Below are 288,358 nucleotides of genomic sequence, written 5' to 3'. Positions count from 1 at the left end.
CTGTATTTAGTCATGTTCACCTCTAAACTTTTTCCCCATTAAACTACACACCATTTTTTCTCCATGTAAATTAGTGTCTTTTTCCTGAACTATGTCTATGTTTCAGTTCTCTTCTTTGTCTCTCTTTTCAATACTGTCTCAAGAAATAACCTTCTCTGGCTATTTACTTTAAAGCAATGCCCCCTGCCTCCATCTAGTTATTTTCCCTACCTTATTTTTTGTCATAATTTTGAGCTACTCCTTTAAATTATACATCCTCTTCAATTTAATTGACAAAATTAATATGGTAAAAATACCCTCACCAAAATAAATGGTGACACTCTCATTTCCAGAAATTCAGAATGTGTTATTTGAAATGATGTTTAACTCAACCTATCTAGTGTCCTTATTTTTCAAAAGTAGGCATCTGGACATGCAGAGAGACAGCTGTGATAAGCACACAGAGAGGAGACATTTCTGCCCCATGAGGATGCTGGGAGACAGTAGCCAATTGCAGATCAAGAAAAGGACACCTGTGAACAACTTGATATCGGAACTCTAGCATCCAGAACTGGAATAAATACATTTCTGTTGCTTATGCATCACCACCATCCCTGTGCCCCAGACTGTGGTATTTTATTATTGCAACATGGGTAAGATAGTACAATTGTCTCTGATATCTGTTACAATATGATGTTCCTATGAAAAAGGATTTTATTTTATCCACTGCTGTAGACCCAGTAGCAGCAGACACCGTAACTATTTTTAAATTGTTGAGTAAGTAAAGAATGATTTCATAATTACTTAAGAAGAATCTGCAAAGGGTCTCCAAGTACTCTGTATTACAAAAAATGGTTCATGCTACCTGAATTAATTACACCACAGAAGACATCTGTGAACCCCTTTTGTTAAACACAGTTTTCCACTCTAATGGGAATTGACCGGCTCTGTGTTTTCACCCAAAGCCACTAATGGATTGTGTCAGGACCAAGAAACAGAGGATCATAATATGTGCTCGAAGGAAGGCTGTCACACAGCATTTGTTATTAAGAAAATTTAAGAAAAATAAAAAACAACCTAGAGCAAAAATCAATTGGGAATTAAAAGGATAGCACACAACCTGCCTCCCCTGCATGTCTTTGTTAGTCAAGATCACTTACAACTAATCGCTTTCAGCATTTCTACAGCTACAGAGCTATGGCTTCATTACAACAAACAACACATTTGAATGCCTGCATGCCCCTCAGTTGTGTCAATATTGCCACCGCTTTTGTCCTCATATTCTTAGAACAAAACAAGGGAGCAGCAAATTGCCAATCAACACATTGATTGATAGTCTCATAGCTCTCTTCACTGCTTTTCCTAGGGTGGATAATATTCTTTGGAAGATAAAACATATTGAACTCCTTCAGGCATTTCTGTCTCTGATAACTTTTTTGACATGGGCAGTTAGGGTGAGACATTCTCTACCAGTTCAGTAAATGAACCAAGTTTAGTATTGATTGCAAACTCAAAAAGAAAATAAAACAAACAAACAAACAAAAAACCCTCACAAGCTAACATTATCTCACTAGACCAAAAAATATGTCTGTTGGTTGCTTAAAATTGTCCACAGCTATAGGAAGTATCATGTACATGTTCGTGACTTCCATTTATAAACATAAGGTGAAGGACTTTCAGAAAAGCTCCTATCTTGCAACATTTGCCTTCTCAATTTCTTATTCCTACACTAAAGAACAGAAAAAAATTAAATAGGCTGTATTCCAGCTACTCTGAAAGCTCTTTAATACCCTAATATGCTGAATGAACAGCCAAACCTTCTGGATTCACATTACAATCAAGAAGTAGAGATGGGTGGGCTGGAGGCATGGCTCAGTGATAGAGCATCAGCCTGACAAGCATGAAGCCCTGAGTTCAAGCCTAAGTACCACATGAAAAAAGGGCAGAGAAGTAGTACATTTCTGGTGCTAAGTTCAGAGCGGTCAAGAACTTTTCCAAGATCACTCACTGGGGATCATAGATCTCATCCCATCATTCCCATGTCTCCTGGTGTCAAAGCTCTCTCCTCCTTTTGGAAAGCTAGGCCTAGCCATATTACCAAACTATGAGATTTGTTAAAGCAGACCTAACAACTGGTTCCAAAGAAAAAACAGGTACCCTAGACCCTTTTGTCCACAGAAATGGAAGGATGTGGCTGATAGCTGAGACTTTTGCCAGAATTGCTCTGGATAGGTAGGGTATATGCCATGGTACTTAGCACGTACCGTAACACAAAGAAGCCCTGAATAATGCATAATGGTGGAGGTACCATACACAAAGTCCAAGCAAGAAATGGAAAGACTGAGAGATCAGAAGTTATAAAAGGATAATTTGACCCTATATCTAACTGTGTTAGAGAATTCACACAAGTCCATACTCTAGAATTCTGTTTGTCTGTCATTTGATGTCTTTGTTTATAAATTTGAGAATTCCTGTTTTATTTTTGTCAGATGCAATGAAAAGTCATAAAATACCTAGGCTAATTGGATATTGGTGGTTCATGCCTGTAATTCTAACTACTTAGGAGGCTAAAATTTGAGGCTTATGGTTCAAAGCCAGCCCTAGGCAGGAAAATCTTATCTTCAATTAATCATCAAAAAGCCAGATGTGAAACTGTGGCTCAAATGGTAGAACACCAGCCTTGTTCAGAAAAGCAAAGGCACAGCACCCAACCCCTGAGTTCAAGTCCCAGTACTGTCACACACACACACAAAAACAATACCTAGGATTAGGCCATGCAACTTTGACCAATAGTCTATTCATTTAATAATATTCTTTCCTAGTAATTGACTCAATAGTTTAGGCTTTGTAAAGAAGAAGAATAAAGAAAAAAAATGAAGGAGAAGGAGAAAGAAGAGAAAGAGGAGAAGGACAAGGAAGAAAAGGAGGAAGAAAGAAGAAGGAGAAGGAGAAGACAATGACAAAATAAGGATTATTTTACTCTACTATTTTCAATAATAATTGAATAATATTTATATATTGAATAATAATTATCACAACACTTACTACAGTATCCTTCACATATAGTGTACAATCTACTATTAATCAGTGTTTATGAAGCGCCCAATATATTCTGATACTTGCACCAGAATGGGAAACCAAAATTTGGGGATGGAAGGAGATTGACCAAGATCCCTCATGAATTAGTGGCCAAAATAATTGAACTAGTCATCACTCTCCTATTTATTTGCCTGGGAAATACCAATGGAAAAGGACAATTAAACCATCAAGAAACATGGGTTTTTCATATCATTAAAATATTTATTCAATATAATGTTCAGCTAACATTATTTGTCAACTATTTATAGTTGCATAGTCAATAAATTTCTCATGTTTTTGTGGGTTTAAGCCCCCGTTCTAGGGCTTAAGCCCAAGGCCGGGACACTGTACCTGAGCTTCTTTTGCTCAAGGCTAGCATACTACCACTTGAGCCACAGCTCCACTTCTGGCTTTTGTGGTAACTAATTGGAGATAAGAAGTCTCACTCACTTTTCTGCCCAGGCTGGCTTTGAACTATGATCCTCAAATCTCAGCCCCCTGAGTAGCTAGGATTACAGGCATAAGCTACTAGGTCCCAGCAATTTCCCACATTTTTTGGTAAAAATCAATTTGAATTCAGTTTTTGCCAATAGAAATATACCACCAGTATATATCACACACACACACACACACACACACACACACACACACACCCCAAAACAAAACAAACCCATTCAATTTCTTTTTGAACTCTCTAAAAGAACCGTCATTAATACTATCACTCTAGCACCAACATTCAGAATTCTAATCAACATTACCAATCAAATGTGTTATTAACCATCAGCCAAAAAAGGCCAGTATTATATTTTAAAATCATGAATAATCTAAAACAAATTGTAATCATGATTACTCCTGTTCTGTGAGCAGATTATACCATCTAAAATTATCCACAGAAATATTTCCAGTTCCACATACACCTTCCACACTCTGCCACCATTCTACCAAGAGATCTGCTTAGCATGCTAATGAGATACCAAACTGTTCATCTCCTCTCTTCAACTGGAAATTCCATTCGTATGATCAAAATGAAACATCCAGAATTACCATACTGCAATGAAAGTTTAAAAACTTCTAGTCAAAATCAAAGTAAATTTGGTTACATTTTATTATCTGCACAGCCAGATGCCATTGGCTCACGCCTGTAATTCTAACTACTTGAGAGGCTGAGAATGTGAGGAACGATGTTTGAGGATATCTTGGGCAAAAAAGTTCCAGAGAGCCTTTCTCAACAGACACTATAGATCACAGATGCATGCCTGTCATCCCAAACTATGCAGGAATGGCAAGTGGGAGGATCACTGTTCCAGGCCAGTTTGGGCAGAAAAAAGTCACCAAGAATCCATCTCCACAGAAAGGAAGCTTGATGCGGTGTTGCACACCTGTCATCCAAGCTAAAACAGGAAGCCCAAAGTGTGTATAAATATATAATATCATCATTTCAAGATATAATACTTATTATGTTATATGTTACTATATATTATTAATATGTCATATTAATCATGCAATATACTATATTATATAATAATATATGGAAAGCAAGCCTCAGTGAAAACAGGATCGATCACACCAGCATAACAGGAGGGAAGGCTTGAATTCAAATCCCAATAATGCAATATCTGTGTGTGTGTGTGTGTGTGTGTGCATATGTGTATGTGTTTCAAAATGAAAACCACTGCCACAGATGCAAGCAATCCTAAATTGAATGCTAAAATAAAGATATCATTGCCACCACTAAGTTGATAGTTGTAATTTGCTTCCTAATGTACTGGTAACAATAAGTTCTTTAATCAACCCAAAGCACACTTGAAACCCTTTCATAGCAATGGTAGAGAAGATTATTATCTAACTTGTCAGGGGCATCTTGACTTTTGTGAATCACAGGCAGGTCATCAACAGGTGTACTCTCAAGGTTATTTCCCAAAAGACACCACAGGTGTGCTTTACTGGGTGTGTGATATGAACCAGCAATAAGTCAGTGCTATCAAACCAATTTCGACTAGCACTCTATACTTTTATATTGCTTACACACCCACAAGTTACCCAACATTTCTAAGTAAGCAGCTGGTTAGTTGAAGTAATAATCCAATCTTTTTAAATCAAATGGTTTTGTGTGTCTTGATTGAGCAGATTTTTAAAGAACTAAACCCATCAATTGTCAATAGAGCCTGAGTCCTGATTTCACTCCTCGCTTGACTTTTCCATAATTTATTTTTATTATTATTATTATTATTATCCTTAACTGGTTGTACAAAGGTGCTGCCATTCAACAAAGCAGATTATGAATACAATGTGTCTTGGGTTATGTCACCCATTTCAATATTCGCACCCCTCCTTGCCCATCCCTTCTCCTTCATTTTTCTTTATTTTGTAGGATATGAATTGAATTGTCCCTACATTTTCTTCCCTTTCTCTTGATTCATTTATCTCCCTCCCCTTGACCCTATCTCAGCCCTTTCAAGAACCCAATCTCTTTTTCTTGAAGGTGTTTTATAGCCAATTCAATAGACAATTAATAAGGCACTGGAACAAGTGCTTGGGATACAGAAAAACACAAACTGGCTTTGCCATATGACTCATACAGCCTAAAAGATGATTTAGAAGTGGAAGGACTGCCCAAAAGCTCAGAGGAAGGCACCATTTGCCTAGATAGCCACTACAATTCCTCCCACCCTGTATTCCCTGCTTTTGCAAAGTTACTCTGCCAGTCATCCTACCAGGAAGGGCATCAACTCCTCCATCTATTAACTCTAGGTCTGTCCATGTGATTTCCCTTAGGGGACATATTTGCTAGCAGATGCAAGCAGAAAAGTGTAAAATGCTGACACCTGGGGGAGGGGGTAACACTGTTCAAAAAGAAAGGTACTCATTACCTAAGTTATGTAACTCTAACCCTTCTGAACATCACCTTAACAATAAAATTTAATTAATTAATTAAAAAAAAAAAACTAGGCACTGGGTCAGGCATTGCAGGACATGCCTGCAAACCCAGGATGTGGGAAGCCTAAATGAAAGAAACTCAAATTCAAAGCCTGTCTGGACTACTTAGCAAGGCCCTGAAGAAAGAACAAATAAATGATGGGACAAAAGCACTAAAGAAACTGAAGTTCTGAAACAGAAAACATTCAGTAATCTAATTATCAATTTTGAATACCAAGATTCTGGATAGATAAAGAATAGGGTGATAGTGGCTCGTAAAATGACCTTTCATAATCCTTAACCCTATGTGACAGACTGATTTCGGAGTATGAGTCAAGATTTTTCTCCTTTTACCTGAGTTTCTCAGATAGCTCTCTGACAGAAACCAGCTACAACACCACCACAATACTTAAAAGAGGCCCAGAGAAGAACAAAGGCCTCCTATCTACTCATGTGAGGGAGGTGCCATGGAATTAGAACTTAGAGTCCTAGTACAACATTCACATGACTAACCCTAGTCAAATGACTAAAATTCATCATAAACACTGAGCTACAAGAGTTCACTCAAGACAACACCATATCATAGATACACCGAAAACATTAACAAATAGTAAATAAGAACTATGAGCCACTCAATTGAGGGATGTTTGTTGCTCAATCATGGATAAATAGTATATACAAAATGTAGGTATTCCATTGACAAGTCTTGAGAAAAGAAGTTACACATAGACATTACTTTGTGCCCCTAGCATAGTTCCAAAGAAAATATGATTGTGGGGTACTTTCATGGAACTCCTTCCAAGGAATCTGCCATTCTTGTTAATTCAACAGCTAGAAACTGGTTTGGTGAATTATTATTTTTTTTTTTTTTTTTTTTTTTTGGCCAGTCCTGGGCCTTGGACTCAGGGCCTGAGCACTGTCCCTGGCTTCTTCCCGCTCAAGGCTAGCACTCTGCCACTTGAGCCACAGCGCCGCTTCTGGCCGTTTTCTGTATATGTGGTGCTGGGGAATCGAACCTAGGGCCTCGTGTATCCGAGGCAGGCACTCTTGCCACTAGGCTATATCCCCAGCCGGTGAATTATTTTTTTAATGATCTTAATAGCCAATGCCAACACACAATGTCTTTTTTTTAGTTACGAATATTTCAGAAACTGTCAAGTAAGTAATCGGGGAGAAACCATGAAGTTAGAGAACTGGGATTTACAGCTTTGGTGATGTAGTATGTCATTAGAAGTCCTTTCTGTCTCTCCTACTGCTTAAAAGCTCTTCCTCTTAGAAGGAGTGCATATTGATAAGGTCTTTACAGAAAATAAAGTTCTTATAACAACAATAATCATAATATTAAGATCTCTTTCCCTGAAGTTTTGAAAATCAAGTAGGTTAATATCTGATAGAAAGGGAATTCTTTCTGAGGGAAGGGAATGAATTTGGAGAACTTTCAGGCCTGTCCAAGCTCTGCAGTGTTCATTTGGGTTTCCTGGTCAAAGATCCAAGTTCTCATGATTGGTGAGATGGTGAAAGATAAAACACACACTTCTGAGATCCACAGAGGCAAAACTTTCCAGCTCTGCCTCTCTATCTTTAGCTCTATCATTTCTCTTTAGGGTAGGGACCGCAGGAGGTCATCAGGATACACATCCTCAATATAAACAGAATAATGGAGAAGAGATCCTTTTATAAGGAATCATTAAACAGCTATAAACGATATGTAAATGACTTGCTTCATATTTTAATCTAATAGAGATGGTTATCTTTTCATTGGCCAAACTTTTGAAATGGTTTTTAGTAGAAATAAAAATATTAGGTTGCTATCATGTGTAATTGTTAGAAAAGAACTTCCCTTCACTATTTCCTCTCAATCCTTTACATTTCTCATCAATCATACCTACTTTGGTTGTTTTTTTTTCAACTTCTATTTTTTTGGATTTTGGGTGATACTAAGGTTTGAACTCACAGTCTGGTGCTTTTTCAGCTGGTGCATTCTGGTTCAGTTTTTATAAAAATGATAATTCCATATTCATATTGCATTGTCTTACACAATCATGAAAGCGATTGCCTAGAGTAGCTTGGTCAACTGGTATGAACCGGTTGAAAAAGTACCCAAGCACAAATGTACATCTAAACAACTTGCAGAATGGAAGCATGCAAGCATACAGAAAGTAGCCAATAGCCCTAATCAAAAGTATCTCACTTGCCTGAAAACTGATCTGACAACTTAATGATTAGTAGTCTATACGTCTTATTAAAGCAATTAAGAATACCAGTTGTTCTATAAGAGAGTCTTCAACCCTATCTACTGTAGGGTGTAAAGATGGAAAATCATGTCTTGGCATATCCTCTCTGCCTTTTTCTAATAGTGTATATTTGGGCAGATGCACCATCTCTGAATTCTAACTTTATTACTAATAAACTAAGGATAATAAATAACACCTAGAATAGTTTTTAAGAATTTGTACTTTAATTTCTGAGCTGTCATACACCAAGTTTATCATTATAAGCAAGCTGTTTAAACTCTCTAACCTCATTTTCTACCTTATGAAATTACACTCATAGAAAGATGTGATGTCTCATGACTGTAATCCCAGGAAGCAGAAATCAAGATGATCACTATTCACGGCCAGCCTAGGCAAACAAGTTAAACAGTTCCTATTTAACCAAATAAGCAAGATATGATGTCACACACCTGTAACCTCAGCTTGGCAAGAGGCATAAGAGTGTCTGGGTTCAAAGCTGATCCAGATAAAAATAAAAGACCTTACCCTAAAAAATAACCAAAGCATAAAAGGTCTGAGGGTTGGCTAAATTGTAGATTACTTGCTTAGCAAGCTCAAGGCCTTGAATTTAAATACTAATACTACAAATATATATACTTTTCATTTCTATCAACTTCCTAGGTTTGCTTTGAATGTTTAATGAGATAATGTATATAAAATAAATCCAGCAATTTGTAAACACCAAATATTACTCTCTATCACTTCTTCTAGAATCAAAAATAATAATAAATTAGACATAGACTTAAAATACCCTATAAAGTTTCAAGCCATAGTAGACACCCAATAATCTCAAGTAATTATTTTTTTTTATTTATTTATTTTTTTTTTTTGGCCAGTCCTGGGCCTTGGACTCAGGGCCTGAGCACTGTCCCTGGCTTTTTCTTGCTCAAGGCTAGCACTCTGCCACCTGAGCCACAGCGCCACTTCTGGCCATTTTCTGTATATGTGGTGCTGGGGAATCAAACCTAGGGCCTCATGTATACGAGGCAAGCACTCTAGCCACTAGGCCATATCCCCAGCCCTCAAGTAATTATTAATATAATGATAATGATATTAATATATGATATATATGATAATGATATTAATATAATGATAATGATTAATTAATGATAATTTGGTAAGGCTTGAAGACATTATTATTACCATTGTTTTCAAGGATGATGTATCCTAGAGACTTAGTAACACACTAAAGACACAAATTTATCCCAGAAATTGCCTCTATATTTGGAATCCCAATTAAACTTTCTAATGTATACAAAATCCTAGCTAAAACTCACACCATGAATCACTTAGCAATTGTGAAAGTCTTATGAAATAGTATTCAGCCCAAAGAGAAATGTAAAGCTATAGGCTCTATTTCAATGCCCTGATTTTTTTTTCAAAAGTTCCTCACTGTTTAATTTAATGTTTGGTAAAAAAAAATTTAGGTCCCAAGTATTAATTCGGTATATCATAAAGACACATGATGTTATCTCCATCTGAAAGGTAACTATGCCTATCGATGCCAGCCCATCTGCAAAGACAAACTGCTATTCTAACATACCTTATAAAACACACAGTCCTATAAAATGGCTAATAAAAACTTTGTTAAATTACTTTTGAAAACAGCAACATAAAAAGGATTCTACATTCTCTCCCTTAATGTAATTACAATAACTCAAATGCCCATGCTCACAGACTAAAACAAGACCACATTATACAAGGGAAAGAAGAAACAAATCTCATCTAAATGCATCTTCTGGGGTGACCAAAGCTTTTCAGGGATCCAGTATATTTTAGAAAATGACATCTCTTCAGTTCCTATTTATAAAAATAAAAAAAAAGGAATCAAAATTGTGCCTATAATTTCCTGGCAGAGCCCAGACTACTCACTCTCATTCAAACAGTGCAGTGTGGCACTTGTTGCTGAGAATAAGATTGATCCATCTGTCCAAATTGCCTTCTTATCGTTGCTCACCAATGGCTTACACTCAAATTAGCCAATAGACACTGTACCTAAGCCATTAGGCCCAAAAACAAAATATGTCATTAAGGTCTCCCCTCCCTACCTCCTTTTGCTCTGGGAAAGCACTCCACTCCATAGCATTTGATAAAATTTGTTGCTTTTAAGTTCACTTTTGTGAAGAAGGATTTGGTGACTTCTAACCCTGGCAGGTTATTCATTGACCTATCACTTTTCTCTACCATCTGGCTTACTTGAAGCAAATGCCTTGGGTCAGAGGGCAGAGCAGACATGTGGAGGGACAGCTCTGTCATAAAAACAAAAATGAGTGGACGCCTCAGAATACCATACTGTGCATCATGCTCAGCCACAGAGCACAATGAAGGAAGGCCAGTCATGTGTCTAGAAGCAAAATAAATAAAAGTCAACCACTGCACAGCCCAGCAGACAAGTAAATGCAAGATGCCCAAGTTCAAAATCAGAGTGCAGTTTCCTTTTCCACTTCTAAGAGATACTTTTTATGCTTTGCTGGGCATATTACTAAACAATATGTTACACCAGACACCAGGGGGAAAGTGTTTTATAGGCTAAATTAACCAGATTGATTATTCAGGAAGAGTGTTGATAGTCCAATAATCTCCCAGCCACAAAATTATAAGTAGATAGGGTAGAGTAAGGAACTAAAGATCAGGTAATCAATTTTTTTTCATATCCAGGGCCTGTATTGTAATGAGATAATAACGGGGATTTTATTTCTTAATTGATACTTTTTTAAAAGAACAACTCAGAAGTGAACAGTCACTTCAATTGCACACTTCAAGTGAGGAGCTTTGTGTCATTAACTTACACACCTGATGCCGGAGAGTCATTGAAGGAAGCTGCCAGCATTGTTTGTAAACAGGCCCCTCAAATATCATTGTAAATGCCAACTTCTGATGACCTCTATCGAGATCTCTTAAATTCTAATGATCTCCTTCTTATTATTAAAAATTATAAGTAACCTTGGGTCAATTTGGGTTGCTTTCTGTTGCCACAGGTTGCATCTTTCTCATAACTCTGGGGCACACACAGTCTGGGGAAATAATCATTTTCCAAGTCTACTAAAGTCTCTCCACAATTTTCAGTTCAACTCTCTGTTACTTCCTTTGAATGTTTCAAGAGAAAAGGGAAAAAAATAGTATCCTGAAATAGAAACATAAAAGTGGTCATGTAAAGGGGGGAAATTGCTCTAAGTCTTGAGATAGGAATGATTAAAGGGAAGATATAATCAGCAAAAGAAAATGTAAAACTTATCTTCCTCCTCAGAAAAAAAATAAAACAAAGGAAAAACTGATTAAAGGAGAACTCCTTCACAGCTACTTGTCAGGGGATAGCTTGAGTTGTGAATATACTTTGATTCTGTAAACCACATTTTCAGTCTTTGCCAACTTGGTAAAAGGAATGTCCCTTGTGGAAAATTTTCTCATATGGAGCTTTTCAAGAAAAAAAATCCTATCTATCAAGACTTCTATCTCTTGCAACATTTCTCTTGAAAAATTCATGGTACAGAGGATAGCCATTCTCTTTGCAATTCTAGACTTGCTGTAAAGAGAAGCTATTTGCCCAAGTTTGTCCTTGCCAGTTTCAGAATTGATCACTGTAGATAATTCATAGGCAGACATGGAGATCATACTAATGTACCGCTTACAAGCAGAGAAGGGATTCCCCGGCTTCTTTTGAAGTAAAAGCCTTCTAGTGAAGTTTCTCCCATTCATATTTAATAAACTGGTTCATGCAAGAAAGAGCAAGAAGAGCAGAGCTTTATAAACAGATAGATTAGAGCAAGAATTTGACTAGCAGGATGACCTTGAGCAAAGCATTCAATCACTTTGAATTCCCATGTCTTTTTTTTTTCTAAGAGCAAAGATTATGCTACTCACCTTTAAAGATTATTGTGAAGATAAAATGAGATCATGTGGGTCAAACGACATAGGCAGGGCACACAGTAAATGTCACTTTTATCTTTTTTTAAGTTTACCAAAGAAATTGTACCTGTTTCAAAGGATGACTACACTTATATTTGTCTGCTGAGAAAAATGTCCTTTGCTTCAAGCAAGAAAACAACCAGCAAAAGACAATTCATATTGCAAAGTGTCTTTTAATCTGTGAAGCAACTTCTCTGTGTTGTCCAAGAGCACTCATTGCTAAGTTTTTCCCTAAACTTAAATAGATGAGCTTTTCTACATAGTACTCTTCCTTAGGTAGTAACCATGTTGCACTCAAGTTTGATAGTGGAAGGACACATGTTGAAAAGACCCCGGGGTTTCAGAAAGCCAACAGTAGTGCCAGGAAAGATGACCTCTACACCTTACTAGAGGAAGCAGGATTTGTGACAGAAAAGTATGTTACAGCAGTGGGATGCTTAAGAATTTGATCATATGTTGTCTAATTGAATTTTAAGAAGCTAGAGTTTTGAAAGTCAGAGCATTAACTATGGAAGAAACCATGAACAGAAAAACATCCGGTCTCTTAAAAAGTAGCACACTTCCCAAACATAATTCCTACAATCTATGATAGGACCAGAAAAAGTTGGGGCATCCTTCCGCTGTCATTTAATGACCTTGACCCTGGCCCCACCCAGATGAAGACCTTCTTCCAGGTCCTATTACAATGATCATAGCCAAGGTCCTAAGGGAGGTGAAGGGGACAAAAAAACAAAATAACATGGCCTTCAGGTTTGGTCTAAAATATTAGACTCCCTTCTTACCAGTTTTATGACACTGGACGAGTTTTGCTATAGTTTGGATGTAGAATTCCTCCAAAGAAGGAATAAATAAAAGCTTGACCATCCATTCAATGATAATGGAAAATGGTTAACTTTTTAAGAGGTAGGGCCTAGTTGAAGGCTTTAGACACTGCAAGATGCCTTCAAAGGGAAGTGTGGGTCACTAATCTCCTCTTTCTTTTTTTGCCTGCCAACCCTGAGATGCGCAGTGGTTCCCCCAGGCACGCCCCTCTGAGGTGGACTGTATTCCCACAAGTTCAAAGCAGAATGGTCTGAAACTATGGGTTACAATAAACCTTTCCAACTTTCAAGTTGACTATGTCGTATATCTTGTAATAGTACATAAAAGCTAACACACTTATCACCTCTAAGTTCCCATCTGCACATCACAAAATGGGGAACAAAATGCCTCTCCTACAGAGTTCTGTAAAGATGAGAGAACATAGGCAGAATTCAAGCTTGAGCCCAAGGGGCTGAGCCCAATGAATGGTGACAACGATTATAAAGACGAACACTCAATGTACCCAAATATACCACTCCCCTCCAACCTCAGCACACACACCACAGTTCTACATCTTAGTTATTGTCTTTCTGCTTTTCCAAAAGAATATTTGTCAATGCTTCTGTATATAGTAACTAATTTAAATCTAACAAAGACGTTTGAAAGCCAGAATTATTTCCGTGTTACAACTGAAGAAACTGGAATAGGTAGTGATGACATAATTTTCCCAGGTTTCCATATAAAGATACTGAAGACTAGAAATGTATCTAGCACTAAGTTCTTAGAATCACAGAGAGTCAATAAACAATATTTCTTTCAGTGAACAAGCAAATAACAAACAGATATGTCAGACAGACTGATTCTTCAAAATGGTACATTTATTTATTTATTTTGTATTGTCAAACTGATGTACAGAAAGGTTACAGTTTCATACATTAGGCATTGGATACATTTCTTGTACTGTTTGTTACCTCCTCCCTCATTCCTCTTCCCCCTCCCCCTGTCCCTTTCCCCCCATGAGTTGTACATTGAAAGAAGTGATTTAAGTGTTTCCGTGAGTAGAATTTACTCACTCCCAAAAGAAAACACACAAAGCTAGGCATTTGTGGTTCATACCTGTAATTGTAGCTACTCAGAAGGAGGGGACCTGAGGATCACATTACAAAGCCAGCCTGGGCAAGAAAGTCTGTGAGACTCTTTTCTTTCGTTAACTACCAAAAAAGCCAGAAGTGGAGCTCTGGTTCAAGTGCTAGCCTTGAGCAAAAATGCTCAGGGACAGTGCCCAGACTCTGAGTTCAAGCCCCAGGACCAGAACAACAACAAAAAAAGACACAGGAAGATAACAGATGCTAGTACAGAAAAGAATGTAGCTTTTATTCATACAAGCAGATATCCAGCACAGAAAATATCAGAGTGAGCTGAGGCGATGACCACTAGCTCAGTGTCCATACCCACAAGAGCATAATGTAAACAACAGAAAGAGAAAAGAAGAAAAATGAAAGGAGAGAAGAAAGTGAAGTACAGAAAATGAGCAGATGCAAAAGTACCTCCATATAGAAGACATGTGGGATAAAGTGGAAATGGATTCTAACTCACTTGAAAATCTGAGCTCTTGGCACCATGCTAACAAAAAGCAGACTAGCTCAGTGCCTGCATCATTTATTAACCAAATGCTCTTAGGAATATTCTTTAATGCCTAGTTCTATGATTTCCTCACTTACAAATGCCAGGTACATAGGCTATTGTGAGGATTAGCTGGATCAAAATACATAAAGCCAAGCACTAGTGTCTCTTGCCTGTAATCCTAGCTACTCACAAGGCTGAGATATGAGATTCACTGTTCAAAGTATACCTGAGTAGAAAAGTCCTCAAGATCTCATCTCTAACTAATCAACAAAAAGCCAGACTGGAAGTCTGGCTCAGGTGGTAAAGCACAAGCTGTAATGAGAACACAAGGTCCTAAGTTCAAGTCCCATTACCAGTTCAAAAAATGTCAAAAATTTTTAAAGTATAAAAATAGAATCTATAAAGCTCACTACAATACATGGTACAAAGCATTTGCTCAAGAAATGTCAGTAATTGCTAATAATAATACTCCCACAATAAAACAGAATTTTCAAACTTCTTATAAAGTCGAACTATAATTGCAAACCCACCCGTTCCATAAATTATTTCTCAGTTTTTAAGAACAGAAAAAGTACTAACAATTTTATCTCTTAATAGTCCTTTCTCAATAGGTGATACAAAATATCCTGTCTCAAAAAAAATACTTTATCTGTAAAACTACATTTATGTATTTCCAAATTTTCTACAGTGAATAAATATTGTTATTATAACAAGAAAGAAAAGAAAATGAATGTGCGTTGGCTGTTGATCATCTACTGTGTATCAGGTACTGGTTAAATGGTTTTCAATTCAATAGAACTCTTTTCATGGTTCCAATTATAAGTGATTATAGGGAGATAGCTTTACAATAACATAAAAAGAGGTGACTCACATTCTCCAAAGTTGTGAAGATTTTCTCAGAGTTTTTTCTCAGTATTGAGGTCCTCTGATAAACATAGGCATAATCTACATTTTTAGTTCTTATAAAGGATGGTTATTTCCACAGAGGAAGGAAGTGTATTCACAGTAACTAAGATCTGAAGGCTTTATCTTCTTTTTACTGATACAATCCCTAATTCTGAAATCATCCCTGTACTCCCATTTTGCAGAGGAGGAAACTAAGGTACAGAAAGGTTGTAACATATTGATTATTTTCCCCATCCTGCACCCTTGGTATGTTTTAAAGCCATATTTCCATTTGTACAAATGTAAAGACATTTTCCTAGCTCCTACAGCAAGGCACACCTATAATACCAACCAGGCCGTTTGGTAGACCACAAGGATTCCCTCTCTTTTTTTTTTTAACAGCATCCCATATTTCTGTTTTGAGTCTCTTGCCGCTTGGGTAAACATTGTACTTTTCATTGGATATACTGTAAGTCATTAAAGTCAGTAAATAGCAGAAATGAATAAAACAGCAACTTAGATATTTTTAACACCTCTGAGTTAAAACCACTTTGCAGTGGTAAAGCAGAACAGATGCCCGCTTCTAAATGTGAGAGCCACCAACTGGGAATTTGCTAGTTGTAACTGCTGCCATCTGTTTCCACTGTTCTTTTTACCTGCCGCTCTCAGATTTAGGGCTGGAGTTCTGGGGCAGTAGATTCTCAGGACTGGCAAGAGACAAGTAGGAGGAGCTTCCGTGTGAAATTTTCCCAGGTGCTCTCTCCCAAATTAAGTCAAAGGGAACTTTGCCAAGAACAAAAAAAATCATGAGGGCAATCATTTAACAAACACATTTTCTCCTTCTATACATCCTTTGCACTCCTATTTCCATGTGTGTGTCTTCTATTTAATCACCTTCCTGCTTTTCCTAAGGGCTTTATAGAAACGCCTCACTGATGCCAATTAGGGCACTGCTGTGTGAATTCGTTTCTTCCTTGACTGATTAAATAATTTTAGTCAAGCTGTACGTACATATATTCAGAACTCACTTAATCAGCACTTAACTAGTATTCTACACTAGGGCATTGGGCTTTTCTGCTTAAGAGTCCACATGCAAGGGAGATACTGTTTGTGCCAAAGGGAAGAAGATAAAATAGACAGGTTAATAAGACTATAAAGGACAATAAGAGATTGTTCCAGTCCAGCCTTCTGCCTTCAAGTGCAACTGCTCCTCAGCCATACTAGAAAGAGAAAATCTGCCCTTTGCTAAAAGGAACATCTGTAGGGGAGGTTTCTCTGTGTTTGATTATAATTCTGAGTGACATATGTGCATGTGCAGATAACTTCTGGCTAAAGGCCAACAATGAAGAAGAATAATCAGCCAACCTGTAAATGAGCTTTCTTTTTAAGTCTACATGATAAAAGCAGAGTTCTCATTTTTATAGAGGGAAAAAAATAGGTCAGAAAGTTAGGTGCTTTGGTCAGAGTAACACAGCTAGTTAGTGACATAACAAGATGTAGTGTCAACTCTGCCTAATTCTCTTTCACCCAAAATAAAATAGGAAGGTCTCCAAAGACAGGGCCATGAATTTCTTCTCTGCTTTTATTTCAGACTCTGACTCAGTCTCAGCTCATAGAAGAGATAGAGAAGCTAGATCTCTCACTTGGGATGTCTGCTAAAATGCTGTGTCAAACAGCAGGCCTAACCCCGCCTCTTGAAATCAAAGTAGAACACAAATCCCCAATGTGTTCAACTATAGACAGAGGACCCTGTTTTAAAAGAATACTTTTCTCAAAAGAGAAAAATATAGTTAGCAGCACAACTCTGGTTTATTTGGAAGCTGTTTCAATACCTATGAAATGCCTCAAAACACATGCTTTTTTTTTTTTTTTAATGAAGAGACATCAGCAAGGATACAGGTAAGAGATGCTGACAGCTAGACACAAGGGATACAGCCTTTGATTCCCAGTCAAAACAAACAAACAAACAAACAAACAAAAAAGCAAAGTGCATGTCTGCATATAGAGGTTCTTCATTGAAGGTACAAATATCACGGGGAGATTTGGAGAGTAGCACAGTCACTGGACGGTTCTATATTTGTGAATTCGTGTCCTATTAAACATCATGGGGTCTGAGTAACCTTCAGAACTGGAATGCCAAATCTGGCCAACACACATCAGATCTTCCCTGGAATGAAGCTATCATCATGATTTCAGAAACACAGGCAATCAAGGGGAGAGAGAGAAAAGTGTGGGTCCACAACGATGGCAACTCAGGACCTTCACCTCCTTAAACATGGATGGGTCTCTGCCCTGAACAATAGCTGTATTCTCTGAGTAATAGTTCACAGGTACCCCTCATGGCCAGAAAGACATGTTATGATGTACCTCTATTTTATACCTTCGATCAAAGAGTAACAAGTAATAGTCCACAAGCCAACCACCTTTTCCCATGAATAAAGTTTCACTGGGACATTGCCAAGCCTACTTGTTGCATAAGGGCTATGGCTGCTTTTCCATTACAACTTTAATAACTGTAAGACAGTCCATGTGGTTTATAGGATTAACATATTTCATGGCTGACCCCTCATGGAAAAAATCACCTCCTTTCCTAGGATATTACATAGCCCAGGTGACATTAACCCAGGAAATTGGGTTCTGTTTACTATAGGAAATCCTTAGTTAAGATCTTTTCCTCCGAGAAAATAATATCACCCTGGAGATTACTCAGTCACTTGCCTTTTCTCTCCCCTATGAGCATTGCTCAACCCCTGTCCCCAAGAAAGGATCTCAGGCTAGACACTACAACTTCTTCTTTCTAGTGCTGAGATGTCAATAAAAAAGCTCTCAAAAGAAAAGCAAATGAGGACCAAATTACCCATGAAAGTAACATGGATAAATTCCATAACAGAGACATATTTTAGATTCAGGAGAACAAAGAATTCCAGCTGGGAAAGGGAAGTTAATACAAAGAGATGAGGTTGGGAGTAGTTAAAAGAAAAACCAATGAGAGGGAGAATATGAGTACACTCTATGTGTACATAGTGTTTGTGTGTGTATGTATATATATGTGTGTATATATAAACACTATATGTGTATATGGAGTATATATATACTATATGTATATATATGCTATATGTGTATATAGCATATATACTCTATGTGTCTTATGTATATATATATGTATATGTTTATGTGTGTATATATATACACATGTGTATATGTATATATATATATCTATATCTATCTATCTATATATATATATGGGTGTGTGTACATTGGGGAATGTCAGGGGCTGTGCTCAAAGCATTCATTTAAAGAATGAGTATAGAGTCTGAAAACTCATTTGCAGAACACAAACCCCTCTTAAAGCTGCTCCTAGATGGCAAAGTTAGACCTTATACCTAAGATCTTAAGTCCTGAGAGTAAGTAGAGAACATAACCTGAGGGCAAACTTAACTAAAAGGAGTTCTTTGCCTTTTTAAAAGAATTTTTCTTGTCTTCTATTTACTTGCCCTTGGTCACTGCATGACTCCAGTAAAAACTGATATAATGCTGAAAGGTTAAGAGACACAAACAAATTTGCCTCACGATGGGAGAAATGTCAGGAAAAGGAATTAATTAAATGAGAAAACAACTCAGTAACCAGTGTTCATCTGCAGTTAAATCAAGATTTTTCCATTCTAAAATGTCAAAATTATCTCTTTGACTCACTCCATTTTCTGAGGAAGAGTTATTACTTGTCACAAATTCATAATAAATTTTTGTGAGAAAGGAACTTTGCTCTATTGTGTAAATAATTTCTACCACAAGCTGGAAATAATAGAAAATAGTTGGATTCACTGTATATATAAAACCAAAAAAACCCAAGAGCTCGAATCTATGGATAAAAACTAAACAAAAATATGAAAGTATGTTTTAGCTCTGTAGCATTTTTATTCTTTTCTGTTTTCTTTTGGTTCCACTGGGGATTGAAATCAAGGCCTCATGTACTGAAGCACTTAAACCATTGCTCCCAGTTTGTTTTTCAGGAATAGTTTCACATTAACTTTCCTAGGGCAGGCCTCAGAACAGGATTACACTATCTGCTCCTTCTGAGTAGGGATTACAGGCATGTACCTCCACAGCCAGCTCTAAGCATCTTTCAACATAAGAAAAATTAAATCTAAATTCAGTCAGCATTTTGGTTTTAAAATGACCTGGTTTATGTCATAAAGTTAAATGCAAGTTTTTTATCTGAAATCTTTTAAACTCAGAAGTAGCAAAAAAAAAAAAAGTTCTAGTCATTTAGACAACAAAGTAAATGTATTTTAAGGACACAGACTCTACTCTCAGAAATGAATCACTGGGGCTTGGGGGAGAATAGAAGAGTCCTTTTTTAACAGTGCCTCCCTCAAGACTAGACCACTGGGTCTCTGGTTTCCTCTCCTGAGTTCCAAGGTGACCCTCAGGGTTGGAGAAGAGATCAAAGCATCCTTCCTATTCTCTTCAGTGATGACTTCCCTTGAAACAAAGCTGTTATCCTAGAGAGGTTGCTAATCAAGTTTGCTCTTAATCCATATTGTAATGAGGGAAGGTTTTATCAGAAGTTAAAGAAGAACTGGAAGTTTCCTTCCAGATTCTAGGACAATCATCTCAAAAGACTACAAACCTATCACCTTTAGGAAGTCTCACACTTGTCTGATAAAGGCAAATTATAACACTTATCCCCACACACACAAACACACAGTGTGGGTCATTTGATGTTAGTGAGCTGAATCAAAAATCTTTAAAAATACCATGTGGGAGGCAAAATGACAACACCTAAACTTACCAGATTCTGTGATGTTGTTTATGGTGGCCAAAATTCCACCAAACCCCTTGAAACCACCAAACCCCTTTCCTCCTGAACTTACAGAAAAAGAGTTCCAAATCCTCCTACTGATAAAACCTTTGAGGAAGGGCTGCATGGAGATTTTGATAACTTTTCTCTATACCAATGTGAACTAAAGAAAATTCCTTATTTTCAATAAAAGTAGTTTAGCAATAAGAACAAACAGAATCTGCAGGGTCTGTAGATATATCATTTGGGGCCCCAAAAATGCTATCTTTGGCATAAATATTATAGGTCTGTCATTTCTTACCTTGGCAGCAAGATTTTCTGTAGGTGGCAGGAAGTTGTTCTTGTTCACTGATTTGGAAGGTCTTTGTTTTAATCTTCAAGGTAGAAGATTCTTATATAACCCCAAAAGGTCCAAGTAAATTGATAGAGATTTTTATCAAACATAGAAAATCAATGTTGAGTAGAATAATTAATAATAGAAAAATGTCACATCAATAGGACATGACATTTGTGTATTTGTATGTGTCTGTGTGTGTGCACATAATTACTTGGCTTACTATTTGGCAATTATTGTTTCAAGGTCATTTTGTTAATGTTCCCTCAAAGAGTTCTTTATTCTAGACACCACCTTGATGGACCTGGAAGCCCTACTTTTCTCACATTCCTATTATGAACAAATTTCTCACATTCCTATTATGAACAAATCTCTAAAGAAATCCCAAGACCTCACTGCCAGTTGGTGGGTAAAGACTGAAGGAGTCCTAGTTCTACATAGCTTCTTCATGGCCCTAAACTTATTCACTGCCCAAGTGGCTGAATTTCCAATGCAAAATGTGCAGTGAACTAACTAGTATGACCCAATTGGTTCTTTTCTTTTTGTCATAGATTTACATGATTACTCATCCATCAAATACCGCATTTTCCCTCTATGCTAAGCAATATGTTAAACATGGAGATCATAATTATAAAAGAAAATTATGCTTCTTGGAACAAATTTACCAATGACATGGTCTATTCATTGACTAATTAGTCAAGACTAATTCATCTGAGGATGTCTGTTCCTTTGAAATGACCCTTGTGACTTCTTGAAGATCTTCCTCAATGAACTTGTATCAAGTCCCTAAATCCAAACACTTGAGCATGGTCTCATTCCATTTTCTCTTAAGGTTGTTATGAAGATGAAATGGCATCCAGAATCTGGAAAAGAGCTGAACTTTCAGGAATTCAATTATCTTGATGAAGAAAAAGCATGATGTATTCACACACAGGTGGATGACAGAGTCCAGAAGTAACTCTGGATAATAATTTAGATTCCCCGATCTGCAAATCAACCAGCCTGCCAGTTTTGTTTCCCATATGAACTCAGATCTAAAATTAAACATGTGACATATGGTGTAGGGACCAGAAGCTGTGCTCACAAAGACACACCTGACTTCTCAGGTAGGCAAGGCATTGTAAGCCATCCCTGTTCTTGGGTGAAGTCAAATAATTTCTACCACATCCTCCACAATATAGTTTTACAATTCTTGATTTGGGATGTTGTGTCTATTCCATTTAAAACAGCAAGAATTTTCAAAACAAAAAACTTGTTTTGAAGTTAAAAAAAAGATATTATGGGGGCTGGGGATATAGACTAGTGGCAAGAGTGCCTGCCTCGGATACACGAGGCCCTAGGTTCGATTCCCCAGCACCACATATACAGAAAACGGCCAGAAGCGGCGCTGTGGCTCAAGTGGCAGAGTGCTAGCCTTGAGCGGGAAGAAGCCAGGGACAGTGCTCAGGCCCTGAGTCCAAGGCCCAGGACTGGCCAAAAAAAAAAAAAAACAAAAAAAAAAGATATTATTTATTGATGACAGCTGTCCTTAATTTAATTTCAAAAATAGTTTCATAGCTTGTACTTAAATCTGAAAACATACCAAAAATCTAAAAAGAGTTAACACACATTAATCATGTTAACCCAAGAATAGGCTTATGATGAAAAATATCACTTTGAGGCCTTTGATAAATGTCTTCATTGATTTCTCAAGACGAGAATATTGGTGAGCCGCATATCGGTGGCTTACTCCTATAATCATAGCTACTTGGGAAACTGAAATTGGAGGACCACCATTCAAGGCTAGCATGGGAAATAAAAATTTGTGAGATCCTATCAGAACAGAAAAGGCTGGGCCAGGTTCACACCTGTCATCCAACACCAGTGAGCAGTGTAAACAATGGAGGAGCACAGCCAAGCACCTCAGTCAAAAATGCAAGTCTCTAATCTAAAAACTACGTGGAGCAAAAACTTCTATGGTTCACAATCCATAAATTCATATGGAACAGCAAAAATCCTAGAATAGCCAAAGCAAATCTAGGCAAAAAAAAAGCAGTGCAGGAGGTATCACAATACCAGACTTCAAGCTCTACTACAAGGCCATCATAACAAAAATAGCATGGTATTGGTATAAAAACAGATCGGAAGACCAATGGATTAGAATTGAAGACCCAGAAATAAAACCACACTCTTACAGCCAACTGATATTAGACAAAGGAGCTAAAGATATACAATGGAATAAACATAGCCTCTTCAACTACTGGTGCTGGGAGAACTTGGCAGCCATTTGCAGAAAACTCAAAGTACAACCAAGCCTATCACCATGCACCAAGATCAACTCAAAATGGATCAAGGACCTCAATATCAGACCTGAATCCTTGAAACTACTGAAGGACAGAGTAGGAAAGACGCTAGAACTTATAGGCACAGGAAGGAACTTCCTGAATATAGTCCCAGGGGCACAACAAATAGGGGAAAGACTCGACAACTGGGACTACTACAAATTAAAAAGTTTCTGCACAGCTAAGGACATAGCCACCAAAATAGAAAGACAGCCAACGATATGGGAAAAGATATTTACCAGCACAGCAACAGACAAAGGCCTGCTATCTGTCATCTACAGAGAACTCAAAAAACTAAGCCCCTCCAAGCCCAATAAACCTATTAGGAAATGGGCAAAGGAGCTAAAGAGAGACTTCACAAGAGAAGATATAAAAATGGCAAAGAAACACATGAGGAAATGCTCAACATCCCTGGTGGTAAAGGAAATGCAAGTAAAAACAACCCTGAGATACCACCTCACCCCAGTTAGAATGGCCTATACTCTGAACTCAGGCAACAACAAATGCTGGAGGGGGTGCGGGGAAAGAGGAACCCTTCTCCATTGTTGGTGGGAGTGCCAATTAGTACAACCACTTTGGAGAACAGTATGGAGGTTTCTCAAAAAGCTCAATATAGACCTACCCTATGACCCGGCCATACCACTCCTAGGCATCTATCCTAAACAGCAAACCCCAAGATATCAAAAAGACATTTGTACTTCCATGTTTATCACGGCACAATTCACAATAGCCAAAATATGGAAACAACCCAGATGCCCCTCCACAGACGAATGGATCCAAAAAATATGGTACTTATACACAATGGAATACTACATAGCGATTAGGAATGGTGAAATATTGTTATTTGCATGGAAATGGTCAGAACTTAAACAAATAATGTTGAGCGAGACAAGCCTAGAACACAGAAAACAAAGGGGCATGATCTCCCTGATATATGACTGTTAACAAAGGGAGACGGAGAGACAGTAGAGACCAAGTCTGTGAATACTGTATATGTTCTTGATACATTATATATTGTATATATGTCTACCTGACCTAGAGAAGGGATAGAAAAAACAGGACGTAAGATATCACAAGAAATGTACACACTGCCCTACTATGTAACTGTACCCTTTTTGCACAACACCTTGTAAAAAAATTTGTGTTCAATTAATAAACAAAAAAAAAAACTTTTATGGTTCAAGGGGTACAGTACCTGTTTAACAATTACAAAGCCCTAAATCCAAACTCCTGTAACATCCCCCCACCAAAAAAGCAGACTTTGTCAGAACCAGCAAAACGATATAACAGTGTTTTTGTTCAAAATCCTACTTATTAATTCCTAGGTAGAGTGGCAAGTTAATTTGCAAAGCCCAGACTGCTAGTTCTATTCTGACCTCAAATACCCCACCAGCACATGGCAACACAAGAGTTGACCCTTGCAGAGTTCAATTTGAAAGATGAACCTGGAAAACAAAAGGAATATATAAGGAGCTAGCGGAAGCATTTTCTTTAGATTTAATGTAGTTAGGTGTATGAAGAAGAAAAATCAAGTCAGATTCCCATTTAATAAGTCAGTCTAAACTGCCAAGAACATTTTTGTTTTTGTCTTTTGATGTGTGTGTGTTTGTGTGTGTGTGTGTGTGTGTGTGTGTGAGAGAGAGAGAGAGAGAGAGAGAGAGAGAGAGACTTTTTTGAGAACAGAGTTGATGTAGCCCAGACTGTAATGGCATTCTCTCTATAGTCAAACTGGTTTAGAACTCCTGATGCTGCTGTCTCCACAGGCTTTTTTAGTTAGAAAAGTTAAGGCATGTATGTTTATTACATATGATATATTTAGAAATTAAAAATCAATACAATTCTATTTGAGCAAGTATTCTTTCTGTTCCATCCTCTGCCTCTTTATGCTTCTCTCTCTCTTTATATGTATGTGTATACATACACATACATATATATATGTTCACTCAGTATGATAGCAACACAACCCTCCTTAAAGTATATGCCATCACATTTAAGAGAGCTAAAACATTTCAAAATACCTTAAATATTGTTTTAATAGTTTAAAAGGAAGCAATCAGGAAGTCAACGATCAGAACTAGAAAGTTTTCTGAAAAGTAATGCTGTTGCAATGACTTGCCCTCTATAATCTAAAATGTGCCAACTTCCAAACCAAAAATGTGATGGAATCCAAGAAGGCAAAAGACTTTACCATAGTCGATTCTCCTGCACCCCCCACCTCCACTTCCAGATGTTTCCAGAGGAGCCTTAAACAGCTTATTTTCTTAATTGGCCAGTGTTTTCCTTCATAAGTCAGATAGATAGATAGATAGATAGATAGATAGATAGATAGATAGATAGATAGATAGAGAGAGAGAGAGAGATTGATAGATATCTACATATATAGATATCTCTCTCTATATATATATATTTAAATATATATCCAAATAGCTATATATACATGTATATTTTTAGTCACAAATAAGAAATGGATCACACTGGCGCTATTTCTCAGCCCCCCAGAACCACTAACCTTTGTTGTTACCATCTGGTGTTTCTTCTTCCAGACCCACACACCTGTACACACACAGACAGGCAGACACTGAGCCAGAAAGAATGGCTGATAGGATCACACTCCTTTTCAAGTTCTAAATTACTTAAATCTATTTGACTTTCAATATGAGAAAATGAAAGTGCTGAAACTTCAGCACTTCAGACATTTGTTCATTCTGCAGCATATTAGTTCCTAGAAGATTTAAAGTCATGAAAAATATACTCGTTAAAACATTCTAATTAAAAATGGATCCTTGGGCTGGGGATATAGCCTAGTGGCAAGAGTGCCTGCCTCGGATACACGAGGCCCTAGGTTCGATTCCCCAGCACCACATATACAGAAAACGGCCAGAAGCGGCGCTGTGGATCAAGTGGCAGAGTGCTAGCCTTGAGCGGGAAGAAGCCAGGGACAGTGCTCAGGCCCTGAGTCCAAGGCCCAGGACTGGCAAAAAAAAAAAAAAAAAAAAATGGATCCTTATCCCGGGAGTGGTAACAATTCTTGGAATCTCAGCATTTCAGATGCCCTTGTCCAACAGATTGGGAATGAATGCCTTGGTGTAAAGGGAGAATTTAGAAGTGCACGATGGCATGTAATTTTCTGTAATTTTCACCAGTTAGTATATCAAAGCAATGTGAAACACTATCCAGATTAAAGGAAGTTTCTTTAGATTATAAAATATATGCTGGAATACATTGGAATGTGTTCACAGACATTCTCCTTTAAGAAACAAAAATTTAAGCCAAGCACCAGTGGTTTACACTTATAATCCTAATTATTCAGGAGATAGAGACCTAGAAGATCATGGATTGAAGCAAGCCTGGGAAGAAAGGTCCACAAAACCCATTACCAGAAAAAGCAGTAAAATCGTGAGCAGGAGGTGAGGCTCAAGTTTTAGAGTGCCAGCTGTGTGCCAGTAAGGCAAGCTAAAGAGTGAGGCCCTGTGTTCAAACCAGAGTATTGGCAAAAGAAGGAAGAAAAGGAGGAAGGAGAACAAGGAGAGGGGGAGAAGGAGGGGGAGGAGGAGGGGGAAGAAGGAGGAGGAATTGTTTATGATGAATGTTGAAATCTTGGGAAGTTCTCTGTGTGTGCATGTGCATGCGCATGTGCATGCATGGCAATCTTAATTATATTTTCTTTTTCAACTGAAGGTTCAAATGCAGGCAAAATTATTACAAACTGAGTCTCACTAAAGACTGTATCAGTAAAGTTTCATTATTTTCATGATGGGCAAAGCACAAGTACTCTTCCCTGCCGTGATGAAAGAGAACCCTTTAGTTCTCGTTAGTAGGAGTAAATTCTGCAAGAAGAGTTTTGCAGATCTTTTAGAAAGATTTTAGCCATGGGAAACATCGAACTTTTAGAGGTGGAAAAGTTCTCCACATGGATGCAAATGGGAGCAGATTTCAAAAATACTGAGGGAGATAATCAGGCACATTGGAGAGAGAGTCACCAACTGATCTCAATGGCTGTTTTGAGAAAGAAGATTTAAGCTCAGAGTTGTATTTTAGTGCCTAAGTTAAAGTTTCTCACGGAAATCTAAAGGAAAAAATCTTATTATGGTGGGAATAATGTTCAAAAAATAATAAACATGAATACACCTAAAAGTGATACCAGAAGGTTGGTGAGGTGAAGTGGAATGTCTGCTCACAAAATCATGGGCCCTGGTATAGCTACACACTCCAAAGAAAAATGAAAAAGGTGTGGTGTAAGATTTGGCCTTTTACAAATTTCGCAATGACTGTTCAGTTATGTTCTGTCTGTGAAGCTTTTGCATGAATTAGGCTTAGTTGTTTTGAATGGCTGGACCAGAAAACCCAAGATCAATCTCTCTCTCTCTCTTTGAAAAGTGCTTTATTTCATAGAGAAGTTCAGTAGCTGTCAAGGAGCACTCTGAGTTCAGGAACTTCCATCCTTCCCTGTTCTTTCCCCAATGTTTCACCCGCAGAAAAAGGATGTTATTAGAAGTATGTGATAAAGTAAAACTGTACATGGAGATGTGGCTGCCAGACTTTTAATCTTTATGATTCTCTTGAGTTTGGAGAAGAAATAATTAAATGTAGCAAACATATATTGGGCCTCACATTTTCCATTTTGTTAGTTATCACTTCTATGGCTTTTGTTTTTCCCTTTGGATGTTATTTTTCTTTCCTTTTGGGCATTGTTCTGTCACTGTCTACCAGAATATTATATTTTCAGGAGGGTGATGGAGCCAGGTTTACATGCTACATAATAGCCAAGAGTATTCATTCTGCGGTTGTCCAGTTATGCTATGAGATAGGTACAGCAAAAATGCCATTGTCACCGTTGCCCAGCTCTTTGAACTGATGGTACTCAGCAAGAATATACTAGAAGCTCTCCCTTCCCTGCCATCAGCAGGAGATTTGCTGGTGAAGGCCTTCCTGAAGTCGTTTCTGCTTTCCTTGGCTTTGTTTTGCATCCATCCTTTACAAAGGGGCATGTGATTACTTTACTCTTGGAAACTCAGGAGAGACCATTATGGGGGGGAGGTAATGACACTCACCCATAAAGTGGAAAGCCGCCTTGATGTTGAGGAGATGCTCAAAAGGCCTTAAAACATTTTGAAAGATAAATGTCCATTCCAATGGGCCAGTAGGTCAGTCTTCTGAGACTTTTCTGTGATGACATAGGGCTTTGGTGTCAAATAATGAATGAATTTTTATCTAGGATCAGTGAATCTACATATCAGTAGATTTTATGTATTTGCTAAGGTTTATTAAAATAAAAAATATATACAACAACAACAACAAAAAAAGGTTTGGCCTTTTATTCCCCAATTCAGTGTCACTGTGAAGGATAAATAAATAATGAGAAGTCGAATATATTTTAACCTTTCTTTGGAAAGAAAAATGTAATGAGATGGAAACAGTCCCAATTCGAAGAATTAAAGCTGAGAGAAAAGATTACAGGAAAAAAACAACAACTCTCTTCTTGTTACCTTTCATCTAAATAACTGTAGTTACTTTTGCATTGAATATAGAAAGAACAAAATCTAGGACCATAATTGGAGCTCACATGCTAGAAAATCCGGCAATTCCAAATGATGCACAATCAGAAGTCATAAAATTATATCTATCCAGGCAAAGAATTTTAAAATACATTTAATAGCAGGACCTTTTCCTGGAAAATGAAATCTTTTTCAGTACTTGTGTGATACAAAACAACAAAAAAAAGGGTAAAATAAAACTGTCTTGCTTTTAAAAAAAATAAAGGCAGATATTTCAAAGCAGCACACTTTGTCCATCTTCTTATCCTTAGAATAAAACTGAATAACCCTTATTCAATATCTCAATAGCTTTAGTTTATTATAAAATCAAATGACCTACAAGATGAATTAACTTATGCAAAGTCAAAAGGAAAATACATGTCATGTCAAATCTAAGACCCAGGGACTGAGCCTTCTGTACAACCTGCCTTCATAGAAAATAGTCCAGTTAGGGAAGATTCTGCTGCCATCAAATGGAAAATATTAGCCAGTTAGAAATGGATAGGACAGATTCTGGGGAAAGCAGGAGTTATGAATTCAGTGCCTTTTTTTGCTAAACAAATGCTCTTCTATATGAGTCATGCAACTAAATTTTTGCTTTTTGTTTTGTTTTGTTTTTCAAATACAGCTTAGTACTTTTTAAAATTTATTTATTGTCAAAGTGATGTACAGAGGAGTTAGAGTTTCATATGCAAGGCAGTGAGTACATTTCTTACCCAACTTATTACCTCCTCCCCCATTTTTCTCTCACCTCCCCCTCCCCATCTCCCCATGAGTTATGCAATTGGTTTACAGCATATAGTTTTGTAAGTATTGCTGCTGCATTGGTTTGTCATTTATCCTTTGTCTCTCAATTTTGATGTTCCTCTTCCCTTCCCTAGTTCTGATAAATGTATATATAACACCCAGGTACAGTAATAGTAACAGTAACATCAGGGGTAAAACCCTGGGGAAGAAAGACAAAGAAAATGGCATAATTTCACATGGTATGTTGAAAATAACAATGACAATGATAAAACACTTATTTCCATAACTTGGAGTTCATTTCACTTAGCATCATCTTATATGTTCATATGCAAATAGCAATTGAGCTATTGTGAGCTTCTACAGATTAGTACTTTTGCCTTGGACCATGTTTTAGACAGCTTTAATTGCTAAATAAAACATTTTCCTGTTTGGTTTCCTTTTTCCCATTCTACCACCTCCATTCTGAATTGTAAAAAAAAAGGGGGGGGGTTAAATCCAGCCAAATTTCAATATCATGTACTAGATAGCATTCCTGAAACTTAACAGTTTTTCTCTGAGGTATGTACGTGAACTGCATATGTAATGTTCAATATTTTTACCCAGCCACAGCAACCAAAGAATTATCATAATTCACTGATCGTGTATATGTTTTAAAAAGACTCTGCTCAGTCATGCAAAAATTCACAGTGGGATCTCTAAAACCTCCAATTCTTTGACTAAATATTTCATATACTCCTTTGCAGGAGCAATACAAATGTAAATCAATTTCCTCTTAATTGTCAATTCATGACTGCTAAATATGCACATGCAGTGGACATGATGCTCAGCTACTCGCAGCTCAGAGAGTTGGAAAAGCAGCTGTCACCCCAATACTCCTCTTCAGATCAGGGGAGCAATCAGGCCAGGCATGAACAGATTCCATTATTTTAGCAGCCTTAACCCTAATCCTGTCACCCCACCGAGAAGGGCTGTTGGAGGCAAATCTAGCAAGGGACCCAGCCACAAGTTTTCTGTTAGTTTCTTATAACTTACCATCAGCGACAACCCACCATGGAGTCTCTTGGGAAGTGCTGGTCTGTAGCTTTCATCTACAGACATTAAATCAAACAGTTATTTTTTGTTTCAGCCTTTTCAAATCCTTCCTTCCTTTCTTCTGTACCTCAGTGTCCTTAATGTGACTTAGTTATGTTTGTAAAAGCTTTGCAGACAGACTTTACTGATTTTAAACATGGACTAATATCTATCTGAGTTAAAATTGTTCAAGCATTTGTGCATGTTTGATGGAAAGAGCTGTGCAAATTAATGTATTCATTCAGGTTCTATTTAGCTAACATCTTTCTTCACCTTAGACTAACAGCTCACAGAATTGCAAGAATACTGCATCAGTTTGACTCTGATGCTTTGTTCCTTTAAAAAAAATATTTAGGCTCTGGTATAAAACTACCTTAAAATGTAATTATAGTTTCCTAGTGGCTACGTAGTCAAGGGAGCTGTGTAGTCTCATTTAATCTCTTTGACTCTTCAGAGATCTACATACCCAACCCATCTCCATTACCTCAGGAATTATGATTGGATTTAACCTTCTGCTCATTGAATTAGTGTCAGCTATCATTCTTGGTGTACGTTTGTTAAATTCAATCTTTCCTATAGGAGAATGCCAGGCAGAGAAATGATAAGTGTATTAAATAGTCAGAGAGGGAAGACTGCAGAAATTGGGACTTAGACTCACTGTGCAGATAAAGGGAACTAAGTTCATGTTGCTGCTTCATTTCTTTCAAGGAGGATACAATCACAGCAGGAAGTGTAAGCCTTTATAGTCAGCCTTCCAGAGTGTAAAGAATACTAAGTGGCTAGGACTTTCTTTTTCCAGAAGTGAAGAGGTGTTTTCGTTTTCTTTTCTTCTTTTTTTTTTTTCAAGTCAATGCTAGTAGGAAAGCAGCCATATGGAAACCTCTAAAAATTCAGGTCTCCGGTTAATCCTCAGGGAAAAAAAAATAAAAATACAACATAGGCAGTAGCTGTGAACACTTCCCTCCAGCAAAGCACAGCATCTTTGACTGCTGGGTCTGAAATGAAGCAATCAAATCCTGCTCAACCACATGGCTCACAATGTGGAATCACCCTAATCTGCAAAGGTCCACAAGTGGGTTAGAGTTTGTTTGCGTTGTGCTTTCCCAGGAAATCTCCATGTCTGCTGGAGGGCTGTGCTAAAATAATAAATAAACAAATACTCAGACAATATGGCAAAAAAAATTTTCAAGTAAGAGCTGCAGGTGTTGCTGAGAAGTACAATATTTACTTAGCATGCACCAGACTCTGTGTGTGGTTTGATAACAACCTATTTTTTAATTCCAGGTACAAATGAATAAGCAAAACTTTAAATATTGGTCAACAAAAGTAAGATACCACAGAATTAAAATTAAAAAAGGGAGAAATTCAAAATAAATTCAATGAAAAAAGTATCTAAACTAATAGACAACTTTAAAGTAAGGAAATCTCATTCAATCTACCAACCCTCACAAAAAGGAAGAATTGATTTCAGAATTCTCTAGAACAAAAATATCTAGAAGGCCCAAAGACAGGATGAAATACAGAGTAGCCAAAAACACAAACATGATCCTGCATGCTTAGGGCCTAAATAAATTAAACAATAGGGCTAAATGAAATTTAATGTAGCCTGCCTTTCATTTCGTTTCCCTTTTTAGCTTGGTTTTCCAAAGAATTAGTTCCTGAGGGCGAAATTGTATGTTTTAGCTTCAGGGAGAGAAAGAGATTCTGGCATCCTAATATAATGTTTTTCGAATATTAGTTGCTCCGGTATTACTTAATACAGTGAAACACCTTTAACAAGATTAAAAAAAAAAAAATACTGGGAGGGCTTCTGGGATCAGACTCCTAGAGAGATGCAAAACTTCCTTGCCAAGGTGTAAATGCGGAGAGCAACCGGCTAGACCAGCGGGCTTGGGGGGGAGGGGGTGGCAGGGAATATGGGGGAGTAGCATCAGTGTTATGAGGGAATTGGCCAAGGACTGGGGGGAAAAAAGGGATGTGGCAGTTCTGCTCATACAAATGTTAAAGGAAGTCTGGTTTGTTTGTTTGTTTTTTCTGATCAGTTTTATTAAGAGAATGTGGCTAAGGAGGTAGGGACATAAGAAGTGAGCTAAACTAAATTCTGTAAAGTTTGTCCATCCTTTTTCTTTTTTTTCTTTCTTTTGCCAGTCGTGGGGCTTGGACTCAGGGTCTGAGCCTGTCTCTGGCTTCTTTTTGCTCAAGGCTAGCACTCTGCCACTTGAGCCATAGTGCCACTTCTGGCCTTTTCTATTTATGCAGTGCTGAGGAATCACACCCTGGGCTTCATGTATACGAGGCAAGCACTCTTGCCACTAGGCAACAAATTCCCAGCCCTATCTGTAAACTATTTCTGCTGTTCCCTTCCATCTTCTTCCTAGAAAGCCATGACAATGAGAACAAGTGACCTACTAAAAGATTTAAAGGAGATAGTATGCTTCCAAGGGGGGAATTACTCAGAAAACATACATCACTAATAACAATAATCTATGCTTAGCAAAAAATAGTGCCATCATTATTTTTTGTCAAAAATAAATTATTACAAAATGAGAAATTAACATTGTGGTAAAAGCCTAGTGGCAGTAAAAAATAATTTGCAAAACACCTCTGAAAATAAATATATTAATGAATAGCATGAGACTTAAATGCAATGCTTTAACCCAATAGTCTTCTTTTGAGAATTCATCCTATGGCATAATCTTGAAAACTGGAAAAAGTTTAATTTCAAAAGATGCCCATTACAGTATTTTCTATAAATAAAACTTTGACAGAAAAGAACAGTTAAATAGATCCTGTTGCAATATACTCTGCATTCATCAAAACCTTCACAAAAGTTGTAACACAAAAAAAGAATGGTCAGGATATAATGCTATGTAAAAAATGAATATCAAATTTTACATATGGAAGGATTACAACGGTATTTTTTTAATAATTACTTATTTATTTTCAAAGAGATGTACAGAGGGGTTACAGTTTCATACGTAAGGCCATGGGTACATTTCTTGTACTATTTGTTACCTCCTCCCTCATCCTCCCCTCCCCCGTCCCCCTTTCCCTCTTCCTCCATGAGTTGTTCAGTTGGTTTACACCAGATGGTTTTGCAAGTATTGCTTTTGGAGTCGTTTGTCTTTTTATCCTGTGTCTCTTGATTTTGATATTCTCTTTTACTTCCCTAGTTCTAATACCAGTATATACAGTATCCAGGGTACTCAGATGAGATACAGTGATAGCACGGGGACAACCACAGGAAAGGGTACAAGAGGGTCATCAAGAAAAAAAGCTACGGTTTCACATGCATGTTAAAAGTAATTACAACAGTGATATATAACACTCGTTTCCATAACATGGAGTTTGTTTCACTTAGCATCACCTTATGTGTTCATAAGGGCATAGCTATTGGGCTCTTGTGATCCTCTGCTGTGACTAGCCTAAACCTGTGCTAATTATTCCCTATGAGGGAAACCATAGAGTCCATGTTTCTTTGGGTCTGGCTCATTTCACTTAGTATAATTTTTTTCCAAGTTCTTCCATTTCCTTATGAATGGGGCAATGTCATTCTTTCAGATAGAGGTATAAAATTCCATTGTGTATATGTACCACATTTTCCTGATCCATTCGTCTACTGAGGGGCATTTGGGTTGTTTCCATATTTTATCTATGACAAATTGTGCTGCAATGAACATTGTTGTGCTGGTGGCTTTAGTGTGTTCTTGTTTGTAGTCTTTTGGGTGGATGCCCAAAAGCCAACAGTATTTTTAGCATTCCAAATTTAGGAAAGGCTAGGAAGGGAAGAAACTATTCATTTTCATCATCTCTACTATGTAAAATATTTTCCTCATTCTCTTTTATCTGTTTTTTCAGTTTTCTCTACTAAATGTAAATTTTATATTAAATTACTATTAAATTAAGGAGAATGTAAGGAGTACTGGAAACATGACTTACGTAGTAGAGCACCTGCCTAACAAGCACAAGGCTCTCCAACTTAATACAATACTGCAGAGAGAGAGAGAGAGAGAGAGAGAGAGAGAGAGAGAGAGAGAAGAGGAAGGAGGAGGAGATGAAGATGAAGGAGGAGAAGAGAGAGACGGAGAAGGGGAAGAAGGAGAAGAGGAGGAAGGTGGAGGAGAAAGGAAGAAGGAAAAAGAAAAGGAGGAGGAGGAGGAGGAGGAGGAGGAGGAGGAGGAGGAGGAGGAGGAGGAGGAGGAGGAGGAGGAGGAGGAGGAAGGGAAAAAGGAGAAGCAGCACTATAAGGGATAAAGTTCAACCAATAGGTGGTAGTTGTCAATGCAATTCATACAAATGTTTACTTTTCTGTTTGCTTTTTTTAAAGTTTCTGATGTAGCTGCTATAGAAGAAGTAAAGTTGTTTGTTTTTGAAAATTTCAGAATATTACTGTGAAATAATTTTTTTACACAAAATCCACCTTAGCATAGCAAAGCTGGAGATCAGAGATCGTTAGGATGGGCATGAACACAAGAAATTAGGAAATAAAATTAAATTAGTGATTATGAGAATAATAAACTTACTAATCTTACATAAATATTGAGTACTCAAAAATAGGATTTACTTACTACATTAACTTGTTCCTTGAAAGGACTTAGTTGAGCACTAATAGCATTGCACTGCTTACTAGTAGGCATGTTTATTATCTCTTAAATTCTTATATCTGCAAAATAGGTGCTTGCCCTTTTGGGCAGATAAAATGTAAGACTCAGGTTTAAAGTTTTACTCAAGTGACAATAAACTCATAGTTTAGAAAGACCTTATCATTTTGTATCACACCAAAGGTAAAGAGGAAGAGTAGAAGAGAAAGGCTTGAATACTGTCTCTACTACCTGAAATACAAGCACTTGAAACAGGAGAAAATTTCTGGCAATTACTCAACTAGACAAACACTGAAAATATTTTTAGATTCCCTTCACACAAGATTTGAGAATCTGAAAAGCATTCCAGAAAATACTTCCTTAAAGAAAGTGTAACAGTAGATATAGAAAGACACAGACATGGACATAACAGCATGTATTTTATGCCTGAGCTGGAGAATTCTACTACACAATGAAATACTGGTCCTTCAGAAATAATTCATTGTCTTGGTAGTTCCTTTCTTCCAATACTAGTCAAGGAACTTTATGTGACTTGGCTATACATAACATAACAGAAAGCTAGAAGCAGCTACCTTTTGAGAGCAAGGATGGACAGAGAAGACACAGGTACAGGATACGGTAGGCAAAAAAGCACAAAAAGATCGTACACACGTCTCTCATCATGGCTGTGCAGTGCGAGCCCAATGAGTCTAGTCATCAGGAGATCCATGTGTGAAAATCTGACAGATATCCAAAGCAGGCATGAAGATTTTTACTTCTATGGCAGAGAAAGCAGAGGTCTGAGAAACCTGATGAGCCCTGCTTTCATTCAAAGCAGACTTGAGAGAAGGCAGTGGTTGGTATTCTAAATTGTAAACATGTGCTTTCTATAAATAAAATCATTGATTCCCCCCCCCCCACCCCATCATGGGCTTTCAACCTAGTGTAGCTCTGTGCTTGAGCAAAGAGAACACTCAGGTTCCCAATAGCAGGGGTTCACTTATTTGTTTTCCTTGCCATGCCTATAGGAATGTAGAAACACAAATCTTTTTTTTTCTTTTTTTGCCAGTCCTGGGCCTTAGACTCAGGGCCTGAGCACTGTCCCTGGCTTCTTTTTGCTCAAGGCTAGCACTCTCCCACTTGAGCCACAGCGCCACTTCTGGCTGTTTTCTATATATGTGGTGCTGGGGAATCAAACCCAGGGCTTCATGTATACAAGTCAAGCACTCTTACCATTAGCCCACATTCCCAGTCCCACAAATCAACTTTTGAGATTTTTAAATGCAAAGGACAAGTGCTTTATCACAGCAAAGACCATTTAAAATTCATATTCTGCCCGACAATTGAAAACCACCACTTGGAATCTAATCTCTTTCCTGAAGTTCATTAATGTATCTGCTGTATCTTCTCCATTATCTTGGTCACTGATGAAGATGTTAAGTAGATTCATTTCTGAACTGACCGCTTGGCAATGTCAACCCAAGCTAATGCAACTTACAAGTTCTTTCTTAGCACAATACTCTACTACTCTGATCAATTACTTAACCAGAATGTCTCTCCATTTGTTGAGTAGCATGTCATACAGAAAAGGAAGCATATTACTAAGTCAAAATAAATTACATGTGATATCTTCCCACAATTGCCAGTCCTCCTCTTCACCCACCCTATACTGTCCATTAAGCCCACCTGCCTTGTCTCAGAATGAAATTAGGTCTATTTGACTTCACTCAGAATTTTTTTTTTAAATGAGTTTCAATGGTCTGTTTTTTAGTCTTGAATACAATTTGAAAAGTGAAGCTGAGCGGAGAAGTCATTTTTCTTTGCAGAAGGAAGAATGCTGATGAGAGAAAATGCTACTTCATTGACATACATTGTTTTGATCTATTCTACACATTGGCTTCTTTATGATTTCTCTCTAAGGGCCATCTGCTGTTTTTCTTTATTTGTGTATTTTTACCTTTGGCAAGTTTGAGCATTTGGATCAGCACCTGGAATAAAAGTATTCCATTTTCTACGTAATAGGGAATATCACTATCCTTGTCACACACAATAAAACACTTATTTTCTCTAAGAGCCAGTACCAGGCACTTAGAACAAGGGAAAAAATATATATTTGTCATCTAATATTGGTGATTTTAGTTTATTTCTATGGGAAACCACAATTTTCAGAAAACTGGTATGTAGTATAACTAAATTCTCTTGTTCTCTCCTAAGAGATGAGTATCATCTGGAAAATTCTCCAGAGAATATAGAAGTAAAAACCATTTGTGAATAGCCAGAACTAATCATTTCAATTAGGTTAAAGTAGGATATCCAACTGCTGTGAGCCATTAGGCTAAGTTTTTAGGAATTCTACATACCTACTTCATTTAAATTTTTAATGCCTGGTATGCCTTACCAATTTGACTACATATTTGGATGGTAATGTTTGCTAATTCATCATTGGCCAACGTATATTCCCTGTTTATGATTCCTATAAAATTGATTGTTGAAAATACTGCAATATTACCCTTTAACTCTGCAAGACCTTACCTCTTTCCCTAATGCCTCCTTTCCTCCAAGCATTCTATTTCAAACAGATCCTTTGCACCAGAAAAAAAAAAATGTCTAGATAAATAAAGCAAGAAATTGTTGTTTAGTTATAATATTGACAGGCAAGACAAACGTGGTCCCACTGCCCGCTGAATTCTTTTTAAATGATTTATTTTTCCATATCAGTCACAGATGATCTTGGGATACATGATAACAATAGCTAGTCATTTCTAGACCTGACAAATGAACCCCTGGACAAGAATTTAATAAAAGACTTATTTTCTGCCTTGAAAGCTTTTTACTATAAGCAGAGAGATACAATCTTCCCTTTGACTGTTATGAATAAGCTAAGAAAATGGCAGATTACTAAGATAATATCCTCACAGGGCCTGTGATAATAGCTCAAAATGAAATTAAACTTGTCAACGGTTCTCCTTTCCCATACTTCCTATGGGAAGTTAGTTAGGTCATCATTAGCAGAATCATGTAGAAGATATTAGTAGGTAACTAAATTACTACATAAGAATATTTTCTCTCATTTGTAATATTCTGATATAATAGTGGATTTTTCTCCTGGGATATTAGAGAAGTATTTGTATGTTCTCACTTTCTAAAGAGGGTTATGGATTTTATGTTTCTGTAGGCAAGCACAATCATTCATTAAAAGAGAAAAAAAGGTGACAGATCGAAGAATCTCATGATTGATATGCCTGTTGCTGTAGATTCAATTAAAGGTACAAGGAACACCACCAGATTATTTATATCATCTTCCTTGAAAAGAAAATCAGCCAATAAGTTCTTTGAACTTTTGAAAGTCTTTATGTATTCTAAATTGTAGAAACCTAAAATGAGTAAGTAAAATACAGTCACCAATAAGACATTAAAAGGCTCAAGCATTACATAGTCTCCCAATTTTAATGCATTTGTGCTTTGACATTTTCTTTTTTCTTAAGGTTAATTATTGCTATTGATTTTTATTATTTTAGAATACATTTTAATGTAAAAAAATCATAAATATAGAGGCAATTCTAGTGCCATCCAGCAGAACTTCCTGAGATAATGGAAGTATTTCATATAACATAGACACTTGGTCCACATATGCTACACAATGAAAATGTAACCAATTTAATTCAGAAACTGAGTTTTTAGTTTTTATTAATTTAAGTGTATATAGCCTGATGTGCCTAATTTCCCACAGTTAGGGCCACTCTGCCACATCCATCTTAAGCTTCTGTCTTCCAGTGATCCCTCATATTATTCTCAGTTCATCTGGAATTTTAGTATGTAATCTAAATATAAAACAAGGCTCAGACCTGATTGAACTAAACACAGGAGTAGGTGTGTGTGTGTGTGTGTGTGTGTGTGTGTGTGTGTGTGTGTGTGTGTGTGTGTGTGTTCATGTATGTCTGTACTGAAGATTCTCTAGTCACTCATATTTGTATAGCAGAAAATGGAGATGCTAAGAAGAATATTCATTTGTCTATTCCTTGACAGATAACCTAAAATAATCATGTACCAAAAACAACCACATTGGGGCTGGGGATATAGCCTAGTGGCAAGAGTGCCTGCCTCGGATACACGAGGCCCTAGGTTCGATTCCCCAGCACCACATATACAGAAAACGGCCAGAAGCAGCGCTGTGGCTCAAGTGGCAGAGTGCTAGCCTTGAGCGGGAAGAAGCCAGGGACAGTGCTCAGGCCCTGAGTCCAAGGCCCAGGACTGGCAAAAAAAAAAAAAAACAACCACATGTAATTTTATGTCTATGTATTAGATTGCCAGAAATTTCAGGAGAAATTTTGAGAACCCTTTCTTTCACTAAATCTAGCCAATAGAGCATCAAAAGAGGGTCACAATGACACATGTAGTGACAACATTCTACTAAAAGAGAGTATATCAAAACAGTAATCATCTTTTTGGCCTGCTAATCTAGATGCTCCTACTAGAATTATTAAAATTTTATTGAAAAGATATAAGCTAAGCCTTTTCTGAATAAAATACTTCGGTCAGAGAAGTCCTTAGCAAACTTTTGGATGATGAGTCAATTACATTTCGATTTGTTCTTTTCTGGATGGTGATCTCTTTCCCTTCACTTTTCTCCTTCCTAGCTTTTCTTCCCTACTTAGATAATGGTAGTCATAGCAAGGACCAAATACAGTTTTTGCTCCAATGTTTTATTCTCGCAATCTCTGCTGTCATAAGCAGAGGTGAGTTTTTGTGAGGTGGTGCCTCTTCATTAGAAAGTGGCCTGAAACAATGAATTGCCTTCACATAAACCATTGAACTATAATGAGATGGTAATGACTTTCTGTCACTCCTAGCCTAGTTCTAATCCACACTCCTGACCTGGAGAGGTAGAGGCTTTGTAGCTCATTAGTGATTCCCCAGGAACCATCAATGCAAAGTCTCTACTCACATATTGCCTAAAGGGCAGTATCAGGGGCCTTTTACCATTAGCAGTTTTTTAATGGCAAATGTGATCAGCGCTGAGCCAAAGTAAAAACTTGAGTTTTTCCAGTATTTTCTATATGAGGTAAAATAAAATGTTTTTACTTTATTATATTCATAATTTTTATTGAAATTACTCCATCATGATATCCTCCCAATGAAGAGAAGAGTTCAATTCAATAGGACATAAAGTGAATTTCTCAGTTATTCTCCATGCAAACTCTTTCCTGAACTTGGAAATAGATTCAGGAAATAGTAGTTTTAAATGTCGGGCTCAACCTTGTTTGACTAATGCAATCAAGACAACTGAATTTTGCTTTTAAAATTTCTTTTGAAATAAATCCTCATATAAGGTGCATATACTATTTTAATATTCCCATATAATATGTGGTTTTAAGAATGTACTTGTTGAAATCATTTTCATTTTTTTTTTAATGAATTCAAAATGCTGGTGAGCATGCATGCATGGAAAAGGGAACCTGTAATCACTGTGGGTGGGGATTTAAGGTAGTTCACCTCTGTAGAAATCAAAATAGAAGTTCCCCAAAAAACTAAAATTGAAACTGCCATATGATCCTGTCATAAGATATCCTGGGCATAAACCTGAATTAACATTGCTTCTCAGCATCTCATAGCAGTATCTATGTTTATTACAAAATGATTCACAATAGCTAATTCATAGGATCAGGTCTAGGTGCCCATCAACAGATGAGAAAATAAAGAAAGTGTGGTATACCTACACAATGGAGTATTACTGAGCCATAAAGGAAGGATTTGCTTTCAGGAAATAAGTGGAGCTGAAAAATCATCATATTAAGTTAAATACAGCAGAATCAGAAAGACAAATGTTGTATGTTTTCTCTTATAGGCAGAATCTAGATTTTTATTCTTTGCAAAGACACCAACATGTAAGGACTATGTTAAGGAGTGATGAAAGGAAAGAGGAGGCACAATTGGGAGACGGTGGAGGATGTAATCAAAACATACAATACACAAACATGTAAATGTGATCATTAAACTCATGCTTCTGTTCATGATTGAATATCAGTCATTTCTTAACTTCTCTGCTTAGTTTTCAGGAAAATCACTTATTCTGGGCTTTACTGACCTATGTTCATATGCATTTAGTTTTGATTGAATTAAATTTTGGAAAATATATGCTCAAACAAATAAATATGTTATAAGCTTATGGGTTTTGTTCATTTCTTTGTTTTGCCAGTGGGTTTGAACTCAGGGCCCAGGCATTGAACCATAGTTTTTTCACTCAAGGTTGTCCTCTATCACTTGAACCACTGCTCCACTCCCTGCTTTTGAGTGATAAGTGTTTCATGGACTTTTCTGCATAAGCTGGCTTTGAACTGGAATCCTCAGATCTCAACCTCCTGAGTACATATGATTGTAACCCTCAATGCCTGACAAATTTGTGTTTAATAACTAACAAATAGTTCATTCTGGCAGGCTATTGTAACAGTAATTTAAAATTTCTATTAAGCTCTTGAGACAAATCCTTTTGCAAGGGACAGACATCATAAAAGTGACCTTCAGTTGTCACATCTCCATCAGAGCTATCACTTTGGAACTTGATATTCTCTTTGCTAAACTGACCAAAGTCAATCTGTAACTCCAGTTATAGCTGCATGAACCTAAGAGCTCATGTCTTCTTCCTGAAGGTTGTCTGACTAGGCCAGGAGCTTGTACAAACAAGCTTCCAAACCAATCTTCATTATTATCTTGGGTCTTTTTAATTTTTTTAATTTATATTGTTTAGAGGAAATGGGGCTGGGAATATGGCTTAGTGGCAAGAGTGCTTGCCTCATATACATGAAGCCCTGGGTTCAATTCCTCAGCACCACATATATAGAAAAGGCCAGAGGTGGCGCTGTGGCTCAAGTGGCAGAGTGCTAGCCTTGAGCAAAAAGAAGCCTGGGACAGTGCTCAGGCCTCGAGTTCAAGCTCCTGGACTGGAAAAAGAGAGAGAGAGAGAGAGAGAGAGAGGAAATTGTGTATGTTTGTGTGCTGGATCACTCAAAAACAGTCATACATTTTCCTGTGTACAGTAATTGCTTCTCTCTTTTTTTTGCTACATATTTTATTTGGAATTTTTAAAAGTGTTATAATTATACAAAATGTACAGAAAAATAGAAATATCACTCTGTGATGCTAAAATAATTAGTTAAGGTGATTTGTTAAATTTCTATAATTTTCCCCATACATACTTATCTCTGTGGATTTGTATATGTTTTTGCTTCCTTTATTGTCAAAGTGAAGTACAGAGGGATTACAGTTTCATATGTAAGGCAGTGAGTACATTTCTTATTCTTACCTTCTCCCTCAACCCCCCTCCCCCACGCTTCTCCCTTCCCCTCTCCCCAACCCTCCCCCATGAGTTGTTCAGTTGTTTACACCAAATGGTTTTGTAAGTATTGCTTTTGGAATGGTTTGTCTTTTTATCCTTTGTCTCTCAATTTTGGTACTCCCTTTCCCTTCCCTAGTTCTAATACACACATATACAGTATCCAGGGTACTAAGATCAAATACAGTGATAGAAGGGGCTATGTTCATCACAGACAATTTGTCATTGCCAAAATATGGAACCAACCCAGATGCCCCTCAGTAGATGAGTGGATCAGGAAAAATGTGCTATATATACATGGTGTAATTCTATACCTCTGTCAAAAAGAATGACACTGCCCCATTTGTAAGGAAATGGAAGGACTTGAAAAAAATTATACTAAGTGAAGTGAGCCAGACCCAAAGAAACATGCACGCTATGATTTCCCTCATAGGGAATAATATTTAGGTTAGTCATAGCAGATGACCACAATAGGCCAGTTGCTATACCCATATGAACACATAAGGTGATGCTAAGTGAAATGAACTCCACATTATGGAAACAAGTAGTATATCATGGTTGTAATTATTTTCAACATGCCATGTAATCTCTTCTTTTATTTAACATATCTTTTTTCCCCAAAATTTTGAAACTTTAGCTACATAGTTTTACTTGTAATTGGTTTATGTTTTTATCAGGCTGTAGAACTTAAAATAATACACTATATTTATATTGTACTACACTTTTAATTTAATTTCAAAAGTACTTTCAGGCATTTTTACCCTCCTGATAATAGTTGAAGTTAAATTAAAAAATAAATAAAACACTTGATAGTAATAAATAAAACACTTGATAGTTTGTATTCAGAATTTATTTAAGATTAATTTTCCATGTGATTATTGTTAGATTGTTTTTTCTTGATGAAATAGTATTTTGAAACAGGTATACATCTTTTCTTTCTTTTTTGGCAGTACTGTTGTTTGAACTTAGGACTTCCGACTATCTAGGCAAGCATGCTAACTGCTGAGCCACACCATTTTTCTCAGTGATTCTAGATCTGAAAAAGGATCTTACATACATTTTCTGCCCGGGCTGGACTTAAACCAAGAACCCAATGATTTTAGTCTCCCAAGGTAACTAGGATTATAGGCATGAGACACTGAAATGCAGCTTCTATGTTATTTTTAAGGAGTTGTAAGAAGGGACTACAAGTTCATAAGTCATTTTAGGAGTATAATGCTTCTTGGGCAATGTCACCCCTTCCTTCTCTTTGCCCATATTCCCTCTCCCATCCCTGCCCACAAGTTACATAGTTCAGTTTTTTACATAGTGTATATTAAATTCAATGACTTCATTTGCTTGCCCATCTTCCCTCCATTCCTGCCCCTCCCCTGCTTTTCTTACCCTCCCCAAAGGAAAACAAAATAAAACAAAACAAAGGGGGAAAAAAAACATGTTTCCATTTCTTGGAATTCATTTTGATAAATAGAACTTTAGATGTTCAAAGGTGTTACTCCTTTGGATTCCTCCTATGTACATCCTCCTTCGGTCAGTTTATTTGTATGTAAATGCAAAGAGACGCACATAATTTATCATTTTAGTTGTACCTTTGATCTGCCTTCTACATATGAGAAGAAAACATGCATCATTTGTCTCTCTGAGTTTGGCTTACTTCACTTAACATGATTTATTCTAAGTCCATCCATTTCCCTGCCAATGACATATTATTCTTTCTGAAGTATGAGTAAAATTCCATTATGTATATGTACCACATTTTCATGATCTACTCATCTATTGTAGGGCATCTAGGATATAATAGCCTTTTAAATAAAAGCCAGGCTTTCTTTATATAGCAGTTGACTCATTTTTGTGTATACTGTAATTTAATGTCTTGATGTCTTCTTGAAATGGCCATATCTCAAATTAGTACAGGATTTCACAATCTTACTTCTTGTAAAAAATTTTAGCACTACATACATAGGCATCAAATTACATGTTTCTTATATTGCTGACAGTTGGTTTTATATGTTTGTCATAGGTTATTTGGCAAGAAATAGACATATACATAGTCTTCTTAGATCCCTGTTACATGAACTATAAATCTGCACAAATAAACAATATCCAATGTACACATGGACACACATGTATTGATCACATAAACACTTATGTCATTGACACTTTTTTTTTACACCAAATGTGAGCATTGTTTGACTTCAGAATTAATTACTAAATACAACATGAAGTTCAGAATCGTTTTTGGTTATTATTTGAAGATAGAAGCTTGGGATGCATGGAGCAAAGTGATCCAGACTCTCTAAAGGTCAATTGATCTAGACATGTTTGATCCTGTAAGATATTCAGAAGACATGAAAGCCTATTTGAATGTAAATTAGAGAAAAGTAAATAACCCTAGGAATTTAGTTCTTAAATTGTACTTGTTCTATAGTCACAGGTGCATGGTGTTAATCTCATCTGGAACACTTCCATCATACAGTCTTGGTCCTAGATCAAGTATTCTTCCATAGGGAAAACATCGATTTTTAAATAGCATATCATCTGAAAGTGCTTTCTGATGCATGAAACATAAAACTTGCTCAAAATGACTTAAGGAATCATGTTAAGGTTTTCTCAGAGCAAGTCAATATGTACATAGGCTTCAAGATAGGATGCTGGATCCAGCATTTCATTTCTTTTTTTTTTTTTTTCTCTCTGAGATTTTCTTCATGGTTTCCTTGAGGTTTTACTTCATGTTCACTGTTGCTTCCTTCATAGAAAAAAAAAAAAAGACGTCTGTCACAAGCCCCAGCTTCATATCTTCATTTCTGATCTCTTCTATATCAGCAAACTACATCACTAGAAGTTCTATGCAACCCTGATCCTGACATTTCATTTAATCAATGTGAGTCTCATGTCCCTTCCTAAAGAATGGACTGACAGGCTGCCTAGCCTAGGCCTACATTCCTGTACAAAAAAATATGAAAAAATGTGACACTGATGCCCCTTAGCCCATGTGGCACTTAGACTATGGGGTTAGTCTCTGTTACCCCCTGGTGGAGGTAGCCAGTGGATAGCTACAGAAAATTCAGAATATCCTTCTGATAAGAGAAGGGGATGATTGATGAAAGCAAAGTAGGCAAGCAATATTGTCCACCCTAGGAAAATTACACTTTTTATTTTCTTTTGCAACATTTATGCACCTAGTAAGACTGCCTTTGAAATGTGACAATTAAGGAATCTGTGTTTCCACCCACTTGCCCCCAAAACACCCAAGCATAAAAATAAACAGCAGAAATATTGCTATTTTTAAATTATGTGAAGCTCTGACATCTGAGTGGGTGGAAAAAAAGTAAAGCAAATGACAAGGGTTCTGCTACCATAGAAGATAATTCAAATATAAGAAGAAAAAAAAAAACTTCTCTATGGGAGGGAGGTTAGAGAAAGGAATTCTAATTCGCATATATAAGAAAAACAATGTTCTAATACAGATCTGTTGTAATTCTATTGTTTATTTATTTAGCCAGTCCCGGGGCTTGGACTCAGGGCCTGAGCACTGTCTGTGGCTTCTTTTTGCTCTGCCACTTGAGCCACAGTACCTCTTCCAGCTTTTTCTGTTTATGTGGTGCTGAGGAATTGAACCCAGGGCAAGCACTCTACCACTAAGCCATACTCCCAAGCCCTCTAATCTGTTACCATTCTCCCACCATCATTTAATTTGTAAACTGTAGACTTTAAATATTCACGTGTGTGTGTGTGTGTGTGTGTGTGTGTGTGTGTATGCACAGGCAGATAAGAGAGAGAGAGAGAGATGCATAGAGAGTATAAGAAGAGAAATTGTAGAAGGTTTGAGATTGTCCATAGCATAAATAAAACTCAAGCCAGATGGAACTCTAAGGTTCATTCTAGATCCCTCCACCAAATCCAGGATATCTGAGCTTCACCTGTATGTTCCATGTTTTGTATTAAATCCCCATGTTAACATGTACAAAGGAGCAAGGCCTATGAACAGGGCACAATTGTGCTGAGTACTGACTTGAGAGAAAAGTCAGACATTTGAAATACTTGCATTAAAAAAAATTAATTGCATCAATGTGGAGACAGATACTAAGTGCTTAGTCAGTAATGTATACAAAGTCCTTCACCAGAATGCAGAATCTCAAGAAGACAGAAGCCAGGAACTACAGTTCAAAAAAAACAAAACAAAAAAATCCTAGGCAAAGGAAAGAACATGATGAATCTAGGTAAATGTCAGTCATGGTGGTAGCTTTACATTTTCTCTGAGGAGGATCTTAAATTTTCACCTATATAGAGCATTTTGTAAATTGTGAAATGCTTTTGTGTTCATAAATTCTGGTAATGCTACTATAGGAAATATCAGAAAATCTGTATATACTCAGTCTTCATCAATCTTCATTACAACTGGAGTCCTGGCTGTTTTTTGCAGATGAAAAAAACTGAAACTCAAACAGATAACATGATTTAACCATAGCCAAACAGTGAAGGGCACTGTACTAATTTGAATTGTTTTATCTTCAAGTTGATATTTATAGGTAGGCAAAGCATGGTCTCCAGATCAATCTACTTTCCTGAAAATAGCATAATTTCATTTTCCTTTATAACTGAATAGTGGAATATATACATATATGTGTATGTATATACATATATGTATATGTGTATATATATATATACATATATATACAGTGGTTTTGTGATCCATTAATTAGTTGTTGGCTCTCTTGGCAGAACCCGTAGTTTGACTACTATGAACAGAGGTACAGTAAGCACTGTTACCCAGGTCTCTTTATTGCATGTTGATTTATTTCCTTTCAGATATGTGCCCTAGGATCATATGTCAAGGTCCTAAAGATAGATTTATTTTTAGTCTTAGGATGAGCCTGAGTACTGATTTCCATTGGTTGTATTAGTTCACATTTTCACTATGTGTACAGATTCCCTTTTTCCCATATCCTTACCAGCACTTGTTGTTACTGTTTTGATGACTGACACTCTGATTGGGATGAAATATAATCTTAGCATACAGTAGTATTTATTTATATTTCACTTACAAAACACTTTGTCATGTATGTATTAGCCATTTATATTTCTTCTTTGAACTGTCCATGAAATTCATTAGTCCATTTAACTGAATTGATACATTGCTATTCTTTGTATATCTTGAATATTACTCATTTACTCATTGAATAGCTGATAAAGATTTTCTCCCCTTCCGTGGATTGTTTCTTGATTCTCATAATTCTTCCTTTTTACTAGCATGCAGTCCTTCTTGTCCATTCTTATCTCATTTTCTGAGCAACTGGAACTCTATTCAGAAAATAAATACCAATGCTTATATATTCAATAGTGTTCTGTAACCTTTCTCTATAATAATTTTAAGATTTTATATCTTACATGTAAATCTTTGATTCAATTGGAGTTGATTTTATAGAAGATGAGAAAAAGAAGTATAGTTTCAGTCTTCTATAGGCACATAACCAGTTTTCCTGGCACCATTTATGGAATAGGCTATCTTATTACCAGATTATGATTTTTGCTCTTTTGTCACACATCAGATGGATATGTGTGTGTGCTTTTATTTAGGGCTCTTCTATTCTGCCTCATGTCCATTTTTGTACCAGTGTCATACTGTTTTTATCATATAATTATAGAATAAGTGTATTTTGTAGTATAATTTAGAGTCTGGTATTAAGATACCTCTAGCCTTATTCTTTTTGTCAAGATTGGTTATATTATTTGGAGTTTTTCTTACTTGCATATATAATTTAGGATTGAATTTTCTTTTTTTTTTTTTTTTTTTTTTTTTGCCAGTCCTGGGCCTTGGACTCAGGGCCTGAGCACTGTCCCTGGCTTCTTTTTGCTCAAGGCTAGCACTCTGCCACTGAGCCACAGCGTCACTTCTGGCCATTTTCTGTATATTTGGTGCTGGGGAATCGAACCGAGGGCTTCATGTATGGGAGGCAAGCTCTCTTGCCACTAGGCCATATCCCCAGCCCTAGGATTGAATTTTCTATCTCTGCGATGAATGGTATTTGATGAGCACTGAGTTGAAGGTGTAGATTTTTTTTGGTGTTATGGTTATTTTCCTATTAGATTTTTCATCCATAAAAATGGAGGTCTTTCTATCTTGTCACGTCTAATTTCTTTCTTCAAGGTTATATAGTTCTCATTGTAGAAGTCTTTTACCTCTTTGGCATTTTTGAAGCTATTATAAATGGGATTGCTTTCCTGATTTCTTTCTTCACATGTTGATTGTTAGTGTATTAATACCTATTGATTTTTGTATATATGTTTTTAGACCTTGCTATATTGCCAAAAGTGTTTATCTTACGTAGGAGAATTTTATTCTTTTGATGGAAGTTTTAGGGCCTTTGACATATAGAATTACATCATGTGAAAATATAGCTCATTTTACTACTTCCTCCTGTACTTGGATCCCTACTATTCATTTCTCTTGCCTTATTGTCCTGGATAAGAATTCTAGTACAATATCGAATAAGAATGGGAGACTGAAGGGCTGAGAATATGGCCTAGTGGCAACAATGTATACATGAAGCCCTGGGTTCAATTCCTCAGCACTACATATACAAAAGACCAGAAGTGGCTCTGTGGCTCAAGTTGGCAGAGTGCTAGCCTTGAACAAAAAGAAGCCAGGGATAGTGCTCAGGCCCTGAGTTCAGCTCCCCAAGGACTGGCAAAAAAAAAAAAAAAAAAAAAAGAATGGGAGAGTGGAAACTCTAATCTCATTCATCACTTTAGCAGAAATGATTTCAAATTATCCCCAACTAGTGTGATGTAGCCATGGATTTATGAAACTTTATTTATCTCTTTATTACATTGTGATACATTCCCTATATTCCTAAGTCTTCTAAGCTTTTATCATTTCCGAAGTGAATTTTGTCAAAGCTATGTTCTGCACCAATTTACATAATCATGTAATTTTTGTCCTTGGTCCTGTTTATGTGATATATTTCATTTATTGATTTACATCTAGTGAGCCATCCTTGCAGCTCTGAAAAAAATTTAATTTGATTAGAGTGTATGACTTTTTGAGTATGCTGGTGAATTGTCAAAAAGTACTTTATTTAGAATTTTTGTTGCTTGTTTATTAAAGTGATTGGTCTATAACACTCTTTTTGTTGTTCTTGTTGTTTTTTGGCCAGTCCTGGGCCTTGAACTCAGGGCCTGAAGTGTCCCTGGCTTTTTTTTGCTCAAGGCTAGCACTCTGCCACTTGAGCCACAGCGCCACCTCTGGCCTTTTCTATATATGTGGTGCTGAGGAATCGAACCCAGGGCTTTGTGTATATGAGGCAAGCACTCTTGCCACTAAGGCCATATGCCTAGCCCAAGGCAACTCTTTATTGCAAACTCAGTCCTATCGTTTCTTATATCACTTTAAGTAGTTATGTCGTCTTGGTTTAACTGTGATCACTTGCATCTAGAAATGTATCCATCTCTTCCAAGTTTTCTAGTTTGTTTGAATATAAAATTTCAAACTGTTCCCTTATGATCTTCTGGATTTCATTGGTACTGTTTGTACTATCCCAATTTTTTTCTATAATTTTATTACTTTGGGTCTTTTCTAGTTATACTGGCTAAAGATGTACAAAACACTTATTTCTTGTTTGGTACTTTCTATAGTATCTCATTGTTATGTTTTCTGATTCCTTAATTTCTATGTATTACTTCTTTCAGGTCGCAAAATTGTAGTGTAGCTTATTTTTGCTTTTCTTCAAGCTTTGGGTACATCAATAAACTATTTATTTGTGATTTATTCTCTCTCACTCTTTCTCTCTCTCTCCTTTCCCACTTACTCATTCTCTCTTGATATAGCACTTATAGCTATAAATTTTCTGCTTAATACATCTTTGCTATATCTCAAAGGTCATGGTATATTGGGTTTTAATTTTCACTAGATTCTAGGAAGTTTATTTTTCCTCTTATATCTTCAACAACTCACCTTCGAATATTGTTCAGTCTCCATGGATTTGAATATGTTCTGTGGTTTCTTTTGTTATTATGTTCTAATTTTATTCTGTTGTAGCCAGATAGAATACAGGGAGTTATTCAAATTTTCTTATATTTCCTAAACCTTGCTTCATATTTAAAATATGATTGACTTTGGAAAAAGTGTCATGGGCTCCTATGAAGAATGTGTAAACAATAGCTCAATAGCTATGCCCTTATGAACACATAAGATGATGCTAAGTGAAATGAACTCCATGTTATGAAAACAAGTGTTATGTCATTGTAATTATTTTCAACATGCTATGTGAAGCCATAGCTTTTTTGTTGTTGTTGTTTCTCTTGTATTCCCTTCCTGTGGTTGTACCCCTGCTATCACTGTATCTCATCTGAGTACCCTGTATACTATATATACGTGTATTAGAACTAGGGAAGGGAAAGGGAATATTGAAATCAAGATACAACGGATAAAAAGACAAACAAATCCAAAAGCGATACTTACAAAACCATTTGGAGTAAACCAACTGTTCAACTCATTGGGGAGGGGGGAGAGGGGAAAGGGAAAGAAGGAGGAGAGGGGAAAATGTGGGAGGAGGTAACAAGTTGAACAAGAAATGTATTCACTGCCTTATATATGAAACTGTAACCCCTCTGTACTTCACTTTGACAATAAAGGAGGGGGGGGGGGGAAGAATGTGTAAATACAGCTGCTAGGTGAACTGCTCTGTAGATATCTATTATGTCCAAATAGTCTATGGCACCATTTAACTCAGAGGTTTCTCTGCTGAAATTTTGTCTGGATTATCTAACTTTGGGTGAGAGTGGGGTAATAAAGTTGTCCACTGTTATTGTACTGCAGCTTCTCTGTGCTTCTAAGTCCATGAGTTATTTTAATGAAGTTGTACATCAATATTTGGCACATAGATATTAACAATTATTTCCTCTCGATGGACTGTTCTCTATTAATATGATCTTTTTCTCCTCTAATTTTGGTTTGAAGTCTACTTTATTTCATAATAGTACAGCTACCCCTGCTTGTTTTCAGGGTCCATTTGCTTTGTAGATATTCTCCCATTCTCTCATCAAAGCCAATGTTTGTTTTTGTCCAAAAGATGCATTTCTTGTAGACATCAATGGCTGGGTCTTGATTTTAAATTCAAAATGACATTCTGTCTTGTGAATAGAAGATAACATTCAGTGTTCTTGTGGAAATGTATGAATAATTTGTTCCATTTTGTTATTTTTGTACTGTTTGGTTCTTTCCTCCTTCATTTGCTTTCCTATACATCTGCTGAGACTCATTTTCTCTCCTATTTTCATGATTCCCTTTATCTTCCTCTTCTGTATGTTGCATTCCTTTGGGTGTTTTCTGCAATAATGGTTTGTTTAGTGGTCCTAAAATGCTGTATCATTTTATTGTCATGGAAGGCATTAGTTATCCTTCAGATAAAAACCACAGCTTTGCTGCATAGCCTAGTCTAGGTTGGCAGTTGTTTACTTTGAGCATCTGAAATGAATCATTCCATATTCTCCTTGCCTTTAAGATTTTTGCTAAGAAATCTCATTCTGATGTATTTGCCATTACAAGTGACTTGGTGCTTCCCTTTTGCAACTTTAATAATCTTGCCTTTTATGTACTCTTCATATTTGAATTATATGTCTTGTACGGTTCTTTACTGGTCTGGTCTTTACTGGATGTCCTAAAAGTTTCCTATACCTGAATTGTTCTTATACCTGAATTTTTCAATACTGGGGAACTTTTCTACTGCTATTTTGTTGAATATACGTATTTTCTGCCTTTCTTCTTATGCCATGATCCTTAAGTATGATCTCTTTAAATTGTAACCTGTTTGTTCCCAACCATACTTCTTCAGGGGTTTTGCTGTTATTGTTGGAGATTTTTGTTTTGTTTTGTTTTCCTTTTCTTCAGTTGATCATTCTAAGATCTACCTGTCCTCAAGCCTTAATGTTCTGTCTTCCATCTGATGTACTCCACTAGGGAGAATTTCCACAGAGTTTTGTTTTTTTTTTTGACTTATTGAGTTCTTATTTCCAGAATTTTAGTTTGATTCTTTTTCAGTATTTCTGTGCCTTTATTAAATTGTTCTTCATATCCTGCAATTTCTTTCTTATATGTTCAGCTGTTTGTATTCTATTGGATTTACTTCGGTTCCTGGTTTTTTAGGTTGGTGTTACATGGGTCAGTACTGGCCTGCTGCATAGGTGTCTTTGTCTATGCCCTCTCTCCACCCCCACCCCCACCTGAGCAGGCTCATTAGCTTCTCATAGGTAATCCCCCCTAATGTGCTTGAAAACAGGGGAAACAACACACCAAGTTCTGTTCTCATGATAAAGAACTGAAAGGCTCAAGTGCTCTGCCTGAAGGTTTCTATTATTTCAGAGCCCACCCAGAAGTTTAACAGCCTGTAGAAAGGCAAGGGATGGTAGTGAGGGTATCATAGACCAGGGGCTAAGAGCTCTCAACCCCACCTGTGAACCATCTCCAGAGCCATCAGGTAACTCCTATGTGCTGAGCACTCTGCCAGCCACTGGTTTGATACTGTTTCTACACTCATCCTCAGGCTCTGAGTCTTGTTCTACACTGGAAGAAGGGGGTTCATCTACCACCAGCTCTTTCATTGCCTGAGCTACTTTGAGTTCTCAGGTTTTCTACATGGAAGCCCTCTCCACTCCACCACCACTTCTCATGACTATCTCCTGGTTCTTTCTTGCTTTCCAAGTTCCTGAAGTGTTATTATTCTCTAAGCCAGCTTGGCTGCAGGTTTTTGCAACAGAGCTAATGTACACTGCTCACCCAGCAGATTGGAAATTATGATCCCCACCAGCAAAGGTGAGTGCTGGGTAGTCTGCAATGGCCTTCAGACAACGAAATTACTCTCAGTAGGCAGAGTGAAACTGTCAGCCATTGAGACTTGTATTTTTTTTAATTCTTATATCTTTATTGTAAGGATGATGAACGATGAACGGAGATTTATAGTTACCTAAGTAATGTAATGAGTACATCCCTTTTTAAACACTGTTACCCCCTCACTCATTTTCTCCCACTTACCCCTCCCTTTTCCCCTCCCCCTCACGTTGTATATAGTTAATTTCCAACATAGTGTCAAGAGAGTATGATTGTTGGTTTAGTTCATCCTTTGTCTTGCTTTTTCCGTGATTCCCTTTCCAATCCATGGATCAGATAACTTATATACAAGACAAAAGGTACAGAAAAATAAAAGAGAAAAAAAAACTGTATACAGGGTGTAAAGTCCACCCTGGGAGGGCCCCAAGCAGATGCCCTCCACCTGGTCAAGTCTCCACCCAGTTACCTGGGTAACCAGCAGACCTGGAGGCAGTTACCTCCCCCTTCCCTGAGGTCACATCCTAATCCACCTGGCCACACCCCTTTGCCCCTGCCCTACATAAGGCAGGGCTGGATGGGGGTTACCCCTTCTCTCTGGCCATGCATCATCACCACCCAGCAGTTCAGTAATAATCTTTTCTCTCCTGCGAATACCGCATGGCATTCTACTTTACCAGCTACCTACTTTAAAAACCTAACACAGGGCATAATAAGAACCTCTTGTTTCCAATTCTTGGATTTCATGTTAGTACACTTCAATATATATGGTCCTATGCACTTAGCAATTGTACTATTGAGATGCCCTGTTAAGAATATCATAGACATATTCTAGTCATTACAAATGAGGGAAACCATGCAACCACCTTTTCTTTGGCCCAGGCTTGCTTTGCTTAATACAATTTTTCCCCAAGTCTTTCCATTTCCTTATGAGTCCATATCTAAAACAAATCTTCAATTATTCAAGACACTGAGCCTCTTTCCTGTGCTTCCCTAGCTCTTTCATGGATCTCTAAGCTTGTCTGAGTCAAAATATCTTCCTCTTTATGTCAGCCTCTATTAGCATACTCCAATCTCAACACTATAGTGTGAGGAACTAATCTCTGATAACTCATGTTTCTCTGACCTCCAAGTCTCCATGTTTAGCTCAGGCCCAACACCAGTCTGACTGGAAGCTGCTTGCAAGCAGCCATTATAAATTGGTCACTTTAAGCTCTCTACTAGATGAGTCTAGATCTTTTGTTTTCTGAAATGGCCCTCCTCTAGTAATAAAGTTGTCCTCACTAGGCATGGTGGAGCCACATACAGCTAGGCCTGAGTCCCCATACATCTTGTCCCCATTCATCTCCCTCTCCATATCTGTGTAAGGGAGTAGGCTGCCACCTGGGCAACTGGCCTAATGTCCCAGAACTCATTGATTACCAATTGGTGTTGGTTTTCATGTCACTGGATATATCTTAGCCTAAGGCCTACCTGGCTACAGGCTGCTTGCACACAGTTCATATAATCTGATTCTGTAAGTACCTCAGCTATGAGGAGAAATCCCTCCCTCAAGATGGGTCTCCGGGGCTGGGGATATGGCCTAGTGGCAAGAGTGTTTGCCGCATATACATGAGGCTCTAGGTTCAATTCCCCAGCACCACATATACAGAAAATGGCCAGAAGTGGCGCTGTGGCTCAAGTGGCAGAGTGCTAGCCTTGAGCAAGAAGAAGCCAGGGACAGTGCTCAGGCCCTGAGTCCAAGCCCCAGGACTGGCCAAAAAAATAAATAAATAAATAAAATAAAAACCCATTTAAAAAAAAAAAAAAAAAGATGGGTCTCCACTGTAGCTCTCCAAGATACAGTGATTAAAAGATTGCCATGTCTGATGCTGGCCCATCACACTGGGGAAGTTACTGTCCTGCCAAATCCCCAAAATAAGGCTAAGATTTGTAAGGGAGGTATAGATTTACCCTACAGGTAAACTGTCAATCTTTTATAGAGGCCACTGGAGTTTTCCTAATTCTGTTGCCTTTCTGTTTCACAAAACTTTTCTGCAGTCCTGTTTCTGTCTTGTGTTTGTCAGTGTTCCACCTCAGTTTTGCACTTCCAAATCTCATCTCTTTTTTTAAGCTTTTATTTTTTCTTTTCTTTCTTGTTTTTTTTTTTTTTTTTTGCCAGTACTGGGACATGAACTCAGTGGCTGAGCACTGTCCCTGGCTTCTTTTTGCTCAAGGCTAGCACTCTGCCACTTGAGCCACAGCGCCACTTCTGGCCATTTTCTGTATATGTGGTCCTGAGGAATCAAACCCAGGGCTTCATGAGGCAAACACTCTTGCCACTAGGCCATATTCCCAGCCCCCAAATCTCATCTTTGTCACCTATGACTCTTCTCATTCACAGAATCTGTGGATAGACCTTCTGTTAAAGTAAAGTAGACTTTGCCAGAAAACCACACAGACATCCAGGTACAAAGACAAGGTTTATCACCAGCAAAGGGACATGCAAGACCCCTTCTCACAAGAGACAACAAGTGAGAAGTGCTGGCTGTTGTGTTAAGTGACCTTTATAACCTCCAAAGTTTGGGAGGTCTTGCTGCCTTATAATGGTTAAAGCTGCCCCAAAGGAGTGACATCTCAGGGGACCTATACTACCTGCAAGGTTAATGAGATCTTGCTTCTTTATATGGCTACAGCTACTCCAATAGAGTGCTATCTCAAGGTAAAGGGAGGTAGAGGCTAATTATTTACTAAATGGGCCTAATGTTGTCTAGGGAAAGAGTAAACTAAGCTATGAGAGAGAAGGCTATTGGGCTAACACCTTCTATTCGACCATTCTCCTAAGCATTTTAAATACCTTTGTTATTTGTATGACCAAAATTGTTTTGTTCACTGAAAAAGGAAAGAAAAATTATATAAGCATATTTGCTTTCAATATTCTATTATCTATAATGCCAAAATAATTGTAATGTATATTTCTTTCATGGAATACTACTGACTAAACTGTCTTACTTTTTTTTTTTTTTTTTTTTTTTTGGCCAGTCCTGGGCCTTGGACTCAGGGCCTGAGCACCATCCCTGGCTTCTTCCTGCTCAAGGCTAGCACTCTGCCACCTGAGCCACAGCGCCGCTTCTGGCCGTTTTCCATATATGTGGTGCTGGGGAATCCAGCGGAGAGCTTCATGTGTAGGAGGCAAGCACTCTTGCCACTAGGCCATATTCCCAGCCCAACTGTCTTACTTTCTTACACAACATTTTATTATTTCATTTCTTCAGTGGAGGGGCAGTGGGTAGGCTTTTTTTTTTTAATGTGATTCATTTTGTTTTGTGTTTTAAATGGCCTTGCTATATAGCCCAGGCTGGCCTCCAACTCTTGATCCTCCTGCCTCAGCCTTCTGAATGCTAGGCATTTCATGACAAAAATTATAGCTTAATATCATAATTTACAATGAGTTAAGAAAAAAGTTTTCCCTTTTATGAATATACATTTGGAAATCTCTGTAGTAAATTACCATTGCCAAAATAAAAAGCTCTTAATTATCACAAGTTGTGTATTAAAAATAAATGAAACATTAAAAAAAAGAACTTCTGATACCAAGAAAATCAGTGATGGAATACACATGGAAAAAGACCCTATTCTTTTTTTTAATGTCTTTAAATGCTTTTATGCTTGTGTTTATTAAGGAAATATTTTCTTTTCTAAGCAGGGCCTTGCCACATAGCCGAGACTGGCCTTAAATTCAGGATCCAGGCCTGCTCCATCATGTCCAGCTACAAACTGAACTTCAATTTTTAATCCCTATTGTTAATAAATATTTTAACTGTGATGACAAATGCAAATCTTTTAACCCTCTTAAGATATACTTTCTTCAAGATATCTATATTCAAGAGCACCCACAAACCCAACGTTCTTTAAATCAGTAGAATGTAATACTAGCATTATGGGATCAGACACAAATGCTGAAGTAGTGCTTCTCTTCTTTCTTTGACTCCTAAGTACTTATTTTCTTTCTGGACCCTTCTCAGATCCAATAGGTGAGTAGAACTCAAGAAACTACAAAATATTTTATTTCCTTGATCAGTTTGCAAGGTGCTTGAAAACAATGGATATCTTTTAACCTATGTGGCCCAAAAGGGGTAAAATGAACCCAGATGGTACACATGTATGTGTGTATACATTATATATATGCATATATATACACATATATATACACACATTCTGTAATTTCTACAAGAGATTATGGCATAAATGTCATTCATCTTCCTTGCATCAATTTTACTCAAAGATTTTTTGTGTGAGCAAATACTTAAGCATACCTCAGCTTTAATATTAGTAAGAACTTTGTTTACATTGTTTAAACTACAATAAAAAGTCACATGTCAATATAAAAAGCTTCAAAGAAATGTACTAGTTGGTTGATTGGGGCTGTTTACCAGAAGCCTAAAAGTAAGAACTTTTACAATATCCACTTGGGAGGTTTTGGCACAAAGTTTCAAATATCAGTAAATTATGGCTGGTCTCATATGTCTTACAATGCTGAAACAGTATGAATTATGTCAGCTGATGTAAGTTGCCATTGAGATGTAACTTGTAAATCTTGGAAAGTTTGTTTTATTTTATTTTTTGACGTGTTAGACAACACATCAGAGCAGAGAGAGAAAAGAGAGAAATAAACAAGAGGAAAAAAAGTAAGTTCCATTAAATGACTTCTTAACACTTCTCACAAAACTATTGGCATTCTCTGTGGTACACTGAGTTTTCCAGTGGTTGCATTAGTACCAATTGATTTCTCAATTGCTTGTAGAATAAAAGCCAAATTCCTTACCCTGTCATCCAGAATTGAAACACATCCTGAACATCCTACTCTAGTATCCATTTTATTAGCCTGTTTCAAGCCAAATTGTAAGGCTCCGGGTATCTCCATCCACCTTGGAAGTTTTCTTATTTGTGCCTTCACTCATTCTGTTCTCCCTGATTAAATACCCTTCCCTGTCTTTTAGGCATAATCCAAATGCCTTCTCTTCTAGAAAGCTTTCCTTGATCTTCAGCCTGACAAGTTAGCCTTCTTTCTGATATGGAATAACAAATTTATAGAGGGTTCTTTCATTAAATTGATTTTCAATCTTACATGGTCTTTTACCTGTATCCCTTAACTTCTCATATTCAATCATAGATTTTATAAGGGAAAGTATAATACACACATAAATGCTAAATGAATGGATGGATGAAAAAGCCTAAGCTCTAAAAAGCCAAAAATACCACTCATGCATTTTAACCCTATCCTTCAAATATATTTAACCCTTCACATAATAAGAAACCTTCAACATGAAAAGACCACTGAGGTAGTCCATGGATCAATTTCCATTTTCTCCTACAACTATTTGTTTCATTGACTGGAGAAAGTAGGAAGGGAGGGAATTGCCCTTTAATAAGTCTGCAAAGATTCTATCTATTCAAAGCCTGTACCAGGGAACTCACTGCCAAGTTCCTTTTGGATCCTGTCAGCAAGCTTTCAACCATTTTAATTTAAATGAATCATCCAAAAAATCTATGGCATTTAATACACCCACTTCACAGGGATATGAAATTCAGTTTTTCTTTATGTAATTTAGTTGACAGTGCCAGATAATGTCAAAAATGTTCTGATTAATAACTGTCTCAAGTTTCATAGAAGAAACCAAACAAAAGTTGGATAAATTATTCTTTACAGAGATGCTTTGTGGTAAGTACAAGGTGAACTCACAAGACATAGTTGTAGGCCTTCTTGGGACAGCTTAGACATGCCATTGACAGTAAAATGTGCCTGAACTCCAACTCAGTACAACCATCATTGTAGAAAATTTATGAATTTCTAATTGTCCTACAGATATGTGTGTGTGTGTTTTACATCATAAAGGTTGGAAGCATCTAATAAATGAACATAAAATCAAAATAAAAGCCTGGTGCAGGTGGCTCATGCCTATAACCCTAGCTATTCAGGAGGCTGAGATCTGAGGATTGCAATTCAAAGCCAGCAGAAAATTCCCTGAGAGACTCTTATCTCTAATTAACCACTCAGAAACAAGAAGCAGTGCTGTGACTCAAAGGGGTAGAATACTACCCTTGAGTGAAATCGCCAAGAAACAGAATTCTGGCCATGAGTAAAGACCCAAGACCAACCACTTCTGGTTTTCTGGTGGTTAATTGGAGATAAACGTATCCTGGACTTTGCTGACCATGCTACCTTCAAACCGCAATCCTCAGATCTCAGCCTCTTAAATAGCTAGGATTACAGGCATAAACCACTGGCACCTGGAATCTTATCTTTTTTTTTTTTTGAGGATTTATTTGGTAATTTGATATGAATTCCTCTGCTCAAAAGTAGTAGTCTAGAATTAGGCTGAGTTCAAATAGAAAAATCTATTCTGACAAGTGTGAGGGTAATCCCAGAGATTTTCTATATAAAACCAAAAGAAACTGTTCAGACTGATTGGCTTGGATTTATGCAAAACTGGTCTTTGAATTGCTTATTTTCCTTAATTGGAAATTACCATTTTCAAGGGCCCTTAACTCTACAGTCCTTTCTCCTCTCAAGATTTTCTGCTACTTTATCCTTATCCATCATTCATAACATGTGAAGGTATTTCTACTGCATAAGAGCAAATAAGTAAGATTTTTAGCAAAGGAAATAAATTCTATTAGCGTACTCTACTTTTCCAATAACATGCTATTCAGAAATATAAATCATTTTATATCTTTTAGAGTTTCAAATACAAATAAGCTGAATTAAACTGAAACAAGCTCAGTACCAAAATATACTATCAACACTTTCATAGAGCAACTGAATATTCACCTATAATCAAGGAGTAGACTAGTAAATACTCTTCTCACTCTTTTGAAACCCAGATTTATTGGAATATAATTATACAGACAAAAAAATCAATCGTTCAGGTGTAAATTTTGATGAGTTTTGACATATCTACAGCTATGTAAACATCATCAAGAATCAGAACATTTCCATAATCTACCACAGTTCTTTATTTCCCTTTTTGGTCAATCTCCCATCATCATATCCAGCTCCTGACAACCACTATCTTTTTCTCTCTGGTTGTGTCTACATCAGCTAGAATATAACCCAAAGGAAAGCATTCAGTGTGTGGTCTCCTGAATCTGACTTTACCTTATTGTAATATCTTCTCTAAGACATTCACTTGTCTCAGATAGTTTCTTAATTCCTTTCTCACTACTAAATATCATTCCATCATAATAATCCAATAACTGCTACTGGATTACTGTGAATAAAGCTTCATAAATATTTGAGAACAGATTTTTGGGTAGACACGTTTCTGTATTTTTTTTTGTTAAAAATCTTAGAGTGGAATTCCTAAGTCATGTACTAAGAAGCATCACTATTTTTAAAACTGCCAAAGCTGTTTTCCAAGTAGCTGTAATAGTTTGCATTCTAACCAACATGTAAAGATTTCCGATTGTGTCACAGCATCGCTGATGGCTTGCAATAACTCGCTAAGCAAGTTTCCTACCACCTGAGCCACACCTTCAAGCCATTTTTGCCAGCCTAGGCTATGGTTGCCCTGTACACATTTCCTTGACTCACTGGGGATGACAGAAGTATACCATTGTATCTGGCAGAACAGACAATTGCACCCGGACCCAATCATCCATTGAGATGGAGTCTCACAACTGTTTGTGTTCATACAGCCTCAAATCATACATAATCCACCAAACTCTTTCTCTTGAATAGTTAGGATTATATAGGCTTGAGACATCATGTCTAGCTATCATTTTCAGTTTTAATTATTCTACTAGATCTATGGTGCAATCTCATGATTTTAATTTGATTTTGCTAGTAGCTAATTATAAAAAAATTTTTCCTGGGCATTTTTGCATTAGAACATTTTCTTCAGTGAAAGTCTACTTAAATATTTCTCCTATTTTTTTTTTCAACCATGGGGCTTAAACTCTGGGCCTGGGCGCTGTCCCTGAACTCTTCAGCATAAGGCTACCACTCTACCTCTTGGAGACTAGAGTCTCACGGACTTTCCTGCCCAGCCTGGCTTTGAACCGCAATTCTTAGATCTCAGCCTCCTGAATAGCTAATATGACAGGCATGAGACACCGGAGCTCTGCTCTCCCATTTTTGTGTGTGTGTGTCCTGAGGCTTGAAAACTCAGGGCTTGAGCACTGTCTCTAGCTTCTTTATGCTCCAGGCTAGCACTCTACCACGAGGTACAGCAGCACTTTCAGCTTTTTCTGTTTATGTGATGCTGAGGAATAGAACCCAGGGCTTCATGCATGATGGGCAAGCACTCTACAGCTAAGCCACATTCCCAGCTCCCTCCCCCATATTTTTAATTGGTTTGTTTATCTCACTGTACTGTAAGTATTCTTTAGGAACTCTTGTTTAAAAGCTTCATCAAAATTAAGTGTGATTTTGCTGAATATTGGAGTTCGTATTCTATTCAGCACAAATCTAATAACTTCACTTGTCAAAATGGATAATAACTCTACTATTCAAGTTCGTTTCCTAAGAAGTTCTTTACTCAAAAGTCCATTTTCTATTTCCCAGTATTTTAATTTCAAATCAATGTATTACTCCAAAATCAAATCCAAGAGCATCATGCCATCCAACATCATAAGGTCAAACTCTTGTAATATATTTGTTTATATTAAAGATGATCTTCCATTTTTAATTAGGTATTATGTATTATACCACTGTGGAAAAAGATTTTCAATATATATAAAGGGCACTGTTTGTACAAAAAGCCTTCAGGCTTAATGTACTAAATTCATAGTTTTAGACATGAATAGACATCTCTAAATTTCAGTCTCCCTATTCTGTATCCACACATATTTATTAAACCACTTGACAGTATTAACTTGTGTTTGTTTTAAATGCATGTGCCTGGCATCTTTACTTTGTGTCTTAGTTATTATTCCCAAAATTAAGACTCTCTGTCTTTGTTCTGTCTAGAGTAGAGCAGGTTGGTACATTATTTGTTATTGTAGCTGTGTATCATTCAGGCTTCCAGTAGGATACAGATTTCAAACTCAAAGTGGTATATTTACCAAAATGTTGATAAGCATAATGAACATCAGCAAGCTTTAGTTACTATTACCCAATTCTGCATGATAAAAAGAAGGAGAGAGAAGGGTTGAACCCCAACATAGTGCCTGTAACTAAAGGAGCACTGGTCTGTTGTAGTTAGTCTCTAGTAACATAACGGAGATAGGGCAGAAAGCAATCAGGGAGAAACTTACTTTCTGCCAAGCCACCATTCTCCTGCAGATGACTGCCTGTAGGAAATACCAACATAAAGCCAGAAAGAAGGCAATCCTATTGATGCAAATTTTAAAAGTCATCTTCCAAAGGACATTCACCAAGAGAGAAAATAGTGAAGAGTGGATCTGGACGGGTCAATGAAGTTATAAAACATGAGCAGATACAATCGACCCTTGGGGACTATGAATACATAGTTAGTTCTAAGGAGACCACTTAGGAAGAAAAACCATGATACTCAGGACACATAGAAGTCATTACTGTACTATGGATGCTGAATTTGTGTGTGTGTGTGTGTGTGTGTGTGTGTGTGCACGCACGTGCATGTGCATGTTGCATACACGTGCACCTGTGGTTGAACTTAGTTAGGTCTGCATTGTCCCTAACTTTTTGTTCTCAAGGTTAGTATTCTATCAGTTGGGCCACATTTGGCTTTTTGGTAGTTAATTAAAGATAAGAGTCTCACAGACTTTCTTGCTCGGGTTGGCATCAAACCTCAACCTCAAAAATACATCAAGTCTGCCTTTTCTCTGGTATATGTATTTTTTATTTTTTAATTGTCATTGTAAAGGTTATATACAGTGTTACATAAGCTACACATGTACAGTTACATAAGTCAGGTACTGAGTACATTTCTTTTTGAATAGCGTCACCCCTTCCCTACTTTCTCCCAGTGTTTCCCTCCTGTCTCCATCCACAATTGTATGGTTAATTTTCAACATGGTGTTTAGTGAATGTTACTGCTGCATCTGTTCACCCTTTGTCCCACCATTTCTGTGGCCCCTTAACCTTCACAAAAAAACATAACTCACAAGCAAGACAAAAGGCACAGAACACAAAAACAACAACAAAGGAAAGAAAAAAAACTCTTGTTTCTATTTCTTGGAGTTCATTTTGATAAATCATTTTATATGATCACATGCACGTAGCTATTGTGCCTCTGTGGTCTTCTCCTAAGAATATCCTCCTTGGGTCTCATTTTGTGAATGTTGAGAGTTCTGTATAATTTATGTTGTCCAAGTGTATTTTTTTGTGTTTTACTAATCCAGTGTGTTTAACTTGTAGATTTATAGGCACATTCTTGTTATGACAAATGAAGGAACTCATGCAACCTATGTTTCTTTGCTCCTTTGTAAAAAAAAATCAGATGGCTGTCTTGTGTGGACTTACTTTAGGGTCCTCTGTCCTATCGAATTGGTCTATGTGAAATCACAAATATGCAACTCAGCTCACCCAAATTTGTTACTTTTATAAATTCATATTTGTTGAGCCATCCTCACCTTTTATTAATGAAACCACAACTTCATTGTGGCATTTGATTTTTTTTTTCCAGAACTAAGAATCAATCCTAGAGTCTTGTGGGTATACTCCACTGAGTTACATAACTACCCAAGGATCATTTTTTACTACTAATGCAAAATGTTAAATATAAAGGCTCAATCTACTTTTCTTAGAATCTGTAAAGAAAAAGAGGAAAGACTGACATAAGGAACTTAAGCTATTTTAATGAAAACTGCTACATACTTCAGTTTCTCTAAACCGCATTTAAATAGTCCCTAAGTCATGAGTAACTGATTATCAAGCGCATTTTGTAAACAAAGAATGATTCCTACTCCATTATGATATGGAACAGAACTGTACTGAGTAAACAGTACCATCTCAAGGCAAATGGAATTCTCATTAATGGGAATTTTTCTCTATATCTGCATCTCTAGACACTCATATACATCCCTATGGGTTTGATTTTCCCTTGCTTCTTTCTCTGTCTTTGAAAACTTTTGATTCTCAGGAAGAGCAAGTAATTTTCTTTTTTCTTTTGGCAGTACTATTTTGAACACAGAACCTTGCTAGTAAGGTGCTCTGCCACTTTAGCCATATATCTAGCCCTTTATTCTGTGATATTTGGATGGGTGCTCATTTTTTTTGCCCACTGCTGGCTACAGATTATGATTTTTTATCTATATCTCCAATATAGATGGGATGACAGGTGTGCATCACTATACCTAGCTAACTAGTTGATACCAACCTGGTTAATATTTTCCTTAGGCTATTCCACAGGTAGCTGGGATTATGGGATTACCATCACAATCAGCCCATTTGAAATTTTTAAGTGAATTTTCCTCTATTTTGAAACATTCATTGAGAAGATCCTTCCTTTGAAATTTACCAAGCACTATATTCTATGAAAATATTATCTAAGCTAGAACTCTGATTAAAAACATAATTTTCAAAATTGAAATGCATGAGGCCATAATAGCTATAATAACTCTAAGAAAACTCCATCTAGTCAAGAAAATAAAGACCATCAGAAGAACAAGCACAGCCCAGATTAATAATTCTTGTTTTCCTTGTAACCATTCACTGAAAATGTGCTTTATTCTTAAATATGTGTCATCTTGAAGGCTCATCTGTGGTATTTGTTTTACAATAAAATCTGCAAAATGAACAAATTCCAACACTTTAAAATGAAAGAAATCACAAAGATATTCTAGTCCCATTTAGTGTTACGTTGGGAAGATTTTTTATTAACCATAATTATTAGTATGAGTTAATAATAATTGGACATGATAAATGATAGTAGTTAACTGTTGCTGTTACTTAATTGTTATAAAGATGTGACAATAATGGTAAACAAAAACTACTTCCTCCAAAATATACCTTTTACAATTTTAAATGTTTTTATCATTTTCTGAGAGGCTCCAAGCATGCTAAAGTATATTAATTCCAACAGCATGCTACAGAATATAACTACATTAACATTTGCTTCCTAGCCATTTTTGATGTTTCCTCAATACACTTCCATTGTCTCTAAGCTGACCTCACTTGGTGGGCTGGGATCACTATTGTCCAATATCACTCCAAAAACAAACAAAAAATATTAGAGAATTTTATCTGTGTCAGTAGCAACTCATCTGCATTGAGATTAACCTTTTTCTAATAAGCTCAGATTTCGAATGTTCAAATCTTACATATATAATTCATATTTTTGTGGTCTAATTAAAAACTATCTAATATTAAGGAAGAAAACATTTATTGAGAGGATACTGTATGCTAGGTCCTAAAAATTTTACTGATCCTGAATTTTACAGTAAAAAGTGTGTGTGTGTGTGTGTGAGAGAGAGAGAGAGAGAGAGAGAGAGAGAGAGAGAGAGAGAGAGAGAACAGCATAGTGTAGCAAATGTCTGTTGCTCTACCTCTCCATCTGGCTTTTTCGTGGTTAATTGGACTTTCAAGCCAGCGCTTTCAACAATGATCCTCAACTCTCTGCCTCCTGAGTAGCAAGGATCACCAGCATGAGCCACAGGTGCAAGGTTTAAGGTGTGTTTTAATATTCACCTTGCAAAAGTAACTTTCTACATGTTATACTAAACTCATATAAGAATTAAACTTACAGTATAATATAGTGTGTTGGTGAAATGAATAGTATAGCCTTTCATCCCAATATCTTGGAAAAAGACTCTCTTTGAGTTCACAGTGGTCCTGCCAGAGTTTGCAGGTCGAGCCAGATATCTAAGACCTGCCAATTTCTAAGTGTAGTGGGGGAAAAAAAAAGAAAGAAAATCAAAATCAGGCCTACTTCCATGGAGTGAGTGTGCCAATTCTTAATCATTCCTTTAATCACCTCCAAAATATGCCAGCTTTTTTTTTCCTGAAAGTGCTGCCTCTTAACTTGCTTCCCCCGCCCCACAAGAGGCAGATGCAATACACAAAAAGCATGGTGCATTCCTTTCCAATTGAGTCCCTCTTGGCTTTCAATTGAATGATGTGCCATTCTGGTTTGGCGGAGATCTGATGGGCAGCTCCCCTCCTCCACCATCCAATAAGGCAACATCCCAGGGGTTTCTAGCAGGTCTTTGCTAACAGGTCCAGGAATAAAATGACATGGAGCAGCATCTGAAGAAGAGGGTCAGAATTCAAGAGGGCAAAAAGTAAGAGGAGGAAGATAAGACACTGAAGTGCATGTGAACAAAAAGAAATCTTAGGAACTACATAAACTTCATCGGCAAACCAGATGCCCTCTTTGAAAACAGCAGTTCTGATTGCAAATTAACTATGTAGGACGAAGTATTGGAGACAGTTTACAAATCAGATAGATTCAAAAGAGGCTTCCTCCAGGGCCTTGGCTTAGAATAAATCCTGCTTGAGTACCCTGAAATTCCGAGTTTAAATAATCAATAGCGATTGATTTTTCACTTTTGTTCTGCCAACATTTGGTTATCCCCCAGGTCACGTAGCCTTGCCATTGGAGCCAAAGTCAATAAAGAATTTATTTATTCATTAAAATCTGCAGAGGTAAAACGTAATGCTGAAAACTTACATTTAAGATTTTTTATGGTAAATATCAAACATTTTGTGTGAAAATTGAATGTGAGTAACAAACCTGTATTAAGGATGCCAACAAAATAACTTAGACTTTGTAAGAGTTTGCTTTTGACTAATTAAACCACATTGCTTGCAGAGAAAAGGAACTTTAAAAGGATCTGACACTCTTTTAGGTACTTTTAGCAAGATTGTGAATGTGTACACATAGATCAATCATATTTTCTTAATAATTCTTCTTTTGGGTTTTAGTAGTGGTATTAGGGTTCAAATTCAGAATCTTGCAAGGCTGGGGCTTTTCCACTGGAACCCATGCCTTGTTCTCCGCTTTTTTTTTTTTTTTTTTTAAGTATCTTACTTTCAACTCTGGTCAACCTCTATACTACAGGAATTGCAGGTGGGAATTCTCCCTGTCTTATTTATAGAGGTAAGAAGCCCCTAACATTTCACTAAAGCTAGTCTCAAATCATAATCCTCCAAACTCTGCCTTCTGAGTAGCCAGAACTATAGGCATTTGCCAACATGCCCAGGTCTACTTTCTTTATAGTTCTTGTGCTCTGCCTTCTCTTGACTGCAACCACCAAATGATCAGCTTCCGGTAATTACCGAGAAATACAGTAGCAATAGGTTACAGTAGCAATATCAGATTTTATAGGCCGCCAGATCACTGCAATTATCATTTATGAAAACATCTCAGTTATGTAGGAAAACTTCATCCATCTCTGGCTTACTACATTTTCTCTGGAATGTACTCTTTATCTTTGTGCAAAACAGCAAAATGCCTTCAAGTGCTATTCAGTAACCAGAAAGCTCTGTCAATTGCTTCCACCAGGAATATCAAAATTTGTAAGTCTACTAACACAATAACTATTTCTCAGAAAATGTTGACTAATTAATAAAGTCCTGTTTTGTCATACCATTTAACAACTGTTTGCTGCTGTTAAATGTCTTTTAAGGATCTCTTTTGTTTCTCTGTGGAAACCTTTTGGAGATTAACTATTGGTGTCAAATCTTCATCTCATTCATATTATTTTCCATAATTCCCTGTGATTTCAGGACCTTCCTGCATATTCTGTATTTATTGTGTTAGAGGACACTTGTAAGGCTTTTATATGTGCAGGTATTTTATCATCAGCTCTTGTTATTGTGAACTAGTATATATTTACACAAAGAGACTGTGTTGGGATAATCTCATACCTAGGCACAATATATGTTGAACCATTTCACGCCCTCCTTTGTACTTCCATTCCTTCCTCCCTTTCGTCTACCACTATGCATGTAGAAATCTGTAATGTACAGACAGCATAATAATTAATAAGTGAAAAAAATCACTCATTAATATCTTTTCCTTTCCTCTTCCCATCCCAAGAGAACTTTATTTTTACATCCATGTCCCATTATTGTCACTATCATCATCATCATTTTAGACCTACATCACAAATGAACAAGAACATGAGGTATTTGGTTTTTTGAGCTTGACTTCTCTCATTGAACATGATCCCTAGTCCTTTCCACTTTTCTGAAATGACAAATTTCATTTTCCTGCAGGGGTGAATAACAAAGAGAACACCGAACATGCAGAACACTGAAACTACATCCCTCTCACCCTATTGTTGTTGTTTAAAAAAAAAAAAAACTAGAGATGTTAATGTTAAGACTGAAACCTTGAAAGTACTTCAGAAAAACATAGAGGAAATCCTCATTACTTTTCTAATCTGCCCATTCCCCAAACACCTCTGTTTCACTCAAAAGAAAATGGATGCAGAGAGATTACGTGAAACTGTAAAATAAAAACATTACTTGGAGCCAGGCACCAGTGGTTCTCACCTGTAGTCTTAGCTATTTAGAAGGCTGAGATCTGAGGTTCATAGTTCAAAGCCAGCCCAGGCAAGAAAGTCAGTGAAACTCCAACTAACCACCAAAAAGCTAGGAATACAACTGTGGTTCAGAGGGAGAGTGATAATCTTTAGCAAAAAGAGCCCAGGACCTGAGTTCAAGCCCCAGAACATACACACACACACACACACACACACACACACACACACACACACACACACACACACACATACACACACACAAAGTTAATTTACGTTGACAGCTGTGGAGCTGGCAGAGGCAGCAATTGGAGCAGATGAGTGAGGATACCCCAAAACTGGGGCACAAGTGCTTCATGAACAGAACACAATCAAGGTGCAGGAGCTGAGAGGGTGGTTGGTGATACTTATATAGCAGATAGGGCCAAGAGAGAAGGCAGAGATCTTTGAAGAGAGCAGCATGGGGGTTTTCAGGTAATGAATCCTGGGAGAGAGAAGGAGATAGACTGACCCTAGGGAGATGCTGAAACCAGAACTTTTTGCTTCATTTTATTTTGTTGTTGTTTTGTTTTGCTTTTTGTTTTTTTACTCTGTTCTCTGTCCTTAAACCACATTCTGCTAAGTTCTGTGATTGATAGCCTCAAAATGTGTCTGATTGTAAATGTTTTGTTTGGAAAAGTCATTTCATCTGGAAATTGCCCTTAGATACAGGAATTAGGGCCTGATTGGAAGCTCTTATAGTGATCAAGTCTGTCCCTAAGCTTTGGCAGTTATTTCTAAGGGTATTTTTTGTTTGTTTTGTTTTGTTCATTTGTTTGATTTGTGCCTTTTCTGGGGCTTGAACTCAGTGCCTGGGCACTGTCAAATGAGCTCAAAGCTACCACATAAGCCACAACTGCATTCTCAGCTTTTTGATAATTACAGATGAAAGTCATACATAGACTTTCCTGCCTGAGCTGGCTTTGGACCATGATCCTCAAATCTCAGCCTCATGAGTAGCTAGGATTGTAAGTATGAGCCCCGGGTGCCTGGCTAGTTCTAAATTTTGAGTTGCTTGGCTTTTTCCTGTGTGTGACTTGAGTGCTTCTTGGAAATTATGGTCTGTGTATGATGTGAAATGCAGAGTTGAGTTCTTGGAACCTGCAAGTGCTGAAAGAGGCATTTATTCTAGAAAAAATTAGATGCAGCAACTGTTGAAGACACCAGACTTCAACTTGGAATGTGGCTGTGCCAAATCTAAACAAGAGTGGTTAATTCAAGGAAAAAGTGGAGGATAGTGCTATTTGATTTGAATACTTTAGTTTCCATATGAGACCTAAGGAGGAGAAATGTATATTGTTCAAAATGTATTTATATGATACATTGTCTAATGTGTCTTGTCTGGTAAGTTTATTTGGAAAACTAAACTCAGATTTATTTGGCATGGAATATAGAATAGAACATGAGATCATGGTGCCAGGCTCAAAGAAACAGACTATGGTTTTCCTCATTGGTAATAATTAGTACATGTCTAGGATAGTCCTAGAAGATCACAATAGCTAGTACATATGAACACATAAGATGATGCTAAGTGAAATGAGCTCCAACTTATGGATATAAGTGGATTATCATTATTGTTGTTATTTTCAATGCATCATGTGAAATTATGCCTTTTTCTTTTGTCTTTCTGCCTGAGGGTTTTACCTCTGATGTCATTGTAACTGATTTTGGTACCATGGGTATTGTATATACATTTATCAAAACTTGGGAAGGTAAGGGAACATCAAAATGGAGAAACAAAGGGTACAAAGTAAGGCAATGCAACAGCAATATTTACAAGACAACATGCTGCAAATCAACTGTACATCTCAAGGGGGAGATGACAAAACTAGGGAGAGGGGAAGGTGAGAGAAAAATGAGGGAGGAGGTAACAAGTCTGATAAGAAATATACTCACTGCCTTATGTATGAAACTGTAACCCCACTGTACATCACTTCAACAATAAATAAAAAAATAATTAATTTTTTAAAAAAGATCTTGATATTCTGGACAAGTCGATGTAAAACTTCTATGCATTTTAGAAGGTTGAGTCATAAATGAAAGATATTTTCTAAGGACCTTTTGATGACCTGTGAAATGAAAATGTGGGACAGTCTGCAATGGTCCCTAAATTGGGCAGTGAAGAGGTATTTTCAAGTTTCATTTGTTGTCAAGCTATAAATCTGAGCAATAGATCTACTATTTTAGATAGTATAGGTCAAAACTCTGTCAAGATTAATTTTGGGGAAAAATATTACCACGTTAATAAAATGATGCAGTTGCTTGGGAAAAAAATACAAAAATGCATTACTTGGGATATTAGAAGCTAAGGCTACCCAGTGGTAGAGCACTTTCCTGCATGCATAAGTCTATGAATTTTATTTCTAGTCCTACACAGAGAGAGAGACAGACAGACAGACAGACAGAGACAGAGACAGAGGAACCCAATACTTTTCCACTAAATCAGACTCCATTTCTCCTTCAGGTTATTTTTTTTTTCTTTTAGTGCCAGTCCTGGAGCTTGAACTCAGAACCTGGGCTCTGTCCCTGAGTTCAAGGCAAGCTCTATACCACTTGAACCACAGCTCCACTTCTGGATTTGGGGTGATTGAGATAAAAATCTCACAAACTTTCCTGCCCAGACTGGCTTCAAACCTCAAATCTCAGCCTCCTGAGTAAATAGAAATGAGCCCGTGGCTCATTTCTACTCGTCAGTAGATCTTTTGAGTATAATTAACCCTGTCTGCACATTAGCTTAAAATTAAACTAATGTTTTTTCACTCAAATAGCAAAAGTTATAGATCAGCCATATAACTCCAATTAGGGACAATGAAGGTAAGTGCCATATACCAATTTATATTAATTTACAAATAAAATTAACATAATGCTGTCTTATGGACATTATTTCCTTTTCCCAAATAAGCTGATATATTAAATACAGTTTTCTAAGATTGACCATATATCTTAAGTTTCCATTAGAATATAATTTTTTAAAATTTTAAGGTGAGGAGAAGGGAATATTGGGGAAATAAAGTAATTTTACTCGCCTAAGGTTTCTTTTCATTAGCAAGCATTACAAATCAACATGTGATTTTTTTCATATCTATGCCTTATCACCCTAAGCACATATTTTTAAACAAATCTTTAGATTCTGATGAATTCTTGTTCCTTTTTCATACCAAGTAATTTATTTCTATATTAAGACTGACATTTTTGAATCATGAGATATCTTTACCAAATAAAAAATGAAATGATTGAATATCTCAACATTTTTGTTTTACAAATATAAAATGCAGATTTCAAGGGTAAATTCAGTAGTGTTTTTTGTGACTCTAAATGATATTTTCTTTCTGCTTTTTCAAAACAGGCAAAAAAAATTAAGTGAGGGTTTGTGTGGCATACAAGTGAACACAATTAAGGAAACCCTCATTGTTGTCTTCTGAATAGACTTGTCACATTACTATTCACAGCTTTGTCTAGTGACAGTGGAATATCAAAAAGATACTGAATAATATAGCAAAGATCTATTGTGCCACTGAGATCTAATCTTTGTCTGAATGTAATTGCCTTATTAAAAGATTTGCAAGCTTACTCTTTCTGTGATTCTAAAATAAGCCAAGAAAAACTAGGCTGCAAAACTGCAACTGGAGACTCCATGATATGACAACAGCATGTAAGTCAAACTGAAAATTAAAACCCAATCCACTCTTCCCAGAAATGGCACATGGATGCTTCCAGTTCTGCAATTATCCCTGGTGGTATGAATGGCATTTGGAAGACTTTCTTCCCAAGAACTTAGCTTAGAGTGCCTGAGATACTGCTTATATAAATATGAATATCTCATTTAGATTGTAATTTATGTTATATGACAGTGTCTGCTTCTTAGTTCCTGTTCATTATAGCTAATAGATTCACAATACACTCCTTTGTCTTCTTTCTCCCATCCCCCTCACCCTGAAACACCTAGCTCGAAGCCTTCCTAGGGGGAAAATGTTCTGTGAAAATAAAGAAATAATGGTACCTACTGATGCTAAGACCCATGACTGATTGTCAGTAACAAGTGTAAGTGGATAAACTCTTCTTTCTCTTTCTCTTCTGCCTCTTTTTCTTTCTCTTTCTCTTTTTCTTTTCTCTTCTGAGCTATTGCTTGTTAGGAGTTTTTTACATATTGTTATGTTTTACTTTTAGAATTTTGTGAAAAGACTCTACTCTCTTTGCTCCCTCACTCAGAATACGACTAACACAAACTATTAATCTACATCAGTGTGGCCCCAGTTTACTGCTCTTGACAGAGAGATGAAAGCAGCCTATTTTGTTTTTCTATAGTATGTCTCATTTGGGAAACAGCAACCAATTTAATACAATTCTTGAATAATAGTAGGTGGGACTATGAACTACCTAGACTCATACACACTTTACCAGTGTTTAAGTGAGATGAATTTTTACTATTGACTTCTTCAGCATAAGATATATGTATGTATGTGTGTCTGTGTAATCTTACATATGTAAACTAAACAAGGATTTTCTTCCAGTATTTCTTTGCACTTCAGTAGTGTAGGAGTGACCTATTCATGTAAATGTGTTTATGATCTTATTTGCCAAATTACAAGTACCAAGTTGTGTTTGTATAGTAACAATGACTCATCCTCATGACCACCATAGAAACTCAGTTTACATTAAATTACATTTAAGCTCATCAAAAAAATCACAAAAATGAGTGAGGTGCTGATGGCTCCTGCCTGTAATTCTATCTACTCAGGAGTCTGAGATCTGAGGGTTATCATTTAAACCCAGCCTGGGCAAATATTCCTGAGACTCTTCTCTCCAATTAACCACCAAAAAGCTGGAAGTGGAATTATGACGCAAGTAGTACAGTGCTAGCCTTAAATAAGAAAAGCTCAGAGACAGTTCCCAGGCTCTGAGTTGAAGCCCCAGTACTGGTATTAAAAAATTGCTAATAAAAAAAATGTTGTATAACAACTATGTAAAATGAGACTTGCTCAGTATATTAGTAAGATGACAGGAATTAATCTTGTTTAAAATATTAAGTATCTTTTTATTTTAAAAATCCAGATTTTGTTTTCCTCTTATGAAACATTAGGACTATATAATTGTTCATTTTTCTTTTTTTATTTTTTAAATTAAATTTAGTAAGCCTTAAATATAGCCATAATACTTACAATCGTTTTTAATTTTTTTCTTCTTTATCGTCAAAGTGAAGTACAGAGGGGTTACAGTTTCATATGTAAGGCAGTGAGTACATTTCTTATTCAACTTGTTACCTCCTCCCTCATTTTTCCCCTGCCTCCCCCCTCCTCATTTCCCTCTTCCCCCATGTGTTGTACAGTTGGTTTACACCAAATGGTTTTGTAAGTATTGCTTTTGGAATGGTTTGTCTTTTTATCCCTTGACTCTTGATTTTGGTATTCTCTTTCTGTTCCCTATTTCCAATACACATATATACAGTATCCAGGGTACTAAGATCAGATACAGTGATTGCAGGGGGAAAAAGAACTTTATTCAGCTTATAGGTATATGAATTGAGAACAAATAGGTTTGCATAACTTTCATGCTCTAATTTATCTGTGGCTTCAGTTCTGAATAGTGACTTAAACCCAAATATTATTTCCAAGAAGGTTAATTCTTGATTGTTTTTTCCTGTATTATTCACTGACCTGTCAGATCCTATAAGTTTACAGAGTACATGGGAAGTTAGAAACAGAAGACTAAAATATATTAAGAGCTTCACACTAAGTTAATGTCCAATTATTAGTATCCTTGAACAAGAATATTATCTTACAAAAAAGAATATAATCTCTTACAATAAGATTAACCCAAGTATGTCAAGTGTATAATATACAATTGTTCAAATGAAGCAAAATTAATGTGACAAAATAGTGGGCCACTGATTATGCAATTCTGATAAAGCCAATTATTCATTCTCTTTAACTAAGGCTCCTTGATTAGCTGGAAGAATATAAGCAAAGGGGAAAATCCACTCTACCTCACCCCATCAGTGTTATTTAATCACTTGAATCACTCTAAGCCCTAGAATATTCAAGACAGACACTGTTCTGGTCTTGAAAGAAAGACTTTTAATAATCATACCAAAACAACAATTGTCTCCTTAAAACCTGGGAATACCAGCTTCTTAATGTACACCTCTAGTTCAGCTATTTATGAGACAGGAATCGGAGTGTGAGGCCAGCCACAGCCAAATGTTAGCAAGACCCCATTTCAACATATTGCTGAACATGAGGTTGTGCCTATAATTCAAATTTCACAGGTGGCATGGATAAAATGATAGTTGGCCAAGGCCAGCCCAGGTAAAATCCACAAGACCATATCTGAATAATGGTGGTAACGTGGAAGAATTTCTACCCAGTAAGTGCAAGATCCTAAGTTCAAACCTCTGTGTGTGTGTGTGTGTGTGTGTGTGTGTGTGTGTATGTGTTTACTGTATTATTTATCCTTACCTCTAACATCTGTTTCTAGTGTAGATTACACTCTGTTGGGAAAGAGAAAATTAATAGCAGAGGTGATGTAAATGATGAACCTGGGATAAAGACTTGATTGTTTTAGGAAAACTCCCTTCACAGTAAGAGGAGTAATTGTAAATTTTAGTCTTTGGGGATCTTAATTTTCCACTGAAGATGTGAAATGGATAATTTCTAGAGTCTCTTTCCTTGCCTAATATTCTGGGATTTCCCTCAAGAACCTGACAACCCAAGTTGTCAAGAACAGGAAAATGCAGTAAATGTTTTCTCATTGATTTAAAAATGTTACTTTTGACATCAGAATGTACCACATTTTTCCCCTTAAATATGAAGTATGTGAGGGTGCTTTAGAGATAGTAGCTATAACAACTGAGGGGAGAAAAACATTCTTTTACAAAAATCTAATTATAAATCAAATTTTTAAAAAGTTTGCAAGTAGCATATATTATCATAAACCTATCAATTTTTAATATTTTCAAAGTGAAGAACTGATCAAAATAATTATACATAATGGTTTTTATTTTTTAACTTTTTTATTGTCAAAGTAATGTGCAGAGTGGTTACAGTTACATAAGGCAGTGAGTACATTTCCTATCAAACTTGTTACCTTCCCCTTCATTTTTCCTCCCACCTTTCCCACTCCCAGGTTCCTTCCCCATCCTCCCCTGAGATGTACAGTTGGTTTACAGCATATTGTCTTGTAAATATTGCTGTTGCATTGGTTCATCTTTTACCCTTTGTCTCTCCATTTTGGTGTTCCCTTCACCTAGTTCCAATAAACATACATACAATACCCAGTATACCAATCAGTTACAGTGACAACAGGGGTAAAACCAGGGGAAGAAAGACAAAAGAAAAAGACATAATTTCATAGGGTACACTGGAAATAGCAACAGCAAAGACAAACCAATTATTTCCAAATCATGTAGTTCAGGTTAGCATAAATGTCCTTAGAATTTGTGTAGAAGATATAAAATATCTAGTAGATATAAATATTTCAATGAGTTAAAAAACTATTTTCAAAATCCCTGAATGATTCTGGGTCACAAAAATTGAAAGGTATATTATAAATGAGGTTTCAATATAAATATAAGTAATTATTGCAATGAATTATTTTCCATCTCTATGATAAATATGGTCATGATCATATTCTAAGTCTTGATTTAAAGTTGCAAGATACATATTAATTTTTTACTACTGTCAAAGGCAATATGACAGTGGCTGTACCACTGATTCTCACCTATTATATCCAATACTCAGCATATCTAAAGTAGCCAATTCTAAAAATTGGAATCTTTAAAAAGTAAATTACTAAAACATCCAAAAGATATTTGTTTTGGGGCTGGGGATATAGCCTAGTGGCAAGAGTGCCTCAGCCTTGGATACACGAGGCCCTAGGTTCGATTCCCCAGCACCACATATACAGAAAACGGCCAGAAGCGGCGCTGTGGCTCAAGTGGCGGAGTGCTAGCCTTGAGCGGGAAGAAGCCAGGGACAGTGCTCAGGCCCTGAGTCCAAGGCCCAGGACTGGCCAAAAAAAAAAAAAAAGATATTTGTTTTGTTTTGGTTTGGGTTTTTTGGCAGTCCTGGGGCTTGAACTCAGGATCTGAGCACTGTCCCTGGCTTCTTTTTTCAAGGCTAGCACTCTACCACTTGAGCCACAGTGCCACTTCTGGCTTTTTCTATATATGTGGTGCTGAGGAATCGAACCCAGGGCTTCATGTATACAAGGTGAGTACTTTAACACTAGGCCATATTCCCAGCCCTCCAAAAGACATTGTATTCTCCCAGAAAAGAATATTTTATACTATTCAAATTTCCTATATCTTTGTTTTATCAGAATCAAAACTTTTGAATTATATGATCATATTGTCTAAAACTTATAACAACACTTATAATGTTATAGTATTTTAAATGAAAGCTCTGTATGGAGTTAAACTAAAATTATTCTACTATAGTTTTATTTTCAGTTTTATCATTTTTCTTATAAATTTATAACATAATTCTTAGCTAAATTTTGTAAAAATAGAGAATAGTAAAGGAATGAATTATGTCCACTGTCCCAATATTTAAAGGTAGTTATTTTTACCTTTTTAATAATTTTCCTCTCAGTCTTTATTCTGAATTTTTTAACATTGCCCCTTATGTGTAAAACTGTAAGTTCTGAATTTTACACTTAATATCACATAAAGTTTCTCATAGTACTGTCCATGAATGTCAATTTAAAGGATGTGGAAAGAATTACATAAGGTACATACTAGGAGGCATAAGAATGGTTCATGATACTAAGTAAATATATGTTAGTATATGTCAGTTACTACCTTCATATATTTGCTATTATATGATAAGTAGATTTAAAGCTCTACCATAGGGACTGGGGATGTGGCTTAGTGGTAGAGTGCTTGCCTAGTATTCATGAAGCCCTGGGTTCAATTCCTCAGCACCACATGAGCAGAAAAAGTCAGCTGTGGTGATGTGGCTCAAGTGGTAGAGTGCTAGCCTTGAGCAAAAGGAAGCCAGGGACAGTGCTGAGGCCCTGTGTTCAAGCCCCTAGAATGGAAAAAAAAAAAAAAAAAAAAAAAAGCTCTACATAATAGATACATGCATCTGATCACCAAAAAGCAGGTTCCTTACATGTGTTTTAATAAATAAATGAAAACTAAATTTGACATATTTTGCACCTAAAATTTGTTCCCATAATTTTACTATGTCAGTAGGAGAAATTTCCAGAATTCAGATTGCTAAATAAAATGGTAATTAATTGTTCAAGACTTAATAAAGACTTAATATACATTCTCAAATATATATTACTTAATATATGTCATCAAGTGTATTATCTGCTCACTTGAATAGTATACAAAATTGGCCCCTTTGTGGTATCAATATTCCATATATTTTTCTTGGTACCTATTTGTCTACTTTAATTATATTATTAGCATGTCTGTCTCTCATACCATATCATTTTTTTCAATTTTGAACAATATATAATTTGGTATAAAATCAACAGAAAAGATATGAATAATATCAAGAATTCCTCAATACCCTTTTTCAAATTTCCTGAATGTTAGTTTTCCATTGCATTTCATTTTCTCTCTTTATAAACAAAGACATTTTTCTGAAAATGAATCAAAGTAAGTTGCATGAGTACACTGTTCATTGTATTGTATGGCAATGACAATGTAAATGCTATGTATTGTCAGCTAATTTAGTTCACTTAACGTCTTTCCTCAATTCACATTTCTCTGTTGACTAAAACTAGACATGTTTCCACATGTTAACTAATTGTGTTCTTCTGTGTGCTGTTGATATTTACCCATTACATATAGAATTATGTTATGGTAAATTTACAGCCAACTTTGAAAGTAGAAGTACAAGACAGTATCTTTGTTATAACATACATTCACACAGAAATTGTTTCCAAACGAAATTTTACATACAAAACCATGAAAGAAAACAGATAAAACATCAGGTTCTCTGGTAGCAGAAAATATAGAAGACTAGGATTCCACCAATTCCCCTTCCTTTCCCCTGCCCCCTTAGCTACCACGTAACAAAAATCTCCAGTTGGTACCCCTGACAGTTGTTTAAAAAAAAAAATTATCAATAGAGGGCAGTTTCCTTCCAAGATAGAGTAGGTAAGAAAAGCCCTGACTGGCTTTGAACCAAGAGCCTCAGATTTCAGACTTTTAAGTAGCTAGGATTACAGGGATTACAGGCGTAAACTACCAGCTCTGGCTTGCCTCTTATCTCGAATTAGCCCTATGGCTTATATGGTAGAATGCTAGCCTTGAACAAAAGGAGCTCAGGGACAGTGCCCAGGCTCAGAGTTCAAGCACCAGAACCAGTTTAAAAAAAACAAAAACACTGGTTATTATAGTAAAGCCTCGGTCTTTATTTTTACTTACCTATCACTGCATTTGTACTTCAAAGAGTAAATTGTGTAGTACCAGCAAAGATAATGTATCCAGCAATTCAAAAGGCTGTGCTATATGGCATTTCAAGAAAAAAAATTTCCCAACTCTGGTGTACTGAGGATTAAATACTGAGTAATGTACATGATTGTATCTTTGTCACAAATCAATTAACTGTGTATGTGTCAATCCACTTCAGGGGCTTGCCTGCTCTGTTACTCTAAATGTCTACAATAATGTCAATACCATTGGTTCAATTATCCCAACTTTAAAATAAATTGTTAAACCAAATGGTTATGCATTCTCCCCTTTTGCTTTATTTTACAAGACTGGGTGATTCTAGATCTTTTGCACTTTTATCTAACTATTGGAATAAACTTTCAGTATCTATTTTTTAAGGCTCTTTGGATCCTTATTGGAATACCACTCAAGAGGTAATCTGTACAATATTAAGTCTTTATTTAAGTTTTCTTAATATTTTTCCTTCATTAACATTTTTTCTGTTGCCAAAATCAAAGTTTTTCACCTATTTTGTTAATATTTTCTGATGCATTTCTTTGGTGCAGTGGGTGGGGGAGGGGGGGCTGTTGGTCATGGAACTTGAACTCAGGGCCTGGGCTCCGTCCTTGAGTTCTTTTGCTCAAGGCTACTATTCTACCACTTTGTTGTGGGTTTTTTTGGTGTTTTTTTTTTCAAATTTTTATTATCAAACTGATGTACAGAGAGGTTACAGTTTCATACGTTAGGCATTGGATACATTTCTTGTACTGTTTGTTACACTTCCAGTTTTCTGGAGGTTAATTGGAGATAAGAGTCTTCTAGACTTTCCTGGCCAGGCTGGCTTCAAACTGTAATCCTTAGGTCTCAGCCTCCTAAGTAGCTGGGATCACAGGTGTGAACTACCAGTGAGGCTCCTGGCTTCTGACACTTTTATAAACAAAATCAGGATTTTTTTCCAGATGAATTATGCTAAATAAAAGAGATTGTGATGTGTTGAACTTACATCGTGTGACACTTATGAATTCTACCAGCTGATGGTTTCATTTAGAACCTCTAGATCCTTACTGATTTTCTTTCTACTTGTTCTACGAATTTCTGAGACTAATATATTGAAATTACCACCTATGAATATCAACTTGTCTATTTCTTCCTTTGCTTCAGTTTGGCTGCATTTATTGTAAGCCTCTGTTAGTGTGTTTGCTATTGTTATGTCTTCTGGTTAAATTAACCTATTAGCCTGGACTATATTTATCTAATAATTCCTTTTTGGAAATCTTTGTGCCTGATATTAATATAGCTTACACTAGGTTATCTTAGGTTTTTGTTTATGTTGTATGCATTTTCCAGTCTCTTACCATGTTTGTTGTTTTTATCCCCCCAACCATCTATAGAATTCCTGCCTAACAAACTGGAGGCCCTGCATTCACTCCTCAGCAAAAAGCTGTTATTGAAAGCATCTAGTTACAGCATACCTTCAATTCTGGCACTACCTATCCAGACATGGGTTAAAGGCTCAGCTTCACAAATCTGTCCCTTACTTCCAGTGCCAATCCAAAACCTGAGGTTATCTTACCTGTGCCTATTAATGCCCACTGGCTAGCAATCAGAGTGGCCAGAACCACTTCTGAGATTCCATTGATTTGCTAGTGTGCCTTCCAGAACTCAGGAAAATGCTTTCATTAGCTGATTTCTTATGAGGAACCTTACAGTGGATACAGATGAATGGACAGATGGAAGAGATACCGAGGACAAGGTATGACAGAAAGGGTAAGATGTTTCCATGCCTTTTCTGAATGATCTTGAAACCATCCAAACTGAGTGCTTTGGAGATTTTGTGAAGGCTTCATGCATAAGCATGACTGACTGTGTCATTGATCTCAGGGGATGAACTCAACTTTCAGCCTCCTCTGGAAGCTGGGGGACGGAGGTGTCAGCTTAATCACATGCTTGGTTCCTGCAGGTAACCAGCTCCCATCCTAAAGCTATTGGGACCCCCAAGAGTTGCTTCATTACAATGAAGATATTCCTAGCACCCCTGTCAGGAAATTACTAAGGTTTTATGAGCATTGGGCCAAGAACAGGGAGTAAAGATCAATATGTGTATTTTTTATTATTTCAAAACCCATAAACACATCTCATTGGTTTTCTACCTCCATGATTTTACTTAGAGCAATTATAGTGATCAATATATTTCTTCCAAAAGTAGTAAATTTATATTTACCAATCATTTTACAATGGAAACCAATCCTATTTTATTGTTAATATTTAAACCCACCCAAGATCTAGCAGAGTCCATAACATTTTTCCCATAGATGTAGCACATTATCAGAATGCATGCAGAATATATATGAGAGCAGAATTACTGCACAAAAAACAAAGCAAGATGTCATTTGTTTGGTTATCTATTACCTTAAAACTTAAGTGTCTAAATCAATAATATTCTATTTTGTGTCACAACTTTGTGAGTGAGGAATTCAGGCAGTGTTCTTACAATCGTCTATGTAGTATCATACTCCTCAAACAACTCCACTAACAGGTAATATTACCATCCTTTTATGCAAATTGGAAGTTCTAATAATGTCTCCACATTCACACAGCTGATATTTGAACTAATGGTCTGATTCTAGAGCTTGTCCTTTGAACTACTATATTATACTGCTTCCAACTTTTACATATGACCATGGTACACATACAACTTGTTCCAAATGACCTTCAACTCCAAAACCCCTCCTATAAGGAAAGGAATTCTGAGTCAATTTGTCATAAAATCTTTTCCAATCTCATTGTCGCTTTTTTACCAACATCAATGACTTGTGAAAAGGTAGTTCATATTAACATACTGATTTATGTATATAATGCACCTTGACCAGCCACCTCCAACATCATTCTCCCTCCTCCCGTGTCTATTATAAGAACAGTGGATCTTCCTTTGCAAAACTAGTGAAGACATGAAGAATTAAAGGATAATTGTTTTTAAATTAGGTTAAATAAGAACACTGTACTTTTCTTTAAATGCATTTTATTCTGTACATTTGTGTAACAATATGCATTTCCACAATCATCTCAGGCTGGTGCTAATGATGATCACAATATGACAACTGAGGACAAATTGATGACAGAGCTAGACATTCAGTCTATGGCTAATGAGAATGTGAATTCCTACACATAACACAATCTCAGTGAGGACAAGCTTCACCCACTGAAATGGCAGAATGACCAGCTATATCCGAATCATGTCATCCCACAGAATGAAGATAAGCACCATAAAACAAAAGGAAATGATAGCCTAGATATGCCAAGGAAATTTAATTTCAGAATAGCCAGTTTCCAATATACAAATGGAATCAGAACAAATCACAATTAAAAGCCAATTCAGGATATGGCCTGTACCCCACTTCCCATTCCTAAGCCTTTCTTTTGTTTGCTTGTGGTAATAAAATTAGAGCATATCACAGAGAAACAGAGCAAAATAACTTCAGTGCTACATGAACAGTTTGTTCTCTGTATGGTTTTTCCACATTGCTGTTTAGAGGGCAGGGTAAGAAGGGGAGGCTGAATTCTTTTTCCTCACTAGTTTGAATGAAGTGAGATGCTCACTAGTTTGAATAACTTATATTGTGTATAGTACAGATGCCAGCATAGCAAAGACAAAGCTTTTAATGAAGATGAATTTAAAAGAAATTTTAGCTGCACACCCATGGTTCACACCTGTAATTGTAGCTACTCAGGAGGCTGAGATCTGAGGATCACGGTTCAAAGCCAATCAGGGCAAGAAAGTCCGCAAGTCGTATCTCCAATTAACCACCAGAAAACCAGAAGTGGAGCTGTGGCTCAAAGTGGTAGAGCACTAGTTTGAATAAAGAAGCTCAGAGACCTCAGAGACAGTGCTAAGACTCTGAGTTCAAGTCCTCAGACAAAAAAAAAAAAAAACTTTTTTATTGAATTGCAGTTGATAATAAAGGAGGGAGGGTAGAATAAAATTTCCACTTTATTGGACAAAGCTTTACTAAAGCCAGGCAACTTGAAACAAAATCTATGTTAATTTTGAATGGAAATTCATTCAAAATGTCTATTCAAGATCTATGATTAAGAATCAATTTTTAATTGTATAAAGTCACCTTGATATTTTATCAAAATACTCAAATGGCCTAAAGAATATCCAGCTTCTACATTAAACTATAAAAATGGAAAAGGGCTACCTAAGAAGAACTTTTACACACTGACAACACTAATTGGAAAGTTATTCTCTCTGATGTATTCTGTTCTCCTCACTCTGTGTTCCCAAAGGAATCTTCACCTCCATTCCATTATATCCTTTACCTTCCCACAAGTAGAAAGAGTCACATACACACACACACACACACACACACACACACACACACACACAAATCCCATCACTCACACTGCACTTCACACATGTCACATTCCAACACTGAACATACCAAGGAAGCAGACAAGCAGAGCTAGGACTAATATATGAATCCCCTAAGAAAAATTGTGGTTTCCCCATGGTAAACATCTAAGTTTAGAACACCAATATTCTATTTAACAAAGAGAAGCTAGTTGGCTTTCATCTTATAAGTAGTCTCTCTTTAATCAGAAAAGTAACTAAGATGCTACCTTTGGTGGTGTCCATCTATAATATTTGCACTCAGGAAGCTGAGGCAGAGTAATCTTGAGATCAAGACTGGGCTATGTAAGGAAAAGGAAAACATCTCAAAAAAGAAAAAGAACAATGATGAGGATTAAGAAGAAAAAAGAAGGGGGAGAAAATGGGGTGAAGAAGGAAAAGGAGAAGACAACAACAACAAAGCACAGGTGGCTCTTGCCTGTAATCCTAGTACTCCAAGAGGCTAAGATCTGAGGATCACGGTTTGAAGCCAGCTGGGACAGAAAAGTTCCCATGAGACTCTTATCTCCAGTTAACCACTCAAAGAAAAACTGGAAGTGGAGCTGTGGCTCAAAGTGATAGTTCAAGCCCCATGACTGACAAAAAGAAAGAAAAGACAATTAGAGGAGAGGAGGATAGGAGAGGTACAAGACTAGTGCTGTAACTATGTAAGATGTATTTTCACACATCATGAAGTACTTCCAAAATATCTACTTCGTTCTTTATATTGAACACATCTTAGAAGGTGGGAAAATAAATATAATTTGATAGAATGCTGATAAGGATATTGTTAATAGCCATGAAATTCAAACTGGCCCCATTTCTTGGCTCCTCTGTAAATAAAGACATATTTTTACAATAGAACCTTTAATGATTTCAAAAAAAATAGATATTTTATCCTGTACATTTTCAGTCCCATATAAAATGTGATCTAACAATTAATGAAGCTCTTTAGTAGCTTTCTCTATAAGGAATACTCATAACAGATGAGTTAAATTAGATAAAATATACCTTTTTAATTTTTGTACCTATATATTAAAGCTATTATCTCATAAAACTAAATTTTTAAAACCACATGTAATATAAAATTTTAGAGCTTTTTTCAAATAGAAATAAAAAGAATACTACATTTTTATAATCTTATACATTATAAATGCTTTATTTTTTCCCTTTGATATGTGTGTATGTGTCAATACAGGGACTTGAACTCAAGGCCTAGGAGCTTTTTTTCCTTAGCTTTTTATGGCTCAAGACCAATGCTCTACCACTTGACCTTAATTCTACTTCCAACTTTTTGCTGGTTAATTGAAGATAAGAGTCTCACAGACTTTAAATTGTGATCTTCAGATTTCAGCCTCCTAAGTAGCTTGAATTACAAGCATGAGCTACCACCTCAAGATATTTTTAATACTTACTAGCATTTCTTTTTAAATATATTAGAATTAATACAACTACATCATAGAGTTCATACTTCTATTTGTGTAAAATCTACAGCAATGTAAACTTAATTTACTTTATATAAAAGAAATCTTGATCCAGACAAAGAAAAGAGAAATTAACTCAAATCTTGCCTGTATCATGTACTACCTATATGATAATGAAAAAGCTAACTTCGCTAAGCCCATTTCCCAATGCATTTTAATACTAAATCAATCATTGTTTTAATCACTATTAGAATTAGACTATCATATATTTTTGTTGCAAAGAATAGAAATAGCTCATGTAAAATGATAAGCCTAATCCTTGGTACATGGTGAGGTTCAATAAATCACATCTGATAGGTGCTGTTGTTGTTGGTATTAGATTAAACAAAAGTCAGTTAAAAAAATGTTTTGAGGCTGCACATTAAGCTCAGTGGCAGAATACTTGCTTAGTATATGTAAGAAAACTGGGTATGAGCCCAGAAAATAGAGGGGGTAGAAAGGGGAGAGAGAAAGAGAAGAGAGAGAGGAGAAAAAGATTTTCTTTTCTGGCCTCTATGGTATTTCTGAAATTCTTTCCTGCTGATACTTGTAAGAAAACTCTTTCCTTTCTGATACTTACTACAAGTTTCCACAAGTATAATAACACTTTAAAGGAACATGCAAAAAAGTTTTCTAAATAATATGATTGGTTTGCTCTGAAGACCGAGTATATAAAAAGAAATATTCCAAATTATATGATTTATTATATAGCCCAAGTGAATGAGATGCCTTCTATCAATTCCTAAAATAATGAAATCAATTATAAAAACTCCTTGCCAAGACATCCCCTCAAATGTGTCCATTACTAATTACTCTCCTAAAATAATATATAATTATTATATATTAGTGTACAGTAATGAGATATTTTCATATTTAATATAATATAGCATGATTTTGATAATATATAATTTTATTCATTACTTATTATAAATACTGGCTGGGAATTATCTCAATGTAGCATTCATTACCCATACCCCCCAAAAAAATCATTTAAGCCTTGACTCATGAAAGGATGTTCCACAGTCTACTTTGTTCATGAGTTAAATTATTATTTTGAGGTACAAAGTATGAATAATTCAATCAGTAGCAATTCATCACTAGGTTGTTTTTCTGCCCTTACCTTCTAGTCAGACAGTCAGTACATCAATAACTAAGAATGGTGCCAAATAGATGGGTGAGTTGGTACTCCAAAGAGAAGCTCAATAAATACTTGCTGATTATCTGATCTGTTCATCAAAGCTAAAGATAGTTACTATCAACATAGGTGTATTTCATTTTCCATACTAGCAGCTCCTTATATTCAAAAGCAACTCTAACTCATGGCTATTGAATCCAGAATACTGATTTCCCTTAAAGTTAGGAGCAGTGACCATGAGAGCACATGAAGAGATACGAGGCTAGACACTGGTGGCTACTCACTCCTACCTATTCAGGAGGCTGAGAGGATCATAGGCAAGAAAGGCCTTGAGACCTTTTATCTCCAACTAATCATCAGAAAACCAAAAGTAGAGTTGTGGCTCTAAGTGGTAGAGTCTAGCCTTAAGCAAAAGAGCACAGGGAGAGCAGGAGGCCCAGCCCTTAAAGCAAGAGAAGGGGCATGACTCCTGCCTAGCTTTCAAAGGCTATGAGTTCAAACTCCAATCCTGCAAAAATCACAGATCTTTGCCTTTATGATTGCTAATGACTAACTCTAAAAGATTTGAAAAAGAAAGTGAACGAAGTAAGTGGCATCCAAGCAATCCACCTACAGACAACACAACTTTAAATTTAGATGCAGGCAGAGTTGTTCAAAATATCATTAGGCTATTGATTTAAGGAGATAAAGAAAATTTTAGTCTACAAGGAACAGGACAATATTTCATTATGCTAACTTGAAACCTCAAGAGTTTGCTGAATAGAACCTACTGGGTATGCATGCCAGACACACTGTCTTTCAAATTAGGCCATTTTTACACCCACTATGAAGAGTGTGCTTTCTGAGGGTGTTATTAGTTAAGGTTGCAAGCTTTAAAAGGTATTCTCATGACATGAAGAAATAGTTGATTTTCCTTGCTTTTTGTTTTACTTGCACGAATATGCTTTTTATATTACATATATACATATATATAATCAGAAAACTTGATGTCAGAGGTAAGGCTGAAAAGTAGCAGCTCTAAGTAATAATGGATTTTTTTTCCATCTTGAAAACATTTGCTAGGTTATTCATCCTTTTCTCCCATAACTTGAACTTTTCTTTATGTGTATGTGTGTATGAGATACATACATTTATATGTTATGTTATATATATTATATAATATATATGTTATAACAGGCATCAGTTTCTTTTCAAGCAAACTAGCACAGCTTGTTGTTTTTATGTTAAACAAGGAAGGAATTCACACCTCATTACAGGGTATATAAATCATAGTTAATAAACCATTATTCTTTATGAACATTATGATTCTGGGTTCCTACTATTATATATTCCTTAAATTAAAAATCTTTTTAAAAATCTCTATTCATTAAAAGTAAAATAGCCTTAACAGTGAGTAATTGCTGATCATTTCTGCCAGGTTTTTTTTTATTAGAATTGTATAGAAACCACTAAAATGGGTTTGCATTTGCTTCAGGAACATTAATTTTCGGATTAAATAAAATACATGGTCTTATTTTAAATAAGACTCATTTTATACAATAGACCAATGTTTTTAAATGAGCTACCCTACACTTAATGTCATTAGTAAACAATGTATTTAGTCACACAGGAACACCAGGCTCATGAATTTAAAAACACTTCCTTTTCTTGTTGTACCAGCTAAACCCCTGCACAGTGATGTAATCTCACAATAGCTTCTTACACAAGTAACTGAATATAGAAATATCAATTTACTAAAACAAATGCTGCCTCTACTCCAGACCATCTAGGAAAAATTTAAAGTGGCCATCATTAGCCTTATATCTTGAATCTATCTATCTGGAAAGAATGAAAAACTGATGGCTACTCACATCTTTTTATAGAATTCCAGGGGAAGTCTACCAAGTGAGACCTTTTGGGAGATTGTTCTTAGCTCTACACTTATATATTATGTGAGTAGCCATCAGTTTTTCATTCTTTCTTATAAGAGATATCTCAATCACTCAGATTCCTAGATAGTAAAGTAGAAGATACTAAAGCCTGGAGAAAGGGATCTAAGAAGAACTGTTATTTAATGGATAGTTTCATTTCTTCAAGACAGAAAAGGTCCTAGAGATCTGTTTCACAACAATGTAAATCCTTAGCACTACTAGCAGTGATCTTGAAAATGATTAAGATGGTAAATTATATAAAAGGTGTGTTTTACAATAATGGGAAACAACCACTAACACAATTAGCATTTTAAGCATTTGGCATTACTATAGCACTTTATATGAATGGTTCATTTAAGCCTACAACTTCATAAGAACATAATGCTATTATCTCACATTTACAGGAGAAACTTTAAGTTCAGAGAATCTAAGTAATTCCACTTGTAACTGGTTTGCTTATAACTGAGCCAGCTCAACTATTTCTAGAACCTGTGTCCACAAATGCTAACTTCTACTACCTCTCCATGGCCTATTCAGCATATGTGGTCATCTCAGATTGAGATTATAAAAGTAGCTCAGAGGGGCTGGGAATATGGCCTAGTGGCAAGAGTGCTTGCCTCCTACACATGAAGCTCTCTGCTCGATTCCCCAGCACCACATATATGGAAAACGGCCAGAAGGGGCGCTGTGGCTCAGGTGGCAGAGTGCTAGCCTTGAGCAGGAAGAAGCCAGGGATGGTGCTCAGGCCCTGAGTCCAAGGTCCAGGACTGGCCAAAAAAAAAAAAAGTAGCTCAGAGTATAGAAAGAAGGAGGATTTTATGATGCAATTTCCTTGACAATGAATGTTGCATTGATAGAAATAATATTGCTGTGTACTTTTGTGTAGATATATGTTTTCACTCTCTTGGGTATATCAAAAACAACATAAAATAAATTTGGTTTCATAGGCCTAGTATCTTGGAAGGAAAGGAGATTGAAAGCTAATATGACTTTTTTTTTTTTTTTTTGGTAGGTCATGGGGCTTGATCTCTGGGCTTAGGAGCTGTCCCTGAGCTCTTCAGCTCAAGGCTAGCTCTCCATCACATGAGCCACAGGGCTGGTTCTGGTTTTCTAATGGTTAGTTGGAAAAAAGAATCTCATGGCCTTTCTTGCCTAAGCTAGCTTTGAAACATGATCCTCAAATCTCAGCTTCCTGAGTAGCTAGGATTACATTCATAAGCCACCAGCGCCTGGCCTTAATGTGAATTTTTTAATGGATGATTAAAACATTCAAAAATACTGATGTATGAAATTTCTAATAATATTATAAATACTATCCAATTGTACATTTTTAATAAATAAATTCTATGACATATTTTATATCTCAGTAAGGCTATTATAAAAATATTAAGGATATGCTCAAAACATAGTATTGGGTAAATAACCTTTGTGTGAGATTTTTGAAAAGAAACAATACAAAAACAATCTGTGTTAAATAAACATTTACATCAGGACAGGCTATTGTTGTTTGTTTGGGTTATGACCTTGCCTTGTGCAATAGAAGAATCTCTTTAGTATAGGCTGGGTTGCAAAGCAATACAACTATATTAGGCAACTCTTTCTGACATGACAAAATACCTGATAAGAAATTAGAGGACAGATTTCTTTTGGCTCATGGTTTCATGAGGCTGAAGGTGAAGGAGCAAAACTCTTGGCCTCATGGTGGCCGAGTAATGAAGAGACAGAGAGCAAAAGAGGCCAAGGTCAACATAGACCTTGCAGAGGTAACTCTCTAGTGAACTTCTTCCTCCAAGTAGGCCTGTATCCTACTTTCCACCAATACCCAAGCATGCTACGGAAATGCTAATCCATCAATGGAGCCCACTAATAAAGTTAGTCTTCTAGTCACCTTCCCAAAAGACAATTAAACTGTTGCTACATGAATCTTTATGTGCAAACCATAACAACTATGTAATCTCCCCACTGGGCATGTTCATAAACTGGACAACCATGGGACTTTGTGTATAGTTATATGGTTGGGGGTGGGGGCAAAGAGTTTCAACTTTTTTCCACTTTGTTCAAACAATGGAAAGACATTTTGATATATTCACATAAGAATTTTAATTTGGTTTGGCTTGCTTTGGTTTGATTGTTAATTGGAGATAAAGCTATCAAAGAATTTCCTGCTTGTTGGCTTTGAACCTCAATTCTCAGATATCAAACATCTGAGTCCCTAGGATTACAGGCATGAGCCACCAGCAGAGGTACATAGAGCAAAACAGTGGTTTATTTTTTTATCACAACTTGTAAATCTGAGTTACATATTTGTACGAATATAATGAGATATGAAGCATAATTAAAAAGAGTATAACAGCTGAACATATTTTTATATGGAATAGTAAGTTTTTAATAACTCTTAAACTATGTGTGTTGCATGATACTATTTATATTAAAGTGGGCTGCGGGTATAGCTCAGGAGTCCCGAGTTTGCCTAGCATTAGCTGATGTTCTGGGTTGTTGACTCACCAGCTCTACAAAAACAAAAATATGATAAGCAAACAACAACTGTAAAAAACAAATTCTAAAAATAAAACCCACAAAACTCCATGAAACATTGCTGGAGAAGATCTATGTGAATGCCAAGCAGAAATGGGTAGGATACTTCTCACTGAACACACATTTGTATCTTTTCCATTTTGCACTAGGTAATGTCCATTCAAAAATATGAAGTTAATTAGAAAAACTGAGTTCAATTCTACATGTGAAATGACCAAATAAAAGTAAATTAATGAGAATGCTACAAAAATAGGAAAAGCCTGCCCAATGCTAAAATCATGTATACGAGGAAAGGGTCATGAACCAAGGACATTAAAAAATAATGGAAGCTAAAGAACTAAGTAGGGGAATCTAGACACAAAGTGATAAGTCTCTTAGCATCATGAATCTGTACCCAGCCTACCCTACTCAATCTGTAACATTAGGATCTAATGTTCTGAAGGGGAAATGAAAAGAGAAAACAGTAGGGACAGATATGTAGGAGATATAACCATTATATTTATAATTTTAAGAGGCTAAATTGATAAAATAGCTGAGGATAACTTCATAGATTGGACAAATTTACCAACCACGTCAGAGAACCATTCCAACTCCCCTAGCACCGAGGAAGTTAAAGAAAAGGGTGCAGAATAAATGCTAATGAATATTGTTCCGTGTTATATTTTAGGTACCTCAAGAATGTAGAAGATATACATATATGTGTGTATGTGTGTATATCTATATAGATATCATATACATATCACATACATTGTATGTTATATATGACTCACTCTAATGAACTGACCTAAGTAGTTATATAAGCTGAGAAATATGATCTGCCTTCTACAAGCCAAGGATCTAGGAAAACCAACAAGTTTAATCAATGTCCATAGGTTTAAGAACCAGAGTCCCAGTGGTCTCATCTAAAAGCAAAAAAGGCCAGTATTGCAGCCCAAATATTCAGGCAAGAAAGAATTTCTCTTCTTCCATCTCTATCATATCAGGCACTCACATGGGAGAAGGTAATCTCTTTTATTCAGTATGTTGACTCCAATAATAATCTTATCTATAAATACAAGGCTATCTAGAAAAAAAATGTAGCCAAATATCTGAGTATCATATAATCCAATCAATTAAACACATACAATTAGCTATCAGGAGTGGGTGACTTTACCTTTTCTTTCTTTTTAAGGGACAATAATGGGAATAGTCACTGAGAAGTAGGAAATGTAACAAGTGAAATATGGTGTGGGCTTATCCTTTGAGGGGAGTGGATCTAAACTTAGAAGACCTGGCCTAATTCCAAGTAAATTCCCAAAGGAAATGAAGTATTAAAAAAAAAAAAAAACCACAAAAGCTGATATACCTTTATCATAATGGGTAAAGTGATAGCAAAGCCCAGATATTCACTATCATAAGTATACTACCTTTCCCATTTTACCATAACTGTCCAAGAAAAACAATGTAAAACACTAACATCTCAGCCTTCAAATTCCATATGGGAAAACTCAGTAATGATGGCAGGATTGTCAGTGTTCTTTTCATTTTTAAGAAAATAAGTTCCGACCCAGAACATTTCTGAGCCTAATAGTCAAGATTTTTTTTTTTAAGTAAGATGGCAAAAGGGAACCCTACTTCATTGTTGGTGGGAATGTAAACTTGCTCAGCCACTCTAGAAAGCAGTATGGAGATTCCTCAGAAAGCTAAACATAGAGCTCCCCTATGACCCAGCAGCCCACTTTTGGGCATCTACCCAAAAGATTACAAACAAGAACACACTAAAGCAACCAACACAACAATGTTCATCGCAGCACAATTTGTCATTGCTAAAATATGGAACCAACCCAGATGCCCCTCAGTAGATGAATGGATCAGGAAAATGTGGTACACATACACAATGGAGTTTTATATCTCTATCAGAAAGAATGATATTGCCCTGTTCGTAAGGAAACGGAAGGACTTGGAAAAATTATACTAAGTGAAATGAGCCAGACCCAAAGAAACATGGACTCTATGGTTTCCCTCATAGGGAGTAATTAGCACAGGTTTAGGCTAGTCATAGAAAAGGATCACAGAGCCCAATAGCTATGCCCTTATGAGTACATAAGATGATGCTAAGTGAAATGAACTCCATGTTACGGAAACGACTGTTACATCACTGTTGTAAATACTTTCAACATGCCATGTGAAACCATAGCTTCTTTTCTTGATGATCCTCTTGTATTCCCTTCCTGTGGTTGCCCCTGCACTATCAGTGTATTTCATCTGAGTACCCTGGATACTGTATATACTCGTATTGGAACTAGGGAAGTGAAAGGGAATATCAAAATTGAGAGACAACAGATAAAAAGACAATCGACTCCAAAAGCAATACTTGCAAAAACATTTGGTGTAAACCAAGTGAACAACTCATAGAGGGAGAGGGGGAGAGGGGAAGAGGAGGGGGGAAAGGGGAATGAGGGAGAAGGTAACAAATAGAAGAAATGTACCCATGGCCTTACATATGAAACTGTAACCCCTCTGTACTTCACTTTGAAAATAAATAAGTAATTATTTTTTAAAAAGTAAGATGGCAATTAACCAAGGGATACTGTTAAAAGGACCAACTTTGAACTGAACCTAAAAAACTTAAGACAACAAAGTAAATTAACTATATATGTTTTGTCTTTAAAGTAAGAAAACAAGAATATAAAAATGAGTTAAAAAAAACAGGAGAATGAAGAAAGTGATAAAAAGCCTAATAGAGGATTAATAGAATTTTACCTAAGAACTAATAAGAGACCACAAATGAAGAAAGAGCTAAGATACTCATAATAAAGGTAGATTTAGAATTTCTGTGTTACACAGCAGTGTTTCTTAGGTAAAAAATCTAGAGGATACAGCATTGGATCGATACTTTTAAAATAAAGAAACTTTCTCAGAAAGAAACCACATGGATGGGATTGGAAGAGATTAGCGAGAATGATGGAAGGGATGGCATTGATCAATATACACTATACTCTTAAATAGATATTCCTCTGTATGACTACTTAAAGATAATTTTAAATGAAAAAATGAAGAATTAATGTAATCAACAGATTTGAAAGAAACATATATTCTGAGCTAATTTGATTATATTCAACTCTGAGAGGAATAGTTTGTGGGTCTTATATTATTCTACATTAATATTCAGTTACAGAAATCCATGGAAAATGTCTAAGAAATTTTGAACAAAAAAATCTAGTCTAACATTACAAATAAAAAATATCCATGTATACAATGTATAACTAAAATAAGATAGATGACTTCAAACATAAAAGAAGCCCTGAAGAAGAAATAGAGAAGATCTCAGTTGGAGCCCACCCCCTACCCCACCCCTAGGCAAAAAACACAAGAGCCTATCTAAAAAAGCAACAAAGCAGGGGCTGGGAATGTAGCCTAGTGGTAGAGTGTTTGCCTATATGAAGTCTGGGGTTCTATTCCTCAGCACCACATATACATTAAAAGTAGAAGTGGCGCTGTGGCTCAAGTGGTAGAGTCCTAGCCTTGAACAAAAAGAAACCAGGGACAGTACTCAGGCCCTGAGTTCAATCCCCATGGCTGGTCAAAAAAGAAAAAGAACAGATGGGCTAGGGAATTGCTTAAATGATGAGGAGCTTGCCTAGAAGGAAAAAAGCCCTAAAGCAAAAGCTCAATACTTACAGAAAAGAAAGAGAGGGAGGGAGCAGGAGAAGGAGGGGAGGGAGATGGAGGAAGGAAGGAAGGAAGGAAGGAAGGAAGGAAGGAAGGAAGGAAGGAAGGAAGGAAGGAAGGAAGGAAGGAAGGAAGGAAGGTTAGAAAAGGAGGGGTAGTCTTGAGTGGATAGTGAATCAGCTTTACATATAAATAGCAAGGTCAAGAGGTAAGAGGGAAAAAGAATGAGGCTACAGTAAGTGATTCAGATCAGGGAAATAATTGATGTTTACAACTGAAAGATTTTAAAGCTATGATCTTAGTATCTAAACATTTTAAATAATGTTTTCTTAACTAGGGGAACCTATTAAGAAATACTATAAAACTGCATTTATTTGAAGTTTAGCAACCCATTTCAATTCATTTGGGCTTCATTCTGCTTCAACACTTATTTATTAAAACAGCATATATAATATATTAATAAATAATGGTTAAAAGGGGTGATTTGAGTGATTGTTTTTAAAACCTCTTTTTACTTTTCTGCATGACTTGAACTCATTATAATGAGCAAGTGTTATATTTATAAAATCAATAAAGTAATTTTTCTTTTAAAATGAACAGGAAAGATAAAAATAGGGAGGCATTTAATTTTTTCAATAAACTGCATTTGAGTTCAATACACATAGTGTTGTAAATTTAATTATTTCTCAGACTTAAGATTTTTCTCTGCACTTGGATAAATCTCATCTCCAAATTCCAGATAAGTGCTTCTATTTGAAAATTCTTTGATTCTGTAAACAGAATTTAACATGCAAAATAAGTCTCCACACTAAAATTACTAACTTGGCTGCTCTGTCAACAGCATGTATGAGATCTAGAGAAAATTATGGTTAAAAACTGAGAATTATTACAGTATTATAAGAATAAAACAAACCCTGCATTTTCTTTCATAAAACCATGTTCAGTTCTGTTTCTACTGCATATACCTACCCCTTATTTCACATGTACTGATTCCCATTTCACTGGTGGGGGAGAGGCTGGAAGGCTGGTTTTTAATAAATGCTACCCTCATAAGTAGGATGCCTCCAGGTGAAAACCAATACTTACAGAACATAAACTATAAAACCCGCAAATGCTTTTAAAACAATACATTCACACAGGCTACTGCATAGCAATTCCCTCCACAATCTCCTCAGGATTTTCAGTACAGTTTGTGGATTCCCTAAGGGCAAAGATCCCAGGGACATTTTTGTTTGTATTTTGTCTCTGAGAATTTTAGGGAATAGATGTCTTTACAGATATTCACTTATCAGGAGGATTTGTTTACTTGCTTTGCAGATACACAAGACAAAATCTGGTCCACCCAAGAAATGTGTACAATCCAGAATATGGGAATATGTGAGGGCAATTAAGATTTCAAAGGGAATTAGGAATGCTAATTAGATGACCTTAGATTATCAAGGCAGACCCCATGTAATCATGCAGGTCCTTCGAGGTGTCAAAAGACACAGGAAAGATGGTGTCAGTGTGGTACAGTAGGAGATTCATCCCCATTGATGGCCTTCAACAAGGAAATAGGCCACCAGACAAGGAATTTGATTGTTCTTTAGAAGCTAGAACAGGCAAGAAATCATAGCCTTGGGTAGGATTTTATCCCAGTAGGGTCCTGTTTTGTGTTTCTGAACCTCAAACGTTTGTTTTGTATAGCACTGTTTCAAGTCAGTAAATTTGTGGCAATGTGTTATAGCAGTAATCAGCAATTAACAGAGTAAGTAAAATGTTAAGACTTTGCTCCATGAACTATACTTCTAAATTTCCATGCATATAAGGTAGGCCTCAGACAGAATGTAAAAGTAGTTGGCTAGGATAACTGTCTCCTTGCCAGCACCCCACAGCTCTTTCTGGATAGCCCAACCTCACAGAAACTATAGACTGAAAGGGTCGAGAAGCGCATCCACGGAATGGAGGACACCAAGAGACGATCTCATGCAAAAGCAAAGGGTTTATTCGAGCAAGCTCGGGCTCACAGCATGACCGTAAACCAGTCAACAACTGAGAGCCCCGAGCTTTTCTGAGGGTGACCTTATATAGGACTCTACTATCCGTTAGGGGAAAGCCCGCGCATTTGTAACCAATAGATTTAAAGTAACACATCGTGGTCTGCACGCAGGCAGCCAATCATTTTACACTGAGTCACATACATTTACCAATCATTTTAAGGAATCCTAATTTGGGCTGGTAAGGGATACGTGCCAAGTTGTATGTGCGCGCAAATCCTTGGAATGTGGAAGTGGCCTTTTGGACGTTATTTCCCGAACAGGGCTGGCGCCCTTTGTTTGTTCCCCTCAAGGTGGGGTTGGGTGACTGTTTGCAGGCTACAAAGTCCAGATAACTACAAAGTCCAGATGACAATGGATGACAGGATGGGGGGGGTTTGTCCTCGTGTCCCGGAGGGAGAGGGGTTTGGGTAACTTCCTACTCAAGGGGGCTCCTTTAGCCTCTTTCAAGACCAAAAAAAAAAAAAAAAGGAAGATATTGGTCTCCAGATACACCGCTCCCACCCTGAATTCTTAGGACCACGTATATTCTCACATTCCAGTCATTGTTTTCCTCTGAGGCCTTATATGGAAAAGCTACACTGAAAGAGCCTGCAGTGTGCAAAATGGAGGCTCACTGTCTGAGGGACGGACATTCCAAGGTAAGTTTCAATCATTTCTTGGGTGAGGGAAGAATAAGTAGAGCCAAAAGGACACAAATAACATGAAAAATATACTATTCAGACTTTGAGTTGCTGTAATAAAATACTTAACACAACAACTTATGGGAAGAAAGACTGAACTTTTAGCCCATTGTTCTTGTCTTGACTGTTTGTAAGCCTGTGGCAATTGTTGGGAAAATGGAGGAGAACAGAACAGGTGAGGACTGTTTATTAAGGAACAGTGAGGAGCACAGACCTTCCCATGGGATGGGAGGTTGTGCGGAGAGGGGTGAATTTGAGATCAGGCTTATATGGTGTCTGAACAAGGAGGCAGGTTATTGAAAGCACCACTAGGTCTAGGAAGTTGGGGGCTTTTCCATTTGGCCCACAAAGGGTTGTTAACAGCTGGGCCTAGGTGAGATGTCCTGCCTGCATATCAAAGCAGGTTCCCATAGAGGTTTTGCCTGGTGCCTGCATATCAAAGCAGGTTCAAGCATAGGCCTGAGGCAATGTGGGGGTGGAGAGGGGTTTCAATCCTTCAGCAATGAAGAGTATCACAGCAGTTCAATATGGTACATATGGAAAACTTCCTCACCTCATGGTGAATGAGAAACAGAGAAAGGGGAATACATATGGTCCCTAAGGGCATGTTCCCAATGAGCTAAGTCTTTCATCAAGTTCCCCTCTCCTCATTTTCAGTGCCTCCCAATAATGTCAACTTATTTTGAAACTATCAAGGGTTCAAGCCATTGATTAGGTCAGGATCCTCAGATTCAATCACTTTCTAAAATTCATTAGCTGGCACCAAAGCCCACAGCGCAGGAGCAGTAGGTTAGTAGTACATTTGCAAACCACAACATTCTACTCCAGACCTCCAAATTTTCATTACACAATGCAGAATGTAAAAATGAAAAATGCAGTCTCTCTCAGTCTTAACAGTTCTAACACGCTCAAAATCTAAGCTCAATGCTGAATGCAAATGGCTCATGCTTATAATCCTGGCTACTCCTTAGGTGGCTGAGATCTGAGGATGAAAGTTCAAAGACAACCAAAGCAATAAGGTCCATGAGACTATTATCCCTTATTAACCACCAAAAAGCTAGAAGTAAAGCTGGGGCTCAAACAGTAGAGCACTACCCATGAGCCAAAACAAAACAAAGTTACTGAGACTCAAGGCAAATTCTTAGGTGTGAGCCACTGTCAAATGAGTTACAGTTCTATAGAATAGTAGATATTTGTATTCCAAAGGAAAGGAATGGAGGAACAGAGACCTGAGGCCAAATTAAGTCTGAAACCCAGCTGAGAAAACATGAAATCCTGTACCTCCATGGCCGGCATGTGGAGCATGTGATGTCATGACTTGAGTTCCAACAGGTCTGGACTACTGATAGCAGGCCACCATGGCCTCTGTCTTGGACTGCCTCCACTTCTCGTGCTTTACATTACACTCAAGTTTAGAATCAATGATGTGTAAGAAAAAAAATTTTTTTTAAGCATTCAGCAGCTCTCCAGGCAGCTCTGGCATTATAAAGACAAAATTATGGAGGAAAGCCCTGGCATTTAAAGGCATGGTAGAGACATAATTTCTAGGGCAAAGCAAAAGGAGATAGAGGGGTGAGTTCAGATTTGATGGAACAAGGAGATAGGGACCAAGCAAATATTCCACTGTTTCCATGTTTAAAACATTGAAACCTTGAAATAAGGCTGAAAGGTTTGAAACATTGAAGAGGAATATCTGATCTGCAAGGTCTATGAAAAATTAGCACATTCTGATAATCAAAGTACTTTGTAAAATGAGTCCAGATTCTGAGGATGAGGATAGAGATAATATCTTTTAATGCTTTCTTTTCCCATATTAGGAGAAAGTATTTTCTGCTTAACTTTTAAGAAGTGGTTTTCAAATTTTAGCATTCACCAAAATAGAAGGCTTGTTAAGGTATAGGTTTCTGGATCCAACTGGTTTTCTAAATTAATAAGGTAGAGATGAGGACCAATAATTTTTATTTCTAACAATTTTCCAGATGATTATCATACTTTGAAAACTACTGGTATATAGTGCAGTCTTTGCTAGGCCAAAAAATATGAATTGATTGCTTAGCATAGAAGGCACACTCATAAGTTAAAGATGAGTTTGCTAGCTGATTGGCTTTTAGGGGTGAATGGATCATGAGGTCTTTAACTTTATCCATGGATACGAGTTTGGGCTTGGTTGGAGCAAGTAGGTCACTGAGGATGTATCATTGAAGGGTATCTCTTGCCTTTGGCCCCTTCTTATTTCTCTACTACCATGAGTTGGCCTAGTTTGTTCTTTTCCACATTCCTTATCATGGTACTCTGCCCCTAGACCAACACAGCCAAAAAACCATTACTTATGTTGGGTATTTCATCATGGTGACAGAAAACTAACATAAATTTTAAAAATACACACTGCTCGGGCTGGGGAAATGGCCTAGTGGCAAGAACCACTGGGTTCGATTCCCCAGCACCACATATACAGAAAATGGCCAGAAGTGGCGCTGTGACTCAAGTGGCAGAGTGCTAGCCTTGAACAAAAAGAAGCCAGGGACAGTGATCAGGCCCTTAGTCCAAGGCCCAGAACTGGCAAAACAAAAACAAAAACACACACACACACACTGCTGAAAGTACTTTGATTTAGCATTTCTTTTAGAAAGTCTCTGAGATTCTATTCTGAAACACTTAATAAACTCTACTTAGTAGATTGTATTATATTTCCCCCCTTGCCTACTATTAAATTCTACCCTCCCTCATGTCAAATGTAACGAGATCAACAAAGAGGAAGTGCTTAGTCAAATGAGAAAATTCAGTTTCATATTTTGTTAAAATTAACTAGAATCAATTGTATATTCATTCTGCACTTACTTGTTGTGTATATGGAAGAATTGGCTCTGGATTTGAATAATCTATACCCAATCTCCAATTTTTGTTTAATCACATAGTGCTTGCTATATCACAACCCACTATGATGTAAATCAGTAGTAATCTACCTGCAACTTTCATCTTAGTTGTCCAAGTAATTAAGTACCTCTGTAGATCCTTTATAAATTCCCAATTAATTGTTACTCCCTGGTTCTTAGAGTATAAACCCAGGGCTGGGGATATGGCCTAGTGGCAAGAGTGCATGCCTTGCATACATGAAGCCCTGGGTTCAATTCCTCAGCACCACATATACCGAAAACAGCCAGAAGTGGTGCTGTGAAAATTTATGTTAGTTTTCTATCACCATGATGAAATACCCAACATAAGTAATGGTCTTTTGGCTGTGTTGGTCTAGGGGCACAATGAGGCAGAGTACCATGATAGGGAACGTGGAAAAGAACAAACTAGGCCAACTCATGGTAGTAGAGAAATAAGAAGGGGCCAAGGGCAAGAGATACCCTTCAATGATACATCCTCAGTGACCTACTTGCTCCAACCAAACCCAAACTCGAATCCATGGATAAAGTTAAAGACCTCATGATCCATTCACCCCTAAAAGCCAATCAGCTAGCAACCTCATCTTTAACTTATGAGTGTGCCTTCAGGGGACATTTTTAGTTCCTAATATACACTATAACATGATTTCCTATTTTGGTAGTAGAGGAGTTTATTGTGAATAATAGAGGTTGTCTTGTGCACAGCTTCTATTATACTAGTTGTAGAAATATATATATATATGTATATATATATATATATTCTATCTTTTTTATTAAGAAGGAAAACATAAGCAATGACCAAGTTTTTATTTCTTTTAGAATATACCCCTGGGAAGACAGGCATTAGTAACAATATACTGTAGAAATTGAGACTTATACTAAGAGATTGACCTATGCTAAAACCAGGACTGGTTTGTCTAATACTATTTCTTCTACACTAAACAAAATGACAAAGTGCTCACACCATTTCATACCAAGGACCACTGTTAGCTCATCATTTTGCTAAATTATTTTTAGAGTTGCAATTCTTAATAGGAATGTCTATAAAGGGCCTAGTATTCTTTACCACTTGAGCCATACTTCTACTTCCCCTAACATCTTTTATATTTTATTTCAAAGATCTCACTATTAGCCTAACATTGTATAACCATATGCAATGCTTATTTGATCACCTACTATATGCCAAACATTGTACACATTCCATATTCAATCATCTATTTAATATTCACAAAAAATCTTTAAGATACATTCTATTTTTATCTTCATCTTAGAGATTTTATTTTTTTAAAAGGCTTAAGTGATTAACCACTAAAGTCATACAGCCAGTAAGCAGGAAAGCTAAAATTCAATTCCAGTTGATTAAAAAAATATATTGATGGGCACTGGTGGATCATGCCTGTGATCCTATCTACTCAGAGGCTAAGATCTGAGGATCAGGGTTCAAGGCCAGCCCAAGCAGGAAAGTCTATGAGACTTTTATCTCTAGTTAACCACCATGAAGAGCTCAGAGACAGCACCCAGGCCCAGAGTTCAAGCCCCACAACTGACAAAAAAGAAAAGAAAGGAGGGAGAGAGGGAGGGAGGAAAGGAGGGAGGAAGGAAGGAAGAATCAGACATTGTGACTAGTGTACTAGGGTAGCAATGAACATGGATGTGCAAGTGTTTTCTGTATCCTGTCCTGTAATGATCTGGGTAGATGACCAAGAATGATGTGGCTGGGTCATAGGGAAGACCTGTGTTTAGATTCTTTAAAATACATTTTATTTTTCCACATAGTATTTGTTGTTATTTGAATTCTTGGTAGTTGGAATTCTTGGTCTAGCTGGGGTAAGATGGAACCTCAATTGTTTGGGTTTGCATTTCCTTTATGGCCAGGGATATTGAGCATTTCATGTGTTTATTTGCCATTCTTCTGATAAGTCTCTCTTAAGCTCCTTTGTTTATTTAGTGATTGGTTTATTAGTTTGGGGGGGAGGGGTGTTAGGGTTTGTTTTTTTTAGCCCTTTGTATATTTTAGGTATTAGGCCATTGTCAGATATATTGCTGGTGAAGATGTTCTCCCAATCTTTTGGCTGTCTTTCTAGTTTAGTAACTATGTCCTTTGCTGCACAGAAACTTTTTATTTTGATATAATCCCATTTGTCAAGTCTTTCCTATTTGCTGTGTTCTCAGTACTCTTTTCAAAAGATTCCTACCTATGCTTGTAAGTTCTAATGTTTCTCTTACTCCATCTTGCAGCAGTTTCAAGGTTTCTGGTCTGACATCAAGGTCTTCGATACACTTTGAGTTAATATTGGTGCATGGTGACAAACAGGGATCCAATTTTAGTTTTCTACACATGGATGTCCAGTTTTCCCTAATAAATAGTATTTTAAATGTTCAGAAGCATTGTGCCTTTGGATTCCTCCCCAAGAGTATATTCCTTTAGTGTCACTTTGTGTATGATTGCTTAGAGTCCTGTATAATTTGTCATACCCAGACGTGCTTCTGCATATGAGAGAAAATATGTGCAGTTTGTATTTTTGAGTTTGGCTTACTTCACCTACCATGATCTGTTCTAAGCCATCCATTTCCTTGCAAATGACATAATCCCTAGATTTTAAAGTTGTATTTTGATTCATAAGATGGTAGAACAAAGATATTTTACACTTCAAAGGATGTTATTACATTTTTACTAGTTAGTTGGTAATAGCTCAAAGACTTATTGTTAGTTTCAAAATTGTTTCAGTGCTTAATTGGATCACGATACTTAGATTTGAGCTTTTAGTCATTGTTTTTATTTATTTATTTGCTGGTCCTGAGGCTTGAACTGTGGGCCTGGGAGCTGTCCCTGAGCTTCTTTGCACTCAAAGCTAGTAGTGCTCCACCACTTGAGCTAGAGCCACTTCCAGCTTTATCTGGGTAGTTTATTGTGATAAGAATCTCATGGCCTTTTCTTGTCTGAGCTGGCTTTGAACTGCAATTATCAGATTTCAGCTTCTTGAGTAGCTAGGATTATAGGTATGAGCTTCCAGTGCCCAGCTTATTTTTATTTTTTTAGATCAGAGAAAATTTATCATACCAACTGGAAAAAATGTAAATTGAAAAATAAGCTGGTATTCAAATTAGTATAATTAATGTCTACTATTTTGTCAGTCTTGCAGCTTGAGACTCAGTGCCTGAGCACTGTCCCTGGCTTCTTTTTGCTCAGGACTAGCACTCTACCACTTGAGCCACAGTGCCACTTCTGGCTTTTTCTGTTTATGTGGTACTAAGGAATCGAACCCAGGGCTTCATGCATGCTAGGCAAGCACTCTACCACTAAGCCACATTCCCAGCCCATGTCTACTATTTTGATTTGCAGGATATTATGTCTTTTTGGTGGTAATGGAATTTGAACTCAGGGTCTTGTGCTTGCTTGGCTTGCTTATTATGCTACTACTTTACTATTTGAGCATTTCCTCCAGCCCTGCTTTTTTTCTGGTTAGTTTGGAGATGAGGGTCTTGTGGACTTTTATGCTGCGGCTGGCTTTGAACTATGATCCTCTTGATCCCAGCCTTCAGAGTAGCCAGCAATACAAGCGAGAGTACATGGTGCTCACCATATTTTCTCCTTAACAGACAGTTATGAAACCATCTCAGTAGAAACAGAATATTACCTAGCCAACAGAGTGGTGTGCATGTCCCTTATCAGGAATTGAGCTGGGACTGGGGTCTATGTTTCATGTTGTTCCCCCAGTGCTTTACCATGACTATTACAGTGGTGTGGTCTTTTCCTACCTTCTGTGGTACAGGTGTGAGAGGATATTTCTGTACATTATAAATGGGAACTTGTAGGCAGAATTCTTCCTTCCCTTCCTTCCTTCCTTCCTTCCTTCCTTCCTTCCTTCCTTCCTTCCTTCCTTCCTTCCTTCCTTCCTTTTTACTTCTAGGCTTGTACTCTAGGCCTCCCATTTTTGCTTTGCTTTCTTTGCTCATGGCTGGTACTGTGCCACTTGAGAAATGCCTCTAGTCCAGCATTTTGGTGGTTATTTGGAGATAGAGTCTTCTCTAAGGGGTGGCTTTGAACCTTAAGTTTCAACCTCCTGAATAGCTAGATCATAGATGTGAGCCACCATTGCCTGGATTGGATGCAGAATTTCTGAGACTGATTTTACCACTTCGTTTTCCATGAATAGTCTCTCCATATTCTTCACAGTGTATTCTTCACAGTGTGTATTCTTCACAGTGGTTTGGGAAGAGGTAAGGAAGAAGAGGCTAGAAGCACTAAAAAATCAAACAAAATACAACACCACCATACCAAGAACAAAAACCTAGCTTGATTAATGTTAAATTCCCCCTATTGAAATTATTTTCAAGACCTTCTTTCTGAACTTGTTAATCATCATTTACTATAAAATCCAGATTCGGGGAGAAAAGAAAGTATTGTTCACATCACCTAAGGACTATGAGTTTAAGTCTTTATTATTCCTTTAAACTGTAAAAAGCTTTCATGGTGGTATTACACTGTGGTATAGTCTAAGAAATAAAAATAAATAAACTGTAATAAAGTAGCTATGAGACTGGCATGTTTAGGTAACCCATGTAGCCAAGTATGTAGGCCTCCCCATAGTTGCCTTGGAGAGACATGTGCTTATTTGAACAATGCTATCATAGCTATAACATATTTTCAGACTTCCTTGAAGTCTAACACACAAAATTAGGCCTGATTTTTTTGGTTGTTTTAGCAAAAAAAAAAAATCTGCACCCCATATCTTCTAATTTTTACATGATTTTCACTTAAATGAGTAGATGTGATTCTGAGCAACTTCTGGGATATTTTCCAAAGTCAAATTCTATCTTCAGTATTTGCTAACATTTCTAGGTTGCTGTCATTCCCTAAAATTGTGATTCAGAATCTGAACATAACCAGAAAATGGCTTTTAAATTTAAAGAGAATATTTAAATTTGTCTACTGTAATATTATACCATACATAATATACTGGTAGTATAAGCCTGGAAGTAGGCTGATCAAAGCTCAGCTTTCCAGCGGGGCTGAAATCTAGACACTATCACAAAAATTATCAAGAGAAAACACAGTTCCTAGTAGGAGAAAGGGAATAGGACAGAAAGGAAAGAGGCAGTAGCAACTATCTATTCCTCTTCTATGAGGGAGGCAAAATATTTCCAGAAGACCCCTTAGCAAATATGTATTTAATTCACCAAAACTGTGTCAAACAGCCACTCCAAACTGCCTGAAACACTGAGAAATTAAACAGTCAATTTTCCAGTCCCTCAATTAGAGTAAGACAAGGAAAGAGGAGGCTGAAAATTCATGTAGAGTGAGCCAAATTACAAGGCCAATCTCAATAGGGCTGACATTTTACCAGGCAGTCTGTTTTCACACTTGGTATCATTAAATCATCACAACTGTGAGACTTGGTCTTTGTTCTTTTAATTTTACTAAAGAAGGAAATGGAATCTAGAGTAGTTAAGAAAATTGTCATCACTGTATCTCATCTGAGTACCCTAGATACTGTATATACTGTTATTAGAACTAGGGAAGGGAAAGGGAATATCAAAATCGAGAGACAAAGAATAAAAAAACAACTCCAAAAGCAATACTTACAAAACCATTTGGTGTAAACCAACTCAAGGGGGGAGCAGGAAAGGGGGAGGAAGAGGGGGGGAATGAGGGAGGAGGTAAAAAATTATACAAGAAATGTACCCACTGCCTTACATATGAAACTGTAACCCCTATGTACATCACTTTGACAATAAGTAATTATTCAGAAAAAAAAGAAAAGAAAAGAAAATTGTCAAAGGCACCCAGTTCATGAGCACTGGAATCAGTTTGAAGAGGACTCCAGAAATGCTTTTCTCTGACATGGGCAAAAAGTCCTAACAGCATGCAAACAAATGCTTTCCCAAACACTGAGACCTGAACTCTTAAAAGGCAGTGTAAGGGGAATTGTTAAATTCTTTATTGGATTCCTGGATGATTTTATATGTAACAGAACTTGAGAAAAATTTATGAAAGAGAGCCATGACATTTGGGATGGAACCCTGTATGTCCTAGTCACTGAAGCCTTCACACGATTCTTGTTGGAAATGTCTCAAGATACTGGGGTTTCCCATAAAAAAAATAAGGACACCAACTCTAAAGGAACTCAAGGTAAGGTTTTACTACTGCAGAAGGGAGTACTAGTTACATGAAGCCAAGAAGTGTACCCAAGGCCTAACATATGAAAATGTAACCTCTCTGTACATCACTTTGACAATAAAAAAAGAAAAAAAATTCACTTTGAAAAAAAAAGTGGACGGGACCAACAGTAAAACCAGTTTTTATCTCCAATGGTGTTACTGCCCTTAAAGTTGATTGTTAAGGACTCTTACAGATCCACAATCTTACACAATTGGCTAGTTTGAACTGATAATCTCAGCAATCAACCAAAACCAAGGCACTTGAGCAAAACAGGACTTGGTCAGAAAAACAATTCTTATTCAGCTGGCACTCTACCACTTGAACCATTCCTGAAGTCCCTAAAAGAACAACTAGAACAGAATGTGACTTAACTAAAATAGCTTCTTCTAGGATGACAGCTACCCAGAAAATGGCAGGAAGCACTTTATTTTAAATGTCCAGCAACCACTTTGACAGAAAAGACTCTTACAACTGAAGTACTCACAAGATTCTCAGGATTGCTCATTGGTGAGACATTTAAAGATGATGAATTACTTATTTAACATCCAGTTTATTTATTTTATGGACTTGGTTTTCTTTTACTTTTTATAATGTAGTCCTTGATATATACTTTTTAAAAAATCTATTTTGCCTTCTATTTTCCCTACAGTAGATACAGTAGGACCTGAAATAAATCAAGCCTATAATGAGATTGATAAAAATAGAAATAAAACGTGCTTTTTTTCAGGTATCAAATTCCCTCTTAAAGGTAGTCATATAGATTTTAGGGAATAGGCTAGAAACTTTGGGCAGAATAAACATTTCTGCAGTATACTTTGGTTTTGTTTCTTTGTTTTACTAGTCCTGGGTCTTGAACTCAGAGCCTCAGCCCTGTCTCTGAGCTTTGTTTTCATCTTCCTCAAGACAAGCATTCTACCACCTGAGCCACAGCTTCACTTTTCTTTTTTTGCTGCTTAATTGGAGGCAAGAATATTAATAACTTTCCTTTGGAGGGCTGGCTTTGAACCATAATCCTCAGATCTCAGCTGCCAGAGTAGCTAGGATTACAGGCCTGAGCATTGACACTCGCCTTTGCAGGCTAATTGCTTTCTTTAACTTGTTTACAGTTGTTGTTGGCTTTTTTTTTTTTTTGGATTGATATATAGCTTCACCTGGAAATTTTCAGTTTACATATAGGTGTATAATTCTTGTGAATTCTGTGCAACTGTGCCCCACACTAGGCTCACATTCTCCTCATTAATGCTGACTGGGTTGATAAGTCTTAATAATCTCCAACTGTGTTAACTTCTCCCAGGTGCAACCTTAATGTTTCACAAGGTTAATACGTTTAATGTACATATTTACTGGACCTGGTTTTTTGTTTGTTTTATGACAGCTGATACTTTTGTTTATTAAAAATCCAGTTTCTAAATTCATTGTTCATTTCGTTACTCTGTTGTTCAAAGTATTAAGGAAAATAGAGTTCTACCACTAGTCAGCATTTCCTTCCCTTCCATTTTCCCTGTCTCAATAAAACTTCCATATAGAAGGAGGAGAAAGGAAGATCAGACACAAATAAATGTAGTGAATATTTTCTAGGCCTTTAAAATTACTGAAAAAACATTTTCAAGATGAACAAGCAAGGTCACTTGCCCAGCAAACAAATGTTGTTTTGTTTTGTTTTTCAAAAATGTCCTTGTAGATTTCAGAGGAAAGTATTTACTATTTCCCAAATAAGTGAAGAAATGAAGACCTTGAATAATGCCATGTTTTTATTACTTATGATTACACTTACAACTTAATAGTGTACTACAAAAATCCATTCCCAACTACATTATAAGTTTATAAAAATTATCAATTAAATATTGAGAGATGAAATGTTTGTAAAGAACCATTCCTAGGTGCCCTTACAAGTAATTTATAGAGAAACAATTCTTTTGCTAATTATAGGTAATCATAGGTTTTTTACTCATTAAGGTATATCTCCAAGGATTTCTTCTAAGAAAACTTTATTGAGTTGATGTTGTTATTAATCAACAAATTAAGGAATCAATTTCTATTTCTCAATGACTCCAACTGGTTTCTCTTTCCACACATATTCCCAACTCCTTTGATTCTTTATTCTTTTTACTTTATCTTAGGAAATACATGAGTAGATGTCTAGCATTACCTTCAAAACACAGATTTTTTTTTTTTGGCCAGTCCTGGGGCTTGAACTCAGGGCCTGAGCACTGTCCCTGGCTTCTTTTTGCTCAAGGCTAGCACTCTACTTCTTGAGCCACAGCTCCACATCCAGTTTTTTCTGTGTATGTGTTGCTGAGAAATCAAACCCAGGGCTTCATGCATGCTAGGGCAAGCACTCTACCACTAAGCCACATTCCCAGCCCCAAAACACAGAATTTGAAAAGGCTGGGGAAAAGTAATAATAAAAGGATGCAATGGGAAAGGGGTATTCTTACCCACCTAGCTTTAGGACCTGAAGGAAGTAGGTGAAGTCAACAGTACAGGTTTCTTTCCTTTGCTGAAAGTAATTTTTGAAGGGCACTCCTTCTTGATCATTAAAAGTGGTTCCAAATTAACATCCATTTAGAACTGTTGGTTCTTTTACCTTTCCCCGTAGATCACAGGCTTTCTGAGCAGTACCATAACTTCTTCTTCAGCGCTTTCCCAGGGCCCAGAACAGGATGCCCAGCCTATATACACAAATTTTAAAAGATTAATAAATAAAAAGCTGACATAAAACGAGAGAGATGCTTCATTAGCCACAAATGCCCTGTTTCTCTCTTCTTTCTGCTTTCTGGCAGCAATGATAAAAAATAGAAGTCGATTCATAGTCTCAGAGAGATATTGCTCCATAAACTCTAATCAACATAAACAAGTATTATCCACGTGTTTCTGGAGATGTTTGGAAGCTGGTTTTGTAGCCCCATCAACTTACCGTGCAGCACCACGGTTAAGTTGAAAATGAAACGTAGCGTGTAAAAATAAGTCTCCTGTACGGTTTTCCTATAAATGACCAGCCGCTGCCTCTAAACTGGGTTCTAGGGACCATTAACTAAATTGAAAGGTGGGAAAGGAAAAGGATGAGGATGCTTTCAACAGGGTTAGAAGATGTGGGGAGGCAAGGGGCACGGGCCCTAGACCCCCGCAAAGAGGGCGAAGAAAGTCATTTTTAGGTTTTTTCTGTCTTTGAGGTAAGCCTCGGGGAATCCCGAGGTGCAGTGTTTTGGGGACTAGGTGTGATGCCGGGGTGGGGTTGGCGTGGACTCGCGCGCCCCGGACTTTGCGCACCTGTCAGGGTGGTTCTCCAAGGCGCAAGTGGGACCGGACGCACGCTCCCGGGGGAATCCAAAGGCGCTCTCCAGACCCAATTACCCCACACCTGGCAACTCCTGCCACTCCTTCTTAGTTCCGTCCCGGGTCAGGTTTCCGTCTGGGCGCCGATTCCTCTCCCCGCTGGCCGCGCGCGCGACTCGGTCCCTCAAATGAGCGCCGGGCGGGACGCTTGGGCTAGGTTTTCTTCGTGTCCGCTCACCCAGCTGCCCGCCCTGCCCGCCCTCCCGGTGGGCCCGAGCCCCGGAGACTGCGCGCTACGCGGCCGGGCACCGTCTGGAGACTCCCGGAGGTGCGCTGCTTCGGCAATGCATTCTAAGGACGGTTGCAAACTATTGGCCAGTTCGGGGCCCGCTCGCTCCTCACCCCACACCACCCCGCTCTTGTCCCCTCTGTCGCCTTCAGTTTTTCGGTTTGGGGATCTTCTCCATTTGGATCAATTCTCGGTTCACGTACCGGATCCCTTAGAAGTGACCCCATTGGGTTTTCTGCTTATTCAAATACTGACTGCAGAGGGGGAAATGCCAAAAGGGAGCAGGCGAAAGTGTGTGTGTGTGTGTGTGTGTGTGTGTAAGGGGGGACTGGGGGGCTTCCCATCCCTGGAGGACAGACGGAATGATACATACTGTCATTAACAGTTTTGACCCACCCAGACCCCACCCTTCGGTGGCATCCATCACACTGTCCTTACAAAGTGGGCAGCGCTGACACAGTCTTGCCCAGCTCCTAGGGCTCTCCCCTCTTGGCTTCATGAAGTGCACCCAGCCGGGGCTATTGTGCAGCGTGAATGAGGCAGGAGGGAGACCTCAAGGATCCTAACAGCTGCTCGCGGCAGCCACGCAGCAGCCGCAAAGCCCAGACTTCAAGTGAATGGATGCCTCGGGAAGTGTTTTCCTGGAGGAACCCAACGAGCAGTGCAAGACTGTGGCAGGGCTAGTGAACTTAGATTTGGTTTTCCTCCCCTGCAGCTGAGCTGGCTGGAGGCAAGTGCAGTCAACTCGGGTAATCGCGGGCTGCTGGGGGTGGGGAGAGGAAAGAGGGTGCGCTTGGTGATTTTAAGCCGGTCCTTGGTCAAAAGGTAGCTTGGATCGTTTTTCCTTTCTAATAACCACTCAATTCTCCTTTTTACCTTTTGTGTTGTTGGCTTGCTCTTTCCCCCCTACATACTCCCTTCCCCTCCCTCTCTCCGGTTAGGTCTAAACCTAGTGTCTTTGGCTCTGGGGTTTGGTTGTGCATTGAAATGTAATTCTGATTGGTGAATCTCTGTCTCTCTGTCTCTCTGTCTCTCTGTCTCTCTCCCTCCCTCTCTCCCTCCCTCTCTCTCTCTGTCTGTCTGTCTCTGTCTGTCTGTCTGTCTCTCTCTCTCTCTCTCTTTCTCTCTGTTGTTGTGATTACTAGAGACACTTTAGTTCTGTCTTTCCCAGTTCTGCGTCCTGCACAAGCAGTATTGAAAATTTAAGTGCAAAAAGCATGACAAAGCAATATGAGGTTGCTGTGGTAAGTGAACTTTTAAAACAAAAATTACCTTTTCTTCTGTATGCTCGGTCTGTGGGAGGTTTGTGGCAGACACACACAAGGTTGGGGTTGAGAGAAAGGGTTGATTCAACCAACTAACAAAAGCAGAGCTTCTAATTTTGTTTTTCTCTCTACTGTAGATGTTAGGCTAGTTGTGTGTTTGTTTATTGGATATTACTAGAATGCCATTAGAGGGGGTGAGATTTGGCAGTGCCTAGCGGAGAGGTGTAGGAGAGAGAGAAAGTAAACTGGGTTATTGTCTGGTTTCAAATAACCCGCGCAGCAGCTCTGACTTCCTCCTCTTTTCACTGTAGTCAAGTACTGGATGCAAATCCTACAGGAGAAAAGGAACAATGGAGTCACGCTCAGCCGGAACAACTACCTCTGTGCGCTCAAGTGCACTGGGACCCTCCCCTTTCTTTCTCTTCTTTCCCCAGGTAGCGGCTTTAGAAGCCATCATTGTGAGACAATTTTCAAAGGCTGAATGAAAATCAGTTTGGAAAGTGGTTGTCTTAAAAGGTTTGAGGAAGAAATGGCTTATACCTCCCTACTGCTGCTCTTCTCTTTCCTCCACTCCTTTTAAAACTAAAGTGTACAAACCCATTTTAAAGGTTCCTCTGAATTCACTTTGTGTGTTGTCTAGGAAGGGGTTCCGGATTATTTCTCCTTTATCTCAATCATATTCTGGGAATTATTAATATTGTACTTGGAAAAGTTAACCATCTCAAGCTTAATGAAAGGTTCAAGTTGTGCCCTAGGGAATTCTAAATTGTTTAGCCAGATCTGAAGTTAAAAATAACAATAGTGCTCATTAGTCCAAAACATTTTTTTTTCCTTTTTGTGGATCTAGTTGCCTTTTAACTTGCCTTCTCACAGACATGGCCGTGCCTGTTGCTATGGAGATGACTGGGCTGCCCTACATTGCAATGGAGCTGCCACAGCCTCTGATGGTGAAAGGCCATCAAAACTTTGAAACGTGAGGCATAGGGTGGAAACGTTTAGAAATGCCCCCCTGAAAGAAATTTGGTTTGGTTCTATTGAGCTTGTTCTTAACATTAATTTCTATCTCTGTCAAGACAATTGCATGGGCCTATGTATCTCAAGATGTATTCTAAAAATATTTTTTGAGTAACTATAAACTTTTTGAGACCCTAGGAAACCCAACGAGTAAGTTTTAAATTACACTGCCATAAAGATGAATGTATTTTATTGGGCAAATGTTTTAATAATTTATTGCCACAACTGACCTTTTGCTTATTGTACGTGAAATTACATTCATTTACGGTAACTGTCACGGTAAAAATGATTTCTTACTCAGCTAGCTTCCAAAGTCATCGAAATTGCTTTGTTTCTTGCTATCTACCACTACCATCCTTCCCATTGTTTGCATTGTGAGAGCTGCCAAACAAAATGACCAGATAAACTACTAATCTGTTTGTAGATTACAGATTTGTTTTTTTTTTTTTCTGTACAGGAAGATTTAGTTCTGTAAAACTTCTAGAAAAAGTATAGGAAGATTTTTGATTAGAAGATGGCTTATATTTATAATAGCAAGAATTTCAAAAAAGAAATCCAGTCTGATATTAAACTACAGATCAACAATGTTCTTAAATATGTAATTCATTTGGGACTTTATTATTCAACTTTCATAGCATTTAATATTTAATTAATCTTGAACTAGACTGAGGGTTTCCACTTAACATCTTGAACTATATTTATGTACAAAATATTAAAGTAAAATTTTTATATTACTGCACATATAAATAATTGTAGAAAATGTGTGCCCTGGACATAATATAAAGTTTATGTCTTTGAAACTTTAAGAAAAATACCTGCAATTATTTTCATCATATTCAATCTCAGATAAGCCCTTCACTTTACTCTAATTATCCATCTACACATTGAAAATATTGTTTCTGTTGAAGACTTAAAATTATTAAATAAATTGAAGAATTGTAAGTTGGCTTTCAACTCATAATTAACACCACATGTAGTTTAAAAGGATGTAGACAATGCCATATATCCTGATGTATGTACCCTTACTAATTCTATGAATCTGTGACAATTTTAGGATTCTAAATATTCTCAATATGGAAATTTCTTCATCTTAGAAGGTAAAATAATCTGTTCTTTCTAAAAAAGTACAGACAATTGCAATGTGTTTTACAGAAAATAATAATTGTTCTACATATATATTATTAGTACATAAGAGATAAAATGGCTATGTCTTTTTTTTTTTTTTTTTTTTTTGGCCAGTCCTGGGCCTTGGACTCAGGGCCTGAGCACTGTCCCTGGCTTCTTCCCGCTCAAGGCTAGCACTCTGCCACTTGAGCCACAGCGCCGCTTCTGGCCGTTTTCTGTATATGTGGTGCTGGGGAATCGAACCTAGGGCCTCGTGTATATGAGGCAGGCACTCTTGCCACTAGGCTATATCCCCAGCCCCTAAAATGGCTATGTCTTGATAGTTAAAATGTATTTTACAAATCCAGAAAGTTTATAACATTCACAAAAATAATATATATAGGTGTCTTTTGCCTAGAAACTGGAGAGCTAATGTCAGATAGCTCACTAAACCATGAAGAGGGGATTTGTATCAAAATCTATGTAACCAAACTTGGGTGGAAAATGAAACAAATTGAGAATAATAGGGAATAATAATAATAATAATAGGGAAAAAATAGGGAAAAAAACAGCGATAGTCAGCTAGTTTTTAAAAAGACCCTCCACATTAAATCCACATAATCTCCACAAATTCTATTAAATGTATTACTTTGTATGGTAGAACTTTCTTTTTCCAGTCCTAGGACTTGGAACTCAAGGCCTGAGCACTGTCCCTGGCTTCTTTTTGCTCAAGGCTAGCACTCTACCTCCTGAGCCACAACACCACTTCTGGCTTTTTCAGTTTATGTGTTGCTGAAGAATCGAATCAAACCCAGGGCTTCATGCATGCTAGGAAAGCACTCTACCACTAGGCCACATTCCCAGCCTTGACAGAACATTTTTTGGAAAAAAAAAAAGAAAGAAAGAAAAAGAAACCCTCAACTGCAATATTTCTAACTGCATCCTAAAATTGAATCTGGATACATTAACATAGTTTGGCTAATCGTTGCTTTGGGGGATATGAAGAAGACATCATTGCCTTCTCCATCACACCAAAACCAAACAAAAGGAGATTAACTAAAAAACAGTGAAGAAGTACTTGAAAACAAAAACTAAGAATGCTTCCTTAATAAAAAGAAACAACTAGACAGTTCCAAGAGTCTCATGCCTAAAATCCTAGCTACTCAGGAGGCTAAGAGCTGAGGATCCCAGTTTGAAGTCAGCCAGGGCAAGAACTCTATGAAATTCTTATCTTCAATTAACCACCAATAAATAAATAACTGAAAACCCTATTTTTCTTAAAAGAGAACCTAAAATTAAATAAGCAGAGTAATTGCTTTCACTCAATCTCATATGGATTTAATTTTCATCATAAAGATTCAAAATTTTGGTCATTCTAACTTTATATCATTTGATACCTTGATATTATCAATCAGTACCTTAACCATTCTGTAATTAAAGGCCCTCCATTTTGTAAATTGCTCTCATTTAGTGAACTAAAGCAAGCATAAAGGTAGAAAATATGGAAAGTTAAAGTTTCAATTGAAGCCCCAATATATAAATGCGTTGTAAACATTAGAGGCAATAGACTCAATTAAAAAGAAATGTGCTCTTTATCTGGCTTATGTAACTGTAACACCTCTGCAAATCACCTATACAGTAACAATATATAAATGAAAAAAAGCTAATAGACTCCATAATAAGTACCAAGAAAAGTCCTTTCCTTTACAATGCTCTTTTCTTTCTAACATAAAATCTCTAGTCCTGAAAGATTGGGTACAGAATTGCATCTGCTTCAATATATTTATTTATGAGCTTAGATCTGCAAAAGTGGAGATGTTAAGATTTTTATCAAGATACTCCTGCTGAATCACCCTAAGTACTAATGGAAAAATATTTAAGAACATCATTTACATTCGACAGAAAACATCTCAACATTTCACTTTCACATAAGGAGAATGAAAGCACTTAGAAACCTCTAACTTTCTGAATAAATAGACTCGTGAGTTGTTTTCTGTAAAATCCATTTTGAATTGCATGACTTTCATGAGAAAGCAAAGAACTTAATTATTTTAAAAAATATTTGAAGCTGAGCACAGTGGCTCACAACTGTAATCCCAGCTGCTTGAGAGGTTGAAGCTAGATGATCCTGAGTTTGAGGCTCATTTAGCTAACATAGTGAGAGTCTGGCTCCAAATAAAACCAAACACAAAGCAAACAAAAACATGAAAAAATAAAATGATCTTACTAACTGAATAACTTTTTGACCAATTGATCCATCCTCAATCATGCTTTAAAGGTCCAGATTTTTATAAAGTAAAATAACCTAGTTCTACCATATTTAAACTGTTGTTTTTGTTTTGTTTTTTGCCAGTCCTGGGGCTTGAACTTAGGGCCTGAGCACTGTCCCTGGCTTCTTTTTGCTCAAGGATAGCACTCTACCACTTGAGCCACAGCACCACTTCCACTTTTTCTATACATGTGGTGCTGAGTAATCGAACCCAGGGCTTCATGTATACAAGGCGAGCACTTTACCACTAGGCCATATTCACAGCCCATTTAAACTATTATTAAGAGAACACTGAAAGATCTTTTTAGGCAGATGATTTTGAACTTATAAACACCAGGATTTTAAGAGAAGAATTGTGAGGTTTGAGGATAAAGTATCCCAGTAGTCTAGTAGTGGATTGCATATATAACTCAACTCCACTTCTCTTTGATCTTGGAAGCCATGATTTGAAAGACATGTGAATTTTTACCCCTAAGAACCTAATTTAGTTTCTGACTCATTATAAATAAAATTCTGGCCCAGTTCATAGTTAATAAAATATTTACTTAATTTTTTAATGTTATCCTTGACTTGGAAATTCACATTACATGATTATGTGCTAAAATCAAAAGATGGTATCTAAACAGTTTTTCTTTTCATTTGTTCATCTAATGTAAACAAATCTGTTCATATAAATAATGAACACATGTAAATATACATATAAAATTTATTGATATATGAATTCAAAGCAAAAGAGAAAATTATTAGCCTGGTTTTCAGTTTTCAACTCATGGGGTAATAAGTGCCGCAAAACTTAATTTTATCTAATGATAAGAATATAAACTACATTTATTATACACTAGAAAATCCAGAAATATTTCATAATAGGTCTGTGAAGTTTAATTTTTTTATCTTTTCATTACTGCTCTCTTATAACTCTAGACAAAATAAATTTAGGAGAAACATGAACTTTCATGAAACATGAAAGTAGGAAGAGAGTCAAAAACACCTTAAAGAAATCATAGGTAGGTCCTAGAATCCTGCAAGCTACACAATTCTATTTCCTGTAAATTCTCAATGAAAGTAAAATCATTATATTTTATGTTGAGTAATGTTATATGTTGTGATCTTTCAAAACTATTGAGTTCTACAGGAAAGCTAGATATCATTACACGTAACAGACACTGATGAAACTAGAGAAGGTGATGATAATAGTTTTAATTTTTTAAAAGAGAAATTATAAAGTGAATAAAACATTAGGTCATTACCATTAAGAACTAAGATCTCAGCTTCTTGAGGGTTTCTAGTAAAAATAATAACTATGGAATAAATTATGGATTATTGTATAAATATTCAACAAAATATTTAAAAGTACCAATGCCTTTATTAAGGATAGTGCAAATAAAGACTAGTATAGAAATCTAGACTTGAATTTCTCATTTTTCAATGCTTAATATAACATCATGGTGACAGAGTTGTTATTTTACATTTATATATTTTCTTCTTACTGTGAATCATGACATTTTAATGTGTCCTGGAATACTAATGAGTGAAATCCTTCACTCAGAGAGCATTACTGTATGCTCACAAGGTTGAGTACAATGCTACAATGCCCTGGTGGAAAAGACGGCTATGTCGTCAGGTAGTGCAAACTCAGTGCATGAGATGGAGATGTCAACAAATGGTTCTATGTAGTGATTTGAATGGCATCAAAAGATGTACACATTGCTGCAGGAATTACAGAGAAAGCAGTCACCCCTACTGCTGCAGCTGGGGTTGGTTGATACTGGCCTAGTTTTTGTTCCTTGCCAGTACTATTCTTTTGTAATTCCAGATAATATTATAATTTTGACATCTTGGTGGAGGTGAAACTTTTGCATATGAGCTATTATTTTTCTGTTTTAAAAAACATAACACCAGATTTTCAAATAATATACAGAAAGGTAAAGTGAATATTTTTCTCATCTTTACGTACTGATACGTACTTACCATAAGAGAGAACATGTGTTCAGTGTAGGAAACTGAGCTTTTCAAGATTCATTAGTGTAAGTGCTTAGATACACTGCCTTGACAAGTGTGCACAGCCTGGAAAGCCTTGAATATGTTGATTATCTTAGTGTCTTATTGCTAGGAACATAATGAATAAAGCAAAAAATGTCCATTATTATTTTTACATGCTCAATCATACATTTTATATATATATATGTGTGTGTGTGTGTGTGTATATACATACATACATCTTACAAACTGTGAGGCACACAAAAACAAAAAAAAGAGGATGTCTGTAAAGTGGTCTAAAATGGGAATGGGGTTGTAATAAAAAGATTATTTGAACAAAATTGATATGGAAATATTTCAAAATGCGAAAATAAGTTCTGCTTCATAATAGTAGGGCATCCCTTTAGGAGACTGCTCTCCCATTTAAGGAGAGGAAAGTAGTATTAATCTGAAACTGTTCTTATTTATGATTAAATTTCTCAATTTCCCTATTTTCTTTCAGAAACACCTGAATGTATGTAGTTTTACTGTGAACATTCTTGACTTCAGCCTGATTAGAACTTGTTGTGCATACCGTTACACATGTTACTCTCTGATACCTTGGCAATGCAGGTAGCCTGGTCCCATGGGGATTCTCTCCTGGCAACAATTTTTTTATTGTCCTATGTTCATTTTTAGGAAAATCCTCTCAGCATTGTTATATGCATTATTTTATAGGAAGGAAGTATGTAAAATACTTTTGAACTCATTTTACTTGTGAGTTTGAATAGCATTCAGATTAGAATGATTTCCCCAGAATTTTGTAGGCTTGCCCAACCCAGCTGTATATTTTATATGCTAATGTAAATTCTATTTTTGTTCCCCTTGGGGGTTTAAGTGATTATAATTGTTGCTCTTCAAAAGCCAAACAGATGATGATTGCTGCTTCAGGAGTATACGAAAAGAAACTGGCTTTCATTAAACCTGCTCATCCACTTCATAATTATCTCCATTTTATCTAGCTAAGAAGCAGGAAAAAATGGCAAGTACAGTTCATTGAAGCCAGTTCAGTTATTTAAACATCACTTTATTGAACTAGCAGGAGGTGTTAAAGTAGGGGAATGTTTTCATTCTAACACTGATATGTAGCCAGTGGCCCAACTCAAGAGTTAGTGGAGCATCAAATGCCACAGGCCACAGAGAATGAGAGGAGAGAAATTTTGAGCTATTCTGAGAGGAGTCCTCTAGTGGATACAATAAATAATACTGCAGTGACAGCTCTTCTGAAATATTCTTTTGCTTGTTTTTCTTCCAGTAGGTTGAAAATGGAGTGATCTATTTACTATCCACGAAGAAAGATCCAGAGATGTACTCTAAATGAAAAGGAAATTTTCTGTAGAATATGAAAATAGGATACAAACGCATTCTAAAAGGATGCTAGATGCTGAGACTGGCATCGAGTATCCTTCAAGAAATCTTTATGATCACGTGTGTGATCTGATCCTAGGGCAGAAAACAGTATCTCAAGGAGGCTGATTTTCCACTGTAGAAAGAATATCCCCCTCTTTCAGATGACACAGTGGCTGAATCATCTTTCCCAAGTCCTAGGGTAGCCTTGAATTTTGGTTGCACTGAATGATGTTTCTTACCACATTCATGGCTGCTGTCTTCCTGCTTGTACAGAAAGGGTTCTTGAGCTCTCCCCAGGGAAACAGAAAAGTATCAGAGTCAACAGCTGTTCAAGGTTCCAGCTGTGAGAAAGCAAATTCTCTGCTGGGTACATGAAAAATCTGAAAGGGATATCTCCTCTTTAAAATTTCAGAGCCACATTTTAGAATCCAACAGTCTCAGGCTAGTCTTAGATAAACATTATATTCATAAGCAACAACAACAACAACAACAACAACAGTAGAAAATGGGAGGTTTCATTTTTGCTGCAGATTTTCATTTTCACATTCCATGATAGTTCAGCAAGTTTCAGGCAATTTCACATGCATTTTAACATAGGGTTGCTATCTTATAACTTGATTGGAAAACTTTTGGAGAATCATATTGAATCAGGAAACAATATTTTAAATTAAGGATTTCTTTTTAAAGAAATAGGCTCTATCAGATAGGGTTTGAAATAGGCTGCAGATAGGGTTTTGGATAATTTACTAGAAAGTTGTGATGTGTGTGTGTGTGTGTGTGTATAAAACAAAAAAATTTTTTCTCTCAGTTTTTATGCCACATCAATGAGTTTTTTCCAATCACAGTCATTTCTAAATCCTGAAGGTAGAATGCCCCCAGGGGATGTGTTTTCCCATTGAGTTCCTAGGTAATCTATGCAATTTGCATTCTTAATTCCAGGGAGCCTATCCATGGACTATTCTCTAGAAACTCTAAATCAAAAACTCTACTTGGAATGGTGGCAACATAGGAATTTTCCTGAATTCTTGCTTACAGATATAGCAGATTTTGCATCAGCCTGCTTTACTAACAAGTCCTTAAAACAACTTTTTACATATGAGAATGTACTAGCTACACTCAGCTCCGCTCTGGAAAGAAAAATAATTTAATGATTACCTGATTGGTTTTCTGTCCTCATCACCTCACTGTGTATCTATAACAACCTAACGGTTCTTTGTTCCCCAGGGTTCTTGAGGTCCTTTTTTTTTCTGACATTGCTAGAACCCAAAATCTAATAGGACAGTATCTCTTTCTAAGGCAGCAGACAAATTCTTAATCTAATATATTACTTTTCACCAATAGAAAAACATTATCGGTGGTGCTGGTTGTAATCCATTAAAAAATTACTCCTTTTTCTTCTTTGAACTCTCACATGGATTATATTTGTCACAGTGTATAGCCTAGTAGAACTGCACGTGGTCACAGAGCATTACTGTTTTTATGGATGGTTGGATGAAACGTATGAGCATTTTGAAATACATATTTTTATATTAAATTATATATAATTTAACGATAAAAATTACTCCCAGAGAAAATGCTCATATTTCTGTTAATCATAGTAAATATTTGAGGAGGTTTTGTATGTCAGGCCAACATACATATTTTTCTGGTAGTTGCTTTTCTTAACTATGTGGTCCCCCTTGATCTCTGTCATTGAAAAGGAAAAAAAAATGACTTACCTTGAAGCAGAATAGTTAAAATGAACTTACTCAACAGGAAAATATAACTCAGAAAAAATTAATTTGGTATATTGACTCCTCTGCTTATATTTATTAAATAGAAGTCAAAGCTACCAATACCAAATATATCTTTGCCAGTAGAACAACTATGTAATTTCTCAGGATTATCTCACATATCCATTCCTTCATTTCTGTAACAGGAAATTGTGGGAAATCGTGCTTATTATGTGACTCACAGCTATATAAATATAAATACACTGTCTAATGAAATCCCAGTTAAATCTCTTTCAGCATAACACAAAGTAAAAAACAGGTAATTATTTCAATTAACCTGCTGTACAAAAAGAACTGAACCAAAATAGTTGAAGCTATAAGTTTAACTTCATGTTAACAAAGCAAAAGGCAAATTTGCGGTTTTTGAAAATGTACTTTTTTATTGCTTTAAATCAGTGTTTCATCAGAATCAAGTATGAAAGTTAACCTCCAAAGGTGCTTGAATATTAGTTCACTCCCAAGACAAGAAACTTGGTGCCTCTTTTTACCAAAAAAAGAGTCCTTACAGTTGGAGATTGGTCCTGGTATACAGCATGTCTTAGAACAACTGGGTTTTCTTAATTTTGTCATTCATTCACAATTCACTTTGCTGCCAGTACTCTCCTAAGCACATGACTTTTTTTTCACTCCCATCTCAGTGCATTATTTATTTATTTATTTATTTATTTATTTATTTTGCCAGTGCTGGGCCTTGCACTCAGGGCCTGAGCACCGTCTCTGGCTTCTTTTTGCTCAAGGCTAGCACTTGGCCACTTGAGCCACAGCACCACTTCTGGCTGTTTTCTATATATGTGGTGCTAGGGAATTGAACCCAGGGCTTCATGTATACAAGTCTAACACTCTTGCCACTAGGCCATATTCCCAGCCCTCTCAGTGCATTTTTAAAAGGGAACTATTCTTTTAAATACTTATCTTGCCAATGAGGAGTCAGGAGGCTTAAAAAGGTTGGCTAGCATGCCTAAATTCATAAAGGATGTAGGAAAGGCAGCACTAAATTCAGGTCTGCTTGAATACTTTTAACTGCAACAACCCTCAACTTGAAAAGCCTTCTTTTAATATACAGATTGAAAATGTGTGGCTGTATTTTATAGCTGCAATTTCCCACCAAGAAGCTTCAGTTTTGTTGCTTTGGTTACCCTAGAATATCCAGAGCCCACAGGGATTGTCTCACTTTATAGTCTTTAAAAAGAGCCACTCTATTCATGAGAAAAGGGACATGGTCTAATACTGAAAATTAATACTTCAAAACTAATACTTTAAAATTATAAGTGAAATGTTTTACTTTTGTTGCATATGTCACTTACTACCTCAGCTTTTAATTCACAAACTCAAGGAGCAGCCTTAATTTCATTGCACACACACACACACACACAGAAAGAATTGCATGTAGAAGACAATGTTGAAAGTGCATGATATTTTTCCTTTCAAATTAATTCCTTATAAAAATAATAATTACCTAAAATCACTGTTGAGAAATGAAGATTCCAGAGTGAATTATGCAATTTTAGGGCACTTTTGTTCTTAAAGATTGAGGACTAACAGCAATATTTAAAATAGTGATGACTCATGTCTGCAACATAAACTTGTTTTTCTTGGATTTATACATTTTCCCCCTTGAATTACACCAAAAATGTTTTTTTAATTGGCTTTAACTCTTGCTCAATAAATTGGACAAAAATTGATTGCTGCAGTCGTGTTCAGCTTAAAATTATTCAAGATTGCACCATGAGTCAAATGAGTACATAAGTAAAGACAGTGGCACTTTATGTCCCCTGTTCTGGATAAAAAGCTTTTTAAAAAAGTCACTAATTATATCAAAAAATTAAATAAGTCTGAAGTTCAAAACATATTAGGTGTAATAACGGAGCTTATTAAAACACCTTTACATTTAAAGTTCTAGGTGAATTTCCTTTGGCATATGCCACATGGTTCCTGTATATGATTTTGATACACTGGGTATTATTGTATATATGCCTACCTGATCTAGGGAAGGGAAAGAAAAACGAGGGTGTAACATATCACAAGATATGTACTCACTGCCTTATTATGTAACTGTACCCCTTTTGCACAACACCTTGTCAACAAAATTTAATAAAAAATAATAATAAAATAAAACATCTCCTGTTATAAAAACATTTCTCTTATTTGCTATTGTTTCTTTCTTTCTTTTCTTTTTTTTTTTTTTTTTGGCCAGTCCTGGGCCTTGGACTCAGGGCCTGAACACTATCCCTGGCTTCTTTTTGCTCAAGGCTACCACTCTGCCACTTGAGCCACAGCGCCACTTCTGGCCGTTTTCTGTATATGTGGTGCTGGGGAATTGAACCCAGGGCCTCATGTATAGGAGGCAAGCACTCTTGCCACTAGGCCATATCCCCAGCCCTGCTATTGTTTCTTAGTGCCCTCTTTTCTAGTCCTAGCAATACCACAAATTTAAACATAATATTCTTTTAATGTTCTTGTTAAACCAGGGCCCTACTAGACATTATTTCTAAATAGCCAAATGAAAATAAGAATGTTCAGAGGCTGTATCATCCTGTAGACTAAGTGAATGAGCCAGTTTCCTACTCTTCTGAAGAGTGATTTTAAAGACAAAACTTAAACAATATGAAAATTGAATTAACTCAGGTGACTGTTTAGGATGTTAAAATAGCAATTCACTAAATGGTACCTGTCATGAAGCCAGTTTTTGTTCAGTCTCATTATAATCATTTACTGTATTGTGGTTTTAATTTATGTATATGTCATAGAAATATGAGCAAAGCACTTTAAAGATTTTGCTGATCAGTTATGAAGGTTTTCTGATATTCCTGAGCAACTGTGGGAAAAGTTCTACTACGGAAAAGGAAATGCTGAATGAATGAATGTATGCATGAATGAATGAAAAGGAACATTTATGGTCATAATATAGATAGGCAGCAAGTGAAGGAAATAGTTAATTATCTGTTATACAATTAATGATAGTAATTCTAATTGGACAGGAATTATATCTGATATTGTAGCATGAGAAACGGGTAGAGCAATTTCTGAGGCTTTGGTTATAATACTTTGTCATGAATACTTTCATATGTATTAAATTTCAAGGTTGTTTTTTTTTAAGCAGTCATGGGATTTCAACTTGGGGTCTGGGGACTGTCTCTGGCCTTTTTTGTGCTTAAGGCTGGTGCTCAACCACTTAAGCCATAGCACCACTTTTGGTTTTTGAGTGGTTAATTGGAGATAGAGTCTCAGGAGGACTTTTATGCCCCAGCTGGCTTCGAAAAACGATCCTCAGATCTCAGCCTCCTGATAGCTAGGATTACAGGCTATTTTGTTTATAAAATAAATATGTCCAAGCCTGTTAATCTGACCTGTCTCTGAAAGTGATTCATCTTTTTAGGAGGCCAGTATTTAGAAGCTACTCCCACCTTGTGGCTGTAGCTTGAACCTGAACATATAGGTTCCTTTTCTCCATCAAAACACACAAAAGAAAACATCTGTTTCTCAGGTCTGTAATAAAGAATGCATGGTCAGAATTTTTTCCAACTCACTAATGCAGAAAATTTAACTATAAACTGTAAACATACTAAAAATTACCTAAAAATAACTACTGAGTAATAAAAGCATCCTTTATGTGAGGTCTAATAAGTTTAATATTTTATGGAAAGTTTCACATATCATAAAATAATAAAGATATACTACCCTTTTTAATGGCTTTATAACTGTTAACTATAATAGTGGTACAGCAGACCTCTTTTTTTCTGAGTAATTTTTTCTTTTTTTTGCCAGTCCTGGGGCTTGGACTCAGGGCCTGAGCACTGTCCCTGGCTTCTTCTTGCTCAAGGCTAGCACTCTGCCACTTGAGCCACAGCGCCACTTCTGGCCATTTTCTGTATATGTGGTGCTGGGGAATCGAACCCAGGGCCTCATGTATACGAGGCAAGCACTCTTGCCACTAGGCCATATCCCCAGCCCCAGTAATTTTTTATTTATTGTCAAAGTAATGAACAGAGGGGTTATAGCTTCATACATAAGGCAGTGTACAAATTGTACAATTTGTTACCTCCTCCCTCATTACCCCCTCCCCCCTCCCCCTTTCCCTCTCTCCTCATGAGTTGTTCAGTTGGTTTACACCAAATGGTTTTGTAAGTATTGCTTTTGGAGTCGTTTGTCTTTTTACCCTTTGTCTCTCGATTTTGATATTCCCTTTCCCTTCCCTAGTTCTAATACCAGTATACACAGTACTGAGGGTACTCAGGTGAGATTCAGTGATAGCACGGGCACAACCACAGGAAGGGGATACAAGAGGATCATCAACAAGAAAAAAGCTATGGTTTCACATGGCATGTTGAAAATAATTACAACAGTGATATAATAGTTGTTTCCATAACATGCATTTCATTTCACTTGGCATCATCTTATGTGCTTGTAAGGGCACTATTTTAAAGAACAGCTATCACTTTTATTTTTATTTGCCAGTAATAGTATGTCAAAACAAAGTCTGATTACTTTTGATAGAAAAAATTATCTGCTTGTGTTAATTATAATATGTATTTTCCTTACAGTTTTGTTCTCTTTCAAGTGTGTCATTTGAAATTTCTGCTATATATTTTTAGTTTTTACTTTTATTTTTGTCAGTCACAGGGTTTGAACTTAGGGCCTGGTCTCTTTCCCTGAGCTCTTGTGCTCCAGGCTGGTGGTCTACCACATAGAGCCACAGCTCCACTTCCAGTTTTTAAATGGTTAATTGAAGTGTCTCATGGGGAGTGCCTTTGAACACCAATCCTCAGATCTCAGCTTCCTGAATAGCTAGGATGCTATATGTTGTTAAAGTTACCAAATTTTACATCAAGAAAGTACCTTACAAAAAGTCTAATAAATAATGATGAAGTACTTGGGACCTAGAGACAGACTACTGGAGTCAACTCCCAACTCTGTCACTTTCTAGCTGTGGGGAATCTTGGGCAATTACTTCATTTCCTCAGTTTCTACATCTGTATAATGATAATACTGTAAAAAAAATAAGTATTTGTAGAGCAAAATGTTAACTAGAACACAACATACGTTACTTTTAATTATTATTATTCCCATTACTACTAATAAAATCCAGTCTTCTGGGAACCAAGAGGTTCTGTTCGAGTGACTTGCTGAAGGCAATCAACTAGCAGGATGAATAACACTAGGATTCATGTATTTAAATCCTCCTTGGATACAAAGGTGTCTTAGGAGCATTCAAAGCTAAAAAGGGAGCCAGGCACTGGTGGCTCATGCCTATAATCCTAGCTACTCAGGAAACTGAAGTTGAAATCTGAGGGTGGAGGTTCAAAGCGAGCCCAGACAGCAAAGTCTGTGAGACTCTTATTTCCAATTAACTACCTGAAAAGTGGAAGTGGAGCTGTGGTTCAAAGTGGTAGAGCACTAGCCTTGAGCAAAAGAGATCTGAGACAATGCCAGGCCCTGAGTTCAAGCTTTGTGACAGACAGACAGACAGACAGACAGACACACACACACACACACACACACACACACACACACACACACACACACACGCTAAAAGGTTCCAACCTGACAGGCTCTGGTTCTGAATTTGTCTCCTTTACAACATCATGCGCTTGTTCACTTAAAATATCTATGTTTGTTCAGAACCCTATCACTTTCTTGTGCCAGATGGACATATTTTGGCTTCTATACCTGTCAATCTTTTCTCCATCTATACTGTCCTCTGACTCTGAAACCTCAGTATAAGGAGTCTGGAATTTTAGGTAAAAGCTGCTTAACCTTTTTATGGCTTGGTTCTGCTTCCTAAACCTAGAGGTCTCTTCCAATCTGGCACTTCCAAAATTCACAATTGCCAATGGTATAATCTGCACTGGTAGTTTTGCATGTGTACTCCCATCTACTGACTTTCAAAGCCAGCATTGTATGACTACAATATCTCTTAGGAACCTGATACCCTATCATTTCCAGGTTACTTCCTTCAGTATAGTCAATGTATTCTCCTTCACGAAAGTCCTATAATTTTTACTTCTGAACTTCCTTTAATTCACTCTAAACACAGCTTTCTGATGAAGAGCTTTCAAAACTGAGGAATAAACACTGTAATATATATTAATATTTGTTTCTTTTATGCCAGCCTTACAAAGAGTCTCAAACTTTCATTCTTTTGATATGACAAATATACAGGCATACTTTTTTAGCATTCCATCTGAATCTAGGAAATATTAGTATTCTAGAAAACATCAGTGCTGTATAGGCATTCACATAAAAGAAAGCCTGTTATTTGTATCATCTACACAATAATCTAGAAATATCAGCAGGAGTAAAAAATACATTTCACAGTAACTTAGGTCAAAATAATTCAAGAAAATGTCTATTTGTTACTCAGTTTAGTCGGTAACACTACTCACTTAGTTACAACTTCCAGCTCATGTTTTTAAAAAACTGACATTTTGAGCAACTATGTTCTCTTATTCCTAATGCCAGAATGACAGTCACCAAATGAATAGAATTTTGTTCTCAATATAACAGTATCCTTGGCCTCAAAATGCACATATTATGCTTGACCAGAGAAATAAATTTTCCATTTGACCGTGTTATTATGAAGAGATAAGAGGAATTGCTATAAAATAGCTATAAACAAGAGCACTGGCTACTCTGTGTATGCATATATGTTTCTTCATTAGGCTAATTATACTTCCCTTTTGGAGTTTGGCGGTCAGGATTATGCTAGAACTTGCAGATAGATGTCTATCGAAACTGAAAACACTACATTTGTTTTCCATAGATACCTACAATGAAATAATACCTCTAAAAGTTCAAATTTCATTTTTTTGATCAGGCTGAAAAATTTCATTGAACTCATTGAATGACCACATGGATAACTTCATCTGTATCAATCCATAGCACAACAGGCTAATAGGAGGGAACTGCAAAACTATTGGCCACTAGAAAAATTTACTATTCTTTTCCCCATAGTCTGTTTTACAATGTCAAGTGGACATTAGTTCTCTTGTTGTTCAAAACAAACAAGAAATTATTAATAAAGCCTTTTTTATAGCTTCTCATTATATTCATTTGGGTATTTATTTAATAGATTTTTTGCAAGTATAAACAACCTAAGAAATAGAAAACTAGGGCAGAAAGTACTATTGGTCTATGCAAATGGAATAAATGAAATATATGTATAAAGGGGGAATAAGCCTAGGAAGAGACTAAGGACATTGAAACTTCTTTCAATGCCATAAATGACTTGGAACTTTAAAATTTGCATTTTGGAACTAACACAGAATAGGAAATGAGAATAATGTATACATATATACAATTGAATAATAATCACGTCTCCACATAAAAATCACAATATTTTAATTTAGCTAGTTTTCAATGACATATATTTAACTTGATTCCATCAAGTAATTCAATGAATTACTGTATTTCATGCTAAACACTCACATTGAACCTAACTTTGAAGTAACAATAGCCATAATTAATGAGAGTAACAGATTGCAGGAAGATTGACATTCAGCATACCTCTCTATTTTTATTAACCTTAGACATGTTACCTAAATTCCTAATGTCTCTGCTATGCCCCTGAAAATGAGCTATGATTTATGTCCTTCCTTACCTCCTGGGGTTACAACGATAAATATGTAAAAATGATTTGAGCTTTTTGTGATAAAGGGTACTATAAAAATATCTAAGGTGTTTTTATTATTATATCAGTCAAATGGAATCTCAGGCTCTGGTTCCTTTCTGAAGACCTGCAACTTTTTTATGGGTGAGTCATGAAAGTGTATTGGGAAATATATTGAAGTCACATAACAGGGCAGACAGAAGATTTTATGCCTTCTAAGGCCTTTTATACTTGGTTACAATTAGAAATGTGAGAATATATTTACCATATAAATTTATCAGTTCAGACATTAATGAGAGCAAATGGAAATATTTAAGTGACAGTATGCAAAAAAGCACAGAAATTTTAATTCTTGCTTCACGGGATAAATGTACTAAATTTACACTTTTGTTCATGTGATCATGGTTACCATGTCTTGACCCTTCCTTCGTACAGGAGGCTTGATTCGTTCCCACTCAGGAACTTCAGTAGCTTCAATGAGGATTCTAATTTGATCATTACTCTCATCATTTTATAGATTAAGAACACAAGGCTTAAAAGCAATGAAATGTCCAAACCTGATGGTGCTGGAGTCAGTTTCAATCCTCCATGTGTATGAAATTAGTTTTTCTTAGTCTGCAAAAGAGTAATATTTTAATTGCTGCATAAAGAAGAAATTCTTTTTTTTTCCTTTTTGTGTTTATATTGGCCAGTTTAGACTCAGGGCCAGAGCACTGTCCCTGGCTTCTTTTTGCTCAAGGCTAGCTAGCACGCTACCACTTGAGCCACAGTGTCATTTCTGGCCATTTTCTGTATATGTGGTGCTGGAGAGTTGAACCAGGGCTTCATGTATATGAGGCAAGCACTCTTGCCACTAAGCCATATTCCCAGCCCCAAGAAGAAAATCTTGACTTGGTAAATTATTAAAGTTATAATTTAGGAAAATGAACAAGAAAAAAGCCAGACGAATTGTGAATGCTTCATATATTCACTGAATAACACATCCACTGAGGTATTTAGACTTCTTATAATTTCCTTTTTACTAGGACTTTACATTAAATATTTATTGCCATTAATTTTTTTATTGTAGTGCAAAAAGGTCATCCAAAGATGTATGAATTCAGTTGAATTAAGTCTTTTGCCACAGATCAGAAATAACTAGCAATAGCAACTGTTGATCACTAATCACATATTAGTGATAAATATTGTTATGATATTGTATGATAAATATTGTTTCCAGAAAGATACAATTAGTAATGTCTTATATTTTTGATAATAGAATTATGTTCAAGTAAGAAAAACCCCACAATTTTGGGGTTGTTTTAAAGTTTCCAGTATTTTGCCTTTGTACATTGCAGACTCTTTGCCTTAGTATGTATGAATCTCATTTTCTACAGAGAAGAACTAATAATAGAAAATTCTTATAAAAATAGTTTACATTTTAATATTTATTACTTTTCTCAATGATAAGTAATTACTTTGCATTTAGAGAGATCTACCATTCATTAATAATAAAATGAGATGAGCATGGTGTTTATATTAATTTTATGCTAAAATGTTTCTTAGTTAAAAAGTTTTAACATTATCTTTTAGTTTCCAAATGCTATAATTGTCTATCCACATAAACTATCTTTATCATATTTCACACTCAATAAGTGTTCATCTCTTAGTTTTAATGCAAATTTGTACCTTAAAAAAGTCTTACCTCTTTGAACCAAGAATAGTTAAAGCTGTGTCAGTGTGCATATTTTCATTGGATTAAGAAAAACAAAAATAAAACCTTAAGTTTTACTTTGCACAAGTTTTCATTATAACTGGTAATTCAGACTCATTTGAGTTTCTGTAATAAGCAAAAAATTAGCATTTTAATCTGAATATTAAAGATAATAGTGCCTAAAATGCTGGAATTCAGTAGAGGAATATCTCTTAAAATATATCTCTTATATAATAGCCATTATATAAACCAGCATAGCAATGTGGAAAATGATAATACAAAAAGAAGATAACTTATATAACCATGAAGTTTTTCTTATTCATACATGAACTTGAACTCCACAAAGAGGAAGGAAAAGTCCAAACACCTATTTTCCATTTTGTGTGATGTGAAGGATTCTTATATATACCTATTAAACTGAAATCTTTTGAGATTCCATGACAATGAAATATGTTTATTTGCATACTACCCTTTAAATAATCAGAAGACCTTGAAGTTCAGAAGAGTAATTTAATATATCAGAGTTACTTGATAATTGCCTAAATATATAATAGGATCTTATTTTTTCTCATCACATCTTCCAACACATTTATCTTTCCTCTTAATTCAGAATGATTAAAGCAGCTTTTATATTATCAGTTTCATGGGTACCTTGACCTTGATCTAAGTTTGGGGGTTAAATGAAATAAAAGTGGATTGATTTTTCTGAAGCTGTGTGAACTATGTTGTCAACTAATCTCTTTATAAATGTCCCTAAGATAAAATATAAATTCTGTTGTGGAAAATGTAATGCACCCCTCCCCATACACATCCCAAATGGACACTAGTGAACAGGCAATCAATCCACTTAAGACACAAAGAACCAAGGTAGAGTTCTAGGTAATCAGTGAATAAGTCAAGATCATGGGCTATATGCTAGTTGTTACCCATATTGAATTTGGGGAGGAAGGAAAATTCATTCAAATAATGGCTAAACTTTCAAACCTTGGAGCAGTGAGGAGAATACATTTAAAAGGTGCTGCATAAACCAGATGGAGTGAGAATGCATACCTAGAGTTTCTTGAGTTTTCTGAATGATCTATTGTAGAGAGGACTTCTTATGTTATTCTACAAATCATCCTCTCTGGAGGCCTTATTACTATTACAAAAAGGCCAGGTTCACTTCAGTTACTGGTAATGCCTGAATCCTGTTGATCAGCTTTTCTTACAGGGTCCATTTGGAATCCACTTTCTCCATTCACTGATAAAGACAGAATTTCCTTTTATGCCAGATCGGCTTACACTGCCCCTTAAGCTCCAACAAACTAAACTTCCCACAGCTTCATTTTTTTTTTTTTAGATTTATTCATTATAACTGGCATTAAAAAGCCTGAGTCCCTTTCCCACATTTTTTCCCAAAATAATTTAAGCTATTTCCTCTCATCATTCTTGCTCCTATAGTAAGAAGCAACAAGAACAACAAAAACACTCCCAACAATATTCCATGGCAGGCTCCCCATCTCTGTTTGCCGGAAGCATTTTAATGACAGTTTACTTTAGCAATCTATCAGCCGACTGGTGCCTCTGCCACCTGAATTTCAATTTCTTAATTTACAGCCCAGATAAAAGAGAATGGAGCAGGATTCTGGGCTGTTCTCTACATTGGGTTGGTCTTATCAAGCGTGAAGTTTGGCGCATTGCTAACCTATTCAAGTGATTATCAGTTGAGGACCTCTCCAGCCATCTCCATCTCTGCAACGGGCTGATAAGACAGCTGTTTCTCTAGCCGCTGAGTCTCCCCGGGCCTCGGTCTTCTTCAAATACAAACTCCGCCTTTGTAACCGTGCCCTGGTGCTGTCACTTGCACTGTGGGGCTAGGGTTTGATCTGTACACACGTGGGCAAGGGAAAGTGTAAGTGTATGTGTGAGAAAGAGAGAGGGCAGAGGAGGGAGGAGAACGAGAGGAATGGAGGGCGTGTGTGTGTGAGAGAGAGAGAGACAGAGAGAGAGACAGACAGGGAGAGAGAGAGACAGAGAGAGACAGAGAGAGAGGGAGAGAGAGACAGAGAGAGAGTTAGGGACCAGAGGGGGGGCGGGCAGGGCGGTGTGCCGTGCGCACTGGATGGATAGCTCTGATTGACTGAATGCTCGGCCCGGCTTTATTATTTCAAATTAGACGCGCATTGCACACAAGTGGAAACATAAATCTTCAATATAAGAAAGAGCCTCCGAGCATCGGAAGCAGAAAAACCGTTTCTTTCCAGATCCCGGTAAAGGGACCGGCGAAAAGACTGATTGCAACCAGCTGAGACAGATGGTTTCCTTTAACTTTGGAAGTGCTATTTTTAATTACTTGTATTAATTTTGCATGAGATGTATTGACTGCAGGAGGAAGCTTAAGAAGGCTGTTAGCATCTCCGAGGAAGTAAGGCTCTGACTTGCCCTTTCTCACCTCCAGTTTTTCTTACCTCAATCTCTCCCCTGGTTGCCTCTCGATACTAGTCCATGAGCGAGTTTATCGTCTTGAAAGTTACAGACACGTGAGTTTATCCTCCTAAAAGTTGTTACTGAGTAAAAGACGCAAGGAAAAACTGAAGGCATTTGGTGGGAACGTATGCATCAAATGACTGTCCATCCCAGGCTGTGTTTTACCATGCCCTCTTGGGACACTTGCAACAGATCTTAGTCTCAATAGCAGCAGACAAATCGTCGAAAGGCGAATGAGGCTCATACAAAATTTTCCCAGAATAGAGGGAGGGGAGGTATTTGGATGGGGAGGAGACAAAATTAGCTAGTCTCTAGGATTTATTGTAAATTAGTGAAATTTATGATTTTTAATATTGAAATAACTCACCTGCCTTTAGGTGTAAACAGGTCCTTTACGATTTAAAAGAAATTCTTCCCGAGTGTTCTCCCCCACCCCCACCCCCACGCCATTTAAGAACTCTGTGTAAAGAGAAAGTAAAGGATGCTTGTAATCCTGCTCGCTGCCGACCCCTGGCACTGTCCTTATGAAAATGTTTACAAGACACTTTGCAAAATAGCCTTGGAAGTTGCTCACTTTTTGGGGGTGAGGAGCAGAGGACTTTACTGCTCTGTCAGGGTGTGTGAAAAGAATGCAGGGGAAATTGGGGGAGGGGTCTCAAGGTAACTGGGCTTCTAGCTAATCCCACTGGGAATTTCAAGGATGAAATCCTCTGGGGTAGGCTCATCAGACTTTCCAAGACTACCTTCATTTGCATTAATTCTGGTTAGACACCTGGATGAAAGGAATGCTTCTCCAAACAAGCCAAGTCTACATAGAAGAGAAAGGGCTGTAGAAGGTGCCTTGTGAATTGGGGGCTCTAAATCCTCCAATGGTTTCATTTGCTGGCCAAGTCCTAACAAAATTTAAATGTTATTCAAAATAAATGTATTTCTATAGAGTAAGAAAGTGTGTTTCAGTCTTTGAAATGAGAGATTCTCAAGAAGTGCATTTTCAGTGCCTCCAAGGCAAGGACAGAAGCTTTGCAAACCTCTTAATTCTGGGTGTTAGTCTCTGTCCATGGTGCTAATTCCTTCCTCTTTGTCTTGATGGGATGTTACGATCTAATTTAAACTCTACGATCTAAATTCAAGCTCCTATTGCAACTCTCCAACAGCTTTTCTTTCGCTGTTTTTTTTTTTTAATGTGGAGAGAGGGTTGACATACTACTTTCAGAAGAATAAGCAAAAGAGTAGTCCTAAAGCTATCCTAATACCTCTATTTCTTATGCAGGTTTCAAACTATCACATTTCCAGCCTTAGGAATACCAAACTGCCAAACTAGCAGATTAAAAAAAAATTCATCTGAGGTGGCTATGTTTGTTTAATTTTTCTTTCAAACAATGCAGGCACATTAACATATCCAAACTAATTTATTTACTAACTTAATAAGTGACCAGTAGTTTCCAGAGCACTTTATTATAAAATGCTAAAGGGACCTTCTCCTTTTCCCTCAGGAGGTAGAATATAAGAGGGTTAGTTATCTTAAAACAACGTTGTCCATGGCTGTACCTATTCATGTGAAATATTGTTTTTTGAAAATTATTTTTAACATAAAGAAAGTTAAGTAGCATAATTAAATTCATTGCTTTTTCAGCTTTGCGAACTACTGTTTTTGCAACTTTTATCCACATTACAGTTTTCCTCTAAGATTTCTGTGGTGCCCACAATATTTGTCCTTTCTGCTGGAATTCAAAATAGTGTTGAGGATTTTAAAGATATCAAGCTACCAAGACTTCATCAGAAATTGAATATCCTCTAAATGCTTTTCTATTTGAAGCAAATAATTCTTTTACCTATCTATGACAAGAATTGCTTACATTTTTGCTTAACTTAGTATGAATGCTTTCACATATTCCCACTGACTGCAAGAACTAAAGTTTCCAACCATGATACATGGATTTCAAAGTGAAATCTACATTCAAGTATCATTTGTTTTAAAGTGGCTCTGTCCAGATTTCTTTTCCAAAAGTTAGTAAAGTACAGGTTGCTTATGGTCCATCTATCCATCTAAATGTTTTTAGATTTATCCATCTTTTAAATTAAAAAATAAAGTAGTATTTTAAGATTTTTATTTCTTAAATAATCTAATTTCTTGATTTAACCTACAAAAATGACATGTTGAAGAATACTCAATAATTTAAAAAAATTTGCTTGTCTTCTCAAACTAAAGAGCATAAATATTGTTAGAATTTTGCATTGCAACACACATTTACCACTTCTGTAATGTCACTGTGTAACACACATGCTAGATTTTTTTTTCCCACCATATATTCCTAGCTTTCTATAGTCTATCATCCCTTGGAAAGTAGACTGTTGTAACACAGAAATCTTTCTTGTGGATATATAATGCCTAAAAGAGTAAAAAAATATATTATTCCACCAGTTAGGGGAGACTAGTGTAAATTATAATTGTGAAGGTTTCCTTCAAAGTGCTAAGATTACACACACAAAACTAATGCATGATAAAGAAAAAAAAGACCATTTCATAGATATGTCTGATTAAATCAAACAGTATTAGACTTTTATCCAATTTGTATTTATTTAAGAGGTTTTTTGGGGGACTGAAATGTGGGTTAAAGAAAAAAATTTGAAGGAGAATGTTGACCAAAAAAAAAACCCCCATAGTCCGCTATTGATACTTTTATTCCAAAGTCTTTTTTTTTTCTTTTTCCAGTTCTTGGACTATTTCTTCAAACTGCTTCTCTCTCCCCCTCCCCCCCTCCTTCTAGCTTAGAGTTTCACCCAGGTCTAGAGAATAGTATTAAGTTGAAATTAAGATCCCCCCTAGGGCTATTGTTATACAAAAAAGGTGGTGGATAGGGAATAATTATAAATGCTAATTATAAGATAACATACAGACTCAGGCCTTCTCCAGTCTTCTGTTATTTTCATGCAAAATAAGAGAACTCCTACTTTGTTATTCAGGCTACAGGGGAGATAAACATCCTTAATTCTTTGTCATTAATCATTTATCAACACTCAAGGACATCCTAAGGAACATAGATTTACTTTACTCAAGTTATTATGCTCTTAGACAATCTTTCCTTTTCCCTCCTTCTGTAACTTCACTTCCTTGCAATCTTTAATTCTTACCCATGTCTTCTATCTCCAGCATTCTCAAAGACATAGATTAGCAGTAAGTAAACAGATAAATGAATCATTTTCCGAAAAGCATGTGCCTCTAGAGAATATATATTACAATTCTTATATAAGAACTGTAAATACTGCTAGGAAGTTGGCACTATCTGAAAGAAAGAAGAAATTCTGGCTATAAATGAGCCTAAGTCAAGTGAATATTGTTTCTACTTAGCTTTCAAGATGAATCCAAGGGCTTTAATATCACCTAGAGGAAAAAAAATGAACAATACATGTTATCCTCCTGTATGTTAATACAATATAGGTTTTTAATAAGGTAATAATTTATACAGTGTAAAGTTGACAGAAGTTGGGCTTCCAGTTAAACTTTGTTAATCCTCCGAGAAAGAGGTGTGGTAAATGTTCAACCATTGTTACTTCCAGCATTACATGTGTGGTCCAAGAACGGCACCACCAACAAATACTAAGGAGTGGCTTGTTCTAATTTTATATACAGCTGCTCTTTTTGAGTCATTATACACCTCTAAGTGAAGGACTTCATCTCTACTCAGTACCTGTTTTCAGTGACAGGATGTTTATCCTACTGCTTTCCATTCTGACATGAAGTGAAAGCTAATTCAAACGGTACAGCTTTATTTAAGAGCCTGCTTTCATTTTAAATCCTAAAAAGGAAGCTTTGAAAAAATGAAGGAATCTGTAATATATACATATGAAAATAGAGAAAGGCATACAATTGCTTACTATCTCATATAAAATACTGGACAACAAATCGCAAAAGGCATGCTGGCAAGTCATGGATGTACATCCATCCTTCTCACTCAGATCAAAGAGATGGAGCTCTCAGTGACTCATACATACCGGACCGAGAGTTAAATGTTATAAAGAGATGTGTCAAAGATGCAGCAGTGATGGCAAAGGAAAGGAAAACGGGAGCAGAAAGATTTGTGAAGGAAAAGACCTCCTGGCCACATCGCAAAAACTCTGAGAGTACAGTTCCAACCCTCCCACGTTGCTCTCTTCCCTTCTCCTTTAGCTTCTAACATTTCCCTTCGCCGCCAGTGTTAAGTGTGCACCTCCCCGGACAACTTACCTTGAAACGGGACTCCATTGAGCTCTCGAGAGTGACACAGACTCCTAGCCAATCAGCTTCCGGAGCACTGTCTGGGCGGTTCCAATGGAAGCTCTTGCACCAGTTAGAAACCTGGGGCGATGAGCAAGTTGAGTTGTGGTCCGATTCGGCGTATACTTCCGCGCGTGCAGCCCGGGATAGAAGTCTGCCTGTGCAGCTGCACGCACGGCAGTGCGGAGGCAGAGAAGGGGTTGGTGATACGGTGCTATAAATCTGTGGTCCAGTCCACCTCCTTTTCAAGACGTCCTCCCCCCCTTATTTCTGTTCTCACTTAGCGATGCAGCAGCTTACTCCTGTAGCGACCTACTAAAAAGCAACAAGGAGAAAGACATCGTCTTTTCGCAAAACCAAAAAAAAAAAATCCAAAACAAAAACAAAAACAAAAAACCAACCCCAAACCAAAAACGTTCTTTCGTCTCTTTTCTTTGTTCCTTGGTTTGTTTTTTTCCTTGCCCTTTTTTGTTGAGTTGAGCGGCAATAGGAGGGCAGTCTCTCCGTCTTTTTAAACTCTTTTTTTTTTTAAGTTTTCCTCCCCCCTTTTCATATTTATATTTTGCTTTTCGTCATTTATTTTAGCATTGGACTTTTGGGAGGGGGTCGAAAGCATTGCTTCTTTTTCCCCCTTTTTCTTTCTTTCTTTCTTCTTTTTTTTTTTTAATTTGCTTCTTTTAAGCCGAGCACAGTTTAGGTTTTTCGTGCTGTCTTAAGAGAACTATCCAGCAGCTTCTTGCTCATCCTTATTGGGAGACCTGCACCGTTACTTTTAAAACATACATACACAAAAACCTTAAGGGAGAAAGGTAAGTTTCGGTTTGGTTTCTTTAATCATTAGTTGCAGCGATGCGCTAGTAAACCCAGAAAACCTGTAAGTGAGCAGAATCAGAAGGTGAAGTTAATTGCACAAGTTGCCTCGTTTCAAAGCTACTGCTCTACCTTTTTTATTTTCTTTTAATTTTAGAGAGCTATACTTTAAGTAGAAAAGGCAGTTGGACGCATGCTTACCGTACTTAATATTCGAAAATGTAAGTGGCAGAAACTTAGGAGTGGTAAATGTGGCAGGGTAGAGCCTGAAGTACAATAGGAGGTTTAGGGATGGAGGTTGGAAGTTCATTTCTTAGAAGAGAAGGATTAACGTGTGTGTGTGTGTGTGTGTGTGTGTGTTGGGTGGGTGGCGGCGCATGCCTCTACTTTCGCTAAGGAACCGGAGGAGGATTCGAGAAGCTTTAGTATCTTTAAGGGGAATCAGAAGGCTAAATTTGCAGATTAGACCTGGAAAAACAAAAACAAAAAGGACCTGGTTTAATTGCATTAACCAGATAACATGTGCGGGGGAGATGGGATTGCCAGATGGAATTTGAATGCCGCACCAGGCAGCGAGTTGTAGTTGACTGAGAAAAAGTACACGCCGCCTGAGGACTGGGGCAGGGCAGGGGCTGGGGTGGTTAGCAGCTGTCAAAACTCTCCACGGCTAGGTACAGCGGCCTCTCGTTCGCTCATATGTCAGTGATGGTCGTTTAGCATTAAAAGAGGATTGCCAATTTGGGGCCCGAATCCTTAAACCTGTACCGGATATGAGATTCCCTTTGTTCAGAAAAGCGTAAATAAGATCCTTGGAGCTGTGTCTGTTCTGAAGTGGCTGCTGCCTTGGGAGCCTCGCTGAGCTGGGCTCCGGGAAGTGAATGCCAAGCTCTGTCCTTGGTCCTACGCGGCTGAGTCAGTTTTTGGGGAGACCGAGAGGAAACCCCTTGGTAGCCCTGAGGTTTCGCTGCCACCTCTGGAGCGAACTCGGCCGCGTCCCCTCTCCTCACCGCTCCTCTTCCTCCAATAGCTATTGTTAAAATTGACGCCGGGGGCAAAATGGTTGGAGACCAGAAGCCGGGCAGCGCGGGCGCACGCTTCATTTTAACTTTTGTGATTTCGCAGGGCTTAGGAGAAAGCAACTGGCTTTTCTGCTGAGAAAGAGCGAATCCGGGGTAGAGATGGGAAAGGCGTCTTTGCGTGTGTGTGTGTGTGTGTGTGTGTGTGTGTGTGTGTGTGTGTGTTGGGGGGGGGAGTGTTTCCCGGGTGGGGAGGACCGGGGAGGTTGCTTGCTGGCTTTGCCTAAGAGAAGTTTATATTATTGGCACGAAGGTGGCGGGTGAGTGTGTGCGTGAGGGCAGCCCTGTGGTGCTCGAGAGGCAGGGGAAGGGGGAAGAGGTATAAAACCGGCTGAGGTAGCTAGTTCCTCTCTGCTTTGGGTTCCCAAACCCGAGGTTCTTTTGGCCTCTGCCAAGCGCGGTTGGGGGCTCGGGATTGGCAAGGTTTGGCAGTGTCCACCCACCACCGCGAACATCACCTCGCGTGGCCATTGTGGCTTAATTTATGCCCAGCACGTTGCTATGTACCCATCTATTTCACGTCTGTAAAGAAACAGGCGAGCTGTAGAACTGTGGCAAACTGGAGGTCAGATCCATTCTGCCTAGTCCATGTTCAAGTATCTCGTAGCTTTTGCTAAAAAAGTCAGTTTTCTGACGTGGAGGTTGGGTGTTTTCTCTTTGAATTGCTAGCTGCAAGCTTGGCTTTATTGTGTCGCGGGTGAGAGAAATACCATTTAGTAGTTACCATGAACTGTGCTGGGCTGGGATAGATGGCCCTTCCTTCCCCTCCCCCACCCATACAAACCATTCCAGTTGGTTAAGATTCTAAACCTTCAGCCCTTCTCCACACCTCTATTTATATCTATCCTCAGGATGGTGGGGGTGGGAGAGGAATATATTTTATTTCCTAGGCCTACATTACTCTCTGCAACCTATAAAATGTAGGCTCAAAAGTAAAGCAGGGTTAAAAAACGTAGAGTTGTCCATAGTAACCGAACAAATTATTTTCCTAATTGAAAATCAGTTTCTGAAGGTCAGGAAAAGGTTTTTGTTTTAGAGAACAGGAAGGTGGAAAATCTGTTTGGAATCCTTAAGACCTTCTTGTAAAATGGCTTCTGAAATGGGACATCTGAAAGATTTGTCAGAATTTGAGCAAATAATCCCACAAAAAGGGAAGAAACCCCACAAATGTTGAGTGTTTCCAAGTCATCTTTTATGAAGTTGATTAAAAACTATTTACCTTAGTTGTTGCTATCATTCTCTGAGTCTGTCTTAATAGCAGGCCTTTATGGCTTCCCCTTTCCTCTCCTCTTTTTCCCTGTGTCTGTCCTGGGACTTGAACTCAGGGTCTGGACACTGCCCCAGAGCTTTTGTGTTCAAGTCTAGGTTTTATCACTTAAGTCACAGCTCCCTTTTCAGGTTTTTTTTGGGGGGGGGGGAGGGCGGTGGTTAATTGAAGTGTCTCAGACGGACTTTCCTGCTAAGTCTGACTTTCCTGCTAGGTCTGGCTTTGAACTGTGATCCTTAGATCTCAGCCTCTTGAGTACCTAGCATTACAGTTATGAGCCACCTGTACCCAGTCCCCCATTTCCTCTTTCCTAGTGCCTGAACACCCGCTTTATGAGCTAACATGAGCTAACCTTTTCTGGAGTTCTCTAGGAAATACAAGATTGTAAATAGTAGTGGCTTTGTAGATTTGGGAAATCTGTTGAGAGAGAGGGGGGCGGTGGGATGAGAGATCTCCCTTAACTTTAAGAAGACAGCTTCAGGAAGTGTAGAGTTTTACATCTGGCTTCGCAAACTCGGTAGGCCCATTTTCGCCTAACATTTGTAAATTGGCATTCTTAGCAATCCTGTGTGTGCCTTGAGTGAGAATATTGTAATTAACTGTTTAGGGAGGTCAAAGAGGCGTTGGCAACTTTGGGCGGGTTTTCTCCCAAATAAGGACAAAGTCAGGTAAGGTCATTTAATTGTAAGTTTGAATTTGGGATGACACAGACATGCTGATTTAGAACCATTTAGCTATTTCCGGTGTTCTCAGCCAGGATCTCACCCCTCCAGCCCCCACTTTCCCCAAATTGAGGGATGGCCTGTCTATCTCAACTACAGTTGAACGTCCTGCTGGATGTACCCTGTTTGGTTTGACTTCACTCGGGAGGGTCAATTTGTCCCCCTCCTCACTCCTGCACTGGCATTAGAGGAGGCCTTCCCACCCCCGCCCGTCGCGTGGGGGCGGGGAGCACTGGGCGCCCTTACTGCATCAAACCCGCATAATGCCCTTGAAGCTGTAACCTCGGTCACGTTTTTGCGGTGTCTCAATCGCCCACTGCTCAGTTCTTTTCTTTTACTTCTTGCAGTTTCAGGTAGGTATGACAGGTGGTATATATATATATATATATATGTATATACATATATGTATATATATGTATATATATTTAATGTAGTCTTTTCAGGGGAAGGGTTAAAACGGGAGCCTTTGCGGTGGGGGGTGGGGGTGGGGGAAGACTCTTCAGTACGACAGGTGCTCAGGTAATTAAGCAGCAGAGCAGGTGTAAAAACGTGCTCTCGCCTCGTGGCTCGTGGTGGGTTTTGACTCCCTGTTATGGGTCTGTGTTAAGGACAGGCACAGGTTTTTCTGGGGAGAGGGAATTGAGCCGGGCGAAGGGGGGGGGGCGGGCCAAGGCAGGGCAGCACTGGGACGCCCCCTCGGTGAAGAGCTGACCAGTGGGACTTGTGTGCTTGCACGGGGGGCACAGGAAGGAGGCGGCTAAGGACAGGAGCTTGCACAGTGGAGTGCAGGCAGGATTTCTTACTTGATGTTTGAAGCAGAGTATAGCACCCCGCGCAGGTACTCAGGGTTTATTTAAACATCAGATGCTGTTTAAAGAGGAGAGGAGGAGACAGTGGGCGCTGAGCCTTTTTCTGTTGGGGACCTTTGAATGGTGGGGGAGGGGGGCTTTGAACTCTAATATATGCATACACATATATACGTATGTCCGCAGATATTTGATAAACACTTACATATGTATCAAAGTGACCCCAGCTTAAAGCCACTCTTGACCCCCCGATTAGTTCAGGGAGCCTCAGGGATGGCAAACTTGCACCTGGAATCTGCTGCCCCTAGGCGCGTGACTCTCACACGGTGAGGTCCACAGAAGGACGGAAACCTGGTTCTGGAGTCTGGTGGGAATCGCCAGGCCCTAGAGACCCTGAGTCAAGGGACGACAGGCAGCCTCGCGTCTCCCGCGGGGGGGGGAGTGGAGGTGAGGGGGAACGGACCGGCAGCAGGGTAGGGCCCGGACACCAGAAGCGGCGGTGGCCGGGCTGCAGCAGCAGCAGCAGCAGCAGCGAGGCAGCGGCGGCGCCACGAACTCGCTGCGGGCCCCGCCTCCTGGCGCTCTTCCAGGCAAGCCCCTCCTCCCCGCCCCACTACAAACGGCGGGACCGCGGGCGCCGGGCAGCACTGAGGCAGCAGCCGGCCGGGTGAGGAGGGCGGTCGGTGGTGGCGCGCGGCGAGAGGCGCGGCGTGGCGTGGGTGGGGCGGGGTTCCGCCAGGTTCCAGTTCACCTTCCCGCCTCCTCCTCCACACACCACTACCACCGCTACCACCACCGCTGCCTCTGAGCCCGCCCGCCCGGAGCGCCTCCTCCGCGGCTGTGCCGGCTGCCGGCAGCACGAGCCATAGTAGCTGCAGCTCGGGAGTCTTAGCAGGCAAGTGCAGGGGGGCGTGGGGGGGCGGGACGGCCGGGCGCCCTGCCTGGAGCCCCCTGGACACCGAGTTGCAGGGCTTTGCGCGCCGTCAACGCAGCGGCAGCAGCGGCAGCAGCGCCTGGTCTAGTCCGGCCTCAGCTTTACCGTGAGCCCCTTTCCGGGCGCCAGGCGGGAACGCTGATAGATAGGGGTGGGTGGTGGTGGTGGTGGTGAAGGTGGTGTGGAAGAAGTTCCTCGAGCTCAGTGGCCTCTTGGCGCGGGAGTAGAGGGAACTGGGTACCCGGGAAGGTGGCACCGCCCCTCCGGTGGGCACCAGGCTTGGTCGGGGGGACCGCGGGAAGCGGGCGGCGCGAGGGGAAGCGTGCCCGGGCGTGGACGTCCTGGGTGCCGCCGCCGCCACTGCCGGCCGCGTGTAGCGCTCGCTCAGAGGCGAGGGCGGCGAGACGCAGGTGAGTGTACTGGAGGGAGCGTGGGGGGAGGGGGCTCTTCAGGAGAAGGGCAGGGTTCCCGGGGAAGGACTGGCCACCCCCGCCTGGCGGCTGCACGCGTGTGCAGTCTTGGGTGCTGCCCAACACGCCCAGGTGGTTTTTCTGGTGTGTGAATGTGTGTGTATATGTGTGTGCGCGTGTGTGTGTGTGCGCGCGCGTGCGCGCGCGTGCGTGTGCCCAAGTCTACATGGCGCCTCCTCCAGCGCGGTGCTTCGGAGCTCTCGGGCTTGGGGGGCGTCTGGAGACTTGGCGGCGGCGGCCACGCGGTGGTGTGCGGAGGTGGCGCGAGGCTGTGGACGCTCCCGGCAGGAGCGGTCAGGATGCGCCTGACGCTTGTTAGGTGAGGTCGGGCACTGCTGCGCGAGGTGGCAGCTCCGCGCTGCTCGGCTCCGAGTGGCATCCCAGGTCTGGCGCGCTATCGTGGCGCGCTGCGCGGGAAGCGCCAAAGCTCGCTGCTCGCCCTACCTAGTGCCCCAGAGTGCCGCGTTTGCCCTTCTAGCTTGGCCACAATGACCTAGTGGGGAGACCTGTCTGCGTACACTGGGGATATTTGAAGGAGCCAGGCCCGACTAACCAACCTCGGTTTACCAGCAGGTGCTCTTTCAACGTGTCCGTGACAATGACCAGTCTATTCCACGAAATAAAAGCAACCTACTTGTGATCCTTGAGGATCCAGAGCCCAAACACCGTGCCTCGAGGTGTGAGCCATGTGTCTGGAGTAATAGCTGTCCAGATGGTCACTTAAAACGTGTACATGTTTAAAGACCATCTTTCTCATACAAGAAATTTCATCTCCCGTCTTCGCTCCACGTTTCCCAGAAATGTGGGGAGAAGAGGAAATGTCGCGTGGGTTATCCACCCTCCTTTTTTCCCTCTGTCTCTTGAAGAAGAAAAATGTAGCTTAGTAGCACCAAGATGTAATATCTCCCGGCAAGGACAAAAGAGCTTTCTAAAACTTAATTTTCTTGCTATCCTTCATAATTCTCTTTAGAAAAATAGAGTCCAGTTTTTAAAAAAAAACTTAAGGCAAATACATATTATTAGCTGGAATACCAGTAAGGGCATTTTCCCCTCCCCAGAAGTGAGGGGGAAAAAACAGAGCACATTGGCTTGACTTTCTATTTCTTGTCCTTGAAGACACTTTTCTCCCAATTCGTTTCCTCAAAGTCATGTTGAGTTTCACAGTTTTGCTAGGTGCTGCTTTCTTGTTGAAGCGACCGAAGTCTCCATTTTGATGAGATTGGTGGCAGAGCCCTCCTGGATGTCTTTTTTTCATCTGGCCCTGTGGGTATAGCAGTGGTGACTGTTTTTGCTAGATGGACCTGAATGTTCCTGCATTTGTCTTCAGGTTCTTATAGGAGTGTTGTAGGGTTTTAATTTGAACACTGCTCAGGTTGCAGTGGAAGGTAGATTAGGGGAAGTTCTCTTGGAAATGGAGCAATAAAGATGAGGAAGAAAGCATCTGGAAAATAATGGTATAGGGGTAGAAAAAATAGGAAAACATACTACCTGCAATATTCTGTGATTCCATTTTTATCTTTTCCTTCTTGTGAAAGCGATTTTTGGTGCTGATGTGAAAGCTAGACCCTTATTGCCTATTTAAGATAACTTTGTGCTGCCACCTTAGGGTTTTGAGCTATTTTTCTATTTTGAGGAGGGAACCTTAGGCCTTACAAGACCTTAAAAGCCCTTACCTACTCCCTTGTTTTTAGGTGTTTCCTCTTCAGTATCTTCTGTGATGTTAGCTGCACATACTCCAGTGTTCAACAAAATTTTAACCCAGTGCTGGTCAGTGTCTGCTAACACTCCTTTTCACTGCGGAACCTCACTGTGATTTTTCTAGATGTGTTGTTGAAGTGCTTTTTTGATTTTGGACTTCAGGTTTGAATGGTTATGGTTAACATTTCTTCAGGAGAGAAACAGTCTACTCCTTGCTTCTATGATTGTAGCTAAGACCCAGTTCCTAGTAGATTGAGGAAGAGGAGCACCGTTGGCATATCTACTGTCTCATTCGTCAAACCTACCTTTTAAACATTATTGTCATTATCTTTAGTTGTATTAAGGAGTTGGCATGGCAGTTTATGAATATAATGCATCTTAATCAATGTTGTTCCTTTTATCATTCTCCCCCTTCCCTTCCAACACCACTCCTTCCCTGAATCTTCTTAATTTTGTAGGACTGCATTGAATTTTGTGACTGTATTTTCCTCCTCTTTTTTTAACCTGTATTTTTTTGTACATAGATATTCTTGGCTGGATCCTGTGACTACCTTCAGCTATTGGTGCTTTTCATGTTAACATGAGTGTTGATAGAAATGCTTTCCCCTTTCCCTTCTAGAAAGAAGCCAGTCTCAAGTTCTCTTTAATACATGATTGAAGAATCTAGAATACTGACTTCTAAGTTGGGATCAACCTTTTTTCTTTTTCTTCAGTTGGTAAAAATAAAACTACCACCACCACTAACAACAAAAATGTTGAATCTTTTCAGGCAGTGGCATGACACAGAACGGTGCAGGGTCAATTTATCCTTAATTTCCCTCTCACCTCCGAAAGACCGCATACTCCTAAGATAGACCATTCTCCTGTTAGATTGCTTGTCTGTTTCATGGCATTATTTCTTTTGCTCTCATTTGAGGTCTTGATTAAATGTACCGTTTCCTCACATTCTTTTAGTCATTCATGTTTATTGGGAAGTGAGAAAGGTAGGAGATCTGTGGCACTTATCCTTATTAGGTTGTTTTTATGGGAGGTTGGATGGGTAGAGCAGAGTGATAGCGGCCTGAGTGGTATGCCACCCTGTGGAAAATCTGCCCATAACAGTCTACTCCATTTCTAATCCACTGCATGGATGTTCTGCTGGTCAGTGCAGTCACATATACTAAGCTACCACATTTCAATTTTTTTTTGTTTTTCAATGTATCTTGGAGGGTTGCTTTATGGATTTGTGACCTGCGTCCTCATACACCCCTTCCCCATCCCATCCATCTTCACATTCTTAGGATTATTTGGACAAGGCAATTACATTTTCATTTTACGCGGAGTCATACCAGTTATGTAGCGCACCCTGGTTAGGTGCTTTCCTACTTTTATATCTGTTTTGTTGACCATTGAACTGTTTGCTGGCTTTATGCACTGGGGATGCCACCCAACTCTGTGGGGGATGTAAATGCATGAAACATCCATGTTCACTTGCTGGTTTCATTTTACTGATGTCAACGGATGTTTTCACTGATTCGGATTCTAGTGACTCACAGAGCCCACATACCGTAGTTTAATGCTGAATTTGCTGTTACATATATTTCTAATTTGGGAAGAATATTTGTTCAAGATATCAGCTGGTGTACAGCAGTCATTGATTATAATTTCTTTTTTGTATTTTAAGTGACACAAGTTTTCTAAACAGAAACAGCAAACACAGGAAAGTCTGCATTTGCACGAATGCTTTTATGTGTGTAAAAGATAGATGCTTTTTTATAGCTTACGTGGTATCTTTTGGAATCAACTGAAAGTAGAAACTAGTATTGTAATCCTAGTCTTATGAAGTAATTAGGAAGATTTTTAGCAATGAGAAATGAACAGATTGGAATTTTAGCTTATGTGATGGACATCAAAACCTTGGTTTTAGTTAAGGGCAGTAGGAGAATTTGTTTCAAGGAACCATGATTTCCTACAATCTGCCCTATAAAACAAAAGGTGATAGATGTGAACAACATTATGCTAGGTGCATTCTCATATATAACTGAGCATGCTTTTCAGAAAAATGTTTATTTTTGGAAAGGGTATTACTTTATCCGATATGGGTTAGGCCTTGAACACATTAGTTTGATTGGTTCTCTTAACTGCATTGTTTTCCTTTTGGATGTTGCTGGATAGTTTTATGTGATGACAGATACAGGCTTTCCTTCAGAGATATCATACTACGGGGCTTTGGGAAACAGAACAGGTAAAACAGCCAAGAAGATCTTAAGAATCGGTGACATGGTATTTAAAACGAAACCAGTTTGTAGGTTGTTTTGTTTACAGGAAGTTAATGTTGTTTTTCTCCTTGCTTTTATAAATGTGAAGTTTCCTATTGTACAGCTATATTACTGATTTCTGTTGTAACAACTTCTGACTGAAAATAGTGAATAAAACTTGACAGGCAATAGGTTATGGTAAATAAAACATTGCTTAGGAAGTGTGAAATCCTAGGTTCAATTTCCAGTATTGGAGGAAAAAAAGGATTTGTCAGGCAAAAGTTCTTTTTCTCATTAAAAAATTTTCCATCCTTTTGTGTGTATGAGTGTACATGCATGCGTGCCAAATGCATGCATTTGTGTGTGTGCGTGCGTGTGCATGCGTGTGTGCATGCCTGCGCTGGTACTGGAACTTGAATCCAAAGCCTATTTTTTGTTTTTGGTGCTGGTCCCTGGGCTCTGGGCTATGATGCTTTTATGTTCAAGGCTAGCCTTCTACCACTTGAGTCATAGCTTCACTTCTGGCTTTTTATTAGTGATTAATTGGATACCAGGATGGCTTTAACCATGATCCTTTGATGTCACACTCCTGAATAACTACGTTTATAGGCTTGAGCTACCAGGCCCAGCAAAAATTGCATGATTTTAAAAAAAGTGACTAATTTTCTCACTAGACATATTTATGGTAAAACAATATAATGATTTTTAAAGAAATATTAAAGGTTTGTTTTAACCCTATGTACGTGTAGGACTCTTAGAGATACTTATATTTCTTCATCTATCTAATTGTGTTTAATATCAGACTTTTTAATTTGACTTAGAGTTTTTTTTCAGATAATACAATAAAAAAATAAAAAATTTTATAAAATAAATTCCAAATGACTAGTTTTTTTTTAAAATTCAAGAATGATATTTTGGAATGTTTATTATTTCACCTACTTTAAAAACTACATTAGTGGCTGGTGGCTCAAGCCTATAATCCTAGCTACTCAAGAGGCTGATATCTGAGGATTGTGATTTGAAACCAGCCTGGGAAGAAAAGTCCTTAGATGCTTTATTTCCAGTTAATCAGCAAATAAGCTGGAAGTAGAGCTGTGGCTCCAGTGGTAGAGTATTACAGGAACAGCCCTAGGCCTCGAGTTTAAGCCCCAGGACTGGCATATACGAAAAACAAATAACTACATTTATGACTAAGTTTTATTTTATCTCTCTCTCTTTTTTTTTTTTTTTGTTGCTAGTCCTCAAACTCACAGATTCATTAGACACCTTGATTCTTCTTGATTAATTCTACCTCTTCATGAGAGTAGGGGAATAGTAGAGAGAAACTAGTGCGGAGTTACCTTTCTTATATCTCTTATAGGCTCATTGTTAAGTTAAAACTTGGTAATACTAGGTTAAAAACTGGGTGTCTTTTGACATCGAAGAAAACCTTAGGCCTCATCTCCCTCTAAAATACACATACCAAGAAATTTCTTACCATTTTTTTTTAACCATATTTTCTTCTGGAGGGTAGTGTATTAAAATGAAATTGTATTTCGGAAATAACACTTTATAAATCAGTAGTCTTCCACTGCGGAAAGCAGAATAGAGCCATTGAGTAGGTGGTTCTTTGAGGTTAGCAGTGTGCATCGGAGGCTTTCTTGGAAGGATGACTCTATGCTTGCCTGTCTCCTCATAGTTTTTTTTTTTTTTTTTAAGAGTCCATCCTGATTTTGTAAACAAATGTTATATTTGTAAGGTCTTCTTGTGGACACAGTGCTGCCAGTTCATCTCCTGAGTTGTCTTGCCTCAGTAGGTTTTGTCACTTGGTTGAAATTCTTTATTTATTGGAGCCAGGTGGAAAATACTAAACTGGAAGTCTGAAGTTCCCAGCATCTGAATTTGGCTCAATTGCTTATGTACTTGGTTTCTTATATATAAAATCCATCTTCAAGGATTAAGTAAAGATGATCATGAAGTACAGGACTTTTGAATGATTCTTATTGAATTGGAAAGCTAGTGATAAGTGGTCCTTATAAATTAGTTTCAGGCTTTCAACATATGAATCACTTTCAGTTTATTTTTTTTAGGAAAAAAATTTTTTCCTAAAAAAAATAAACCAAGGGATGAATATAGGCCTCATACATGCTAAACACATGTGCTACCATTGACTATATTATTCCCTTCTCATAACATACAAGCCTGTGTTTCTGCCATGGAGGAAGTGAAAAATTCCAAAGTGGGAGTTTTTTCTTTTTTTTAAATTTGTGACTTTGAACATTTTAACATGGAAATAGATATATTTGTATTTCTGGTGGACGTTGAAAAGAAAATTTAAGATGCATTTCCCTCGAAAATGTAAATAATGGTAAAAAGATGACATGTGAAAATCTGAGAACTTGGCCAGCTAACATTCCAAGAATATAAATCTCTTAACTTTAAATCTCTATACATGTCCAATGTGAAATCTGATTTTTAAATGTGAACATTTTCACAAGCGTAATCAGCCCATATTTTCTTGGAATTTTACTTGATCTCTTATCAAGAATCTACTGTTATACATCACAAAACAGAGTTTACGCAGAAATCAATTTTCACTCTTCTTGTTCCAGTTCCCCCTCACAACCCCAAGTGAAAAGTCCTTGGTGGATACCCTGCCAAGGAGGGCATAGGAAACTGTTCACTTGTTCAGTTCTTAAAGGATGTTTAACATTTAAAAAAAAATTAAGCATTTGTGTATATCACAAGTACAAAAGATATTTCTCAAGGCAAATAAATCAGAGAATATTTGAAAATAAATTCATTCACTTGTGTAAGGTGGGGGGAATATTCCTGGAATTTATCTCACTTGAGTCTTGTTTCCTTTGAGCTGCTTTTCAAAATAGAAAAAGTGTGATTTTTTTTCCTCTATTTCACTGATGCTTTATTGGAGATTCTGACCTGTCATCCTTTACTGCAGAGCTATTTGGAACATGTTAACATATGACCTTTATTTCAGAGTGAACAAGTTTGTATAAACAATTCCCAGGTAAGTCTTATTTCAGTACCTCTGTTTCCCCTAGATGCTAGTAAGTGATGACTGGCTTATTTTGTTGAAACTCTGGGGGTCCTTTCTGGCCTGTGGCTGTCGATGACTCATGGGCTTCCTCCAAGTACCAGGTCAGCAGTGCTTTTGACTTCATCCCTTCCTTTCCCTTCTAGTGTCTCTGCCAGGGACTCGAACTAGCCATGGCTGATCTTACTGTTCTGCACTAGCCTCTGTCCCTTGATATGGACTTTTGGGCCTGGTGCTATGGGTGACTTGATCATCTACTCACTTGTCTCTGTATTTGCTTTTCCCGCTTATACTTTTGTATGGTTTCTGATGCATTTTGTTATATTTTACTCTGAAGAATATCTTTTGTGATCAACTGAGTCTCTGAGAGGGAGAATTGGGTATCAATGGACAAATTCCTTGTGTCACAGATCTCAGTTGGCGGCTTATGGACAGCATAGGGACTGTTGCTATTTAATTTGACCAGACAATATTTTTTAAGGTTGTGAATTGATTTTGGGCTGGGAGACAATCATGTAAAAAAATTAAGAGCTATATACTTCTTTCCTCTTGAGTAATTGTAGGGATTCTGCAACACCCAGCCCACATTCATCAGTTGCCTCCTGAAGATGGAGCACAGTGTGAATTTGGAATAACTCAGTGCCTGGACTTTGCAGATGATTTGGTTTGTGGTTTGAATGCTGAAGTTCTGAAAGCCATGGGAATTTAAGTTTACTCACATGTAAAGACAAAAGACAGTAGTTCTAAAGAATTTATCTTCTTTTGATTTTCTTTGTGTTTGCAGTGATGTTTCAATTGTTAGATTGCTCATTACAAATTTAAATCTTGTAGTCTCCTTTACTTCAGTTAGGGAAATCTTTTTATGGGTCTCAACTTCTGTTACTCTTGGTTGCAGCGAATTGTTTCTTCTTTTACATGACTAAGTTTTTCCTGTCTTACTCTTTCCTGCTTTCCTCTTGGGATTTTAGACCACTCTTCATTGACAGTGGGGATTTCTCCTCACCATTTGCCTGCATCTATTTATTCAGATGTTATGGGGTCAGCAAGAGATTCCTGAGGTTACAAAAATGGATAGGATGTTAAGAGTTGCTTAAAAGAGGCTCAAGGCTCCAGGACACCTGCTAACCTCCTTGCTAATGTGTCATCTTAGAAAACACATTTTCCCTTCAGATTGCTGTGAAAAAGCTGATAGGAGGGGCCATCAGGTGTGAGGTTTATGTGTGTACTTTCTCTTCTACCCCTTATTTGTTTTTAGTCTTCAGCCTTTTCTCCTCTCTCTTTGGAGCAAGGAAGCCTTAGTTAATGCTCTGAGCTTCCCCACATGTGTGGTAGAGCAAGTTGATGCACCAGCAGAAGTAGGAAGAGGATTCATATGTCATGTTTGGACCAATGCTGTAATTTTATTTTACAATAAGGAATGTGGATATTATTAATCTACTCCTGAGCATAATAGCATGATTTGAATAGCAGAGAGCAACTTTGGTGTGTGTTAATGTCTACTGACATGAATACAGATGAATGCTAAGTAGGTAGAAAATGTCAGTGTAGAGCCTTCCTTTTGGTGACTTTAAGAGCTTACATTTCTAGTTAACTTTTTGTTCAGCCTGGCAAACAGATATGAAGATCTATTTTATCAACCCAGCATTAAAATAGCTTCTGAGGACGAGCAATACCCATAAAGCCCTGCTCTCTTGGCAGCCACTTGCGCTAGACCAGCAATAACGATGAATCAGAATGTGTCCCTGTATTGAATATCTTAGCCAAACTCTTCAGAATAATAGGGGCTTAATGCAAGTAGTTGTAAAAAGTGAAGCAGTTTATAGTTCAGATAATTTATTTCTGTCTTAAATCTGTCTTCTTGTCTGTCTATACTGTCTATGGTGTGTGTGAATTAAAGGTATATGTTTATTTTAAAAATTACTTGTGAATTCAACATGCCTTTTTATAGCTAGAGTTAACACGTTCTGAATTTATTTTTATGATTAATATCAAGAATGTTTTATGAATATGCTTTTGTGCCAGTCTTTTAGTGTTCACTTTAGTGTTTTCTGCTCAAAGCTGACATGTCACCACTTGAGCCAAAGTTCCACTTCCTGAATATGCTCCTTTAGATAACTATTTTGTTTTTGATGGTCTCTATAATGTGTGTTTGAGGTGCCTCTCTCCTATGTCTTAGTTATTGAGTGGTGTAGGAAATTGTGATGTGATTAAAAACAACAAAAACCCAAAACATGCTAAACCTCCAAGATTGGGAGTAAGTCTTATGGAGCTTGGTGCAGTGAGAATTACTTAGGTATATGTGAGTTAGTGATTAAGGTGGAGTCTAGATTTTTTCCACATTTATTTAAAGTATGTGTTGCGTTGTGTATGTGTGTGAGCAAGAGAGACTGAGAATCAGAGAGATGGAGTACTACAAATTGTGCTACTCAGGAGGCTGAGATATCAGGATTGTGGTTTGAAGCAGCCAAGAAAGTCCATAAGACTCTTACTTTCAATTAAACTACCAAGGATGTGAGGGCAATCTGGCTGCGACATCTGTCACCCCATTGATCTCCAGGGTTGATTCGGCTGATCTAGCTGGCTAGGCCAGTGTCCTCTTCGTCCCTCACCACTCCATGTGCGTCCCTCCCGAAGCTGCGTGCTTGGTCGAAGAGGATGACCATCCCCGATAGAGGAGGACTGGTCTTCGGTCAAGGGTATACGATTAGCTGCACTCCCCTGCTAGAACCTCCAAACAAGCTCTCAATTAAACTACTAAAAGTTCGGAAGTGGGGCTGTGGCTCAAGTGGTAGAGTCCTAGCTTTGAGCAAAAGAAAAAGCTCAAGGACAGCACCCTGAGTTCAAGCCCCAATTCTAGCTCCCCCCCAACACACACTCACATTTTTATATTGGCAATATGCTTAGAAACCAGGAAAGTATATAATACATATTGCTTTATTTCATGCTACTAAATACTAGATAACGAGCTTTAGAGAAATTACAGGACATCTTTGTTTTCCTTGATCTATGTCTGCATTAGGATAGTAGTCAGAAAATGCTAACGACAACCACAAGCTCAACCCCCCAACTCTCAGGAGTTTAATAAGAGAAAATGAATGCTTGAGGATTACAGCATCAGGAAGCAGGTATCTTATTTAGGGACAGTATCTGTCTTTTCTTGGTCAGTTTTGTGTGTATATTTATTTGCTTTGTTTTTGTGTCACCTTTCTTGCACTTCTTCCTGTCATTTTTTGTCCTCTGTGTCTTTTGTGGTAGGAATAACTATTACCTGGTTTGTCAAAAGTCCTATCATAGGTGAAAACATTTATTCAAAGCCTGCCAAAACATAAATTTTGGCAGGAGAGAATGCTGACTTTCTTAATTTTTTGGTAGTCCCAGAAGAATGGATTTAAAGCACCTGTATGAAACTATACGCAACTATACACAGCATAGCCTTTTCCCCAAAGTTTCATTCTCTCAGTAGCATCCTGAATGTGCCAGAAGCCTTCTATGGATGTAACTATTGTTTTTCAAAACACCTAGGAAAACATCTTGTTGATATTTCTTTGGCTCCTTTCCTCTTAAGGAGACAGGTAACAAGTCAGAAGCTGGAATGCTTTCAAAGGATGGAATTGCATCATTTCCCTGTCTTCCCCATGCCTAAGGCCATATCATCAAGCCACACTCAATTCTCAGGGCTTGCCTGTGTCAGTTATTGGTGTCCTTGGTTTCTTCCTCTTGCTGCCTTTCTACATTAATGTCAAGATGTACACATTTGCACATTTTATTCTGAAAGGTGATTGAATAGTATGTGGCTTCATCTTGGTTTGCTGGAGAAGATCCTCCCTTAACTGGAATTGGCTGTTCAGGGAATAATTTCTGTTCTTACTTTTTGGCATCTCACCTCTCTTCTCCTTTCTTAATTTAGCTGACTTAGAAACATTCTTTTGTGGACAATAGGGAGAAAAGTTTGGTTTTATAGTGAATTACATAGTTTATGCTGTAGATAAGATTGATGAGTTTTGGTTTTCCTTTTGTGCAACGTTCACAAAAACCCTGGAGTGTATGTAGCTCGGTAGTACAGCACTTGCCTTATATATATATATATATATGGCTAGTACTACAATCAAACAATAAATAAGATTGTAGGTTGATCTTTTTTTAACATGGAATCCCTAATTGAAGATGGCAAGCCACTTAAAATGGTAGGATAGATGGAGCATCTCCCTTTACATAATGATGCTGGAGTGATGTGGAGTTTTACCACAGCCCCTTGGGGTCATCATCTTATAGGCAATAATGAACCTGGGAGGTCCGGTGCTTAGTTCAAAGATATGGTGGAGGAGTAGGAGAAGTAGCACCCAGGTCTGATTCCTGGTTCTGAATTGTTTTCCCTGGGCTCTAGAGTGATGTTTTTTTCTCCCTCCAGTACTTCCTCGGGCTGTGGTTTAAGGTGCCTCAGGCAGAGAAACAGTTCCCAGAGGCAAGTATAATATTTGGAAGAGGTCTTGCTTCTGTTATGGGTACTTTATAAAATAGGAGACCCCAGAAGCAATGCTATCTCCTGGCCTAATTGGTGTGTTCTTAGTGGGGTTTTTGTGCCAGTTTTTTTATGCTAATTTTTTAAAGCTTCCCACTGGTCTCTATAGCACTTCTAGGAGAATGCCTATAACATGTTCTCAGGGCCAGGATTCCATCCTTGGATTATATTAGGTTCATGACTAGGTGACTTCTGGAAGCGACTCTTTCACAGGCTGGTATCTTCCTGGTGCCAGCTGGCAGTCTTGCTTTGCAGAAATTACTTTTTGGAACCATATAAAATAAGCATTGGTTATTTTCTATATGTGAGGGAATGAAGACACTGTCTTCAAACTTATTTTAGGATGCTGGTAAAATCAAGGAAAAAAGATTGAAATGCTGTATGTTGTATTCCCAGTGAAAGTGACATTCAGATAACCCTGGTGAGTGGAGTGGAGAATCTCTAAGGGCTGTGCTTTCTATCTTGATAGGTTTTTGAAACAAATGTGCTCCAAATCTGGTGGACTTTTTAGAAATTCCATTGTTTTCATTCTGTAGGGGAATAATTCCCCTAAACCCTCTCCACCAATGCAACCCTCAGATTGAGTGTTCAGTAAGAATGTCTCATGTCTAAAATTGAATCAACAAAATTTCCCCATGCTAAAGACCACTCACCTTTCTCCAGCAAGATATCATTTCCCACTCTCAGGAAAATTAATTGGAGCAAATGGAAAAAATACAGATTCAAGTTTACTTATTTGCTATAAAGGCATATCTATCTTGTTCATTAAGTAGACATTCAGAAAATATTTGTTCATGTGAACTCACTTAACATTTGGAATAAATTTAATAATATGGCAAGAGAATTCAGTTCTTAAAAGCTATGTTGAGTGAGTTTAATTTGTATCTCTAGACAGATTATGAGTGAACGATAGCTGATCTGATTAGAATTTCAGTCACTTTAAGGAAATAGCAAAAATACTGCTTGAATTCTGCTTTTCTTGATACCTTGCACTTTTTATATTACTTTTGGATCTCCTAAGTATATCCACTTAATGCTCTGATCTCATTTTCCCCAAGCTGTGAGGTTAGTGATGTTCCTTTCAATTCATAATGTCCCTTGGAATTAAGAAGCTGAAGTAGCTGCATTTTTGACATGGCTTGTGATTTATGATCTGTATATATTTTATTATATCTAGCATATCAGTGTTATCCTTGAGCTGCGAAAAGCTGGTATAAACCTAAGGAAATAAGGTCATCAAATTGTCCCTATGTATTGTAAGCAGGGGCCTGTGATAGAAAATTGCCCCAGTTGGTTATGCACAAAGGCAGAATAGAGCCTAGTCAGGTGGAGTCCTGCCAAGCGTGCGCTATACTGTTTAGCAGCAATTTAGTGCATCACAAAATGAAGTGGAGGTTAAGATAGTTGCTGAGGATTTAAAACTGGGTAACGTTGATAGGACAAAGCAATCTGAAACTCTAATGAACCCACACTCTTTCTTATTATGTGTTTGTTAAAAAATTAAGTCCACTACCAAAGCTTTTATTTACTTATTTATTGATTGATTGCTAGTCCTGGGCCTGAGCACTGTTCCTGCTTCTTTTTTGCTCAAGGCTAGCACTCTGCCACTTGAGCCACAGCACCACTCCTGGCCATTTTCTGTATACGTGGTGCTGGGGAATCGAACCCTGGGCTTCATGAATATGAGGCAAGCACTCTTGCCTCTAGGCCATATCCCCATCCCCCCAAAGATTTTATCAAATGAAATGTAGTGATGTAGACATTCCCTAGTTTCCTAACAAACTCAGAGAGAGAGAGCACTAAGGACTTAGTGTCCTAAGTGTCCTTTTAAAATTCAGTCTACTTAAGGGGTTTTATGGAACTTTATTTATAAGGCATTTTTCATTATGGCTGGTATATTAGTCAGCTCTCTGTCACCATAGCAAAATAACTGATGCAATGCAAATAACTTCTCTCGTGTGTGTGTGCGCGCGCGTGCGCATTGGTACTGAGACTTGAATTCCAGGCCTGTGTGCTGTGCCTGAGCTCTTGCTCAAGGCTAGCACTCTACTACTTGAGCCATAGCTCCACTTCTGGCTTTTTGGTGGTTAACTGAAGATAAGAATCTCAGGGAGTGTCTTGTCTGGCTGCCTTTAAAGCACAATTCTCACATCTCAGCTTCCTGAGTAGCTATGGTTATAGGTTTGAGCCACTAGCTCCTGGCAGCAGTTAACTTTTAAAGAAAAAGGCTTGTTTTGGCCTTGGAGGTTCCAGTGAATGATTAAATGGTACCTTGTCTTTAGGCCGCTGATGAAACAGAATATCATGGTAGAGCAAACTACTCTCCTCTCTGACAAGGAAGCAGAAAAGACAAGGTGTCCCACAAAGTTTCACTTAGGTTCCTCAGCCTCCCCAACCTGGAAAACATGACTTTGGCACCTGGAACTTCTGAGCATTACTGGAACCAGGAAATGTAGAAGCTACCATTTATTTATCTTCCCCATTGTGGGTGCTTATTTCTTGTTTGTTATTCTCTCAAAGCAGTGAGGCAGATTTGCTGACAGCAACATTTGAAAATGTTCACTATGCCTGTTTGGAACTAAAGATTTTTGGGGGATTAGGAGGCAGTCCTGAGGCTTGAACTCTGGGCCTGGGTGCTCTCTCTGAGGCTCTTTGTGCACAAGGCTTTACCACTTGAGCCATAGGGTCACTTCTGGCCTTTTCTGATTATTTTGTTGGAGACAATTAGGTGGTTTTTTTTGTTTGTTTTAAACATGGGGCCTTGCCAATTGAGCCACACTTCGAGCTGTTTTGCTTAAAGCTATTTTCAGATAAATTCTTGTTCTTTATTTCCATTCCAGGTTGGCTGTAGACAGCAATTTTCTTAGTCTTTACATTCTGAGTAGCTGGATTACAGGAGTTCACCACTCTGGTCTTAATGCAATAATGTTTTTTGGTTTTTGGCAGTACAAGGATTTGAACTCATGGCTGTGTGCTTAAACTCATGCGGGTTATCTTTTGAGCTATGTGCCCTCAAAATAGTAATCTTCTTCTTTTTTTTTTTTTTTTTTTGCCAGTCCTGGGCCTTGGACTCAGGGCCTGAGCACTGTCCCTGGCTTCTTCCCGCTCAAGGGTAGCACTCTGCCACCTGAGCCACAGCGCCCCTTCTGGACGTTTTTCATATATGTGGTGCTGGGGAATCGAAACGAGACCTTCATGTGTAGGAGGCAAGCACAATTGCCACTAGGCCATATTCCCAGCCCAATAGTAATCTTCTTGACCTGATTGTTAGGTCATTGCATTTACTTGGATATATTCCTACTAGTTTAGCTCTGGTAGCTTAAATTATTTCCTTTGTTTTTAACATTATATGCTCTTTTGAGAGGTATTTCAACCTTAGAATCGTGTGTGTGTGTGTGTGTGTGTGTGTGTGTGTGTTTTCATACTTTCTATAATTGTTTGATGAAACATTTTTTAAAAAATCGGGTCTTATTTCAGTGTAGCTGTTAGACCTCAGGCTCTTTTTCCTTAGATGTACAGAAAGAAGCCGCTGAAAAATGCATAGTAACCGTCACCTTTGATAGTAATCAGAGATAAGTGAGAAAATTTCAGTTCAGGAACAGTGAGTCTTAATGTTTCAGCTGACATGGATAGCAGAAATGAGAGTTTGAGAACACATGCTGTGTGGGAGCTAGAAAGGAGAAGGTGCTAGAGTGCAGGTTTTCTATGGTCTTGGGAGTCTCGTCTATTCTGAGAGACTCTTTAGTTTGAACTTTTAGGACACTCCCCACATTTTGGGCAGCCATTTCACCTTAATTGGAAGTTCTTTGAAGTTACTAATTCTCCCTTTACAACCTTGTTTCTTGAACACACTAAACCTTATTTATTCTAGAAATAGATCCTGTTTCTGAAAAAAAGATTAAAATTGTAAATGTACATGCACCAATGCCAGGTACCAGTGGCTCACTGTTATAATCCTAGCTTTTTAGGAGGCTGAGAGCTGAGGATTGAAGTTTGAAGCCAGAGCAGCAGGAAGTCCATGAGACTTTTTCCCCCCAATTAACCACCAAAAAGCTAGAAGTGGAGATGTGGCTCAAGTGGTAGAATGTCAGCTTTGAGTGAAATATAGCTAAGCAACAGAGGAAAGGAGAGGGAGGAACTCAGTCATAATGCCGATCTTATGATATTAAGAAAATTGAGGTGAGAGGCTGGATTGGAAGGGAAAGGGGATAAGGATGAAAGAGGTGACATAGATTAATAGGTATTGTATTCATAAACCTATTTGTTGAATGACAATTCCTTTAAACAATTACTAAAGATTGTAAAAATATAATTAAAAAAATAGCAGAAGCTAAGGAAGGGACAGCATCCAAACCATAAGGTAAACAAACCCCAGTACTGGCATACACAAAAGAAAACAAAAGCATACAACAAAGATAAATATTGCACAAAAATTTTTGATGGGTGTATTCACTTTTGGTATTATGGTAATCATTATGTTGAAGCTATGACATTCTTATTTATAGTTAATAAAATCATTATTACTATTTTGTCTGTCATGGGCTTGAACTTGGGGCCTGGGTACTATCCTTGAGCTCTTTGTTCAAGGCTAGCTTTCTACCATTTTGAGCCACATTTTGAACCACTTTCAATTTTAGGGTGGTTAATTGGATTTTACTGCCCTGCATGGCTTTGAACTGTGATCCTCAGATCTCAGCCTCCTGAGTAGCTAGGATTACAGGTGTGAGCCACCAGCACCTGGCCAAAATTATTATTTTATGCTGAATATTTCTATATTTTTAGGGAATGGCATTTATTATTTTATAATAGTAATTTACTGCTTGATACTAGGTCATGTATATTTTAAAATGAACTTTACATTAACTGTGGTGTCTTTCTCTCCCTGGCCCTGGGAATAACTTAGATTTGATTTTCTCCATTTGTAGTCTGGTAGCTGGTAAGCATAAAAGCATGCTATATTAAAAAATATCGACTGCTTTAGGGTTAGACTGAAGTGACTATGTTTGGAAGGAATGGGGCAGGCTCCAGGGATGATGGCTGGGCTAATCACGTAATAGTTGTGTGAAGCTTCCTTTGACTGTTGAGAAGGCTGCTTTCTGTACTACATTGAGTCTGTCTGGAGGTCGATGAGGAATTGAGGGCTAAGGTGTAGATGGTGTAATCGTGGATGACTAACCTTTACAAGGGTTAGAGGGCTTGTTCTCTTGTGGTGTATACCTTGGCACATGCACATGTGTGCTGTGCACACACATGGAATCCAGGGCACAGAAATCTCTCTCTCTCTCTGGTATGTTGTAGGCCTGCCTTGACATGGAACTGTTTGTTCTGAAGCAACTCCTTTCAAAGCTGCAATATGTTAAATGGGCAGCCCTTTATTGAATGCCTCTGATATGTTGGCAGTTTATCAGCAGCAGGGTTATGATCCTGTCACTTCTTGTTAATGAAAGCTTTTATTTAGCATAGCAAATCATATCTCCTGTTAACATCCACTCTCTCAAATGGTAAACTTGAAAGGGATGTTTGTGACTTATTATTAATTAGTAGCCATCAGGGTGTTTTGGCCCTTGCTGCTACAACCATTTAGCTATATTTTCTTCTACCCAGTTGTGGTTTATCTTAAGCTAGGAAAATCTTCAAACACTTATAATCCTTTTGTTGTTGTTGTTGTTGATCATCTTTGAGATGTTTTCATTATAGCTTTTCTATTAGGTGCCTATTTCTTCTTGTCTCAATTTCATTTCCATTTTTAAATTCTAGCAGGAAAATAATCACAGTATTTACTAGTAATGCATTGATTTTCCCAGCATTTGTTTGTTTGTTCCTGGGAAGTCCAGGAGAATAAGCGTTCCAACTTCATATTTAAAGTGATTCCCTCCACTCCACCCCACCTCTATTTCTTTTTGTGCTGACACTGGATCTTGAACTTAGGCCTACAAGCTGTCCCTTACCTGTTTTCCTCTGACACTTGAGTCACAGCTCTACTTCCAGATTTTTGGTGGTTAAATGGAGATAAGAGTCTTGTGAACTCATGGCCTGGGCTGGAGATAAGTGTCTGATGGACTTTCCTGCTCAGATTGGCTTGGAAATATGACCCTCAGATCTCACCTTTTAAAGAGCTAGAGTAACAAGTATGAGCCACTGGTGCCTAGCTGAAGTAGAACTTTTATCTACACATACTTATGGACATCAGAAAATTTTAGAACTGGAAGAACCCTTAACCCACAGTGTTGACCAACAGATTTTACACATTCAGAACTGATGCTGAAGGTGTGCTTTCTATGTCTCTGGAATAGTAACAGCAACTAGTGACTAGACCCAGGGCTGTTTCTGGACTTGCTTTTCTTCACAATCCTCTTTCCTTTATACTTTGGCATTGTTTATTCTTTAAAAGTGCTAGTGATGCCCTGGCGAGAGTGTATATAGATACATTTTGGTTTTTTATTTTATTTTATTTTGGTAAGAGCCAATATAATTAAAAATGTACTAACATTGACTATGAAATAGTTTCTATCTTAAATTTTTTTTTTTTTTTTTGGGGTCAGTCCTGGGCCTTGGACTCAGGGCCTGAGCACTGTCCCTGGCTTCTTCCCGCTCAAGGCTAGCACTCTGCCACTTGAGCCACAGCGCCACTTCTGGCCGTTTTCTGTATATGTGGTACTGGGGAATGGAACCTAGGGCCTCGTGTATCCGAGGCAGGCACTCTTGCCACTAGGCTATATCCCCAGCCCTCTATCTTAAATTTATGTTTTTCTCTGCTTCATAAGGTATTTACTGTAAGTAACCTAAACATTGTTTGAAAGAGCAACCTTGAATGTTCATTAGTAGAGAATTGGTTAAATTAATTGGCATGTATCTCTCTTCTATAAAAGAAGAGGTATCTTTGTGTTGATATTGAAATGTAAAACACAAGAGGCAAAGAGCATTGAGAAAGATCACTCTCTATGTATTACAATATTTACTTTTGATGACCTGTACTCTTACTTTGACACATTCAAACTGTTCATGAGACTGTTAACCTCTTGGGTATAGGTTGGAAGCATTAGAGACCTCTCTCTCGTATAGTTCTGCAGTTATGATCTTTTTGTGTCAAATATGAATATCAAATTTGCAAAAACACTATTAAGGTGGAATCTGTGATTCAGAAGATAATCTTGTAGTTTTGAAGGCATTTAAAATAGATTTTTAAAAAATATTTGATGCATCTGAATTGTTTGTTAGTATTCAGTGCCAGTGTTGAGTTCACATTATTCCAGGTCTTTGGGAGTTCAGAATTGGGAGGATGTGGATGCTGTTTTTGTGTACTTTAAGTCTTGTCCACAGCCTAGAGGTAAGCATCTCCAGGAATGAAGGTGTTTTGGTGAGGGCTTCTGCTGTAGCTGGGAAAAAGTTCATGAAAGCAGGTGGATATTTTCAGAGTTTTTATATAAGTAGGGCAAGATTCCTCCCCCCCCCCCCCCGGAGCAAAGGATCAAGCCTTCTATAGTCCTGAAATACTGGAGAATTAGTTTTGATTCTTAGCATAGATTAATTTCTAGAGGGCCTGTAGACCCATAGAGGGCATGTGTTAACATGGTGTAAAGTGGACCTTGTAAGAAGAGCAGGGCTTCAGGCAGAAGTGGAAGGTTGTTGATTGCCTGATTATGGTGGGATCCACCAATTGGAAAATGACTGTTGGCAGCCTATATATTCTTTAGAAGAGACCCATAGATACCCAGTCATTATTTAAAGCAAAATAAATATACAGCATGAAACCATTTGTCTATGATTCTTCATAAGTACCTTTTCTGAGAGTCAGAATCTAAAGCTACATCTACCAGGGTTTTATAAAAATTCTAGGTCAAAGGAAGTGAAAGTGATTAACTTATTTTTTCCTTGTTATTCAATGTAATACTAGGTAAAAGAAGTAGCTTACATAATTCTGAACCAGGAGAAACATCCCTTTGAAGGTAAGGAGAGCCATAATTAGCAGCTTTGAGGTTTATGTATGTGTACTAAAATAATTTATCATAAGAGATTATTGAGTAACAAGCAAGGCTAGTGATTCACTAACCCTTTATATATTTACATTATTGAGGACCCAAAAGGCCTTTGGTTTGTGTAGCATATAATTTTGGATGTTTACTGTGTTAGAAATATTTACTGTGTTCAAAAAGTAATAAACATTACACATTAACAAAAATTTTAAAACAATGGATATATGGATATATATCTGTATATCTATCTACCTCTCTTTCTTTCTAAAGCCAAAAATGTAGTTGTAAGAAGAGCATACCCTTGCGTTTTTCATCTCATATCTGGCTAAACAAGTCAAATGTATTGTCACATGGTAACAGATTGCAGAAGCAGAGATATCATAACTTAGAAAGCTTTATTTTACTTTGGGAAAGAAAGAAAAACCACTTTTTTATCCCTCCTAGATCTATGACATAGGTCCTTTGGGACCCACAGGGTCCAAATGTGTTCCAAGAACACATTTTGAGGACCACACAGTTAAAATAAGGCAGGGCTTGTTTGAGCCTTAAGAAAACGTCAAATCTCTATTGTAGAAAGGACTGAGTAGCTGTCTATCTTCCTATAGGGAATATAAATTACAAACAGTGGCAGGGAGGTCCAGTAATGATATAGTTCAGTGATAGAGATCTGGATTTATCCTTGACATTGCAAAAATATAAAAAAAGATGAAGCCATGGAATTAGAATAATTGAAGGTGAGATTGCCCTTGGATTTGAAGATTTGAATGCTATGAATGGGTCCTGACATTACGAGTTAGATGTTGCTTTCTTTACCTAAAAGTTGAAGTTGAGGACAAGCTCTTAAAAGCTTCTGTAGCCCTGACATTCTGTGATTTATTCTTGTAATTTTTTCATAGTGCTCTCAACACTTTCTATAAATGTACACATGCCCACACATCTATGTACCCGTACGTGGAGCACTTTGGAAGGTCAAATGAACTAAAAATGCACCTTGGAGTAGTTCACCTAAGCATTTTCTTTTTCATGTATTGGTTTCATTGTCCTAGTTTGTTTCTTAAATAGAAATTGACTAATGGTACTGTGGGTATATATAAAATCTTAAACCACAGTCTTTGAATATGTCTGCATTTTTCTTTAAATCCTTCCACTGCATTTCTTTCATCTCCACCCTTAGTCATGGGATTTGATAAGTATAAAGGAGGCTGTGAGTTGTCATCTAAACCACTATTGTCAGACGGGGTCCCATGTGTCAGTTTTGACTTAGATAATATATGTTTGAAAATTATGTTGTTAATATTGAAACCATCATATACACACATCAGATGAAGAAATCTCAGTAATAGTGTCATCTAGTTAGTACTTCTAATGATGTTGATTTCTGTTTGAAGCCTCTGAGCTAGGATATTTCTAGTAGGTGAGTGGTTGAGTGGGTGGTGGTGAAGATTAGTGATATTTTGGAATTTCACTTTACACGAAATTTGCCTTCCTCTGAGAACTGTGTAGCCCTTGAAGGCAAAGGCATACTTTTACATTATGTTAATTTCTTGTACATAGAGTTTAATAATTATTCAATGAAAGGCGGCTTAACTTCCTTTCAAGTGTAAAATTCAAGATAAGAGCAATAATTATTTTTATATTTTCCTTATAGCTATAAAATCTTCAACCTGAGAAAAATTTTACCTTGTTAAAAAAGTAAGGCAGCAATGAGGTTTTAAAATATTTTTTATTGTTATTATAAAGGTGATGTACAGAGGGGTTACAGTTATATAAGTCAGGTAAGGGGTATATTTCTTTCTGGACAATGTTACTTCTTCCCTTGCTCGCTCCCAGTTTTACTCTCTTGTTCCCTTCCACAAATTGTCTACTTCATTTTTAACATAGTGTCTAGTGAGTCCCATGGGGCATCAATGAGTTTCAAAATATTAAAAAAATAAATTTAGAGTTTGTATTTCTTCCATTTCTTGTATTTCATATTCAGGTGTTTTTTGGTATCTTCAAAGTAAAGGTCTGTTTTGAGAAATCTGTGTCTCTCCAAACTGATAGAACATAAAGATGGATGGACGGTGAAAGGGCTCATGGAAGGGAGGGAGGGAGCGAGAAAGTAGGAAGGAAGGGGAGGTTGGGTGCTATAATTAGTTGGATTTGTAGCCCTCTATTGGGTCCTTTGAAAGTGTTATTGTTAAAGATATTGCCTAGGTTTGGTGCACTTGCTTCAGAAGAACAGGAAGAGGATGTTAAGGTGTTTTTGGATCTTCTGTTGATGGAATCCTCTGGGGAGATAGGAAAACACCTAGATTGAGTGAAGAATAAATCTAAATATTTGAGTAAAACTTTTAATCATTGTATATTTTCCCAAATAAATTTAGTTTTAAGCCTTTAACATATTTTCTCTGGGTTGTCTAATTTTGTAGGGTATATTGAAAAGGATTTCATCCTGATTACTCATTCACTGAAGCCAAGTAATCTGAAATAATTAAGTTATAGATACATTAGCATTAGTAGTGGTACCATTAATAACCTATGTCCTTGAAAGGCTTTATTTTATTTTTATTTATTTATTTATTTATTTATTTTTTTGCCAGTCCTGGTGCTTCTTTTTGTTCAAGGCTAGCACTCTGCCACTTGAGCCACAGTGCCACTTCTGGCCATTTTCTATATATGTGGTGCTGGGGAATTGAACCCAGGGCTCATGTACGGGAGGCAAGCACTTTTGCCACTAGGCCATATTCCCAGCCCTTTATTTTATTTTTTAAGACAGTAAATGGAGCTGGGGTCTGAATCATTACCTTTGAATTGTATAGGAGGAAGCTGGGGTAAGAGAAGTTCTGAAAGCCATACTTTGAAATTGAAACACAATACCACTTACCTATATGCCCATGGAGTACAGCTGCTCTTGGGCTTGTCCATCTCACCCGTGAAAGCACGCACTTAAAAAAGCCCTAAGTGAACAGGTAGACTGGTTATAGTAGCTTCTAAATGTTAAGTTACCTAGGAGTAAGAAATAGTAGTTCTTCTGTTATTGGATTTGATGGTTGGACATCTGGAGCTAAGAATTCTGGGTCATTATTTATGTCACTCAGCTTCTCCAAGCCCTAAGGGTTTTTTACCTGCCAGAGAGGAATAATAATGATACTGTTCCCAAAGACTAATCGGACATTTTGTAGAAAAGATCTTAAAAAACAGTAACTTCTTTTTCCTCATTCCTGAAGTGAAATTCTTCGGAAGATGGTAGGTAAATTACACAAATAAGATTATTTTAGGAAAAATAATTGGACTTTTAAGCTCTCAGGCTTGGTATAAAGGGTTTAGATTTGCTAGGAAGCTCTCAACATTTGGGCAACAGGAGGGAAAAACACTAGGGCTACTAAATGAGAGTTCTCTTTTTAGTGATAAATTGAGCCTTTCAGGGTTTTCTAATTCTTAATAGATTTTTTCCCCCAACTATGTATATCTTTTAAAAAATTAATTTTATTGTCAAGGTTATGTACAGAGGGGTTATAGCTACAATTGTAAGGTAGTGAGTATATTTCTTGTTAAACTTCCTTCCTTCATTTTTCTCCTGCTTTCCTTCACCCTGAGCCGTCCCCCACAAGTAGTACAGTTAATTTCCAACATATTGTCTTGTGTGTATTGCTTGCAGCATTATTTACCATAGCTAAGATATGGAACCAACCCAGACACCCCTCAGCATGGAGGGATCAAGAAAATGTGGCATATATACAATGGAATTCTATGTTTCTATCAGGAAGAATGATATTGCCCCATTTGTAGGGAAATGGAAAAATTTGGAAAAAAAATCACATTAAGTGAAGTAAGCCAGAACCAAAGAAACATAGATTCCATGGTTTCCCTCATTGGCAATAGTATATATGTCTAGGAAAGTCTTAGCAGAGGATCACAGTAGCTCCATAGCTATGTACATATCACATGAGATGATGCTAAGCGAAATGAATTCCAAGATATGGAAACAAGCGGTTTATCATTGTTATTTTTACTGTATTATGTGAAATTATTTCTTTTTTCTTTTGTTTATCTTCCCTATGGTTTATCCCCTGTTGTCACTGTATTTGATTTTGGTACCCTGGGTATTATATATATGTTTATCTGAATTTCAGAAGTGGAGGGGAATATCAAAATAGTGAGATAGGTGTCTCTTGTTTGGTGTATATATTAGGTTTGTAAAGAATCTTAGTGTAGCTGGAAGGGCTGTAAGTGCATCTTCAGTAGAAGATCTTCACTAATTAGTGATCCACAACTCTTTCAAAAGTGGGGAGTTGGCTGCTAGGAATAGCAGAGTTACTATTAAGGAACAGTGAATGAAAATTAATCTTATTTAGCTGCAACTGAGGATAGATCTTGTAATTAGATGTGAGAGACATAGTAGTCAGACTTGAAAATGTAGGCCATCAAAATTGTTTCACAATCCATTACCTACACGGTGGTATTTGATATTACAAAATCTACGTTCTAGTCTAGTCTTGGTTTAGTCCTTATTATCTTGGGAGAACACATTACAGTTTAGGGTCTCTTAGTTTTCTAAGCTATTAAATGAAAACAAGAAAGCACATAGGGTTCTTCTCCTTTACAGGTATGACAAGTGAGAGATTCCCACAAGATATTTTCTTTTTGTGGTGGGTGGTTGTTTGGTGACAGGTTGGAAAACAACAACAACAAACTAAAAAAAAATAATGTGCTATGTTTTGCATTTTTTTGTTCTATGTTCTCAGATTATGCCTGTCATAATTCGGTAATGATAAGTCCTTTAAGAAGGCAATACTGATGAGGGATTTAACAGTCTTCCACCTTTTACTTTACCTGACTACTATTTGGGAGAAAATTTTGTGCACCTATCAAGGAAGAAAACAGTCAAGTTTTAGATTTAAGAGCCTACTTGTTAAGCCTTGATTAAATGATGCCTATTAGGTTGTAATTATATCTATCTATAAAAATAGATGATAGTGGATTTGATTGCTAGGTTTCCTGAAGCAGTCTTTTAAGATAATGAATTTTAATTATATGTGTTCCTGGGACCCATTTAAAGTCATTGAGAAGGTAAAAATGGACAAGGCATATTGAAAATGTATTCATATAAGTGTTTAGCTTTATGCTTGTGCTTGTGGAAAATTATTAACAGAAATATGACTACTTCCTCATCTTAATTTCCCACACAATATACCCTTACAGAGGCTCCTGAAGTTGGCATTCTTACATTTTATATAAAATACCATATAACATTTAGCAGATGTCAAATGATGATACCATATAACATTTATCACTTGTACAAGAAGAAGTGGTGTCAATATCATTTGGTGGCTTGTGATTCATTACAGAAGAGTACATAAGCCAGGTGCCAGTGGCTCTCACCTGTAATCCTAGGTACTTAGAAGGCTGAGATCTGAGGATCACAGTTTGAATCCAGCCTGGGAAGGGAAGTTCATGAGGCTCTTATCTCCAATTAGCCACAAGAAAACCTGAAGTGTCACTGTGACTCAAAGTGGTAGAGTGTTAACCTTGAATACAAAAGCTCAGAGACAGCAGCCAGACCCTGAATTCAAGCCTCACAAAACACACACACACACACACACACACACACACACACACACACACACACACACACACACAATCTTAACACAGATTTTTGTCCTGAACATTGCACATTTGAGTTAGAACTGTTAGAGACCTCTAATGCCGGCTCTGTTACCTCTGTCACACACACACAATCTTAACACAAATTTTTATCGTGAACATTGCACATTTGAGTTAGAACTGTGTTAGAGACCTCTAATGCTGGCTCTGTTACTTCTGTCAGAAACCTTCTCTGTTTCCTGCAGAACAAATTTCAAGTACTTTTGAGGCTTGAAAATTTTGATTCCCCTATTCTTTTCCAGATTCAATATTTACTCAGTGGACTAGTCAAGTATTTTTCCCCTTAAGTGTGGCCAGTGAAGTTCTCACTTCATACTTCTTAATACATCCAGGTATTTCATTATGGTAATCCTTAATGACATGATATGTTTAATCTTACCAGCTTCTATTTTTTATGAGTTCTGTCATTATCAACATGCCTCACCTCCTTTTCATTTTAGAATCCCATCAGCTTGTATTCACATATAATTGTGTATTATGTGTCATTTACCTTTTGACATGACTATGACGATGACTTTTCCTCAGGTACATTGTGTTTTTATTTACACAGGTTCTGTGATACAAAGGCTTAGTGAGAATGAATATATTTCAGGGTTATGTGTGTTTTAAGGTTCAATTTAAGGTTTTAAAAATAGTTTCTTGTGAGGTGCTTTTCTAGTTGCAGGGTTGGTTTTTTTGGAAAATATTTGTGATTAGTTTAACAGAGAGAATAGAGGTTCATTTTTGAGTATAAGAAAATAGTGTTTTTCATTCTGGGCTTTGGTTCTTCCTTATATGAAATGCTTACTTCTTTCAATCCTATTGTTAGCAGCCCAGAGCTCAGCTGGGCAGATGGTAGCTTTTGTACAAATGAGGATGTAAAGCATAAAGGTCCACTTAGCTAAACTGGCCACCATGTCATGTTTGTGAGTTGGACTCTGCATAAACTAGCAACTAGCTTTTCAGTCCATTGTCCCTATCCTTATTCTTTATGGCTGGCTATCTCTTAAATGTATCAGTTTATACTATCAGCCATGGGGTTAAAGTGGGAGGATAAACTCAATTTATTTCCTTTCCATTGATCATGATACAGAATCAATAGGTTATCTGTCTAAAGGATATAGGCACCTGCAGTGAGTACCTTTGCATTTTTTAGACATTACTCTTTGTTTTGAAGAGGATTTGTTACAGAGATAAGATGAAATATTTTCTTGCAAGGGGAGCCAGATCTACAAGTATTTATTTGGCAATGGTAGTGTTAGAGCTTCCTGTAATGTTGGTAAACCCAGGATATCTTACAGAAAGCCATTGCCCTGGTGAGGCAAGTCAGACATCTTTGGACTATAATGACAAAGTGGCAGAATTATAATCTGGCAACTTTGTGGGTTTACCGTTAGAGTGTGAATCTGTCTTTGCCTTTTGGCACTATTTTGCTTTCATCAAGATGATCTCAGCTTTCATTAAGTTTTCATCTAATTGAAAAGATTGATCTTTGAGTAGGTGAGAGTCCTTTTATGTAATGTCTCAAAGGACAGAGTATGGGTCAAATCACTCTTCAAATGGATGGTAATTGTGAGGAAGAGGCTTTTAGAATGGAGATAGCAAGTTACCCAGAGCTTATTGGAACTAAGAGCTTTTATGTGTAATAAGCTTCCAAGTTTGTAAATAACAGGACTCATAATAATCCAGTGAAAGCCAGGAGCCCTGGTCTGGAACCATTCTAACACTTTCATTATAGAGGAGGACTCATAAAGTTCCTTTGACTTTTGGTTTAATTCTTTCTTGGTTCATTTTTTACTCTTCAAAATTTTGTCTGGTAAATTGAAGGTACAATTGAAACCCGAGATACAAAGTGGATACTTTGCTTTGTATGATATTCCAAAATCTGGCGGGGGAAAATATTGAAATCAAGAAAGTCATTTAAGCATCCATTTCAGCATTTTCCCCCAGTTTGTAAGGAAGTGGTGGTGCCACATAACAGCTGTGAAGAGGAGTCGATATTAAAAAATGATTGTTTAGCTCTTGGAAATACTTTCTTGGAAATGCTAAATAGCAATAAATCAGCTTTTGGGGAAAAAAAACCACATTGCCATTAAATGCCTTGTTTTTGTCTTAGCTTTGTAATGAACAAAGGAATGTTTTTTATGCAGTATGAGGAATCTTGAGATTTCAAATTTGATTTTCATGCCAGCAACTTCCAGTTATTTCTCTGTTGTAAAAGGTTCTATATTTTATGAGATTATCACTCTCTTTAAGGTCATTTTATATGATATTAATGACAATGGAATGCTTTCCAATACTGAAAATGTCAATTTCATAAATAGTCACTTAGAATATCTTTATATAACATATAAATAAACAAGCCACTTAGTCATTATAAACCTCAAACACTATGGTCTATGAAAGGTATGGGCTTAATTTGTTTTCCGTAGTTGTTGGCTTTGAAAATAATGCTTAGAAACTGGGTGGCCATGGCTCCTGCCTGTAATTCTAGCCACTCGAGGAGCTGAGACCTGGAGATCAACCAACAAAAAATAGGTTGGAGATAAGGCTCAAGAAGTAGCATACCAACCATGAGCACTGAACTGACGCATAAACACACAAAATATTGTTTAGTAATATTTCAGCATTTAAAAAAGTTTTGACTTTGTAGTTTATTGGGACAGTTGTTGATTCATAACATGCATATATAGGTATTTTCTTTTTGTGTCTGTATAAAACAAAATAGAAAATTGGTTTAAAAGAGAACTGTTAAATCATTTTAAGCTTTTGTTAATTTTCATTTTTCTAGGAGCTACATATACTGAATATATAGTACCCTGGCTCCCTGCCTGTATTGACATTATAATAGAGAGTGAAAATGCTAATGCCTCCTTTGGCAAATTTTATTTGTATTCTATTGGTCAGGAAAATTTCCCAGACGTTAGGTACCAAAAGGATGGTGTACTGGCTCTGAAAAGATATTTTAACGCATTTAAACACATACATTTTCAAATGATTTCCTAAAACTAGGGATTTATTATACAAGCTTTGTGTAATTTTAAAAATTGCTCTCACTTGACTAATGTAGTCATTTGATGTGAAAATGGTTGATATTTTGAAATTCGCCAATTCTAGAAAAATTTAAAATGCAAAGGTAACTTATTCAGCCTTGGATTTGATGGGGGTCTATTTATCCACAGTGGATTAGAATATAGCTCCTCCCCCCACCCCTTAAAAATTGTTGTCTTCAGAAGCTTTTAAGAACTCTGGCAGGACAGCTTGCCTTTTCTCCTGCAGGGCCTTCTGTACATGTGTTTGACAGTCAATCTGTCATAGAAGTGGGTGGTTCTTTTCCCCTCTTGATGGGGAGCTGATGGCCCAACCCTCTTGGGCACTAAATGTTCTAGGAAACAGCCTCTTAAGTCCCTGAATGTTATACTGTTCGTTCACTCTTTTCTCTGAGCCCTGGTTGTACATCTTCTTGGTATAGTTTCTCTGCCCTATCAGCCTCAGAAGTGATTTGAGAAGATAATGATCATCAATAACTTGAATGTTTTTGGGTGCTAGTTAGTGACCTTAGGGTATCTCTGGGGTATTACTGACTATAGTACAGTTTGATTTGGGCCAGAGGGATAGAAAAGCTGAGGCATTTATGGTCCAGCCCCACTTAAAAACTGCCACCTACAGGTGAAGACAGTCTCTTTGATATAGTATATGCCACATTATGAGGAAGACCATTGTATGAATGTTTTTAAAGGGCAATGTAACATTTATTAAATGATTAGCATGATGCTAAATAGTTGGGAGAAGATACCATGTGGAGAAAAATAGGAGTTCAAAAGTATAGAAGTGGAAAGTGCAGGGAGTAGGACAGAGGCTATTTTGGGGGCATATAAGATCTAGGGCTAGGCATTCAATTTGTTGAAAATCTTGCTATATTACTGTGGGTTTTGCCACTCACATGATGGAAATCAATAAGGATCTAGTGTAGGTTATGAATCTCAGTCATACTCTCATAAAAGAGAGTTGAAGAGGCTTGTTATGTTCTTTGGAGGATTGGTAGTGGAAGGGATAGTTGAAAACTTAGAAAACTCAGTGAGACACTCCATTAGTTGGAAGTTTTGTTGCTGGTACTTAGGTAGTGACTTTTGAAGGAAATTAGAGGGCTTGAGAGCAAATTTGATTGAACTCAGATTGAATCTATAAATACCCTCTTGTCCTCTAGGACTTATATGGTTCTTACACGAATGATGAGAGCCTTTAAACTTTCAGAATTTCATTTGTGTCACATTTCCTATTTACATAGACCAAAATTTTTTTCTGTGTCCCTTAGCTCTAATGTACAACATGTGATTTGTTTCAAAGGCCAGCCAGAGCCTCTGGGGGTTTCCCATTCCCTTCTCTTAACCACAGTAGTATGGGCTTATTATAGAGTTCATGGATATTTTGATAGAATTATGCTTTTCTAAACCTTAAAATATTAACTCATAATTACGTCTCTGGTATTAGATTGTACTATTGTTCAGATCTTGTGTAAGTACCTGGCACGATGATTTGGTGGGGCCAAAAGCTTATTGAATAAAATCACTGTGTGGGAGAGCAGCATTTGGGGAAGATTTTGCCCTTGTGATTGTTTTAAGTTCCTCAGCAACTTCTTCCAGCCACCATTTTGAAAGAGGAAGCCATAGGGTGGGCTCTCTATGAGTTGTTACAGTGAGAAAAAAAGGAAGAGAAAAAGAGAATACAAGAGAGCCACAGAACGGTTATAGGTCATTTTGACTTGGGCAAGATTTTTTTTTTTTTTTTTGGCCAGTCCTGGGGCTTGGACTCAGGGCCTGAGCACTGTCCCTGGCTTCTCTTTGCTCAAGGCTAGCACTCTGCCACTTGAGCCACAGCGCCACTTCTGGCCATTTTCTGTATATGTGGTGCTGGGGAATTGAACCTAGGGCCTCATGTATATGAGGCAAGCACTCTTGCCACTAGGCCATATCCCCAGCCCTTGGGCAAGATTTTTGCATAAGAAGCTGGGAGAAAAATACTACAGTGGGTTAAGTTTTAAGATTGAACATGTCCTAGCATGCAGTTCTCTCTGTATACTTTTGATAGTTTTGAATCAGAGCAGGAGATGCTTTGGAGATGTTGAGGGTAGTGAGTTCGTGAAGACTAATGAAGAGTGGGGCATAAGGCAGACAGATTGAAAGCAGAGTATGTGTGATAAAGGCCTAGCTTAGTGTGATGTGATGTGTATTGGAAGATGAGGGGGGAAAATTGGTAGCCCGAATCGATGAACAATTGCTAATAGTTGACAAGGTAGATTCAAAAGCTATATGTATGATTCAATGAATATATTCCACAGGTCTCAGGAGTCTTCTAAGATTGGATGGCAGTAATCAGAAGAAAAAAAGCCAACTAAGAGATTTGTTTGGGAATTTTATTAACCAGTTTAGGTTTCTATAACAATACCACAGACTGGATGCTGCAAACAGTTGAAAATTAATTTCATTGCATTTCTGGAGGCTGGAAGTCCAAGATGAAGGTGCTGGCAGAGTGATTTCTGGTGAGATGATTCTTCCTGACTTGAAGAGGGCTACTTTCTTACTTTGTTTCTTCATAGCTTTTCCTCTGTTTTGAGTAGACAAAGAATAATCTTTGGTCTCTCTTCTTTCTCTTATACAGACATAAGCCCTATCTTAAAAGTCCCTGTCTATATAAAAACCCTATATAAAAGTCCCTGTCTGCAAATACATAGTCATGTTGGAACTAGGGCTTCAAAATAGGAATTTTGGAAAATATAATTCTGTTCATACCAGGTATAAAGGTATTTAATTTCTCTAGAGATGAAAAGAAATGGGTATCTTTTCCCAGGAATTTCTGATCTATAGTTTTCAATACTGAAAGGAAATGCTTTCGTATCTTCAGAGTGGGACATTTACTTCCCTTGCCCTATCCTCCATGATTGGGTGACTGGGTATTTCTAGCTTGTTGAGTTCTTTTTTTTTTTCTTTCATCCTATATAACAGTTTCTGACCAACTCAGACATTTAGAGCTGTGTTTTGTCAGTTGATATGCAATTGATTTCTTCTCTAACCTCTTCAATTTTATAGTCTGACCTCTTGTTACAAACTGGTTTTAAAGGCACCATGCTTATGCTTTAAAAGCCACTTAAACAGAACATATATTTAACAGACACGATGCTTTTGCTACAGGTGTCAAGAGGGTCTTGAGAGTGTTTTCATGGGATGTCTGTTGGCACATGCAGCTCAAAGACTCTGGGCCTTCTTTATCCAAGAACATGATGGGGTTAAGTGTTCATTGTAGAAGCTGTGATGATTGTATTGGAAATACTAAAACACGAGAGGTTTGGGGAAGTTGTGTTTTGGTTTTCTTTGTGTATACAAAGCATACATCTGAAAATCACAGCTTCTTAAGGTGGGGCTTTGGGCTTGAAACTGGAGAGAAAAGTAGCAGAGGAACTCCTATATAAAATACATAAAAAACATGTTAGGTAGTACATTAGCTAGTTAGTTTATAGTTATTGACTCTGACCTAGTTAACTATTGGTTTTCTATCTCTTCAATATAACTATGGAAGACCCAGACTTTAACTTTCCTCTTGTGGGGGACTGTGTTGGGACCTTTAGCTTCTATAGGCTGAGATTTATAGGCATATGTAAGGTAAGATATAGAGTATTATTTTAGTTCTCTGTCAGGTTTTTAGTGTGACCTTGTTTTGTTTGAAAGCGAATTCCCAGAGCAACTGATAGGCCTGTAATTAATCCTAAGCAGAAAATCCATTCCAAAGTTCAAAATGTATTTTTTGCTTCACCTGGAAGGCATGAAATGGCAAAAGGGGTTTGTGGGTTTCTGAGACTGATGACTCAAATGGATTGGTGAGAATATCCCTGTTCTTTTATCCAAGCAGGTGCTTAGTATATTTTTGTGCTCGCTCTTGGTCTTGCGTCTCTCTCTCTCTCTCTCTCTCTCTCTCTCTCTCTCTCTCTCTCTCTCTCTCTCTCTCTCACCTTTTTTCAACTACAAAAGTTCAAAATAATCTTTTGATCTCTCACTAGATTTTATTTTACATGTTAGATATATTTTGCTTCCAGTTAGAAACAAGTGAGGACCTATCACTTCTTTTAGGATGGTTTTCTAGCAAAGGAATGGTTTAGGAGAACATTTCTTGTTTGCTGAAATGCTTTTGAAACGTTATCAGCAGCTGCATTTTATGTGTTTTAATGGAGCATCCAAGTATCATAGCTGTTGCCTTTTGAGAACTTTAGTTTCTACCATTAGTACACTCTAGGAACATAGCTCCTATGAACTCTGAGTGTATTAAAATCTGTATGCATAAGATAGGGCAAAAAGGACATACAACTCTCTTAAAACAGACTAGATGTTTACTTATCCTTTTCTCATTTGTGCATGATATTTAGTAAAGGGTATAAATATATCAAGGAATTAACTCATAACTATACTGTATTTCCCCCATATGCCCCAAATGTTTATTTTTAGAGGAAAGAGGGACAGATACTGTGATCACCAATTTTGGTTTCCATCACAATGACTAGAAATGATAGCTAGTAGAATATAACAAAAATTAGGAAGCAATTTCTGGCTATTTAGTTTGTGGCTCTTAAGATTACTTAGCTACAGGATTACCCATGGAGCAGGTTTAAATCATCTTAACACAAAATAAAGCATGTGAAAATAGAAGTTAAACCAAAAATCCTGCAGTGACCAAGTTTTGGCAGGTGTAAAGTTTTAGATTGTATAGATCACTTTTTAGTAATATTGCAAGTATAACTACACCCTACGTAGTACTTGGTTCCAAGAATTTAGTTAAGGTCATACACTTTTTTTCCCCTCTAAAAAACCATAGAAATGTTAATTTATCACTCAATGTCTGCAGCAACTCAAAGCGAAATGATCATATTGGTTTTGGTAGGGTACTGTCTATCTAACCCTTGAGGAAGAAGTTATATTTTTCATGGTAGCATCTACCATCTGAGCATGAGTTTAGAATTGTGGCATCCGTGATGGAATGTAGAATAAGAATGCGAATAGGCCACATGTTTCTTAGACATTTACTGAGTCTTTAGGGCTCTTGGGGTCATCAAGAGATGTAATTTTGAGATTAAAAAAAAATTGAAGGACTATATTCTTACACCACACACTATCAAGATAGAAATTCTTGATCTATTTTCTCTAACTTGTATTTTATTTCTTTCAATAACTCAACAAGAGGATGCTATTATTTTCTCTGTGAGGAAGTGGAGGCTACTGGGCCCTGAAGTGTAGACTGTTGTATCTGATCAACAAGCTCCACTCTATTTCTGCCCCATCCAGTATTTTGTATTACTGTCTGTAGCCTTGATATTAGCAGACTGCTATTTCTTCCTTGTCTTTTTTAAATTCGTAAACCATTTATTATAGTAGATAAAAGTCATTTCATGCTGTCTTCTTACCACTTGTCTTTTTAAAAAATAATTATTTATTGTCAAAGTGATGATGTGCAGAGGGGTTACAGTTTCTTAAGTAAGGCCATGGGTACATTTCTTGTCTTAAAAGTACAGGATTCCTAGACTGCACTCTGCACTCTGGCAAGTGATTCTAGTTTAAATGTTCTGCCTTTTAAACTATAGTTCCTGTAAAGGCTCTGGTCAGACTTTCCTTAGGCTTGTTCTCACCTTTCGTTGTCTTTGCATTGCCACTGATTTCATTTATTTATTTATTTTGAGACAGGACCTACCTGGCTTCTTAACTTGTGATCCTCCTACCTTCACACTCCAAGTGCGAGATGTGTGCCACCATGTGAGGCTCCAGTGATGTTCTTGAAGTCCTATTTCCCCCGAAAACTGGATGCCTTCCCCATCTCTGATTATTTCACTCTTATTTGATCTTTATAACCCAGTTGGTGGTCCACTTGTCTTATGAAGGTCTTTTACAGTGACTCTCAACTTTGGCTGAACATTAGAATCAAATCTAGTACTTATAAAAATACCAGTGTCACTTTCTTAACATCCCAAATAGTTTAGGTAAGGGATACTGAGCAGAGTAGACTACCATCTTAGCCCTCTGGGGGCAAGAGTGGGAGGGGGAAGAAAACCCCTAACATTTTGTTCATCTGACCAGTGGGGAGAAAACAAACCTAGACATTTCTTGTTCTCTCTCTCTCTCTCTCTCTCTCTCTCTCTCTCTCTCTCTCTCTCTCTCTCTCTCTCGTGTGTGTGTGTGTGTGTGTGTGTGTGTGTGTGTGTGTGTGTGTATATGTGTATTCAATAAATTTCAAGAAGCTGACACTTGAAAGTCTGAAGAGCCAGGTACTGGTAGCTCAAGCCTGTAATTTCTAGCTACTCAGGATACTTTGAACAAAGATGAAAGTTTGAAGCCAGCCTGGGTAGAAAAGTCCATGGGACTCTTATCTTCAATGAAGCACCAAAAAAGCCAGGTGTGGCTAAAGTGGTAGAACACCAGTCTTGAGCAAATAGAAAGGCCAAGTAAGTGTACAAAGGCCTTGACTTCACACCCCAGGACCAGCTAATCAATAATAAAGCTTGAGGGAAGGGCTTGTAATAAAAATAACCAGTGTCTGGGTTTTTAAGTGAGACTCCTCTTTAATTGGTCAGGGTGAAGCAGTGTGTTGGTTATTTTGAGTACTTTACTGATTTTGTGCAAAATACATGTGCTTCCAAGTTTGAAAGACCTTGGTTGACAGTTTCTGTGGTTCTGGGCAAGGAAGTCTTTTATAAACTCATTTCTTCATTTGAAAAATAGGATGAAACAACCCCTTTTATGAGATTGCTAGTATTACATGGGATTAATGCTGCTTAAAGGTGTTTAGCACACTGATTGGTACACCCTACATTAACCTTCCCCATCCAACAATATTGTTGGATGGATTGTACCTTTTCTAAATGCCCATATATATGCTTTCTGACATTTTCCACTTATTTATTGACCGTACTCCATGTTTAGATTTCTTTCTTTCTCAGTAAACTTATAGGCTGAAGGTCCTTAGCAGTGATTTATTCTCTTCTGTGCTTAAGAAAGAGCATATTTTTTACCTTTACAAATCTGCAGACATGATAAGAACCATCCAAAGAGAATCAAACACCAGCAACACTTTTATGAATAGAAAAGTAAACTAGGTCTCATATGGCTTTTCTTTTGGAATTTCAGTGGCTTTGACCTTTTCTCCCCCCCATCCCCATTGGTCATGGGGCTTGAACTCAGGGCCTGGGCTAGCACTCTACCATTTTGAGCCATAGCTCCATGTCTGGTTTTCTGGTAGTTAATTGGAGGTAAGAGACTCACAAACTTTTCTTCCTGGCTGGCTTTGAACCATGATTCTCAACATCTCAGCCTCCTCAGTAGCTAGGATTACAGGCATGAGCCACTAGCACCTGGCTGTGGCTTTGATTTTTAAAAGGCCTCTCTCTTTCCCTTTCCTCTCTCCCTCCCTCTCTCTCCTCATGCCTCTCTTCCTCCTCTGTCCTGTTCTCTGTATTTCCTTTTCCACTTCTCTTATTCCCTATCTCTAGCCAATGAAGCCTATCTTCCTCCTAGCACTATTCTGTGTGGCACATTGTTTTGTAATTTTAACAGGAGGGTTTTTATTGGACTGCATTTAAAAAAAGTGGTATGGGGTTTGAACTCAGGGCCTTGTACTTGATAGGCTATGGTCCTACTGTTGAGCTGCACCACCAGTCCTGTTTTCTGTCAGTGATTTTAAGATGAGGTCTCACTTTCCACCTGGTCACGTGTAATCAGTCTCACTTTGAGCTTTCAGTTTTAACTTGGATCACACGTGTGCATGGTTGCATCCAGCCTCCTTTCCAGGGAGATGGAATTCTGTAAACGTGTGTGTGTGTGTGTGTGTGTGTGTGTGAGAGAGAGAGAGAGAGAGAGAGAGAGAGAGTGTGTGTGAGAGAGAGAGAGAGGAAAAGGAGAAAAAGAGAGAGTTGAAGAGAGAGAATCCCGAAGCTTGAATTTGAGGCCTCCAAGCCTGTGACATTGTCCCTGAACTTTTTGCTCAAGGCTAGTGATCTACCACTTGAGCCATAGATCCACTTCTGGCTTTTTGTTGGTTAATTGGAGATAAAAAGCCTCATAGATTTTTATTGTCTTGATGGCTTCAAACTATGGTCCTTAGATCTCAACCTCTTGAGTATCGAGGCCTGGATATTTTTTTTGTTGTTGTTTTAAAGTATCAATACTGGGTCTTGAACTCAGGGCCTAGGTGTTGTCCCTTAGCTTTTTTCACGTCAGGCTAACTCTCCCCAATTGAGATCTACTTGGTGTTTTTTATGGTTAATTGGAGATTTGAATCTTAGAATTTCCTGCTTGATTTGAATTTGAACCTAGACTCTCAGAGTCCTCAAATAGTAGAGATTACAGGTATGAGCTACTGACACAAAGCTTTTGAACTGCATTTTTTCAAGAGTAAAAGAGACTTTTCTTCAGAACTCTCATTGTATTCTTCTGTTATGTCAGTAATCACCTTTGGTTTGTTCTCTCTAAAACTCGGTATACAGGTTTCTTTCCAAGTCATTCATGTCTTCTAAATCTCAGTATAAGAGTAATCTGAGTTTCTTACCTAGAATAGTTTGGGCTGTATATTTTCTCTTTATAAATTAGATCTTGACTGCTCATATCACTTTGATAAAATGAAGTATCTAGAGTTATTTTTTGTTAGTGTTCCTTGACTTTGTTGGTATATAATTTTGTATTCTTAGGTTACTTTTATGAATAATAGTACACATGGTGACAGTTCTTTTGGAAGGTGACTTTTTTTCAACAACAGAGATAAATGCTCCCATACAGACAGAGATGCTCATAAAATGTCCTTGGAAAGGTTATGAAAGCTCTCAAGTTTGATTTCTTTGAGATGTGCCAGTCAGGCTGTTTTTCTAGCAGATCAGTCAGCTTCCTGGGTGGCCTCATCTCAAGGGTGAACTCATCTGGTGATGTCAGGGACACAGATATCTGAAATTTCCACTTAGGTCATTGCCTTTTCTTTGGGAATTATAAATTAAGACTCCTTGGAATGGGTTGCCATGTCTCTCCTGCTAGAAGAATTCTGTAGATTGCTTGACTGTTTTCCTCACCGTGTGCCTTCTCTAGTTTTGACCTATAGTATTCTGCTCAATTTGGTCCTGGTCACACACCTCAGAAATAACTATTATACTGGTTGACTTAGACCTTGAGCAGCTGCTAATTGGCAGAATAGTTCTACTTTCTTGTGTTCCAGCTGATTAGAATTGGGAGTAGTAGTTCTGGACAGGAGTCAGTGAGAGGTGAGTTATAGTGGTTTAATTCTGAAGAGGAATTTTCTTTGTTTTTGTTTTCATACTGTCAGCCCAAAAATATGATGCAAGATTGAAAACTGTATCGCTAATAATCATCATGATGATATTTGATTTGTTAGGACAGCTGTAATAGTTGAAACATGATAAGTGCTAATTTTGTCCCTTGAGGCATAGAATTCATGAACGATTTTAATTCATAATATATACTTTTTCCTATATATGTATTTTTTTTTGCATTGTGCCTGTTGATTTGTGTGAATACATCTCTGAATCTTCTTTTCCTTTTTCATGGTTGGTGAACAGTGTTGTATCTCTGAACTGCTAAGTAACAGTTTTTCTTTGATGTTTGTATTTCTCAGCTAAGTACAGTAAGAAGTAAGTATGTGTGGTGTTGTACTGGTATAATTATGAACATCGTTGCCTTCCTAGAATGGGTATTGTAGGGCTGATGAGCTTGCCAGTGTCTTGTATCCCAAGGAAAAGTCTTTAAAATAATTGACCACATTCTTTGTTATTTACCATTCTTTCCTAGACAGTGATATATCCAGAAGTAGGATGTACATAATTTCAGGAAAGAAATTGAACCTGTTTTAGTTTGTGAGACAGTAACTGCATTTTTCTTTTTGCCTTGAACTGATGGAAAATTTTTTTTCTACAAGATCTACTGAAATTCTGGACACTTGGTTTGCTTATTGACTCTGCTGATACTGTTTCTTGTGCATTAAAACTTTGCTGAGCTCTAATTTTCCCAGTGAATTATCTGATTAAGAAGCTAATTGGCAGTGAGATATAATAGGAGTTAGAGGCTTGTGCCACTCGCTTGTCTAGTTTAGTGAAAGTGAGCCAATCTCTGGGCTCAAATTCCTTAATTTGAAAAAGGAATGGTTGGTTGTGGATGGGATTCAGGACCTCTCTAGATTCTTAAGTTTCCATAATTCTAAAGTTGGTCTGCAAGGTTTGTATGTACTCTACGGAGCTGACTTCTTAGGAATAGACTCCTCAGGGTTCAGATTTTATTTTAAGCCCCCTCTTCCCTGTCACCCTCTAGTATGATATGATGGCATCATTTCCTATCCTCCAAAGACCAATTACCTACATCTAAATAGGTTTTTTTAAATCTTTGTGTCGCAGCTTATTATTTCTTCAATTTAATTTTATTGTCAAGGTGATGTACAGAAGGGTTACAGTTACATATGTAAGGTAGTGGGTACATTTCTTGTCAAACTTGTTACCCCCTCCCTCATTTTTCTCCTATTTTTACTCCCTGCAATCCACCCCAAAGTTGTACAGTTAATTTCTTTTGAGTATCACTGTTGCATTGGTTCACCCTTTATCTTACCATTTTGATGTTCAGTTTAGATGTCACTTTCTAGAGAGGCCTTTTCTTGTGATCATTCTTTACTTATCTGTATTATCTTTATTTTTATATGACATGGAATATAGTTTTAAATATTAACACTTGGGCTTGTTTGATACCTGTGTCTCCCCAAAACTTTTCTGTGTGCCTATCTTGCTTATGCTCAACACAGAGTAGCCATCTATGAAATAGGTGAATCCATATGTACTTCATTCTTTATTTGAAAATGGGGCAACAGATACCCTAGTGCTGTACCTGCCTTTTCTTTGTCCTAAGCCTTTTTCTTTTCTTGTTTTCCTCTGTCATCCACATATAATCCCTCTTCACAGCTAACCAGATTGTATCTTGTGTTGTGGTTCTGCATGTGTTCCATTCTTTGCTAGACACTAAGTGGGAACTCTTAATCTGAGTCATCTTGGATACTGAGCATGGTGTGCTGCATTTTGGATGATTTGCTACTAGAGTGAAGATAGGTAGGTGTCTTGGCCTTAGAAATTTGTTGTTACTTGAAGCCTTTTAATTATGATGGAAGCCTCGTTTGGAAATTCTACATTCAAGGATCCTTGATGTCTGTAGTAAATAATGAATCTCCTTGTTTTCAGGTTGCTAGATGGCTACTTTTAGTTGTATTGGTGATAAAGTGATGCTTATTTTCTCCAGTGTTGACATTACTCCATTTCAGTGGTTCCCAGAGTGTGATCTGTAGTCTTGATGCCTCCATTCTTGGCACTTTCACATTTTCTTTGATATTTATGTCTGTGGCTATTTCAGCTTTGGAGAATGAAGTATAAGAGATGAAGCAGGGATAATTCTTCCCAGACTCATGTGGAAGTGGGATGACTATCCAGGGAGTAGGAGTTTACTACCTTTATCAGCTGTTGGAATAAATTCTAGGGATTTCCTGCCCTTTTGAAGTGGGAATTTCTTGAGAGTTTTAGAAGATGAGGTGGCTGTACCTCTCTCACCAGATATTTCTCATTTAGTACCTTACGATTGCTTGGTGGATCAGCTGAACTATGAGATCAGAGAGGTCATGAGAACCCAATAAGCAGCTGGATGGAGAGTTGAAGGAAAGGAAAGGGCCTGAAAACATCAGAACAAATGTGTGAAAGCAACCTGAATTTGACTTCTTCAGGTCCTTGCCACACCTCCCAATCCCACTTAATGACCTTTACTTCATATGCTTCGGAATATAGATCTTTGGACAGTTTCCTGTTAGGAATAAGTCTATTTGCCAAACCTTGAAGGTTAGACACTTGTTTGTGTTTTGCTTTTTTTCCCTTCATCAATAAGTTTAAGTAGAATTGACTCACCAGCAGACAGACTATATCATGAAGTATTTGGTTGTACAAAGTGACTTAGTGTAGGATGACACAAATTCTCTTTAGGATTTTAGTTTATTGTCGTAGCTCTTAAAATGGATTAATATCTTGCATGTTTTCATGAGTACTAGATACTTAAGACTAATCACTGTTTACTGTCAATTTGTTGACCCATAAGGGATCCTGCATTAAGTACTGTGATAGCATCTGAGCAAATGCCCATGGTGAATCATACATTATTTTGAATCATATGTGGTGTATGAATCTTAAATTGGCTTCTGGATGGCATTGTCAGCTGTATAAGGATACAATGTTTTCACTTGTTCTTGAACTTTTTTTTTTTTTTTTGGTAGTACTGGTATTTGAACCCAGGATCTCACACTTACCTGGCAGGTGCTCTATCAATTGAGCTATACATAAAGACCTCCTTTGCTTTTGTTTTATTGCACATAGGGTCTTTGTACTCTGCTTCCTGCATAGCTGAGATCACAGGCATAAGCCAACATACCTAGCTTGTTCTTTGAGATGAGACAGGATCTTACTTTTTGCTTGGGTTGACTTCCAATCACATTTCTATCTGTCTCCTGAATACCTGGGATTACAGGTATGGGATGCAATGCCTGGCTTCTCAGTGGATGATGTGTGCTGTGGTAGCATAAATGTTTGGTACTTGAACCCCAGTATTCACCAAGATAGGTTATAAAACTTCCTGGTTGGCTTTCTGGTAAGTTTAAGATGTCCCTTTGCTAAGTGAAGAAAATATATCCTGGCTTGGAATGTGGCTTAGCAGTAGAGTGCTTGTCTAGCATGCATGAAGCCCTGGGTTCGATCCCTCAGCACCACATAAACAGAAAAGGTCGGAAGTGGACCTGTGTCTCAAATGGTAGAGTAATAACCTTGAGCAAAAGAAGCCAGGGACAGTGCTCAGGCCCTGAGTCCAAGGCCCAGGACTGGCCCCCCCCCCCCCAAAAAAAAGTATAAGATTATTGGCTTGGGTAACATTAAGCTAAGAAATAGTTGTATCTCATATCTCATAATTGCATATTTTAGAGTTTTAATTCCTGAGATAATAGTAAATTCACCAAAAATAGGAGAAAGTGATTATTCAAAGACCTCTCTCATATTGGAGATACTGAATATATGGACAACCATTTTCCATGTTGTTAGAGATTTATCGAAAGGGATAATGAGAATCAGGTATTAAGGTTCACAAATACTTATTAGTGTTTAAGTTAAATTCAAGTTATTTAATTCAAATTCAAGAGCTTCAAGTTCTGTTTAATAAGTTCTCTATTGTGTGACTTTATTACTGTTTTAAATTTGCTATAATATCAACCATGTACAATGATTTTTGAGAGTCTATTACTCTTTAGAGCCGCATGTTCTATAATATGGCCCTGAAAGAAGATTTAGTTCCACTTATCTGTGAGGTTTTGTGGAACAGACACAGGTCTGTATGTTCGGAGACGTACTTTAATCTCCTAAGTAGATATTGGTTTGGAAACTCAACTTTGGTTGTCTTTGTTTTTTAAAGGAAAATTACCATATATTCTGAAAACATGGCCAATATCTTTAATACTCTGAAACTTTAAAGATTAAATTAATAGAGAATAACTTAACATACCCTGTAGAAACCGTCAATGTTTTGACTTTCTCCAGCTTTTTATTTTTAGCTTTGACTTTTTGGTTAATGAGAAGAGGTGGAAAGTATAAATTTTCTCTTGGTCTGCCTGAAATCACTGAAACTGTCAATGTTGTAAAAGTTCAAAAGATCCTTGGAGAACTTCATTATTATTTTGTTGTGTATCCCCTCGCTGTATAGATCTCTGTTTCTAAAAATTTTTATTTCTAGAAAGTAGGAGATATTAGATAATCAATTGCTTCAAGATTTTAATCAAATTGTAATTGCTCTGATTTTGCCAAATGGGCCTAGAGGCAGTCTCCTACTTAGGAAACTTACATGGGAAACAAAATAGGGGTTTTGCAAAGAAGAATGAATGGGATTCTGGATCTAAAGCAAGCAGAAACCTTCTAGAGAGTTCAAATTCTTTCAACCACCCCCTAAATCTTCCATTCATCCTGCTATCAAATAGCCAGTCTTCAGGAAATGCTTTGCTTCTGCCCTTCTTGCCTTCAATGAATTTCTGTAAACCCAGGAATTCCTTGCCGACTTTGCTGTTTTGAAGCAGATTTCTCCCATTTCCCCAATGGGAACCTATTTGGGTAAACTGAAGAGGGTAGAGGAAGAAGTGTGAGGCGAGACTGATCTATACTTCTTCTGTCTCTGCTTACTCTCTCTCTATTTCCAAAATTTAATTTGTGGTTTGTTACAGGTAGCTCTTTACAGTATTTAGCCTGGTAGTTTTTGTAAAATTAATTCAAGGCTTCTAGATTAATATGAGCTGTTTTTTAATCTTTGTGCCTTTCCTCAACTCTACCCTTCTTTCTGAGGATGAAGAAATTGAAGTGCCTTTCCTCTCCTTTCTAGTATCAAAATATTTAATCAGGCCCAAATTGACTTTATTCAGTGTAGAGGGACAGGACAGTATTTAATTCTTCCTCCCATGTGTGTGAAGATGATTTTCTGTTTGAAATCTGGGAAAATAAATATGCTAAAGTAGATATTATACTAGAGTGTTTTGAGTGCATGTTGTAGTTGTATTAGGATACTTAGTAATACAGAATGATGTTCTTTTTTTCATTGTTGTACTTATTGAGTAGAATATTTTTATAGAGTATTAGTTCTAAAATTACAAATCTTCAATTTAGATAACCAGGATATTCCAGAATTACTTAGATTCATTCACTACCATGGCAGGTCATCATTAATTAGTTGTATCTCTGTGCCATTTCTAGAGTGAAATTATTTTGTGCATTCTGCACTGCTGATGCCTACCTCCAATCCCTCACTCTCTGGTCTTCTAGCCTTTACTACCATGGCAGAACCATTTTTAGGATGCTTGATCACTAACATATAATTTTGCTTTTTTCACTTAGTACCCAGCCCTAGCAGCTATCAGAATTAGAAGGCAGAACTGGGAAAACTAGGAGAACATGACACATTATGGTGGATAATAGCTCTGTGGAAATGTGAATTCTGTTGCTGATATCCATATGTATTCCTCTCCCCTTCCTTCCTTCCTTCCTTCCTTCCTTCCTTCCTTCCTTCCTTCCTTCCTTCCTTCCTTCCTTCCTTCCTTCCTCCCTCCCTCCCTCCCTCCCTCCCTTCCTCCCTCCTTCCCTAATAAGATTTCAGCCTCCTGTGTGGCTAAGAGTATATGTCTGAGCCATCAGCACCCAGCCTCTATCCTCTCTTTTTAAAGAGAAGCACATTAAAAAGCAATGCAAATTTTAAATGTTGAGCATGTTTAATTTAAAAAGACATTGGATAGACTACATAACATCTCTTTTGACTCTGTCTGCCCTCTTGTCTTCTTGTTTTGACTCTGACCTTGCAGGTCTTGAGGAACATGGAGAATGTATTTGTTTCCACCTTTCCTTCCTTCTGTCTAACTTTGACTTCTCCCGAAGGCATGTGCATGATTATAGGTGGGAACCAATGACTTAATTTTTGCAACCTCCTTTTTTTCTTCTTTTAAATATCATCTCATACCTGTTTTCCACTTTGTACATGAATTATTTAAGCAGAATCTCTTGTTGTCTTTTAATTTTATTTTTGGTTTTACTAGCTAGCCACTAATGCTGCCATTTACTTGAATGTATAAAATATGAAGAACACTTTTTATTCTTTTCGCAGTTCCCAGTCTTTTCTTCTTGTTTGAGAGAAACCCTGTTGAGTCTTACTCGTCATGCTGTTGATGATGTTCATCATGGTGTATGATGAACTTTCTTTCATAAAGACTGCTAGAATAGTGACTTTTTTTCTCAGTTAGTGTGTAGTAACCTTGATGGATAGAAGAGTGTACTCATTTAAATGTTGTTCAATTGTTTTTCTTTTCACCAGTGCTAGGGTTTGAACTCAAGGCCTGAGTGCTGTCCCTGAGCTTCATTTTGCTCAAGGCTAGTGCTTTGCAACCATTCCTGCTGGGGCTGGCTTCAAATTGCAATCCTCAGATCTCAGCATCCCGAATAGCTAGGATTACTGGTGTGAATTACCAGTGCTTGGTCCACTTGTTAATGTGGGAGGTCAATTGCCTTCAGCCTCAGCAGGTGAATATGTTTCTTTTTCAGAATGAGAAGTCACTGTGGAGAAACACGGTTGTAGGTCTTGGCCAGTGGTGCACAGCGATCTTTCTTGATCTGATGGCTGGGACATGTAAATGTCCAGTGAATTATCAGTTATCTCCAGTCTTAATTCCCTTGTCTTGACTTTATCACAATGATTTACTTTTTCCTGTCTTTATTACTTTCCTAGAAAAGAAGAGGGAAAAGCCACCTGTGATTCCTCAGCTAAGTTCAAGGCATGAAGTTTCTGCTAGCTCTACCTATTACCTGCTGGTGTGATCTTGGGTGTGTGCTTGACAAAAGACGGCTTTATAAAAAAGCATGGGGGGTGGGTTGGGGGTATGGCAAGGGACATAGAAAAGTGATTTGCACTCTCCTTCCCTTATTGTCATTCTCACCCAGTGGTTGGTAATTGAAATCAAGTCCAGAAACTTGTTAGAAAAATAACATCTAAGAAAAAAATGAATTTATTTCCACTCTTTTTAGAAAAAGAGTAAAAATTTTAGAGTTGATGCCACAGTTCCTATCAGAAAAAAGAATGTTTTCAGGGTCCTTTTGCTAAACCATCTGAGATTAGTAGATGGTAGTAAAAATTGAACATTTACCATTTTAGGTTGATCTGGAAGAAATTGTAGTCAGGACTGCTCTAGATTAGCATATGTCCTGGTACACAGTAGGAACTTTCTTAAATTCTTGCCAGTGATGAACAAACACGCTTGCTGCCAGGCAGTCTACTTACTATACTGAGAATTTTCTTCTAAAGGAACTTGTACTTTATAAAAGATGCATAACATTTTAGCAGGGAATAGGTACTCAGAAACACAGTCTGGAAAACTTTACCTTATTTGTGCTTACTTGTCATCTTAAACTTCCAGAACAAAAAAGAAGTTGGTGATGTAGAAAACACTGTGAATGCTATGCACATCTCCTGTTATTCTCCAGCATTTCAAATATCAGGAAGCAAATGCCTCATTTCTTTTTCCTCACATACATGTCCAAACTCTGATGTTTAAGTTAGAAGTAGTTTCCATAGCAGCAGTAACTTTGCCCTTTTATCTTTTTCTTAGTGAAATATTTAGCATAGGTCAGCAAGAGAGATTATTATTCCTGGATGTAGTTTGTAAAGGTTTCCTTGCATGCTTTGACTTGCCAGGATACAAGTGTTCCATGAGAGTGGACTGTGCATATTCTGGGCACCTTTGTGTTCCCAATTCCCAACACAATGTTTGGCACATCCAGGGAGTTGGAGGTTCTTTGCTTTTTCTCTTCTTTAAAATATAATTTTCTTGTTATTATTAAAGTGTTGTACAGAAAGGTTACTATTTCATAAGTCAGGTAGTGAGTACATTTCTTCTTGGACAATGTCACCCATCATTAAGTTTCCCCCTCCCGTCCCTACCCACAGATTGCATAGTTCATTTTCCACATAGTGTTTACTTAATGCCATGCCTGCATTTGTTCTTCCTCCCTCCCTCCATTTCTGCACCCCCCCATGCTTCCCTACAAGACAGAAAAAAGAACAAATCCAAAACAAAAAGTAAACACAAACACCATCACTACCACTACAACAACAACAACAACAACAACAACAAAACTCTTGTTTCCATTTGGAAACATTTCATTGGATTCATTTTGATAAACAATACGCTAAATGTTCAGAGGCATTTTGTCTTTGGGTTCTAGGGAGGTTGTTTTCTGGCCCTCTTTTGTGTCTTCTTCCTGATGATATTTTATACATTAGACCATGGCTGAATTGAAGGAGAGTGGTGTTAACTTCAGATGTAGTCATTGTTTTGTTCATCCTGGAAGATTTCTGTCTTTTTGTGGTATAATGTCTGTACCTCTCTTCTTCTCCCTTCCCCTTTCTTTCCCTCTCTTCCTCTCTCTTCCCCTCGGTTCCTTTCTGATCCTCTCTGTTTCTTAGATATACTAGCCTTGCATTGTTTTCACAAAGGCTTTTAGCTAGGATTTTTTGTTGTTTATGCTTTTGGTTATTGCTATATTTTAATGAATCTTGATCTTATACTAAAAAAGTTAGTACCTCTATCTGTAAAGGGGTAAGTGTGTAACTGGTAGAACATGTAGCCTACTATAAGTCAACTTTCTTGTTCATGAACAATTTGACACGACTACTTTGAGTCCTGCAGATACATATGGCTACACCAAAAAGCCTACCTCTTGGCAAGGAATGTAAAACCACATGGATAAAAGGAAAAGTGGTTTTTTTTTTTTTTCCTTCCTTCCTTCCTTCCTTCCTTCCTTCCTTCCTTCCTTCCTTCCTCCCTCCCTCCCTCCCTCCCTCCCTCCCCTTCCCTTCCCTTCCCTTCCCTTCCCTTCCCTCCCCTCTCTCCTCCCCTCCCCTCCCCTCCCCTCCCCTCCCCTCCCCTCCCCTCCCCTTCCCTTCCCTTCCCTTCCCTTCCCTTCCCTTCCCTTCCCTTCCCTTCCCTTCCCTTCCTTTCCCTTCCCTTCCCTTCCCTTCCCTTCCCTTCCCTTCCCTTCCCTTCCCTTCCCTTCCCTTCCCTTCCCTTCCCTTCCCTTCCCTTCTCTTCCCTTCCCTTCCCTTCCCTCTCTCCTCCCCTCCCCTTCCCTTCCCTTCCCTTCCTTTCCCTTCCCTCTCTCCTCCCCTCCCCTCCCCTCCCCTCCCCTTCCCTTCCCTTTCCTTCCCTTCCCTTCCCTTCCCTCTCTCCTCCCCTCCCCTCCCCTCCCCTCCCCTCCCCTTCCCTTCCCTTCCCTTCCCTTCCCTTCCCTTCCCTTCCCTTCCCTTCCCTTCCCTTCCCTTCCCTTCCTTTCCCTTCCCTCTCCCCTCCCCTCCCCTCCCCTCCCCTCCCCTCCCCTCCCCTCCCCTCCCCTCCCCTCCCCTCCCCTCCCCTCCCCTCCCCTCCCCTCCCCTCCCCTCCCCTCCCCTCCTCTCCCTTCCCTTCCCTTCCCTTCCCTTCCCTTCCCTCTCTCCTCCCCTCCCCTCCCCTTCCCTTCCCTTCCCGTCCCTTCCCTTCCCTTCCCTTCCCTTCCCTTCCCTTCCCTTCCCTTCCCTTCCCTTCCCTTCCTTTCCCTTCCCTCTCCCCTCCCCTCCCCTCCCCTCCCCTCCCCTGGCTTCTTTTTGCTCAAGGCTAGCACTCAACCACTTGAGCCACAGCACCACTTCTGGCCTTTTCTGTGTATGTGGTACTGCTGAATCAAACCCAGGGAATCATGCATGTTGGGCAAGCACTCTGCCACTAAGCCACAAAAGTGGGCTTTAAACCTGCTACCTTAAAGCAATATTTACTGATGTTCATTATCCTGTTTCTGTATTATGGAGAAGACAAAAAGCACGTGAGGCTTACGGGGTGGGCATCAGTTTATAGGAGAACAGGGGAATTGGGTAGCCTAAGTCAGAGGTTCACCGAAAGTTTCCTGTAGGCCCTCTTCCTTCTTAGGCTTTACAAATTTCTCACAGTCAGCAGAAGAATGGTAGTGAATCTTTTGCAGATGGACACAAAAGGTTGAATAACAGTGGGAAGCATCCTGGGAGTGGTAGGAGCGACTGGGAATTTGTTAGGGCTTCTTGTGTACAACAGGATTGGTAGGCATTGGATGGAGAAGGAGTGGGAACCACATTTTGGAGTAGATCAGATGGAAGGGGCATTAGAGAAGGAGAGCAGCTAGGAGGTTTTTGATGCAGTCTCAGCCTTGGTTTTTGCTTAGTGTCTGTGTATCTGTGTATTGATATTCTATTTGGTAAGTTAAAGAATATTGGTGTTTGTGTGTGTGTACATTTGTGATGTGTATATACAGTTCATGATACACAGTAGGATTAAATGAGATCAAATATCTAGCTTGAGGCCTGACAGAATGATAGCTCAATAAATGCTACCTTCTTTTCCTTCTCTACTTTTTTCCTACCCCATTTTCATTGTAGGGTTCAAAAAGGCATTCACACCATCTCAATCTTTTTTTTAATACCAAAAGATGTTCACATTCTGTGGAGAGTTTAGGAAGATTCCTTATTTTTAATTTGTTATTTAAACAGGATCTTATCACCAGCCTATTGGTGAACAACTATAATCCTAGCACTGGGAAGGCAGAGCCTAGGTTTTATAGTGAGACTGTGTCTCAATAAGAAACACCCAAACAACAAAAATATTGTGATCTTAAAACTGTAGTTAGTAAAGCATAGAATAACTGTTTAAATCTATGCTAGTTTGAAAATAATGACAGGAGAGCGAAGATATGGGACTGTATATAGTGCTCTATGGATGTACTTAGATAATTTTCCAGATTGAGGTTCAACAATTTTGACATCATGTGGTTGCTCTTCTAATGTGCATATTATCAGTCTAGATTTCAGAGCACAAAACTTCTACACTGCTTCTCTACTTGTATTGTAAACACCAAGTCCTAACGGAAGTTGAAGATGCTTGAAGTATATTTGAAGTATATATTTAGGGAAAGCAACAGGGAAGGTATTGATCTGTATTTTAATTTTTTTTTCTAAGCACAAAAATTTCATTTATTAAGACAACTTTTGTTGAAGGAACACTAAACAGATCAAATATTTAAAAAATGTGGAAAATAGTTAACAGCGTCAAATATCTCAACATTTAAATGACTTAAATAATTTGCCTTTTCAGGGATTTTTATTTTATGCCAAAAAATGAATTTATTTAATTTCAGATTAGGTCAGGATGCTTTTGTGTTTTATACAAAGACAAAGTGCTTAGTAAAAATGGAAAGTTTGCAACAGCTAAGAAATAACATTTACAGTTAAACATGTTTCAATTGTACATGTTATTTTGTATTAGGATAACATAAGAAGTAGGAAATCTGACAAAAGTAGGAGTGGAGACTGCTGGGTGAGATGGTCAGAAATCATTGACTAGGAAACCAGAGCATCTTGGCTTGTTTCCCTGTCTTGAGAGTGATCTAAGAACAAGGATTGAGGCTATGGGGCAGTATGGACATTAAGTAGACAAGATTTGAGGCTAGGAAAGCCCTTCCTATTCTGTACCAACTTTCTCTGTCCAGAATTAAGTCTTAGCTTCATTCCTTGGGCAGCTGATTAACTAGAACTGTCTTTGGGATCTGCTGCAATCATTTTGGAATTGATTTGAGTACAATTGTCAGTTTAATTGAGTGCAATTTCTTCCTTTTTTTTTTTTTCTTAAAGTGTTGTACATATATCAGGAGCCGAATTTCCATGAAAGGTCACAGATTTATGTAGACATTTTCTATATGGGATGTAGTTTGTTGTGATTGTTGTTTTTTGGTCAGTCATGGGGCTTGAACTCACTCAGGGCTGGGCACATTGTTCCTGAGTTTTTGGGTTTTTTTGTTCTCTCAAAGCTAGATTTCTACTACTTTGAGATCCCCTTCTGGTTTTCTGGTGGTTGGTTGGAGTGTGGGGGGGGGGGCCTTAGAGACTTTTATGCCCAGGCTGGCTTCGAACTGTGATCCTCAGATCTCAGCCTCCTTTGTAGCTAGGAATACAGGTATGAGCCGCCAGGGCTCAGCTTGGGATATAGATTTTTTTTTTTTTTTTTTTGTGTGGCCAGTCCTGGGGCTTGGACTCAGGGCCTGAGCACTGTCCCTGGCTTCTTTTTGCCACTTGAGCCACAGCGCCACTTCTGGCCATTTCTGTATATGTGGTGCTGGGGAATTGAACCCAGGGCCTCATGAATACGAGGCAGGCACTCTAGCCACTAGGCCATATCCCCAGCCCTGGGATATAGATTTTAAAGAAAGTCCTCTTTGAGAGGTGGGGAAAGAAGGGGAAGAACTGGATCAAAGGAAATAGGAATTTTCTTGGTGTGAGTCTTGGTTTATAAAGATGCTCCAGATGCTTACCAGATGATTTAGGCACGTACCTGAATGAAAGGTATACATCTCTTGAGACCCTCAGGACTTACACATTACTGGAAAGAAATGTTTCTTGGGCATATTCCAGAGAGACGATTCACATTTTTAGAGAGAAAGGAATGCAGTCTTGTGTGGATCAGCGACTACAGTGGATAGAAAGAGTACATTGAATTATGCCTTCTATACCCCAGGATAGCATCTCTTAATTTCTAGTTTCTGTGAAGTCTTAACAGAAGAATTTGTGACCTGACAGCATTATTAAGAAAATACATATACCTTATTTTGTTGGTTGACATTTTAGATGCCTTTATTTTGATATAAACTGCTTGGGGTTTAATGCTAACTATAGCATTTGGTTTTATTTGTAAGTCCTGCCAAATGACAGCAAAGAGTAAAATGTTAGCTCAAGTGGCCAGATGGAGAATGGTGGCCCTTTGTAACATTTGTGTGTTAAGAAATGATATTTCTGTCCAAAAGCCTTTCTTGTCTTTTATATTCTCTTTAAGATTAAACGTGTTTTTTTTTTTTTTCTGTGTTCAAGCTAAAATGTGACAGAATATTTTAGTGTGTCTATTCTTCAGAGGAGCTGTTTTTAACCTACCTAATGAAAACACACAGAACTTCTGGGATTAATTTGAGGCTTTCCAATCAGGCTTTCACAACTTGTACTACCCTGAGGAGATTCCCCATAGTTGTGATTTCTGTAGAATATGAAGTTAATCCAGTTTCTGTTGATTACTATGTTAACTGCCTTAATTTACCAGTTCAAATCTATCTGCCTTTACCAAAGAAAAACTCAACCATAAACACTGTGGTTTTATTCTTATGTTACTCATAGCCCTTTTAAGGTTCTGTAGCCAAATAATGGTATGGAAAATTAATTAGGTTGGAATGAAAGAATGAGGTTGGAATGATTCATCACTAGAAGGTTACAGTTTAGCATATTCCAGCCTGTAACCAGAATGGAGATAACCCACAGCTTAACCTTTACTCTTCCAGAGGTGGATAAATGATCATGTTGAACAATACGGATTAAAGTTTTACTGCTGTTCCCTCAAATGTAAGTTGTCCTCACTACCCATGTCTACTTGGTTTTTGAACTTTGGTTTTGCGGGGCAGCTTTGAGATGTGTTCTTATTTTGGTTCTTCATTTTGGAGTTAACATACTTTTGTAGTATCTAAGGGGTTCATTTTTTATATTTCCATACATTTGTACATTGTGCTTTGAATAAGTTTACCCTGCTACCACACTCTTACTCCTCTTCTCTCTCCTCCCCACCCTTTCAACCAATGTTTGGTGGGGTTTCATTATGATTGATTGAGTCATTCATTCGCGCTTGTGTGTGTGTGCATGTAATGTTTTTAGATCCTCTTTAATCCTCACTATTGCCTCTTTTCCCGCTCATCCCTTCCTTATTTTGACTTCTGAATGCTTTTAGGGGAATCTCATAGGGTAGGAATTTATAACGTAGTGTGGTTAGTAGGTGATGATTTATATTTTATATTCAGTGGATTTGCTGCTTAGTTCCTTTGTAAAGTATCAATACATCAGTGAAAAAGTTGGGTTTAATATGTGTACTCAGATTTGTGTGCTTTTCTTTCCTTAAGTAGATTCCCCTTATCTCGTTCTTTTAGTCACAGTTCTATAAAAACATCTCCTTTGTTTATTCATCTTGTATTCTTAGTCTCTAGTACATAATGTTTTGGTGGTTTGTTTAAATATGAGCAGTTGGGATGTAAAAAAAAATTGATGATGTATTTAAACAGTTTACTTGATATAATTAAAATGTAACACAATAGGAATGTGCTTACTTCTGAGGCTATCTGGAATGTGATATCTTTCTCTGACATCACCCTGGTCAGTGTCACGTCTCTGACAATGCATACCTAGATGACCAGATTGCTCCTTGAGTGGCTTGACTGCTTTTAAACTTGCTGGGCCCTCCAGAGCATCTCCACACAATATATTTTCACAGAGGCCACATGCTACTCTTTCCTGAAAAACTTTTCTTTCCTTCCCTTTCTTATGGTGGTCTTCAAAGCCTTATGTGGTCTGATCTCATGACCCCTTTGATGCATCTCCTTTCTCCTTGTAGCTCCTCACTATTGTTCTATATAGCATACCAGCTTTATCCTGGCTTGTCTCTCTGCCTGAAATAAATCACTTCTAGATACTCACATGAGGGCTGCACTTGTTTCCTGTTACACAAATTACTGTGAACTTAGTGGCTAACACAATACCTGTCTTCTGTTTTATGGTTGTGAATGTCAGAAGTCTATGCAAGGTGCTTCTTCTCAATGTGCTAAACTGTAGCTGCTGGCAGCACTGCATTCCTTCTGAAAGCTTTAGTGTAGAGGATTTCTTTTCAGTTTCTACCTGTTAGTGGCCTATTTTCTTTGACTGGTAATTCGTTTCCAAGCCAGACATGGCCTGTTGACTCAGTATTTTTTTTTTTTTTAATGATAGTTTGTACTCAAGATCTTGAACATGGCAGGCAGGTACCCTACCATGGAATCAAACTTTTCTGCACTGGTTATTTTTGAGATAGGGTCTTGTTTCTTGTATAGGTATATGCCTCGACCAATATCTACCTATTTTAGGCTTCTTATAACTATGCTTCTATCCTGTTGTTATGGCCTCTTGTGGACTTTTCTGTTTAGGCAGCTCTGGAATTCTGATCTCAGCCTCCTACATAGCTTGGATGACAGGTACCTGCCTCCACTGTGATCTGTTTACTGTTGCTTCCTGTTATAGCTAGGATGATAGGCACTTGCCCTATGCTTGGATTCTCCTGTTGAAGTGGTATCTTGTGGACTTTTCTGCCTGTGCAGGCCCAGATCTATGATTCTTGTGATGTTAGCCTACCATAGAACAATGATGTCAAGTGCAGGCCACCATGCTCAACTATAGATTGAGGAAGGTTGTCATAAACTTTTCTCCCTGGATGGCCCTCCAAACAACACCCCCCCCCCCCATTCTCAGCCTCTTAAGTAGTTAGAATTATAATTGTGAGACATTGTGCTCAATTGCAGCATTTCTGACAACTGTTCTTTCTCTCTTCTCATTTATATCAACCCTGTAATTACATTAGATTCACAGTGTAATCCAAGGTATTCTTCCTTTTTTTAAGATAAAAATTGATTAGCAACATTGATTCTATCAGAAATCTTAATCCCATTGCCATGTCACATGATAGACTATAGGGAGTAGGATGTAGACATGACGGTGAGGGGATTTTATTCTATCTGTAATAGCAGCCAGCTCACATCTGTTTGAAGCCTTAGCTCAAAGCTAACCATCTTAATTAATACTACTTAGTACCTGAACTACCCACCTCCCATTTCTGTATCCTCATTCCCTCTTACTCAGTTCTACATTTCTATCTATTCCAAAGTATACTTCATATAGCTAATGCCACTGTTATATAATACATAAATACTCATTCCTGGTCTGCACACAACTCGCATTGCAGAGGTTCACTTCATGTTGTTTCTTCATTACTCTGCCTCAAGCACCTAAGACTAGCCCAAATACACAGATGCAGCATGCCAAGGTTTGTTGAATGGATGAGCAGAATGTGAAACTTAAGCAAATCTTTTCTACCAGATTTTTATTTTTGCCTACTATTGATGAGTTTGATAGACCTAGACAATAGGAAAGAAGTTAGAGCCCTAAATGCATGGTCTTAGTCCACTAACCACAAAGCTTTTAATTCTGCCAGCTCAGGAACTGCAAATCTCCAGAAACACCAGCATTGGAGAGAGTCTACTCTGTAGGAGTAAGCTATAAAGGGCCAAGAGACAGTGCTTTTTGCCAAAGAACTTTCTTTCTGTGAGTTCTACAGCTGTTCCTATTTGCCGTCTCTGGCATTTCTAGGACCCTTGTTAGCACCAAAGCCAAAAATCTGAGTTTGAGGTTGTGGAATCCATGGAGCTGGTGAGATAGTTAAAATGTAGTGAGGTGGAGGTAAAGAGTTAACAGGGACTGAGAAAATCCTATGAAGTTTAAAACTGAAGACTAATTTAGGAACCCCATAGCAAAGAGGTTTAAAGGAGAACAAACTACTAGCTCATTCTTTTGACTGACATGTAGACCCCAGATTTCAGCATTTGGTTGGATATTCTCTTGCTTAATTCAGGAAAGCCAGAAATGTATCATGAAGTTGCCATTTCAGTGATTTCATTGGCAGAACATTTACTGTAGGAGTGGTGTCTCCTGTTAATGCATTTCACTAGGTATTTCTCCTGCTTTTGTTCCCTGAGTTGTGTTCCTCAAAGAGAGGTGTTTCTTGGAAAAGGCTGCTTTCTTCCCCTCTAGGTTTATCTCTTAAACTTTAGAGACAAATATTTTCTGCTCACCTTACAGTATGGCCTTTCGAGAGAGTTAGGTCAGGGGCAAGTCCACATATTGGCTTTGTCCTGGTGCTAGGAGACTCCAGATATGGAGAACCTACCCACTGCAAATAAATGTGGAGCCTCAGGTCACTTTATTCAAGTTAAAAAAAATTTTTTTTAACTCTGAAAGAAATGCTTTTCTTTGCCTCTAGCCCTGATTCTTTGTAGAGATGCTATCCTTTTTATGTGCCTAAATTCCTAGTTGGTATCAAATTGAGAAATATTTGTAAGCCATAATAACAGCCGTGTTCCAAACAAATCTTTTTTTAAAAAAAATATTTACTGTTTGTTTCTGTCATTATCCTAAAGTCATTCCCAAACCCAACATGCCACATCTCCAAAGTCCTTGCTGACTAGATGCTTGGAACCCATTTGTGCTGTGCTTTGGGGTTTGCTATGCTTTAGCTTCTATGTTTTCATAGCAAGTTAACATGAAAGGTTATTGATAAAAAGCACACAACTGGGCTGGGGATATGGCCTAGTGGCAAGAGAGCTTGCCTCCCATACATGAAGCCCTTGGTTCGATTCCCCAGCACCACATATACAGAAAATGGCCAGAAGTGGCACTGTGGCTCAAGTGGCAGAGTGCTAGCCTTGAGCTAAAAGAAGCCAGGGACAGTGCTCAGGCCCTGAGTCCAAGGCCCAGGACTGGCAAAAAAACAAAACAAAACAAAAAACCACACAACTGATCACTTGAAAGATAAATGACTTTCTTTGTTATACCATATATTAGGGATTTGAAATTTATTGGGTGAGGGTGGTTGGTAGAATGTGCCAAAAACTGAAATTATATTCCTAATTATCTCTGAAGGCAAATGCTTGAGGTAGACAAACAAGGTACTAACTGAATACTGTTGGGGAAGTGGGTTACCTTTTCTCTAATTTTTAAAGATACTATTCTCTATCATAAATCCTTGGAATGGGGAGGGTTTGGATGGGGGCTTTGCTATCAGGTGGAACTACATGAGCAAAACCAGAAAGTAAGACATTGGACTGTTGGAGGGACTGGAGGCCCTCAGGTTTAGATGGCTAAAGAAACAGGCTGTTAGAAGTAGTAAGGATCTCTACTATTTATACTAATTCTACTAAATAGTTCACACTTAATTTAAGAAGCAATAAGGAATTTTTTGATGATTTTGGAAAATCCTGTGAATAGTGTTAATGTGAATTAGCCTGAGGAAAAACCATTTTGAAGGCTGTAATTTGGTAAGTTAGAGGAAGGTGAGAGTCTGGATAAGTTTAATCAAACCATGACCTTGCTCATGCTAGGCCATTGTCTCTGCCATTGAGCTGTGGATCCAGCCTGAGAATTCAGATCAGGATGGTCACCATAGGTATGGAGTGGCAGGACCTCTGCAGCGTACTTCTCAGCAACCTGATATGACTTTATCCCACAGAGGTCTGCTGCTAACATCAGGTGATCTCTAAGTTTTGGAAACAAAATTTCTTTTCCCTTTGTAGACATTATTCCAAGTGAGCTTAGTACGAATTCTTAGAATATTCTACTGGTATTTTTGATTAGCAGTCAGTCTTATTTGGTGGCTGTCTGTAAGAGGTTTGAAAATAGTGAAAAAGCTGATAACCAGAATTTTTAGTTTTACAAGGAAGACTAGAAAATAGAGACTTTAAAAAGTTTCCTGTTATCATGAGGGAACTATCTGGCTAGTTTGATTTACCAAATTCTTACTGTGCTTTGGTAGGAGAAATGTAATATTATCATGATCTCACAATTCTACTGTAGGAAACTGTACAGATATAGGTACGCTGAAGGCCCTTTAAACAAAATTTTAAAAAATCAATCTAAAACGCCTTAATGGTCTTTTGGAAGTAAATCTTGTAACTGTGAAAAGGTAGAGGTCACCCTTCTCTCCTTGTATAAGTAAAATTCCTGTTTCCACCAAAATAACATCCTACCAGTTTCTCTTGGAGTACAGTGAAAGTATAGAATAATTTAGATTGGTCTGAGCTAATGTGCCTTTTCATGCATTTTTACATGGAGAGTACAGGCAGAAAAGCAGTTTGAATAGACACTGTTGATTCCTAACTTAGACAAATGTATATTGAAACATTATTTTTTAAGCCTTAAAATTAATGGCTGTGTTTCACTGGAACATGGCCTTTTTTTCCTTCCAAAGAGTTTCAGAGCCAGTGGAATCTATAAATAGTACAGAGCCCAGTTGTCTGTGGTAGATTGAGTAGAGCAGAATTGCCTGTCCTTAAGTGAAGGGGATGTAGCTTTACATTTTTAGTAACTGAATTGTTGGCCAGCATAAAGGTAAGGGCCATGTGAGCAACTTATTTATAACTTCTCATAAAGGTATGTGTCTGTCTCAAGCGGAGAGACTGTCTGGGGTGCTGGGAATCTAAAAGTGCAATAGAATCATTTTCCATACACAGCCTTCCTAGCTTAGTTCAGTAATTCTTATCCCTGGGGCTTTCAGAAGGGAAGGGGTGGGGTGTTAGCTCATTAGTGTGCGCTTACTATGGAATAGAGGAGATGGCCTTAAAAAATTTGAATCTGTGTTTTTTATGGTGGGAGGAATGTTTAGGTAACAGTTCCTTATAGGACTGTGTATATAAATTTAGGCTTTGTTTTACCTGTGGGGTGTGGTCCTGCCAATTTAGTCTAACTGCACTGGGTTCTCATCAAAATGTTTCATGGATATAAAGCACTTTGCTTTTTCACAGGTTCAGTTTGAGGATAAGTAAGCATTTTTTTTTAATGAACACCGGGTCAGATTGAATTCTCTGCTCATAGTGGGAGAAGGGAAGAAGAGTAAAAGATTTTCATGGCATCCTGGGTAGCATATGTTAAACCTTTTGGTAGATGCCAGAAAATGGAATCCATTGCTACATGCTATTAATGTTATCCCAAGCAGCAGCATCAAATAACTTGCAACCCGAATTAAATGTAAAGATCATAAAAACACAAGATACACTGTCAGTCTCCCATTATGGCTGATTTCTAGAGATTGAGTTTTCTTACTACTAAGTTGTTTCTTTAAAGTATCAGCATATATGGATAAAAGGAAACTTTGGCTTTTGTGCCAATATTACAGCTCTGTTTAGTATTTGGGCAAGTTGTAATAAGTGGCAAATGGCCCATTAACTATATTGGAGGCCTCATGGCAGCACTAATTTCAAATCGTGCTGGGTTTACAATTTACATATTAAAAAATGTTCACTTGATTTTGTTCAGGGACAAAGCTGACATCCTATACAAACATTATTCCAACAATCCCATTTATTGGTCCAATTATTTCAATTGAAAGATGCTGGTTTACTGCTTCCTAGTATATGTGAGCAATTCTCAGTGAAACTGTTAGGGACTAGTTTGACTATAGTGGCAGAATAACCTCACAGGGTTTCAATTCACTTTTAATTTTAAGTCCCAGGATTAAGGATCATTTGTAGTATAATGTAACAGTGTGGGCAAATACAGCTTCTCTTAATGCCCTTTTGATATTTTTGGGAAAGTGCTTTTTATGCAAAACAATCACTTATGAATTGCATGACCGCTTTTCTCACTATAAAATTTCATTCACATTTCCTCCCTTCTCCCACATCCTTAAAAGAAAGGACAGCATGGGGTGTTTGTTGCACTTCATTTTACTTTTTTAATTTTTGAGATGTGGTTTAAGGTAGTTCTTTAGGATAGATGCCAAGACAACTAGTTAATATTGTCTTAAAATCAGGCTCGTGATTTAAAATGCTTACATTTGTGCAAGAAAACTACGTGTGAAAATGAATTTGGAAAGATTAGATTGGAATTGCCTCAAACTCAATTAAGCCACACTGCATGGACGTGCTGGGAATATCAATACAATCACTGTAAATTTTGTACAAACTGATTTGTTGCATTATCTTGCTCATCTAACATACGGTACTTTTTGTGTCCATATTGCAGACGGCAACTCCAAACTAACATGGCAGTCAGACTGTGTGATGTGGCTTCTCTGCTTAGAAGTGGTTCGTGGGCAGCAGAGCCTTGGACCGGGGTCTGTGGGATTTTTCTTAAATTCTGTAGGCTACTTTTTTTTTAGCATGTTGCAGAAGTGCTGAGGCCATACCAAATACTTGAACCTTTAATTTGGCATATTAATTATTCTTAATCTAACCTATTATGGTATGGCCATCATTAGGACTATAAGCACATTGCAATTTTAACTGTAGTAGTATCTCTAGATCAGAACCATGTTCTTGTATGCACCTTTTTATAATCTCAATTAGGATTTAGTGCAGACTAAAAAGAGTGACAAGCTTTAAAACAAAAAAACAAAAATAAAAGTTTTGGTATGGTCTGAATATTAAGTTACAGTAATTCTTTACATTCTGTTTACTATGTATTTTTTTGGTTACTACATTTTGAAGTTATTCACAATTTCTGATGCTCAAAAAAAGTCGAAATTGTAAATCTGGCTGAAAATCATTTGCCCAGTAACTGTTGAAAGACTTTGCATTTTGTGAACAGTTGTGTTGAGCCTATCAATGGAATATGCATTATTTGTAAAATATAGCACATTAGTATCATTTTATTCTGAGCAGATGGTCCTATAGCTGAGAGATGCTGTAATTTTTCAGCTCACACAGCCTACTGCAGCTGTTCACTTGAATGTTGGCTTAGGAGCTCATTTGTACCACCTGAACATGGAAATAAATGTGCGATTAAGTGAGGAGTGTTTGTTGTCCTTGTTAAAATCCTGCTAATTTCAGTCAATGAACATTTTATATTTCAAATGCCATCCCAATGAGCTTTACTCCAAATCTCTCGTTTGAGGTTCTTAGAGTTTCTATACATACCCTAATGTTTGAATAGCAATTTGTTTTAATTGGCCTTGACCACTTTCCCACTAGTAGCTAATTGTTGTCATAATGGCTGGGGAAAGGTGAGCTTCTTAAGAATTTTGCTATGGCAAGGGCAATCCTACTAGTTTTCTGCACAGTGGAGCAGCTATGCTTTATTAGGAAATTCAGAACATTTCTCAGTTTCAAATAAATTTGATAATTATAACAATCCCCATATTTTGAATTATTTGATTTTTTTCATCTACATTTCCAAATGCTTATTTTCTTTTACCTCCTTAAGTATTCCCAGAGTATACTTACCTGGGAAAAACTATATGTAGCCTGGAGAATGATAGCCTTTCCTTTGACAAGGAAAGGAATTCATGCAAGGGCTACAGGTTGTTTGGTATTTCCTACTTATTCTGGATTGAGTCTGGTGGTTTTTGTTTTGTTTTGTTTTCTTTTAATCCTGATAGCGCTCAATCTTGTCCATTCTAACCAGTCTGAATCTGGTTGATAGACCAGTCTCAATATCTCTGAGCTGCATTCTTTTACAAACCTACCGTGGCAGCAGTAACTTCTAAACTGCTTTTGTACCTTTATATTTTTTCTGAGGCAATTTGCTTTTTTTTTTTTTAAAGACTCTCCCCCCCCCCCTCCAGTTTCCTTGTAACCCTTTTCCCCTGGACTTTGCTTTTTTACATTGTATCTAATTATTATTTGCTTTTTTCTATGTTAAAATTTCTTGAAGCAGCATCCCATCAATTTCAGGGTTGTCAATTTTGAGCAATAGTTCTTTGGGGGAGCTCAGAGGTGTATTTGGATGAAATATGAAGGACAGTATTTTCAGTGGTGCTTTGATTTTTGGATTTCCCCATAGTCTTGGTTGTCGAAAGTTAGATAGCTATTAGAAAATACTTTGGAAATTTTGGGGCTGTGGTTTGGGATTCTTTTGTTCAAAAAGTATAGATAGACTGGTTTGGAGGATCCAAAATTGTTAAGTATGCAACTTTTAGGGCAGCTTAAGGTAGTTTGAGGCCATTTTCCTCAACTCTGCTGTTTATCTGGTAATTGGAGTTTATAGACACTTTATAGCTTATATTTTCAACAGGCTTATATGCTTAACTGAAAGTTCCTTGGGCTGGTCTGTTTACATAAATTGTTTATGTTGTTGTTTTTGTGGACTGGATATATGTTTTGTTTTCCCTCTTAAAATTGGATTGAAGGCAAAGTATAATACTGGATTGTTCGGGGATTTTATTTTGATGCTGTAGATCAGGTGCCTTGTTGGTGATCTGTAGCTGCTAAGATTGACCAAAATGGCCAATTAGAGTCTACAGAGTAGAAAAAGTATTCATAGCTTCACTCCCAAGTTATCATACAAATCCTTTTCATTCTCGAACATATAACACTTATTTTTCTTATTTCTTGTCAATAGAAGAAGTATAAGATATTGTCAATCAAAACATTTTCAGTATGTAACCAAAACAGTACATGTTGACAAATTTATTTTTTCAAATGTACTCTTGGTCCTTGATTTTAAGTAAATGGATATGTCAGTTTTAGAATATTTAATCTCTTGTGCTTACTGAAAATCCTCCTCAGAATTAGTAGGTCAGTTTTTGCCATTTGTTTTGGTACTATGTTAAGCACTGAATATTTTCTACTATGATTTTTAATAAGGGCTCTATTCTTTTCCTGTTGGTAATAATTTCTCCCTCTCTTTGGACACTACAGGTGAGTGAGGATATATGAGTAGATCCCAAATGTGATCCTAGAAAATGTTTAAAATTTTAGTCGTGCTTATATGCATGTATGGAATATGTATATGAAAGTATAATTGTTTTAAATTGAATAGTTTCATATGAAGTAAAATCAGCATAGGTGTTGTACTTTTTTGTTGAAGCTTTATTGTAATTTCAGCAGATTGGCTTGTGTTTAGTGACAAGTGTTTAAACTCTTGAATGGAGTCTCTAATAGGTTGTGAGATATGAATTCTGACATTTCTTATTTTCTCTGTTTTTAGCAGGTAATTGCTGCCATGGAAACACAACTGTCTAATGGGCCAACTTGCAATAACACAGCCAATGGTCCAACCACCATAAACAACAACTGCTCGTCACCAGTTGACTCTGGGAACACAGAGGACAGCAAGACCAACCTAATAGTCAATTACCTTCCTCAGAACATGACACAGGAGGAGCTCAAGAGTCTTTTTGGGAGCATTGGTGAGATAGAATCCTGTAAGCTTGTAAGAGACAAAATAACAGGTAGGCAATTTTATGTACATGAGTCACGTTTAAGCTTCCTGTTTTAAGATAATAAGAAAATAATAAACTTATTACTTGTAAATCATAGGTTTTAAAAATACATTTAAGTTTTCTCTTTGTTGGCTGTACAAGCAGGAGGAAACTTTAATTTTTTCTTTGAAAATAAGAAATATTTTGGGGAAAGTATATTTTAACAGGATTTTAATATACTCTGAGATGAATGTTTTTAGAAAATATTTTAAAAGTGTGTGTGCATGTCATACCAATAGTAGTAGTAGGGGGAGGAGTAGCCACAAACATGTTAACATTGAACATTTTTAAATTCTCTTGAGCTTATATTACTGAGCATTTGAGCAATAGCTATTAGGAAAAAAAGGTATTTGAGAAAAAGGAAGAAGTTTTTCTAAAGATATCCTTCTGCTTGTAGTAGATGACAGAGTAATTGTTAATATTCACCTTGTCAACATAAAATCATTTTTACTGGTATTATTTGAGCATAATGAGATCTTATACTCTGCCCCTTAATAAGGGAAGGAAGATATGATATGTGGATCTTCCTTACTGTGCTGACACGTAGACAGTGTGGCTCCAGTTATGTACATTAACAAAATGGTTAGTTAAGATATTCTTAGTATTTTCAAAAATTTGAGCAAGGTTATAGAGTAAGCCAAAACTTAGTAGCATGATCTTGTAATAGCAGGGTTAATTCTTCCTGCTAGAGTTGTTTTCAGACACTAAGATTGTATGAAGTAGACAGACTCCATGGTTTTTCACGGTATTGGTAAAATGGACAGATGAGGTAGGCCTAGTTGCTTTACAAGGTTAATAACAAATGAACCAAGCTAAAACTTTGAGTTGAGTAAGGAATCTCTATGGCAGTGTGAACAGTGGGCCCAGTATCCTGACCTCTACCTAGTCATGTGACCTTGGACAAGTTAGCTCTTTGTTTCAGTTTTGTTTTTGCTCGTTTTCCCAGTTTTGTCACTCCAGGGTCTTGGCTTGCATGCAGGGCCTGAGCACTGTCCCTGGCTTCTTTTTGCTCAAGGCTAGCACTCAACTACTTGAGCCACAGCACCACTTCTGGCCTTTTCTGTTTATGTGGTGCAGAGGAATCAAACCCAGGGCTTCATGCATGCTAGGCAAGCACTCTACCACTGAGCCACATTCCCAGCCCCTTTGTTTCAGTTTTCTCATGGAAAAAGAGGTTAAAGATGTGGAAGGGTTTCACACTGAGTCATTTCTGAGGACACTGTGGACTTGTCTTAGAAGATGTTATTAATTGTTTTGTAAAATCAAGGCCACAGGCTCATTGTCTCTGAGATTTGCAAGTAAGTTTGTAGAGTCACCTCCTAGCCTTGGCCACTAACAGTCCTGTTTCCTCAAGCTGAAGATTGAAGTTCACAGAGAACTTAACTCATTGAATCCAAATAAAAAGGGATTATTTCAATCCACGCTAAGTAATTATCTTAACTAATTATTCTTCTTTGATCTTCATCATAGCATTATATCCAACATTGACAGACAGACACATGGTATCATTTCAGTTTCTTTTCCAAAATCAGGGTAAGCAGCAAGTGTGAAATTTGTAGAGAAAGAGTTTTTGAAAAATTGGGAGAGAGAACAAAAGGATCTGCTTATATTTGTGCCAGAGTACTGGACTCAACCTTTAATTTTTTTTTTTTAAAGAAAACATTACCCTATACATGTAGATTTTGCAATCTTTATGTATGTGGCTTGATTGCTTCATGGTTACTGCTACCATTAAAAAGATGTTAGCACATAAAAGCCCATTTCTTTGTTATGATAACTGGGAATAGTATATGAAAACATTAAATAAATCATACAACTTTTGTGTTTGGCAATTGCCTTGGAAAAGATGGAGATTTCCACCTCTTATTACTGGCTGGACTTGAATGATTATATTCTATAAACCCTTTTTTTAAATTAAGAAAATTCTCTTTATTGGAGGTTAAAATGATGTGGTCACAGAGGAAAATGACTTATTTCTTTATATGATAGAAATACTTAACGTACTTGTTAAGTATTGCCTGCAAGTCTAGCAAAAGAAGTTGACCTAGAAATATAGCTCAAGCAATACACCCCCTGCCTATCAAGTGAAAAGCCTTGAGTTTAACCCCTAGTGTTGCAACAAAAAAGAAAAGTAAAAGACAAAGAAAAAGTCAAGACTATGTCTGTATATGACAACCAAAAAGTTGCCTGGCAGCCAGGCCAGGAAACAACATCTTCCTGTTTTCTTTAGGTTAGCCCAAATCTGCCTAAACCAGGATTTAATTTCTGTATTCATGGGTCCTTATGGCAGTTCCCAGCCTACCTACATGATAAGAATAACTCTTCCTGTTCCCAATCCCAGCTCTTTCCATCTGTCATTCCCAAACATCTGTGAACATGTGGCCAAAAATCCAAGGAGAGCTATGGCTTACATTTGTAATCCTAGCTATTCAGGAGGCTGAGATTAGAAGGATCATATTTTAAGGCCTGAGCAAAAATATTCATCAGACATCATCTCAACCAATAAAAATCTGGGAATGGTAGTATGTGCTGGTTAGTTGCAGCAGAAGCATAAACAGGAGTATTCTGAAGACCCTATTCAAAAGTAACAAAAGTCAAAAGGGCTGGATATATGGTTCAAGTGGCTAAGCACCCTGCCTACTTACCAGGCATGAGGCTCTGAATGTAATGCCCCCATACCATCAGTTATAAAAATAATATTAATAGGAGAAACACCTTCATTGTCAAAGAATTTGTAGAGTCATGATTTTATTTTATTTTATTTTATTTTTTATCAGTTGTGGGACTTGAACTCAGGGCCTTGGTGCTTTCTCTGAAGTTTTTCACTCAAGGTTAGTGTACTGCCACTTTGAGCCACAGCACAACTTCTAGTTTTCTATTGGTTAATTGGCCATGAGAGTCTCACAAGCTTTCCTGCCTGAGCTGGTTGGAACTGTGATCCTCAGGTTTCTGCTTCTATAAACCTTTTGTTGTGCTGTTATGGATATTATAGGATAAATCTGAGTTCTGCATATTCACTCTTAGCCTTCTCTGATTTCACTGTGGTGAACAGAGGTAATAGATATCACACATGGATCAGCTAAGATACACAGACACAGAGAAATTGCATCAATATTTCTTGTCCATTTGCTTCACTTTCCATCCTTGCCTGATTATCTTTTCAGTAAGAGAAGGTAGGCAAGTGAGATTTCTATTATGATACTATTTCTGTTAAAATATCTGGCAAGCAAGTAATTATCCGGTAAGCAAGAAATTCCACAGTAGGAATCAGTCAAAAGATGTTTTTTGTTCCTTTTTATTTTGCAATGGTCTTATTATATTGCCCAGGCTGTTCTCATACTGGTAGTCTTCCTATCTCAGTCTCCTGAGATGCTGGGATTATAAATAGCATCAGCATAACTGGTTATAAAAAATTCTGAAACCATTTAACTGGTTATTCAACAGTGAATCTGAAACTCTTCCTTAACTGGTCACAGTAGTGATAAAGAGCATGTGTATAAGATAAATATAATAAAAATGAAGTATAAATTAAACAGGTAGATGTAATTTCTTATGGAACTTTGCTTCTGTGACCTGTCTTTTACACCTTTGACAATCCTATTTGTTGTGTGATTGAGAGAAGGGCTTGAATCATTTAGGTTCAAGGAGAAATTGCCCTAAAAAATTATGATTTTCTTAATAAATATTTGAGTTTTTGAGAAAACACTCAGAATTTCTTTTTTAAAAGAGGCATACATCACACATTTAATACACATGCAATTGTTTAAGGTAATTATGGGATATACAAACATCAGGATAAGAAGAGAAAAAGAACAAGTAGTACCTGGGTGTTTGTGGCTCATGCCTATAATCCTAGCTATTAAGGAGGCTAAGCATTAAGGATCACATTTGAAGCCAGCATGGGCAGCAAAGTCCATGAGACTTTTTAAATTTACTGCCCAAAGAAGGTAGAATTGGAGCTGTGGCTCAAATAGTAGAGCACTATCTTTGTGCAAAAAAACTCTGAGTCAGTACGTAGGCCCTGAGTTCAAGCCCCAGGAATAGCACAAAAGAAATTGTATTGAACAAAGTAGTCTATTAAATGTTAGGTAGCAAAAACGGAATTCCGAGTAGTTGTACTTTGCAAAGTACATTTACCTTTTGAAGAAGAATTGTTAATATCTCTTGTAAGATTTCAAAAGTATTTGTGGTGTTTGGATCCTGTATTATGAACTTCAGCCTCAACCATATCATTTATTTCTCTGTGCACATTTCAGAGGCAGAAAGAATTGTTTGCTCTATGTGTGATTGGGCCAGACTAAAATTGAACACAGACCTCTCATATGTTGAGCAAACACTCTACTGACATTTCCCCAGCCATTTGGCTGTTTTTTGTCTTTGATACAGGGTCTTTGTAACTTTTGTTTAGATTGGCCTCAGTGGAGACCCTCAGTTTCTGCCTCCTGAGTCACAACTGTGTTTATAGGTGTACATCACCAAACTCTGTTCTGATTTTGTAAGTGAATAAGCAGTAATTGTATGGTATATGCAAAACCCTTTCACTTTTTATGAAGCTTTCTTGATGAATTAGAAAACTATCTCAGTTGGGGGAAAGTATTGCTTCTTTCCCGGTTCTTGTAAAGAATATGTAATTTTTAGACTGTGTCATTGTTAGAAAATTAATGTTCCTAGTTTGATAAAAATGCATATTGGGGAAGTACATTAACAAGTGTCTTCAGAAGCAAATACAATGGTCTTTGTAGCCTACATTCCATTTATTAGTGTGTTTGTCAGCCTCCCTTTGGGCTCCTGCCCGGCTGGATGCTCCAGCCTGTTTTCTATCCATAGGCATTCATCATGAGAAGCCACTGCTACTTGTACAGCTAAGCTGACACTGGACTATCTCTTTGGGTTTTGAAATGTACTTCAGAGTTGTTGACACCCACTGATGTTGCATTCTAGAGTAAATTGATTTTTCTGGTGCACCAAATAAATAGTAGAATGTCAGATTCAGAAAGTTCTAGAGGTGACTTTAGCCAACATCATTCTCTCTTTCCAACAAACAATCAGAGGTCTGTATCTGTGAAACACCTAAGAACAAACAGCAAGTAATGTAGTAGAGCAATAAGTAGAAGACACTTTTGGATGTTTTCTCCTTGTCTATTTCAAAGTTAAGCACAGGATGATGAATTTATATTGAGATGTATACCTTTTTACAGGGTTACTGAGTGGGAATTTCTTATGAGTATATCTTCTGGAAGGTAAGCAAGAATTTTAAAGTTCAGGATTGAAGGCTACATGAAATGAAAAACAATATCCAGGTTTCTCTAGAAACATAACCTGTGATTGTGAATTTAGCTCAGTGATACCCCAATCTTGCAGTAAGTACATCCTACTGAAGGGGAGTTAAAAATATAAATGCTGGATGACTTGGGTGTCTTTCATTAAAGAGCTTACCAAGCGATTTGAAACGCAAACAGTTCTGGAAGTCACAGGGTCTCTTGAATTATAGCCACTAGGCTACCTCTACTGGAGTCACTCTGGTGATTGCCATCAAGGCAATCAGGGCCCTGTCCCTGTCCCATACATATTGAATGTGAATCTCTGTAGTTGACTCTCAGAATGTTTTACATACCTGGTAGTTATCTGTCTTTTTCTGAAACTTTTACAGATATTCAGATGTTTTACAGATGGAAACAAGGGATTTTGGTGTCTAGCTGTTTGGCCTTGGGATGGATGAGAGAAGTACTATAACTGTAGTGGTTAATTTTGTGGCAAGCTTCAGTTTACAGTACTGTCTTGTTCTCAAGAACTGATATCTGATGGGTTAATTCCTGGACCCCAAGATCAGAGATGTCAAGCTTAAAAGTCAATGGGCTGCATGCATCTTTACTAGCCATCTTCCCTTTCCCTGAGAGACAATGTGTCTGTGTAATTAGGTTTTCAAGTCTCCAGGATAGATTGTTCTGTCATGGTTATTTCCCCCTTTCCTCTAAAGGAAGAACTAGAGAGTTAGTTAAGAGACTTCAGGTAATGAGTGTTGCTTGTTTTGTCTTTGTGTGGTACTTATTCTTGATCTGTGGACTAGGTGAGATGGATTCTGGGCTGCCCCTATGGGAGCTTTCAGCTAAGAAAGACAAACCAAAGCTGACAAATATAAACTGCAGGCATCCAAAAAGGCTTTATAGATTTTCACACTTTGACCAATTCTGCATAGGAAGTGCCTTGTATTATAAACAAAGCCTCCCTTTTTTCCCCCTGTAAGCAAGTATATTAAAATCTTCTTCTCCTTTTTTTTTTGGCCAGTCCTGGGCCTTGGACTCAGGGCCTGAGCACTGTCCCTGCCTTCTTCCCGCTCAAGGCTAGCACTCTGCCACTTGAGCCACAGCGCCGCTTCTGGCCGTTTTCTGTATATGTGGTGCTGGGGAATCGAACGTAGGGCCTCGTGTATCCGAGGCAGGCACTCTTGCCACTAGGCTATATCCCCAGTCCCCCCCCCCCCCCTTTATTTTTTGAGGGTTCTTATCTTCTTGGGAACTTTAAAGCATTTTGTTGTTGTTGTTGTTTATTCCATTGTAATAAATTGCCAAATGTTATTTTAATGGCATAGGTGTCTTCCTACTTAAATTGTATAATCTTAGCTCCTCAAGATTAAAACAGATAAATGGCATTTTTATTATTCTAATGAATACCTTCAAATTTAAGATCATTTGTTTGCAGGGATGAAGTCAGTCAGTCACAGTGAACACAGGCTGTTTTGATGAATGTTAATTTGAAAATAGGTTTCCAGCCAATTAGGCGTCCATAGTGTCAATGGTGTGGAATTCTGAGAAAAGTGTGAGGAAGTAGGGCTGGAAAGGCTGGTGGGTGAATAGGTGGATGGTGACTTAATAAGCCCGTTATTTTACTGGCTTCAGTGTGCGCTTAAATCAGAAAGGTGTCCAGAAGGCTCTGTGATTTTCCAGGTCAGGCTTCATGCTCACCGGACAGTTACACAACATTTCTAGATTTGTAGGATTTGAACTCAGGGTTTCATGCTCACCAGGCAGTTGTATAACATTTTCAGAAAGAACATGTTTGCACTTTGGAGGATGATAAATTGTTGGGCACTAGCTAGGAAATACATCGGGAAGCAAAAGCAGGAAGAGTTATTTACCAGTATTTGCCCTTGTTTAGGTCATGTCAGTTTCCATTGGTTCTAGCTGTGAGTCTTTTCCTCTTACTGGTGTGGAGTAGGGGCTGTCATCGCATGGCAGTTTTATAAATGCTGTGTTTTGGGGAAGAAAATAATTCTTGCATCAATTGGTACACATTGCCCTCAGCAGAACACAGCACTTAAGCCAATGAGGAGAGTTTTAGGGTGGCATATGCTGTTGCCGGATGCTTCCTCAGCACTGTAAATTGAGTTACCCCCATTTAAGATTTTTTAAGTAGTTGCATAAAGGAATTACCATTTCACAAAGCAGTTTATGAATACAGTGTGTCTTGATTAATGTCCCCCACTTTTGTGATACAGTACTGGATCCACCTATTTTTATTCTGACAATTTTTGTTCTCTTTTTAATATCTTTTTTTTCTTTTTAACACTATCTTTTTGTAGGCTATCTAAATTCTCAATAGAGTGTGAGTATTTTTCATTAGTACCTTCATAAGTTGGCAATTTCTTTTGAGCTCCGTTTACATTAATTGACTTTCAGCTGAGTGCTCTGTTACTACTAGATCCTGGGAGCAGTGGAAACCCTCAGAGCTACCTTTCCAATGTAAAGGTCAGCCTTAACAAAGATTTTCTGGCATTTTACTTGTGAGTGCCATTTGATTTGTTAGGTCTGTACTGTGCCTTGATTAGTATGTTTTACTTCTTAATTTTTTATTCTTTTTGGTCTTTAAAGTTTTAGAATGTTAATATTTTGACACCATTGGAGAGTAGAGGCCCCTTTTATTGGCAATGGTATCTATAATAAAAACATACTGTTTGTTTGAGACAGGATCTCATTGTATAGCCTAAGCTAGCCTGTAACTTGAAATCCACCTGCCCCAGTTTCCCAAGTTCCATGATTACAATTGTACCCTATCTTGTCTATCTTTATAATTAAATACATTTTGGGGGAGTTGTAATAAGCAGAGTAACACTGGCAGAGGACAGATAATAGTATACTAGTCTGTGAACTAGAATAATGGTTCATAGAGCAATTGCTCTACCTGATATTGTGTGCATGCTATTCAAATCAATCAGCTTGACATAAAAAAATAAGGTACTCTGAGCTGGGCTTGCTCAATGGACTATTACTGACCTGGAAACCCAACAAGTTGTTAAATTTGGCCATGAAATATTGATTAGATAAAATCTAGCCAGTTGTGGCTTGTTTGTACTTTTGTTAACATCATCTTCTTTAAGATATATGCACCTTTAATATAAGTCACAAATGGTATTACTAAATATTATGTTTTTGTCAACTAAGAGGGTCAAGTAAAGAAATTTAGAGAATCTGCAAGGATATGAAGAAGCCCAGTATTAGTGCAGTGTTAGCAGATCAGAGAACTTAGAAATTACTCTCTCTTAGTTTGGTTTGCTTTGTGTTGAAATATTCATTGAAAACATTTAAAGCATTGCTTCATTCTGTCCTCACAGATTTCAGTTTATGTGGGAGTGGGGGATAATTTCCATGAGGGCATGGTTAGCTTAGCAGATGCAATTTTACATCTTGTTGTCCTTTTTTTTTTTGGTTAAATCCTTATGCATATTGTGAATTAGAGTTTATTTTTAGCTCTTAATGAGTTATTTTCTCATCATTGTACTTTTTGTTGGAACTCATTTCTACATACTGCTCTGATTTTGAAGGGAGAGCATATATACAGGTCCAGATCCACCTCCTGCTTCCAGCTTAACTAAAATTTGCATTTTTTTTGTGTGTGTGCTTGATAGACACGATTACTATTGTGTTGTAGTTTCAGTGATCTTTGATCTCTCATAACTTGTTTGACCTTGGACTTTATTCTGAAAAGGAAAAGGTCAGATATTTATTACTCAAAAAATGTTTAAGGGGAGATATGGATGCAAATACAGGTAACAGAATTCTTGGGCTGTTTCAAGGCCACTGGAACTTGATGATTGGCTTTATGTCCATCTCTAATCATAAGAAGTAACTGGTCATTAACAGCGTGGTCCCTAAGATACTTTGCTCCGACTCCTTCCTAACTTTAGGAAAAAGGAAGAGAGCTTTTCATACCATTAAAATAAATTGTAGTTTGTCCTTAGACCACACTAAAAAATATCTAAATGGATTTCGGTGTGTCAAATCAGCTGACATATCTTCATGTATAAAATAATAGGAATTCTCCTAAATGATGTCTCAAACCTTATCTTTACATTTGGTGACCTTTCTTTATGTCTGTCCTTAAACATAGTGCCAAATGATTGTCATGTATATGCAGACACCATTGACCTTCTGAAGTGGAATGGTTAGGAATTTAACATCTTGAAATCACAGGTTATTAAACTAGGATTGTTGTTAAGCTATTATATTCTTCACATTTCTAGGTCATTACTTCAAGGCTTAGTCCTTCTATTCATGCTACCATAAGACTAAAATACAGATAGATACGATCTGCTATTGTGTTCTGCCTCTCTGTCTATATTAAGTCCTATAAATTAGGAGCCTCATTAAAAAGGAATAAGGTGTTCAAATTATTACATTCCCCAGTTCCAAGTTCTAGAACATTCAACACCGGACTTATGTGCTATTTAAAAGCAGATCTTTTGGGTTTAGCTTTCATACTGTACTTGAGATTTAGTTCTCTGAATGTTTGTGGAAAACTGTATTTGAATGTAGCTATAAGTGTAAGGGTGGCTAACATTTCCTGGCTTTCAGAGTTGGATTTCTCTTTTCTAAAGGTTACCTCTCATCTTTGTGAAAGGTGAGACTGTTGCAGTGGACCTAAGCTAGTTTATTGAATGCAAATCTTAGCTCAGATAGATGGCACCAAAGAAAGACCACGGAGGCTTAGCTACTCTCCAGATTGTAATGAAAGCAGGTCTCAGCCAATTGTACCAAATACACAGACATTTAGCATGGAGACCCAAAGCAGGCCTTAAGGCTATTCTGCAAGCTTGATAAAAGTCCTAGTTCTTGGTTTCCATTTTAGGTGCTTTGATTGTATTCTATCAAGAAATGTTGACTTCAAGCTTCTCAAAGGTGGGAAGCTGTGGTCTATGTTTGCTTCACTCAAGAAAGAAATCCTTTTCAATGAAGGCTAGACTCATTTCCATTTAATATTTACAGATTTTTCTCCATAATGATAGGTCCATCTTGGGTCAAACCACCTTAGATTCTTATGCCCTCTTTATGTAAGGCTGGGTAGTATCCTTAATTTACCTCATCTACATATCTTGAATACCTTTAGTTTTACCAATGAAACCATATTTTTCACACTCAATACACTAACAAATAACTAGTTTACTGAACAAAAGCTGCTTTTGATATTCATTACTCAAATTAGCAGAGAATTGGTTGTTGATTTAATTGTGGATTGTAAATAGGCTTATCCTAGTCACTTTTGGATTTTAGTCCTTAAATCTTTTTTGTGGTACTCAACTGCTCCTGGGACTGTGCTTTAAAAAGCAAATTAGACGACTGTCCTGAAACTCAGCTTGCACATGTAACATTACAGAAATTCAAAATAAATATTAAAATTTTTTACAATGATAACATTTATGATTTTAGTTATTTTAATCACACAGTTCAGCACATTTAGTATTGTATAGTACCACTATTATTTAGAACCTTTTCATCATGCCAAACAGAACTTTTATATCTACTAAACAATAGTGCCATTTCCTTTACCCACAGCCCCTTGTAACCTTTCTGCTTTCTTTTACTGGAGGTTGATTCAAGGTCTTCATACTTGATAAACTAGCACTCTATCACTTAAACTTCATTCCTTGAGCTTTTATTTTATATATTTTTTTTGAGGTAGAGTCTCACTAATGTTCTGCCTGATATCAAACTGCAGGTCTTCCTACTTCTGTCTGTTGAGCAGCTGTGATTACAGGCATGTATCACTAGGTCCAGTGTTTCGACTTTGTATCTGTAAATCAATCCTGGGGACCTCATAATAAGTAAATTTATACAGTATTTGCCATACCAAAATATATTAAAAGCAAATTATAATGGATTATTACAGGAGATACTAATTTTTCCCCTTGTGCTATAGAATCTTGTTTTATTTCCCTTTATCTCTATATGACTTTAGGATACAATCCTCTTTATTGAAATACATAGCTACTTTGTTTTGCCCTTTTTACTATAAAAATGCCCAGATTAAATACAGAATCTGTGCAGTTTTTTAAAAAAATCAGATTTCTGACTGTTTATATGGATTCTATATTGCATTTATAATTCTTCAGCCTGCTTGATTGAGGCTTGTTTTATCCTTTCATACATCACCTTTAATCTCTTATCATTCAACGTCTATTGGCTGGTGATCTGGAACCAGACATGACTAGATCCAGAAAGAAGAAACCCAATAGTTTTAGTGTCTCTTCTGTCTTCACAGGAAGTTTTCGGGTGCTATTTCCAGAGTTAAAGCATCCATGAATGCATCTGTGTGGGATCTCAGGACACAGGATGCAACACCTTCCCCCTTCTGAGGCCTAGTGGAAATCTTGGCAGAAGACATTTCTCAACAGGAGGAACAAAGGAGGGAACAAATGAAACTCCTTTGTGTAGTTTTAGTTTCTTCTGCTTCCAATTTTTCCTCCCTTTCCCAGTACTGATATACTCCACTCACAAAAATATGACCATGGAAATAGCAGCCAACCAAACAAACTTTTAGGGTAGAGCCCTTCCCTTTTTTAGTTGTTTAAAAACAAGATCAGTATTGTAGTTAAATAAGAACTAAGTACTTTCTAAAGCAGCTTTGGGAGGCAGATACTGATATAGATGTTGAATTTAGAGACAGGTAGTCTGTGGCCTCTTTCTGCCTTTGCATCATGTCCAATTGTGTTACTGAGTAGAGCTGTCTTCCTTTCAAATGTTGGGTCTTCATATCTTGGCTTCTTGCCTTCTGGGTTGGCATCAGCCAAATGCCTGCTGGCTGTAGGAACATTACTCCACTCTTAGTGACTGTATTTATTTTCAAATGTTGGTTGTTGACAACTGAAAAGCAGTTGAATGTGTTGGGGCTTAATGAAAAACCTCCCCTGGGTTTTATGAATTTAAAGTAATAAAAAAGGGTAAGACTCCCTAAGGTTGAAGCTTTATTTAAAAGTTAATTTTTTTACTCCTCGGGCCTTGCACATGGTAAGCACATGTTGTGCTAAACTATACCCTTAACCTATACCCTCAATCCTGTGCTGAAGGTCTTAATTCAAAGTTCATGTAGATTTGTCTTCTCAGTGCTTTCTTTGAACCTGTGTCTGTTGGAGCTGGCAGAGTCCCTGTACTGCCATGAGGAAGGTCTACTTGGACTGTGCAGGTTTGGGATGGTGATTCAAGCTTTAACCTGTTGTTGAACAGCCTGAGTGTAAGACATGGGTGGGTGTGCTGTAGAAGGCCAGCTAGTGTTGGGCTCTTGATTTAAGTGGTGACATTATGATGAAGATAGTCTGAGTTGTGAAATACTCTTGATAATGTGGCTTCTTATGTTAGCCCCTCATGCTTAGGGTAAGGTGGAGGCTAGGAGAATTTGCCATGTTAAAGAGGGGTATGTGGAATGTATGAAACTGGTGTATATCGTTGAGGTAGGACACAGAAGCAGTAAGGCCAGAAATAGTGCTGTTCTCAGGCTGAGCAGGACATTGTGGAATTTCATCTCTTGCTTTTAATCTTTTGAAACCAGTTATGCCTGGCAATTCACGTTGCTCCTAGCAGCTGATGAGTGTGACACACCTGATGGAAAACAGTCATGCCTTTGAACAACTTTTATGAATTCTTCTGTGTACTTATTCATTTTATTATTGGTGTCTAGGTCTCTATCTGCTCAGAGACATTAACTTTCTGTGTCCTATGAGGGCAGTGGTATATGACTTTGAAATCCATTTGCTACTGTCATCAAGTCTCTGTGTTGACCTTAAGTCTGGCTTCATCTTTCTTTATAGTATGCTTATTTCTTACTATTCCCTGATGCAGAATAAAAGTATAATTGTTTAAGAAACAAATCCAATCAGCTTGAAGCTCATACCTTTCAATTTGCTAAGATAGTAGACTACTTAGAAGAGTATACCAGGGATAGCTGTTCAGGTACCTTTAAGTGAAAACGTAGGGGCTGGTAGGGCAAAGAGAAAACCTGCCCAGGATGACATCCTGTTTTAGAAGATCATACAGAGCACCTTTGCCACAAATCTTCTGAGTGCAACAGATTCTGCATCCAGCAAACCAAATTGTTTTGGGGGGAGGGGGTTGTAAAAATGTACCTCAACTCTTGTTTATTTGCTTTGTGGCTTTAAAAGAAAGTTGCTTCTCCATTTCCTAATAGTAGGTAAAAGTGACAGGAATACTTAGCTTTGTTACAGGATGAGAAGGGTCTTGGGATAACAATCAGGACTTGCAGGTGATTATATTTTCGTGGTAAGATTGATCAAGGCAAGGACAATCATTTGATAAACTTGAAAATTGAGATGATTAGACTAAGTGAAACTTGAAGTCTCAAGAATTGCTAACAGAGAACAAATTCTGTATTGATTTCTATGTTCTATGTTGGAAGGAATAATTGGTATCATTAATTAAGTTAATTGAACCTGATATGTTTAACTTTTCATATTCTGGAGATGTAAGCCATATATTCAGCTGGATGCTGGTGGCTCACACCTATAATCCTAGCTACTCAGGAGACTGAAATCTGAGGATTGCTGTTCAAAGCCAGCTGGGCAGGAAAGTCTGTGAGATTTTTATCTCCAGTTAACCACCAGAAAAACGTAAGTGGTACTCTGGCTCACCTTGAGTGAAAAAGCTTAGGAACAGCGCCTAGGCCCTGAGTTCACGCCCCATGAAACACCCACCCCCCAAAAAAAGAAAAAGAAAAACATATTCCTCTCCCCTTCAGAAGAATCCTATTCCTGAGTTTGGCCGCACATACCTCTAATCCCAGCTTTTGGGAGGCTGAGACAAGATGACCAGGAGGTTGAGCTACATAGGGAGATTGAGACCATATATATATATATATATATATATATATATATATATATATATGTATGTATGTATAAAATAAATAAAATAACATAAAACAGATTGCTATTGGGAAGCTGTCTGAATCTTAACTAATCTTAGAGGTATCTGAAGTTTTATTTGTAAATGCTTAAGCCCCAACTACAGATGGAAGGGCTTTTAATGTGGTAGAACTTCAACCTCATTGAGTATTAGTATTGAATAATTTGAGAGTGTTATAGGCAAGATAATAATAATAATGATAATAGCAATGTCTATTAGGGTAGCCTAGAGCAAGCATTATATTTAGGAATAGAGCTTGACTAGGAAGTGGTCTGGTAGCATGCATAAGATATTTCAGGTTTTTCTCCAAGTACAGGAGATCAGTTTGCAATAACATATTTGCTTCTCTGCTCCTTTATAAATAGCAAAGAAGAAGTAGTCAACAACAACATAAGAAACCTCCTTGACACACAAGCTATTGAATTGGAAATGAGCTAAAAAAAATCAGTATTTAGTGAAAGCTTCATTTGTTTGAGTGGTGTACTTATCATTGAATGCCTTCCTTTCGATGTAGCATTCAACAGTGTCAGAAGCTCTTTAACCAAGCTGACTCTAACACAGATTTGAATTTATTTGTGGGAAGTACTTGATCAAAGATACAGCAGATGGTGGAACCATAGAGGGTAGTATCAGAGAGCACCTGTATACCTGTAGCTGAACTTCTTTCCACAAATGAAGGTGCCTTCTAATTGAACTAGGTATCATGGTCATCAGGCTACATTTAACAAGTCTTTAACTCCTAACTCCCCTTTCTTTATTTTCTTCCTTTTCTCTTTGTTTTTCATTTTCCTTTCTATTTTGTACTACTGTTATTTGATCTCAGGACATTGAACTTGCTCTTAGGTAGGTGCTTTACCTTATGAGCTATGCCTCCATCCCGTTGTGCCTGGTTATTTCTGAGAATAGGGTCTTGTTTTTTGCTTGGTCCAATTTGAACTGTGCTCACAGTTTGTGTTTTTTGCCATAGCTGGGATGACGTGTGTGCCCATTGCACCCAGCTTTTTTGATTGAGATGAGGGTCTCATGAATGCATGCGTAGGCTGATCTGGAAGCAAAACCCTCTCCACCTTAGCATCCCATGTCTGGATGACAGGTGTACACCACTGCCACTAGCTCTTGTTTGAAGTGGAATCTCTTGAATTTTTTTTTTTTTTTTTTGTCCAGATACTCTCAGAGTTTGCCTCCTGAGTAGCTAGGTTTACAGATTTAGGCCTGTGGTGCCTGGCTTCTTTTCTCATAAGGGATATTTTGTGGTGGCAAATCTTGAAGTGTGTTTGCAGAGTTGCCATAGTTCAAGTGGTTGAGAAATTCTGTATATAGATGTTAATCCCATCTCACATGTTTAATATTGCTCGATTTGGTATTGTAAAAATGTAGCACTTTCCTCAAGAGAATAAATAACTTCAGTAGCAACTGATGAAAGTTCAATATTTCATATATTTAGGTGGATTTCAATTGAGGTTTACTTAATAAGTCTCCTTTTGCCCTCCACTCCATTATGGGTTTGTGGACATGCTTCACACGATAAAACGGCAGTTAGTTAAAACAGTTTTGTGTTGAGGTTCTTCTTGTTTCACGGAAAAGATATGCCCTGAATTAGCTGTAATGGGTAAATACACTAAGTTGTTGGGTATGAGATTTACATGTTTCATTGTTAACTTATGACTCAGAAGACTAGCCTCTGCATTTTCAGTTCATCACGATGGTGCATCCATTCTGATGCTCCTGTGTCCTAATGAGTCACTGTCTAGATATATAAAGTATTTTCTGAGTATTTGTCTTCATCCATACCAGGTCTGTGGATTTTAGCTTTGGAGGATTACAACATCCAGTCATTCCAACTATTAGACAAGCTGATTTGGAAAGAAAAGTTGATGTGTGATACGAGCGTGTCAATGATAGGCTCTGCACCTTTTTTTTGTGTTCCTCTTTAGAAGCCATCTGTTAATTCAGTGGGCAGATTGCCCTGTGGTCTCAGAGAGGTGTGCAGCAACATAAGCTGTCCCTTAGGAAACACACACACACACACACACACACACACACACACACACACACACACGATGGATATTCATTCCTATTAGGGTTCCTCCTTGACTAAATTTGTAGCCATCGATCCCATCTCAACTTCTATGTGTATGCTCAACTTCCTCTGCTGGTTGTGATCTGCTGTGATTCTTCCCCTCTTCTGTCTCAATAGAGAGATTTTCTGAGGTCCCCAACACCATCTGTAGTGTTTAAATAGACTTCTTTCACACTCAGCATTTATACACCAAGGAGCTCAAAAACAATTGGTCTTGGTGGGGATTTCTCCTAGGTATAAAAATCAGTGCCTTTGTTTGAGTTAAATTTAGGGTGAAGGAAAAAAAATACATTCCTGGTACCCTTTTGAAAATATAACTGCCTTTCTTTGTCAAATATAAACTTAGGAGAATGAATGTCCTGCACAAAAAGAAAGAAAATCATGTTATTTATATCTAAATCTTTGTGTTGAATGGGGACAATGAATGTCCTTTGGAAATTTTCATATATTCTCTCTGCTAAAAATATAACTAATCCTCTTTCTTTTTGAAATAAAAGGAATGAGAGTGAACACTTGTCTCCAGGTGTGTAAGCCTTGTACATATCACTGTGTAGCGGTCACTTTAAGGTGAAATGATGCTTTTTCTTTATTGGATTTTTTTTTCTGATGGTGTGGTACAGGCTGGCTTTGAACTGCAGTCCTTAGATCTCAACCTCCTGAGTAGCTTGTATTACAGGTGTGAGCTACTGGTGCCCATCTTACTTTCTTTTTTTATGTGGTATTACTATATTATACATGGCAGACTCACAAATGGTATGTGCATTTAGAAGTTACACATAGTATTGTGATTTTAACTCAAATGCTTTGTCACTTACAGTAGTGGTCATTATTAGCCCCTCTCTCTACCATAGTAGTTTCAGTTTCATGTATTTTTATAACTACCCTAAATTGGCCAAGAAAACCATAAACCTTCCTCCCTTGCAGTTATCTTGATTTTTGCATTTTAGAGGCAAGGATTATCCATGCTTGTTAGATTTATAATGAATGAGTATAGTTGTAAGGCTAATGAGTTTGTGTTTTATGTAAATCTCTGGGAGTTCACTTACTGTTTCGAAGGTCCATTGCCTTTCAAAGGAAGGAGCTACTATGCCAAGGAGGTATAGCTTCTTCTGGAGACAGTGAGTTGTCTTGTGTTTCTGTCTTGGCTCTGATTCTGAAGGTGCACTGAAGAAAAGGGTTCCTGGTGCAGAAGTTCAATTTGGGGCAAAGGGTAGCCTGAGCAAGAGCTCTGGAGTCTCTGAGCTGGGTTTATGCAGATGGGAGGCATTTAGGATTGGGAAATTGCCTTGATTCCAGATCAGTACCCTTAGTCAGTAGTTGTTTCAGGACAACATGGCTGCTGTTCCCAGTTCTGATTCTTTCTAGTTCATCCGTGCTTGATGCTCCTGCAGTGGAACAACTACATCCCTTCCCAAGGCACAGCCTTATCTTTACACAGACCACTCACTCTTTGGTTTCTCCACAGGACCCTTCTACTCAAGTACTGTTTCCTTCATTCCTCTGTTACAGAAAGCTGAAAATTCACCTTCCCTGTCTCAGCACAATACCAACTTCTCTTTGTCAAGTTCCATATTGGTTAAGTATGAGCCCTCAAATATTTACTCCTGTTCATTAGATGCCTGCATCCTTTCTGTTTGCAGTGTCACTTTACATCTGTTAGAATCGTGGAGGACAGAGACCATGTGGTATTGATCCCACATGATTTTCTATAGCTAGGAGAGCGTACTATGCATTTGAAAGCATTTGAAGCAATCTGCTGAGGGGAGAGAAGTATCTTGTGTGGGAGACAGTTTTGGCAGTAGCAAGCATGCTTGGCTTTAGCCATAAGAATTGCTTTCTGAGTTTTTGGAAAAGCAGTATATAAATCAGGGCCCATTTAAAATGAATCTAGTTATGATGCAGATATGTTTCATCTCTCTGTTTTGTATGATGGATTTGTTGTGAGGCTCAAAGTGCGTTGTGCACCTGTAGGATGCTATTCCTTTGCTTTCAGGTTTTTTCTTTTATACATGGTCTTCTTAAGAAAGAACTTCAGCATTTCAATTGATTCTGTGAATAACAAGAAATAAAATGCAGGTGTGTTTGGAGATTCACGTGCCTTTGAACAAGTTAATTGACATCACTGAACCTCCAGATGTATATCTATAAAATGGAGAGCAGAGACATCTACCCAGAGCTTGGCTGTAAGAATGAAATGGCCTGGATGGATACAACACAAGGTCCTCAGTGGCTGATAGTAGTGATAGGCAGTGAAGATATTGGCTTCCAGGCAGTTGGATAGCAGCGCTTATAGTCGATGGGAATGGAGTTTTCTCACAAACTTATTTTCACATTGGCAAATGTAGGTTGGTGGAGCTTTGATACCACTATCTGCTAAGAGATACATTTAAAAATACGTATTCAAGAAGAGAACTGTTAACAAGAATTTTTATACCACATGGTTTGTATAATGTAATGTTTCCTATCCTTCAGGACAAAGGAAGGACCTTTTCATAGTTGCATGCAAGCCTCTGACGTAATTTCCAAAAGGACACTGAGGGCTGGGGATATGGCCTAGTGGCAAGAGTGCTTGCCTTCTATACATGAGGCCCTGGGTTCTATTCCTCAGCACCACAAATACGGAAAATGGCCAGAAGTGGCGCTGTGGCTCAAGTGGCAGAGTGCTAGCCTTGAGCAAAAAGAAGCCAGGGACAGTGCTCAGGCCCTGAGTTCACGGCCTACGACTGGCAAAAAAAAAAAAAAAAAGACACTGAGCTAGTTACAGTGCTTTTAGACCCTCTGTGCTTTTCTTTTTGCTTTCAATATCTGAATAAAAATGATCTGTTAGGGGGAGAGAGAAACACACTAAGAAGTCTGTAATGCTTCTTGATGTACTGATCTCTCTCTCTTTCTCTCTCTCTCACTGTATGTGTGTGGGGGGGCTGGAGGGGCGAGAGGGGTAGAGCATTGGCAGTGGTGCTAGTAAAAGCAGTAACAGATCTCTGTTCACTATCATAGTTGTTAACTGCCTCTCTTTTTCACCACAGTGCCCTTCCTGAGAAATAGGGTTCCTTTGCTTTCATCCAAATGATAAAGCACAAGATAAAGAGAATAGTGTAACTCCCCACACTCTATCTCTCTATGTGTGTCTGTCTGTCTTTCTGTCTGCCTCTGTGTGTGTGTGTATGTATGTGTGTGTGTGTATGTGTGTGTGTGTATGTGTATGTGTATGTAGGGGGTATTCATGCAAATGTGAATGTGAGTCTGTATAGAATTAGAATGAGAAAAGAAAGCATATTACAGTAGACCCAGACCTTGAACTGAGCATAGATTTTGCATTAGCTCACTGTTGTTAATGTCCTAACTTTCTTTGAACTGTCTGATTTTCCTGGCCACCTGCCAGCATTTTGGCTTTTTCTCACATCATGGTGGCAGCTCCACTGTTGGAAGGTAGAACTGCTGATCTTTCTTTTGCAGCAACTACCTAAATCAATAAGTAATGAGTCTTGGCTTTTGTTTTCATTACTGTGCTGAGATGCTCCAATATCTTACTAACTTTCAAGCTAGAGAAGCTGCTGCACGCTGGTCTAATCCTAAGATGAGGATGCTAGAGAAATTGCTTTATTTTTTTTCTTCATATACAGATCATTTTTCCTAATCATTCTTGCCTTGGATGCAAGGCATCTGAGTACCTGATGCAGTTCTTGAAGAGAATTTTAGAGGATTTAATAGGCTCTTTCTGTTCTCAATAGTATAAGACTGAATTGTGTGGGAGTTCTTAATGTTTTCTGTAAATGTGATGTATTAAGAACCCACACTTTTGCCAACTTAAGCAAGGTCACACTGCATTGCCAGCAAGTTCATAATTGCTGGGACTGAAACTATAGGAAAATAGAGCTTTACCAGTTGCATAATCAGGAGACAGATGTGGGGCCTTAAAACTAACTTGAGGGGGGAAAATGCCCTGGTTTTGAGGACATTAAGGGTTCCCTCTAGAATTAGGCTGCTTAGGTAATATTTACCAAATACTCACTATTTACAACTTAGCTTTCAGCAGAAAAGTTACAATTTAAACTCTTCTGTATTATCTCCATGTATCTGAAGTTCTAAAAACCCTTTAAAAATTAAGTCATTTTTTGTTTCAGGCCAGCTTTATTAGCATTTGGGAGGAAGATGATCTTGGGTGAGCCATCTGTTTTGTTTAGTGAGTGAACGTCTAGGTTGAATTCTCTATCTGTGGGTAATCCTTGGTAAATGTCCTGTGGGAAGCTGGCAAAAAGTGCTCCTGTGTTCAGAGCTGGCTTGTACTGTAGCAATAGAATCTCGCCAGCTCTCTACCTCACCATATGATCATCCTCATTAGATGGCAGCAAAGAGAAGCTACTTAATGTGACCTGAGTTAGTGGGGCGTTTGAATGGAAGAACGTGCTGCATCTGGCATGTTGCATTTGAGGAAACATAGGCTAAGTCAGAAATTAAAATTTGGAGAGGAATGTGACTAGAGAGAATTGACTCCCTCTGTTCTTTGGAGATTTTCTCAACTCTTTCCCCTGCTGTGTGGTACCCACATGGTTTTGGTGCCTATCAGACCTGAGATATTAAGAAAGCTGTTTGGTAAAGTCTGGAGTGGTCTACTCTGATGCCAGAGTTGCAGTGCACAGCCTGTCTGAACAGACATACATAATGGGTGCCCAAGAACAAAAAGTCCATCTGAGGAAAGACAACACATTTGCAACTTTATTGTGTGCTCAAGGGAGGAGGAGAGAAGACTGTGAAAGATGAGGGAACTGTATCTCCTGGGGAAAAAAACAAAGCTGGATATGGTGGCTCATACCTGTAATCCCTGCTACAAACCTCTAATCCCCTACATCAGAAGTAACTAATAGTGTGAGACTCTGGGTGTGTACCTAGTACACACACACAAAAAGTACTCATAAATCACCCCCCCCCCCCCAACAAGTTACTTGCGTCCTCTCTCCTACATTTCTTCAGGAATTCAGTATCAGGGGAGGCGTAGGGGAGGAGGGAAGGAAGAGGAGGTTATTTGGAGACAGAACAGGTTTTTCAGTTTTGTATGTTTTTCAAGTGCTGCATTATTAGATCTCAAGTTGCAAGGATCTTGCTTGATAGGACTGTGGGTGACCTGCTTCTGCTGAGAGATTTAAAAAAAATACTCATGCTGCTTTTATGCTCTTTTATTTCATAAAACATTACTACTGCTCTAAATGAAATAATAGATACACATCAATCAGTGTAGTCACCTTTTATTGTTGATTCAACTACCAGGTTTTTACAGAATTCACTCTGCATTTTATTTGAGTTGAACATGAATAGTCTCGGCAGACTTAATTATATTAGTGAAAAAAGCACTTTCAACAAAATTATATGCTGACATCCCATAATTCATACCTACAGATTTGTGAAACAGATTTATGTAAATCTACCAAATTACTCTAGATGACATTATTTAAAATTGAGATTTCATTTTAATGGTATTTATAGAAAAATTTTATGTGAAAATTTTTACATGAATTATTTTAAAAAATAGCGCATATCAATCCTTTCGAAGAGAGAATGCTGTAACATTTGAGCATCTTGTCTTAATGAGTTCTGTGACCTATCTGGCATCATGTAGGGACAAGGGAGCATGTATGAGTAACTCTGTCCTAAACTGTAAGCTGGAAGGCAGACACTGCTGTTCCTTCATTTATTCATTGCTAGTTCATTCATTCACTTAATAATTAATACTTTGTGCTAGGACTTTGGTCAGGAATTAAGCTCAGAGTGCCCTTGTTCGACAGTGTAGTAGAATGGCAACATCCAAATTATTTCACATATGTGTACAGGAGTTATGGGAGGCCTAGGGGGAAGAGCACTGAATAGTGTGCCCTGAGAATGAGGTAGCAGATGGTCTCAGAAAAAAATGTGAGAGGCTTGGTGAGTGGTAGTCAGTTCTGGAGGTATATTCCAGGCTCTGGGAATGGTGGGTTCATTTTCATTTTAGAATGTTTGTGTAGGACTAGGAGATGCTGTTACAGAGAGGAAGAAATGAGGCACAGGATGCTACAATCCAGAGCATGGTCAGGTCACTCAAGCAACATTGTAGAGGAGGATGGGTGGTTCTAAGAGTCTAGGAAGGAAGTTATTAATTGGTTGGTTAGGTTAGAGTCACTTTACATCTGAGTAGTACATGAGAATCGATGCTAATGGCAGAGGAAGAGAGGCAGATTCAATTAGCCAGGCGCCAGTGGCTCTGTAATTCTAGCTACCCAGGAGGCTGAGGTCTGAGGTTTGTGGTTCTAAGTCAAGCCAGGTAGGGTAGTCTATGAGACTCTATTCCAATAAACTACCAAAAGGCAAGCTCAAGTGGTGAGGTTTTAGCTTTGAGCAAAAAACTACTAGAAGACAGTGCCCAGCCCTTGAGTTCAAGCCCCAGGACAGGCACCCAAAACAAAACAAAACAAAACCACTGGCAAGATGTTGGTATAGTAGAACTGAAGCTGACTGAAAACTCTACCAGCAAACTTCTCACCCCACTTTTCTGGGGTTTAGAGTCAGAGCCTTATACTTGCTACACAGGCACTCTACCACTTGAGCCATACCCCTAGTTCTTTCTGTCTTTAATTATTTTTCAGATAAGGTCTTGTGTTCTTGCATGGCATCATCCTTGAACTAGGATTTAAAAATTTTTTAATTGTTATTTTGAAGGTGATGTGGAGAGGAGTTACCATTTCATAAGTGAGGCAATAAGTTCTTTTTGGTCAATGCCATCCCTTCCTTTCCTCTCCCAGTTTTTCTCTCCTGTCCCCACCCACAAGTTGTATAGTTTATTTTCAACATAATTTATACTGAGTACCACTGCTGCATTTGTTCACCAAACTGGACTAGGATTTTTCCACCTAAATCCCACTTGTAGCTGGAATTATGTATGTGAGCAACTGTGAAATCTTTTTGGTCCAAATAGGGTCATGGCAACTTTTGGCCCAGGCTAGCCATGAACTATCATTCTCCAATTTCTTTCTGCAAAATAACTGGGACTAGCACATCTCTTAATGGTTAGCCTGGGATCTACTTCAAGCCTTGAGTCAAATGTTTTCATTAAGATGAGGCACTGTTACTCCCTCTCCTCCCTATGGCAATTGCTGCTTATTTCTCCTCCTGTTACAATGTAGATTTTACCCATTTGTCTCCCTTTCAAGAATGTAGCCTTTGCAAAGAACTTTGTCTCTGTTTTATACCCTCAGGGCCTAGCAAAAGTAGACTTCCCATGGTCATTGAATGAGTGGATACTTTATGTAGGCGAAAATCTGTAGGGTGATTCTTTTCTCCCCAACAATTTCATGTTGAGATGGCTACCATTTAATATTGGTTGGATAAAATTAAATTAATGTGGCAGGTTTATAATCAAGAATTATGGCAACCTATTGCCTTTAGCTTTAAACCTGTGGGGGTAATTTGATATTCTGATCATTGGTAGTAATTTGAAATAGAAAAGACTAAATAAAGTGACCTTTGAATGAAGCAGGTCCAGAAGATTGTGTATTTTTAATTAAAATATGCAATTAAAATTTTAATTAAAGCATGCTATTAAAAGCAGTGTAGGTGGCAAGGGAACGGCCGGTGCTTTTGAATTACACACAGTTTGGGATAAATTGGCATTTACTGTGTTCCCACAGTTGTGGTTTGTCACAAAACGGATTCTCTTCCTGTTTGTGTTTCTTGCTTGAAGGCAGCACAGCTCTCCCTGGCTCTCTCCTATTCAAGGCTGGTTGCTGTGTATCACTTGACCATGGCCCTAAGCAGTTTATGCATAACTGTTCTTATGCTATAGGCAGTTGAGCAATAATTTTCTGTGGCATATAAATTTGACTTAAAAAGAGGATACAAAATTGAAAATTGTACACACACATATGTTTGGAATATGTATGTGGATGTAGGAATTACAATTGGTGGAACTCAGAGGCTAATCACTGTTCAGGTAATGTCTGTCACAGGAAGTTCTAGAATTCCTATCATGGCTGTTGGGTTAAGACTTGAATTTAAGGTCCCCAAATTCTTCAAGATGCATGTCTATAGGTAGCTTGGGAAGATAGCAATGGCTGGCAGGTGTGGGGGTTGGGGGGTGGGGGTTGACTGTTCTTGAGGTATTTTTAAAAAATATTAATTGTAAAGGCTGTTTGTGAAAAGCCTTAGCTTTGTCATTTTAGGTCAGAACTTTATTCTAATGCTGTAGGCTTCAATAATGGTTACATTTAGAATTTAAATGTAGACCTTTATATTTTCAAAGAAGTGATTCTTGGTTTGGGGGATTGTCAGTATATGTATTCTAAACTCTGAGTGAATTGAAAAATAGATTTGGATAATCAGGATAAATAATACTTGGTTCTTCAGTCTTCCCTGGTGATTCGTGATAGTGAGTAACTGAGGGGGAGAGCTGGGAAAAGCCAATCTTGCCTAAGTCGTTTTTTCTCTGTGTTTGACTTGCTACTATGTTATTTCTTAAAAATCAGCACTCATTTACAACCAGAAATGTGCATGGTATAAGTAGATGCATTTTTATTTTGTCAAAGTAATGAGTTAACTGAGTGGACATTCATATTCACTGAAAAAAAGTTTTGCACAGTATCTATGAAAAACTGGAGGTAATGAGTAACCAAAAAATAATTTTGATTGTGAGTGATCATACTGTCAGAAAAGGCCTTAATGACATGGTATGTCAGGTGTATATTCAAGACATGTGTAAAGGAGATATGGAGTAGAATAGCAGGTGAGTTCTTGACTTTGTTGCTTTGTACCTTCTTCTGAGTTTCTAGAAGCTGATTGGACTTGCTAAGCCTCAGATACCATCTATTGTACTTTAAGGAGAAGAGTGTAAACAAAGAAATATCAGTGTGAGGCTCCACTAAGCATTAAACAACCCTGTTACCTACAAGATGGGAATGGGGAGACTTCTGGATGTCTACTTGTATGTTATACATACATCCAATAAATATTTTCTGATTCAACTAACAGTAAAAATCTGAAAAATTCTACCTCCCTTGTGCTAATTCGTCAGGATTTAATTTTAACATGCCAACAGGGGATTTAAGAGTATACCCTGTAGTAACAGATGTCTCTTTCCAACTATTCTGCCTCAAACAATAGTAAAATTTTGCTTAGGTAAAAGGTATTCTGAGTGCCTGATAGCCTTCTTTATAAATAATGCCATTAGTGAAATACAAAACTTTGACAAATAGGAGAGGTTATTTGGGGTAAATAGTGCATCTGCACATGATTAGTTTTTAAGTAGTAGAAATAAGCTAACCCTGGTTTTGTAAGTGAGTCAGTCAAAGACCCTCTGAACAGATGGGCTCTCTGATGGTGACATTTGTCTTTGGTTAAATGAATAATGTCATTAAGATTCTCATTGATTCCCTGAACAACCCTCTGCACGTGTGTAGTGTGCTAGTACTGAGGACCAGGGAAACCTGGGAGGAATTGAGCAGAGGGGGATTTTTTTATTTACATAGTTGTTCATCCCAGCAGACTCCACTATGCCTAAGAATGACCTGAAGCAGCCTATGAACTGCTTCTTGAAGTAGTAGATGATGTGGAGGTTTCAGAAAAGGGACCTCCATAGATTTCTTAGAAATGCAACTGTAAAAAAGTTGCTTTTCCCTGTACAGTGACTTCACAACACCATGATGTGATGACTCTTAGGGCTCTCAGAAGCCCCAATAGCCCTGAGTTTCTCTCAACATGTAAATAGTGATTTTTCAACCAGAATGTGCATTAGAGTCACCAAGATTTTAGAGAGCTCCTTTCCATGTTCTTAACAGAATAATAACACAGGAATCTCAGAGGTATCAGCATTGTTTTCAAAGCTTTTCAGACGATTCTACCATGATTATATTATCTTTAGAAGTTGCAGAAATGTGGATGTAAAGAACAGTGCTGTTAGAAAAGGATGTTAATTCTGGTAATTTGATTTCTCTTATCATAGAATAGCAGTGTGACAAAATGACCCACTATGGTATTTGGCTTGCCTACATTGTCCTTTTCTTGTATTTTGTAGCATCTTACTGATTGAGCTTTTAATGAATATGTTTGAACTACTTAGCATGTAGTCAGTCATGTGATTTTCCTTCATTTTCTCTTTTGACTAGGTAAGCCACTTTATCAATAACACTATTTGTCATCATCACTTCAGAGATGTTGTATAAGAATCATCATTTCAGAGACAAAGGAACTATAGAGAGGCTTAATAGCTTTTCTAAAGTCACACCACTGGTAAATGGGAGAGCTACCCATCAGAGCTTCCATGTGTCTTTCTCCAAATCCCATATTCTTCCCCACTGTAAGCAGACTCCTTGTCTTGTGCCAATTTGAATCTGCTCAATGACAGTTGAACTGTAACACATTTCATGTGTGGGCTCTTTGCACACACTAGACATTATAAATGCTTATCCAATTAGTAAATGCTTGAAAATACAATAGCTTGACGTGCAACTTTTTCTTTTTTGGTAGAATTGTGAGTAAAATCTGTGAATTTTAGTATTAGGGAAACAAACCCATCAGCTTTTTTCTCCCCCTTTTCTTCAATTTTACTATTTTAAATGTTGAGTGTTGAGGATCAAACCCAGGGCTTTGTACATGTTATTAGACATGCACTTTACCTAGAAGCACATTGACTTAACCTTTTTTAAAAGATAAGAAAAAGTTTTGATAAGCGGTATATGCTAGCCATGTCTTTTCCAGATATTAGTCATGGTCCTCAAAAATACAGTCACAATTCTTCATGTTGATTAGGAACCTTATTTCATTATCCAGGATCAGCACATTAGGATATTCAGGGAGGCTATTCTATACCCATATTCAAAAGCACTTGAACCATTGGGTCCTTATAAAGAAAAAAATCCCTGCTTTCTCTATAAAACTGATACATAACTAGAGTCAAGTGCTTTCAGTCCTAGTATGTAAAAGGCTAAGATTGGAGGATTGTAGTTTGAAGCTAGCCTGAGCTGAAAAGCTAATGAAACTCCCTCTCCAAAATAACCAGCAAAAAGCCAGGGTGAAGGCATGGCTCAAGTGATTGGACAGCCAGCAGTGCAAGTCAAGGGAGTGCAAGGCTTGAGTTCAACAGCAACAAATAAAATGCAAAAATAGTATTTAATAAAGTGTTTGGTCCTTCTAAGAAAATGATGATTGTCTAACCTTTTCTTTTGCCCATTTTGTCACCTTTATGGTTCTCACCTTTTCAAACTGAAAAACTTGCCCTTGGTTGAAAATCTGAGATGTTTGGAAATTACTTATATGTGTGTTCTGCTGATCCCTTTAAGTTTCTGAGAGTTGGATACTGTTGAGCTAGAGGTGAAAGGGCTCAGGTGACATGAGGGAAAACTCTAACAGAAGCTTTGGGGGGGGGGGGACCACTTCTTACTCCAAATGTTTTCTCTGTCTTATTTTCTCTTTCCCACATATTCTGGTTAGCTTTGATACCCTCAGTGTAAATCTTTCTACATATTTTTCTGTTTCATTTATCTAGCTCAAAAGCACCCCTGGAGAAAATTTGATTGGGCTTATTTGAAGAAATCCACCACTAAAGTAAATGTATGTAGAAATAGTCATGCTTCACCTAGTGACAGGAACACACATTCTGAGATATACTCTGGCAGGCAGTTTTGTCATTGCATGAACATCATTGAGTGTACTTACACAAGCCTGGTGTTACATGGCATGACCTCTTGATACATTTGAGACATGGAACACACAGAATGTGTGAGGTTGCTGCTGTCCACAATGCTGTATAGTAAATTTAAATGAATAGAAGGCTTAAAATCTGGTGATTAGAAAATAAAGAAATTCAATAGTAGTTATTTAGTGCTAGCAATAGTATATCCTGTGCCAAATTGTATGTGCTATACTTGGATTTGATTCATGCTGTAGGCTCATACCACATTGCAACAAAAATGAATAATGCACTGTGCCATGATGTCACCACAGCTATGATGTCGCTAGGTAACAGCAAATTTTCAACTCTATGAGAATCTTAAGGAATTATCAAGTTATGTGCTTCCCATTCTCGACCAAAATGTTATATGGCACATGAAAGTACACTTGGATGTGATTTGTACCATTTTAAACCTGGAAATAATTGTTCTTGCCAAAGGTTGTAAATGTGTCAGAGCACAGAAAATTGACAGAGCTTAGACTGATTTTTTTCCCCTCATTTGATAGGTAAAGAAAATGAACTGGTGAGATCTGGTCCTTTAAGCTCTACCTGTAGTTCAACAGAGACTCATAATCTGTTTCTGCAGCTGAATGTTTCAGTGCTGCCAACTCTGGCTCAGGAAGGCTGTATGTGAGGGATTGTATATCTTTTATGTATGTATGTCTTTTATACTTTGTATAGTATTCTCATTGATGTTTACACTTACAAGTATAGTAGAAAAAGAGGGGAAATGTGTGTTCCTGGAAGAATTAATAGAAAGTTGCTCTTTGGTTGAGAAAATATGCTGGTGTGAATGACAAGATCCTATGCGTGTAGAACTAATGTTTGGCTTTTCCCCCTTCCCTTTCACCAGGACAGAGCTTGGGATATGGCTTTGTGAACTACATTGACCCCAAGGATGCAGAGAAAGCTATCAACACCCTGAATGGATTGAGACTTCAAACTAAAACGATAAAAGTATGTTTCAACATTTTTAAAAATTGACATATATCAGAAGTTTAAAAATTAAGGGTTATTTTTAGTTCTTTACTTTAGGCTCACTACTCTGGGTGACATAGTAAAATATTTTTGTTTGTCGTACAGTGGGGGAAATCTTTATTCATATAGTCATTCACATATAAATAAAGGGGCAGACCAGTAAGTCCTTACTTAAGTACCTTTTCCAGCCAACTGAATTAAATATCCTTCCTTTATAAGAATCACTTCTGCACAGTTTGAGAATTCTTTAGATTTATCTGAGCGCAGGCTTTGGTGGTTATGTTTTATTAGAGGTACGATAGTAGATATATGAGTTTGCTAGCTAATAAAGTCTTTTGTTACAACATTTAATTTCTGCCCTAGAAGCAGAATGAATGAAGTAGCTAATAAAAGTTAATTTGTGAGCATTGAAACTTGAATTTCATTGAGGGTGGTTAGTAAATTTTAAAATACATGAAATACTAGTAATTTAGTAGTAAATTACTAATTACTAAGAATGTCTTTCTGAATATTCTCCTCTCCACAGTTTAAATATGTAAAAACCATTCTTAGCTCCTGGGTCATACAGAAAACATGTGCCAAAGCTGGCTTTTGTGGTTGGACTGTAGTTGGACTCTGGCAGACTCAGCTTTCTTTGAGGAGACTGACTAGAAAGCTTACATGACACACACACCTCATTTTTTCCTGTTGTATTTTTTTCCCAGGTTTTATGGCAAATTATTTTGTGGATACTTTTGGATTTTTGTGTGTTTTTGAAATACATCGATTTTCTCTGGATAAGAAGTTAATCCAGTCCACAGCATATATTTCTTTTCCTTTAGAAGATATAAGGGATGCTGCCTCTAGCAAATTGTGGGCACTTGTATCATCACTTCACTCACTCCTGCCCAGTGGTCATTGTGAATCAGTCATAGTACTCTTTCTTATTGAATCTAACTGTGGATCCCAAATATTTTTCTGAATAACATTACATACAACCCTATCATTTGACTCAAGTTGGAGTCTGTTTTCTATCTGTGATTTAAGAAACCAGCTCAGACTCTAGCTTGAAATGGTGAGGGGAGTTAGTCAAGGCTCACTGTGACATCCATCTTGCTTAGAGACTTGTCAAGAAGATTTCTACTCATATTTGTTTTCAGTTATCTGGAAATGCAGTGTCATCTTTGTGCTTAAAAGTTCTCTTAGAATTGTCAGTTAAGGTAATTTGTTAGCCTTGGGTGGTTTTGACACCTCATCCTTTATATTTATTGTCCCACAGGAGAAATTCCTGTCAGCTCTTTTTCATCCCAAGGAAACTTCATGGTGACACTCAAGTATACTTACATGTAAGATGCTTAAGAATTATGGATATTTCTTAGTTAAGATAACATTCAATGAAAATGTCCTTTAGTCAGTAAATATGCTGGTTATTGTATTATCTGAATTCAAGCAAAAGAAATAGATTCCTAATATACCCAGAATTTAAATTTGTATCAACTTTTTTCCCCCATTTGGAATTGTTTTTTCTTAAGTGTCCATATTTTCTGCATATTTTTTTTGTCAAGCAATTAATCTTTTAATAGTGCTAGTAAGTAGTAACAAAGTGCTTTTTTAAAAATAGGATCCGTTATCCAGTTACCTTCAGGCTCATTTGCTTGTTCTTTGTTAACTGCGCCTTTTAGCAGACTTCCTCTTCCTTAGCTCAAATGAGCAGTAGTCCTGGAAATCAATTGGTCTTAGTTCTGAAGACCTGAGTTGTGGTTATCCAAATTTTTTTTTTTTTTAATCCTTGATAGTTGAGATGACTCAGGAAATTCCCTTTTCTTCTTTTCTATTTGTAAGCACTCATTTCATTTTTAGAGAGTCACTTCTTTTTCTATACATCCTGACCGTCTTAAGATCCAGAGAATGGTGCCACTGGCGAAATGTCCATGACCTTAAAGGAGACATTGGTTACAGCTGCTTCCTTACTATCCTCAGCCTGGCCTTCTCTCTTCAGTCCCAAATGCTTGGGATGAGGATGTGGATGAGGATGTGGAAGGAAGGACAATAATGTTTTGTGGCTTTTATACTGGGACATCTGCTGCTTCTGATTTTTCTACAATGCAGGTTGGAGTGATAGGCAAGCAGCAAACTACTTCTTTCCCAACCCCCATTTGGTTCTTGCAAAAATATCAGATAACAGCTGGTATCCTCAATTTGGCCCAGATTTCTTTGAAAGGCAAAGCAGGCCACTTTCCAAAACTGTATACCCACTGTTTTTGACTGGTCTTCCCCCCTCCCCCAATTAGATGAGTTTTGTATTATTAATATAAGGTCATGAGCTAAGTTTTTTGAGTATTGTCAGCTTTAAGCACTTTGTAGAGGCTACATGTAGGCCTTTCCCAATCCTGGGATGCTATTCCACAAATCAATCTTCCTTTCCCCCTCCTCCAGTCCATCTCACCCTCTCCCCCCCACCCTCACCCCCCCACCCCAGTCCTGGGGCTTGGACTCAGGGCCTGAGCACTTGTCCCTGGCTTCTTTTTGCTCAAGGCTAGCAATCTGCCACTTGAGCCACAGCACCACTTCTGGCCATTTTCTGTATACATGGTGCTGGCGAATTGAACCCAGGGCTTCATGTATACAAGGCAAGCACTCTTGCCACTAGACCATATCCCCAGCCCCTCCATTCCATCTTGATGATAACTGTCAGGCTGTTACTTCTCACTCTGGTTTCACTACTCTTTCTTCATATCATTTGGTTCAGCTTTGGAGCTGTGAGGTCAGTGTTCTAGCTGTTCTCTACTGTGGACAGACTGGTTCCTTACTGGCAAGTGTGTCTGATTCCCAGCCTTTATATTCTCTTAGGAGGCTTGTCTCTTAGTTTACCCTTTCCTGCTTGCTTCTAATTGAAGGATGCACAGTGCTTCTGTAGTCCTACCTTCACGGCTGCCAGACTATGTGGTTCCAACTCAAAGTAGGCTCTCCTTTCCTTGATGTCTGTTTTCTTTGCCCATGAGGCACCATAGAGTTTTAGTGACTAACATGACCCAGATGTAATTTTTAGTCTTAAGTACTCTTCTCTGTCTCCAGTAAAAAAGGAGAGCTTGATGGGCTTAATGTTGGGCCAAGGAAGTCAGGTCGTTCAATACAGAGCTGTGACTATTACTCTGGTCTTCTGATACTGCCCAAAAAACTTATCATACATCATGCTTATACTTCAATGAACATGAAAAGATTATTTACTGTGTCCTTTGTATACAACTGTTTGGATACTTATTGAATTTTGATTTCTGTTCTGTCTTCCAAGCCATCTAACAGTAAATATGTCTTTGCTGAAATTCCTGGTTATTAGAATATTGAAACAGTGAATCAAGTTCTTTGAAAGTAGCTTATTTAGGAGTGTCTTCTGTGGTTTTCTAATAGCATTAGATTCTCCATAGGGCTTGTGTAATATAAGGTATATTGAATAAATGACACATATTCAGTAATTTTGCAGTAATTGAAGCAGAAACTTGAGGCATTTTGAGATCCTAGAGTAGTTGTTTCCAGACTTGGTTACCTTACAATCATAAGAGGAATACTTTAAGAATATAATTTAAGGACCCCACTTCAGGTCTAGTAGATCAGTGTCTTAGATGAGATTCAGGCATGTCCTTTTTTTTTTTTTTTTTTTGGGCCAGTCCTGGGCCTTGGACTCAGGGCCTGAGCACTGTCCCTGGCTTCTTCCCGCTCAAGGCTAGCACTCTGCCACTTGAGCCACAGCGCCGCTTCTGGCCGTTTTCTGTATATGTGGTGCTGGGGAATCGAACCTAGGGCCTCGTGTATCCGAGGCAGGCACTCTTGCCACTAGGCTATATCCCCAGCCCAGGCATGTCCTTTTTTAATAAGATTTCAAAAGAATTTGTGTCAAGAAGTCTATTAGAAACCACTAAAATGGAACTCTGTAATCCTAGCTACTCAGGAGGCTGAGATCTGAGGATCATGATTCAAAGCCAGCCCAGGCAGGAGAATCCATCCAGAAGTAGAGCTGTGGCTCAAAGTGATAGAGCACTAATATTTAAGCCCAAAGCTCAGGGACAGCACCCAAGCCCTGAGGTCAAGCCCCACAACTGACAAAAGAAAAGGTACCTACTTTGGTCTTGATTAGATAGATCTTTTCCTTAATCACTCTGGCATATACCAGGCTAAAAATTGCCTTTACCTAAGTATTATTAATAGGAAATACTGTTATTAAAATAACTCCTATTTAAGCACATACAAAAATTTTATGCAAATATTGGAATATTAACAGTTATATCTGTACCTTAATGTGTTCATTTTGACAGTAATTAAGCAAAGCTATTAAATATATTCTACTATAAGTTTATACCTTTGCTTAATTACTGTTTTTTCAATAAGAAAATGTCAGATTTGCATTTTTTCCTGTTTAGTAAGAACTGGATGCTTAATGTAGAACTGGGTCTCTGAGATTGTACTCCTGATGACTCACATTGCTAATGTGACTTAACCGGCTGTGTATTCTTGGACAAGTCCTTTTTAAGTTCCTACTTATAGCTCTAAAATGATAAGCATCCTTATCAAAACCCAAAGATTTCGCAGGTTGTCATGACAGCACAAGTAGAGAATTCCATACCATGTAACTCTGCCATGAACAAAAGTATTAGAAATGCTGTATTACATGACCTCCAAGTATAAGATGTATACGAAACATAAATGCAATTCATCATCTTGTTTAGACTTGGATCCCATTCATTTCCAATATTTCTTGTTATGCTTGTGCAAACATTCCAGAGTCAAAAATATTTGAAAACACTGTGGTTGCAGTCATTTTACGTAAGAAATAACCAACCTGTAATTACCAGAATTTATAGTTCATAAATTAATTTATAGTAATAAGATATACTGATGTTGTCTATTATATATACCTTTGAGGGAGTATCCTTTCATTGTCTGTGACAAATTTCATATTAAGAAAGTGTAACTTTTTCCCTTCCCTTCCCCTCCCTCCTCTTCCCCTTCCCTCCCCCCCTTCCCCTTCTCTCCCCATCCCCCCTCCATCCCCTTCCCTTTGGTCTGCTTTGTAGCTCAAGCTGGTTTCAGGTTTGAGACATTCCTGTTTTGGCCCCCCAGGTGTTGAGATGATAAGTGTGAACCACAGGAACCTTATTTAAAAAATAAGCCAACCTTTATCCCATGGAACAATAGAGTTAGTGAAATGCAACATTGTATCCTGAGTTTTAACTTCTTTCCTGAAATGCAGTATCCTGTCCACCTAGGACTTGTACCCACCACAAGAAAGTCATCAGCACTCAGTCAATTGGGCTAGGAGTTTTAATTTAGCTGGGCACAGCATCTGCCCTCCACCATTGGGATGATAAAGAACAGCCATGAGTCACCACAGGGCTGGGTTTTTAAAGGTAGGAGCTATGCATTCTACAACAGGTGGTCACGTAGCACAGATGCAGGGGGTTAACACAGGGGTAGAGCAAGTCACAAATGGGTTAAGCAAACTGTTTACAGAAGCAGAATTTTGAGGTCAGGCTGACATACTATGAACTTTATTTTAACAATTGTTACCATGTTCCCCTAATACCGACTTAAGCAAGCATGAGCAGGCTAAAACAATCCAGTATTCAATCATAAGTGAACCAATCTGACAGTCGCCATGGCATTTCTATAACTACTACTATGATTATTTGTATAATCTATTACTATGATCATTTTCACAATCCATTACTATGGTTGCTATCTGGATACAGAGAGGAACAGGGCTACATATATTTTTAAATGTCAAACTACAAGGAACTAGTCTCACAGGTGGAAGTGCAGCTCTCTAGCATGGAGTCACCAAAATGGAATTATAGAAGCTAAGAATAAAGTCCAAGACAGTGAAATTTTACAAGCCCTATTGTTTCTGGGAGTTGGGGTGGGGGGCTACACTCTTCCTTGGTTTTCACACTACCAAGGTAGAAACTTAGCAGCTGCAGTAAAAGTTGTGTTGCATACTTTTCTATCTCTTGCTCCTTTTGCTGGAGGGTTATTGTAATGCAGTGGATTTATCACTGTGACTTGTTCTTTACAATTTATTTCTAACTATTAGGAAATATTCTGGAGTGCCATGTGCAGAAACTCCCATAGTAGGGAAAGGGAGAAGAACACAGGAGCTGGAATATGCAGAATCCATAGTGAGTGCTCTGTTAACATGCCTGTACCATATCATTATCAAAACCAAGTGCCCAAACTGAACATTCACACACATCTAGGCCATGGAAGTTTGAATGCGCCTGTTAGGGAAACCACATGATTTTTTTTTTTTTTTAAGAGCAGAAAGCAGGATGGGAGGCCCTTGTAGAAATGGGCCCAAGAGTGAAGAGGGATTGTAAAAGGTGAGTTTGCCATGCAGTGGACACTTTGATTACATTGCTTAGGCAGGGAGATCCACCAGTGTTTTAGTAAGAGCAGTAATGGGATCGATTTCACTATTCACTGGGAAAGTCCCTCTGAGCACCTTGACCTACCTCAGGTGCCAGAACTGTGGACATAAATGAAATGTTGAGTAAATGGCCTTTTTACCTTAAATAACAAAGAAAATAAACACAGACTAAGTACATGCTTTCCTAGCTACCATTTCAGCCACATCCCAGTCCTCCTGACTTAATTTTCAATTTATAGTATGACAATCCAGAGCCATATTTCTAGTTCCAAGATGTAGCATTTTGCTGTATCTGTCCCTCAGAAGCCACAATGCATTTAAATAAAGTTCTTATAAAGTTTTCTCCGGTTTACACACTTTATTTGAAGTGAGAATAGATGTTTCTTTTTAATTAGTGTAGTATTTACATAAATAAACTATATGTGTTTCTCAGGATGCCCTGATCTACACATGACACACCAAAGTTTTAAAAATTTTTAATTTTATTGTCAAGGTGATATACAGAGGGGTTATGGTTACATACTTAAGGTAGTGACTACATTTCTTATCAAACTTGTAACTTCCTCCCTCTTTTTTCTACCACCTTCCTTCCCTCATCCCCCTCCCCCACCCCAAGTTGTACGGTTGATTTTCAACAGACTGTCTTGTGAGTATCACGGGTTGATTGGTGTGCCCTTTAACCTTTGTCTTACCATTTTGATATTCCCTTCCCCGTAAGTTTTTTTTTTTTTTTCTCACATAGTGTGGTATAGATGTGGATAGGTGGCTACCAGACAGACCTGTTTGTGTTATAATTTTTTTCCCTCCAGAAATGAGGACCGAACTTGGGGGCCTTGAGCTCACCAGGCAGGCTCTCTTCTGCCGAGCTAAATCCCCAGCCCCGAACTGTTTGTTTTAGGCCTATTGTATTCCTCTGAATTTCTTCCAGAGTGATAGATGGATACTTGGGCATTCCTAGAGGGCAAGAGCTTGTCATTCTTTGAATAGATATTTTTTAGATACTTATTTCCACATTTGATAAAGCAGAGGTCTTTGCTTAGAGGTTAGTTATGGTGGAAATTTCTGCAGTCGAAAGTACCCATATCTTCACGAGGAGTCATTTCGGTTCCGAAGCATGCTCTGTTGGATGTGTCTCCGCACCACAAAATCCCAGTCATTTCTTCCATAGCCAGTGTGGAGAATTTTAGGTTTTATTGATAAGTTCATTGGAGTTAAAAGGTAACTTTCCCTTTGTGGGAGAGTTGAGATGAGTATGCCCTTAGTTCTTTCTATGTCTTTTTTTTAACTGCAATTTCATAGCACTTCATCCCCCCCCCCCCCCTGCTTTTTTTTTAAAATATTTTTTGAGACAGAGTCCCTGCATAGCCTAGGCTGGCTTTGTACTGGTATGATCATTCTGCCTCTGCCCCATGAATGCTAGGATTACAAATGTATGCTACATATGTGGAGAAGATTTATGTGTGCTACACATTTGGAGTATGTTTTTTATCTTTGTGCTTGTGTCAATGCATGTAGCAACAAACTGCACTCTCTGATAGGCAAATGCATTTCTTCAGGTGATGAAATAAAGCTCTTCTTAAGAAAGATTTATTTAAAAGGATGTGACTCAAGGCATTGCCGACTCTATGATACCTATACTGCACTTTTGACATCTAACAATGATTCTTTTCTTTTTGGATACTGAATTTTATTTTCATTTTTACTTACCAAGTTGGAGACACCACAATAAATAGAGCAAATAATCTCTTAGGGACCTTAATGCAGGCATTTCAGGGTCTTGGGACTTTGAAGTGGAACTATTAAGGGCAGGGGAAGTGAGCTATTTGGGATAGCTGGTAGAAGAACTCTGTTGTCTTTTGAGTTGAGCCTGTGAGGCAAAGAGGTCATATTTAGCAGATGGGAATGAGTTAATATTAATTAGATGGTGCCAATTGTAATTGGTTGGTAAAGGAAGTGGCATGACTTCTTGAATCTACTTTATAGAAGGCTGTCCTTTATGCAAGAACACTTTTTACTGATGGGTGACTGAGAAAGGTAAATATTAGTTTAAAAATGACAGAAAGTACATTCACATTGGTGCCAGCTCTCTAGAAAAAAATGTAGATGTCCATTTTCTTTTACTCCCACCTCTGCCAACTTTTCCTAACATTGTCTTTAGCATCAGTTTCCAGTCCTAACTACTACCACATTAGAGTTACTTGCTGAAGTCTTATTTTCAGAAGTTTCTTGACATGCTGTATATTTGAAAAAAAAATTTTGGTTTTGCCTGCCTGCTTTACCTCCTTTCTGTGAAGAGCTCTTTTGAATATGACCATAAGACTTAGAATCATGGCTTTGCTTCCTGGTTTTGCTTTGTTGGTCCAGTTTCCTCAGTGTACTGCCATGCCAATCTACATGGTTAATTGTGAGTGGGTTTTGCCTTCACACTGGACATCAAGGCAGAAGTTGCTTATTTTGGCTTGTTTCTTATGGAAAGAGCAGTTTAGAAATTTTCTGAGGTTTTAAGTTTCTATATCAAAGTTGTATTTTAGGAATTGAGTTGAGGCAGTTGAGGAAAAAAACATCTGCTGAAAATAGTTATGTTTATTTTTCTCATTTAATTTTGTTGGATATTTTAATGTTTATTGTTGTTACTTTGTATTACTTTGTGTTTGAGAAGCGAATTTGTAGAAAAAAAGTCTTGCTGAAGTGCTCTGGTTTATTTTGGTCATTAGTGTAATGTTACTTGCATCACAGGAAAAAGAAATTTAATCCTTCCTGCTCTGGTTCTGGAGTTGCTAATGAATCTAGAAATGACCCTCAAGTGAGCCATGGGAATAGGTAAAGCAAGAAAAACATTGTCTCCTGCTCTTAGAAACTGACAGTTCAGAAAAAAAAAAAAAAAGAGTTTCCACAAATTTTGCTAAGTGTCTGTATTTAGAAATTTTACTTTTATTGACTACTTTAGCCAAATGACCTTCTTCACATTTCTATACAGATGATGGCCCCACCTCACAAGGTTAATAAGTGCTGTGCCTTACTGTAAAGGGCCCTAGCCCAGTGGAGCCGCATCCAAGCAGTCATTGGATAGGTTTTGTGGGCTTTGTTTTACTTCTACATTGACATTTGTTGGTGGTTTATATCCTATAAATGCTTTCAAACAATATGGGAATTTGTCTCATTCAGAGACTAACATTCATGTCGAGGAGGAGGCCTTAGTGTCTTGTGATTTTTATGAGCTCTCCAGGAAGCCCTAAGAAGCCCCAGAGTTTGAAGGTTATATGCTTTAAAATCCCTTTACCTATAAGGCAGCCAAAACTTTCATGTTTATCAGAATTGATCATTGGAATGGGTGAGAAAAGACTGAACCTAGTACAGGATCAAAATCATCTCCAGAGTAAGAATGAAGAATGTATTTATTGTCAAAATGATGTACAAAGGGTTACAGTTTCATATGTAAGGCAGTGAATACATTTCTTATCAAACTTGCTACCTCCTTTTTCTTCCACTTTCCTCCCTCACCAATTCTTTCTCTCCTCCCTCCCCAATTGTACAGTTGGTTTACAGCATATAGTTTTGTAAGTATTGCTGTTGCATTGGTTTGCTTTTACCCTTCGTCTCTCCTTTTTGATATTCCCCCCCCCCTTCCCTACTTTCAATAAACATATATACATTTTAACAGTCAAACCAGTGAATTCTTAATCAGGTGGTGGTCTCACTTGAAAATCACTGCTTAATGAATACATGATTTGCCCGTAGGTATACTATGATGCTTGTTTCAAAACAAATGTACGTGGAAGTAACAAGATTTTCATCTGTGAGATGTATCAAACTATCTCGAATGATTGAAGTTAACATTAATGAATATAATTCTGGATATACCTCAGAAACCATAATCTTTTTTCTTTTCCTTCATCTCATACTCTGTTCATTTTCAGTACATTTGTAGCTCATTCAGTACCTTACCAAGTATATCACAATAATTTGTTGCATATTTGATTCTAAGAGGAGAAATCTTAGTATGGATGTATAGGGACTGTCATTAATAATGGTTACTTCATGCATAAAGATTGAGTCATATGATCCAAGATGATTGTGATTCTTTATGTTATGAAAATTGGCTTTATAGTTCAATGAGAATTTGCCTCATTTATAGGCTCCCCAACCACACTTCTCTCTCCTCCTTGAATATCTAGATTTTTAAAACACCAGTCCATGGGCTTGAACTCAGGACCTGAGTGCTGTCCCTGAGCTTTATTACCCAAGGCTAGTGTTTTACTTGAATCATGGCTCCACTTCTGGCTTCTTTTGGTATCCATCTAACTGTCACTTTTAAGTGTCTCACAGACTTTACTGCCTAGTCTGTCTTTGAACCAGGATCCTCATATCTCAGAATCCCCAGTAGCTAGGATTATAGGCATGAGCCACTAGTGTGCTCACTGTACTATCTGGCTATTTGAGCATTCTAGCCAGGGCCAGAGTAAATGGGGATTTGTCCTATTAGCATAAAAATCACAGCATGCTATAAATATTTCTTAAAACATTTGCCATATACAACCTTAATTTAGAAACTCTGTGACTTGTAAACTGAATTTTGCTCCTAGGCTATGTGAAAGCAGAGCATACTCTTGTCAAAAGGCTTACAAAAAAAAGATTAATAAGGAATTGTTACAAGCGAGGAATTTCTGTATTGTTTTTCATTAAGCATGTCTTGGAAGAATTATGATATATGCAATGCCTGCAAACTACCCTGGCCTGCAAAGTCAAGTGAACTGTGAAGGTGAGGGGCTTTAAAAGCTCACTCCTCTCCCCTTTGTACTCTGTTCTTTGAGTATTAAAGAACATTGATCTACCATGTGGCAAAGGGGATACTATTTGGAGGCTTAATTACAGCCAGCAAGTGTTATTGATGCTATCAATCATTAAGACCCAGGGAAAGGGCCTAGTGCCAGATCATTCAGTGTAATTAAATACCTGAGGACCGGATTCTCAAGGTAAATGGAAGTGCTTCTGAAAATTTGAAGCAGGAGAACACTTTGTCTTGGAACAAAGATAAAGGTGTCTGTCCCCCTCCTCATTGTCCTCTCTAACATTACTGTGGGTGTTCTATAACTGTCAATGACATGGTCTCTTTATTGTGTCCTGTGAAGGTTGTCAGGCTTTCCTTAAAAATCCTCTTGTAAAATCTTTACAACTGTCAAACAAAGGGCTTCAGGAATACAGTAATTATATTTTTTGTTGTTAAAGCTGTTTGGGGGAATATACAGCTTAGGTGTCTAATAGATATTTGGAGAATGAAGGATCGTGTGTGAATGAGACTATTAGTCTTGCAAATCAGTTCATTTAAAAAAAAGTTTTCCCTGTGGTTATTCTCTAATGTCTAATCATGTGAAGAGAGAGAGATCTTGGTAGATTTAAAGTCATAAAACACTCAATAATGTTGCAGGGCTTATCCACTTATGTACTGAATAAATTTTTCATAGTTGTATAACATATCATTTACAAAATACATGTAGGAGAAGGCTTCTTTGGCTCTCAGGGGAGGCCTTATCATATTTCTAATAAACTTTTCCACTTTAATATGTGCAGGTGTATGTATCTCACACAAATTTCTTCTCCACCCTATTTTAGGGTTGAATACCCTGGGCAACCCCAAATGTTCCTCATTATTGCTTAAAAAAGAATTGGTGTTCAGTTTCCACTGGTTGATACCACCAAAGATAGAATGCACTTGAAAGAAAGGGAGCTGTTTTGCGTTTCTGTATGGGGGGGTGGTGGAATATGTATCTACATGCATACAGTTTCTGCATCTCTATAGAATCAAGCACTGTTCTAACTATTCTGTTATTTAATTTAAAATAAATATGGGATGTAGAATTTAAATTTTAAACAAGCATTTGAATGGAAGCTTTTAGGAAAATAAAGCTTTTTTTCTTTTTAAAAGATGGAAATTATTTTTAGGAATTGTTCTTTAATTGTTGAAGTATTTTTAATGTATACATTTGTGTGTGTGTGTGTGTGTGTGTGTCTCTGTGTGTGTGTGTGTGTCTGTGTGTCTGTCTGTCTGTCTGCCTGTCTGTCTGTGTTCCAAGATCATGGCTTGAAGCCAGCCCAGATAGGGAAGACTGTGAGACTCTTTATCTCTTAAGTAGCAAAAAGCTAGAAGTGGGGCTGTGGTTCAAGTAGTAGAGTTCCAGCCTTGAGTGTAAAAGCTAAGTGACAGCACCTGTTCCCTGAATTCAGTATCAGCATACCTCTCAGCCCTGCCAAAATTGACTGAATTAAGTAATTCTTTTATGTGAGCTTTTCTATGTAACAGCCATCGGCCTTCATGTCTGTGTCTGTCTTCTGAATCTCTTTCATGTATTTGTCTTCCTCTCAGACCTTAGGTAGATTATGTGAAAAATTCTAAGCCTGGCTTGATGAGAACTCTCATCTTTTCACACATAATGCCAACCAGCACTAGTTGACTTTTATTCTTTAAACAGTTCTAGGTTACTTACACCAGCCCCTGCATGGTCCTTTCATTCTAATTACATGTAAATCTGTTGACAGGTCTTTAAACTAGGGGTGGAGGAACCTTCTGCCAAGGACCATTTTGGTATTTGTAACATCATTTATAGGCCTTAAAAAGTTACCAGAATAAGCAAATGGCCTTAAAAACAGTGGGAAAGAGGCATGTGAAAAATCTATATGTCTGTCCCATCATGGACCAGTTGAGTTCACAGGCTTTATGTAGCTCCACCATGCCTTAAACGTACTGGATATTCAAGTACTACACAAATTTTCTCAACTCTATATTTAGAAATAAAGTTGCAGCAATTATCTTCATAATATGAGTTCTACTGGCAATCTTGAGGGAACCCTTAAGCACTTATTCCTGGAAAAAGGCTAAGAATTGAATAAGTACATCTGTTATGCTATAAGTCAGTTTACTGTATTGTTTCCAAAGAAGCAATAAAATAAGCTAGTTGTTTAGGCAGTTGCCACAACTTCTAATCATCCTTCCAGAGAGGTACTTTAGTAATAGTTTTTGTATAAGGCCACAGAACATATCCACTCATTAAATAGTGGAGTACCTACTTGCTAAGAATTAGTTTCAGCCCTCGACTTACTTAAAACCCAGGACAAATAATGTGCACTGAAAAGACTTAACTATTATAGGTGTATTTTAATTGATGTGAAGTGTACTAGTCTTAGGATTTTTAGTTTTTCTCTCTTTATTCCATTTATCTACCTCCAAAAGCTTTGCACTGCATTGCCACTACCCTGCCAGGAAGCTTTGAGGCAGTCTGGTACTTAGGCAGTGTTGAAAAAGCTCAAACACATCTCAGTGCGGGAACTGTGATTTCCCTTCTTTGCATCTCTTGATATTTAGTGGAAGCATCTAACGTGAGAATTATGTAGTACAACATGCTCAAGTAGACCTTATAGTTTTTTTTTTGTCTCTACTAGGAAATCCCATTAAATCATTGAGCACCCTGCTGCATAGTAACTTGTAACCCATCTTCTATGCAGAAGCGAATTAATAACCCTAATCTGGAGTTGAATATAATTCCACTAAGTAAATTTATTGTTGTTGTTCTGTTCCTCAAATGTGCACGGTTTCTCATTTTGCACCTTTATTGAGTTTCAACTGAACAAATTTGTACATGAGAGAATGAGGAGATAGGAGGATCTAATATATAATAATGTGATTGGGGAAATAAAGTTAAGTTGAACTTTTGTCAGCCCATTAAAGATTCTGGATGTCACCACTGCTTGAGATAAGACAGTCTCTTCATCAGGGTGCAGGGTGCACTCCTCTTCCCTCATCTTACACAAACCTGTAATGTCCAAGAATTGATTTATTTACAACTGCCATGAACTTGGAAGATGCCTTAATTATTGTTTTTCTACCAGCGTGTATACAATGTTCTTTGCCAAGTCTCCCTCTCTGTATTATATTATCTTACCCCAAAGACAATAGAGTTTTTGTTGGAGAAATTGCCAATAATAGCAATATCTTATTTATTTGTTTGTTTGCTTCCCCAGTACTGGAGCTTGAACTCAGGAATTGGGCACTGTCCCTTAGCTTGTTTGCTTAAGGCTAGCACTAAAGCACTTGAGTCACAACTCCACTCTAGCCTTTTTCTGGTTAGTAGGAGATAAGTGTCTCATGGACTTTTCTGCCTCGGCTGGCTTCAAACTGTGGTCCTCATATCTCAGCCTATGATTAGCTAGGATTACAGGTGTGAGCCACAGGCACCTGGCTTCCAGTTTTATTTTTATTTTATTTTTCCTTCATTTGTACTAACTAGAATATGTCTAGGATATTATTCTTTAAAAATTTTATTGTCAAGGTGATATACAGAGGGGTTAAAGTTACATATGTAAGGTAGTAAGTACATTTATTGTGTAACTTGTTACTTCCTCCCTCATTTTTCTCCCACCTTCCCTCCTCCCTTACCCCCTCTCCCCAGTTGTACAGTTAGTTTACACCCTTTGTCCTTTGTCTCACATTTTGATGTTCCCCTTCCTTTCCCTGATTCAGACAAACATATATACAATACCTAGGGTACCAAAATCAAATACAGTGACAACAGAGGCTAAACCATAGGGAAGATAAACAAAAGAAAAAGGAAATAAATTTACATAGTGAATTAGAAATAACAGCAACAATGATAAGCTGCTTGTTTCTATAACTTGGAGTTCATGTCACTTAGCTTCATCTTATATGATCATAAGTACATAGCTGTTGAGCTATTGTGATCATCTGCTAGAATTATCCTTGACATATACATAATTATTACCAATGAGGGAAACCATAGAATCTATGCTTCTTTTGGGTCTGGCTCACTCCAATCAATTTTATTTTTGTATGTAGAGATACTTATCAACTTGGAAAACATTTAGGTTATAATTTTCATTTCAAGAATATCTTTGAGCTGAGACTTTGTAGTAGAACAGTAGGCTAGCATGCATGAGGCACTAGGTTTCATCCCTAGTCTTTTAAATAAAAAAAAAACCCAAGTACAATGGTGATTATCACATGTGATTATAGTGTGAGGCAAGCCCAGGCATGGTTAGGGAGACTATCTCAAAAACAACATGCAACCAAGTGCTGGTGGCTCACACCTGTAAGTCTAGCAACTCACGAGGCTGAGATCTTAAGATCATGTTTTGAAGCCATCTTGGGCAGGAAAATCTGTGAGACTCTTACCTCCAATTAACTAGCAAAAAAAAAAAAAAAGAAGCCAGAAGTGGAGCTGTTGCTGAAGTGGTAGAGAATTAATCATCAGTGCAAAATCTCAGGGACAGCACCCAGGCCCCGAGTTCAGGCCCCATGTCTGGCACAAAAACATACAAGTGGAAGGGCTAGGAATATGGCTTAAGTGGTAGAGTACTTGCCCAACACAGGAAAAGTGCTGGAAAATCCCAGCAGTTCAGAAAAAAGTAAAAAGATATATTTCATTTGCTTTTAATGACATGAGCTGTCCTTGTTGAATCATCTACTACAGAGATAAGTATAAAAGGGCAACAGTGATCTACCAGCTATCATACTTTTTAATAAAAAATAAAGATCTTTTTCAGGACAGCCTATTTGGTGCTAATTTAAATGATATGCATCAGTGAAACTGAGTAATACTTAAACCTAGTTCAGTGCAGTTTTCAGAGGCTGTGTGAAGACATTTGTAAAAGGAAATCAAATTTTTCTATTCTGCAGTTTGTAATTAGTTTAATACATATCTTGCACCCATAGTACTTTTGTTTTTCTGTGGCTATTCACAGCTTTTAATGTTTACTTAAACCCACCCCATATGATCAGTTAGTATGACATTACTTAATCTTCATCTTTAAATTGCAGCTGTGATCAGTTGACTTGATTTTAATGATGCTGCTCTACTTGAAAGTGAAGTATCTATAACCAGTGACTGGCTTCTCTTTTTTATGTGACATTTTTTTAAAAAGTAATCTTTTTTTTCCCATTTACTATTTATTTATTTATTTATTTATTTATTTATTTATTTATTTATTTATTTATTTATTTATTTATTGAGTGTGCTGGTTCTTGAACTTTCTTTTTTTTTTTCTCAAATTTTTATTATCAAACTGATGTACAGAGGCAGAAGCAAAAGGGAGATTGTTCAAGGGTAAGCAATGCCAAAGTACAGTGCACCTGTGAATGAAGATACAAAACCAAAATTCAGTGAAAGCTCTTGAATAATAAGGGGTAACAGGGATGGGGCAAATGAGAGTAACTTGGGTTCAGGATAGTTAAAATCTTGTATAGTCACATGTGAAATACCTGTGAAATTGAATAATTAGCATTAAATCATGAGTGACAAGAATGTAAACTAGATTCTGCTTGTGGGGATACTAGTTGGAGGAGGATGGAAAGAGTGAATGATGAATGTGATGTAAATACTTTACATGTATGAAAATAGAACACTGAAGTTTGTTGGGAGGAGGAGTGGGAGTGATGGAGGAGGTGAGTCTAATCAAAATATGCATATATGGGCGTGCCAAAATGTAACCTCTTTGTATAACTAATTGGTGCTTGTAAAAATTTTTTTTAAGGAGAAACATTAGATTTGAACTATTGTAAATCCATTTTAATTGGTATAAGGCCCTAGTCTCAGCATTCTTAGTTTTTCTCTCTTTAGTCTGCAGTCATTTTTTTTTTTTTGCACATATTTGCTAAGTCAATCATGGGCATTACTAGTTAAAATACACACACACACACAGTCACTTTCTTAATGGAACCATTCATGTGAGTTTGTTTCATATTTTCTTTAAAAAGATTTATTTATAAAGTGGAAGTTTTTATCTTTTTACAATCTCTCTTCTGATATTTCCTTGGAAATGTCTGGTCTTCCTTTCAGTAATTTTCATTTTATGATTTGTATTTTAAGGCTGTATTTCAGTGAATGGTATAGTGGAAAATCCATTAACAAAGAGGCAAGACCCTGTACCCTACACTCAACTGTTTCTATCTAGTTAAGTCACTTTGCCCTTCAAGGTTGTTGTTATCTTTTATAAGAAATTGAAGAAAATAACTTCTATATTTTCTTCTTGTTCCAAAATTGAGACCATCCTCTACCAAACAACATAAAAATCTATTGAAGATTGTTTTTCCCTAGTGACTTAAACCCCAAATTTGGGAATGAAAGCTTCGTTTTAAAAATGCTTAATAGAGTTTTCAATGTATTCTTTATACAAGGTACTGTCACCTATGGATTTTAGTGTTATGATACCAGATTGTGACTTCTCAAGCTTTTAAACAAGATTTCAAAGGTAAACTCTAGCTAGTAGGTGATTATACATATTTTTTATACTAAATGACTACCAATGTCTTCAAAGTAGGATGATGACAAGATTTCTTATATTAAGTGCTTAACCTCATACAAGAAAGAGTTGATGATGAGCACAACCTCTTTTAGTCAGTATTTAAGAGGGAAGCATGTACTGTGCAGTGTGGGGTACAAGTGAGAGGTACCTAACTGTGGCAGCAGTGGACAGGATTGATGTGTGTGGATTTTAGAGACTAGTTAATGTCCATGCAAAGTCTGAAATGACAAATGAATGTGAGTAGGAGGAAGCACTTACATAAACACAAGAAAATGAGAGACCAGGGTGTCTTAGGGAAAACTTCTGGAGGTTAACATGTTCTATGGAGAAGGTAGCAGTGCTCTTGAGCCCATAGTACTAAGGCATTTTAAATTCATCTTAAAGCATTAGAGAACCCTGGAAGGATTTTAAACAGATAGTTGAACTATCAAACATATTCCACAGTAAAATTTCAGATTCATATGTATTTTCTAGTGATACTTTTCCAAATTCTGTAACTAAATTAATCTATAATACATTTTATAATCCTCTTTATTAGATGTGATTACTTCCTGTAGCTGTAACACCTTTGATGGACTTAATCTTCAATTTCTTACTGTTTTCTCTGGCTTACTTATTTTTGACCCATTGTGAAACATGTGCTTTCTTGTTGAAAATGTAATTTTGGACTATGATATGCATATGTCTTATTATGTTTTAAGACTTAGTCTTGGCAGGATTTACATTTGAAAGCAGACTAAAACTCATCTTAGTTGTGAGCCAAGTTGATGGTCTGTAGCCTGAACTGTAGTGAGAAATGGCAACCCTCTGTACATGCTACTTCAGAGCTCTCCTGGAGCTTATGTCCTGGGACCAGCTGACTAGATACACTATGGTATCACAAAACCTTTGCTACTATTTACCAGAGACAGATGTAGCTTTTATTTAGTGATCTCATTCTAAAGATAATCCTATCATGACTTCATGTTTTTTATACGAACAGTTTCAATAGACAAAACTATGACCTTTGGTACTCAAGCTGGAGAGAATTAATGGGGCTTTTTTTTCTTTTTTAAATGTCTAAGGTAGCAAGTACTAATTTTTAGGTTTTGTAGTTGCAGTCCTCACTCAGTAATTGACAAGTGATGAAAGTAGTTCATTGGTGATCTTGTCAGTGGGTTATTTTTTCAAATGTTCTTAGTTTAAGAGACTAGGAATTGCTTTGTTCTTTCATGGGCCATATCACTTACTCTGTTAGTATTAATCTCACTGTAATTGATCTTTTCATTGATGAGTCAGAGAAAGAGAACAGTTGTGTTTTTGGATAAAAGCACTTCAGATGGACTTATGTTGAAAGCAATGCACTGGAATATTAAACTTCACATTTAATAAAATATCAGTTCTTATCCATAAGATTTTTTTCATCCCTTTTCATTCTGTTTATTTTGATTAACTTGTGTTTTGATAACCTACTCTTAGCATGTGTATTACTCATCTTTGCATGTTTAATGTATAATTAGTCTTTGCTGATGAAGAAATGAGATTTTAATTACAAGGAATCCTAGAATGTCTCAAAATATTCTGTTTTTGAGACCTAATTACTTTGATAAATTTATTTTTAATCTCCGTTTTGTCCAGTCTAAGCTCTGTTAACAACTATTTGAGAAGCCATTGGCTAGAACATTTATTTGCCTCTTAAATCTCTCTGCCTCCCTCTTCCCCCCAGTAATTTTAGCATTACGTGTCTTGGTTTATTATATCACTTGTAAAGTTGTGAGAACTTCCAGGAAAAACCTGAGTTGTAAATTGCTATCTTTGGAGTAGATTGGTGTTCAGTTTTGTATTCCCCATATCATCTTTAAATATTTAAATTGCAGACTCCCTGGCTGCCTCTTAAATTAGATCCTTCACTTAGTAGTTTTGACATTTCATAACCTTGCTCCTCAGGCATTAAATATTCACCTGTCTAAATGGCAGCGAGAATTTAAAATCCAAAGCCATATATTAATCCAGCAAAGGTTAAATTGGAGGATAGCTTGCACCTGATAAGGGAAGAAGCTATTGATTCCATAGGGTATATACTGGAAGTTCATTGTAATGAAGCATTTCTAATTCAGAATTTGTTATTTAAATCAAGCCCACTCTTGGGTCTTCTCCAAGGGAATTTAATCTTGAAGACCATGAAGATATTTAAACACTTAGAAGCTGAAGATAGTCCCTGCCTGGTTCCCTGGATTAGTATTTAAAACAAAGCACCAAGTTCCAAACTCACAGGAAAACCAGAGTGGAGGAGGTTGCTGCTTATTAAATACAAAATGAGATATGGTAACTGATTTAAATCCCTGAGGTGTAAATCCTTATCCCCCTGTAAGCCTTCTACTCACTTTGGTCTAAGTGCATTTTATATGTACAATCCTTTGAGATGGAAGAAGATCTGTTTTCCTTTTCCTAGAAGGAAGGCTGTTGGTCACAATAATATCTTTAACAGGGAGGGGAAAAAGAGCTACTTTAATTTGGAGCAACAATCAAACAGCAGGAGTAGAACCAGTCTGGTAGGGCAAGTAGGGATAGGACAAGTGTTCTTTGCACTTTTGGAAGTTAGTGGTTAGCCTTCTTCTCTTTTTAAAAAAAAATCTTTTAGTTGTACAAAGGAGCTTCAATTTAGTATGACAATTTATGTGTACATCTTTATTTCAGTGCTATTTCCCTCCCCCTTTCCTTCCCCTTCCCTCTTCATCCTTCCCCTTCCCCTTCCTTCTTCCTTCCCCTACCTCCTCCCCATCCTGCTTCCCTCTTCTTCCTTCCCCTCTCTCTTCTCCTCTCCTCCTTCCCTCTTATTACTTTTCCTTTTCCCCTTCCCTCAATTCCCTCTTCTTCCTTCCTACATCCCCTTCCTTCCTTCTCCTTCCCCCTCCCCCTTTTTCTCCTTCCCCTTTACACTTCCCCTTCTCTCTTTCCTCTTCTTCCTTCACTCCTCCCCTTTCCTCTTCCTCCTTCCCATTTCCACTTTCCCCCTTCCTCCTTCCTCCTTCTTCCTTCCCCTTTCCCCATCTCCCTTCCCTTGTGACAATTTTGAGGCTTGAAGTCAGCATTTAAGTGTTGACCCTCACCATTTTTGCTCAAAGCTAGCATTCTAGCACTTGAGCCATAGTTACACTCCCAGCTTTTTGGGGTACTTAACTGGAGTTAAGAGTCTCATGGACTTTCCTGCTTGGGCTGTCTTTCAACAGTGTTCCTCATATCTCAGCTTCTTCAGTAGGTAGGATTACAGACATGAACCACTGGCACTGGGCCACAGTGCTTATTTCTAAGAACTAAAGCATAATGAAATGAATTTTCATTTTGATATTCAGTTTTTCCAATTAATCTCAAGTAGTAGCCATGTTTGGACTTAACTGTATTTTCTAACAATATCTTGTTTTCTGATGTCTCTTCTTAATTACTTTGTGTATATGAATTGTGTCCTAACAAGTGAACTGGTAAACTATCACAGTGTGGTACTGTGGAAAAAAAATCTGAATGAGACGGTGTGGGGCCAATTGGGGCCAAGATTACAGTATGAATCCACACAATACTACCTATAGCTAACCTTAGGCAGGGGATTCACATTACCTTTGTCTATTTCTCTAGCTGTAAGTGACTTTTGTGTATTCGACCAGCCCCATAAGGTAGTTCCCAGGGCCCAAACAGAATACTGTCCTTGATTGCGCTTTTTAAATGCCAAACTTCACTGCTCTACATGTAATTTAGCATTAAACAGTGTTGTCACTATGAGTTTTATAAAGTCTGGTCATGTCTGTCCTATAATGGAAAGCAATTCTTTGATGAAACTACTAAAAAAAAAATGCTGTGTTTCTTGAGGTTTGTCTTGAAGGTCTTTTAATATGTATAGGAATTAAAGAAAGAATGTGAACTGAAGACTGAATATTGAAGGAAAATCTGTGTGTTTTCAATTTTTATGTAAGAACTAAGTATAAATCTTTTTTTTCTAAATATATTTTAGGAGAACATTTAAGACACTCCACCCACATTCATCTGAAAGGCACAAAGCAGTGAATGTCACTGCATGAGTAGATTATTTAGGCACACTGTAATAGGTTCAGGTTACTCTAAATTTCAGTGGCCTAGGCCTTCACCTACATCATCTACAGGTGGATGTGGAGGTAATTAATATGTTAGTTCACAGATGTTTCTAGACTCTGCTAAGCATTTTGTGTTCGAAATTAATTATTCTAAAATACTGTAAAAAGAAGGTACAATTATTAGCATAATGGGCTTAAGTAGTTTGTCCCAACTTCAAAGAACCTTTAATGAATTGAACCTAGTTTGAATCTAGGCACAAAGATTTGAGAACTGTCTATCATTTTTAACCTCTGATATTCTGCCCTCTACTCTGCTGGAACTCAATATAGATGCTGCCTGCCTACCTCTGCCGTTGGCTTCACCAATCACTTGTAGTTCGTCCTTTGTAAATATATGTATGTGCTTGCCCTGTATCCCAAGGGAAGTGACTCTTTTTACAATGAGTACACTTTAGTCATGTAATCTGGAGCAGAGTGACTGCTGACTTGCTGAGAGCTCCCTGATACAGAAATAAAGCCACCGAATCATAGATATGGGCATGGGCCAAGTGGTGGGAGTTTTAGCTTCCTTAGATAATTGGGAATTGTAGTCTGGAAAAGAACCCTGGGTATTCATTTATCCACATCACTGAATTCCATATATTATTTAGTAGTTTGATGGTTCAGCAGTTATAGCAGTCCCAAGACTAGATGCCCACAGAAAACTTTGATCAGTTGAATTTTTTCTTAACTTCTTATTTTGTACTTGTGGTTAAACTTCCAGTATCCATTATTCTTAGTTACATAGGCATAGAAGAAAAAGAGTGTATGTGAATATTTATGTTTCTATCACTATTTCAAATTCCTTCTTTTTATAGCAAGGGCAGAGCTACTTTGACTTCCAAATAAAACCTTTAGAACAACAGATATATTTTCCCTTGATAAGGAGCAATAAAATGTAAGAGTAGTGAACACTCTTGGGACAAGGGTGAAAGATAGCCAGAACCTTGTATGGTAATTTAAAACCATGTAACAGCTGTGGGTATAATTTGAATGAAGAAGAAGATGCTTGGTTTTTGATACTAAAAATAAAAAAAAATTAGTATTGATTAGAAGTGGTTCTTTTTGAGGATTATAAACTTCACTGAAAGTGGATACCAATAGCCATATTATACTTCCTTGGCAGAGTTAGACATATTAGCCATTTTTAAAGTGATGCTGATGATGGGCTATATTGTAAAATTTCTGTTCTTGCATTTGGATAGCCAAGAAAAACTCAGTTAATCCAAAGGGAATGTGGTTGTGACTAGTTCTTGAGACTAGCTATTTAAAACCTGGCTTGGGATAGATGGTGGGCAAGCGATGACTTGATCAGCTGGGCTGTGAATGTTTTGGTCTAGTGAGCTATGGTAGAGTGGCAGCATCAATGAGGTATTTCAGCATTCATCACATACTGAACAGTGACTAGACCCTGAAGATACAGTATTGAGTGATACAAGAATAATGTTTATGTACTTCTTTGTCTTCCATTCTTGTAGAGTTTTGAATGTTATAGTTCAAAGAAAAATTTTTGTTAGTACATTATGTGGCAGGTAAAGTTAATCAAGGACTAGATCTGAGATATTTGTATCATATATAATAAAACAATACATGTTATAGTCTGACTGTAGTCAGGAAGATAATGACAAAAGGAAGATAATGACAAAGGCAAAGAATGTAGTTCATTCATATTTAAATTTCTGGGAATTTGTGGGAGTGAGTTATTTTGGCATATATCACCAGATCAAACTTATTAATAAAGAGTGCATATTTAGAAATGTGGTCATACCATCCCCAGGGATGGGAGAGCTGGTATTTGGGTCTTAAAAATGTGAACAATGAATTTACCGCTCATAAACTTGGAGAGATTTGCCCTATGTCTGCCTGCTTAGGGATTGGTCTCACTGAGGACAAGCTGTTATCTTAATACTGTGTTCTACGCACCTTACCTCCTGTGTTTTGAGAACATCAAATAGCCATAGTGGTAGATACCTTTTTTTTCCACCCAGAGGGATAGAATTTCCCACTTATCTAAAACTTCCCCCAGAACTGAGTAAAGCAGCTAGCACCCAGATTATATTAACATCAGTGTTTATTGTAAGCTTTTTACAAAAGAATGCTTTGGCAGGCTTTAGGTTTTTGAAAGGAGGTGACCAAGTTTGCATATGCACTTAATTCTGTGCCCCTTTTCCAGGTTTCCTATGCTCGTCCAAGTTCAGCTTCTATCAGAGATGCAAACTTATATGTCAGTGGGCTTCCAAAAACCATGACTCAGAAGGAGTTGGAACAGCTGTTTTCACAATATGGACGCATAATTACTTCTCGTATTCTTGTGGACCAGGTCACTGGTAAGTAGGCAGTGGTTCTGGACAGTTTTTTTGCTGTGTCTGACTGGCATATTGTGAAATACTCTGTCTTCCCTACTGCAGTCTTGCTTCTAGAACACATCAAAGGTATATGTGGGCCAGAAAATGCAATTTTCTGCTGGAATTGTTCATAAATATGCATGGACAGAAATAGATTGTGGAATGTTGTGAGTGAGCCTGAGTCATTTCCACCCTGAAGGTACAGGTTTGAAGCCTGTTTCATGGCTTGTAATAAATTTATGATGCTATAATCTTCATTTTCAGGCTGCTCCATAAAGAAAGCCCCCATCCTCTCTATAAAGCTCTAATAAACAATCTTATTTGTGTAAAAAGCAGAGTTTAAGCAGTGCTGTGCATCTAGTTCTCTAAAGGAGGGTTATGCTGCATCTACTAGCATACTTGCTATTAAAGTTGGTTCATGTTATGCTATATAGGCATAGTTTAGAGTATACAATTTTGGAGGTTAAAATTTTATACAAGTTTTAATACAACTTTTGACCAAAATGAAATGAGAGAAATATGATGCTTGTTAAAACTTTTCTATATCAGGAGCACTTCTGGCTAAAGCTTTTACTTAGTGGGAAACTGGCAAAATAGATCTGACTTTTCAGAGCAAGTTACAGACACATTTTTTCATTCTAAAAGCCATGCTTATTCTTCTAGAAACATTTTTTTTTTTAAATAGAAGAGCATAGTAAGAAGGTTTAAAAAAATCACCTAAAGTGTGTTGTATCCCCAAGAAATTGTATTAAGGTCTTATATTTTACAATTGGAGAATATTTTTTAAGGAAAGGAACAAATTAATTCCAGAATAAAATTAGACCATTTTTAAAAAATCTTCGAGGGAAGATGAATTTATTCGATTCGAATTTGATCTGTGCACCCTGTGTTAGGCCTCCCTCTGTTCTTAGTTGTTTTCATAGGAAGTACTACTCTTAAACTTCCAGGAGAGAGAAATGTACCACTATATGCCTTCCTAGAGGAATGTCCAATAGATTTTTATATTCATGAGAATAATGTTAGTCAAGTGATGGTATGCAAAATATGATTTTTTGCTACAGTGATTATAATTCTCTGCATGTATTCAGTGTATCACACTAACTGCTCCTGGGGTTAAGTAGAAATCTAGTCATAATATCCAAACAAAATTTGTTCTGAGTGACAAATACTCTTCATAATGTTAATGTGTTTGAATTTATTCAGTCATTCATAACGAGAACTTGGTCAATGTTGAGTATATTTCATTTTTAATAGCGAAAGCCCATCTCATGGTTTAACTGACAGTGTATTTAGAGCATCTGGTGTCACAGGTGGGTGTAGGCCACTGTCTTGTGGTTTACTCTGATTCTCAGCTGCAGTCCCACACCTTCAATATCAGCCTCCTTATGGAACGTTGCTAAAACTGCAAGATTTTTTTTTTTTTTGCCATCCCTGGGGCTTGAACTCAGGGCCTGAGCACTGTCCCTGGCTTCTTTTTGCTCAAGGCTAGCGCTCTACCACTTCAGCCACAGCACCTCATCTGGCGTTTTCTGCTTATGTGGTGCTGAAGACTTGAACCCAGAGCTTCATGCATGCAAGGCAAGCTATCTACTGCTAAGTCATATTCCTAGCTATTACTACAATTTTTTGAGCCCGGTTCAGAAACCTACTCAGTCAAACTGAGGCTGGACATTTAATTCTCTAGTAATGCTGAAGCGGAATCCAATTAGAGATTCTTTGGTTTCAGTGATTCAACCAGTGTGGAGACCAATCCATTTAATTTAATGCTTTCCTAATGGAACAGTAAAATCCTAGGTACTATTTTTAATAGGAACTAGTACATAAAAGAAATTTGCTACCCTTCCCATCTTCATACATACAGCTTTCAAGGAAAATCTACTCCTATTGCCTTCATCAACATAGTTTGGATACTACAGATCCCTTGAGATTACAATTGTTTCTTTCATAGTGATCAATGGCATTTGCCCCACTAGCCTGTTCATGCTAATTAAATGGCTGTATCTCATAAACTGGAAACATCTTGACTATTGTCTTGCTTTGGTCATTCTTGTCTTTCAACTGGGGAGAATATGGGCAGGGAGTGACTTCCATAGTAAAGAGTATTATTGCTGAGGCTAGAAAGTTTTGATGTTCTGCTTTCTTATTTTCAAATATAAGTTCTCTTTTGCCCCCTATTCACTGTTACTTTTCTGATATTAAGTACATATAGCAGTTTAGGGAAGCTTAAGGGAACCTGAATAACTCTTCAGACATTCTTATTTGTGAAAGACCTACATTTATGCAGTGTTATTAGCTTGAAAAATTTAGCTGAAATACATCTCTCTACCGCAGCTATCTTTATCAATTTTAGCTCATATTTTGTTGTATTATCATGAAGAAGAGAGTAATGAGGCTTCTCATTTCTGACCTACATGTCCAATAGTATAGTTTGAAAAATGAAACTCAGACATGCCATTGACAAGGGAGGAAAATATTGAGAGAACATGGACATGCATGCTTGTGCTCTCTTGTCTTTTCGGTTTGTTGGAAGACAACAAACTCAGTGTGTAGGTGGCATTAAGAAATGTAAAGTTATAATTCTAGCTTGAATTGCTAAGGTAAAATTTTTTCTTATTGCAATTTTGGGGCAAATATATCTGAGTCAAAAGATATTCTCAAGAGGAAAAATTAATTTGTCCTTCTTCTTTTCTTCCCTTCTCCCTTCTCTGAATCTACTCAAATCTATCATAGGTATATCAAGGGGTGTAGGGTTTATTCGATTTGACAAGCGGATTGAGGCAGAAGAAGCTATCAAAGGCCTAAATGGCCAGAAACCTCCTGGTGCCACAGAGCCAATCACTGTAAAGTTTGCTAATAATCCAAGCCAAAAAACCAATCAGGCCATCCTTTCCCAGCTGTACCAATCTCCAAACAGAAGGTATCCAGGACCACTAGCTCAGCAGGCACAGCGTTTTAGGTAAGTCTGGTTTAGTTCTTCTGTCCAGCTACTAAATGAAAATGCCTAGCTTTACTGTATAGTGCTTTTATCACAGAATCTCTGGTTTGCTTTTGTCTTACTAGTTTTATTGTTCCCTCCCTCCTTCAGAACCTACGTAGAGAATAACATCTTTTTAAAAATTGAAAATGGGGACAAAATGATGATTATTTACAATAGCAGTTCTCCACAGGGCTAATTTTGTGGACAATAGATAGGTCTGCAGACATTCATGTTGGCACAAATTGGGGGAGGTGATACTAGTATTTACTGTGTAGAGACCAGGAGGACTACTAAAGATTTTACAGTGTGTAGGAGAGCTAGTAATAAAGAATTATTTGACCCAAAATATCAGTTGAGAAATCTTTGCCTATAGATTACTAGGCTCTAGTAAATTGTTTCCAGAGCTTCTAATTTCTCTTTCTTAGTTATTTTCTTGGTCAGATTTTAGGTTTGTGTTTCCATGTTTAGATCAAGCTCTTTTAATCTGTTTGATGGTACATGCTCCTTTTAAGGATCTATAACCTATATGCATACCCTAGTTGCTACCAGTAAATCCTCCTCCCCCTTTTTGTTGTTAGTTTAGAGGGTAGCATACTTTTCCTGTAATGGAACTATAATGAAGCTTTATAGGTTATGATCTTTGCAACTGTGTTCCTTTTCTTTAAACAACTGTCAAAATGTAAAAGTAAGTCTTAGCTACTATGCAGCAACCAGTAGCACTGGATTTGGCCTATGGATAACTTATTGATGGGTACATCCACATGATGATCATGACATTAACCCAAAGAAGACACCATGTAAAGGGCAGGTGTGAATATTCTAATTAATCATACTAAATCATTCAGAACTACCTCTGATGTGCATGAGAGAAGAACAGTCATTTTAATTTGTTTATCAGAGACAGGAGGAGTTTCTGGTTTTATAAACTAAATACTTAGTTTTTGTTTGCCAAAACACTTTAGGATATCTTTTTTGGCCATGTGAAACACTGTAGCCTTTATATCATCTAGTGCTTTTCAGCTTTCTTTCATGCCTTTATGAGACACAGGAGAGTTATCAAAATTATAATCAAATAATTAACCTTGGAAGGTAGTAAATGTTACATGTTTTTTGGTTTGAATATCTTGCATCCTCCTCTTCCTTAGGGTATTAGACTATTGAAAAGAGTAGAGGAAAAATCTCTCACAACATCTCCTTTTAACTGTTACTCAAGTGTATTACTTTAGGTATGAAAATTTTCTCATTCCTCAATTTCCAATTGCAAGAGATAATCAAGACAAGAGGCTGCTTGATACTTGTCCTTGTGGAGGAAGAAATCCCATAACACCCTTTCATAGCTCTCTCTGGGTTTCCTCTGTGGCATCTTTTTGGGATTTATATTTATTGTTTTTTTTTTTTTTTTTCTAATTTAGGCCAGACAAGCCCCAAAGAGGTTTGTAGGTGTTTCCTGAGCAGACTGCTCTAGTTAACTTTAGGTTGCTGTTAATAAATAAACACCCCTTTTAACTACAATGTAGATAGCTAAAGAGCTATAGTCACACAAATTGTTAGCTATTTTTGTTTTTCTTACTTCAGTGGCCTTATTTTGTTTCATGCAACTTATTAAGTAAAATAGCATTCTGAGACTCAAAACTAAATTCAGGGAAATACTGAGCCAGAAGATACCGAAAGCAGCATTCAGGAGAGTGCGGAATAAACTGGTGAACCTGTAAGACCTGTAGGTGACACATGGTGGATTGCTGGTAGCCACCCAACCCTGCTCTCTAAGTCCCTTGTACTTTTCATTTTGGGTGGGGCAAAGCGTTGCAAATGGTTAAATTTAAATCCTTTATATCTTCTTCCTCATGTGTGTTTATCTTTTAGTGCCATATTATTATCACTAAGTTATCTTTACCTAGTGAAAATGGGGAAGTTTGTTCTTATTCCTTAGGTTCCCAACTTGTTTTCTTCACCCCACTTCACATTCCTCTAATAGTCTCTAAACTGGGTTTGGAAAACATTGAGTCTTTATTCTGAGAGTTCAAGGTTAATCTATGTGTGATTAGTGCCTGTCTTAAATTTGGCTGTCTATATGTTTTTATTTCCTATTTTTTTCCGTTAAATGAAATTTGAACCTTCTTTGTGCTTGAAAAGACACTTGAATTAAGAACTTGAGTAGTTTGTTAGTTTGCTCTTTTCTGTAGTTCTGGCCTAGTTCCTTACACAAATATTTTGTCTCTAGTATTTGTGATCTAGAGTTCAACATACATTTTTAGACAGTTTCTCATCCTTGAGTAATTTTTCTGTTGTTATAATAGTACCTTGGGAGTTGAGAGAGATGGAAAATAAAAGCTATAAATAATATTAAAGGATATGTAATATTCATGAAGTCTGCAATATTTTAAAATAAAAAAGTTGAAAGTGGGCTTGTGAGCATTATGCCTCAATCGGTATTAATAATTAGAAAAGTACTTTAACATGAGTACTGATAATCTAGTATGCTTATTTGACTGAACAGTTTTCAGAATAAGACAAACCTTATTTTTTGGGTGGACAATGTAATTCCCGCCCCTTAATGATATTCTTGGCGTTTGATACCTGAATTGAGCTTTAGGCCAAAAATTTTCCTGTTCCTTCCTTGTGAAGCAGCTCTAATTTAATAAAATTAATGTGATCTAGTCTAATGGCCCAGTTATCTACTTCTCTGAGCCTTTATACATTTTTTAAAAGAGCCTCCTAAATCAGCACTTGAGTTGCATTTAAGGCATGTTGCTGGTTGCATTATCACCACCTCCTGTTAGAAGGAACTGGTGTTGAGCCTTTGGAATAATTCTCCTTATTCTTAGAAGCCAGATGATGCCATCTAATTGGGTAAGATGGTAAGTTGATCATTTTGTTTTTCTAACTTCAAACCAAGCATCCATCAGCAAATGGGAGAGGTTTTGATAACAAGTGTCTGAAGGGTTCACAGTTTTATTTTCTTATGAGCAATCTTTTCTCATGAGCAATCTTTTCTCATATTTCTTTCCTTTTTACTTACATATGGGCCCTCTCATAGTCTATCAGATAAACTTTTTGGAATTTAGGTAACTTGATTTTTATTGTGTATTTATACTAAGCTTTGAAATGTCAATGTTCTGCTAATCTAGGGTTTGAATTCAAAATATCACCTAAGGATACTTATGATAGAAACATATTAGTGCAATACTTCAATACTTCCACTTTGTATTTGTGTGTGTGTGTGTACTCCAGTGCTTGTGAGCTGGTCTTATGATTTGAACTTTGGGCTTGGGTGCTGTCTCTGAGCTTCTTTGCTGAAGGCTAGCACTCTATCTCTTGAACTATAGCTCTGCTTCTGGCTTTTTGTGATTAATTGGAGCTAAGAATGTCACAGACTTTCCTGTTCGCCTGACTTTGAGTCACTATTCTCAGATCTCAGATTCTTGAGTAAGATTAGTGGCATAAGCCACTGCTGCCTGGCTATATAATTTTATTTCATATGCACATGGACTTGTGCTAATATAGTCTTCAAATTATAAATTGTATGGACTCCAAATATGATGAAGATGCAATGCCATATCAGATGTATTAATAATTATTTCATTAACTTCATGTCTCAGTAAATAATGTATTTTGCTTTTAATAAGATCTATAAAATGTTAATATTGACTATGCTGAATTTCCTCACTTTGTGTGAGACAGTTAGATTATTCCTCATGCCATGTCATGAAGTGGATTATATCAGAAGTAGAAGAGATAATTGGCTCTCCTTTTTCTTACTTGAGTTTTCCTTCCTGCTGTTACCCTCAACTCAGTTTGCTCCCCCTGGGGAATCTAGTTAAAGCTACTTTTTTAAAAATTCTAATCAAAGGTAAGTGATCAAATCAAATCTTCCAAATCCACTTAATATGTTATTTCTAAAGTAGATTATGTTCAGACTAAGGAACAAGTGACCTCCCCCATATGAGGCAGGCTCACTGTTCCCCAGGGAAGCATGTGGTGACTGAATGTAGACAGTACTGTATGTCCACTAAATGTAATAACAGAAAATATTATTTTTAAATAGAAAGTATATATATTTAATATACTCTATTTACTTTCCTTAGTCAAGTGCATCATCACACATGTCATCTTATGTCATCTTAGGGGCTACTGGCTTAAGAATTGACTTTCATTTTTAAATGATCATATAGGAAAGTTGACTAAGCATGGCAGACCAAGCAAACATATGATTATAGTGATCTTAATGTCAAAGTGCTACACCATTTTCAAGTAACTGCCTAGTTTATAGATTGCCATCTCTTTTAGACTTGGGCCACATGGTGCCTATATGAAGTGCCCACTCCCTTCTGTGAACTCCCATGCAAAATAAGAGCATATGATACTGAGAGAACAAGGAAATCTGCGTTCAGGTGCAAATGGGTAAAAGATCTCAGCTTGGGCCTTATTTCCTTGATCAGATGTTCCTCCTACACTCCCTAAGGAGAGGAGGTGAAAGACTGTAGGGAAAGATATAAAATTTGTGCCACAGGAATAAATATTTGCTACAATGGGGAGTGAATTAAATATGTCATGCTATCATGTAAGACTTCAGAGATAGAGCAAATGCAAGGTCCATTGGAAAGGTCCTCAGAGTTTCTACATATATAGACCCTGGCCATCCTTTCTAGGGATTCCAGGGATAGAAAGAAAGAGGAGATAAATTGAGATAACTCTCTCTCAATGCATCCAGTTCACTCCTGGGACAGGTTTGGTTTTTACTCCATTTTAAAAGGAAGACAATCTTTTAAGGAAATTTTCTCTTTAGATTTTTGGTTGCTGTGTGCTAAGAGGGTGGTGGGGAAGTGTGACAATCCCTACTTCCACACATTTAATGAAGGTGGATTGTCTTAATTCCATTTGAAATGAATTGATAAATTGCCTCTGAATTCTGTCCTTTCAGCACTTTGGACAGAGACCTCAATCTTCTCTTCTGTCCCACAGGTATCATATGCCAAATGCATTCTGTATTGATCATTCCCACAACTCAATGAGATACCCATATCAGATAACTTTGTGATTGCTGTTACCAATTTACATTCATCTTTCTGATGTTTTTGACCTTGATTCTTACATTATAAGGACACTCATCTTTATTCTCCTATTTTTATTAGCATGTATCAATTGTGCTATTTCCATACATATGTATTTCATCAAATTTATTTTCTCTATTATCCCAACTCCTTCTTTGTAAAACAATTTTAATGAGTTTCATTATTTTATTTTCATATACATGCATTCATTCCCACAGAACTTTTATTATATCAAACCCACAATCCTCCCTTTCATCTTCTCCTTCAGCTCCTTTCTCCTGCTGGTTTTCTCACCTCAACAATCTCCATTTACATTCATGTCACTTTTTCTATTTGGATGGGGCCTAGATTCTGCATGTAAGAGAAAATGTGATATTTGTCTTTCTGAGTCTGGCTTGTTTTGTTCAGCATGATGATCTCTACTTCCATCCACTTTTCTGCAAACAATGTGGCTTCATCTGTTTTAGCCAAATAACACTCCATTGCACACATATGCGTGCATGCATACACATATACATGCATACACACATACATACAAAACAACAGCATCAACCACACTTTATCCATTTATTGATTGATGGGCTTGATTATTGTAAATTATGCTTCAGTAAATACAACTGTGTAGGTATTGCTATAGTTTGCTGACTTACATTCTTCAGACATATGCCCAGGAATAGTATTATAGGATCATATGGTAGTTCTATTTTTAGTTTTTTGAGGAACCTCTATAATGACATCTTAAGTGGTTAAATGAGTTTACATACCCACTAGTAGCGTATATGACATTCCTTTTCCCTGAATCTTTGCCGGCATTTGTTGTTGTTTCCTTGATGATTACCATCCTGATTGAGGAGAGATGGAATCTTTGTGTAGTTTTTATTTGTATTTTCTTATCGCTAGGATGTTGAACACTTCTTCATGTAGCTACTAGCCATTTGCATTTTTTTTCCTTTTCTGAACTGTTTGTGTAATTCATTTGCTCATTTATTAACTGGATTGCTTTCTTTATGTGTTTTTTTTAGCTCTATATATTCTGGATATCAATCTTTTGTCCAACAAATAACTTGCATTTCTCACATTTATATGTTCTGTTCTGTCTGTTTCTGTCTCTTGTCTCTGTCTCTGTCTCTTGTCTCTGTCTCTGTCTCTGTCTCTCTCTCTCATCCTGGGGCTGACCCTCAGCTTCTTTTTTGCTAAAGGCAAGTACTCTATCACTTGAGCTACAGTGGCACTTCTGACTTTTAGAGTTTCCTCCCTGAACTGGCTTCAACCTGTGATCCTCAGATCTCAGCCTCCTGAGTAGCTAGGATTACAGGCATGAGCCACAGGCACCCAACTATTTATGTTGTCTCTTGATTCAAAGGCTTTCAAATGTTTATATCTGTTCATCAAGACAGTTGGTTTGTAATTCTCTTTCTTCTTCTTCTTCTTCTTTTTTTTTTTTTTTTTTTTTTGCTATGAGAACCGTTTATTTTTCCTCTCCCTAGTTAAAACTGCAGAACATTTAAATTTTTCTTGTATGCATCAGTTAGAAACCTATGGTTGCAATTAGCAAAAATAGCTATGGTCTTATGGAATTTTTCAGGAAAAGAGTAGACCCTATTTTCCACAAATTTTAAAGAACTCTACAGAGGTAGGACTACAAAGCACTCAGATAAGGGAGAACCTAACATGGAAAAAATATGATTGTAAGTAGCAGAGCAACACAGACTGGATGTCATGACAAGTCTCTGTAGGACATAGACTTACCACACACAGAAATGGCCACAGAAGTATGTACTCTGTTCTGTGTCCATACATTTGTTCTAATTGTCTTTGTATTGTTAAACATCAGAACAATATCTTTCTAGGACTCTCAGTACAAGAAAGGATAGATAGATAGATATTGATAGTTATTGATATATATGCATATATATGTGATTATATATTATATATGTATATATATATTTGGAGGCTGCTTACTATTATGAATTATCACAAACTTGATGAATTCATACAGCAGAAACGTGCTCTCTGATAGTTCTGGAGATTAGACAACAAAAGTAAAGTATCAGCAAATTAACATTCCCTCCAGAATCACTTGAGAAATATTCTGCTCCTCGCTTTCTTTCAGTTTCTCAGGTTTGCCATCATTCCTTAACTTGAGGTAGTTTCCTTTCAATCTCCATCTTCATTTGACTTCTTTCTCTTCTGATTGTCTCTCAAAACATGTTTCTCTCTCATAAATGCACTTAGGATAGTATAAGGGTCCACTCAAATAATGATAGATAATCTCATCTCAAAAATCTGTTTTTTTATAATTGTCTCTTTCTATTGTACTTTGTATATAGTTCTGGTAACAGGGTAATACTGGTTTCATAGAATGAGTTTGCTAGTAATCCACTGTTTTATATTTTATGGTATAATTTGGGGGAACTTAATGTTAGTTCTTTAAGGTTCAGTGGAATTCAACAGTGAAATTGTTACTGAATGTTTCTTTATTGAGAGACTATATTTCTATGTTCATTTAGAAGTTATACATTTCTCCTGGCGTCTAGCTAATTGAAATTCTAGTGTTTGATATATTTCCTTATAAGTCTCTCAATTTCATTGCTATTTGTTGTGATAGCCTCATCTTTGTGATTTTAGTAATCTGAATCCTTCCTTATTTAGAGCAATTGGGCTAAGTGGGTATTTTTTGTTGTTGTTTGTGGGTTTTTTTGTTTGTTTTTGGTTTTTGCTGGTACAGGGGCATGAACTCAGGGCCTGGGTGCTGTCTCTGAGCTTCTTATGCTTGAGCCACAGCTCCATGTCTGGCTTTTCTGGTAATTTATTGAAGATAAAAGAGTCTCACAGACTTTCCTGCCCAGGCTGTTTTTTGAACCATGATCCTTAGATCTTAGCCTCCTGAGTAGCTAGGATTACAGGTGTGAGCCACTGGCACCAGCTGAAGCACAAGGAACCAACTTTTGTTTCATTGATTCTTTGTATTCTTTTAGACTCAATTTTGTTAATATCTAGATATTTTTTATAGTTATTCAGAAAGTTTGATTTTTGTAAGTTTCCATTAGTGATTTTGTGTTTAGCTTGTTCTTGTTTTTCTAGGAGCTTGAGGTGCACTGTTAGGTCACACATAGGAACTTTTAACTTTTTTTTTTTTTTGCATATATGCTCTATCCTTGCAGGTACAGTTATATGCAGTCAGTGTTCCTGGTAGTTTTCACTCTACATTGGGTAGGCAATGACAGTCTTGCTAAACTTATTGTTTTTATTCAGTTACCAGATGTTTATTATAAACCTTCAGTGACCCAGCTGTGCTGTGAGGCAGTTGGTTATAAGAGAGGGTAATGAGAGAAGACAGACACACAAACACACACAGACACACACAGACACACACACACACACCACTTAAGAATACATGTCGTTGTGATTTTCCTGTTTCCCTAAGGTATTGCATTATATCACTTTAGTGCTTTCTATTCTTTAAAAAATGATAAACTCCACAAATTCTCAGTGGAGACCAGTAGTAAGGATATACAGAGACAATAGACCCCTTCCAATTCTGAAAGACTCAGATGGTTTGGCTTTTTTTTTTTTTTTTTTTAAGTAAAAGGAGTGTGTGCTCTAGCCTGTGATCCAGGTGCGAGAAAAAGCTGATACATTTTATTTGAGCATACCTGTGAGAAGTAATTGTGTGCCTCTCTGACCTAGGAATATTTTTAGAGAGTGTGGAGCACTATGGTATTTGAGGGTGGTTATATGACTATATACTACTATACAACAGTCTTCTGAAATGTATTTTATTGGTAAGCACTAGAAAAAAAAAATTTTTTTTTTTTTTTGGCCAGTCCTGGGCCTTGGACTCAGGGCCTAAGCACTGTCCCTGGCTTCTTCCCGCTCAAGGCTAGCACTCTGCCACTTGAGCCACAGCGCCGCTTCTGGCCGTTTTCTGTATATGTGGTGCTGGAGAATCGAACCTAGGGCCTCGTGTATCCGAGGCAGGCACTCTTGCCACTAGGCTATATCCCCAGCCCCTAAGCACTAGAAAATTGAAACATAACCTTTTTAGAATTAATAAAGTAGGGAGACTTAAATATTAGAAAGCCAAGATGGTGACATATATAGAAATCAGGAAACTGAAGAGTTCAGTAGAATGCAACCTGTGTGATCTTGGACAAGCTAGCTACTTAATATGTTTGTCTTGGTATCCTCAGGAACTAGGAGAGTTATAAACATGAAAAGTAGTTACCGTAGGGCCAGATTTGCAGTAGGTCACACCTGAAATCCAATCTACTTGGGGGCAGATGTTGTAAGGAGTGTGGTTTGAAACCATCAGGAGCAAAAAGTTATCCAACCCCTCTCCCCCCAAACCTGGGCATGGTGGTTCATGTCTGTAATTTCAGCTATGAAGGAGACATGGAGGTAGGAGTATTTTGTGTTTTTTTTGTTTTGTTTTTGTTTTGTTTTGTTTTGTTTTTTGCCAGTCCTGGGCCTTGGACTCAGGGCCTGAGCACCCTTCCTGGCTTCTTTCTGCTCAAGGCTAGTAGCACTCTGCCCCCTGAGCCACAGTGCCCCTTCTGGCCGTTTTCCATAAATGTGGTGCTGGGGAATCGAACAGAGAGCTTCATGTGTAGGAGGCAAGCACTCTTGCCACTAGACCATATTTCCAGCCCCGAGTATTTTGGTTTTAACGCTAGCCCTCCAATCCCTAAGAGAGGAGACTTTACCTGAAAAATGACCTGAAGCAAAAAGAGCAGGGAAGCATGGCTTCATTGGTTATCCTGAATTCAAACCTCAGTACCACCAAAAAAGTAGTACATTGGTAATAATCTGATATATGTTATAATTTAATTTGTGTGCTGAGAGCCCAAATTTCAGCCCTTCCAGAACTTCAACATTTCCTCTCTGAGTAGATTCTCAAGTCACACCTGCTGTTCCTCTGCACTGCTGTTCCCTCACACTAACCATTGCAGAAGCAGCCCTAATCCACTGGAAGAACTAGTGTCCTAGAGCAGTGTTCTGTTCTCCCAGGAAGGCCAGAAGATCCAGAGTTTAGAGTCTTCACAAACAATGTGGAAATGTCCCCTTGGAAAGGTGGCAGTAACACACCCAGCTTTCTTGAACATTAGGGGGGAAATTTTAAAACTGAAGTTTGCTGAATGTGTGTTTTGCAGGTTGGACAATCTGCTCAATATGGCTTATGGAGTGAAGAGGTAATGATAGATGTTCGTGACACTCATAATCCCTTCCCACAGTTGACTAGTTTCTTTGATTTGGGAGTGTTATTTCTACCCTCCTAAGTTTGTGTTGGGTTTGATTTTGCATGTACAACCTTAATGAAAAGCTGTTTTTGGAAGCACGTTTGACTCATGGAATATTTTTATGCCACTGAATACCCACCTGGTCTTTTAAAAACTCATTTTTTTTTCATTATGCATTGCGACGTTATAGCATGTTGATGTATGTGTTGGTTCCCTCCGATCCTGCTTAATTCATGAAGCCAGTTTTATGTGTATTTCTTTGCTATTGTAGATAATCTTACTCAGTGCAGCACATAATGGTCATTAACGTAACTTAATAATACTGGGATAGTATAGCATGTCACTGTAAGCCGCACATCGACCTTGGTTGAAACATCAAGTCGCTGTAGCTGTGCTTACCTATTGGTGGGAATTGCTAAAAATTCTTGGGGATGGAAAATGGTAAAAGAAATGCAATCCATTGCTGTAACCAACCTCTGTTTCTATTTTGTGTGTGTGTGTGTGTGTGTGTGTGTGTGTGTGTGTGTGTGTCCTATTTTGTTTAGTAGGTTTTCTCCAATGACCATTGATGGAATGACCAGTTTGGCCGGAATTAATATCCCTGGGCACCCTGGAACAGGGTGGTGCATATTTGTGTACAACCTGGCTCCTGATGCAGATGAGAGTATCCTGTGGCAAATGTTTGGGCCTTTTGGAGCTGTCACCAATGTGAAGGTCATCCGTGACTTTAACACCAATAAATGCAAAGGTTTTGGATTTGTGACTATGACAAACTATGATGAGGCAGCCATGGCGATAGCTAGCCTCAATGGATACCGTCTGGGGGACAGAGTACTGCAGGTCTCCTTTAAGACAAACAAAACGCACAAAGCCTAATGATCTCTTGTCCTCAGTCCATTTATATATGAAAACTATACAACAAAGGCAAGTTAAGAGAAACTTTATACATTAGTAAATGTCTTTGTAAGTCAGTGTTGAGATGGGGATAAAACGACTACTTAGCATCCTAAGAAATATGTGAGATTTTTTATTGCTAGTATTTGAATTAAAACTTCTTAAATATCTTTTATGTTTGAATATGGACAAGAGGTACAGGGTTTTTACCTGTCACATTGCATTCTATTGCCTTCTTTGAAGAAGGTGGACCTTTTAAAAGTGTTTCAGCTAAGGGAAGACATTTTTCTTTTTACATAACTGCCTTGAACCTGTGAGTAAATATTGAGGCTTTGTGTTGTAATTCTTCAGTTGGTTGTGTCTTTCCCCCCTGCGGCCCCCTACCCCCACTTTTTTCTCTGTTTTTTTTTTCTGATTAGCTTTGTTTTGTTTACATTTAAAGCATTGCTGTTAAGTCTAAGAAAAGTATTTTGAAGTTTACATTTTTATTTATGAAGTTAAAAGCAGTATTTATTTTGTAATTATCATTTGGGTTGGGGAAGGGGGGGGCTACGTTATAAACGCTTATTGTAAGAATACTGGAGAACTTTTCGTAAAGCAGTACCTTGCCAAAGAGATAAGAGCCTCTTTGATGTGGGTTTAAAAAAAAGCATCTATTTTTATAAAAAAGAAAATTTGGAGAAACTTTTTACTGGTCCTGGAACAAATATTTTGACTTGAATACTTTGAGAAATCTCTTCATATGACACCTAGTGAGCTTTTAAAATTTACCAGGAAATTTGCAGCGGTTGGGAAATTTAGAAAGATTTATGATGTAGAAAATAATTTTGAGATCTTTGTGTGAAAGGTAAATAGAATCAACAAGGGAACCACTGCTGGTTTCGTTTTTGTAATCACCAGTGGAATATGTGATCATCCTGGTTATTCTGTGATAGGTGGCTCACATTGATTTGTGATTTTGAAACAAAAAATTTACAAAAGAATATATAAGAGCAGGCAAGAAATTTAAATTACCAAGAGATGGGGGAAAAAAAATCTGTTCTTCCTAAAGAAATCCCTTCAGATAGAGCTCATGGTGTTTAGTGATGTACTTGCAGTATTGTTTGAAGAATTGTTTTGTCTTAAGGAAAAAAAGATGTTGCACATGACTTGTACTGCAGCAGATCAGCAAAAGTGATCTGAGTTGGATATATTTGAAGGTGTTTTGAAAGTTACGTTTAAGGCTAACACCTGAGCTTTGTGTAATGTAAATAAGACCTTGTGTTTATGAACCTTTCAGCTAATTTGATTTCTTTTCCCTTACATGCCAAGTGATGTTCAGGTTTTGAATGTTTTTGTATCAGTTTTTTTCTTTGTAAATGGCATTAACATTGTTACTTGAGGTCTTGCTTAATCACTTCTGTTGTCCTGAGGACTTGAATTTACAGTGCATCAGATTCGTTGCTAATTTTGTCTGTAGATAGTCTAGCTTCAGCTGTTTCTGGTGATGCTACATTTTCGTTTATAAATATGTTTGTGGTAAAAAAAAAGAAAAAAATGAGTATAACCTTAGGTTTTGAACAAATTTCCTTACATTTTTCATACAAAAATCATAAATATCTGTATGCTATTGAAATTTAACTTTGTATGATGCTTAAACCACTATTTGGGGAAATAATAAAATAAGTCTTTACCATGTATGAAAGAAAATTTTAAAAAATACAAAATATTTTCTGATTAGCATCTAGCTTATAATAAATTTTCAAAAAAGCTGAAGGCAGAAGTTGCCTTCTTCAGGATGCACTGAGAACTCTATAGTTACGTCCTGCTTTTTGTATAAACTGAGATGCTCATATGCTTCCCCTTAGAACAGGCAATGTGCTATGCATAACATAGTTGTACATTATCTTTGCGGTTGCTTTGAGTTTTGGTTTTGTTATTATTTAAAATTGTAGTTATAAAAATTTTCAGTATAGTACAGTACATAAACTGTGAGGCGCGTGCTAAAGTGAATAAGCGAGTTTTCATGCTGACCCACTCAATGCTATTCAGAACTCAATTGGCTTAGCACTTTCTCATATCCTTAGGTGCATTTAGATTGTCAGAGTTAACCTGCGTTTAAAAAATAAAAAAATAAAATACATGTATATACTTAAAAAAAAAATAAGGTTTCCCTCACGGGAAAACAGCAGCTACATGCTTCTTTCCTATACTACTGTAGCAAACCAAGGCATTGATGAGAGGCATGCAAATTGTGCTTCACTTTACAGTGTTTATCAGAGCACTTAATAAAATGTAAGGCTGGTATTTATTTGAAGTTGTACAGTATGACTTAATTCACATCTGTTGGAATAGAAAATATATTCTGTTGAGTATTTAAGAGGCTGTACATGTTTTCTTTTGTGTTTGGATTCTTTGTACTTTTTCATGTTCAGTACATCAATAAACAAAGTTGAAGGGAAAGAACAGTGTGGTGAGTAGGTCTTTGTATACATTTTTGTGGGGGGGGGTGGGCAACTCCTTGCTCAGGCTAATAAGCTTATACTTTTGAGATAAAAGATTCCCTCAGACCTTTAGTTGAAAGCAGTAAGTATTGTCTAAAAGATTCCAAGTTAATTGAAGGAGAATGTGCAAAATTAAAAAAAAAAGAAACCCACAAAACTGTTGACTGAATGACACTGAGTAGTTTGCTTTCAAGTATTATTAGGTGAATAATTCTTACAGAAACATGTCCTTTGATGTATCTGTAAAGTTTAAGGAATTGGATACTGACATTATTCTGTAACTGGCTAAACCTCCAGCCTTTTTGCACATGTAGGAATTGTGCCCCCCCCCCAATTTATTTGAGCTAAAGAAAAAAAGAACACTAGAAGAGGTAATTGATTCTGCTTCTGCTGTCAAAATTTAATTTATCCCTGAGCTTAAATGTTGATATGTGATACTTACCTTTTACCTCACATTGCTATATTGACAGGAGATAAGTTTCCCAAGTCAGAGAATTTTCAGATAAGTTAGCATGTGTACATAGCACATTCATACATAAGGCTGTGCCAGTCTCAAGTTTCACATACATGTTCATACAACCTCAGTGGATCTGTGGATGGGAAAAAGTAAATAATTTGGCAGTTTAAGAATTCTACTTCTACAGAATTTAAAATTGAATGGGATAATAAATTACTTTTGTGAAAAAACCCCAACAATATAGCTCCATTTGACTTGATTGCATCTGTTAGGCTTTTAGGTAAGAGCCACTGTAAAAGGAATTATGAATTCACAACCTAATAGTCATGTGTACCTCTGAGCTACAAGCCACTTTCTCCCTTTCAACATGTGAGTTTACTCAGATCTTTGTACTGTGTTTTTTTTTATTATTGAAGTTAATACTCATTTAGTTTTACTAGAACATCATTACCTTGCTCTCTTCATGTGTTTTATCAGTATTTTGATCAGTTTGAATGTCAGTGGTTCTTTTCTACTTGAGCAGATAGTGGAAATATTCTTAGTAAGAGAAGTTTATAACTTCTGGTCTATTTGAAGAGAAATTACTTAAAAAACCTTTCAGACTTCTTTTTTATATCTTGCAAATCATCTCAATGATATTGCAGTTGACTCTTAGTGGCTAACACAAATCCTTAACATAATTTTACATTACTTTAATATAATTTGAAGAAAACTGTTAGCAATTTAAGCTTCCCTTTAAAAAGAAGATTGTAAGCTGTCTATCCTTTACAAAAGGTTCAGCAGTAAGTTGAAGTATGTCTTGCTTACAAGGTTACCTAGCAAAGAGAACATTCTTACATTTTAACAGCACATACATTCAAGTTTAATGTGTAGGTCTCTTAATGTGCTTCCAGAGCAATACACACACAGCTTTTACTGGGTTGAAGAGCAAAAAGAGGTAGTGATCTCACTATGCTAATACCTACCATATTACAGTTTGAAACAGTGAGAGCTAACACTGAAAAAAAATGATATAGTGTTCATTGCAATGAATCGCCCACTACATTCATCCTCAGAAAATTCCTAGACACAGTTCCTAGGGTTCAAGTTGGAAGGTTGAATATAGCACAATTCACTCAAGCTGTTGGATGTACCTTAATGGAGTTTAATTAGTCTTTCTGGAATTCTGGCTTATAGAAATGGGCAGCATGATTTTTTGCTAGCCAAACATGGAATTAATTGGTTATCTGCTGTGCCCTGAATCTATGAAAATATTGCAGATGTCACTTAGACTTCCTGGAAACCATCACTGTGCCATGACTATCACATCATCAGTGCTGTAGAACTCATATATAGTCAGCAAGTTAAATTGCTAGAGTTTTGATGAGCACAGTCACAACTCACAAAGTAAGCCCACTTTATTCTCAAAGATTCTTTCTTTCTTTCCTTGGATTATTTGCTCATTTGTATAATTTCCAGAACATTATTTTCCTTTGGGTTAGAAAAATAAAAGTGCTTAGTGTGCAGTAAGACAACCATCTATCTGAATAGTTGTATCAGTCAAGGAATATGGCTTGTTCTTATTCTCTTTAAACATGTCGTATATGGAGTGAAGATTTGAAAGCATTAATATGGCAAAGTACATTGACTATCTAAAAGATGATTGATTTTACTCAACTTTGCATTAAGATACACCATTTTATTTATATATATATATATATATATATATATATATATATATATATATATATATATATATATATATATAGGCCAGTCCTGGGGCTTGGACTCAGGGCCTGAGCACTGTCCCTGGCTTCTTTTTGCTCAAGGCTAGCACTCTGCCACTTGAGCCACAGCGCCGCTTCTGGCCGTTTTCTGTATATGTGGTGCTGGGGAATTGAACCCAGGGCCTCCTGTATATGAGGCACGCACTCTTGCCACTAGGCCATATCCCCAGCCCCAAGATACACCATAATCTTAAGGTCTCACACTCAAAAGTAGTAACATTACTCTTAGCTTTAAATAACTAAAGATTTGGGTTAAGACTAAATTGAAGCTAATTCTCACAAAATAACTTATGGGTATTACCTGTTCAAATTACCTACAGCAAACTTGCAGATATGAATTCAAGAAAATATTTGTGATGACATAAATGTGTGAAGGAATTCCTTCTGCTGTCACACACCCTGCTATTTGTGGTCCAGAGAATTACTTCCTCCACATGCATTAATAATCACACAGTAAAAAGGAAAATGAGTCCTGAGTACAAAGTGAACTTTTTTTTTTAAGAAGACAAGTTTAGCTTTTAATGTATGTGTGTTGAGGGGTGTTGAATACTAGTGAGGTGGGAATTCTAAGCCATAATGAAGTGGTAGCAGTTCAGCTGGTCATTGAGACGAGGAGGAATTAAAAATACTCGGGGTGGAGAGTGGCAGGGGGGAGTCAAGAAGAGAACCCTATGATCAAAGGCATATAGATAAGCCTCTGTCCACTTGTGTATTTGGCAATTATTATATTAAGTCATATTCAATGTAGATCAATTAGAAATTTGAGTCTAAATTCATAGGCACATAAACTACAAAGAATCTACACATTGAAACTTGACTCTTTTTGTTGGCCATTTCCACTGTAACCCTGAAAATATTTGACATGAGAGATTTATGTGATTTTGGGAGTCACCTAGAACTTACTAGAAAAAAATACCCCCCCCCCCCCGACTTTTTTGGCCAGTTTTGAGGCTTCAATTCTTGGCCTGATGCTGTCCCTGAGCTTTTGTGTTCAGTGCTAATACTCTACCACTTGAGCCATAGCTCCACTTTAGTTGATTCGAGATGAGAATCTCATGGACTTTCTTGCCCATGCTGTCTTTGAAACCTGATCCTCAGATCTCAGCCTCCTGAGTAGTTAGGATTACAAGCATGAGCCACTGGTGCATGGCCCAACATTGCCTTCTTTAAAAGTGGAGTAGGTAAAAAGAACAAGCTGATCCAAAATCATCTAGGAATAAAATACTGGACTGAACTGTTTCCTAGAATATATGCCTTTCACGCTGAGTGGCTCACATTGACAAGTGATCCTCTTAGACTTTATATGAGTTATAGTGCCTGGTTTATTATTTTGTTGGATATGATCTTACACATTTCATTCCAGATGTTTCTCAGATGTTTCCAAGGTAAAGTTTACATTAGTTTTTTTTAATTCCTTTTTGTTTGGAGGCTAATTTAAGAGCTTTATTCAAGGCAAGCACTCTTACCATTAAGCCATATTCCCAGCCCCCCTAAGAGATTCTTTGCCATAAAAAGAAAAAGAAAGAAAGCCTGTGACGAAGCCTTCACTAGATATAGTTTGTAAGGTTTTATTTGGTGGGCCCTGAGACCTATGGTTTTTGGTATTCATCTGCTGTCTCTGACACTGATTTTTCATAGTGTACTTCTATCATTTCTTTCTGTCTAGTTCAGTATGTGTTTCAGGAGCAGCTAGCCCATCTGTGGATATGAGGATACCAGCAGCTACCTCCCGTATGACCCAGGAATGAAATGCAGTGGACAAGGTACCTTTATCATGTGGATTTCTGATGTAGCAAGTGACTAAGAGGAAAAGACTGATGACCATGAATACAGGTGCTGAGGTATACACTGTGTACAGGGCTTTAATATTTTGGAACTGGAATGAAATGTCGCTCATCAGGAAATACAATGGAGCACTGTGTAAGAAGTTAACACATTTTCATGTGCAGCTATAGATCTTAAGAAACAGGTTATTACTGTGGCAGGCAATAAAGAGAATAAATAATACCAAAATTCTGTAAGTTTCCATATGAAAGGATAAGTAATTGTTGCCCTAAAGTTGAGTCAGAAGTGATAGGTGTAACTATAATAAATGTACTTTAGAAAAAAATCTTCTCTCTTCAGAATGATTGTTGGGGTGATTTCTCCATATGTAGCCATCCAAATGTTAAAATGACTCTAGTTTTTAGGAGTCATTTTTAGGAAAGTATTACAAGTTTATATCCAAGGCTAAATTACAACTCATGTCTCTATACTAAGATGGCCAGAGTACCAAACGTTACTTTCTAAACAAAGCATGGCAAGAACTTTTTGTAAGTTTAACCCAACATTTAAAGACAGATTCTGTCTGTTTGTCTGTGTCTGTGTCCGTCCATCTGTCTGTCTGAAATACTGTATTTCAAAAGTATTTACCCATTTTTGTCTATGCTAGGAGTTCCTGTCATGAAGGAGCTATATTTTGATAGACCTATAACTGCTCCCAGAGCCTGTGTCACATCATCTACATAGGAGGGGAAACTATTTTAAATACATGCTTTGGTATTTTTAAATTCCCATTTATTCTTTCACTCAGTGTATATCAACTGTCCACTCTGTACCAGTAGTTGTATTGTTTCTAGTATGAAGATTTTATTTATTCCTCCTTTTCTCTCATGAGGTAGAAAACACTTCAGGGGTCTTATTCACACCTTAGTTTCCAGATATATGAGCAAGGTCCAGAGAAGTTCGAGTTTTACAAAGTGAGGTTGTTGTTGTGGTTGTTGTTGTTGTTTTCCTTTTCTTGTGATGCTAGCAATTGAACCCAAGGCCTTCCCAGTTTGTTCTGATATCATGAGACATTGCCCTTGAAACCAGTTCTTCTGACTCAGAACCTGCCCTTCATTATCATTGGAGTGCTAGAACACAAACTGAATTAACTTTCTTAGCATTTTCTTTTATGACATCAAATTTCTGTAATCCTGCAGAAGTTATGTGTGGCATCTGCAGGTTGAATATAGGTAAGTGCAAGTAGTATTTTATTTTGATGCCCTTAATTTGTATCCGTGTGAATAATTTCAACAATAATATAGTCACCATAGAGAATTCAAAAAGCACACAAAGACTAGTCAATATTACTCTTAATATGAACTCTGTTGTTCTTTTAAAGAATAGATTGTTTTGATACCTGTTGTCTCTGTCTTCTTTTTCTCTAATCTTTTCCATGCACTTTAAAGATTCAGAGTTGCTATTTTTCTCTTTTGTAAAGAGTATTTCAGGTACTACCTGAGTAACTATATTCCTCTATCTTGGGTGGGCAGAAAGTGGTGTACTGCAGCTACACCTGTGCTGCAGGGCTCAGGGTGGGGAATGCAAAGATGAAGATACTTTTTTCTTTTGGTTAAAGCATAGGCAGATATCTTCAATGACCGATAAGTCAAATGTTTCTTTTCTTAGCAAAAGAAAATGCTTCCTTCCCTAGAAGGAATGAGGAGGAGATGACACTGAGCCCGATTGTGGGTGAGTAATTTTTCTTTCTTCCTTGGGTCTCTGATTGCAGCTACCTCTCTTGCAAGGGTTTGGGTAAATACTGGCTCCTAACTGCATATGCTCAGGCAAGCAGCCGATGGTAGAAGAGCACTTTTAAAGGAATTGATGAGACTAAAAGATGCTCATTAAAGTGCACCTGGATCCTGGCATGACATCACAGGCGGACCATAAACGGCTCTGCAGAAAGCACGGCAGCCTTTTTTCACCCCTTTCTTAACAATGAGACGTAGATTGGGCTTGTTCTCTATTCAAGCATCCTTATGAGTAAATGTCTATTTTTATGATAGAGCTGCACTTTAAAAATAGCTTCAATCAGTGAGACTCTTTTCCCCCATATGTTAAAAAGTTATACATGAGTTAAAATATCTCAGATTGCTTAAATTCTTCCAGACACAAGGCACATTCCTTTTTTTCATTTTGGAGCTGGGGGGGTGGTGATTGAGAATGAGTAGTAGGATGGATTCCATATTACAATAAGGACTTTCTTTTAGGCCTCCTCAACCTATGCTTAGTCCTTGAGACTTTCAGCAGTAGTAAAGCCTTTAAAACAAGATTTAAAATTTCTGACTGTTTAAAAATTCATTAATATTTGGCGGGTACAGTCTTCTTCCTGGAGCGATTGTTTATTTTTGTTGCTGAGAGCAATTAGCTAGAACAGTCAAAGTTGCAGCTGTTAGATACTATAAGCTCCAGTGGAGATCACAAAAAGCCTTATGCACATTTAGAGTCTGCATTTGGATTGTTTTTAATGGGTGATTCTTCTGGAGTCTACTGTGCTAGCAAATTCGATTGGGCGATCACGCGCCAAATCAAGTGTACAATGGATCATCAGCATGCTGTGTTGATCAGAGTCACTTAAACACCTCGCTGCTTTTTGGAAGCCAAGATGGCTGTGGCTGCTGTGTAAAGGAGGAACAGGCACCATTCCTTTCTCTCTGAATCCTTCCCATGCAAACGTGGGTCTGACTCATCCCTAAACATTATGCTGTTTGCTCAAGAGTTTTTCCTTTTGTGTTTTCTTTTGGTTTCCTTCTTTTGACTTGTTGGGGCTTTTGTGAGATAATCTGCATGTGCAATATGATAAAGAGGTTCTCAGATACAATCTGGTACCCACTGAGTTATGTCTTTTTCTTGAGCAGCTTCTTAGAGAATCTTGGCTCCACTTTGAATGCCTGACACTTCGGAACAGCAGCTCCAAGAAAAGAATTATTTCCATGTTTCTAGTGTCTGTACTTCTGCCTTTGAATATCATTTTGAGAGAGGAATGTCTGTGTCTGCACCTATTTAATAATCATACTGTTTTAGGAATCACAGTATTCTTTTGCATATGTTTTCTCTCTTAACTCTCATGATGCCTGTTAAGGAGGGAATTCTGGATAGTCCCCATTTTACAGACGTGTAGACAGAGTTGGGGAGCAGCCAGCCACATTCTTACTTTTCTGTACTCCAGCCATTTACTCTGTATACTTATGTACTTTGCTCCTAGTTGTAGTAGGTGTAACACTTTATTTTAAAGGCTAGAAGAGGTTGGCCTCATGTACAAGACTAGTTTACCCTGGCTTCTAGATAAAGTAGAGTAGAATGAAGTTTTGTTCCCTTATCTTCTTAGGGAGAAATGTTGGAAGCTTTTGGTAATTGTATTATAAGTGGGAATCTTAAACTTCAGTGAGCATTTGTTTTCTGGTAGCTAGCATGAATTAATTAGGAGTTGTGATATTTTGATGAGATTTTAGGCACTTACATGGAAGGTTGTTTTAGAGTGGTCTTTTAAATGGCAATGGATAGGCTGCATGGCAATCTGTCTGGTCAGCTAGCTTGGATCTGTTACTAAGTAAGTGGAGTAGTTTTTTAATATCACCCCTTCCTAATAATAACTTTCAAATAATTGGACAGGCATCATTAAAATTCAACTATATATTATGATACTATATTTCTATTATAAATTACATATTTTTCTATGTTTTAATTGTTTTTCCTATAATGTTCTCTCTCTTTAGATGGCTTTATTTTAAATAAAAGTTCTAATCACATTTCATATTCTGAACTAACCACATAAGAGTTTCAGCAAGATGTAATATGTTTTTCTCTCATCTACTCTGAAGATAAAATAATTGCAGTAATACATACAGTGTTGATGAGACAATTCCTTATATTTTAAAATTGCTTGGAATACTAATCAGCAAATGATTGGACACGAAGAACCCTAGACATAAAATATGTCTATTAGACAAGATTTTTAATTTTTAATACGTGAGTATGTGTGAGAGCCGTGTGATGACAAAATCATCTTGGATTAACTAGATAAGAGATGCGGGTAAGTAAGATGAGGAGGGGAAGGAACCAGGTGGGAGGACAGGTGAGCCAGGCATCTGAATCACCATGTCAGACTTCCCTGTCCATTCAGGAGCCCCAGGGCAAAGGGTGCTCATGAGCCCAGAGAAATTCCATTAGAAAGACTGAATGGAACTTTGGTCAGTGGTCCTGAGGTTTTAAAGACTGGGTAGGTATTCAGTAACTACTTTCCCCATTTATGGTTGCCTCGCAAAAGCCCTGGTGGATATCTGAAACCACAGGCAGCACTGAACTCTACATGTACACATGTGCCTTGACTTCTGATGAAGTTATACTCTGGAAAAACCATTGTAAAGGAAAAGTACTCTGAAGTTGAAAATCCATTTAATATACCTAACATACCAAACACCTTAGCTTAGCAACACAGTAGGAGTGCATTAGCTATTCACTCTTAGGGTCTTGAATAGGACCAGAACTGTGTCTTAGGGCTCCTGGCTAGCACTGTGAGAAATGGTGTCACTGCCTTTGGCTAGCTCAGAAAGGCAATCACACGCAAAAGTATAGTTTCTACTCAATCGGTATTTCTTTTGTAAGCATTATGAGCTTAAATCATAAGTTCTATTGTAAGTTAAGAGACTGCAATATGTTTTGTCCTGTTCATACATACCCATGATAAGGTTAAATTTATAATTTCAGTATAAGTAAGATATTAGCAATAAGTAAAATACAAGATGCTGTAATAAAAGCTATGTGTGCATTGTTTCTCTCTCAAAATAGCTTGCACTATACTCACTTTTCTTGTTAGCCACAGGTCAATGAAACCACAAATTCACAAAACTGCAAAAAAGGGTAGTGGCATTGTGTTTTCTTCAAAGTAAAAGCATCGGATATCTTGGGAGTCTTGGCTAGGACAAGAATCAAAATACCTAGAACATTTCATCTGTTACATTGGTTCTGAAACTTAGTTATGAATGGCACTCTCTTTGTGGCTTGTAACAAAGATGCTATGACTCTATAGTGTCAGACAGGCTCCATAACATAGGGGGCTTATTCACACATGTGAGTTAGTGGTTGGAATTAGCTGAAGAGGAAGCCCATGACTGCCTATTCCTACTCCAGACTTTACCCAGAAACTTAACCACATGCTGTGGATCAGACGCTGAGCTAAGCATTTGTAGGCAGTATTTCACTTAACATCATTTGAAAGGCACTCTAGTAATGCAGAGGTTAGTAAACTTGTCTAAACGCTGTACTAGCAAATTTTTGAACTAGGGCTGCAATCCACTGTCTGATTTCAGGACCTATCAACACAGTAATGGTGATGAATAATAGGAAGTGGTTATGGTAGAAATACTTGACCTTTACCCTTAAATGCAGTGTTGTGGTTTTACTGATGAAATTTACCTCTGGGAAAACACTACTATTTTTTTTTTATTTTAGCTTTCTAAACTGAAAAACTCAATGAAAGATCTTTCTGCATGATGTTTCTTTCCCTCTCTGTCTACTGCATGCTAAGAATGATTAGGTGGCTATACAAATAAAAGATGAAAGATAAAGAATGAAGTGCTGGTATTTAAGATTAGGTGATAAGACCTGGGTCATCCTAAAATGTGTTTTCAGAAATTCCTGATCATATCTCTGTGTGTCAGTCCATTTTCTGTTGATGATAGCATCATACTATAAATTGGAAGAAGAGAAGTTTATTTGGGCTCACAGGTCAAGGGGCCTCATCTGACTGTAGCCTTTTGTAGTAGTACTGGGATTTTTAACTTTTGCCACCCGTCTACCCCGCTCTTTTTTTGTTGTTGCATATTTTGATAGTGTTTCATGTATTTTTTTTGTTGCTGACCTCAGACCATGATCTTTTGCTAATACCTCCTGTGTAGCAAGGATTACAGATGGTATACATGTAGCACATGTTTGTGTATTTTTTGTCTTATAAAGCCACCAAGGTTAAAGCAAGGGGCTCTGTTTTAATGACCTTTTAATCATAACCACATCCCAAAAGCACAACTTGGGGTAGATTCAGTTTCCACTCTGTGAGTACCTGAAAATGTTGATTAACTTTCAATAAAAGAAACCTTGGAACACACTTAAACCATCTCAAACCAAATCCAAACTGTAGTCTTGCTTCTTTGACAATTCAAGTTTCCTTGTTTGTTTTGAGGGAGAGTTAGGATTGCAAATTATTTCTAAGTTATGCAACAGTGATTTCCAGAACTGTATGGCAAGTGAATCACCATGTTTCAAGAGAAAATGCATATCTTCATGTCCAGTGAGTTTCACTATGCATACTGCTTGTATTCTTGAGAATTTCTTCTTTAAAAAAATAATTTACTTGGGGCTGGGGATATGGCCTAGTGGCAAGAGAGCTTGCCTCGTATACATGAGGCCCTGGGTTCAATTCCCCAGCACCACATATACAGAAAACGGCCAGAAGTGGTGCTGTGGTTCAAGTGGCAGAGTGCTAGCCTTGAGCAAAAGAAGCCAGGGACAGTGCTCAGGTCATGAGTCCAAGGCCCAGGACTGGCAAAAAAAAAAAAAAAAAAAAAAATTACTTATTGTCAAAGTAATTTACAGAGGGGTTACAGTTTCATATGTTAAGGCAGTGAGGACATCTTTGACTTTGCTCAAAGTAATGGAATATTTTCTGCTTAGAATTTGTAACTTGTTTTATGTCTTTTCTTGACCAAATCCAAGTGTAAGAGAGAAAAATATGAGGATGTTTGGCAAGTACACTGTTGAGTCTGCCAGTGTATCTCTGACTACTATAGGATTATCATTACTTTAAACTTATTATTATCACTTAACATCCTGCCATAATTCATTTTTTGTGATATAGGAGTTCTAATTCAGGGCCTTGCAGTTGCTAGATATATATGCTACTACTTGAACCACTTTCCTAGCCCTTTGTACTTTCATCTTTTTTCAAGAAGGGTCTCTCATGGCCTGACCACACTGTTTATTAATCCCTTATAGTTGAGATTACAAAAATATGCCACTACACCCAACTTTTTACTACTTCAAATGAAGTTTCATAAACTTTTTGCCTGGGATGGCCTTGAATTATGATCCATCCAGTCTCTACCTCCTAAATAGTTGGGGTTACAAGCTTGAGCTTACATGCCTGACTCATTAATGGTTTGCTTTTGTTGAATTTCAGCTGTGCATAAGTCACCAGGCTAGGTATTTCACATTGGAGTCTTACTGGCTTTCATGGTAACTCAAAAGATACACACTCTCCCCATTTTACACATAGGAAAACCTTAGTCATGTGGAAGTAAAACAATTGCTGATAAACTCTAAATATTGTAGTGCCTTTAGTACATTACTAAACAATTTCAGAAGGAGAGTTATATGTCTCCAAGTTGATTTAAAAAATGATAAATGGCATATTTATGAGCATGGTGGCCAGAGGACTCAAATGTTGTCTTGTTTTACACAAGAGACCAGAAAACTTGAAAGATTCAGTAGAATAGACTTCAGGTCAAAAATCTTTGTTTTACTGCCTCCAGAGACAAGAGAACCTTTCTTTTAAGTTTGTTTATGGTTTGATGGCCAGTTATCTTACTGTTTTTAAGTGTTATCTCAGCAGTTGTGTCTGTTTCTGCATTTACCAGTCTCTGTTGGTCACACCTGTTACTGTAGCCCTAGGAGCACATAAACCTGTGGATTCCTTAGTATAAATGTCTTCATTTGGCAGGTGAGTAACAGGAAAGGAAGTGATGGATGTGACTGTTGCTATGTGATTACAACTGCAGGCCATGAGGTACTATGATTTTGGAGACTGAGCTACATCATTTTTCCACTAGCACTCATTATCTAAATTGAGTAACACATCTACATGAAGGGTATGGGATTCTCTAAAAATAAAATACATAGTATTTGGGGCATAGTAATTACCCCCTATACCAAAGGGAACCAAAAAATCTTGTTAGCAGTGTATCTCAAATACTCTTTGGGGGTTTAATTCACTGATCCTTTGCCACCAACTTCAGGTAGTTTATCAATGGTTGCAGGTCACATTCGCAATGTTCTTCATTTACTTATGGAAAAATTACCCTGTAAACGACTGAGGTGGGTGAAAAACTGCTCTGTAATTACTGGAAGTCCAGTTTCTATAAAGATAAATTGAACAGGAGAATAATGTGTGAACAATTTCTAGTAAACAGTTTAATGGGTTGGCCAGAAGCAGTGCTCTTTCTATCAAAAAGAAAAATATTGCCTATCTAAGCTTTTTAAAAGATTCCACTTCCTTCTAAGAACTCTGATAACTTCTCATTCCCCTTGCCCAATGTTGTACAGAAAACACAGGCAGCAGACAGAGCCACCCAGCATTTCTTTTCTAAGCTGAATTAGAGCAGTTCTTGGGCTGCCTGAGCCTGGATGCATATTCCTTTGCCTTCAGGCATTTTTGTGTGTTTCTCCATTGAAAGCATAGGTACCTTGAGGCCTGCAAACAGGCTATTGATTAGCATGGTCAGGAAGTACAGGCATTTGCCCTTGTAAGGCTGATAAATCTGTAAAGATGTGGATCCTGGATGAGTTTTAACAGATGTGTGTGTATGTTCTTGTCAAAATAAAAACTCCTAGAGTTGAAGTGTATTTGTGTTTATATCATGGAATGTTTAAATCACAGTGATATGGCAAAATTCACTTAAACCCCCAAAGTAAATTTTTCTAGAGGATTTTTCTCCATAGCATTTAAACTAATTATTTACCTTGTGCTGTGTTGTCATTAGGTATTTGATGAAAGAGTCTTAATAAGAGAAGAGGGTAGCATCTTCTCGTAGTAGGTTCTATACTAAAAAAAACAACAATAACTCTGCCTTTTCAAGTTTTCAGAAGAAACCTGGTCATGGGAAGCTTTGTTTATTTGCTCCTAATTGCCACATAATAAAAAAATTATTTAAGATTATGCAAAGTTACATTTGAACATGGGCTTCAGAACCCATTCTCAAGATATCCCTATGTGACAGGTGTCAGGATTTTAAAAGTTTTCCTGTTCATGCATTTGTTTTGCTCCATTTTATGTAAGTGTGCTTTGGGGATGATGGTTTAGTTGGAAAACTTGCCAAGATATTTTCTGAAAACTTTTTCTTAGGAACATCTGGGTGTTTTGTTATTTTAGGCATGGTCTGTGTGTCTTGGATTTTTGCCTGAACCAACCAGGGACCAGGATTCAAGACCTAGCACATTGCCAGGATTATAGGTCTGTATCTGACTTGTTAAGATGGGTAAGTCAGTCTCACTAACTTTTGACACAGGCTGGTGTAGAGCTGAAATCCTCTCCTGATCACTGTCTTTGTAGTGTCTAATATTATAGGTGTGTGCCCATTTGTCTGGCCTGCCATGCCTATTTTAAAGTTTAGCATTGTTTCCAGAGGATAGGATTTTGCTTGCTATTAAAAAAATGGTTGATCTTTTGGCTTATGTTTCAACTTAATATTTACATCATTAATTTATATTTTCATGAACAGGTTTCCTCACTCCAGAGCATTCCTAGCCATTTTGTTCCAGAGACCTTTGGAGTTGGAGGGTGGTGCCCACTGTGATGACCTGTGGTTCTGGTAGTGATTTTGGCAGGGTGGGTTTTTTTCTTTCTGGAAGGCAACTTTGCATTTGTTGTGACCTATTGTCCCCGTATGTCTAAGTCTGTTCAGTCCTGTGTTGGGGTCTGTTCTGCCTGTCTGGTCCACCCAAGCTTTGGAAGTGACTTGTCAACTGTGCCCTGAGTTTGCTTGGGAGGGTTGGCAAACTCTTCTGGTCCTGCTGTGAGTCCCTCAGGCTTGTGAGGGATGACAGATGGTTGGGCTAAACTCGGAGCCACCCCTCCCTGTAATGATGAAAAATGCCCAGCATCCTGTTAAGTGGAAATCAGGACCCAATTTCTTTTTCATTCCTGTAAACAGGACTTAGGAAAAAACACCAGGTGAAGGAGGAGGGGAAGAGCCTTTTCTGAGTCTGTCTTTGTTACTATTTTTTTGCACTTTTTAGTAGGAAAATTCTTCATGTATCTGGGTGGTTGTATACATAGGCTGATGAGAATGGGAAATAATTCCATGTGTCATTTTGGGCATAAGTGATAGAAATGGTAGAAATGTAAATTATGATACCACGAAGATGCAGAATTACTTCCTGTGGGCCATTATCCATAGGACGTCCACTGTGCTCAGAGCCCTCATGATGCTTGCCTGCCACTCAACTCTTGCTGAAGTCAGATGCTCAGCAGTCCTTGCTGCCAGGCTGTGGTATCCAGTCTCAACTAATTGGATCATGGGTACCTGACTTATTGACTTCACAGCCAGTTACAGAGCATGGAAGTTAATAGAAATGGGTAAAGTAGCTGAGTCAGTGTGGAAGCCCACAGCAGAAAAGAATGGTGTGCTACCTGGAGTCTCTCTGCCTATTTTGGCTCCATGGTTGTTTCCATGTAGCCTATGGAAGGTTAATCAGCACTCATGCCTTTATGACAATGCTCTCCCATAGAAGAGGGCCCTTGTGAGTCTGTCTCAGTCCATTTGCACTGTAGCACCTATCGGACTCTGAAGTAAACAGCTTGGCTTCAATACTGTGTCTACCCACTCACTGATGAAGTCTTCCATGATTCTCAATCTGTACAAACATCCATGTTCTTTTTCTATAAATTGGACAGCAGTATTTTACCTTACAGTATAAGAAAACTTAATATATAATATATGGTTACTGCTATTGTTCTCATTTCCATTATTATTATACAGAGGAGACTGATGAATAAGACCTGTCTTTGATGAGACTGCTGAGCTTCAAGACTAATACTGTCCAGACGAGTGAGATAGTACTAGGGCCTTTTAACAGTGACATTAAGTGATGCAAGATTTTGTTTCCTCTATTTGGAAACCTCACCATGGGCTTCTTTATCTA

General features: G+C 37.6%; 1 protein-coding gene across 8 annotated transcripts; it reads left to right on the top strand.

The window, feature by feature from the left end:
• Window positions 1-109,805: 109,805 nt before the first annotated feature.
• On the top strand, window positions 109,806-273,374 carry Elavl2 (ELAV like RNA binding protein 2). Of its 8 annotated transcripts, XM_048352172.1 has the most exons (8): window positions 109,806-109,969; window positions 110,385-110,483; window positions 203,415-203,658; window positions 232,494-232,597; window positions 256,599-256,752; window positions 259,501-259,726; window positions 269,952-269,990; window positions 270,587-273,374. In XM_048352172.1, exons 2-8 carry the CDS (start codon window positions 110,457-110,459, stop codon window positions 270,912-270,914), a joined length of 1,122 nt encoding a protein of 373 aa, XP_048208129.1. In that variant the 5' UTR covers window positions 109,806-109,969; window positions 110,385-110,456; the 3' UTR covers window positions 270,915-273,374. The 8 variants fall into 8 exon arrangements, with proteins under 8 accessions (XP_048208129.1, XP_048208125.1, XP_048208124.1 ...); XM_048352168.1 differs by lacking the exons at window positions 109,806-109,969; window positions 110,385-110,483 and adding an exon at window positions 200,507-200,601; XM_048352167.1 differs by lacking the exons at window positions 109,806-109,969; window positions 110,385-110,483 and adding an exon at window positions 200,507-200,601 and having other exon boundaries at window positions 270,584-273,374.
• Window positions 273,375-288,358: the final 14,984 nt, after the last annotated feature.

The sequence above is a fragment of the Perognathus longimembris genome, chromosome 1, assembly GCF_023159225.1.
Source record: "Perognathus longimembris pacificus isolate PPM17 chromosome 1, ASM2315922v1, whole genome shotgun sequence".
Lineage (NCBI taxonomy): Eukaryota > Metazoa > Chordata > Mammalia > Rodentia > Heteromyidae > Perognathus > Perognathus longimembris.
The sequence above is the reverse complement of the archived record's forward strand: the minus strand, read 5'-3'. Positions and strand labels throughout refer to the sequence as shown.

What these genes read in the sequence shown, in the direction of transcription:
- Elavl2 (XM_048352167.1), top strand. Translation starts at nt 200,530, where the DNA reads ATGGCAGTCAGACTGTGTGATGTGGCTTCTCTGCTTAGAAGTGGTTCG. An exon ending in TTCAAACTAAAACGATAAAA is followed by an intron (nt 232,598 to 256,598) that starts GTATGTTTCAAC and finishes CCCCTTTTCCAG; the next exon opens with GTTTCCTATGCTCGTCCAAG. An exon ending in ATGGCTTATGGAGTGAAGAG is followed by an intron (nt 269,991 to 270,583) that starts GTAATGATAGAT and finishes TATTTTGTTTAG; the next exon opens with TAGGTTTTCTCCAATGACCA.